Source organism: Accipiter gentilis, chromosome 19 (genome assembly GCF_929443795.1).
Source record: "Accipiter gentilis chromosome 19, bAccGen1.1, whole genome shotgun sequence".
Lineage (NCBI taxonomy): Eukaryota > Metazoa > Chordata > Aves > Accipitriformes > Accipitridae > Astur > Astur gentilis.
In genome coordinates, this window is record NC_064898.1 from 292,441 (window position 1) to 565,603 (window position 273,163).

Below are 273,163 nucleotides of genomic sequence, written 5' to 3' on the forward strand. Positions count from 1 at the left end.
TTCAGTTGACCCACAGGCCAGTACAGTGTGTGGAAAGTACAATCTGGGACTGATGTATGTGTAAGACGGAACCAGTGAACCCTGAACTCAGGGAGACAGACTTGCTTTATTTTGAGTATATGCTGTCTCTCCTTCCAGTAGCTTCATTTGAACTTTGTAGGCTTTCACAGTGTTTTGAGCACCAGCAGTTTTTGTTCTTTGGCTTGAAGTGCTTTCAAAAGCCTTCTTCCCTTTAATCTGCCTAAATACTACCAAGACCAAAGTCTTCCACTTTCCTCCTGTACTCTTTCAGCTCTGCCTGGCAGAAGGGTACAAAGGACAGCTTCACAAAGCCCATTTTACAAATAAGCACTGCGGTGATATCCTCTTTGCTGAGTTACAGGGAATAATGACAAACACAAAAGGCAATATTTCTCTTCTGACATTTCAGAACATTAGATTTTGAAATCCTTTTTCAACAGCAGACCATGAAGTGTGGGTCTAATTTGAAAAGTTCCTCTTAACAGCAGAATAACGTCTCTTTAGCATCCATGTAAATTGGAAATGTAAATTTTAAAAAAAAAATATTCTTTTCTTTACCATAATCTAGGTCATGAACTAAAAAGTTAATCTAGGCTCCAGTTGCTTTCGCCATGAAAAATTGTCCTTTTTGTCTATATTTTCTTTAAATGTTCTGTATTTAGTGCTCCTAAGTGTATCTGCCGGGGGAAAAAAAAATCTTTTTAAAAGAGGAAAACCAATAGATCCATAGGTTTTTCTGCTCTCACTGAGGAGCCTGGATTTTGGGGGGATTAAGCAACCAGCCTTAGTTTTCTCTCATGGGTTCCTCCCTCATTGTCCCAATGGGCAGGCTCAATTCTGTGATTTTCTTAGCATAGTGTCAAAAAAAAAAAAAAGAATTTAGGATTTGTGAAAAATGTACAAAACCAGCACTGCTTCTCAGAATTTAAAATGCTGCACGAGTGACCTATATAAAACAGTATGGGTTTTTTAGGTCAAGCAATAATTGCATTACAGTACTGACATAGTATTTCAGCCTACTGTAATTATGCATCCTGGTTTTTTTGGTCAACCACCTTTTTCAGAATCTTGGAGCTTTTGGCACGTTTAATAAATGTAGGTCAAATTTAATAAATGTACCAACTAAAGCCTTGCTGAGGGAAAAAGCCACTGGACAGGTCATGGCCAGGAGGGGAGGAGATGTCTGAGAATGCAGGTGGCTCTCTCCTGCCCCAGATGAAAGCATAGAACTGCTGGAAATGAAGAAGAAAACAACTTGGCCTAAATCATACAGGGTGTTTGGGATACTGCCATTGTACCCAAACATCCTGACACTCTGTCTAGAATCTTATTCTCAAATCCATCCTTTGTGGTGGTTTTTTCTTTTCTTTCAATTTCATTATAAAAACCAAAGACGACCCAATTTTTCCTGGCTACCAACTGTAACAAATACACATTACCTATAAAAATTGAACATATTTCAGATATTTTGATCTTTCCCAACTTCTCTATTCTTCCAGACTGTAATGAACATAATTTTCTCTTTAGGGCATTCTTTTCTTCTCCTTTTCATGGGAGCAAAAGAATAAGTTAAAAAAGCAAAAGGCGCCTTGATCATATCAATGGCAAAAGCTAAAATATTAACTAGCTGAGAAGAATAAAGGTTACACATCCAGTTCTGTGGATTTGGGAGCATCTCATGAAATCAAGGAAAACCAGCCTTTTACACAGGCAAAATTTAGAGAAGTAATTTATAACTATTACTGACATTCCTTGCATTTCCTGACCTGTTAAATGGAGATACTCTAATGTTTCAGATGATTGCACAATTATACTAAAAAAATGTTTCACAGACAAAAGGAGAAAAAAAATCATATACCATGTACAACCACAGCTAGCCATGTGCCTTTCTGCCAATGGCAGCTTTCCCTGTTCTGATCTGCAAATTAAATCTGACTTCACCCAGCAACTCGGAGAAACATGAGAAGAATCTTCTCTCCTGAGTCTGGGAGGAGGCTTTGCTCCAACCTCCATCGCACTCAGGGAAGTTTAGGTCAGCTCCACTGGCATATCAGAAGCTGTCCTACTTTTTTTGATGCTTTTGTTTTAATGTTCAAGGATGAAACTCAAAGAGAAAGGGGGAAAGGAGGCAGGATATGAATGTCAGGAGAGTTTTGGTTTTATTGTAAAGGAGAAGCTGCTCAGTTACACCATGTTTCAGTGTCAGGAGCTGCAATACATCCCCAGGCAGCAGGCAGAGCATCTGCTGTCCTGTTACAGAGAAGTAAAATCTGGATGACTTTTGTAGCAGCTCAGTTGGACAGTTATTCAGGTAATGTATGCTGATCACTTCCTTCTGCAGAAATTTAGCCATGGAGCTCTGATCCTTTGCAGCCATCAGCTTTTTAGGCAGCTATTTGGACAAAAATTGTGCCTCTTTGTACTGTCAGGCATAGGTACTGTACCCAGCCTGGACACGGTGGTTGTAGCAGGAATCTTCCCTCTCACTAATCCAGTTTTGCAGAAAACTGCCTCCAACAAAATGATATGAAAGAAGACAACTCAGCTGCCCTCTCAGTGGCTTAGGTGCAGAGGGGAATATTGATGCCTTCAGAAAGGGACTGGCTGGATGTCCCCAAAGCCCTGCTGATGGTACTTGGGTCAGACACACCCTGCCCAGATTATATGGTTTACACATTGTACCTACAGAAAAAAGGTGAAACTATAACAAAATGTGAACACAAAGGATGTTTCCATTTATTTAGTCAACACCTCTTGGAAGGAGCATGGATCTGCCCTTGCTAATATGTGAGGCACATGTCCTTCTATGTTGTGCTGGTTTTGGCTGGGATAGAGTTAATTTTCTCCATAGTAGCTAGTATGGGGCCATGTTTTAGATTTATGCTGAAAACAGTGTTGGTAATTCAGGGATGTTTTCGTTACTGCTGAGCAGTGCTTACACAGAGCCAAGGCCTCTTCTGTTTCTCCCCCCACCCCACCAGTGAGCAGGCTGGGGGGGGGCACAAGGAGTTGGGGGGGGACAAAGCCAGGACAGCTAACCCCAAATGACCCAAGGGATATTCCAGACAATATGACATCATGCTCAGCATATAAAGCTGGGGGAAGAAGAAGGAAGGGGGGGCGTTCAGAGTTATGGCGTTTGTCTTCCCAAGTAACTGTTACGTGTGATGGAGCCCTGCTTTCCTGGACATGGCTGAACACCCACCTGCCCATGGGAAGCAGTGAATGAATTCCCTGTTTTGCTTTGCTTGCATGCATGGCTTTTGCTTTACCTATTAAACTGTCTTTATCTCAACCCATGAGTGTTCTCGCTTTTATTTTTCTGATTCTCTCCCACATCCTGACGTGGGGAGACTGAGCGAGTGGCCGTGTGGTGCTTAGTTTCTGGCTGGGGTTAAACCATGACAAATATATTTTTATGATGCGGGTCACACTTCCAGGCCATTCATGCTCAATCTTGACTTGACTTCTGAATGAGGAAGATGAACTTTCAGTCATTATCAGGATGTGGTTTAAAAACACCTCTGAACTCTTCTCAGCCTGTGGTCCCAGCAGTGATCCTGCTGCCACTTCTGACAGCAGCCCAGCCTGCAACCCTGCTGTGAAAGCCAAGGCTGGGGCCGTACCTCGGCTCTCCCCAGTTTGGGGAGAGAGGGTGGGGGTAGAGAGTTTTGGCAGCCGGTGACATCCATGTCTGGGCATCTTTCTTAGCTTTCCTTCCTCTACATGCACTGGCTGTGCCTGTTGTGTCTGTCTCTGGCTTGGTGAGGTAGAAGAAATAAATAGCAGGTTTAAAAGAGCCGGTGCCCATGGCACTCAGCCTCAGCTAGAAGCCCAGGTCTGAGATCTAATTACCTGCCTGTTCCTGGTCTTGGACACCATCCAGTCCTGCATGCAGAGCCCACTGGCCTCTGCCATCCAAATAGTGAGGCAGGCTTCTCCTCAAGGTTACACGTAATATGGGGGTGCCAAGGCTGGCCCCTACCAAGCATCTCAGTCTTGGGCCGCTATGCTCTGCCTTACAGACTTTTTCTCACTCCTTGCTGCCACCAGCAGCAGTTTCTTAAGTAAATTTGGGGCTGGCTCCCATTCCACAGGCTTTTACATTTCTGTCTGAGGAGTGACAAGTAAGTATTCATCAGAGATCATAAAGAATTACAACATATGCAATGCTAAATTTCCAAACACCTCCCCTTTCTTTGGTGACTTCAATAAAGCTTGTTGGCTTCAGTAAGTACACTGCAGGTGTACATTTAGGCAGCAAGCCAAGCTTCAGTTTCTGTGGAGAAGTATATTAACAGCATTTACTTGTACATTACTCTATGAATATCTGCCATAGGTTTGCTATACATTCTCCACTGAGATACCAAAAAGTGTTGACTCACTGTGGCAGCATCAGTGCCTCTGACTTGGGTCACATGTGGGATGTTAATATACTCTAAGACACTGAATCTTGCAGCTAGAATCTGCTAAACCACCAGCATCTACAGACTGCTGTTGCTGTAGCTTGAAGCAGCATGAAGGAAGTTTTGGAATAACACAGTTTGGGGGGGGGGGGGGGGGGGGGAAGTTTTCCTATCTATCCCATGGTCAGAAAAGGTCTATTCCACATGTGTGATTATCCCCTATGTGATTATTCAGAAATAGCAGCCTGTATGGAAAGGAACTCAAAAAGTACTCTGCAGAATATTCCCATCTTGGTAACACAACTGCATGAAAGACCATATGCCCTTTTGAAAACATTACCTGTGACAGCATTCTGCATCTTCAGTGACAGCTTTCACATCTGTAATTTCTACGTATCTTTTTGCTTCCAGGGTCTTGCTGTGTCTGTCTGCAAAGCATCACTTAGCCTAGTGATGGGACAGAGTCAGGGATGTTGAAGGGAAACACACACACCTCCAGCAGTGGCATAGGTACAGAGTCCTGGTGCCACGCAGTGGGCAGCTCTGCTCTCTACCATGGAAGCGAGCTTTCATGAAGAACTATGAAATTGCCAGTCCTGCTGTCTGAGACCCCCTTCTGCCTCCCAGATAGGTACTAGGAGTAATGGGGAGTCAGCTCCGGAGTCACACACACACAGGTGATTCTCCACAGCGCAGGCTGCTTGTATGTGAGCTGCATATCTGAGCTCCTTGACAGTCAATACAGCTAGTGGGTTTTAAAAAGCGATTTGGGACATCCTAGTGGAGGGACCTATCCTGGTCTGCTCTAAGGAGTGCTTAAACACCTGTATGTAAAAAGAGAAGAGAAAAAAAAAGTATAATACCACTGCCCACTCCCCTCCCCCCAACATGTCCCAGATGACCCACTGCAGTTCAGAATCAAACACCCATTATCTTCTGAGACATCTCTGGTGGGATTCACTTTGGGATACTGAGAGCCACTCACCTCTTGACATCACAGCCTTTACTCAACTGTCTCCAAACCCAACTTGTCTGGTTACAAGTCCAGGTTTATATCCAGCTTTTTAACCTACTGCCTAGTCTATCATTTTGCAAGAAAATGCACCAGCAAAAGCAGTACTGTTCAAGCCATATTTTAAGGGTAAGTTTTTATAAAGTTAGTGCATTCTCAGTTGGCAAAACAGTTGCGAGCCAGTCCTGAACACCTTGTTCTACCCAGCTACATCAGCCTTATTGGCATTAGACCCTAGAAGGCAAGATGAAATGTTTTGTGCTGACCACCACAGTTTATTGACAAGAGCAAGGCTTATCTCATTTGCATCCTTTCTGAAATGAATACTGCAGTCAGAAGCCTGACCCCACTCCATGCTTTATGGACTTTCTGATTTACTGCAAAACACTCTTCCCACTCTCTGCAAGTCAAGAGCTTATCTACGAAAACAGATGCCTTGAGAATGTGGGGCCCCTGTTTGCTTTTCCAGCTAAATTCCGCTTGTGACTAGAAGGGAGGGGGAAAGATTATTTTAAATCATCTTTAAGCTCCCCATATTTCACAGTAAGCAGAGGGCTAGCTTGACTTCTAATAGGAATTAAAGCACCTTAAAGTATTGTGATATAAGGCCAGCTATTTAGGAATGCTAACATCTTTCTGGCACACAGGAATAGGCAGAGAGGGACTTTGTCTTCTCTGTCATAACATGTATCTCTGATGTTAAAAGAACACAGAGAAAAAATACACCTTCTACGGACATTTATTTTACTTTTATTACTTATTCCTCTTTACAGTCTGAAGATAGCCCTTCTGCCATGGGGGTTATAGTAGAAATAAAGGCTGGCTTAATTGTATTTACAGTGTTCTTAAGGAATAAATAACCCTATCTGCAACCTAGCTACCTGAAAGTGCCCTCTCCAACGAGTCAGACAGGCAGGATCCCCTACACAGAGCTTGTTGGCTTCAGTAAGTATAAGACCGTATAAAAGCAAGATAATGTGTATGAGGTACAGAAGAATGCAGCTACGAGCTTAGGAAAACACTCCTCATGCAAATACAGATAAAGAAAAATACATTCCTTCTTTTTCTGCAGCCCTGAGAGATGCACCCTGACCGCCTCCCCAGCCACCTGCAAAGGCGACCAACAAACACTATTGCTGTTGATATCTGCATCCCCCTGCCCTCACTCATGGGTACTACTCTTAATGTTTATCACCTAACACAGAACTATCATCTCCTGCCTATATCGTCTTCCACTGTAAAGTCCTCAAGGAAAAGAAGCCAAGACTCCTGAACACAGCCCTAGCTTCCTAGCAAGAAGCATGCTACTTGTTAGTGGTTAGAGGAAAGAAAATATAAAGCATGTCTCATACATTGGAGTTTGGAGAGCCAGCCAGGCCTTGCCAAAGTGCAAGTTTATCTATAGTTATGGAGACTCCTCAAATGGCAATGGAGGAAATATGGGTAGGAAAATCTATGCAGAGGAATGTGTTCATACTGATAATGCGCTTGGGATAACAGAAGACTAAGATACTGGGATAAACCTGTGGAGGGGTAGTGGCCTAAGAAATGCCCCTTGTTTTTTGGGGGAAAAAGGAATTGTCCTGCAGCAGACCTATTTTGAGCAATACAAAAACTCAGGTTAGAAGTCATGAAACAGAAAAGCAAAACTTTGGGACAGGAGCTGTGTTTCAATAGCCCCATCCCACTGTTTTTTTATGGTAGTGTGCAAGTGGAGATGCCGTGACAGAAGCTCTTCAGCATGCCTGCATCAGTGAAAGGAGAGGAGGGAGATTTTCCAGAACAGCTCTGAAGGGAAGTGTATATGTGTGGGTATATGTGTGGAGGTGAAGGAGCTGAGGATAAGAAGGAAAAAAAAAAGCAGATGCAGATCCTCGTCCAGTGCAGTCACTAAAGAGAGACTTTCACCTTCCTCCTCCCCCTTTACTTTCCAGGAATGGAGGTTGAAATTGGCCTAACTTCTGGTTTCCTTGGAAACCTTTTAGTAGGCACGTCTATTGTAATGCTGTAGTGCAAATAGTGTAACTACAGAAAAGCCTGTGAATAAAGAGATTTTGAGAGTTCAGAGGGATTTAAGAAATGTGTGCTTATGTAGGTCTACATGCATCTGCATGTGCCTGCATGTACCTGAGGGCAGATGTGCACTCATTTTATGGAGATTTCTAGAGGTTAGTTTTCTTGGGACTGTGCAATAGCTGAAAAGAACAGAAGGTGGCATGTTTTCAACATTTTAATGCAGCAAAAAAGTACAGTAAAGTAAATGCAGGAAGGAGCTACAGTAAAAGGAAAACAAGAAGGCAATAAAGTAAAAGGATACAGAAGGAAGAAGACAGCTAAGCCCAGACCATATCCAATTTGATATATCTCTGCTCTTAATGATTGTATTAACACTGAAGGCTATTTATTTTTCCCATTTTTGCAATGTAATTCACTGAGGTCATAAGGGCTGATTTTACTAGACTCTTAAAAACACCTGGTCTGTTATGCTGCATTTCATTTTCAGTACTTTAAGACTTTATGAAAATTTTAAAGTGTAGGTGTGTATTTTTTTCTGTTTTTTTTTTTTTTTTTTAATTCTGCTGGTTTTGTTGTTTTTTTTTTCTTAATCATAAAATTCACACAGTGTGACCAGTTTATCAAGATCTGTATCAGGAAGATAAACATGGCCCTGACAGTTTCTCTTTAAACTGCAGGTACATGGGAGATAGCACCAAGCAAAAAGGAGAATGAATTTAGATTTGCCAGAAAATTATGAAGCAAAACCCCAAAAGAAATAAATTAGAGAAGGTGACAAGCTTTTTTGTTCTCAGGTCATTAAATTAACATCCTTCTGAATATTCAAGCTGGCTTTATGAACCTGTTACCACAAACAGGTGCCTTTTAATCTGCAGGCACCCTCTCAGCCTACTTTTCTTTAAAGCACCCATTTATTTCTTTTTCCCAACCCCCCAATCTATTTTGAGCAACAGGTTCCCCTCAGACTGTGTGACAGCGGCACAAAAAAAGACCCATTTGCAGCCGGTGTTGGTGACTCACCGGGGAGGATGTTCCTTGCGTCTCGGGCTCTCCTTTTTTCACTTCATTCCACAACTAATCGCCACAGCTCACCTCAGGAGAAGCAGACCGAAGGTTACTTGGAGTGCTCCGGGGGGGACGGTGAGGGCCGGTCTGAGCTGGACCAACCGGCCTCTGCCGCCCCTCAGGGGGCCCAGGAGCCTCCGAGGAGTCTAGGCCAATGCCCGCAGGCACTCACTTGGGACAAAGAGGCGCCTTTGTTGGCCCTTTGAGAAATCTTGGACTGCTTCAGACAGCAGACGGCTCCTCGCTGTTGAGCAGCCAAATTCCCTCCTTCCGTGGGCAGCTGAGGTTTGAACTTAATACCTTCACCAAATGAAAAACACTCTCTTAAAATGCCTGGGCACCAGGGAGGGAGGCCTCACCGGGCCCAGGTGCTGGCAGCATCCCCCGTCACTGGCCTGGCCTATGGAGGCACACGCTCAGCAACTGAGCCTGCTGCTTTCCCAATCTGGGGATGTTTCCAGGCCACTCTGCTAATGAGTCACCAAACCCAGCTCACAGCAGTCACCTAAGGGGAGCCGAGAGACCAGCAGCCCAGGACAGGGGTGCAAGGAGAAGCTGCTGCCATGGCAATCATTTTCCAGCCCCCAGGCTGCGGGCGCTTGGGAGGGGGCAATCCTGCTACTGCAGCATCTGGGCATAGAATAAATAGAAGAGGCACTGAAACACGGACTTTTGGACAACTTCTGTCATTTAACTTCTCTTTTCCTCAATGCATTTACTTGCTGCTCTCCAAACACAAGGCATTTTGGAGGAATGGTTGTGCTGCTTCCTGCCATCCTGCAGCAGACCAGAACTGAAGAGCTCAAGGTGGAAGGAGCAATTGCAGGAGCTGCAACTGCTGAATTCACCATCTGGGAGACAGTCCTGAATGCCACCACTTAGCTTATTTTGGACTCCAGCAGAGAGTATCAAATCAGTCTTCCTGTCTCCAAGTGCTGGGAGGTGCATTCTCAGGTTTTGGCTGTGGGTGTGGCTGCTGTGATTCCTTCCAGGCAAATACACCTTGATTTCTGCTTCCCAGCTTGTAACACTTCATCCTTGTAATCTTATCTGAGGAATTACATACAATGTAAAGTTTAAAATATATATTACATAATAATATCTATATAATAAAACCCCCATATTCTGCCTGTGTGTGTTTGTGCGCACACACATGCACTTGTTGCAGTCGTGCTTTGAAACCAATCATTTTGTTGGAGAATGAAACTTCTCAGCCACTTCATGAGGAGACTGGGATAACACATATTACCACAGCTGATAATTCCAGTTGTGAACTACAGCCAATGCCTAAATGCTGCAAGAATTCTTTTGAATTGTTGGCATCATGCTTACCACTCATAATGATGTTATGGATGTCAAATGCACAGTTCCTGAGGAAAGTGAAATTTCCTGGGTGAGAAATATCTTCCCCAGCACCTTAATTTTGAGACCCAAATCGGCAAGGAAATTCCGAGATGCAGTGCACCAAGCCAAAAAAGCTCAGTCAGCAGCTGTTATTGGTGATCCTGTTCTGAGCACAGGGTGGGAAAAATCACCACAGCTGAGGAAATAGTAATAAATGGGTGCAGCAACTGTTGCAAGAAGTGTGCACATAAACCTCTTCAGGCTAATGTCTGAGAACAGAGTCTGAATTTCTTGGACAAGCTGTCTAACTATACAACTAGTTCAGAAGAAAACCTGTCAGCAAGCGAAAGATGTTATTGAATTGCTCACATTTAGCCTGGCTACACAAAAGCAAGAAGTGGCTTTTGCCTCTGAAACTCATCTTTTTTGAGATACCAGTCTGGTTAAAAACATTTAAGTTAGCGATGGAACAGTTGCAGCTACACACAACTCTGAGTACTTCCTGCAGGCAGGTTTTAGGTCCCAGTGCACAGCCTGCTATGTTGAGAATCACTGCCGATGAACCAAGCTTTTCCCATAACCAAACGCAGCATGTAGACCCTTAATCAGCAGTGAGAATTGCACTCCTCTGTTGCATCACTGTTCAGCAACTTTTAGGTGTCTGTGCCCATCATGGTACAGTACATAAATGGGTTTTTTTTGGACCTTGTTACTAAAGTTCACCTGAGTTAGGATCTAAATGGAATTTAAGTGAAGTGAACGTGGTCTGCTTAGACTTTTGCCTTTTGTCTTCCAAGATGTGACATGAATGTGCACATTCCCTTTGTAGCATGGTGAGTTAGTGGTTAAAATTACAACCTGAGATGGAAGAAGCCTTCCAGGGTGCAGAGGAGCCCCGAGAGTGCCTGTGCTGTATACTGCACACTCTGATGCATTAGGGTTGCATGGGATATTGAGGGAGTCATGTGTCACCTCTGCTAAGTCCTGGGCTCATGAAAATTGCTGTATGTGTCATGCATGGGCAGCTGCTGATTACATTACATGGGCAGCTGAGCCATTACAAATCTCTCTCTCCGCCTGATGCTCTTTGAGGGTGGATACAAATCTTTCCCTTCCTCCTACTGGGAAAGAGTGTTTCAGGATCCTGACAAAGGGAGGCCAGGAATCCTGTCTCCAGGAGACTGTGTAAGGCACACTGTTGATGAGGTTGTCTGTGGCACTGTTGTGTGATGCTGCTATGAGATGTGGGCATAGGAGGACACGTCCTGTGAAGCCAACCTCCTGGCCTATCAACATTATTTTGTCCCCAAAGACAGAAGATTTTGTTGTTCTGAATGATTAGCCAGTTCCTACTCCAGCCTCTGTTTCACAGACTTAACAATACTGGGGACCAGTCCCTGTGGGGCACAGTGTAGCTTGCTGTATTGAAATCCAAGTCTCTTGCCAAGAAATGGAAGAGAAGTCCAGCCACATCCCCAAGAGCTACTACTTTTAAAGGATTTGGTATTTATGTTTCTTTCCTGCCAAGATCATTCTGGTGCCATTAGAAACATAAGAAAAAAATATGTCAGTGAAAAAGACACTTGAAAACCCAAGAAATATTGTTTTAAGCTTTTGTTACAAACAGCAAAGAATAAATGGAGCATGTTTATAAGATAAATAAAATCATCAACAGTATCTTTTACCTCTGCCCCCCACTTCCCTCTCTCCAGATCCTTTACCTTGTTCTGTTCAGATCATATGCCTTCACAGGATATGCGCCAGGAAAAGGTTATTGACTCACGCTACCATTTCAAGCAGTGGTCAGCAGGAGGTCTAGGTAGATATGAGGTGCAGGTAAGCTAGCTGTTACAGACCTGGTGGCAAATGGAAACTTTCATTCCCTCTTACCCCAAGAAAAAAAGTCACCACATTATGTTTTCTGTACTTTATATTATCAATTCCAAGCCTGGGACTGGTGGCTCTTTGTACAACTGTTAGGGCATGAGAGTGGCTCTTCTGGGTTGAGTGATCTGCCTCTGACAGTGCCCAGTAGTGGAGTTGTAGGGAAGAGAAAGGAAAGAGAAGATTAACAGCCTGATCCTTTTCCTGAATCCTCCCAGCTTTTTCTAGTCTGGGCTTTCTGAACTAGCTGTTGAAACAAATAGCTGATTGTAATGGACTTTTCTTCCATGAATTTCACTTCTTTTTTAGTTTGGCATACAGATCATCCTTCAGTAATGAGTCTCGCAATTTTAATTTTAGGTCAGATAATTAGGTATTGCCTACTTGTTTCATCCTTGTAGCCAGCAAATTTTGTTGGGTGGAACCTTTCTAAAATATTACAAGAAACAGTGAAACATTGTTCCCTACTTACCATCTCTGTAACATTCAGGATTTAATGCACCTCTATAATACTCTCCCTTGGGTATTTCTTTCTGAAGCTGAAGAGTGGAAGAGAGTCTTATGTATTTAATCTCTCCTTATGAAGACATTTCTTAACTTTTATCATTCTTTTTGTCATTTGCTGTCTCATTTAGTTCCATTATATGCTTTTTTTTTGGAAGGGAATACAAAAGGAAGAAAAGCAGAAATTAATAAAGAGATGGGTACATCCTGCACTTATCCAGAATGCCTCCTCTTGTCTTCCATGGTAACTGAGTTAGAGCTTTTGCTACAAAAATGGTCAAAAAGATGCTATTGTTATACCTGATCTTCCAGTTGCACTAATTTAACTGGAGCACTTTAACTTGTGCAGCTACAGATTCGTGCTTTACATGTAAACTTACACTCAGGAAAACTTGTATCATGGAAATGCATGTAGCAGGAGATAGCAGGAATCCACTGCATGCTTGAGCATTGGCCGTGAAATGAAACAAGATGCATCATTTAAGAATCTTCCAGCTGTTCCCTTCATTTTTAATGGAAGTCAGTGGTTACTTACCAAAGCAATAGTAGTGCAAGGTAAATTCTGAATGGATTATCTCTTGAGATAAGAAATAAGAAAAAGAAAATTCAAACAGCCAATCTCTTGAGAATAATTTACTGAACAGCTTTCAAAGCTAAAGTATTCAGTGGTGGGAGCTGAATTCTTTCAGGGTAGGAGCTGAATCATTCTTTCAAAAGCCAGTGAGGATGCATTAAAAAACCCTGACTCCTATAAATGCTGAAATGTAACCATGCTTGGGCTGTGAAGACAAAGTCATCCTGAACCTGCTGGAACATGCTTGGACACCTTAGTAGTATCAGAATTCCACTAAGTACCAAAACAAATGTGGATATGACTTGATCACTGTGGATGATCTCAGCATGGGAAATAAATGCCCTTTGATTTACTGATAGTGCTATAGTCCTATGACCAGATTCTTTATTCATTTACATTATATATAGCTATTTATATTGGAGCAGGATAGAAACACTTCCAGTCTGATTTGCCCTGGCAGAAATCACAACATAGATCTCACAGATACGACATCAGATGGCTCAGATCAGTCTAAGTAACTGCTATGAGTATTATCCACATGAGCAAGTTTAGGTAGTAGAAGGGAACAGACATAGCAAAGCAGGAATCACTGCCTGCTAGTTTATTCTTGTTATAGCAGTCGGTAAATATATAGTGTGTCACTCGCGTTAACTAGCCATGAAGTATAGCCTTTCTGACAGTGAAGGAGGGGGGTGCTTGCTTAAGTTCACACAGAAATCAGAGGCCACTGCTGGCCAGTTTACAAGGGGTGGGGTGAGAGGGGAAAGGTTCAGAGTTGCTTTTACTTTCTGCATCACAGTATGTGTGTATATATATATATATATATATACACACACATATACACACACACAAAAGTTTAACTGAAGTGTCTCCATCTCATATATTTCTAACCTGATAAATTTGCCACTGGGGAAAAAAAAAAAAATCTAATGAGCTGGCACAAGAAACACTGACAGCAACATCAGCGCTGCAGGAACAAGAGAACTGCTTCCTGTAGACTCGCCTTCACTTGTCAGTAAGTCTAACACAATAAACCCTGCCAGCACACAGGAACATGGCAATCCAACCTACAAAGGACTTGCAGATATCTAGAGATTTCTGATCTTCTGGAATTGAAACAAAAATCCCTCTGTGAGCCCGGAGTGCAACCACAATGATTAAAAAACAACCCCTGTGCCGAACACTTCACAACCAGAAAACAATCAGTTCAGGAACACAGCAGTGACTTTTATTGCAAACACAGCAGTAAGTTTATGTTCTTCCATTGATCTGACAAATTAATTTGTCTTAACACTGCATTACTGACCCCTCTCCACAGTGATATTCATACACAAATTTCAGATCAGTATCCAAAACCAAAGTAGTTTTATTTTTTTTCCTGATACAAGTGTCAAATATCAGTCATAGACATAAGCAAAAAATTGTTCCAAATAAATATGCATGGAAAGATTTTTGACAGCTTGATAACAAATTTAAACACAGTAATTATTGTATAAATGGTTTAACAAATCGTATTACTGCTAGCAGAATAAGCATCTCAGGGAAAAGAGGATTGAATACATAATCTGGAAATAGATTAAAAATATATATATAAAATACTCAGTTTATTGCATGGATAGATAAATATTAACATATGTGTGCACATAACTGGGAACGAGGCACTTATTCAGGTTAGTATAAACAAGTCCACTTGTTAAGTAGAAGGGAAAATGTTAATAAGCCTCCAATGTTTGCTGAAATCTAAAACCTTGAAGTCATAATAAAAAAGGCGTGCTGTTACAGATGTATTTATAGTTCACTGAATTGTAAGACATCCCATTTCTTAAGAATGGGACAAATCTGGCAGACCTTACTGAAAACATTGGGATTTTTTTTCCCAGGGAGAGGACTTTGATATCTGACTCATGAGTCTTACTCATGCTTGTCCAGCTTTTCAGTGCTTGCTTTGTATTTTTGTTATCACCAGTTTGCACTATTATTTTATGTATTGTTAGAAAAACATTAGTCTGATAATCCCCATTACCCTAAACATTTTACAGAGTTGTAATCAGATGCTATTCAAAGCAGTGATGAAGCTGTTTACTGGGCTAAATATTTGGCTTCTAGAACACATGGTTTTTGATGTGGTTTTATAAAAAGAAATAATAATTTTTAAAAAAAGATTTTGCTTGCAAGCAACTGTAATTAATTGGGTGAAAAATTGATGAAATCTTATTAAATGAGTGAAGTCATAACAATATCAATCCAGAGCAAGAGATATCAGCACAAGTTCCTCTGTGGGTATATTCACACTGTACCTTGAATCATAGCACAGATATTCCTACGCTAGGAGACCTCAACATTTCTGAGTCTTTATGGCTCAGAGGATGATTGTGCGGAATTACTAGGTCAGGTCTATCTGTGTTGGCAGAGCACTACAGCCAGGCCAGGAAGCCTTTTGGATAGATTTTTTAGTTCAGAGGCAGCATTGTGTGCTTGCAGCCAGGCTGCTTTCAAGTTGGATCCTGTTCAGGTAACTCAGATCTCTGCAGCTTGGTCCCCAGAATACCAAATGCCAAGTGTATTGCAGCTGAAGATACTTTGGGGGCTGCCCACAGCCACCATCACAAGATGGTGGAAGGGAACAGGTATTTTAGCAGCAGTCTCAACAGCCTGATTCAGATTTTATATAGTTTATATAGTTTAACTCTATTGACTTGAAAGGACTTATATTATGCTAGTGTGACAAATGGGGCAATCTGTCCTGAAGGTTACATAGCTTTCATAGCCAAGCATTTTGCAGGATATCTTTGGGACAGAACAGGTCCTGTCTGGAAGAACTGACATGGGACACTGCTGATCCAAACTTCTGTGGAACGTCATGCTGTCATGTTACCTAAATCAAGAACGCTGAGAGAAAATGAGAATTACTCTTGCAAAAGTAGTCAATTGTTAAAAAATGCCCAACAATGACCCAGCACGTTTGTCAAGGTGTGCTATGATTATACAGTAATAAATACTCCTTGATTCAATCAAATGTTAATTTTTTTCTTCACTTTTTGTTACCATTTAATATGGCAACTGGCAATTACATGTTGGATTCGGTGTCATCATTCCTAGGCTCAGTTCAGGCAGAACCTTGTCCTCTGTGTTTTGAATCTAACTCTATGATTTTCTCTAGGTACTGAAATACTAATGCTTGCATTTCCCAGCAGTGGATATGCACTAACAAATATAATTTACCTTACAACACATCCAAGATCCATTATAAACTTAAGAGGACATAAGCATCCAGTTTCTGTGAAAAACAAAATTCTTTCTGGATTTGTTGCATTCTTTGGCTTTATATAAACATAAATAAGGAAAAAATTTCTCAGATTAAATAGCTGAATAAGAATTTGCAGAAAAGAATATGTATTGCATCCTGTGACATGCAACTGTTCACAATGTTATGCTGTCTAATCTAGCTGTCTTTTGAAAAAGTTCAGTTACATATAAGTGAAAAAAAAAAAAAATGGTATAGCTTAAGTGAAGTCAAAAGCTTATAGGAAGGAGGATTCATGCCTAAGGCATCTCATCACCTTTCAGACTAATTGTAGACATTGGGTTGTTTGTGAGAAACAGTACAAAATTTAACTGAAGAGTGTAAGGATTTCTCCTTTCAAGTATTCTGTGTTTCCAAAGAAACAGATTTCCTGTCTTATTGCAGACAGGATATATAGCACCTTTGGATAGCTTCTTCTGCTTTTTTTTAATGTCAGAAAATACAAAACCAAAACAAAAATCTCTCCCTTACAATGCAGTTCCTTGAATTGCTGCTTAAGATTAGTGTGTGATATAGGGACATCAGGATTACTTTTCGTGCAAAGTGGGAGATTGGGTATGGATTCTTCTATTGTTGATAATGGCAGCAAGACTTCAGGATAAAAAATTTCAAGTACACCTAGAAGCATATGAACTCTTTATTCCTCATAAGTCACCATGACCTGCTGCTAACAAAGTGCAGTTCAAGTTTTTTTTGAGGCACTCTGGAGACTCTGGCTTGAATCCTGCAGTCTTGGAATCAAACCTCTGAGCTGTCACTGTTGTAATTATATTGTAGCATCATTGGTTCATTGCTGCCCGACTCCTTTGTGGCTTCCTTCTTCTCAGAACTTTGTTTCCATTTTAACAGCAAAATGATGATTGCAATTAAGCAGATGGCAAGGAAAATGGCAGCAACTCCACCAATGATTGTGATTATGCTGACCCCTGCACTTTGGTTATTCAGTTCCCTGGGGAGAACGCCATTGACTGCAGCCTCCCTTTGAGGAATGTGTTTCTTGCTGGTGCGATCTAGTGCTATGTGCTGTATGTTTGTTCCTCGGTTGTTTTCTACTCCAATGTCTTTTGCAAGTTCTGGGTCCTGCTCAACTCCCCTCTTCTGACGTCTTTGTGTGGATGCTCCTTGGCTCCCACCACTAAAGAGCGAGTGGTACTGGTGCTCCACACTTCTTTTGCCGATTCCGCGGTTAGCATTCTCTTTTGAACGTACAGTGTAGATTGTATGGACGTACCACTCCCTACCCAAAGACACCTAGAAAGACAAAATTTTTTGTATTTAAACACAAACATACAGAATCTGGACAGCATTATACACAGATGAAATCAGTCACTGTTCTGAACTGATTTCCTGGACAAGTACTTTCAAAATCATGCACAGATAACCCCTCACTATGTGCCAATGTGCACCAGAGGAGTCATGTCTTCAGCCAAAATTTTAATAAGGGGTAGTCTCCATTCCTCTCCATGTCCAGACTCTATACCTATCAGATGCAGATGAAGAAGCATAGCCTTGGCATTTTATTGGTACTGTTGCTGCCAAAGACCATACAAAGAACCTCAGATGTAGACAAACCACAGAAGAGGATCTTCCAGGCCTAACTTGCCAGCTGACTAGGCCTTGGCTGTGGCTCTATTTCCATCTTAACATAAGAAAACAATTTTGTACTGTGAGGAAGGTTGAACATTGGAACGGGGAGGCTGTGGAGTCTCCATCCTTGGAGACATTCAAAATCCAACTGGACATGGTCCTTGGCAATGTGCTCTAGGTGACCCTGCTTTGAGCCTGTCAGTTGGAACAGACAATCTCCAGATGTCCTTGACAACCTCATCCATTCTGTGATTGCATGATTCCCTGCAGTCTGCATGAGATGATGCTATCTTTCTTGAATTTGTCTTGTCCTTTCTGGATACATAATAAATTTGGCCTCTACAAGGTCCAGTAGGATTGCCTGAATACTGTCTTAAAGCTACTGGCTGATAATTTCAGTGGTTGCAGCCAAGTTCTGTTATTGTAAGAAATAACATATTTTCTATTCTACTCTTGTTTTTCCAAGTCTTTCTCAGGATATACTGTTGTTTCTTTATATTCTCATTCTCTTGACAGAATGAGGACCAAAAATCACTGTATTATTGGAAATGGATTCTTCATATAACAAATGAGGTTTCATTTTCATGGGTGCAGATTATGAAACCCTTTTTATACTGGTAAGTAGGCTGTTCTCATAAATATTCCATTGCTTACAATGGGACCTTTAATACTGAAGTGGCCAGGAGTAGGATTAAACTCTCCTCAATATTTTTTCTACTAATTTATGCACTTGAGTTTTGCATGTACTTTTGCAAATACTAAAGAGAAAAATAATGAAGAGGGGTTATAATAATGGGTTATATAGATCAAAGGGATGAATGCACAGAGCTGAAGGATTAGATTTAATTAAGAAGTAGTTGCACCCTTTAGTTGTCAATTTCTAGGCTTTCCAGGGCTCAGATGTTTCACAACATGCAAGTTTGCAAGGAAAGAATTGCACCAAAAATTCTGAGTATCAACTAGACTTTGATGAAGTTCACTATAAATGCTTATGATTCTTTTATTTTTTTGTCTTTGACAAGTGAGATGAGAAGCAATAAAACAATGCTGTGTAACAGGAAGCTTATCAAGTTCTTAGAAGAAATGCAGAAGAATAATTTGTATAATTTCTGGTTAGACTGTGGAATTAAGTGAGAGAAAAGCATAGTATCCCTACCAAAATATTTTAATAAGTGCTCCAAATTTTATATCTAGAAATTTTAAGCATTTAAAATCCTGTTTGACTGTCACTGGAATCAGAATAAATCTTTCTATTAGCTTCAATATGACTTACTGTTAACAACACTTCTTGTGCAAGTGTTTCTTTCTTGGTTCAGTACTCTTGCTGAAAAGTTACAGAAATCATACCTGAAATAGAGGAGTTGAGTCTACTTTAAATCCATCAGAGCCTGGCTGTTTAACTAACGGAATTGCTTCAGGATCATCTATTGCAAGTTTTGCATTAAAAAGCACATTTCCAAAGCTTGTGGCTTGTGTCTCCGGCTGAGCTTTGTCCTACATGGTCATGGAGGGAAAAAAAAGTTTGCAAAACACAGATTCATTTATTCTATGAAAACCAGTTCTAATAGTTATATGCAATGTATACATTTTGAAATTTACACATGCTATTTTATGCAATCCAGTGTAATATCAAGGGAAAAGACATGAGAAGCTGTTGTGGTCACATCTGACTTGTATTAACTTCTATTTAATCTTTTGTCTGAAGACTTTTTTGTTGAAATACAGGGAGAAAACACCACAGAACAACCATAGCTACATTTCTAAAATAAAAAAGATACATAAATGTGGTCTGAAATAAAAGTAAGAAGTCTATTTCTCAGTTTAAAGAAGCTACCTTTTGTTTCTATTAACAGACATTCATATAAATTAGTTTAGATAATTAGATAATCATCTTACTTAAAGTTAACTCTCTAAAAGTTGGGCATCAGGTCTGTAGTCATCTAGGCTTACTCTATAATTATTTTCAGAACAGAAATAATCTCAGATATTCTAAGCCCGTTCTAGAGGTATCTCTCTTTCCCTATTGACTACAGAGGCAACCTGGATGACTAACTTTACATTATACACTAAATTTTGGATGGCTAAAGATGAAACAAATTCCAGTCCTTAACTTGCATGTCTCCTAAGATTCCCTCTATGGTCAATGGATATAGACAATGCAGAGAAAAAGCCTATCTTGGGATTCTAACTTAGGTCAAACTCTAAATGATGAGAGTCTCCAGAAAGATTAACAATAGAACCAGGAGGGAGAAAGTTAAGATACTGCCCTCATCAGTTCATGTTAGCCTGGAGCCTGAGTCACAAATATGGTGCTGTCGAGAACATTTTAAAGAACAGTTGGTTTTGGACAAAAAAAGAAATTAGAAAAAAAATATTTAAAATATATATGTGCATCGTCCCAGAATTAGAACTCTTACCACAATCTTAAACCTGTACAGAAGGGATGGAGAATCAGCAAGGCACCCATATTCAGTGTTGGATGGATTATATTTGGGTACATATCCATCAGCTCCTGTGCATAGGAAAACCTTCTCGATGCTACAGTAGAAGGAATCACCCAAATTCTGCACTGGATCCACCATCACCCGACCATATATGATATCACCTGTAAACAGTTCACATAGTTCACATCCTATTACACTGGAACATTTAGCACAGTACTGAGGCCGAGTTAATAAGCCTAGTCAAGAAGCTTAGTGCTGTGTAATGTGACTATATCCAAAGACAACTTGCTACCCAGCTTCCTCTGTAGGGCTTGTCAAAGGCCGTGATCAGAATGCACACTCTTCCATGAGCTCTGGGCCACATGAGAGCAGCAGGAGGCCGTCTGCTGTTGCTATAACCTGAACCAGTTCAGGGGCGGCTTTAATTCTGGGCTACACTGGGCTCTTCATTCAAAAAGTGACTTAAAGAAACATTATGTACTCCTCTGCACCAGACCAGGGTGTAGGTTTTGGCCTCCTGACAATGTACTTTGTTGAAGAGATGTTCTTTTTTTATGTCAGCAGAATGCTTTTCAGGCTGCATAAGAATTTACTTATACTTGGTCAGACTGGCATACTGTACAAGTGAAGTGAACATTATGAAAAGTCACAGACACATTTTCTGAGACTTGGCTCCCTACTGTGTAATTGCATTTCAGCTGCCTGATAATGTTTAAGATAAGACATGCTTGCCAGGCCTGTACAAATAACCTGGGCCATTTCTATGCAGGCAAGAAAAGTATACTGTGTGCAGTGGTCAGATACATATGACAGAAAGTGGTTAGGAAGGTTAGGAATCTGGAGCAGGAAAGGAGAAATGTTGTGTTGCTTTTACAATGATTTGGACCAACTGTAGACTTTGAGACAGACAGACCAGGTACCCGCTGTTCAACAGACTGTGCAAATACATCACAAAAGACAGTCGTATATTCGAGGTGTTGGCACTCTAATAAGCAGGCAAAAGAGGCACGCGAGGAAAGCAGAGGAATGAAGTGACTGCTTAGGTCCCCTGACAGATGTATCAATTGAATCAATCTTCCCACCCCAGCCTACTCAGTGGAGGACAGGGGGAAGGAAAAAAGCCTTGATGCTGTGCAAGCGTAGTAGCCAAAACATTGGCATGTTATCAACACTGTTTTAGCCACAGATGCAAAGTAAAGCACCATAGTGGCTGCTATTAAGAAAGTTAACTCCATCCCAGCCAGACCCAGTACACTCACCCACAAGCAAAAGACTGTGTAATATTCACTTATCAACTAGGAATGTTCTTAACATCAGCCAATATTTATAAAGTGCTCAGCTTATGAGAAATGGCAGCAGTACTGTAACCCTCAGACATAAGAGTTTCAGTGCAGATTGGCCAACAGTTCTGATGTAAACTGCCAGGTAGGGAAAGCAAATGCAGAAAAACACAAGCAGCAAGCCCAAACCATTACTCCTCTCTTGTTTTGACTGAAACGGGATCCTGATAGCATGGAACACATATTAAATGTGCATGATCTGTGCATGATTATACCTTCTGAGAAAGCAACATCACTTTCTTGCCCAAAGCCCATTGAGCCATCAGATAGCCACAGTGTCTTTTTGGAGAGGAGGAACATCTGGGTGTTCAAGCTGAACTCAGCAGCCACTGGGTCACTGACCTAAAACACAACAGCATAAGGCTCTTCAACAAGTATTCTTTAATGACTCTTAAAACACAGCATGACCTTCTCCCAATGTACATTATTTATCAGCTCTGCACATCTACATGCAATAACACAGTTTAACCAAAAAGATTTCTTTGTACTAGACATATATTGCTGTGTATGCATACCACCTTTGGGTTATCTGCCTCTGTGATATTTGATAGTATTCTAGGTTAGTTTCTTCCCACATTTTTCCAAATCCCATCCAAGGAGGTGCCCAAGGAAATTTATGTGTGGGGGTTACGTGAGGAAAATATTTCCTCAATAACTTGTCTCCCTCTGACACACCACTGCCTGTTTTCTCTATCCCATTTTCAATCTTACACCCAAGTCCCACCTCTGCTTCTGATCCTCTGCCAATTATTTGAAAGTACACATTGTTGAGGATTTATTTGCAAGTATCAGTTCTTCTGACACGCTGCAGCATATCAAATCATGAATATGAAAACACATCAAACCATTCGAACACCCTTTTATGCTAATATTTATCTTTATATATTTGACACATTTATCTATGGTTCCTCCATGATTACATTACCAGAATAAAATAAATCAACACTATCAGCAGCAGGTTCTCATTGGGCCATATAACATAAGTTAGAAGCCAAACTATACAGGCACATGGCATAACAAAAGGGAAAGAATAGAGTGAACAGAAGAATTGGGGAAAGCCCGAAGTTCAAAAAGATGCACTGTACCTGAGGAAACAATGTGGAAGATACATTCAAAAAAAAAAAAAAAAAAAGAGGCAGCCAACTAAACAAATAAAAAAATGCTAACATACATACGTTTATTTATGTGTTATGCTTGTGGAAAGGAAGGAAGGAAGGAAAACAGAAAAGAAAATGTTCTTGCTGGCTCATGGACAAGGGGCTGATGGAATGAGATATAACAATATCAACAGAAAGTACTGCTGCAAGTTATACAGCTGACACATTTATTCTTCTTCAAATCCTTTTTTCACAATAGAGTCCTAAAACTATCAAAGCAACAGGATTTGGCAAGAACAATATAGAGCTGAAATATTTTTATAAACCCACTCCTACTCTTCAGAAAGAGGAACCCTACCCCCATAACCTTTTCACAGAAATAATAATTAAAAATATAATTTCCATTCCATTTCCTGAATTCCTTTTACTATGAGTATCTCAAGAAAAAGAGCTGGTCTTGGTTTGAAAATTGCTGGTGACAGGGGACTAACAGGCCACAGTCCTTGGTGATTATGACACTGTTGTAATTTTGCACCTTATCCCTAGATACTGTATTTTTAAAGCTTTATCTGATATAGTGACACCTATAGTATGCATTTATTTATTGCAAGGCAGTTCTTAAGTCTTAGTCATAGTTCTTAGTCATAGGTTTCTTCCAGGTAAGACTTAGGTCTCTCCCTAGGCTACTTTGCCCATTTTGCAATGATTTTTGCAGCTCTCTTGAATTTTCTTCGAACTATCAACATCTTCTTGCTTATACTAGGACCAGACAGAAGGTGTGGTTTAGCATTGCTGTGAATTGCTTTAGAGTTCCTAGAAGCAGATTAGAAATGCCAGACAAAACCTGAAATGCTGAACTAGTATAAATTCCTCTCAGCCCCCCCCATTTCAAACTTTTTCAAAATGTTTTCCTGGTTAAGTCTGAGAAGGCAGGTTTCATGTCAGATCATGTATCATTTCTCTGCTTCACCAGGACTTGATGCCGTATTGGAAATCATCTGTTCTTCCATAGCTGGCATAATGCCAAATGAAAGCATGAAGATTGCATGCATTCCCTTGTGTACTCTGGCTAATTCAACAGAAAAGTGATTATATATCCCTGACTGTTCCTGATTGGATTTATACTGTAAGATGGTTTAATAGCATACATCTATACTATCAACGAGCATGAAATCACAGCTACACTGTTCCAGTATTAGTTGTACTGGCTCTAAATAACAGAAATGATATAACTTCGTCCTTACGCATCCCAAGGTCATGTTAGCCCTTTTGATAACACTGTAAACTGGAAGTTTATGTTCTGTTAACTATCCAACATGACCATCAGATTTTTTTCAGTCAATGCATTCTACAGCAGTCCATTTCTCTATATTTTGTTCTCCGCTACAGAGCTTTACAGCTGGGCTTTGGAAAGGTATGCTGTTTGCTTGTTCCCATGTTACCATATGAACCATATTGCTATGGGTGGGATTTGTGTCACTCACTTTGGTGAGTCTTAAAGCTAAGCATTTTACCAGTGTTGACTATCTACACTTCCTCTATAGTCAGTGAAGGAAGTCCTACCTTAGGACTAAATGTGGAGGTCCCACTTTTAATACAAGACACCTAGCTCTGATCTTTGTGTCAGATGAAAACCTTCTGATAATAGTTTTATATTTTCCTAATTATCTGATAAAACTATGTCATACCAAAGCCAACAGACAAGTAAAGAATTCCCAAAGGTTATTTCATATCACAGTAACTATCCCCCAAACCAATGCCCTGCACTGAGGACAAAAAACATTTTTGCTCCTACATTAGCCTTTCCCATTTGGGTAAAACTGGTTAAATAGCAGGACAGGAGTATGTGCTATCCCACCAGTTTAGGAATTGGTTTGTTCACAAGCAAGTAAATTCAGTTTCTAGCACTATCATTATGAGACCAACAAAGGCAATTTGGGAATCAAACTAAAATGGAAACATGATGGGAGGTATTATTGGGCTGGTACCTGCTGGAATCGGATATCCAGATCAAATGTGATCGGCTCTCTAGGACTGCAGATAACTGGTAGGCTGTACTCCTGATGTGGAGCAGTGGTACAAGCTATCAGCTTCACAGTGTACATTCCAGAATAATCTCGAACCTGGAGAGAGAGAGAGAGAAAGCTTTTCCACCAACATCCTAACAGGCTGAGGCAACAAAAGACACCGTGAAGGCTGAGGTTTTACCGCAAAATCTGAAACAAAGCTCCACTGCTGTACTGGCTGGTTGTACGTTGGCTCGCTTCGGATGATGCTGAGGCTAAATGTCAGGCCCGGGTGATCAGCTGACATAACCATGGAAGTCAGAGATGAAGCTAGAAACATGCCAAGAGACAGATTTGTCACCTTTAGTGTTTCACTGCAAACTCTCAGAGCCTGAAAAACATTCCCAATAATTCATAAACCATAATGCCCTAGCTGATGTTAATAACTTTACAGGTCACTGGGTTTTATTAACTGAAACTAACAAAATCAATTACAGTCGACACAGCTGGGCCTCCTTGATTCTTGTTCGAGTGTCTATTAAACAGTTGCTTTTGGGCTACACAGCCAGAACTGTGTGAAGATTAAATTTGACAGACAGGCAAAACAGTGAGAGTGGAATGGCAAAGATCTATAATCCCTCCTGTTTTAAACTTGGAATGTCAGCCCAGGGAACAAAAAGTAACGTCTCTTAGCAATGTAACTGTTTTGGCTCTGCCTGATAGGCAAAACCTAACACTCTAGAGGACAGCTGAGAAAAAGTAGAAGCACCATGAAGGAGTTTTATAGGTTAATAAAACTGACTTAAACTAAAAGAGATTTCTTAAAATGATTTTTTCCCTTCTCATTATTGTTCAGCAGATTTAATATAGTTAAATAATCTTTTCCATGGCCAGCATTAATGCTCAGATTTATGTCTGTAGACAGAGTCTTACACCTGTGATTATTCTGAATAAAGGCAGTGGGTTTTAAACAGATTAAATTGCAGGATCAGGTTCTCAGCAATGACTAACTGAATGGCAGTGAGAATGTTTTATTAACAGATTGATCCAATGCTCATACAAGACCTTTTGTGACTATCTGAAAAAGGTCTAAATAACCTAGAAAGGCTTCAAGTTGGGAAAGAAATTTTAATGCTATCTAAATTCCTAGAGCAATGTAAGTAAGTAGCTGATCACAGCTTTTGGATTAAAAACATATATTTATAGATCCTTAGTGGACAGAATGGCCTAGATCTTCATCTTTCATAAATCAGGCTCTTGATGAAGTGGAACTATCTGCTTTCCATCAGATTCATGCATATTTCATTACATTTGACAATCTGAATACAGTCATCAATGACAAGTAAGAAATCCCAAGTAAGGGAAAAATCCTCATCTGAAGAGCATGGTACACAAAAAATTCAGATCTCAGTAGCAGAATAAGAAAAATTTGGGAGGAGTGTCTTTGTTTTTGTAGTACTGCTAAAGTGTAGATTAAGCTTACCAGGATGGGACATCACAAACAGACCATGAAACCGGGCTTCAGTCTTGAAGTTGACAACTAAGCGCCCCTCTTCACTAATACGCATGCTGGTTGGGTACAGGGAACCTGGTGGCAGAAGCCAATTCACAAGATTTATTCCACTTGCAGATGACAAATAAATCACACTCCTGTGAAACACCAACCCCACTCTTTCATTTCCCATTGTCATGTCAGTTGTTTGGGAGGGGGCCTGCTGGTACCTTTTGGGTTGACTCAAGATTCTTCTCCAACATGAATTTACACAGGGGGGCCTAGAGTTTTCACAATGCTTCAGCTTTCCAAAGCACATACAGAAATTCCCTGCAAAGTCATGGTTTTACATGTTACATGGACTCACACAGCTGCTCTAATAGGCTGAAGAAAGTCCACAGCACAGTCTGTGTTCAGGCAATAGCATTGTCAGCTGCCAGGGGGTTCTATAGACCAAAGAATACTTTTGTTTTCACTAGGTATTCAAGCTGACTCCTACCAATGAAAGCTGCTTCAGAGATACTCTTTATCAGTGCCTCCCTATCTATTGTCCCAAGGCAGCACCCACCAGCACTTAGTCGTAGCAGTTGGTTGTGGCTTCCATGGCAATCTGCTTGAAGGTGCCTGAATCTGTGAAACTCATTCTGACAGGCTTTGCATTGCTGGTGATTTCTGGCATGAATCTGGCCCAAAACATGGGCCTAATAGGTTTCCTAATTTCAGGTTACAATGTCTTGTTTATATGCCAGGAGCAGTTTATTGCTGCAGCTTGCAGCCACATCCCTTTTTATCCAGATCTCTGCAGAGCTTCAGAGTTCAGGTGTTTCCTCCAGTGCTCCCTTACAGAGAGCCAGTGATGTGCCACCATTCTGCTTGCCAGGAGCAAGAAGGAAACCGGAATGTTCCATGAATGTGTCAGAAAACTAACACACTCACCAATGTGAATGTATATCACCCACACAAAATCACCTGTAACAACCATATTTATTGGCACCTTATAAATAGACATGTATGATTGAACTATGGCTTTAGAAGACCTTGACTGCTTTACAGGTTTTCACAGAATTTATATAGAACAATTATATGTATCCAGAGGCATAGAAATAAACTGGAAACTAGTTAAGCCCTCTCTGCACCAGCCCCCGACCCCCCCCCCCCCCCCCCAAACCAGCTGCTAATTGTGCAAGGTTGTGGAGTGAGAAAATACTGAGCTACCGACGTTCAGCATCTCCAAAGACCTGGCTGTCAGCTTCTTAAACAGAGAAATAAAAAATTAAAGCATCAAAGACAGGAAAATGGTGGCATAGATATGCCACATAACTGCTGAGACTGAGAATTAGATCTGGTTGTAATCTGGTGACTAGTACATCATACGATTTGTGGCATGTGGCTTATTCTTTAGGCATGGCATGACATGTGCTTCATTCTTCATGCACTGTAGATTCCCCTTGCCACTCCTCATTTCCTACTCTTAACATGAGGACAGAAATTGCATAGCAATGACTTCTGTAGTTCATATACAGAGTTTTCAGAAACAAAAAATGGTTTTATGTTCACTGGAGTCCTAAAATTGTGTAACTGTACATACATAATTATAGCTGGTGCCTGTATTCTACCTTAGGTTGAGATAGATATGGAACACCTGAAGCTTAATGCTGGGAAATAGTAAGTAAATTTGGATAAAGAGAACAAAGCAGCATATAGGTGTAACTATTTATTTTAATCTTTCACAGACATCTGTATGTCACTATTTTTAAAAAATAAATTAACTTTTTGCAAAGATAAATTCTGTAGTGATAGAGTTTGATTTGTTGACTAACTATAGTCACAAACATTTATTGACAGTATCTATTGCATTTAAACAATGTTTCACAGTTCACTACTCTAACACATAGGACAGATTATTATACCCATTGTATATTTCTGTATCTTTTGAATGTTTCACAATTAATGTTTTTAAAACATCAAAAGATTCTGAAACTCTACACTCATGGCCAGAAAAAAATGATATCACAGAAAAGTTTCAGATTTTTTTTCATTAAAGTGAAAACATCTTGTGTGGTAACAGAATATGAGTACATAGTGAACCTTGAGGTTCTGAGTAGAAATAAATGTGTTATTTTTTGCACATGTGCTTAAAATATAACAAGACAATTATTCTTCTTTGCAATAAAAGAACTGATGTCAGCTTTACATGGTTTTCATAAACACCCCAGCAGAGAACTGTGAGTGCTAGGAAATGACAGATTGTTTGCAACTGATAATAAATTATGTACTTTTTTTTTTTTTTTAGTATTAGAATGATTGAAAAAATCCTACTGTGTGCATATTATACTCTTAGTAACAGAACATGAGTTTGATGCAAAGAAATCCAACACCCACCTTGGAGCTCTGCTTCAGGTGGGCTACCGATCCCATCCTTCCACAGGATGGCAGTGTCATACACAAAAGTCAGCCGGAGCTCTGACTGTAGGTCGAAATGCTGCCAGCCTCCTACACCCACCGGAGAGTGGAAAACGTAAGAGACGTACAAGGGGACTCTCAGCGTGACATAGGACTGTACTAGGTTGAGAACCTATAAAAAGGAAAATTATTTATTTGTGTCAGTGGTCATGAAAGAAAGCATTGCACAGGTAATCCGAATGCAAGGGAAAGAGTAGACAGAACTTGAAATAAATAGTGTGACTGAACAAATTCTCTCACTTTGCAAATTTCAGATGAAATACAAAACAACACATTTCAATGGATTTCAGCTAAGCTTACATCCCTTCAAGTTCCACTTTTGTATTTCAAACTGAGAATGTGTTCTGATAAAATATAAAACCCCTCAATTTTGACTCATCATTTTTGTTTAGTTTTTTTAAGTACATAAACAACATGGCTACAAATGAAGGCTTTAGAAATCTTTCAAATAAATTTGCATTTGCTCTATCCTTGTGCTTAACTAACTCCTTTTCTTACATTCTTATGTTATTGTCCTCTAAGAAGCTCTTCTGGAAGACCCTGAATTTGCTCAGATGTCATTGCAAGACTGAGTCCTTGGCCTGTACTTACTCATCTCTGGAACTATTTCTTCCTTTGTGCATGGATAGTAGCTAACATACTGCATGTAAACACGCAAATCATACTGTTTATCACTGTGTGAAAGAACTAAAAGTAATATGAAAGTTGACGTAGATTTAAAAATAGACCCTTTATGCATATATTGTACAAAACAACAACTGAATTATTATCAGAGAATTACATATTCTTTATATGTATTTTGATGGAAAAAGGCAAGAAGAACAGTGTCTGTAAACTGTCACCTCTTAAGATGGCTCTTACACGATATGTGGATCCAAACCTTTCAGAAGAGACTTTACATTTATGTTTTGTTACAAATACTTTTTCATTCACATCTCTCTGATTAGAAATGTGCAAACCAGATCCTTTTAGAACATTCTGGATTTTCTTAGAAAGACATGGAAGGACAGGCATTGAGATCACCTCCCAGTGGGAAACTTTTCAAAGGCATAAATGATGTTGAACAATCATTTACTTCTAATAGAAACTCCATATGTAAATTTGTACATCTGAACATTTCCCTGGAGGGATTACCTTACAAGCTTCTGAAGAGTGGTTTGCACTATTGAAAGACCCCAACATTCAAGGAACTTTACAAGCTGTGTAAAATTCAAACTGTTTCTGGGTTCAACCAATGGCATGTCAGGGGGCTGAAAGGCCATTACCTTACAGCTGCTTTACATTTCCAAATGCCAGACAAAACTTTTAGTAATACTATGAAACCACAAATTTACTGCCTGCACTGACTAAATACTCTGAACTAATTAAGGAGTTCTTTATGGCAAATGTTCGTAGTTGCCACAACTCACTTTCACGCATGACACTCCTTGATCTACACACTACGCTACCAAACTCCTTTCCACTCTATTGTTTGAATCATTCTATAAAATGTGCTAGCATTTAGACAGTAGAGACTATGGCAAAACACAGTATTGTGTAGTAAAGCAGCCTGGCAGATAATATGAGATGCTACAGTTATAGATTATTTTATATTAATGCTTCTTTGTTGGTTTTACATAAACACAATTAAGAACTTCTATTTGGAACAAAAAAAGGGGTTTTCTTTTCTATATGTATTGGATGACAAACTGAAGTTAGACAAAAATATCCTTTAGTCCTATTTAAGTTGCTAGTTTATCTTTGGGATACCTGCATGGGTATCTGAGCAATTATTTCAGACACGGATTTGCTAAATTGTTCCAAATAACAACAGAGAATTCTTACTTCTATCAAAAACAATATAGCTATGATGCAACTCTACAGTGCGTTATGGTTTGCCTTTGATTCAGGAGAAACCTCAAACATTTGTCACTTCCTGGAACAGTATCAAGCATGGAATACATTTGATAGTATAACAAAGGTGTTACTATTGAAAAGTCATAACAGACAAACTATGTTGGCTTTTCTCTGTGTGTTTTTGTTCTCCATCTTGCATGTTGTACAGTAAGAATTAGACATTGAAGTCAAAGATCTAAAATTCAGTTTGCTTATGAGGAAGAGACAAAGGTACATGGAAGAAGATTTAATATATGTCCATTATCCTCTTGAAAAGAAGCATACATAATGCTTAATGATAATGTAGATGAGGACTGGAATATCACAGAGGGAGAATTTAATGACCCTGAGGACTACAATAATAGAAGTGAGATGAAATTTTATAGCATAAAGTATAAGGTAGTAGAAATTAGTGACAGGGATTTCTGGTAGAAATGAAAGACATTGTTAGAAACAATAGAGGGGAAAAAAATTTTGGTATGTGAGTTGATCACATCATAACTATGACCTTCATACCCTCTCCATGTGATATGATCCTAAGATGAACTGAGGAATGGGGTGGAAATTAGAAGCATGCATGCCATTATACAGAGCACTAGTGAGAGCTTAGTTGGAACAGCTTTGATCATCCATGCTTGAAAAAGCCTAATTTGCATTGTAGACTTTAGAAAAAGAAATCAACATAATCACAGGAATGGCAAAACTATCTGATGAGAAGAGACTAAAGTAGCCGGGTTCTTTAGCCCAGTACAACAAAGGCTGAGAGGGTATAAGTATGCCGTCTCTACACATCAGGAGATGAACAGCGGAGAGGGGCCACTGATGATGAAAGATGGTGCTGACATGGGAACAAACAGGCATAAGATGGCCATGACAAATACAGCCTAGAAATTGGAAGAATTTCTAGCCCTCACTGTGGTGGCATTCAACAAGAATAGTAAGGCCATGAAATCCTATTAGTTTTTAGATTAAGTTTACTAGTGTTGGACCCACATTATATAGTTAAGGCAGTGGCCTGGACAGAGTGATCCACAAAACCCCTTCCAGCTCAGTATCTTATGCCACCTCAAGTAAAAAAACCACAACCTTCTTTCAAAGCTTTTCTTGATTTTCAGGTACAAGATATGATTGGCTCTTCACATATGCTGTACATAAAGCAATCCACTAATGGGGTTTATAAGCCATGTTTTAGGGTTTTCTTGCCTCCATTCAACGGGATCATAGTGTTAGTGAGCTCAACTCATTTGTACTGCTAGAAATCCAGCAGTATGATCCCTTCTGGGACAAGTCTGCCTGAAACACTGCTCCTTTGCCATACATTACCGCTGCTCTGTGGGAAAATCTGAAACCATGGTGCCAAAGAATTGTCTCCATTTCTAGGTCCCTAGTATTTAGAAGGTTCTTCTCTTTTAGCAAAACCGGTAAAAGATATCTGGGCAGCAGGGCTGCTTGCACCAACCTAGGAATTTATTCATGTGCTTACAAATGGCTGTGTGCTTCCATCAGTATAGCTGCCCTTATGTGTGATTCAGGGCATGTAGGGAGAGGAAGGAGTTCTTGCTAAACCAGCTGTTTGAGTTTTTTATGCACACAAACCCCTTCTTCAGGCACTTATGGATTTGCAGGTGTGGAGGAATACCTACAACACCAACAGCCAGAGAATAACGGAATAAATAGTTCTCTCTCTCCTAACAGTAAATTAAAACTTTGAAGGCCCTCTCATTTCTTGCTGTAAAGGAAAATGACATGAGGGGAAAACTACTCTTCAATAGGCAGAAAAGAAAAATCTCAAGACATGCTATATGAAATACAGAGGATCTTTTTGATATAATAAAAATAAAATAAAAAGGAATTAACTGCAGAGGAAAACTGTGTCAGAGTAAGTAAGCACAACCCCCCCCAACAAATGAATTGATGGAATGTGTTACACAGATGAGTTGTACTGCTCTAGCCCTCTTACTAATGTCATTTAGGCAAACATGAGAAAACATTCTTTCCATTGAGTTATCTTTATTTCCCAGCACTGCCTGCAAAGCCTATTGAAAGTAGCCAGCTGTTCATATTTTATCTCAATGTGACACTGATAAAACCAAAATGGTAACTTAGAGCTGTGTAAGTGTAGGATCATCTTAACTGCTGTGGAGAGACAGAACAGGTGCATTATGTATCTGTGCATCCTATGCACAGGAGATTTTAGCAGTTGTACTGACAAAATGATATTCAATAACATTCATTTTAAACAATAAGTGGGTGTGACTTTTAGCCTTGTGATACCAGGAGAGAAATACAGACTACAGCTACACCTCAGCTGAATTGGGGAAATTGCGTCTAATCCTCTATGACAATGCCAGGTCTGGAGAATCTAAGAAGATAGAAGACAAAAATTCTTCCAAGCAGGGAACACACTCTTGCAGTTAATATCTGAAAAAATGTAGATCACAAATCATTTAATTAGAGCATCTCGAAATTCATGTGTGTGAGGGAAGAACTAGACATTCATATTAGAAGTAGAATTTCATACATTTTCTTTGCAAGATAAATTATCACAGAGCATAAGGTCTATTTTTAAACACTGACAATTCCCATTTAGGACTTAGGAAATATTAATGGGAGTTTCTACAGGTGTTCTTCTTTTGTTCCCCTTTCTGGTGCAAACTGTCAAACTTCGTTAAGTAAAAAACCATAATTGGTTTGAGAATCTGTTATGTAACAAGTGAGAATATTTACAACAAAAAATATTTTCAGTTAAGTCTTTGGGGCATGGACTCTGTTCTACATTTATATTGTGTTTTATTTATCTGGCTTGCATTTCCAGAGGGCAGAACTTGGCAGTGTGTGTGTGTGTGCGCGCACGTGCGTGCGCACTGTTAGTGTTGATAAAATCAGAATCATATTTTATATTTTATATCCCAATGAAACAAACTTTTCATGAAAATTATATTTTCATCCTCCAAACTACCTGAAGCATCATTTTCTATTGCATTTACTTGCTATGTCTGTGAATTTGAGTCACACAAGCTTAACAATGTTATCAATTAACTGTTTACACAATACCACTATGGTAAAGCTAAGATTTGTCCCCAAGAAGGCATGCAGCCAGGTAGGTCACAGGTAAAATGCAAAGCAGGTTTGTTTAAAGAAGTCTGAATGGAGAGGAGAATGCAATACAGCCTTTAAATGCCAGCTCCTTGAAAAATCTAACCTCTGACTTTGTTACACAGCTGGTGCATTAACTTTATAGTAGAGTGAGTTCTTCACAGCCCTTATTAAATGCATGTGTTTGCAGCTGGAGAGAAAAATGTTTGACTGTTAGTGAGCTTCCATGTCAAGGGAATACAAATTGCAGGGTTTTTGTAAACTTGACTTTGGTGGCTGAACTGAACATAAAAATCTGAAAATAGACATTTCTGTGTATTTGCATTTTACAGCATCTAGTGAGATTTTTCAGAAGAGCTGACTTTTCCCCTGAAAGTACAGTTTTGGTAAAACTAGAACTAATAAAGCTGGAAATATACCGTTTCTGTGTAATAAAAAAACCTCTGCAAGCTGCCTCATATAAGCTGTGGCAATACATTAGTGATTTTAAAATCTGTTCATAGGGGATTTTCAAACAGTGCCATAACATGTGTAGCATAAATGTGAACTGAACACACTGGAAGAAAGACATTTTCAGTTTTGGCCAGAAATAACTGTTTTTGTTAAAGAACAAAACAAACTGCTCAGCTGTACTCAATTACAGTAGCTTCAAGGTATCAATCTGTATGTTCAAGTATTTTCATGTATGTTCTTGATCTTCTTGTTTCTGTCAAAGACTTGTTTAACTAGTTGTTGTTAATGAAATTTATTTGAATAGCAATTTCCTTGCTTCCCTATGCCAAGTCTGGCAATTGACTGGAACTAGGGAAAGCAACATCCACATATAAATACTTGGCCAGAACCACACAGAAGCCTTCAGATGCCAAACTGTGCAGCTACAGCAAACAGTTATAACAGTAGGAAATGAGATCAAATGATACTTCACACTCTATCAAATAAATCTAGGCCAACAATTCAATATATACTTTATTAAAGGATAGTCACCTGCTTGGTTTTCACTGTTTCATTTTTAACTTGCTTTCATGAATATCTGCCATTGTTCTAGCAGCTGCATCTTGAGAATGTGAGATATCTGTAGTACTTGACTGTCACAATGTCCCCATGAAGTCCAACCTTTATTAATTACCCAAAAATACAGGAAGACAGCCCTCAGGTAGGTGAGTTCCACATTTTTAAGGCCTATACATATCCAAAGGCATACACTGAATTTTAGGCTGTGACTGCAGGTTGTCCTAAAGAAAACTGTTGCTGCTAATTATCAAAGCTGATCTTAACTTTAACCAGAACGGAACTATAATCCAAATGAATTAGCTGAATTTAAAGAGGAGCAGGCTTTTATTTTTAAATATAAGTTCTATCAGCTGCACATCTAAATCCATCTTTAGATACATAAATGCCTGATTTTTCAGATGTGGTGAATACAGGCAGACCCCAGGAGCAAAGTGTCAAGCTGTATACTGAAAGGAGTGCTGCATCTAACTCATGCAGGGTTTGCTCATGCACAGAGTAATTGAGAAAGAGAATGGGTCACATGCAAAAGGCCTCAAAGGAAAAAAAAAGAAAACTAAGACCTTCTCTGTATGTATTATGACAGTTCATGAGTTCATGGGAACTGGCTAAGACAGCTGCAGCCTGCCCCAAACACTAGGAGTACTGCCAGAAGAGCTACACCAGCTGCAGGTCTCCCACCACACTTCTTGCTGACTGAAGCTCATCTTCTTCCCCACCATAGGAGGAGCTCCCACAAAGTGAAGGTCCACATCATGCAAGATATTGGTAGTTGCTTTTGTGAAATCTCTCTGTCCGAATCAACAGTGCTATCTTTGTTTGACCATACAGGTACTGGTGAGTTAGAATCAAGAATCAGAATCTTGAGCTTAAAGATCTAGCCAAAATATCTGGTAAATCCTAGCTAGTAAATATGCAGTGGTAGTAGGATGTGGCAAGAGTGTTTTTGTTATTTATCTGTTCTGTCTGTATAATAGAACTTAAGCTTCCTTTGTGTGTTAAAAAAACATGGTGAAAACCATAGCTGCCAGCTTTCCTCTTACAGAGGATTATTAATTGTTCATTGAAGGAGAAACAAACAACAATGGTGACAACCACAGAGATAGGGCACTGACTGCCTCCCCTCTCAGCTGGAGGGGGTCATGTGAAGATAAAGACCAAACTTGGAGAAGAATTAAATGGAGGTGGGGGAAACAGGGAGGGCAGTGAAGCGCATACTGACTGTGGGGCAATGCTTCACTGCTAGAAGTAATTCAGCTTGATATTTTACTTAACACACCATGGTTAGCCATAACCTACAAGGCACTAAAGGATGACTTCAGCTGCAGTTTCATGGCTCTCATAGCTCATGTTCACCCCTCTCTGCTTTTAAATGAGTGATCTTACCTAAAGTACATAATGCTTCTGGAGCCTAAAGCAAGTACGGCGCTCTTCCTTGGCCACATTACCATTTATGTGTGTCCTCCACAACTGAATGAACAGGTTCTTTTCATTTACTAAAATATTGGAATGGTGCTTATTTTCTCCTCTGTTTATATGCATATAGACATACACAGGTTTTATTTAGACACACGTTTGTCTAAACCAGCTATTCAGCTTTTCCTCTAAAAGACACAAAAGTATTTAAAATGAAAAGGATTCATATCAGGTTTTCCTTCCTTTTCACTGTGGGAAAAGTGGCTTGCATAGGTCACAGGATCACAGTTACAGCTGCTTGGCAGCTGTGTGTGCTTATGGGCTTTACAATTGTGTTGTGTGGGAAATAAGAATATACGGTTGAATATTGCATAGGCATAAGGAGATAGTCAAAGGAATGATGAGTTGAAGAAATTAAATCATTCTAAGAACAGTGAAGAGTGCTGTCATTTTTGTCTTGTGGGAATGTGTAATGTTTACATCCCACACTTGCATGCCTTCTCCTTCTCTGCAACAGGTTCATAGTCCCAGTGGCATGTACCTGTAGGAGGATCTGCTTGTAGCAGAGGGGCAACCCCAAGCGGACGCACCAACAGTGAGCTTCCAACATCAAGGCAGAGACTTTGAACTGGTCTCTCTAACAGACAAAGAACCAGAACTGATGACAGAGCACTGAGATGAAATATCCATCAAGGACTTTGTATCTAAAAGGGCAGAAGCTCCATTTTGTTCCAGTCTTGTACTTTACAGAGTATATAATCTCTAGTTAAAAGGGGCAGAATGCTAGGAAGTTAACCAAAGGCTAAAGAGAGCCTGGTGCAATTTCTTGTCCACCAAAATGTATGATCACCTGTGGACACCCACAGAGTAAGGTGCACTTTAGCATGTAACTATTAAAAAAAAGAGAAAAATCAGCTTATCTGATTAGGTATCTGTGTTTCCTTTGGCACCTATCTTTTTGTAGTAAAATAGCTTTGTTGTTGCACATGCCCATAGGTTTCTTTGGGCAATGACAGACTTTTCTCATCTGTTAAGGCCTCATGCTGTTTGGGACTGACAAAGTAAGAATGTGTGCATGTAAGTCTACTGAGGTCTGATGAGCAGATGGGTCCCTGGCAAAATGAACACCTGTTAAAAAACAGAGACATTATGGCCATTTGTATTGGGTTTGTATGGCAGGGTTTTGGTAGCAGGGGAGGGGGCTGCAGGGGTGGCTCCTGTGGGAAGCTGCTAGAAACTTCCCTGGCTCCAAGCTGGACCTGCCTATGGCCAAGGCCGAGCCCATCAGCGATGGTGGTAGCATCTCTGGGATAAAAGATTTAAGAAGGGGAACCTGCAGCAGGGAAGGAGACTGGAATGTGAGCGGATCCCCTGTGCAGTGAGGTCAGTGAAGAAGGAGGTGGAGGAGGAGGTTGATGCCCCCACAGCCCGTGGTGAGGTGGCAGGCTGTCCCCCCTAGCCCTTGGAGGGGAGTGGGAGAGCAGATGCCCACCTGCAGCCCGGGGAGAGAGGAGCCCACGCTGGAGCAGGGCAATGCCCCCGAAGCTGGCCGCGACTCCATGGGAAAGCCCATGCTGGAGCAGTCTGTGCCTGAAGGACTGCAGCCCATGGAAAGGACCCACGCTGGAGCGGTTTGTGAAGAACTGCAGCCCATGGGAAGGATTCGCTTTGGAGAAGTTCATAGAGATCTGTCTCCCATGGGTGGGACCCCATGGTGGAGCAGGGGAACAGTGAGGAGTCCTCCCCCTCAGGAGGAAGGAGCGGCAGAGACAACGTGTGACGAACTGACCCCAACCCCCATTCCCCATCCCCCTGTGCCGCCGGTGGGAGGAGGTGGAGAGAACCAGGAGTAGAGTTGAGCCAGGAAGGAGGGAGGGACGGGGGAAAGGTGTTCTAAGGTTGGTTTTACTTCTCATTATCCTTGTTTTGATTTGATTGGTAACAAATTAAATTGATTTTGCTTTTTTTTTTCCCCAAGTCACATCTGTTTTTTGCCCATGACCATAACTGGTGGGTGATCCCTCCCTGTCCTTGTCTTGACCCATGAGCTTTTTGTTACATTCCCCCTCCACCCCCCATCCCACTGCAGAGGGGAGGACTGAGTGAGCGGCTGCGTGGTGCTTTGTTATCGGCTGGGCTTAAACCACAACATCATTTCACACCATGGCCTCATTCTTTCTACAGTGGCTCAACAAGGAAGGCTAGTGAGCCAGGAAAGTGACTGAGCTTTACCACACAGCCATCATGCTGTGGATGGACTTCTCTGAAATGAGGTACTGTGTTCCAGTCTTTCTTCCAGCCTGTAGGATTATTCCCCAAAGAGACTTTTCTGTGTAATAAAGGATTGATCGTCATAGCTACAGCTTTTGTACTCCAGAGCCTGAGTGGGATCAGACAGGCTTATGTAGCAATTATACAAGGAAGACCTAGGGATTAACTTCACTCTCACTGCACCAGAAGAAATCCTGCACCCTTTTGTTTCCACATTACTATTTCTAGAAATAATTTTCCAAAGGACACCTGAAGATCTCTCTGATCTCTTTGTTTTAACTCCTCAATCACTTTCACAGCTCTGTTCTTCAGCCATTCCATATTGACAGCTTCTCTTTCCTTCCTGACCAAGGAATTTTCTCCTGGGTAATGTGAGACCACTGTGCTGTCTGCACTGGCAGGTCTTGTTTTCCAGTGAGCTAGAGATCAGCAGAGCCCAGCAGCTGGTAGGACATGGCAGTCCATTGTTATCAGCGAGAAGGCTCTTCAAAATTTTTTTAAACTCTTTTTTAAGATACACCACAACAAATACTAAGTAGCCCAGTACTATCAGTGTGTTAAAAGCAATCCTTTAGAAGGCTTTCATTCTAAGAAAAGACTAAGGTGGCTCACCATACAGTAAAAGTAGGACTGGCTTGTCCTAAAATGCTTCAAAACTATATTGGGAGAAAATCATAGCAAATTGCATTCAAACTAAACTATTCCCTTAATTTCAATTGGACAACATATAGCTTATTAGCATTTAATGGAGATTGATAGCTTTAACAAATAAGCTGGCCTTAGGGGAAGTCTATTTGTTGTTCACAAAAATAAGAACCCTTTTAAACTAAATTAATTCTAAACCCACTTATTTCTACTAGCATAGATGTATTACAAGGGAAATCTTTAATTTTAAGAACACAGTACAAAATCAAGTTACAGTTTCGTACCTGTCCATCTGTCCCAATGGTGCCTCCACAATCTGTGAGGAGCTCGGACATGTCATAATGGCTAACAAACTCCCATAAACAGGCTTCCAGGTTCAGATTGCGGTAGAAGCGTAAGGTATTGAAGCCTCTAATTACTGGGCTGTATTGATAGGGAATGGTCTCTCCAATCACATCTGGATTTTTGGTAGCATCAGTTAAGAAACCATGGTGGGTCTTCACTTCTGTGTAATCCAGCAGGTTGGAGCATTTATGGTTTCCAACTCTAGTTCCATCAGGGCTAAGTGTCAGCTCAAAGTTGGAGAGCTCTCTTGTAGAAATAACAGGCAGCATGCCTAAAAAACATTAAATTTCAGTGGTCAGAGCTGCTTAATTTAGCCAAAGTTTGAGAAACCCTAAGCATGTTATGCAGTGCTTCTGTATTTTGTACTTAGAGCAATTAATGTACTTTAGAATTCAAAGAAAGTTGATATACTAAGTGTGTATGAGAATGTTATCCACAATAATTATGTCTTTATACTATGAAAAGCCAAATAAAATATTTCTAAATCTCCAACATATTTTTCAATCAGGATTTTTTGTAATTTTTTTTCAGAAGCACATAGTAATTAAATGGCTTTATATTTTTAATAAATAGATTCTTTGGTATATGCTCTTCAAAGGAGTTTTACAAAGTGTAGGTCTAGCCCAACTTATGTAAACTATGCAAATAATCTGAAAACACTTAATCTTCACATCAAAGACTATGTATCAATACAGTATCCTATGCACCTTGTTGCAAACTGCACTTGTACATTCATCACATTTTTCTCTGGTCCCACATGTTAAAAGATTATGTTATTATTTTGGCTATTTAAAATACCATGACCAATAAAATAGCTGAAATAACAGCTTGTTGTATGAGTTCTCTCAACTTCACAGCTCATTTTATCATACCATCAATATGTGGCATTGTGACTGTCAGTTTGATGAGGTTGGCATAATCAGGATCTTCTGGCCCAGTATAGCGCAATTTAGCAGAGAATGGTTCTGCTCCAACTACTCCTGACATACGAGGTTGACAAAGACCTAATGGAAAAAAGAGAAGGCAACTTTACTTTATGTCCAGAGGAAATAACCTATACTTTCCCTTGCACTATTTTTAGATGCACTTTTTTTCCACTGTATGAGTTTCCAAAACAAGGAGAATTTTCTTGAATGACAGATAAACGCTTTGAGCAGCATTGACCAGAAGTTTGAACAGGAATGTATGCAAAAGAGGATTCAAACAGAAATCATTACTTGATGAACTGGACTGCATTTTCAAAACCAGGTGATGATACTGCACCTGTACATTTTCAGTGGCATGTGTCAACCATACTTGCAAAGTCAGTGTCAAGTGCCATACTTTTTTACAGATGTCCTCAGAGGCATATGCTTTAATTCCTCCCACTCTCTTAAGCACATACATAACTTTATGGAAAATACCTGATCAGTGTTCAGTTGTTTTTGGCACTGGATTGGGGTGTAGACATATATACGCCTTCATAGGACTCTATGAGCCTTCTGTTGCACCAAATGTACTTGACCAAATGTATTTGACCAAAATATAGTTAGAATAATTGTGTCAAAGGATCTTTGGAAACACTGTGCTCAAAGTAAAGCCAGCTTCGAAGTTAGATAAAGTTGCTTAGGGCTTTGTTCAGTTGAATTTTGAGTTTGTCCAAGAAAGGAAAATCTCTAACTTTTTCGCAATCCTTTCCAGGATTAGTTCAACCTGTTCCAGTATTAGTCCTGATTTGTAGGACCAGAAGATTAGGTTTGTAACCACGTGATCTGAGATACATGCAACTTCTAGTTGCATAGTTCAATGCAAAAGTGTCTACATTCTGGCCACAAGAATCATAGCGCATTGTCATGTGATGGCCAAAGAAAGAAACCAGCAGAATTGGAAAATTAAAACAGTTCCCTTTGCCCATGTTCTGCTCTTTGCCCATTTCTGAGGGATTATAAGAAAAGAGGAGACAGCGCTCTCCTCTTGGAGAGTTTATTGGTTCTGGTGGACCTCATCTGCCTCAATGGCTCCAAGTTGGAAACTTCTGGCATGAGGAAACAAAATTTCTCTTCTGCACATGATAGCTTTTTGGGGTTTGGGATTTGTTTGTTTGTTTGTTTTCTCAAATGCAAGATGTGCTAAAGAGGCTAAACACAATTTTTTTTGCACAATCTGACTTTTGACAATTTGGTCGATGCACTCAAGGTCAAGCATCCTCAAAGCTGAAAATGTTCAGGATTTTGGCAGGTTGCTTTCATCACTGCACTTCTTTCAACATAGCATCTAACAATTCCCTTTATGTCATACACAATCTTCAGTATTGTTGACTTCCACATCACAAGTTAGCTCAGGTACCGGAAGTAATATATGCATGACAATTCAGTCCTGAGCCTGAGCTAATTAGCCCTGCTAATTTGTCAAGTGTAATCCAAATAATGCATTACAACACTAACATAGCCAGCCTGTTCCACATAACGAAACTAGCTCACCCAGCACAAGGTTGTCTGCCTCTAACAAGCACTACACTGCACCTTGTAGACAATACCCTTAGACAGAGTCCTCTTTCGGGTGTAGGGTTTCTGATAGTGCAAAGGTGACTTGAGCCTACACACAAAATGTGGAATAAAGAATAGGCGTAAATAGAAATTCCATTCATTAAGCTCCTTAAAGCCATAACTTAGTAGAAAATAAAATCTTGTAACCAAAATATTTAGTTGGAAAGGCCACGGAAATGAAAATGATATTGCAAATGAACAATCATGTAATTTATTACCTACCATAAGATCTCACAAAACCCAGAAGAGTTAGTGTAGCTACAAAAGCAGCAGAGATGACACAAAGAATGCAAAATGGCTGCAGAAGGGTAATAAAATACAATATTTTGTAATTTACCTTGATTGCTGATAATTACTCATTCTCCATATTATACAATAAACAAAAGTATCTGCATCTGTGATTTCTACAACAAAATAGCATATGCTATCACACTGTACTTGTGTGCATGTCAGTTCTTCACCTCTGCTTCATAACGATATCCAGTACAAGTTTAATGAAAAGAGTTGGCTGGGCAAAGGAGGTAGACTACAGTAACTCTGCTGGCTGACAGAATGCAGCATCAGTTCAGTATTGATTAGGTATCAAAGGATCAGAGTGAGACAAAAAGAGTATCAGAGAAAGAAGAAGGATGAATATTCTGAATACCTCAACCATGAAAAAATTTTGTCTATGCCCTGTTATTGGACACCAGTTGCTTTAGTCCTTAGTCAAGGAAGATACTGATTCTTAGGTGTCCAGTGAGGCCTGAATGCCAAATGAAGCTTTTCTTCTGGCTAGGCATTCATAATAGCACTCCCATGTGGGTTTTCCAATGTCTAATAGGAGCTGAGATTTTACTGCAACATTACTACAGTTGAATTCAAAAGCCAACAGAAGCCAGGTTTCACTAGTTCCAATGCACATGGTATACTGTTCTCCTGACCATGCAAGTTTGCTATGTGGATAACTCTTTAAAGATGTGGAGAACTATCAAAGATGAAAACCATTTTCATTATACAATTGTCTGCTGTGTTAAGAAGAGTGTTTTTGCACCACCTCTACAAACAACAGAAGAAAAGCCGAGAGTGTAATGTTAAAACACTTGATCATGTAATCAGATTTTGTTAGGATGGAATTTGGGATCCAAAAGAGGTCTGCAATAGGTGCAGATGTCTTACCTTCTGATGTGCTTATAGTTACAATAGGGCTCATGAGCTCAAGACCCTCATTCCCATCTGAATTCACAGCACGAGCTGCACACTGGACACGAGAACCGGCTTGAAAGTAAATGGAGTCGAGCGTAATCATCTTGGAGGAAGTGAAGAAAGTATCAAAGTCAACCTCCTTCATGGGGCTAGTCACACCATCAGGACCAGTGGGTGCACTTACAAGCCACCGGTATTGTGTCAGAGTATTATTGATGTTCTCACTGGCACATATAGAACCAGTCTTGTCAAAGTCTTCATATTTAGGATTACAAGCCTGCAGAACAAAGGAGATGTGTTAACAATTTATTTGCTTCATGGCAAAGGAATTTTAATTTATCAAGAGTCACAAAACTCAACAACATGGAACTGACAACCCCAGTAAATCTCTTAAGAAATCACCTTATTTTGACAGTGGCGCTTTCGGCACTGCTATAGTAGATTAAAAGGCAGGTCTAATTATGCTTATGGAAATAAAAATATTATTTTAAATTATGATTTATGGTGAAAAGCTAACAGAGTTATGAAGGCACAAACTACACTCCCACATGCTACTTTACCGTGAATTTCACCCTTTGATCTAATTCTGCAAATAAACTTTGCATTTCAACATATGATCCATTCCTGTGAATAAGGAATGGTGTGAGAAACAAACTGAAGATGCAGATGGACCAAAACCTTCCTCACTGCATAGGAATTTTCATGCAAACCTTTCAGTTGCAAAATTACAATGAAAGAAGCCTGTAGTACTTCAACAAACAGTACTCATTTTTCAGTCTGTGACACTCATTAAAAACAATGGGTCATCTGTTATCTTCAGGGATTTTAACTCTGTAAATTAAGGCAAGATAATGCAGGAAATAGTAAGGTCAAGCAGTTGTAGACATAGTGTGAGTATCAAACTGTTCTTAGTGATGAACATGTAAAACATCTTTCTATGCTTTTTGTCCTCCTGAAAATTGATTCGTTACCCAGACAGATTAGATTAGCTCTTAGGACAGTTCTAGCTTAAACTCATGTGTGACTCACAACAATATGGATTGATACTGAGTGCCTAAAATCCACTGAACAAAATCCATATTTTGATAATTTATCCAAACAAAATGCACTGATTTTGTTCCACCTTTCCACAGAGATACTCACTGTGATACAGATGACAGGATAGCCAGCTATGGGACTGGTTCTGTCTTTGGCTCTAGCAGTATCATCATACATCAAAAGGGATGCAACTTGAGGGACAGAGGGAAAGGTGACGTCTGCCATGCTGTTCATTTCTTCAATGTAAACAATGGCCTTGGCTGTCTGATAATGAAAAGGCAGAAACAGTTCTCTGTGAACATTTAAATAAACAAGGGGATTCAAGCCAGACCTTGATCAGAATATGAAACATTGTCCCAAAATAAGTTCTAAAACCTCAACCAGATGAGCTATTGAGAAAGGGCTGAGACACAGGAAAGTATATTGCTGACTACAAAAGCAAGAGCTAAAATGAATTTTTTCTTTTCAGAACACTGAAGATACCAGACCTTTTAACCTTGTGTCCCAGCTTTCTTGGATCACTTCAGTATTCTGGTAGAACCCTGATGTGCACTTTAATGCCTGGTGGAAATACGGTGTTTGTTATCAGCAAAGGCTGTGTCTCTGCTGTCTGGCTACCTGGAGTCAGACTGTATCTGGTGTGATACTGATGAAGCGGCCAAAGAGTTTGAAGAACATTTTATGCAGAATCAGAGGAATATACTGTTTAAATTGAAAGTATGTATGATATAATTCTAAATAACAAGAATGTGTGGCTATTTCATTTCACACAATAAGAATAATATTAACCTGGTTTTGACAGCAGAAGTCATATTTCACCTGATTGCTCTTTTTACAGCATAGAGGTTATACTGTATTGCCAGAGAGTGTTTCCAAGAGGACATCAGTTTTTAGGGCTGATTCTATGAGGAGACTGTGTCTGGAATGAAATCGTGAAGACTTCAGTCTCTCATTGTTTCTATGACCCCATGAACGTTATCGCCTTGGTAACAAACTGTTTTGGGTAGGTGCTACTGTGTGAGCTGGGATGATCCTCTCTGTCTTTCAAGATACAAGCCAGGATGGCAATGTATAAGCCTCAAAAGAAGAGTAAAGCTATGAGCCAGAAAGCAAGAAGGTCTGTTTACCAGATTTTGTTGTTGAGGACTTTGCATGAGTTTGTTACCTGTATTTCTGCGACCATGTTCTCATCAGGCTTCAGATGAACTGTGAAGGATTCTCTCATCTCCCTTACTCCATCAAAGAGAACTTCAATCTCCACAAAGTGCTGTGTTTCACCCTCCTTAAACTCAATTTCTAAAAACACAATGAGACATTTAAAAATAAATCTGTTGTTCATAACAAGCTGTAATTCTAGGCCCAGCCATGAGAGATGGCAGTTAATACTCACTTTTCAAATTACTGATGTTCATATATTTAGTTTAACCTATTTGATGCTAAAAATCATAATAATGAATAGCAGCGGACACACGTAGAAATCACTGAAAATGAGGCATTATCATAATCAAAACAAATTTGCAAAGACCAATATTTAGTCTAGTAGAACTTAATATTTTGAAAATGATCTGGGAGTAATTATTACATAAATGTTGGTAACATATGTGAATGACCAAAAGACTGAAGAATTCTAAATAAAATGCATTGTCAGGTTTTACTCAAACAAAATGCATTTTAATACAATGATATACACCAAAAATAAGGCACAAAGGAGAGTACTGTATTTTGAAAACCATTGCCTCTGAAAAAAATTCAAAAGTCATGGAGTATAAAAAGTTCAGTCTTAGCTGACTGTATTGGGTTTGCATGGCAAGGTTTTGGTATCGGGGGGGGGGGGGGCTACAGGGGTGGATTGTGTGAGAAGACACCAGAAGCTTCCCCCATATTGGATAGAGCCAATGCCAGCTGGCTCCAAGATGGACCCACCGCTGGCCAAAGCTGAGTCCATCAGCAACGGTGGTAGTGCCTCTGGGATAAAATATTTAGAATGGGAAAAAAACTGCTGCACAACAGCAACCAGAAGAGAGGAGTAAGAATATGTGAGAGAAACAACCCTGCAAACGTCCAGGTCAGTGAAGAAGTAGGGGGAGGAGGTGCTCCAGGTGCTGGAGCAGAGATTTCCCTGCAGCCCATGGTGAAGACCATGGTGAGGCAGGCTGTCCCCCTGCAGCCCAAGGAGGACCCCACTCCAGAGCAGGTGGATGCCCGAAGGAGGCTGTGACCCTGTTGGAAGCCTGTGCTGGAGCAGGGTCCTGGCAGGACCTGTGGACCCATGGAGAGAGAAGCCCATGCTGGAAAAAGTTTGCTGGTGGGACTAGTGACCCCACGGGGGACCCACACTGGAGCAGTCTGTGCCTGAAGGACTGCAGCCCATGGAAAGGACTCACACTGGAGCATTTAATGAAGAACTGAGGCCCATGGGAAGGACCCATGTTGGAAAACTTTGTGGAGGACTGTTTCTTGTGGCTGGGACCCCATGCTGGAGCAGGGGAAGAGTGTGAGGAGGAAGGAGTGGCAGAGACAACGTGTGATGAACTGACTGCAACCCCCTTTCCCTGTCCCCTTGTACCGCTCAGGGGGAGAAGGTAGAGAATTTGGGAGTGAAATTGAGCCTGGGAAGAAGGGAGGGGTGGGGGGGAAGGTGTTTTAAGATCTGGTTTTATATCTCATTACCCTATGCTGATTTGATTGGTAAAAAATTAAATTAATTTCCCCAAGTCAAGTCTGTTTTGTCCGTGACAGTAAATGCTGAGTGATCACCTTGTCCTTATCTCGACCCACGAGCCTTTTATTTTCTCTCCCCTGACCAGCTGAGGGGGAGAGTGATAGAGCAGCTTGGTGGTGGGCACCTGGTGTCCAGCCAGGGTCAACCCACCACACTGACAGAGTTAGAAGAGTGCTGTGATTCCTGGATGTATTAACTACTAAAGGAAGAAGAAGTACAGAAACTATTTAACATTTCTGTATGGAATGGGTGAGAGTGATACCGAAATAGTAGCTGCATTTCCACTGCCTTTATTTTTTAAAGGACGTCTGTCATAGTTTAACCCCAGCCAGCAACTAAGCACCACACAGCCGCTCGCTCAGTCTCCCCATGTTGGGATGTGGGAGAGAATCAGAAAAATAAAAGTGAGAACACTCATGGGTTGAGATAAAGACAGTTTAATAGGTAAAGCAAAAGCCATGCATGCAAGCAAAGCAAAACAGGGAATTCATTCACTGCTTCCCATGGGCAGGCGGGTGTTCAGCCATGTCCAGGAAAGCAGGGCTCCATCACGCGTAACAGTTACTTGGGAAGACAAACGCCATAACTCTGAACGCCCCCCCTTCCTTCTTCTTCCCCCAGCTTTATATGCTGAGCATGATGTCATATTGTCTGGAATATCCCTTGGGTCATTTGGGGTTAGCTGTCCTGGCTTTGTCCCCCCCCAACTCCTTGTGCCCCCCCAGCCTGCTCACTGGTGGGGTGGGGGGAGAAGCAGAAAAGGCCTTGGCTCTGTGTAAGCACTGCTCAGCAGTAACAAAAACATCCCTGAGTTATCAACACTGTTTTCAGCACAAAACCAAAACACAGCCCCCTACTAGCTACTATGAACAAAATTAACTCTATCCCAGCCAAGACCAGCACAATGTCAAATTAACTGAAGATGGCACAGAACTGACCAACAGAAACTGAGAACCAGAAGAAAAAAAAAAAGACTTGCAGAAAGCAATGTTCTGATTACTATATTGAAATACCGTCAGAAACAAAAAATACCAGGTGCTAAAGGGACAGGCACAATAAGCAGCAGTGAATGACAGCTGAACTATATATGGGAAATAAGGCATAGATAAGTGGTAGGGACTGATCAGTGAAGCAAAACGCTAAGAAACACTTGTCCTCTCCAGTGCCTTCAAACCAAGACTGGATACCCTTTCTGAAGGATATACTTTCTCTAACCGAAAGTTTCTTGGCTCAGTACAGAAGTAAGTGGGGGAAACTGGGGCAATCTTGCAATCCACAGTGAGTCTGATTAAGTGATCTAATGATCCTTCTGGCCTTAAGTGTTACTAAGCCATGAAAATACTCTTTGTGGTAATAAACATGCTGTGTGAGAGCTAAGAATTTTACTGAATTTCAGTTTGTCACGCTTCCCTCATATTACACAGTTAAGAATGTGGGGTTTGCACTCATGGCTGAATATGCAGGCTCCCTAAACCCACAGATGTTCTGAAACCATTGGGGAAATCCTGCAGATCACAGACCTTTCTCAAAGTAAGAGAATGGTCTTGTTCTGCAGTAGCATGTTTCCCTTGAAAACTTTTCTCCCATGTGCTGCCAGTGCACAGCAGGGTGAGGGTAAGCAAGGCAATGCGTATAGGTAATATGTATAGGATAAGTATTAGCTGACACTAAAAATTCCTGTGGTTTTCAAGAGGAAGGACCAAAACTCTAAAATGCAAGAGGAAAAGTGACTGGAATTAGCAAGCTCTGTGTTGATAATTTTCTTATTGCTAACAATTTTTCTCTTCAAATACCACTAGTGGGAAATTTCTCTTCTGTGGAATTTGGAGATAGCCTAATGTTGTTGGGGAATGTTCAAAAATAAGTCCTATCTTTCAGCTGGACTGGACACCAAAATAGTTTATCCAAAGCTGTGAAAACACTCCAGCAATGAATGATTTATCTTAAAACACAGATTAGTATAATGTATTATCATAAACTTTAGAAGAAAAAAAATTCATAGTGCTACAAACTCTATTAGTCATTTTCTGAACCATGTGGGTGGGCTATTAATGGAAAGACATTCATCAGCTAAGAAATTTCTCATTTTGTTGCACAACTTCTCTCATTCATTACTAATGAGGAGCAGCAGGCAGTGAATTATAGAGATACAGAAAGACAGCCTAATTATTATGAAAGTTGAAAAATAAACAGAAATGGACATTAATTCCTACATAGAGCAAAAGCCATCAGCTTAATGAATTGCTTGAGAAACAACTACACAGTTGTATCCAAAAGTAGCTGCTTCTGCAGAGTAATGTTCTATTAGACTTTGCAAATCTTATTAAGGTGGCACTCACACATTTCTTCTAGTTACTTGAGCTACAGATGTTTTCAAAGGAGTCACAATTCTTTTATAAATACCTTCACTGATATCTAGTATTCCAAGAGCAATTTGGCTATTGCATACCACATGGGATCATGTCCATACTGAATTTGAATAGCAAAACATATTAATGGATGTGGTTGCAAAGTATTCTATTCATAGTTATTTCATTTTTCAAACATGTTACAGTAGGATGTGATAATCATCTGAATTATCCTACCTTCTGATATAGGGTGATAGTCTTCTCCAGAAGTAGCAGATCCATCCTTTGTATGAACTCTCACAATAGAAACCTTGGAAGTGTCTCCCAGACGAAGCACTGGGATTTTTACAACTGCTACTTGCCTTGTGTCCTTTGGTTCACTCACACTAAATTTGGTCTCACCAAACTTAATAATAGCCTCTGTAATTAGAAGAAAAATGTTTTTAAAGCACACAAATGGGCTTCCAAAAGCCAGTAGAACCAAAATAATTTCTTACTGTCTGCATCATCCTGAATCTTTATCAGCGTCTCATTTTGTTCGCCAATAGAGGCACCAAAGGAAGAATCACTTCTTGGAGTGCCAAGAACCAGACGTAGTTCTTCCTCTTCTTCATGGAAAGTATCATCCACAAGCACCAGTGTGCAAGGCTTCTCAGTTTCACCTGCAATCATTCTGAAGGTAATATCATGCAGAACTTAGGTGTTCTTTGCTCTATTAAAGCACTTCCCTCCAAGCTCAAGGAACCACAGGCTGCTTCTGCTGGCCAAGGTATCCACCTTGACACCATATAAGTTAATGAGTAATGATGATAGTGAGAGCAGAATTAGCAATCATTACCTTTCTATGGAAACTCATTAAAGTGGAGTCCCTCATTTTGGGACTTCTCTAAGAGAAGTTTCTATTTGGTATATCCACTTCATACGTATTGCTCCTTTTGTTTTATCTTAGGAAAAAATAGTCCTTCTCAGTGACCTCTCCATAGTGTGCATTTAAAAAATAAATACTTGCACAAGGAAGCAGAGTAATAGAAACCTTCACCAATGCTAATGGTAATTTTGTCCTGGAGTTTTTTTATTTCAACTCTCTTTTGACTCAACACTCTCCAACTGTGTGGACCTTCACTTATATATGAGAGAGAAGAGGTCAATTTACAGTACTTTTTCATCATTATACATGCAAATATGATCAAAGCTCTTCAGGATGAAGAACCAGACCAGAATGCTGACTGTGTTCATTTTCTGAGGTTGTTTTTTCCCCCTATAGAAAATAAATTATCCATTAGGAGGAGAAAAAAAAATTAAAAATATTCATCCTGCTCATTGTTACACAGGAAATGTGAAACCTGTTCTGAAACTGCTGCATATTAAACATGCCTAAGAAGCTTATGGAAACAAGATATGATCCTAGCAGGTCTCTTTGCTACTTGTCATCACAGAGGAATAGTAGAGCAAGACTCAAAAAAAAGAGGAAAGTCACATCCTAAAGAGCCCAGATCCATTAATCCTAACAAGTTGGACTCTCTTTCCTGGTTGCACAGAAGCAATGGCAAAGGTATAGAGTACATGATAGCACTAAAAGCTGAGGCCAGCTCTAAATAAAGATAAACTGAACAACTCACTTTACAAGAGAACTATGATATATGTCTATAGAAATATGAAGGTCATCATTTCTGTGATAAGGGCATACCGAGGATTTCAGGCTGATGACAGAACTTGTTTAGTGCTTGTAAAAAATATTATGTGCATGTAGACTTAAAAGACTAAACTGTCTTCTGCCCAAATAGAAGGAATCAGGCAATATTCTTTCAAGGTAGTAACATCTGACTTATTTGTATTTCACCTCTGATGTGAGATATTAAGTACCTGATATTGCTGAACTGTTTTAGGAAAGCCTCAGTGGGGAAAAAAAATTCAAATAGAAATTAGAGAACTATATCCCTATTGAAAGATCTATTACTCATTTCAGTGCAAGTCAAATCTATTTACCAGAAATCTGCTTAACAAAGAGCAGAGCTTCTGAAGTTTCCCTTCTGACAGCTGGTCTGTGCTTCTGTTACTGTGTTACACTGAACCTGCTTTTGCTATCAAAAAGATCCTGGCACTCAGGCTAAACCTTTGGTTCCTATTGATTACCCCTCTAGGTCAGAAGTGAAGCAAAAGGAGACAACATCATTTCTATGCACTCTGCCCATTGTTTTCCAGAGCGGTCTTTTTGGCACTACTTTATGGGAAGACACAATTAAAACAAAACAAACAAACAAAGCAAAGCAAAACAAAGCAGAACAAAACATGGTAGACTGAAGGCTTCTAAAATAAGATGAAGAGCTTACCAGGAAGGAATGTGATGATGGAACTGTCAGTATTAGGACGTTCTTCAAAGTCCATCATTACCTGAGCTGAACCTTGTCTTGTATAGCATCTCACAGTGGATGTGTATCGGATATCCCCACTCCGGTATATCATGGCAGAAATCTGTCCATCATTCTCATTGACTACATATACAGATTCTTTAAACTGCATCTTAGGCACTGGGCAGAAAAACATAAAAAGCATGTGTAAAGTGTAATTGCAGAAGTTATCATATCTTCCCTCCACTATTTCAAATTTAATTATGTTACATTGCACCAGATATACAACATAAGCAGCTAGATAGCAAATGACTTAACACATCTGTAGCTGAAACATGTAGATTCACTGGCTTTGCTGTGATTCAAAAGGACAAGTACTATTTGTGTATTGCAATCATCCAGCTCCTGCATAAATGTGAAAAGGTAAAAAAATTTATTACTCACAGTCAGACACTGAGTCGTTAATGAAGATGGTAGCCTTGCTAGGTTCTCCAAGGGCACCATTCATGGGCATCCTTAGCACAAGCTCAAACTTCTCAGTTCCTTCTAACACTGGCTGTCCAAGGTCATCCAGAATTACCACACGAAATGTCTGCATATTGACTCCAGGGGAAAAATCCAAGTTACGACTGATGCCCACATAATCTACTCCAGCTACCAATGGAAAAGAGTTAAAAAATACCGTATTAATAAATAGCATTACATGTAATGAAACATAAAAATATCTATCATTAGGCAGTTAATTGTAGGTAAATGTATTTTTTCTTTAAATATAATTTTAAAATTTGCCAAATTCTGGCAGTCACATAAAGCAAAAATATCTTTTGACCATCTAATTTGGACCATACAATAAAACAAGTCAATATTAGCTACTTTTTGTTTAGCCATTCAAGTCACAAAATTATTCTGTTCTGTTGTAAACCGACAGTTATTCTACTAAAACTAATAAAGTTTGTTTTAAGTGAGAATTAAAGTAAGCAAAAAGCTTTGAGAGAGACTCTGGAGATGAAGCAAAGTCTTTTGGAAGGAAATTTCATATTATTCTGTAACGAAGATGTAATTTTTGAGACTAATGTAAAAAGGGAAGGAGAAAAGACCAGTGAGCTGACTGTAAGGAAGAACTGCTGTTCAGAGGAGCTATGTAAACCAGAATGAATGGAAACCAAAAGAACCAAGTTCTGCTCAGGCCATGTCAGGTGAGGTCTGGCACCTTAATGTTAAAGACATACTGGGTTTGGTTTGCTTTTATGTTTTGTTTTGGTTGTATTGTATTGTTTTAAGGGAAGCAAGCCAATCCATAACAAGCTAATGAGAAGAAAGCAAACAAAACAAGATACTGACTAAAACATGACACTTTATCTTGGAACCAAAGCACTAAAGGTAGCAAGGACTTTAGTGAAGGACTGAATTTTAATGTTCATTTTTTGGGAGAATAAGCAGCAGAGCTGTTGAAACTAAGCTTTGGGAGAAACGGTTTCATTGAAATTGAAATAAGGTTTGGAATTCTGTGAATTTGACATAATTTGGCAAGATTAAAGGCCACCATCAGATGGGCATTTGCCCAGAGTCCCTGCCACTCTACCCCAGAGATAAGCCTTTAAGGCAGGATGCCAGGACCGGCAGCTCAGTGCAGCAGATCTGTTGCTGCACCGTGTAAGACCAAGAATGAAGTTCATGGCTTTACATGCAGCCAGCCATGTCAGAGCTTTCAGGCTGCAACCAACAGACTAGAGAGCCCAAAAGCTGTGCCTTTCCCAGTTTTGAATCCTAGAGGTCCTGGCACAATGAATTAATATTCTTACTTTAAGGAAATTTTTTTTGCCCCCCAGAAATAAAATAACTTAAATATTCAGGATGAGATAAAGACATCAGATCATATAAAGCAAGTTCAGAAATGAAGTAATCATTTATTTTTTTCAGACTTCATAATTTTCTTTTCATGAGAAATATGATGTTTATCATGTCATGTATGATACATGTATATGATGTTTAGATATTTCTGAAATAACAATAAAGTTTTACACAATTTTGCCTCACCAAAAATTAGTTGAGAAGATAAATTCTACTGTCCAGTTACACTCAGGATAAGCATCTAAGGAAGGTAATTTTTATGCTGTCTCTATACGAATGTCTTAGTTTTAAACATCGTGGTTTGTGGGGGGAAAAAAAGTACACTAACATTTGATTCTGAAGACAAAAGTTCTGTCAAGGCATCACTGAACCACACAGCTGAAGCAATCCTTTTGCTGAACAGGATACTAGATAATAATTTCTCATTGCTTACAGTAAAAATGAGAGGAGCAAATTCTGCATACTGCCAGTGATTATAACTCTGTGCCCAGAGCATGCTGTTGAGGCAGTAATCAACTGCCTTTGTGGGACAGTGTTTTATATGAGGATTTGAAGGCATTTCTCTTAGTGCTGTACTTCGCAGTTGTTCCTACTCCTGTTTCTTTGAGAGAAATTCTGTAACTACTTAATTTGTTCTAAGAAGAAATATCTAAGAGCAAGAGACATATAAATTTCATCTTATGTAGCTGAATCTATACCAAGACCAAAAGTACTAGCATTTGATGTTGAGATGTATTATGAAACTAGAGCAAAACAATAACTTACCCTCTGCAGTTATGGGTTCAGATTTGCGAGACCTCACTGTAACAGAGGCAGCTTTAGACAGATCAGTTCCAGTCCTCCAGACACATACCTCAATATAGCCAGCACTCTCATCAACATAGTATTCATCATTTCCAAAGTAGAATGCTGGTTCTAGTGAAAGAGGAATAATGTCCATAAATGTTTCTTTACCTTATGCTGAAGGTAACAAGAGAGCATAAAATCCACATAGGACAATGGAGAGCACTTGCTCTTCTCACTAAGTGAAATAAAGCTTTTTCTTTAAGATTTGGAATTTTTCTAACTATTTTTGGCTTCTCTTCAAGTATTGGTTTGCCTGTTTTGGGACAGCAATTGTTATATCAGCCCTGTGCTCTTTTTCTTGCCTCCTACATTTTCAACTTTGTGTGTCAGTAGGTATGAATCTGTGTGCAAAACCAAATGTGTTATCTCATTAATCTTATTTGAGCTGAGTCCTGTGCACAAGCCAGAAAATTCCTTGCATTTTTCACTTTGGTGCAAACAGACAAAGGTGAATACAGATAATGAAAGCTTAACTTGAATGTTCTCACAGATTCCTAAAACCAGACTGGAACATGATATATAACTGGAGCTGCTTTTGGAAATGTTTTTCAGCTAACCAAAGGGGAAAATACTTAATTTTAGTTCCCCCACATCTAGCACTTAAAACAAAATCAATCTTTTTTCATGTAAACTGGAATGTGAATAGTCTTATGTCTTAATATTTAAGTTCCACAGTTTATAAGAAAGAAGAGCAAAAAGCAAAGGAGGTTAAGTGTTATCCCACTTAACAGACATATTTTTATCCCCATTTTTTCCTCCTTTTTTCAGTTTTTTCTACCCACAGCAATTTCACAAAGTAAACAGGCTTAAAAACATAGCCCAGCTTCATTCTGGATGTAGATCAGCTCCCCTTTTCTATCCCTTCCTTTCCTGTTTCAAACACGTAAGAGTAAGAGCACACAGCCAGCGCCTCAGTTTTCCTGTTGCACAGCAGAAATCACACTTACCTTCTCCAACGGTTGGGATGTAATTTGAATACCTACACAGGTTCTCTTTGTATTTCATCACAATTTTCTTATGTTGCCTAATGAGAATTTATTATAATCATGAGGTTACAATATGACAAAAATTCTTGAAAATCCCATACAGCATATGGCCAACTCGAATTAAGTTGACAAAGATCATAGCAATTAATCAGTGCTCTATCAGTGGCACTATGAATACTTTCCCTTCATCAAGCATAGAAAAGAAAAAATTCAAAGGAAATTACTGGAAAAGTTTATGGTTCTAGAGAGCTATGCCTAGCACACAGAAAAGGTACAACTTACCCAAAGGAGGAGACATAAATACTTTTTAATGGTAAGTGGAAGTTGGGCCCATCATTTCCATGATTCAGTCAAATTTTCTTAAGATTATATATAAGTTGCAAAACCTGTGACTTCTATTACAATGGAACAAATGTTTTGGAATTGAAGAAACTGCTTTGGACTACAACTGAGCTCAATAAAGCCAAATATTGTGAAGATGTATTTTGAAGGTTTTGGAGAGGCTTGCAGGATAACCAGACAGACAAAACACCTACACTTTTCTAAGTACTTGAGGACAATCTGACTGACTACACAGTGTATGGCAACAATCTCCTCTGTGGCAGATTAAATAATTATTTTTATAGAAAATCGAACAATGTAAAATAGGGATTTAATTAAAACTAACCAGAAGTAAAATAAAGTAGTTACTCAGTTATTACTAAGCCAAAACTTCAACTGAGAAGGCAGCAGTTAATAAGTATTTTTGATTTGCTTGCATTCAAGAGTTAAATTGGAAGCTTTGGAGAAAAGAATTTTCTCATCTGCTTTCAAGATTTTTCCTGTATTTCATAACTGACAAAATGAATTATTAAAAAACAGGCAAGCAAACAAACCCCTTTAATATTCCACATCAGTGAAACAAATGCAGCTGCCGCTCAACTTATCGGCTAACATTAAAATCATTGTTTGTAACAAACTGATGGAACTGAATGTATTTACTGAAAAATAGTGCAGATTCATAGACCTGCTTGAGCATTACCAAGGTCATCAACCTTTGCAGGATGAAAGACAAACTTGGCAAATGTCTAACTTCGGTAGATGAAAAGGCTTTCAGTTCCAATTTAATTTTTTTTTTATTTCAACATTATATGTATTTAAATGTGTGTATGTGTGCACAGACAGACACACATCAATCTTACATTATTTGCCTACAGGGACCAGGTTGTCAGTAGTTGCACTTATATTTTTGACTAAGACCAAATGGTTATGAATATGCCAACAGTTAGAAAAAGGCAGTTAAAAATATTATCAAATCTAATACATGTAATTTCTTAAACAAGTATTCTTAAAGCTTAGCACACTTTGCCAAGTCTAATCTAGTTCTTATAATCCTGTTCTCTCTATATTGATGTCCAAGTAGTTCCGGAATTAGATCTGGACTTGGCTGCACCTCATTTTCAGCACTTAAGTGAGAGGTACTCACATCCACAGCCTGCTTGCTCTCAGTTTGCAAGGACAAATATAGGCCATGGCAGGAGGTTTCCCAGCATAATGAGCGTACAGAAGGAGAGATGGAATGGCTCGCTCACTGCAGTGAGAAAAATCTGAGGAGATCTGGAAGCATTCCCTTCTATCACTGACCACACAGGGAACTTAGATGATCTGCCTTAAACTAGATGGAAGATATAAAAGGAAATGTTGTTTGCTGCTTGTAGTGTTATCCTAATGCTTGCTTTACTGCTGCTGACGAAGAATCCTCACATACTGTTCCTGTAGTCACAGCCAAACATAAAAATGCTTAAACCCTCAGTTAGCTTGCCTTGTATCCCAGAATGAGTTTTTCACACTTTTTGAGGCATGTATCTTCAATTAAAGACACATTCTGCATGGTTACCCATCCTAGGAAACAAATCTTTACAAATGTTTTGTAAATTCATTTCCTGTAAGCTGTGTTAGAAGCTCCCCAGGGGAAGTAGCAAAGCCAAGCTACTAACAGGCAAAGCATTGTCTTTCTCAGGTCACAGCTGGAAAACACTCTGCTCAATGACTGCGGGCTCACTTACAGCAGATCTTTAATCTAGTAATCGCTCTGAAGAGAGACCACTGCAACTCTAATGGTTCCTCTTACAGAAATAAGAGGAAATTTTTTTAGAGGTTTTTTTGTTCAGACCCACAGATTTCACTGGCATGAAGTTACAATAATCAGAGGAGAAAGGGTAGGAGCTTTAGTCCCAGGCTTCTTGGCACAGAAATGAAATCTTTGTCTTGCCTTTGTACTAATACAGTCAGGAGCGTATATCAACTACAGCACTAGGCAGTCATCAAGCAGGAAAACAAACATACTTCTTGTGCTGTTAGAAATAGGTCTATCTTTGATGTATATCAGAAAATCAATGCGATAGCATGAGAATATTTATTTCCAAGGAGGCTTTTTGTTTTTAAAATTATATCCTTATAATCTCCTTTAGAGGGACATGGCAAAGGAGTAGATTGGTTGTAAGATATGTAAGGTGCCACAATCAATTTCGGCTGCCAGTGCACATAATACATAAGGCAGGATAGTTAAGAGAAACACAAAAGAACGGACTCTTCTGTGCTGACACCTTGATAAGCCTTAATACTAAAGTGATTTTCAGTGATATATGCTTCCAGTGAGAGATACATATATACATATATATTCTTAGGAGAGAAATCATAGAAGAAAACAGACAATATGTCTGCCTCTCAGACATATTTAGCTATTGGAACTAGGAGAAGCAGTCAGTACAACTGAAATCATGGTTGATCTTTTCTAGTAGCGTTAAACCGTTTATTCCTAAAAGCTTTTGCCCCCGTTCTTTCCATGCACAGTACAAACAAGGCTATGATGTGAACATTATGAGTTGCCAGAGCTAGCAGAAACCTGCTGTGGTAATGCAGAAGGTGCAGACCAGCACTTTGTAAGCCTACTGCCTGTTCTGGTACAATCTAGACATGCTAGTGCAATGCTGAGTCCAAAGTAATGAGCTCTGATGGTTGACACAGCTAATTAGCTTGGGCATAACAACAAACATGGCCAGATTTCCTCTGGACCTGATCTGGTTCATACCCAGACAACATATACATCCCTACACAATGCTTACTTGCATGTCAGTATCACAGCTAGCATTAAATGACTGGGTTGTTGAGTCTATAACACAAGAGACTCCACGCTTCCGAAAGTGAAGTGGGTGAGTTGTAGATAGACCAGTTAAGAACAAGAGTTCCATTAAATTTGAGAAGGAATGGACATTTACTGTTTAATAGCAGTAAAGGTCAACTTCTGTAATCTCTCTCATATATGCATGTTAATGGGAGCAAAAGAAAAGCTCTGAAAAATTGTCCATTACAAGAAGTTTATATTATGGTATTATCAAAGAGGACTTTAACATCTGAAACTAGGTAGCACCATTCTACAGCTGTTTACACACACTTGAAGCTATGCAAGGAACTAAGTTTGCATTTAGCACAATGAATTTAACTTGCCAAGTAATTTATTTTTGCTGAATGCTGTAGAAGCAGGGGTCAAGATTACAGTCAGACCTCAGTTCTGGGGCAGATACCTATTGTGCAAATGCCAATTGATTTTTATTTGATGTGGTCAAAACAGATTACTTTTCAAATTCATATGTTGTAATCTTAACATCTTTCATCTTCTTTGTACTGTTGTCATAACTTTTGCAACCAGAAAGTAAATTCACCTCAGAATCAAAATTACTAGTTGCAGCCAAATTACCACACGCATTATCTCAAGCAAATAATGTCTGCATTTCCATTTGTCTCAACAGCCCATTTCTGTCTAGCAATTTACAATGACTTTTTAAAGGATACTGGAGACATTATAACAGGTAGAAGGACAGACTCAAATTAGTTCAACTTTTATCAAACCCAGTTCTATTTTGTAAGAAAAACACACAATTTTTTTTTAATCTACAAAGGCAATGCCATACATTGACTGCACTGGTTCATGACTGAATTAGTCTCATTTTACACAACTTAACCCTGTAATTTACTCAGTAGAGTAACACAGTGTGAATCAAGATCAGTAACTGCTATGAACATTCACATTTAATTAATTTATGATACTTACTAATTCAGTATAGACGTTTACATTTTAAGTCACCCTTTACGTTAAAGTGCATCCATGCTTCAGTTTCTTTACACACAGCACCATCACAAGCAGCACCTGACTAGCAGGCTTGGAATCCACATCTAACCACTGCTACATGAGTAAGTAAAACTCAAATGTGAGCAAAGTAGCACAGAAAAGGAAGTAGAATACCGCCCTGGCTGCAAGACTAAGGATGGCAGTAAGATGGCTACAGTGATACCCCATCTCTGCTCACCTACTCTTTCCTTCTTGTCATCCCCACACCTACTGCAAGGACAGCCTGCAGCATACTTTGCAGCCTGAAGAACTGAGCCAATCCTGATTTTGCTTAAGGTCAGGTTGCAATTCATAATGGTTCAGTAATAAGTAGATGAGCTACAGAGTATGCCTGAACCATGGAGAGTAAAGACATCTGAGTGCATGAAGCCATGCTGTAGCACAACTCATTCAAGATGTATGCCTTTAAACTGAAGATGAATTTTTCAACAATAAGTTAACTATTATCTACAAGATGGTAATGAACAGTCTTAAGTTGTCTCCTAGCTATAACTGACATTTCAGGAGAAAGGCTAATGTGTGAGGTTGACTATTGTAAGTGACATTCTCTTGGAAGCAATTTACCTTTGCTGGTTTGCTGAGAAATATTGTTACCTTTCCAAAATACCAAATTCATATATATGTGAACTAACATATATGTAAAAATATGTATTAGTAGCAGTAGCATTGTTATGATCCTTGCACGCATCTCAGGATATAACCTGCAGACCTTGATATCACTGGAACTATCACAGGTATCAGAGAAGCTTTTCCTATGTTCAGAGTGTGAGGACAAGGCCAAAAGATTTGTCCTGCTACAAGTACATCAAGCTCCAATCACTTGCCCAAGCTATTCCATAATCCAGATAATTGCCTCATTTACAAATGTAAATAAAAAGTAAAGACTAATAGCTGAAGAAACAAACACTTTAGAATTTGGGAACACACCCAAACATGATGGTAATGCCTGCAGCAATCATTTGACTTTCACATACCTTTTTCCTACTGGCTAGACTTCCAAAAGAGCATGAAGCCAACTCAGAATCTTCTACATGTTCTATTTTTAAAAAGAATGAGATTATTTTTATGTAAGAGGCCCAGGAAATGGCATCAGTAACAAATTCTCAACGAACTGATGAAACAGTGGCAGGCAGATAAATGGGAAGGCTTGGCTGTAGTATTTAAATACACCACACACAAGGTATCTCACAAGGAGGCCAAGTATGAAGGAGCTCACAGTCAGTGATTCATACACGAAATAACAAATGAAGACTCCTACAAATGTCCTACAAATGGTAGGAGAAGCTGAGCAGCACTTTAGAAATCAGGCTACATAAAGCTAGAGCAGGTAGCCATTTCTAAATACATTTTTCATATTTTTAAATGAGTAATTAGTTTACTACTCGGCCTTGCAGAAAAAGCAGTCTGTAGAAAGGGTCTAAGTGTAGTAAGTATATTTGCAAAAACAGGTTTTCTGAGAAGAATATTTTCAGTTTTTCTCTTCCAAATCGTGTTCCTCACACCCACACTCATATCAAGAAACACAAACACAAAACTGCAATAGCTCGTTCTGTGAATGTTTTCTTTTTAATACCTTGTAACACCATCCACTTAAATCATGATCCTGATCTCTAAGATTTTAAAGCCCAAAGTCATAGTGATGACAATTATGTTTTCTCCCCAGGTGAGATTTCTACTGCTTGGCAAGTAGTATTAGTAAGGCTTTTGAATGATACAAGAGTATTTTTTTTGGTAATGAGAGCTGATAGGAAGATGGCGAGGAAATTGTGAAGACTCAATAGCAAAGACAGATATCCTGGACCTTCATAAAAGTAAAATGCATGCTGAAAATGGGTGAGCTCCTTATGCAATGTAAGCCATTAGACTTTTGAGAAAAAGGATATAACAATATTCTAAAGGTCAAAATAAATCCAAATTGTGCATATTCTGAGACTAATTTTTCATAGAATGGTTTGTGTCAGAAGGGACCTTTAAAGAACATCTAGTCCAACACCCCCTGCCATGGGCTGGGACATCTTTCACTAGATCAGGTTACACAAAGCCCCATCCAACCTGACCTTGAATGCGTCCAATGATGGGGCATCCACAACCTCTCTGGGCAACCTGTGCCAGTGTCTCACCACCCTCATCCTAAAAAATTTCTTCCCCATGTCCAATCTAAATCTTTCAGTTTAAAACCATTGCCCCTTGTCCTGTCACTACAGGCCCTGGTAAAAAGCCTGTCTCCATCTTTCTCATAAGCCCCCTTTATGTATTGAAAGGCTGCAATAAGGTCCCCCCGGAGCCTTCTCTTCTCCAGGCTGAACAACCCCAACTCTCTCAGCCTTTCTTTATAGCAGAGGTGTTCCTGCCCTCTGATCATCTTCATGGCCCTCCTCTGGACCCACTCTAACAGATCCATGTCTGTCTTGTGCTGAGGATCCCAGAGCTGGATGCAGTACTCATGGTGGGGTCTCACCAGAATGGAGAAGAGGGGGAGAATCACCTCCCTTGACCAGCTGGCCATGCTTCTTTTCATGTAGCCCAGGATACAATTGGCTTTCTGGGCTGTGCACATTGCTGGCTCATGTCCAATTTTTCATCCACCAGTATCCCTAAGTCCTTCTGCATGGGGGGGAATACCAGTCATCACCCAGTCTGTACTGATATTGAGGATTACCCTGACCCGTGTGCAGGACCTTGCGCTTGGCCTTGTTGAACTTCATGAGGTTCGCATGGGCTCACTCCTCAAGCCTGACAAGGTCCATCTGGATGGCATCCCTTCCCTCAGGCCTATCAAGAGTACCACTAAGCTTGGTGTCATCTGCAAACTTGCTGAGGGTGCACTAAATATCACGGTCTATGTCACTGATGAAGATATTAAATAGTATTGGTCCCAGTACGGACCCATGAGGAACACCATTCATTAGTGGTTTCTGTCTGGACATTGAAACATTGAGTGTAACTATTTGGATGCGGCCACCCAGCTAATTTCTTATCCATCGAATGGTCCATCCATCAAACCCATATCTCGCCAACTTAGAGGTAAGAATGTTGTGGGTGACTGCATCAAAGCCCTTGAAGTCTAGGTAGATGACATCTGTAGCACTTCATTTGTCCACTGATGCACTCACTCCATCATAGAAGGCCACCAGATTAGTGAGGCACGTTTTGCCCTTGGTGAAGCCTTGTTGGTTGTCACTAATCACTTCCCCGTCTTCTGTGTGCTTCTACATATCTTCCAGAAGGATCTGTTCCATGATCTTACCAGGCACAGAGCTGAGGCTGTTAAATTCATTTTTACTAAATTAATTACAAACCTGAATCTTATCAAAGCAGCAAATGTGTTTGGTTTCACTGAAGAATAAATGAAGAAGAAAGGAGGCACAATTATTATAACTATCATTACTGCAAATGCTGCATAGAAAGGAATAGCATAACCATGAAATGTAAAATACTTCGTTTTCCAGGTGGCTGTTGGTATTTGTATATAATTTCTGGCACAGCTTGTACCACATTTTTTAAAGAAAATTATGATTCTGTCCATTCTTGTGGATAGTTATTAAATCTGTTCTTCTGCCTATATGTGTACACAGACTTTTTTGGATTGAAGACATCTTGACCATATCACAAGAGAGGCTAAGAAAGGCACTGCCCCAATTCTGACTTAGATTTTTGCACTTTTACTATTCAGTCGTAATGCTAGTTACGTTGAATTTGCTTGAATTGCAGAAACAATTTCTTACAGGCTTTTCTGTCCATATACAATGAGAACACATTTAACCCATGGAGTTCTGAGAAGAAAAATATGCAAGAGATCTTTCATGCTCCCTTCACAGGGGCTAATGCTGAGGAGGGGACTCAGCAGAGAAGACAGACCAGAAGTGAAAATAGAGCAACAGGCAGACTTATCAGACCACAAAAGCAGAGCTCTAATGACAGAAAACATGCTCTGCTGTATGTTAGAAGTTCTCGAATTCTCTCTTTTGGACTTCTGACCCCATTCGTGTGGGAGGAAAGAGAAAAGAGTTGCCTGACAGACAGTAATGTGAGATAATAACTGAGTTAATCCTGTGAGGATTTACACATTCAAAAGGAGAATCAATGTCATTAAAGCCCAGTGGGGTACATTAGTTACTCTGTTGTTCAGTATCTTTTGGGTCTTCAAAGACTGATGAGCAAAATGGCAAAGTCTCAGGATAAGAGGCTTCAAAGGAAGCAAGATGATCTGAAAAAACCTTAGGAAAACTGAATGCACCAAGATGTCCTACATCCATATTTAAACACACAAAGCACTCACTAGGTCACTAAATCAACTCCCTACAATTGCAAGAAACAAAGAACAAATTATTAATTTAGAATGGCGTGCTAGGCATTCATTACATTTTCAAATGGTCTATAATAAATGTAAGATCTGCAGTACAAAGACCAAAGCCATAAAAGATACAACATGCTACAGGAAGACTGGAGAGAGAAAGATGTTCAATGTATTCTTGAGTGAACTGTCATAAAACAATGATCCATTAGGCTCTGGAAAACAACATTGGTACACACAGGAACACCATTTCATTTAACTTGTTCTAGATTTAATAGAAAGTATCAATTTTCTACAGTTCATGTAATTTTGTAACTTCTGCTTATCAACTATTTTATGTGCTTTGAGTACAAAACTCAAAAGCCATTTTTTTATAGTTCAACACTCTCCTAGACATACTACTATAATTCACATAGAAATTTAATAATGCATATGTAAGTTGACCATTTAAGAACCTGCAGTAGTGAAGGCTTAGTGCTATGGTGGTCCACCAGCTGAGTCCTCTATCGTTAAGGAGCCATCTGAAACAGATGTGACAAAGTATTGTCCAGAGGTCATGCTCTGTACTCCTTACCTATCAAAGGAGTCCAGATCGTAAGGTTGGACTATATACCTAGTTATCAAGAAGCTAAGTGAAGATGATATTAATCCAACATCCATAGTTCACATATATAAAATGTGTGTACCTGCAGACATACACATATAATAAACTGTCAGCAACAGATAATGCTAGAAAAGCAAATCATAAATGCACCTGGTTGCCTCTATAGAATGTCCTACTGTGAGATATGACATTAATTTATTTCTGTGATAGACAGCAAATAGGGACTTTCCAAAATCTTTAAGGTTATCATTATAAACTGAACATTTTTCACTCTGTTGAACTGGTGATAATAAGAAACCAAAGAAAAATGGAAGTATAACGTGTCATAAATTGGCTGTCTTTCACTTTTTCCCTTGCTACCTGCCACAGACTGGGGAAAGGGAGGCGTCACATAGAGATTTTACCTAAGGAGAGGACAAAAGAAGTTAAAAGCTGGACAGAAGTGCCAGGGGCATCAGACCCACAGGCACTGTGAAGACAGAAAAGGGAAAAAGTAGTCAAAGATGGAGTCAAAGAGTAAAAAAGAACAACTAGTTCTTTATTTTAGTCATCTCCAGAGAATGGTGAAAGATACTTGGCCAAATCATGACTCTAGTCTGTAATATAATACTGGGCATACTCTGCCTATAGTGTGCAGGTTGTAACTAAAATTGGACAAATGGACTAGCAGGTATTAACTGCTAAGGTCAAACAACCACCTATTCAGTTTAAGCTTATGGCACACCTATCGTCAAAAAGAAAAAGACACATTTGATTGCCTGCCTTGGAGGCCAGTGGAAATAATGAGATTCCAGACAGCCTTGTCAGTTTGTCCCTCTGACAAACTAATGTTACTAATAGAATATGTAATTATCATCAGCTGGAAATTTGGCTCAGTACACACACTGAAATTTAGTTGATACTGTATGCCTACTGGGACATTTAACGCAAAGTATATATTTATAATGTAGCATTGCAGTGCTGACTTTCTGCCTCTTTTCAGGCTGTTGATAGTAAGCATCAATATGGACTTTACTACTCCAAGCAAGTTGGACAAGTGCTAGTGGCTACTGATTTCCAGAACATGGTCTAAGGATTTCCAAAGTTTAATTAACTGTAGGGGGAGTGATAGCAAGTGTTTTAAAGAAATCTCCATAAGACTAAAGAATTAATCTGTTTGACGTCTAACACTGGCTTTCTGCATTATCATACCATGATCATACCATCATCCAGTTTACTCAGCTGTAAAATATTTCCAGATAGTGCTATCCTCTATCATGTGGATGATATGAGTGATTGATTCTGTTAAGCAGGTATAAAGAAAATGGTAAGCAAACCTCCAACATAAACCTGAGTCCTTTGCTTTCCCAGCCTTGATGTAGGAATGTCAAGAAGTCTGAATGGTTGCTTGCCCATCTAACGTGAATGAAGTGGAACAAATGTATTTAATGTACTTCCTGCTGTGAACAGCATGAGGCTTCAACAATTCCACTAAGGCAAGATGACTGTTTGTCAGCCTGGCTATAAGGCTGTGTGCTCTCATGGCAACACTAAATACAGTAGCATGGAATCAAAATCACATGGGAAGACAGCCACTGACAAAAAACTTGAAGCAAACAAAATAATTCTAAGCATTCCTCTCTTAGCTGCAAACTTCCAGCTCTGCATTCATCACACCTCTTCTCTTCTGGTTTCCAAATGTGATTACAAATCAAGAGTTTAAAATTTGCCCACAACACAAAACAGAGAAAGTAAAAAAAAAGTCCAAATCAGTAGCCTGGCAATCAAAACATTTGACTATGAGAGAACAGAGCTTTGACTCTTGTTGCAAGGAGTAATGCATTTTGTGTCAGACTTCTTGCACACAACACAGCAACACTGTTAGTGTTGGAACCAAATTTCAGGCTCCTCATTCCCAGGTGAATACTAACAAAAGAGTTTGATCTCATTTTTTCTCTATATATGTGAAATTATTTCAGAGTCACAGCTTCAGTTGGAAAAACAGAGAGCAATTCCAGGCTGATCTTGCTTAGTTGCTAAGTGCCTCGGGATTAAGGCATTTCCATGGAAGACTGGGGTCTGAATGTTTTCAGGGTCTGAGACTAAACTCCAGGACTCCTCTCTCCAAGGGGAATGAAAAGTGCACAGCAACCTTATCTTCCTTTTCCTAGATGTACTATGTAAAGTGCCTCCTCCGAATGAGCTTTATGCTGAACTCTGTGCTCTCCATGCAGGATAGATATGTCCTGAGCCAATCAACTGACCTCAGAAACTTCAGGAATTTCTGTTCATCCCCCAAATCCTTGAGATGCATGAAGATAAGTAGTTCAGCCCACCAGTTCTGGCTAGGTTTAGTAACAAAAGTTCACCTTTCTATGGAAAATGGTTGAGTATTTTGTTTAGTTTTGGATTTTATCTTGAACATCTGAATACCTATTGAAATGCTCTTCAGCATTCATTTCTTTAGATTTCAACTAGATTATTTTAGATTTTTCTTTAGAAATAATAATTATTTTATGGAGTGGGAATAGCTATGTATCTCTCTTGTTTCATAGTAGGAGCTGTTTTAACAAAATTAGAAAAAAATCCTTCCTTCATGCCCAGTAGCGCTTACGAGTTTGGGTTGAATGGCAAATTAAATTTCTAAGTGTACGATTTATATCTGCTGTCAGAAATCAATGTATTCAGATGCAGCAGGTACCCACAGCGATTGATCTCAACAGTTTAGATACTTCTCCTATGATGGAATGGTTCCTAGGAGTACATCTCTCTTTTCATTAACTATAGAAGGATCCTGGCATAGCCTGCTTGAATGGGATGTCTAAATGTATAGATGGCTAATATCAAGTGAGATTACTGCCATCCCAAAAGTGGATGATTTGCATAGGTCTGTCCCCTGAATGCTTTTCTTCCAGTGGTTCATTGCTAGTAACTATCACCTGTGACTCAAACAGATCCACATTTTAATTTTTTAGTGCTTAAATTTAGTGATGTGTAACTTTGAATCCAAGATTTCCATGCACAGCTTACTTTGCTGTGTATTTCATTAACGTAATCCTTTTCTTCTTTCCTATCGGTCTCCAACTTCAGGACCTATCAGGAAAAGTCCCTTCCAAATTAAGAAATGTCCCAACAGCAGTACCAATTTTAAAATCACATTTCACAATATATAAATATACCTGTGCATGTTCTACATACTATGATATTTTTTTTCAGATTTTCCTTTGGCAGCACAGCACAACTGTATAATCCCCAATTAAAATATTCAGTTTCCAGGATTTTCTTTATTATACTCTGGTTCACTAGAAGGCTGAGCACACACCTCTTTTACTTTTTGTTTATTGTCATGATTGTATAGCAACTCAGCTATTTTAGTTAGACCCTAAGGGCCTTCTCTAGAAATAAAAGAAGAAAAGACTTTGGTGATAGGTACTGAAGGTGAATGTTTCCTAACTAACTTGCATTGAATGCCAGAGGAGATAAAGTGATGTTGCTAGTGCTGACTTGACTTCCAGAGGAAAGATCTCATGTAGTATTATTAAACTTTGACCTTTGCTGTTTCTATCTTTTGACCTGAAGAAGTCAATGTATAATGTTAATCCAGTCACAGTACTTGGAGAAATCACAGCTTAATGACATGCTGTGACATTCCTGCAAAGAAACGTTAAGTAGAAGATGAATTTAAACAAACAATGAGAAAAATACATCAGTAGATGTGAAGTAAAGAGACTAAAGTGGACTACTGAATTTAGTATAACATTAGTATAGCTCATAGACTATTATATATGTGCTAAAGCTTTTATCCACCTCTATCTCAGGCATTTTCTGAATTAAATTTTATTGTTAAAAGCTAAAGAGAATGTATTTTATTTCACATAGCATACTGTTTTAACTTAGTAAAATTAATTTTGTGCACTGTGAACAATAATAACTAATGCTGCTTAAAATCCCATGCTTATTTATGCAGAATTTCAATCATGACTGCCAGGGTGTTAAACTGCTCACACATTACATAAATATACATGTATATACACAACTTGAAATAAGCATATATATATATACATTTATATGTGTGTGTGAATACATAAATATGTAAGGTATAACTTACAATTTATCTATTCTGTAGTCTGTACTCTGCTTTTTATAGAACAGCAGCACAACAGATCTCAGATGAAATAAAATGCATATAGACTTTTCTGTCATCATGCACTAAGTTTTTGTGCAAACTAAAACCATGTGGCAACAGACTTTCAAAGAGTACTGTACTACATAGTTCCTCACATTAGTCCTTAGGAAATATGGCAGTGTCACAATAGATGGTTTAAGGCCTCTTAGAGAGGACTAGAATAGTTCATCAGTATTCCTTTCGCAGAATTTACAGTTGAGATGTCAGCCTCCAAACCCCATGTGTAAATGAGGGCAATTGTACAAGGAAACCTTTTTGCTACCGCCCCTAGAAAGAGAGTTGCCACACCCATGCTAGGGACACTGAAGGAGAGGCACGAGGCTGCAATAATATTTACATGTATTTTCAAAAGCAGTTGGTGATACAGTGTGATGATTCTACTCTTCCTTAGTGTGTGGTGGGGTTTTGGTAGCAGGGGAGGGGGCTGCAGTGGTGGCTCCTGTGAGTAGGTTCTAGAAGCTCCCCTGGCTCTAAGCCAGACCCGCCTCTGGCCAAGGCCAAGCCCATCAGCAACGGTGGTGGTGCCTCTGGGATAAAAGATTTAAGAAGTGGAACCTGCAGCAGGGGAGGAGATTGGAATGTGAGCAGATCCCCTGTGCAGACAGCGAGGTCAGTGAAGAAGGAGGTGGAGGAGGAGGTTGATGCCCCCGCAGCCCGTGGTGAGGTGGCAGGCTGTCCCCCCAGCCCGTGGAGGGGAGCGGGGGAGCAGATGCCCGCCTGCAGGCTGTGGAGAAGCCTGTGCCGGAGCAGGGGGATGCCCCCGAAGATGGCTGTGACTCCACGGGAAAGATGGGCCCATGGAAAGCAACCATGCCAGAGAAGTTGGTGAAGGGCTGTCTCCTGCAGGAGGGATCACACACTGGAGCAGGAGACGAGTGAGGAGTCCTCCCCCTGAGGAGGAAGGAGCGGCAGAGCTGACCCCGACCCACATTCCCCGTCCCCCTGTGCTGCTCGGAGGCGGGAGGTGGAGAGAGCCGGGAGTGGGGCTGAGGCGGGAAGGCGGGAAGGCTCAGGGGAAGCTGTTCTCAGGTTGGGTTTTACTTCTCATTATCCTTGTTTTGATTTGATTGGTAGTAAGTTAAACTGATTTTGTTTCTTCCCCGAGTTGAGCCTGTCTTTTGCCTGTGACCATTGAGTGGTGAGTGATCCCTCCCAGTCCTTGTCTCGACCCATGAGCATTTCTTTATATTTTCTCTTCCTCATCCTACTGGGGCTGGGGTGGGTGTGGGAAGCAGGGGAAGGACTGACAGAGCAGCTTCGTGGTGCTTTGTTACCAGCTGGGCTTAAACCACAACACTTAGTCACAGACTAATCACCACCACAAATGTCCCTTTCAATGCAATATATCAAAGCTATTGACCACTTGAACAAAGGACATCATTCTGTTAGCACTTCCTTACTGAGGCGATTTCTAAAGCAACATTACTGTCTTTTGATTATTTGTTTATTAAAAAGGCAAAGGAAGCATACATGGAGACTTCTAGGCCGCAACTTAAATGCAGCATCAAATCAGAAGGAATATATCTTGCCTCTTAGCAGCTGCTAGATGGCTTCTGGTCCATCAGGGCCTCTAACATGGCCCTTTGGAGCATAATGGAATAGGCCTGAAGGCTTTGTGGTCGCCGTCTTAGTTTCACACATACAAGGGTGCCCATGCAGGATGATATTTTGGATTACACCTTTTACTGTGATAGAATGGAAAGGTGCGTCTCCTCACTGCCAGTCACTCTTCATGTGATTTTGTCAAACCATAAAATATCAATACTAAATACTTTTAAAAACCCACATAGCTTTCTAATAGTATTTTCAAATCTCAGGATGGAAGCAGCATGTGTTTTAATCACCAGGAAGAAGTCCAAAAATCCAATTTCTACATGCTGATTTGAGTGTGATGCTATTTGTAGCTTCTGTCCTGAACTGGGAATATCACTTTATTACATGATATCTTACCATCATCCTTGTCAGGTACAATAGTAATTCGAGCTCTTGGGAATTCTGCACCAATTCTTCCACCCATTGGCATGCTCAGCAAAACATCAAAGGTCTCAGCCTCTTCATACAAGGAATCATCTATGACAACGATCCGACACACTTTTTCTCGTTCGTCTTTGTCAAAACGTAGAATGCTGTTGTGATCCTCAGGCCTGGATATGTAGTCAGAGTAAGAAAGTACAGAGGTTGGGACGGTGCCAGATGCTGTTCCTGTGGCATAAAAGGAAAAAAGTTACTATACATACCATGGTTATAATGATCACCTCACAGGAGTTGAATTTTATTTTCATTATCTTTTAATTTCTATATACTTTTAGGTGACAAGATGAGCTGAAACCTCTGACCAGGCTATATTTATGAGGCCCCTGGACGAACTTCTGTGTATGATGCAATGCAAGTACATGGCTCCTCAAATTCATTTGCAGTTTTTCAGTCAGAAGGAATATTGTAGCCTATCACAACAGACACAAACTGACAAAGGAGACCCTGCGAGTATTACCAGTTAACTCCCTTAGTATATTTTACCCACTGAAGATAGTGGTGGACCAGAAATTAACTATAACAGACAGAATTTGATGAAAACAAATTATTTTGATTCTAGGTCACGTCACCAAAAATGTTGCTTCATCTCTCTGGATGAAAAGTAAATAATAAAAGCACAGGTGTAGAGACTCCATGCTCTGCATGGATATAATTAATATGAGACAGAAAGACAGAGGAAGGAGAAACATGGCAATTAAGCAGTATTATTTTATACCAATTTTTTCAAGTTACAAACAAGTAAAGGATATCCTGGGCAATCACTGCAGTGCTTTCAGTTCTCATCACTTTCAGATATATGGGGCTGCATATAAAAATCTTGAAAAAAGATAACACAGATCCTCTTCACGTCCTAACAAATGGCAGAAATTTGGAACATGATAATTTTTCAGCTGTATTCAATAATACTCTAAGACACATTACAAAGATGAATGCTTTTCCAGTTGAGACTGAAAATATTTAGATGAAAAAGTAATTAACAGAATTATAAACAATTTTATTATGCAATAGATGGAACAATTCTTTTTGCTTTTCTGTCTCTTTTCCATTTTGCCTTTTTTTTTCCTATAGTAGATTCTGTTACCTTGTTGTGTGTAGCAGATAACCATCAGTTCCTGGCTCACATCTCCACTTCTTCTGACTGGAATAAATAATTCACCAACATCTTCTTCAACAGTATAGGTGGACTGAGGAATAAAGACAGTTGATTCTGCAAAGAACAGACACATTTGTTTATGTAGATTTATGGCCTCATAAAGTGACCTGTAAAATAGCTAGGAGCATTTTAGCATATTCTGAAGTGCAACAAATAACTCCTGTTTATCAGCAATGGCACTAGATTTTAAGAAAAGCTTGGAGAGTGAGCAAAGTAGAGTTTCTTAGTCTTTCAGAAATGGAAAAGAAAATCAGATCATTAGGTCTGAATTCACAAATTCTTGCTAAGTAGTCTCTAATGTGACTAATTTACTTATCTAGGGTTAATGGTGCAAGACAGTGTTTGGACAATTTGTCCACAAGGTCTATATTTTTATTATTTCCATGGTATTTTATTATTAACTGTTAATCACAGAAGTATCAATAGCATAGCTCACACACAAGCAGTGGTTCTTCAAAGCCATTCTTGAACTTACTGCATCAAGATAACCTTGAAAATAATTTGGCATTGAGGATGCAGGATTGAGCTCTTGCTATCTTATTGTGACTTGGACATTTGATTTGAATGCACTACATGTCTACGCTCCTGTTTTACTCACAGGAGACCTAGCCAATACAGTCAGTGAAGCGTGGAAAGAAATCTCACCCTAAAATGTATCAGACCAAAGAATGTCAGATCTGTTTTTCAGGGAAATGCATTTTAAACTCTTTCATTATTTTATACTCATATAAAGAGATTGCTGAGTTTTATGCTGTTACTGGGATTCAGGATCAATTTTGTTCTTTTTCTCTCAAAACCTTATGAACCAAAGGTAGTTATGCACATAATTATAAGGCACCTTTACAGTTTCATTTGTATGACTACAATCCAAACAGGATATAATTCTGTATAATATCAAATCAAGTGGTATCAGCTGACTGCACAAAGCAAATCTTTTATTTCAGAGTACTTTGGCAAACAACGTTCTGAAAATTGTCATGCGACTTCTTTGAAAACATGTGCCAGGTTTTATGTCTCCAACTGGAAAATGAATTCAACTACTAGCATGACTTAACGTCAAAAGCCTGCCTTAAAAATGCTGTAATTCAGGTTTGATAAGATCTGTACACTTTCACTATTCCAGCAAGTCAAAAATTCAATGTGAAAACCACCAAATCCCTACTTTTTTTGTTTTAAAGTAAACCAAAAGGTAACACTAAGAAAAATCCAATTTGTTCCTTTTATTTCTCCCTTTAGAATTAAGTTGACAAAATTAAAAACTCTATCCTTAAAAAAAGAAAAAGCAGGAATCTGATTTGTTCTGTTTCCTGTCTCTCTCTTGTAATTATACAGCTAGGAGTAAAATGACACTATAAAAGTTTAAAAGACCTCACAAACAACATAAAAGCCCAGAGAACGATCTACACCATCTCACCTAGTATAATAAAACACATAGTTATGCAATCTCTTTCTGGAATAAAACATTAACTAATATCCCATATACCAAGGGGCTGGTATGGCTTTCCAAACAAGCTCACTATTTTGGTTCTAAGACTACACCATTCAAATCAATGAATTTTAAAACCATTTTCACTGGAAGCAGAATAAGGCTTTTGATGGTTCCTATTCAGCTAGCTTCTGAACTTGTGCTTTCATAGATTAATTAGGAAACCCAGTCCTTCCCCTCAAAGTTCTCTCTATAATTTTCCTGTAGATATTCCTTGATTTGCAGTTATGCATTTGATTTTCTCCTATGCAACTTCACTTTATGTATAATTACTACAAATTCTCTGGGACTGCAAAAATTTTATGTTAATATAAGAAATAGAAAAAACTATCGTTGGCATTAAGAAGACTCAGACAATTATCTTGAATTGTGCTATCTCACTGCTCATAGAAAAGATAGATTTAACACATTTTCAAGTAATTTCTGTGTCTCATACATACTGCTTTTTAAGTTAAGCACTATTTTTCTCAGTGACTAAATATGGATGTCAGATAACCTCTGGTTTAACTTGCATTTGTAACTAGGAACTAAGAAACCTCTGACAATTTTGCTGCCCAGTCCTCTTCAAATATGAATTAGGGAAGACTACACAAAACAAGCTGTTACAGTTGTCCAATGCTTGAAAGACTCCTTAAGGACAGTTTTGTGTGACCACAGCCCATGGGTTCAAGTGTCTGGATGCAGCTGAAAAGCAAAGCAACCAGAGTACGTTCTACCTTTTTTTTTTAATCTATTTCTTTCTTCATTTACATTTCACTATACTTTTATTTGTTCTTGACACAGCTTGTGCTGTACTTGGTCTAGTGAACCTTACCCTTCCTGAGCTTCTCAGCTTGATGATATTAAGGCCTAATGGATGCAACTAGTCTGCTTCAAGACCCTAACTTGTTGGGACCAACCATCCCGGATTTTACTGTACCATCCTCTCCCACATGAATTACCATGGCAGAGTAAATCAAGTCAGCCTCCAGGCACCTGTGCAGATACGCTCTGTTTGCAAACACATTGAATCGAAAAACTATTGTACCTAAAATGAAAACAAAACTAAACAAAACAAAAACCCTAGAAATAATATATCATAGGAAAAAATGCAGGTATTTCATCAAAGCATGCTACCTTAGTTACATATTCATGAATCACTTAAAAGTGATAGAGGACAAACAGCTACCCAATGCCCAGGTCTGTCTTCAGAATTATTCTGAGGAAAGGTAAGCTTTACTATCCACTGTTACACATAGCATTTGCCCTCCAGTTTATCTTTTGGTATATGAACATATTTGCAGTAGAGTTCTGGAAAGGTTCTTACCATCTCCTGGGTCAATAATTTCCACCGTGGATACATCAGGAAATTCCAGAACTGCCATGACAGGCTCAGAAAGAACAATTTGAAAGGACTCAGACTGTTCATGTTCACCATCACTCAAAATCCGTACTCGCCACGTAGCTAAGGTTTGGCCAGGATTAAACTGCACCTGCTTCTGGGCTTTTCCTCTGAAGTCTTTATCTTTCTTGGCAGTACCATCTTTGGTGCCAATACCTGCCAAAATCAGAAATTCAGGTCATTAAAAACATTGCTTGTAACTTTTCTCTCATTATGTAACCTTTAAAAAAAGAAGTTTTAGAAAAATATACTTTTCACAACCTGAGAGTGTTCAAGCCAACTCTGTTACTCTTGATCAATTTTATATTGATGTCACACATAGAGGTGGTAGCACATCAACTAACATTATGAAAGGCACTTTGGACAGAATTAGCCGAAGTAAAACTAACTACTAGAAAAACTCTACGTTCTCTGAGGTTACAGACAAGTTTCCATTTCTCCATAATTCAACTATGGATGCCCAAAAGGGCCAACAGATTTTCCCCTGATTTTTAACATTCTGGGTTCTCTTCTGTTCCAGAACATCTAAATAACATGTTGCCTGAAACCCTCAAAAAAATTTATTTCTCTTATCAAAAATAAAAACACACTTGGAAAGTTCAGCCTTCAAGGGGAAAGCTAAGGAAAAACAAAGATACAAAGGAGTAAAACATATGGAATAAGGATGAAAGAAGATGTAAAATCTGAACCCTTGTGGCCATTCCCACTACAATAAGCATTTTTTTAAAAATTATTATCCTCTTATTTCAGTGTTTGTATAATGACAATCATTAAACTCAAATCAAGTTGAACCTTCAAAGCCATGGGACAAAATCCAACATGGCTGATCCCACAGAGACAGGACAGACCTTACAGCCTCAGACGCAGGCTGCTCTAAAATGGCTTTTCCCTCACAGTTTAAGGCTGTCTGACAGGCCCTCATGGAAATTAGACAATCCTTCAGAACTATCTCCAACTCATGCATTTGGCCTCTGTTTGAACCCCCCAGTACCACTCAAATCTTAAAGGTCTCTCTCAGGTTTTCAGAAAAAACTTAAAACGTTCTCCCTTCTCTGCCTGTTTCTTCCAACTGTATCACTAATGCATTAAAACATATCACCTTTCCCTACAAATCTTGCCTTTCTTGCTTCCTGCCAGTGCCTCTTCCTAAGTCATAGCCAATATTTTACATAATCTCTAACCCTTCAGCCCCTTTGGCACTGCACATGGACCAGAAAGGCCAGTAAGCATCTTGACCAATATGTTCTTTCCAACTCTGTTATTCCATTTTGTAGGATTAAGGTAGTCAGAGGCAAGTTATTCAAACTGCTTTTGCTGGATTTAGAGTCAGCTTAATTCAGAAACTGAACCTGAATCCATAGGTAGAAAATTTTGTAAACACTATTTGAGGGATCAGAAGTCAAATCAGTATCTGTTAATCAGTACAATTAATCTAAACCACACATCTTTAACTTTGTATTTCATTCATGTCTTTTAATCTTTTAGTTCACTGTTCAAAACAGAGCCTTTTAAGTTAGATTATGTTAGTTAGTGCCTATATCCCTTAAATCTCATGCCAAAATAGGTGTCCTAACTACATCTCAATACCTGAAACTCAGATTCTTATTCAGAACGAGACTTAAACAGAAACCAGATTTCTAACCATGAGCTTGTTCTCCATGTCAGGTAAATGCTTACATATTTCTGCAAAACCAGCTTTAAACTGAGTGCCTTTTCTACGCAGTGTAAGCTCACCATAGGTTTTGATATGAAACTGTACAAGGATAATGCCCCCTGGTCCAAATGCATCACTAGGAAGAGGATGGAAACAGATCCAGAAGTTAGAGACAGGTGTGAGGTTGCAGAATGTGGTAACACAATCTTTTTTCACCTTTTCACTCCCCAGACAGTGCAAACAGCTTTCAACATCTCCTGTATCAGCCTCAGTTGACTGCCAACATTGAATGAAGAAAATGAGCCTAATGTACATAGCTGCTAATCAGGCCAGCTCACAGTAGCCTTACTGGAAAATGATCTATGTTTATTGTTGTTGTCTTTCCAATTGCTAAAACTGTATTTTCTCATTACAGGAAAAATAAAATCTGGACAGGAACTGTAGTCTGTGAGACAAATACAACAGTGGTATAAAACAAATCAAAGAAAGAAGGACAGGGTCTTGGGTTGTTAAGTCAAAAATTAATTGCAGAAGACAAAAAAAAGTGAAAATGTCATCATATAACTAAAGAAATCATACACTTAGCATAACAAAAGAAACATAATAAATAAACATACTCCTTTGAATCTAGCTTGCTTAGTATGAAACACCAGTAAAACAGTAAAAGCATATAGCTGTATTGGTACATTTTATCAACTAGCTGGCCAGTGATTTATAGAAGCAATTGATAAGGTTAAAAATGAACTTACTTATAAAAGAGGTTTCTCCCAGGTAACCTCTCCGTTTAAGAACAACATCAAGATATCTGGAGTCTTCATTTACTAAATAATACTCCTTTTCTAAGGAGATCCATGCCCAGTTTAGGCGAAAATGTTGATTCTTCAGCTTATTGCCTCCTGCAAAACAAAATTAATATAATTAATATAATATATTAATTAATTTTTCTTTTTTTGTTAAATACTACTTTGTCTTTTGAGGTTAATGTAACTGGTATCCTGGGTAAGATGTGTAACTTAGCTGGACATTACAATCCAAAGGTTTTAAAGATTTAAAACTAAGAAATAACAAGTAAAGACCTAAACCATGAGACATTTAGTACATATAGGAGTAAATTTTATCTTAGATGCATACAAACTAGTCACATTTATTCTGGATTATGCTAATTTTCTTCTTTTTCATGGGAAAAAGAGCAAGAATTAATCACAATATATTTGGGATCTCTTTTTTAGAAATTACAAAAATTGTGGATGATCCAAGTTTCTGCAGAACCGTATTGGTATTTCCAAATAACACACAACGTAGGACATTACACAGAACTTCCTTGATATGATCAGACTGCCAGAAGCACTGGAGGACCCTTAGTATCCTGAGAGGCTGGAGATGATACCTACCGTCTTTAGACTGCATGCAGCCTGCTTCTAAAACTCAATATTTTGGTTACTAAATCTAACAATTTCTGCTCTTATTGGTTTAGAATTTATGCATCAGCACTGTATGATTTTAGCAACAGCTTTCATATCTTCCTAGGAAATGGTTTCAACAAGATTAAGTATCCCCGATACATGCCACAGTTTATAGCTATGCTGACGCCCTCGTAAGCTTACATGCTTGTAACTCTTGAGCAAGTATGATTGCCTGTGCCACCTAAGAAGATTTAGAGAGATACAAATGCTTATTGGAATTCTCTTAAACTATTTTGCAATTACTTATCTTCATGATATCACGAAAGCCCACAAGTGAGCAAGGTGTTGAGATGTGTTTTGAGAGTCAATTTTCAATAGACCAAAAGATGTCCTCACTGTTCTTTTTACACAGGCACAACTGTAGCAACATGCTCCTGGTGAAGAAAGCAGACTCCAGGGATCCTTTCCAAGGTCTCTACTGTAGAAGTAGCACAACAGCTTCCCTGCAGTCTCACTGAACATGGGTGGTTTCTGTGCACTCAAACACTGGGAACTGAAAGCACAGGACAGCAAGCAGTACACTCAGCTAGGGAAACTGAATGGTTAACATGGACCAAGTCAGCATCTCTGGCTGGCAGCTGTTGACGGCATGTCCTTAAGTTGAAAACTGCATTTCCTCTTACAATAATCGGGACAGCCTTCACAGTCCTTCTCAAACACAAATGCCCATATATTTATCAACAATAGTAGGCTCCCTTTTTGCAGCCAAAGCAATACAGGAATACTGGAAGCATCCCTCAAAGTTTTGGAGGGGATGATATGGAAGTCATTTAACTCCAGCTGCAAAACACTAAGCACCAGCCTAAAATCTGCGCATGTCTCAGCCTAATCTCTTCCTCCCAGCAGAAATGAAGCTGTTTTGTCTACTGTTAATGGGATTTGTACAACTGTAAAACAACAGGAAATTTTTATTGAAATAGCAGGCTTCATGGAATCTTTCTTAGTCTAAAAAGCAATCCAGAAACAACAAATGCAAACAGATGGAACTCTAAGGTCCAGTTAAAAATGCTACTTTTTTCAGTTGGAAAGGCAATAGCTGAAAAGAGCTAGCACCCATTTCATTGACTATAAGCCAAGTATTTGTACAACAGACTGAATATCTCAAATCAGATTAACACATTTCTGATAAAATATAGCATAGCTTTACTTTCTCATGTACAATTTACCTCCATCTGTTCACTGATTTTGCACAGTAAAAGGCATTTCTTGTCAGTGTAGGGATTCTGGATGCCACAGATAAAAGGGCATGACAAATCAAGTTCTGTATCATCCTATTGGATATGTTTGTTATTACTCAGGAGAATCCTCTAATTTCCATAGCAAGAATAAATTAACCTGTTCAGCTCACTGAAGGCAGATGCTTACTTAGGAACTAACTGTCTTCTGGGAACATTGGCTTGTTTGAGAGGCTGTAGTCTGATTTCTTTCCCACAAGGTGCTGCTACAGAACAAGGTTTGCTCAGGTAACAACTGCCTGAAATGTGCAAGGAATTCCCTTTAGAAATTCCCTTTAACACTTCCGTACACAAGTCAGTGAATAAAGTAATTCCTCTGAACAGCAGAGAAAGAGAAACATATCTAAGTATTTCACTTCACTCATGGCTTAATTACTGGAGAAAGAGCCAAATGGAGGTTGGTTTTCCTCTTCCAGTTTCTTCCATTCTATTCCTTGAAAAATTAGGCAGCCCTTCCATATGCTTCTACTCTGCTTCAAAGATAAGCCTCTATATTTCTTTATTGACCTGTCTATGTGAAAAAACCAACAACCATACTTGTGTAATCTCACATAAAGGCAATAGTCCTGTGTAAACAAAAGGAGGGAAATGGTTATTGGAGTATCACCCTGCACTCCTTGCCCTGCTTCTTTCTGCTCTTTTGATCTCTATTGTTACTGACAAAGGGGAAGGCTACAAACACACATATCAAAACCTGTAATGAGCATGACAAAAAACCCAGTAACTATAGTGTTAGCTATAGCTGCCCTTACATTAGGTTAGCCGTATGTTATGTCTTCCCATTAGTTTACTGGGACAAATGCAACAGAGTATGTCTTGCTCTTTCACCTAGAAAAGCCATTTGTGTGCCACCCTGGAACACACTGCCCAATTTAAACATAATTTGACAGAGGGATGAAAGTTTTTAAGATATAAAAGGAATGAAAATTTATTGCCAGTTAGAGGAGAGAGAACCTATTAGTATCACTACTGAGAAAAAATACTGCTGCATGAGCTTAATAGAAATGAGAATGTCAGACATTGGAAACCCCCGAGGTGAAGGAAAAGCTTCTAGCAGAGTTTGTATCTTTTTAGACATAAGAGATTCCAGCCAGGGGTTGGAAGTAATATGAAATCCAGCATAATTTGTTGTACTGTCCAAATAACTAATAGTTTAAATGTATTGTGGACACAGGCACACGATCTACAGCTTGCTTACACACAGGTCTCCTGTGTTTCATCTCTAGTGTCTTAAATAGTTCAACCTTAAATGTAATCTATATTTGCACATAATTACTGAACATATCAAAATTACTATACAAGAGAAAAAATCCCAGCTGTTAAAAAGGAACAGTCATATGGAGAAATTTCAGTAGCCAACTACCAAACCAGTTCATTGCTGTCATTGATGCTATGGAAAATGTTGAAGTATACTGAGTTAGAAACCTAATGAGAGGATGAAATTCAGGAAGCAAAAAGCACAAGAAAGGCAATATGAAAGAAAGATTTAATATTGTCTTAATTCCACCTATTTCTTGCTTTTAGCAGTTTCTTTCTATTTTTTTCTTAGAGTAAAAAAAAAAAAAAAAAAAAAAAAAAAAAAAAAACCCCAAACAAAAAAAGTATTATTTCTAGGGGGTTTTCAGCAAGCCTCCATTTCTACAGGCCTAATTCTGCTCCTGAAATATCTATTGTTCACCTTTTACAATGTGCAGTACTTAACCCATCAGATTTAGAATTTTAAGAGAAGAATATAGATATTTTGGATCTTGCTTTCTTCACCACATGCTTTTTGTGTTCAGAAGAAATGTCTTCTAAATTATACAAACCATTTCATGGTCCAACGTCCCCAAAGAGTAAAACGAATGTTGTTGCTGTTGTTGTTGCTGTTATTACAGACCTCCAACACAGTAGAGCAGGAAGCATACGATACATCTTATCTAATTTCAGGTATTTATTTTTGGGCTAGAAATCCTAAACTGTCTTTACAGCTAAAACTGAGACGGAAGCATTTTGCAAGGTTATGACTTACTTTAGGCATCTATTTTTGAATGAGATTAGCTGTGCCTCAAAATAGGCAGAAATATGTGCATTTTTCCTCAGCAGCTGTTAAAGATGCCTGTTGTGACCAGTTAACATTGCAGACATTTTTATTATGGTGATCTAATGCTGGGTAAGAAGACTTCCACCATGCCTGAACTAGATGAAATTGGGCCTTTTCTACAACATAGAAGAGCCAAGCACTGTGCAAACATAAGGTCTGTAAGGAATATTAAGAGCATAGCTTTCAGAAATTATAAAATAACAGAAATAAAATTGCACACTCCATTTTAATTTGGTTCTCTATTAAATTATCTCCCCTACAATAACATTTCTATAGACAAACTAATTTTGCATTGCTCGCTAGCACTTCCCTTGGGCATAGTCAAACATTTAGCCTCTAGCCAAATAATTAAGGCACTGTAACTCAATGACAGTTTTGCTTTTGTTCCTCTCCCAGACAGGTGCTTGTAATACAAATACATCAGAAGTTTGCAGAGGGAAGCCATTACTAGAGTGCTTTTAAAAATAAACAAAAGGAAGGAGGGCCATGTTACAGCAAGGTAAATCTGAAGTAACTTTGCTTATATATCAATGAGACACAGTTGGCAAGATGTTGCTATAGTGATGCATGAAAACCTGTTTCTTGAATTTTGCCAGAGATCAGAGTGCAGCAGTGCTAAATCAGAAGATGCTAAACAGGACGTGGCACAGTGAGACATTCACAAGAAATGAGATGGCAAGAGTTGTGAGACATAGTCAAAGACTTTCTAAGAAGCTAGAGCTAAGGATCTGGAGTAAGGTGGGTCACAAAGCGATTTCATGATTGTGACTTCCTGACTGACTGAGGCTGCTGAGGACAATACCCTCTGAAAAGGTTTGCCTGAATATGACAATTTGAAGATGGATGTCACCTAGAATTGGTCTTTATGGGTCCTGTCAGCAAATTGGTCACCTGTCAGAAAACGGTGATGTATTATTTTTGCATAGGTCATCAAACCAGAAAGATCAAGTAATCTGGAAACTCCAGTTTCAGTTACTCAACATGAATAAAAGAGGAGGGAGAAGAGGACTTGGTCAGTAAACTGGTTAAAGGGATAAATATTGAAATGAATATTCCCATTTAAGCATTTATCTTTCTAACCATGCTGCTCAGATATCTTTAAAAAGATATAAAACCTCCATGAGAAATACAGGTTAGATTGTCAGAACTTTCTGTCATGATGCCAAGAGCTCACAGAAGGAAAGAATCAGTTCCAGTTCTCTCCACAGTTCACTGGGCTTATGTGAAGACAGTATAAAATATATCTCTATCATTAAATCATGTCTCTTGAGCACTGGCAACATGAAGGGCATTCCATAAAGAATGTCTGATGGTAGCTTTGCTGTCCCTAGGAGCTACCCCAGAACCCTAATTCATAAACAAAAGAATACAACTACACCACAGTGTTCACTTATTGACACAATAGAAATTGATGTATCTTGATAGAGATATTGCTTTCCCTGCATGGTATCCGTGACATAATCAGTCAGAGGTGAATCAGCTAAAGAGTGCCTAACCTGTATAACCATAGCCACACAGACTCATCGTGTCCACAAGATATGTCTGTACAAACACAGCTGTCTGGTACTTGTAGAACTTTATGGTGCAAGGTATCTGCTCTCTTTAGTCATTAGGTGAGGTTGTTTAATGGCGAAAAAAAAAGAACATATACATTGTTCCAGGGCAAAGAACATATATCAAACACAAGAAAGAGAGAGAGAGAGAAAAAAAAGGGGGTATATAAAGCACTAAGAAAGAAGAGTTTCTTTAAAATTTTTACTATTTGTCTTTTCTCCTTTCTTTTCTTATTTCACTTCCTAAAGAGATTGCAAAAGGATGTTAACAAGGAGAATCAGAGCAACTGTGAAATATTAACAGTCTGCCTATAGTACAGGAAACATTGTATGGCACAATTAAAACCATAGCAAGACATCTTAACAAATCACGTTTCCTCCCTCTTCCTCCAGCTCTTTCCAGGTTCTGCTACTGCTTGCTGACTTGTTTGCATGTCTGCAAAAGCTGCAGACTTTCTTCTTTGGTTCACAATATTTGACCCTACTGGGTGCCTCATTCAGACAGGGTTACTGAGGTCAGCACTACTCTATCCTTCTCCCTGCTATGGATCTCCTCATTGCAGCAGGTACATGAAGCATCTGAAAAAGGAAACTCACTCCTGAACTTGAGTTCAGCCTGCAGAGAAAACAAAGACACAGAGAGAGGAAAGAAAAGGGAATCATCCATTGTTAGACATCTGTTCCATTTTTTCGTCCTCTGATTAGCCTCCTTCCATGCCAAGCCAACTTAGTTAACATACACAGGATAAAGTTACCTCAGCAGTCTCATTAGAAGTAAAATCTGACATGAAATGCAGAAATCTTATTCCCCAACATCATTACTTCCCATTTAGCTATGAAACTTCCTGTCAGCCTTAGCACTTTCCAAGTTTTTTGATCCCTACACTATTTTCTAGTCATTATTTGTGGTTTGTATAAACGTTTTTTTGCCAGACTAGAGGAGGAAAATACAATCTCAGGTGATTATGCTAGTCAGAATAAATATAGAGATGATATTATATGATCAGCACAAGAAACGTAGTTTCAACAACTCTGATTTGCCATACTGTGTCATAGTACCAGTACATTCTAGCTCCAGGTTAAAAAGGCAAAGGTCTACCTATAAAATAGATAAAAAATGTTCTTTATTCAATGCTTTGGGGCAGCTCATCATTGGACTAGGTGACATTTAAAGGTCCCTTCCAATCCAAACCATTCTGATTCTATGATTCTGTGATCATGTGCTATTCCCTCTGCTATGATGACCAGAAAAGGCATATCCTGTAAAACTGCCTTAATTTCATAAAGAAAAACTATTTGCAGAAGTTAAATGCATAAGCAAACCCAGCATGTAAAATATGTCATTAGAATGTTTTAAATTTACTTCAACAATGCATAAGCTAACCTAATAATTTTATCCAATTAGAAACCCATTAAAATGCTTTATCTTTATAAGTCTTTTTCAAATGTACTATAATGGACTCCAATCACTAAAATAACTTGCTGAACTAACTTGCTCTGCACCCTTCTGCACTCTGTCTGCCACTGTAACTCAATATATTTGCAGAACAATCAAAACCAACCCCCTAAACTAGCCCCTAGTGATTAGGGACTAAAACAATGCTTTCTCTGACTTCTCATGAGAAAACACACACTTCCCAGAATTATGGACTTGGCTTGCCTGGAGTGTAATTGCTGGTATCCAATGAACTGCAGACAGCTTCCATCTTTCAGTAGTTTCTGTAAGTCTTTTTTGCTTCTGTTTTATGCCTACCCCCAAGAAACAAGTTGGAATGGCCACATTTGCCAGGGCTCAGACTAAGCAAATGCTTGAAGTCATGTAGCAGAAAAAATATCTGAAGAATACTGTATAGTTTCTTTGTTACAAAAAGAGAAGGGGAAGTGAGAGAAGAGACATGAATGTAAAGGCTAGCTAGTGCATATTAAATTTTGATGCTAGTAAAATTCAACTAAGCGTAACTAAGGATGTCTCCAAGCACAGTCTGGAGATTCACGCTGGGTTAATTTAAGGAATTCCCAATTCAAGTCTATGCCCAGTTCTTCTGCAGGAGATTAACCAGATTCTGATTAAGAGATTAACCAGATTTTCATTTACAGAAACTGTAAGCAAACCTGCACTGGGTCTTCAGCCACTGCATTTCATAGCTTTAAATTAATTTCAGTTTAAACCAGCTCAGTACAAATTAGTACACCAAGAACCAGGATACCTTCATTCTATTGGCTGCACCATGAGGCTGTGAGTTTTCAAAGGAAAGAGCAAAGCACATAAAGAGAAACCCAGTATGAATCACAAAAAAAAGACTCTGGAGCACTGTGTGTGTTTGAAAGTCTTTGTAGCTATTAAGTGGTTAGCTTTGTAACTAATTTCAAGAGAATCCGAAAGAACCACTTTTAGGATTCTGTGCTGTAAGCAAGGGGCTAGCTCTGCAGGAGCTGAATGCTTCCCACTTCTACAGTTCCAATGGTGAATATGTAAATAATTTCATGGGTTCAGGGGACTACTGAAATGTTACTAACTGAAATGCTTAAGCACATACACATATATGCTGCTGACTCATTGTAACAGAACAGAAAGACATTGAGCTACCTAAAAAGTTCTTAGCAGGACTGAACAAAGTACAACTGGGCAAAAAATATTCATATTATCCCCCTTCTCCCTCAAAATATCAATCCATCAAAATCAAAGTTGTTCACAAAAAGACTGGCTTTGATTAATCACCTTACTGAAAATATTGGAGAGAATAAATGTTGAATTTTCATCTTTTTCCACGGTCAGCCTTAAGTCTTTTTGGTATGTATAACTTCTCATATTAATACTGTAAAAAAATTAAGCTAATTTTTAATGTAAAACCTAAAAATACTAAGCTGCACATTCCATTTTTTTTTCAAATTGAAAAGCCTATGCTCAATTATTCTGCAAAACTTTATAAGAATTTTGATGTTTTGTCCTGATTCAAAATAAAATATCTCAAAACATTTTCACAGGGTAAGGAAATTTCTTATTGCTCTGCTCAGAGACTCAGCAACTGTTCAGTATTTATTGGTGGTGAAGATAAATAGAATAGGATTCACAGAATCCCTTTAGCTAATATGTTCTCCTGACAATCACACTCCAGAGTTTGATTAATCTCATTTCAAAGTAGACATACAAAATAAGTCAGATGCGGCATAAATTTTCCTTTAAAGAGCAAGGAGTTTAAATGAAATTAAGGGTTGGCTAAAAGTAAATAATGACAGTTCATTAGACACAAAAACATATATATGATTTATATTAATCATACTTATTTCTATATTAATATATTCACAAAGGAATGGATATATATAATACTTGTTCTATGTAGACACCAACAATAACATATTACAGCACTTTAAAATCTTGCAACATTCACAGTGCAGCCAGACAGGTTACTGTGATGACAATGACCAGAAGATCTGATCTAAATCCCATTGATACATTGGATCATCATACAGTTTATATGGAAATATTTCTTTGGAAATTGAAGTGCCAAAAGTATCAGTTCCACAGAAAGTATATTTTCCAATAAATATAGGCCTGTTCTCATTACAAATCAGAACTGACAATGTTTTCTTTCCAGAAACACTTTGTCTCACTGAACGTCAACAGGAGGGAGGCATTCATCACAGAATCTGCTCAAAACAATTCCTAATCAAACTCTACCCTCTCAGCCTGCATGCACTATTGGGAAAAAAAGACATCTAAAAATTATGAAAGTGAGCATGTTAAAGGATCAGGATACACTACAAATAATAACCTGAAGCTATGCTGAATGCACCTGATTTTAGCCAGTATTTGAGGTCAAGCAGTCACCAACAGGCTGGTGTTTGAAGGTGAGACCTCTAAGAAACTGCTGTGCAGGAGGCATGTGCAAAAGTTGGTGTCACACTGAATTTACAAGGCAACAGATAACAAAGCAGAAGAAAGACTTTATTTTGCCCTGTCACTGTTTCGAAGGTGATGAACAGGGAAAAAAAAGTAAAAAAGAGTGCCACCTGTCCCTTGGTTGGTATTGCCCCATTTGCTAGACACTTATTAGGGTTTATTTTAAACTAATCAGCAGGTAGCAATCACTGCTGATAGCCTGTATTTGAAAGTAGTAAAGGACAAGGAAGAGAGTAAAATGTTTGGAAGCTTACCCTCCATCTAGAGAACTAACTCATATAAACAGATTCAAGAGAAGCAGGACAAAACCAAGGGGGTGGACAGGAGATGAAGTATTTGAAAGGGGACTGTTGACAGCTATTGAACATAACAACCCACTAGACCCAGAAAAGGGAAGGTACCAGGAGGTAGGGTTGTCTGTAGACTGCTCTATTAGCAGCACTTTGTTCTCAGAAGTCTTTGTTCTTATTGTAGAGATAAGTCCTTATTTTGAAATGATGCTTTTTGTTACTGCATATCGAATAAATAATGACCACTGCGTATCAGCAGAAAAAAATTCAGAGCAGCCAAATTCAATAGTTGCAGTGAATAACCACTACTGACAAAACACAGTATGTTTTTGCTTAGGTCCCAGTGCACAGGAACATAATCAACTGGCTCCTGTTCTGCAAAAGGTGAAGACAAGAGACCTGTCACTTAAGGGTAGGATTCATATAATCTAATTTTATCATGTAAAAGACATATGTTTAATTTAAGCTAGCTGTCTAGGCAGCTGGAAAGAACTGCATCTTCAGGAACTGCAGGTACATCTGATATGAACAGCTGGATTACCCTCTGGAAAGACTTGGCCCGCTCCATTGAATATAATGGGAGAGTGTTCAACCCACCAGTCTAGATGGCTAACTAAAGTCCAGTGATGTGATTTTCATGCGTGCACAAAGGAGAGTACTGAGAAAACGCAAAGATATGACTAGTTCTGTAGTGTAATACGGTAAACTTGTAAATTCAAACACTTTAAAAGTAGTCTTTGGAATATTTAAAAATAACAACAAAGAATCTGTTGGTTTAGAATTATTCTGTTATTATAAAGTTATTTCTGTGTTGTCATTAAACTAATTAGAACTTTGTATAGCCACAAACTAACTTTGTATCAGAAAAATAATTTAAACTTCCTTGTGAGTAGTAACAGAGAAAACTCAAACATACCACTCAAGCTGTCATGTCTATCGTTAAACAATGCCCATATTACCTAAAGCAGAATACCTTTTTTCCTAAGGATCCACACCCTGCACATCCTTGTGAAGGAAAAACCCCACCACCTGGATTAGTAAGGCTTCATGCATGCATGGCCTGCAGCAGTAAGTAAATTTATTAGATCTCTGGCAACACATTCTTAAAATAAACTTAATAGTCTTCACGTCTCTGCTTACTAATTTGTTTTGTGGCGCCAGACAACTTCTCCCCAAAACCAGGCTCCAGCTGAAATGAAACAAAGTTCATTTCCTTGTTTCACAGAATAACGGGTTTAGCTCCACTGCCTTAGTTACTGTCCCATATGGGACTTTCTTCTGGTTTATATCTTTAAAGCAGTGCTACACACGTATTTGCCTGTAGGAAAACTACTGTCATTTAAAACCTGTCATTTAAAAACATTAAAGTGTTAAATTTGAGGGTCAAGGGGTATCCTCAGCCTCAGTCTTGAAACTAATGAGTAACAGAGTATTCTGTGACCTCACAAATGAAAGACATTCCAATAGAATCAGAGTCAGGAGAAATATACTTAAAATAGAAATATTATCTTGCTTAATACTGTACTATTTTAAGAAAGTCCTTTATTCTGGGAAAAGAATATACCAATTTCCCTTTCTTTAAATAACATTTTAATTTAGAACTTGCTACACAAACTCCTTCATATGTGCCTAATACTTCAATGCTTGCAATCTCATTCTCATGCTTAAAACTGGGGCACATGACTGGGTGCCATCTGCAACTAAGGCCTCTAACTTTTCATAATGAATTTGAAATTGGTATTGGTGTCAAATTGGCAAATTTCTCTTGAAGTAGCTGAACTTTTTAAATCTAACCGTTGAACATTGTAGAGAATTCCCCTCCATTTCAGATGACAATACAGACTCATAAATCTTAAATTTTACAGCCTTAAGAGGAAAATGTAGGCAAGAGGGATTACAGAAGTTGTTGTTATTTGCAAAACCTTCTCTAAACAAAATGGAACAGCATTTCCATTTTATCAGCTGGACTTGCTGTAACTCACTGAGCATCCATAGGAAAACTGCTCTTTTAACTCCATGTCAAAGTGATTGAACTGGTTTTCTTTATTAAGAATTCACTTCCACAAACTTGAATTTTCATTCCTTTTCTGTTCTGGCAATGCAACAAATAGAATGCCTGACTGGAGAGAGAATGGAGGAGAACAAATGTCAGTCAGGTTCATTTAACATTTACTTTTAATTCATTTAAGAGTAATTGTACCAGGTAATCTCACATATTTAACTTTTAATATTATCTGACCAGAGAAACTCCTTTGTGGTGCCTTTGATCCTTCTTAAGCTATGCTAAACCTACAACCTTTTCCAGGTGATTTAGTCCTCCTCAGGAAGGACAGAGCAAAAAACTGAATTTCACTGAATACAAAATTCTTGATATAGACAAGGACAAAAAAAGGGTCCCTTTTTAAATCACTGTAGCTTTGCCTTAAGCCTTGTAAAGAGGGATTCAAAGATTACTTCTGTTGAGGAAAGAAATATTTTTGCATTAGTGCATCAATTTTTTATATCATGACAAGTTTTTTAGTGTTACTTCAGGCCTATCCTATGGAACAGAACTGTATATTTCTACGGCAGCAATTGTAGTATATTCCTGTATTCTTATTTCATCTCAAATTCCTATGCTGCAGTCACAATGTATATTGCAAGATGGAAAAAAAAAAAAAATTGGGAGAAGCCAAAAAACCCTTAAAAGATTCAAGTCAAGATGTGAGAAATTTGTTTAAATATCAAAATAAAGAACAGGAAAGTACTTCTGAAATGAAGAGCAGAATTGAAACTCCAGAATAATAGAACCACTGTGAGTTTCCCAAGAGAGAAGCTCAACAGACATAAAGCAGAGGGACAGGGGACAACAGTGACTGTGAAATTATGACAACTCAATCTTGATAGTATGTTGCTTCCAACACATTATTTCTCTCCCCCTCCGTCTCCCTGCATAGGCATGCAATGTTCACTTATGCTTTGAGATAAGTAGTTAAATTAAATGAAAATCATCAGTAGAAAAATTTCATCTTTAAATTTATGTTTTTAGCACACAACAGATTTTAACAACTGATCTATTTATTTATGGTTCACATTTTACTCACACTGAAAAGAGATTACTGGTTTAGATATTATTCCCTGTCTTAATGTACTAGCAGAATACTGCAATGTCTTGATAAGTGAAGAGGCAAATTTACATAAAAATGCCTTCATAATAGGTTTGGCAAGATTCTTTTCAAAAACTACATATTGACCTTCAAATACCAAGGCGTGTTTTTTGACATGCCAAGTTGAAGTTTATTTGGCATCACTCCGGCTTTTGAAAAGTTCCTTGATCAAGATTTCCATGACCAATCTCCCACTTGTATTCAGAAATGAAAATCTTTCAGCTTTTTTCCCAAGGGCCAGGGAGGCAATGTTTTTGTCAAATCAAGTGCAGCCCCCACCGAATCTGCTGGCTATCACATACAGGCAGGTGAAGGCCTGGGTTTCTGTGGTCTCGTTTACATTTTTTGCCTTGGAGTTCCTACAGAAATGTATGGAGATGCGACCACAGCAGTTTTAACATGCCAGCTAGCACAAATGTTTCTCAGTTTTAAAGAAACATGCTTCCCACCCCTTCTTGAAAGGGAGCTGCATAGCGCTCACCTGTCAGGACACGACCTCAGCCTCCCACGTGTTGCCCGCTGCAGCTGATAACATCACCAACACACAAACTAGAGCAGTTCCCTGGGCTGCAGCGCAACTGGGGGCACTTGGGGAGTCACTGGGAAAACTCTCGCCTCAGCCTGCGGCAACCCGAACGATGTTGATGACACAGTGCCAAACTGTCATCGCCTACCTTCTCCCTTTGGCTGGGGCTGTTAAACTTGTTATTTTTAACTGATTTCATGGCTGTTCAAAATATTTGTTTTCTTTCCTCCCCTAAATCTGACAGTGCCCTTGCTACCTGTTAGGTTCTGTACTCCTTCCAGGATGCAGTGACGTGCTGGACACTGAGGCCCATGGGTTTGGGAGGCCGATTCCAGGAATGCCAGAGAAGCCCCAGGGACTATAAGGCTGTGAAGAACAGTGGATACAGCAGAGGTGGGAGCACAGGGTGGAGGCGACAAGATGACAATGCTCACCAGTTGCTCAGTGAGATTAATAGGACATCCCAGATCGAATCAGCCTGGGCAGCCCTCCTGCCAGATAGGTATAGAGCGCTACTGAAATCCTTCTAGCTAATGATTGCCATCAAGCTACCTGTGAAAGTCTCATTGTTTAGGAAGATGAGCTCTCCCCTGGATGTCTTTCAAGGACACTTTCTTACCTTGATTATAGAAGAAAATTAAGGACTTACTTAGCAGGATTGATGAATGAGAGGTGCATAAGAGTCATATGCATAAATTGCACTGATTGGATTTTTTTTCTCTGTTCTATAGGACTGAGCAGGTGTGGATGTCAATTGATTTAACATCAGAAGATGGGATGGCAGAAATATTAATCTTCACATGGATAACCGTGCAATATATATAATGTCACTGATCGCTGGGCAACTGTTTCACCTGTGGGAAGATGTACATTTGAGTCCACCTATGAAAGCTGAGTGACCAGTTGGTCAGGCTGAAAGCAATCCACTGCTGATCCTCCTATGCAAAACAATCTACATAACATAAATGGACAGATATTAAAGAAAAATATGGCAGTGATTCCTTATCTGTTTGGAAATAGATCTGAAAAGTTATGTGATACATAATAAAGTTTCAATCATTTTACATTTGCACATGTAACTTTAGACATACAAATGCCCACACCCTTGCTAAATCAGATCCTTGACTTCCTACCCGCTACAGGCTTCTCTGTGCTAGAGAAACTTTCCTGCTTTAACCTTGGTCTACTGGTCAGTCCTATCCTGCCACTTGGAAGACTGGACTCTACCCTTAAGCCTTCCAAAGAAGTACCTACTATGTTACCTATTTAAGAAAATAATTTGTCTATCTAGGCCTCAGTCACCTGCCTTTTCAAAGAGGGAAAATATTATTAATCTTGTTTGTAAAGTCCAACGGATAAAAACGGTATTAAATCACAATACATAAAACCTGGCCTTTATTTTTCAAATGCAGTTCTGTCCCTCTCTCTGACCCAAGCTAGCAAGTGCAGTTATATCAGCTAAAAGTGCTTATCAGTTCAGGTTATTGACAGGAGTAGTTCCACCTATTCTTGTATAACCATTTATCTTTCAATTATACCAGTTATTATTTAGGTATCTTTCATATCAGAAGGGAAGGGAATACAGTAGTAGAGTAAACTTACTATCTCTCACGTTGCTTTTAAGGTTCTCTAGTCCAAATTCACCCAGTCTTTCCCAGCAAGTTTCACACCAGGAATGATCTGGGATCTCTCTTCCGCTGTTTAACTCTGTAGGAAATCTAACTGAAAGGGATGTTCCAAATCACTGCCTCCTGTCCACTATTGCGACAGAAAGCCCTATTGCTATTCCATGTCAAAACCTCATTATCTCCACCTACAAAGCAGAGGCTTCTTGTCCTTCTCTCCACCTCCTATGGTGGAGCCTTTCGAAAACTGACTGAAACTGGGCACTGCAGTCCAGAGGACGTCTCACAATAAGTCTTTTTTAAGCACTTTGACTTAAACACTTCAGGAGAACATATTCTAACCTTGAAAATTCTTTGTCCAAACATATTTCTAATCCTTTGGACATGATTCTGATCTCATGTTATTAAATTCACATGTGTTACAGATTCTTTAGCTGCTGAAATATGAGCAATAGCTCTGTTCTCCTGCTCATCACATACTCACCAAGTAGCTTCTTGGAAGGCTAGTGAGCTTAATATAGCCTAAGATAACCATAGGAAAGCACTTTCTTTTCACTTTCTAGTTAATAAACAACTTTCAGGATAAGTTTGATGGAATTCCTTATGTTACAGAACATGGGAGGGAACAGTGAAATGAAATTTGAGAGTGTACTGTCTCAAAAACTATTTATTCAATGCAGACACATTTGCTCTATTTAGTGCTTACATTAGAGGCCTATATTGTAGTCTTCTTGTTCTTTTTTATTGACAGATATTTCAATCTACAATCACCAATATATCTTAAACACAGTATGTGCATCCTGTTAGAGCCACGCAAATGAGCTCCAGTTGAGCTGGTACATCTCCATGGCACAAAGGGCAATGCCACTTAGACTCAGCCCTTCCAGAATCAAAGCTTTACCAATTTGATGCTCTGCTTAGCCTACTAATCCCTGCTGGTTGCTGTATTCCTGAGAAAGTTCGTTAAGCTATGTCTTGAGTAGCTCAATAAGGGACCGTGTTGCTCTGTAGACGGAAAAGATTTATTTTTGGCTAGCAGGAAATAAATGAGGAGGGTAGATTTTATCTTGGGTTCTCTCAGTGTTTTTCCGCAGTGTACTCTACAGACTGTTGGATACACTTGTCTCTCTTTCCTACCCACGTGTGGCCATAGAAATCATTTTCTCTCTGATGTGTCATCGCACGCCCTTCCTGTGGTAAATACATTAACTGCTTACACAGAGATACAATACAGGCCAAATCTTCCAACCTTTATTTTGAAGGTTTCCTTTAATGTTATTCAACAACTGAAGGCAAGGAGGGGTGGCCAGCAATATGTCTCAGACAAATTTCACAGCCAGTTTTCACACCAGTGTCCTCAGAGGGCACTGCTTTCTCTATTTTGATAATCAGAAGAACAGCTGTTATTTAAATGTATTGGAGAAAAGGGTGGCAAACCTCATGGCAAGAAAGTGGGCCTGGAGTTCCATTCCGACTGTGGTTAAACTTTTCTTCCTAAGAGATCTTGGAGCAGAGCCACTCAAAAATTGCTGGAGAATGAGATTTGGACAGTAGACTGTATGAGAAAGTTATAACCTTTTAGGTTAATTCTTTGCTCCCTTACAAAGTATGCAACAAGATCTGAATAAAATAAAAGTTATGTAGAAGTGCAGGGAAGTTCTGCATAACAACATATGGATTTGCACTAAATGGAAGTATTACTCACAGATAGATATATAAAATGCTGGAAATATTCCAGAATAACATTTAAAGTTTGAGCATATCCATTTATCCATATACAATATTTCAACTTCAAAAGTAAACACGTGGTCTCTTCTTAAATCCTATAGTGCTGAGCGAGGCCGGGTTTTTAACATCAGCTTTCCATTGTCTGAGTACTACTATGTTGACTGTAAAAGCCTTCTTCGAGAAAAAGCCTGGAATATCTAGAGAATAGTGCAGACATTACATAGGAAGCCAGACTTGGCTTGGGCAAGTCCCTGAGCAGGCAGACTGGAATATATCATCAGGGAAGTCCTTACACCTTGGGTGATTCTGCCATCTATGCAGTTATTTATGCTAAAAGAGATGGTGAAAGGAAGCTATGGTGAAATTAGGGATCAGTGACAAAATAATTAAGGAATTTCATTAATAATACTGATTTGGCATATCAAGCATTTTTCATGAAATAGATTTGTTTGTTTGTTTTAACTAGGTAGCTATTTAATATTCATCATCTGGCAAGCAGGGGGGTTGACTTCATTTTAGCAAAGGAAAATCACTGCACATTTCAGATCTAACCAAATCCTCAAATACATGTTTTCTCTGCTCTGTGTTTCCCAAAGATGGCATAGTTTGATGTTACACTGAAAATAATTTAATCTCACTGATGGTGCTACTTGCCAGTTTTCAAAATAAAACTACTACTCCACAAGGAACTATTAAGACTATTCACCTCTTTTGTGCATATACTGTACCATACTTACAGTTTTAATACTCACTCTTTTTAGAACTTTTTTGTATCTCACATATTTGAATGTCTTTCAGACTGACTCTAAATTTTAATTTCCTCCATAATTCTAACTTAGTGTTGATCTGAGAGAACTGATTTGAACTTGATTTAAAATGCAGCTTCCTCAGTAGTTTTCAACAGTATGCCAGATCATTTTTTCAGAGCAGTAAATCACAATAAAATGTGACACAAGAAAGGAGTGTTAGGGGTGAAAACAAAACCATTTGAAAAAACAGAGTAAGTTTGAAGAGAAATTAAAATAGTGGGTAGTGGTTTCCTATATCAATTTTGGTATCAAAAGAAAAGAAGGAGTAACTAATACACTTTTGCCAAATCTAAATTTCTGCTTACATCAAATTTGATGATAAAATATGCCCCTTCATTTAGCATTCTAGCAAACCCACTGTCTGCAAAATAAAAAACCCCAACAACCTCATATTAATAGAAATAGTGCAAAACTTACTGTGAATTATTCCTGTGAATTCTGGAATGCTCTCTGCAATCTAATATTTAACACTTTGGATAAGAATTTTTTGTCTATGATTGGCACACAAGTGAACCCTTATAACCATGTATAAAATCAACAGTAACGAAGTATTCTGTAGAAATTTTGTAAAAAATTTTAAAGAAAGAATCACAATGTAGCATGATGGAAAGAGAACTAAGTCTGATATGATGGTTAGATAAAAGGAAATACACTTTAATAATGTTTTGAATGCTGTGTCATTAATTTCATCTAAAGATATTTTTATAAGGTATATACAGATCCCTAAAGTATTTCTGAAACCAAAAGGAATATAAATTTTTTTTAAATGTCATTATCAGTTTTCCCAAAACAGTATAAGATCTTGGAAACAAAAATTAAGTAACAGTGTATATTTAAGTAAGCATCATATATCACTGAAAAAACATGAACAATGAGCATAATGTTTAAAAGATTATATTACTCAGTTTTATAGCTTCCAGTACCCATACGATTTTTTTATCATCTATTCCCGTAAAGTGAGTATCTTTCAGTGTGAAATTTGAAATCTAGCAGGTTTTATGTGTTAAATACACTGAATTCATCATGGCAAAACGATCAGCTTCTCATAATGGGAAAAATATTTTGCATCCTTTTATATCTCTTAGGAGCTATGCCCAAACACTCAATCCCTCTCTCCACCATTAAGACACAATATGAGTGACAGGCAGCAGGAGGCATACTGTCAGAGGATTTGCTTGAATATTCTTCCCCTTGCTGCAGAATTTGATCTCAGAGATGTTTAGGGAATTTATATTTGAGTCAATACAGAAAAAGTTTTGACACCGAACAGTCAAGAAATTTAGATATTTGGGTCAATAAGAGAACAGTATGTAAAAACTTTCATTATCTCCCTATGAAATCTAAATGGTGTGTCAAGCAAACAGCTTACAGTACTTAGAGCTCTTTCAGAGACATACTCAACAAGGTATAAATCTCCTGAGTGTATTAAGTATAATATTTATATGCTTTAACATTTGCCAGAATATTATTATTAACAGGAGATGAAAAATTATAAACTTTTATGGTTTAGAGAATATAATTTCTACAATTCCCTCCATTCCTAGCATTTCAGTGCAGTATTTCTTATACCAAAAGTGAACTCAAGTTCAGCATTGATTTCTACGGTTTGAATCTGCCCAATAGGCAGGGTGAAATGCAATTACAAGCAAACAATGCAGTATGATTACTAATGTTAACACTGATGTATTAAGGATGATTTGTGTGGAACATGGAGAATATTATTAATGCTAAAGAATTTTACACCTGATATGTACAAAAGATTGACACAAAATTTTTGGACCATGCAGATTTACATTTTTCATGTAAGTTTTAGGAAGAATCTGGATTTCTTCCCAACAACTATGTATCCTATATTTTTAAGAAGCCACATGCATTTCACTTGGTGAACTTAAGCTGGCTTTCTTTGTACATTGTTAGATTTATAAAGAAAATTAAGATGCAATGCTTGCATGGAATACTCTTTAACATGAGATCCAACAGATGTGGGACATAAATATGTTCCTACACTGCAAGTCCCTTTCTGTCTCTTTCTCTCTGTATATATCTTAAACAAGAGAATTACATATGTATATGTAAGTCCCTATAGATACACACACACACACACAGACTTATGCAGGAATGCACAGGGCGTGAACGATCAGTTAAACAGTTCATTGAGTACATTGCATTCACTCCATATTCAAAATCAGTCTTATACTACAGCTCAGCTGAAGCAAATGTAGCAATGACCCTTAAGATGAAGACCTGGTCCATACTTTTTGTGCTGCTCTGCCACCACAGAAGAGCATGGTTATCTATACCAGATGCTCACCAGTGAGCTGTACTTCATATTAGCCATAAATGTGAATAAATATGCTCACAGTATCACACCCACACAAATTTATCATTTTTTAAATGTTCACATTATGCATTGGGATTTATTTTTCATCTTACAGAAAATCAAGTCTTTATTCAGAGCTGGAAGAACCTATGTAACAGGTTAAAGATTAATTCTCTTGGCTGTCTGAAATAAATCAATAACATGGATGATGATAATAATAATACTGTTATGGGTAATAATAATAATATGGATAATAATAATATTGCACTATATGACGCAAAATGAAATATACTGCAGATCTCCAGAGTCATGTTTTACACACTAGCAGCTCCATTCTACTCCTCTCCCACTACATTCCTTATAGGGAGCAATTCCAAGAGAGATTCCCCATGAACCTTATCCAGCACTGCAGCAGACTCCCATAGTACACACAAGAGAAATCAGTTCATACAGTTTCCAAAGACACACAATTAAAACTTCCCATTCTTCCAGTAAATCAAGACTGAGCACCCTGTTCTTGACTGAAAAATGTATACTGTTCCCTTCCCAACATAGTTATGTCAGGCAATCTCTCCTACCTTCAGTAATGCAGTTTAAGTTGGTATAACACATTGAGCTGTCATCTCCTATGACTCAGACTTTCACCTGGAGAACGTCAAGCCTTTGGGCTGCACACTATTAGGCCCCTGCTGGTTCCACGCAGCTTGACTTACTAGAAACACCCCAATAAATAAAAAGATTGTGGAGAGCAATGTTCTGGCAAAAAAAAGTGATGGTTATCCCAAGCAGAAAACTCTTTTTGGTGCCTATGGCATTCCTTGATCTATTCTCTCCACTGAACTTACATACTCATGCAACCCTTCACTGGAATGACAGTACTTATGCCTCACCACAGAGGGCTTTGCTGGGTGAGTGTATGTAGCTCATAGTTGTAACCACAGCCCAAATCCTTGCCCTTTTACAAATTATCTGCTGGTTCTAGTATCTGCAGTTCCTTTATTGTTCTTGCCAGCTGCAGCTGGAAGCTTTCTTCCACTTTCTCTCCAGGACCCTCTATGTAGGCAGACATTACTGCACTGAATTACACTCATGCTACATTACACAGGTTTTTTTGAAAAGCATTTATTGGGATTTGTTTCATCTAACTTTGGACACTGTAGATGCCTGCATCCTAAAATAGTTATCCTAAGCATCCATTATAGCCAGTGAAAGTCTAGTCAGTGGATTAGGATTCTGTTGCCTAAAGATAGGTATTCAGGGCCATTTGAGATCCTTTAAGGTATCTGGGACATCTGCAGAGGGCTGGCAAATATAACACAGGATTGACAGGAAATCCATGTCCTTCTGCAGGGTTGGACAGAGGTCAGGCAGGTTGGCTGAAGACCCTCACACTGCACTCAATCCTATGCGGAGGGAACTGAATCCTGCCCAGTGGTGTCTTGAGAGCTATTCAACTCATCCTAAAGAAGGCACTTGCATCAGCTGGATAGTTTTCTAATTCCCGACTGTACCATCTAGATCGTCATGAACCACAATGGGACCCTAAACAACTAGACACATTCAGAAACCTGCATTTAGACATCTAACTTTGTGCATCTTCAGTCTAGCACAAACTCCCACACATAACATTTAAACCTTTTTTTTGAGGGAGGGAAGTATGCAGATTGAAAAACAAATCTCATGTTACATGGCAGCTGACTCTACTGCTAAAAGAGAGATTTGCAAGCCCTACCTCTTGGCACTGCATCTCTGAGATGAATGTGTGGATGTTTGCCTGTGTCAAACAGGCAGCTTGAAGCAATACGCAAACAGGGTAAGACAGGAACATGTCACAGAGCAGGGAAGTGAAGGAGGTAGTATCCATTTCAGTGTTGGTCTCAGATTGGCTTAAACTGACTAAAAATGCATCCTTGAGCCACAGCTTCGTGTATGCATTCAGCAAGTATAGACTAAGCACTGCCTAAGAAATCAGGAACTACCTGCTCCTCCATGGGTTCCCAGTCCCAGCTTCTGCTCTGTCCCCTCCCTGGAGCTGGCACAAGTGGTTGTGTGGTCATTTAAGGAACCACTATAGGGAACTGATCTGTAGTAGAACTAAATGCAGAAAGAAACAGTTTAATTTTAATTTGGGTGATTTCCCTGACCCAGAGTTCATGGGTCAGAGTTCCAAATACTGGTAGCAAGTGTTATTCTGAAAAATCAGGGGATCAAGGTTAATTACAGCTCTCATAATTCAGTCAAGTAAGCAACTGGAAAACAGCTCTAATAGGTTTTTTTTAACCACTGACTGACTAATGGTTAAGAAACATGATGTAAAAGCATTGTAGGTGATATGTCAGTTCTGGGATAAATGGAACAGTAGGGCAAGCAGCTAGCCAAAACGTTTGTGCTTTCACACTTAGGTTATATGACATTGTCTATCCTGTGACATCCCTGTGGCCACGAGATATCAACAGAGGACAAAAGAAAAGACTGTTTTTCTGCAGAGATTGTCACCACTAAAGCAGACTTCACCTCTGCACAATACAATAGACTTCTCTCATAACTGCAGTCGGCTAATAGAAGTGAAAAGCTTTATAGTTGAAATGCTCTCAAGTATACTCTTAAATCTGGTTTATGTTCGTGAATATCTGCTTTTTAAGAACAGATTGCATGTGCAAAATAGCTATCCTTGCATGCTTACTTAGACAGTAATCTAATGTCATCCTTCTTAATTTTATGGATATCAACCTTTACAGACAACAGCAGTCAAGCCTGAAAATTTGGCCCTCTGCAAGGATAAATGAAAGTCTACCTTATTACTATGAAATCATAAATGGGAATCTCCTCACCTAATTCAAGAGTTAAAATCTCTACACTAACCAGCTTCTCTTTAGAGACAGGTATATCTAGTATGTGACGCAACACACCTGTCTTAAATCTTCCTCTTAATCAGGTGATAGTTTATCATGTTGAAGGAATGGAAGAGGGAAATGTTATGAGCAAGTAGATGGCATGAAGCACTATGGAGTTCATAGATACTGAAGATAGACACTGAGAGGTGGCATCTCTAAAGAAAGTGGAAGGAAGCACATGTTGCATTGAACATTTGAGAGCAAGTACTTTAACCATAGAAGCTGTATTGTGACTGCAAGCTTTAAATCAGGTTTTATGGTTGGCCAGAACTGAATCTAAATCTCATTGTGTCTAAGATACTAGCTTTGAAAAATGAATGTGCACTTGGCCTACTTCTGATTTTGATGATGGTAACTTAGGTACAGAAAGCTTAATTTTGATTAGAATTGATGTATCAAGAATATGTTTCTTCAGAAACAACTTGGATTGGTTTGTGTTTGAAGGCAAATGAAGCATTATGTCACTGAGCAAGGCATTGCTTTTATCAGTATTTACAGATGAAATGGTTATAATTGGTTTTATCACTTCTCTCATGATAACAGTGATGTGATCCATCTTCAACAGGTGGCCTTCAGCCCGCAACCAAATCATATCAAACACTCCAATTCATCTGACCAACAGAGACTTTAAAGGGTTGGTCCAGTCTTTTTGTTAAACACTCTTTTTGATGACTTTGCATTGAACTTTGACTTAAGTTTAAACCAAAAAAAAGTTCCTTCAAGGGGCTTGTTATTCTGGACTGAGCGTATTTAAAACACTACTTAAAGCTCCAGTTCAACTGGCTAGTCAATAGTCCTCAGGCATAATAGATTTTTTTCATCCTGAAGGTAAAGCCTGTCTGTGCAGGAAACACAGCTTGCTTGGAAGCTAGTCTGATTTTGGGAAGTGAACTCCCCCAGGAATGAAGAACCATCACAAATCTTCCAATTTGAGTCAGAGTATACACCTTTTATTTCTCTTTAACAAACACGTAACATACACATCTAAAAAAAATTCTAAGTTACACTGCACACACAATTTTGCCCCAAGGAGAGGATGAAAGAAAGAACATTTTGTGACAGATGCTAATTGTGTTTTTTCATGTACTACTGAAAGGTGTTTGGATACTATAGGAAGGGGGTGGGGGAAGTGTGGTAAGAACCAACACAGAAGAGAATAGCCACACCATCACTCATGTCCCAACATGTTCTGTTCTGTAGGACTGCTTCCCTGTCCCAGTGCAATGCCCCGTGCTTTATCAGGAACACATTCTCTTTGCCATCTCAACAAGCTCACATCTTAAGTAAACGAAGTTGACAGTTTACCCATCAAGCCAGCTTCCTAAACCTAACAACATTACAATAAACCCTGTAAATGTTAACTTTGATTCTCAGTAAACAAAAAAATCTGAATGTAAAGTAACACTGAGAGCACAGAGTGCTATCAATAAACTCACATGACACTTCGTGTCTTAAACAAGAAGTACCACAAATTTCTCATGTGCCTTCTATTAGGCATCTGTGGTTTTCAAGCCGTTTCCTCGTCCAGAATACATTTCTGTAGGTTTATCAATTCCTCCACTCTTATTTCAAGTCACCTGAATACCATATTGGACATCTGTTCAGATGTAAATCCTTTTAAAGCTCTTGATGGGTTTTCAAAATCATGTAATCTGTAAAAGTTTCAGATACCCGTCCCTACGTAATAGTAGATTATTGCATTAATCCTCAGCCAGAAAACTGATCTTAAAATGCAGTTTCCATTCTCCACTCTAATTCGCCTTGTGCTGACAGTTGCATGATTTTACCATAAGCAACATCTGTGTACTCCTTATCTAACTGCAGGCATAAGATAAGGGAAGGAAAGAGACCAGCTGACTTGATTTGATTGATATGTGAAACTAAATACAGGTGCAAATATTGTGTGCCTTGCAAAATGGTCATGAAACAATTTTACACACTGAACAAACTGACAATAAAACCTCATGCTGGATGCTTTGCTGTGTCACATATGTTTTCATTTAACAAAGGATCTGTCATGATTGATCTCATAATCTTGCCACATTTCTCAAAGTGACAGCTTCAATAGCAATAACCTGCACTTTAAAGAGATTTGTTGGTGACATTTGTATATTTAGGACCAAAGTCTTTACCCAATAGTCTACTCAGCCACTGAAATCAATGTGGACTTTGCAAAACTTCAGTAATGATGTAAAAATTGGTCTCTAGTAATAAAAATGAAGCTCCTGCAAAAAAATTATAGAGGGATTACGATACAAACTATTTCTTTTTATACATGAGAAAGAATTATCACCAGTAGGTTATTATTAAGCTGCCTAAAAGATCTCAAAGAAAGAGCACCATGAAAGCAATTTACAGGAAGTAACCAGTAAGTTCATGTTTTATTGCAGCATTTATATGAGCAGTACTCTCTACTATTATAATGAGTTCCCCTTCACAGCTGATACTTTCCTCCTACCAGGATGCTTTGCCTCCTCTTGCTAAATTGTCATTAGTGCAACACTAGTCTTAGCCCATTCTCAGATTGCCTCAACACTAGTCTTAGCCCATTCTCAGATTGCCTCAGGTAACAGAAGTAGTACACAAGCAGTCATCTCACTACTGTGGACTGTGTACCCTTTAAGTCCTTGCCCTCTTGCGAAGGGAATGACTGGCACTACAAGAGCAGAGGAGTACAAAATGAACATGGAGACAAGGTGGTTCCTGCCTGCCCTCCCCAGTGCTGGCAAAGCTGGCCAGGCAGGCATTCATGCCAGAAAACTATCAGAGGGGTTTGCTCTCTTTCTCTGAGCCAGAATCTCTCTGGCAACTCTCCATGGGCCCTGCTGCTTTCCATGCGACTCATCATGGACAAATGTCAGTAAGCAAAACACCACGTACTCCAAGGGAAACTGAACTCAGATGCTGTAGGCAGGTCCCAAATTACTACAGACAGGTGGAACTTCCACAGCAGATGCAGCTACATGTCAAAAGTCTGAAGGGGTTCTTGAGTTAAGGTAAACTCTGGTGAGAATCAATATAATTCCTGTTTCATAAGGCTATGATGCAAAATGCAGAGTATTTAATGTTGCACTTGCATTTCTGGTTTCAGGACACCAAAGTAACACTCCACACATGTATTTATCAGACAGGGGCAGCTGGGAATCCCAAGAGATGAGCAAATGGTAAGCCAGAGATTTTTGTGTCCAGTTAGTCTTGGATGGGGGCAATACTGTAAAATACTGGAATGAGCATATGAAGGTGATTAGCTATATCACTTCAGCTATTTAAATTGTTATATTTAGTTTTAGGCTCCAACCAGGCAGTCACTGAAGAAATGAATGAGATGATATTAGAAGCTAATGTATCTTGGCTCTTGTTTGTGTTCCTCTGTGGGAGGCTGTCATCCCTCTAGCAATGCAAATGAATAGATGTCATGAGCCTCTCTCATCTACTCCAGCACAAGTTAACCAGCTTAGTTTAAACCCCCTTCATTTGCAAGGTAAGGTAACTCAGGTGGCATTATGCTGAAGCAGACTAAATAGAGTTCTGTTGTCTCTTTTGTGAGATTGCAGCCTTTAGCAGAGGTTTAGTACTGAACAGCTGAAGGACAATGATATCTTAAACCACCACAGCTGCTTCTGTGATGATTGTCTGAGAGGGCCTCATTGTTAACTTACTGAGATGCATACGTGGGGAAGGTCATACATGTGCTAACTGCTACAGCATGCTTACAGGTTTCAGAAGAAAAAAAATACTGTATTGATGTGATTCAGATGCCTAAGCACTGGCATCTAGTGCAATTTAAGATGGTAACGGAAACCAGACATCAGTGCAGGCTGGCAGGTATGATTTGGGACCTATGGAAAACTGCATTGTTGTGAAGGGGCAGCTAGAGGCCAGAAGACTACCTCATGATACTACCCTACTTGCATTATTGCAAGACATGTACATTTAGGCAACTCATTATTAAAACACTTGTTGATGACAAGGACTAGGAATGCATTTTTAGAATTAAAAATCCAGGAAATGATATTTTTTTTAAATCCTTTTTCTCTGATAAGATCAATGGTAAATTTCCTGTTGCTATTCAGCAAGGACTGAATTAGGTTAACACTGGATGCTTTTGCAGATCATACCCTTCCATTCCAGACATACAGGCTGGATTCTGCAGCTGTAAGTGTGTGGAATATCTGCAGCCTTGCCTATAAGACACTAGTGAGCTCTTATGTTACTGGATACATTGTTATTGCTATTTCCTAATTCCCATAGGCATTGCTGTTTGTCCTGTGCTGCCAGCAGAGCTGAAGGAGAATCAGTTCATTGGAAAAGTGTTTCAGCAAGTGGCACTTCCTCTGTACAATGACTTACACTTTGAACCACTTGGTTAGCCTACATGTGCTGCCAGCCAGAAAATACAAACTCAAGTGCTGCAGTGTAGTTTCTGCCAGTCATGAGCTGGCAAAGATGTTGAAGGGTTAGGAAAGGGTGCTGCACAGCTCCTGGACAAAGAGGCTCAGTCTTGTGATGACATCTACTGGCTAACCAGAAAGGCACTAACCCACCTGTAGGGAAGGACATTCCAACATTTTCCATTCCTGAACACTTTAGGTACATGATGCATCTAACCTCAGAAATAGGAGGTTAAAGCAGCAAGGAAAATAAGGGCCCGTTGAGAAACTCTACCTCTGCTGCTGATGCTTATTCTGGCTGTGTATCTATCTTGCCTTCTCCCATAGATGAGAAATGCAAAATAGATACATGTGGTGAGCTGTATTTGGAATGTATTGTAGGTAGAGATTTCCCTGGTGTAGCAGTTTCCAGCTTTGCTTTTTTTCAGTCCTACCTTCTTCTCTTCTGTAAGCATGAACCCTTTTCTAAAGTGTCTGTTGGTTGCCCCTCTACATAAATGCTTTCATGTTAACTTCCATCTCTCACCTGCCAAATGCATACAAGCCAAACTGTGCTCTTATCTGACAGTTTTAGAAATGTATACTTACATGTTTCTTTTTCTTTCAAGTCCTCATCTGCTAAACTATTTAGACACACTTTTCACAGCCTAGCCAGTCCTCCCCTGCAACTCACTTCCAAACTTCCCATCTTAGTTCCCAGCATGTGTTTCATATCACCCACTTCCTCCTGGCACTGTGAACTAAAGGCCCCATAAAGCTGATTCATTCAAAGTGTCATCAGAATACCTAGTCCTTCTGTGACTCTGGCACAAAAACTGCTTCTTGCCACCACAACCCAGTTCCATGCAGCTTTGCACCTTGCAGTAAACCTGCTCTCTTCTCCCTTACCAGGCCAACACTGAAAGAGCACAGCCTGTTCTCAGTCTTGGTACAGACATGGTGTAACCCCTGGCTCAGTTCAGTCCCTACTGTACAAGGATGCAGACAGTACCCCTCCATCCAGCTGACCACCCTTGAAGAGTGTGCTGGAGCGTAAGATACCAGCCCCTCTTGCTTCCTGTTCTCTGTCAATTCAGCAGGGATGATACAGTGCAAAGGAGGTGGAATGCAAATTCTCAATACTATTCCTTAAGTTCACTGTCTGCAGCATGAGCTAAAGAGGTTGTTCATAGCCTTCATCCTAGCATTTTCACTACAGCAGAAGGAATTCAGAAGTAATACCAAGGAGAGTAAGGAAGTGAAAAAGGTTATATAGATAGGATGCGGAAAAAACCAAGTCTTGTTCTGCCAATCAAGCTATGTGAAGTGTAAAATACAAACAAATTACATAAAGGAAAAAAGCTAGGATTTTTCAAATGCTCTCATTTCTACTTATCTTGGAGTTTATTAACTTCAGAGGAGCAACATAAGAATGTCATTCAAAGGACTGATCAAACACCCCTTTTAAAACACACATATTAAACCTTCCAAAACCATCATTCCTTAACAGTTGCGAGATTATTTTCTCCCTTGACATAGCATTCACATTATAATTGAGTTCACTCCATTCAAGTCAATTTAGGCTAAGTGAAAATTGACAAAACCAAAGGTGCTCTAGATGGACTCTCCAGGACAAGGGCATTGTGTTAGTAGCTGATGAGCTGCACTAAATGGAGTTAAAAACTGCCCTGCCAAGGCAGACAGCTCAAGGTAAAAGAATAACCTGCCAGATTTAGCAGATTATGTACATAGGCAAGACTCAAACTAAGTAATTTAACTAAAGGGCAAAGTTTGCTATTAGCAGTTTAGTATACCTGTAGATAACAAAGTTCAGAAAATTAAATCTCTCCCACACACACATTTTCACGTATTGAAAGCCTTTTAACATTTTTTGATCACAACATAAACACTAAGATTAAAGATTCAGCCCACGAACTAATCAATATTCCTGCTTTTCAACAATAACCTTTTAAAGGCTTAAGGTAGGAGACATCCCTGGGTAACATAAAAGGTATTTGAAGCTATGTCACATGAACAGGAGCATTGCCAGAAGCCAGCTATTACTCTGGAAGCACCCTTCAGTGGTCATTCAGTTGGTTTGTGTTGTTTCTTTCTTCTTTTTTTCCCCCTAGGTAGGACCAATTATTGGACACAGATCTGAAAGCACACAGGCAGCTCTCTCCGAGGTCAGGAAACAACTGCTTAATGTATCCTGCTTTCAACTTTGCTAATGAATGGGTAACTCCTAGGTTAAAAATTATCTTTCAAGGTTTATGTACTTTATGCCAGGAAGGGCAGGGGGGAAAAAAAAAAAAAGAGTGAATTAAAACCACTCTTTGTTGTAAGTTTAACCTTTACATTCACCACAATAAATGTGTGAAATGGTGGCAAACACAAAATATGACAGTTTGCTAACAAATATTTTTGATGCTTATGCTAATGACATCACCTAGGAAAAAAAAGTATCAATGTTAATGTAGCTCCTAAGAGGATTAAAGTGGAATTTTTATTACAAAGCCAAAAAGCGTTCATGTAATTTCTGTTTCAGTACTTCACAAGATTCATTCCACATTTCTGACTCTGAGAAAAAAAGGTGGCAATGCTCAGATTTTTTAAAAATAAGGTGATTATCTCCTTCATTTTACCTAGTTGCCTAAAAATCAGGCCCAAATATACTAAACATCCCAAACTAGATTTTGAACACAGCACAGTGCTGTAAATTTAAGATTCCCTTTTCCAGTGGCCACAGACATACACACCAAATAAAACAAAACATGGGGAGAGAGAGAGACAATACAAAAGTATATTGTTAATGTGCCAGATCTGGTGCAAAATCAACACAATCTCTTATACTGCAGCCTCACCTTAGGAGACTGGTGGGAGCTTCCTAGCTATTCAGGGAGGTGTCAGTTTACGGTGGGCACAGGTCTTGTCAAGTGAGCAGAAAATAAACACACGTAAATGCCATTCCACGATCCCCATGGCTGAGCCTGTACCTTGAACACCTGCAGTACCATGCCCTGGCTCTTTTTCTGCTTCAGAAAACGATGTCCCAGAGGCGAGCTGCAATCAAGGACTGAATTTGGCTTGTTTTGTCAGAACAAGAAGGAGGTGGTTATGTTACACAGCCACAAGCATACAACCTACAAGTGAGCCATGATCAACAGAGCCCTGCAAAAATGTATGTTTTCCAGCAACAGCTTAGTGTCACAGCTCAGCTTTTATCACAGGACTTGGCATGTCCCATCTAGTGATGTGACACAGCCCATTGGCAAATAGTGTATTAGGCTGTGAGCAGGCACCAGGAACGCTTCACATACCTTGGAGCTTTGCAGGTATTAACCCTCTGCCAGTTCCCCAAACCACTCCTGGATTCCAAATAAAATGAGAATTCCTTTGCGAGGCCTGCCAGTAATAAACGGCACAAACGTGTTCGTCACAGCCCTTAAGAATTCCACTGAACAAATCAAATGTATTCCCGACGCAGTTCCTCAGGGCAGTCCTGTGCAGGAGTACAAATGTGAGGTTTCCCTGGCTCAGTGCCATGTGTGCTCCCCTCTGGATTCAGTAAAGCACTGTTCTGCAGATCTTCTACACTCAGCTCACTCCATTTCAGTTGTCTTTTCTAACTCCTCTGTGTAGCTCATCTGTTTGTCATCACCACCTCTGTTTCCCCTGCTAGCTAACAAATTGCAGCTTTCCAGCCTGCAGACCATCATATCAGATCTCACCTGTTTTTCTTAGTATAGTCCCTACCGGTATTGGCAACTCCATGATTTTTATGCCTACAAATTTATAATACAAGTCCAGGACACTGAAGACATGGTACAGCAGTCTAGTCAGAATGTAAGGCATGGCACTGCAAGCAGTCTAAGGAATGCTAAATTTTACAATCATTACTTTTGATGGGGATTTTTTCCCCCATTGGGAATAATCAATTTCACACACCCAGCCAGTCCATTGAAATCTCAAAAGGCTAGGCTTTTATCCATGTAAATATGGTTTGCATACATGCTGTCAGTCTCTATTTGTGATGTATTTATTAGCCATATTCTAAAACCCAAGTAATTTTATTCTCTGATACATCAGGATATTCTAGAATATAAAAGGGTGAGAACAAAGGCAAAAATCTGCAGTATAAACATCATGCTTCAGTTCCTTAAAGGTCTGTCTTTAGTCAACAAAGAGAAAGGGTGTGATTCATCTTATCCCAAAACAGATATCTAAAATAAATCTAAGTTAGATGAAATAAATCCCCTCCTTGAAAGACAGTTTAAAGATGTAGGCTAAATAAGGACAATGAAATGGAGATAGAGGGTTTTTTCCTACCAACATGAACTGTGAGAAACTAAGGGTTATACCCAAGATTACCAGCCAGCTGAGACATGACTGAAAAACTGAGTAGAGATTTTAATCTCAGCCTGGTCTAGTGCCTTACTCCAACCCCCTATTTTCTCCTCAAGCACAGTAGATAAAGATCTTCTGAAGTGAAGACAGATGGAGACGAGAAGAGAGGTTTACAACAAAATATTTGTATATGTGTCTCTGTGACCACACTGAAGGGACTTGAGAAGAAATTAATTTCTCAGGATAAGTTACTTTGATTTCAATTTTTTAAAGTAAGACCAGTTTTCTATTAAAATGAAAAATGCATTTTTAAGCGCCTCCCTAATCAGGTCACTGAAAAAATCCTAATCCTATCTTACAGAGGACACATGTAACTGTATACATTCTTGTGACTAAAGATCACCCTGCTGACATTTCTCTCACCAGGAGAAAAATCAGATGATGTAAAGTTTTAAGACTTTGAACTGGGTATAACCAGCATTGTATTCTCTCTTGTAAATTCTGAAGTGCACTTCTAGCAATACAGAATTACACGTAACTCTGTATTATCCAAGGTTAAGGTTAAGGGCCTGGGAAAATCCAGAAAATGGAAAAATAATAACAAGGGAATTATGAGACATGCTGGGGAGGATGATGTGCAGATAGGCAAGCAACTCTGTAGGGCATCAGGTCAAGTTTAGCACAGGGTGGAAGCAATTAGTTCAGCCCACAAATAACTGTGAGTTTGCTTATATCATTAATCCTAAATTCCTCTCTGAAGTTCTCCCTTACCAGATAAAATTTTCAAAAACATCTGAGTGGCTCAGGAGCCACTGCTTTTTGGTGAAACTTCACGTGCATCCCCAGTACAAAGAAACTAGAACAGTACCAAGATCTCCAGTTATACAGCAAGGTGTCAATTCCACTTTATGAAGCACAGAGGTGACAAGCCCGGCTGAGATGACTGCTTCAGTGGCAGAATTCAAGTGGCATGGAGACAAAAATTAATTTATCTTTCTAGGACAATGAAGAACTCTACCCATCTTGCAAGGGGTTGCACTATTCCATGGTTTTATGTCCAATTTCACATTTAACTCCCCCCCCGCTTGGTTTCATAATTTCAGCGCAGCACTTCTAATTTTAACATTTTATTTACTAGCTAAACTTGCTGGGCTTTTTTTTTCTTGAGTTGTTCATTATATGGACATGAGATGGGAAAAGAAACAAGATTTTATTCTAAATTTTAATGAATTATCACAATTTCTTCTAATGCCACAAACCAAGAGCACCTAAATGGTGAAATGTTTAACAGCATCACACATCTCCATTGCAGCAGCTTCTCTTCCTCCTGTCATGCAGAAATGTGGAAGCATAAAGCATTCCTTGTTTCTTTCCTAACGTTTTGTAATGGCCATAGAAATCAGTACACAATTGCCCTTGCAATTGCATAACAAAAACTCTAGGCCTCACACTCAGTGACTACAGCCTGTGCCAAAGAACACAGCACCCAAAAGAGCAAGCACCTCCCAAACCCGCAACTGCATACAGAACACCTATGTTTTACTTGATGATAACAATCTGACCAGCCATAGCTCTTGGCAGACTAGTGCAAACTAGCATTCAGATTCTCAAAAAGCTCCACTTAGATCTACTTCCTTATGTACAATTTTTAATTATCATGGTTTATTTGTTCCAGGGATGCCTAATACTGTAATCACTTGGGAGAGCACAAACAAAAGGACAGTCCAGGGAACTGATCTGGTTAAGCAGCCATGCATCTGAATATGTACAAAGCTCAAATCTCTTCTGAAAGAGGTATGTGGCTGAACAGGAATAGTCAAGAACAGGGGCAGTGTGGGACTGGTCAGTATGAGACTGGTCAGAGTATCAGTGTTGCAATTCACATTAGAAGCTCAGCTCCCCATGTAGAGAACCTGCAGTCATTGCTTCATGCAATATCTGTCCCCACTTTGCTGCATCTGCACCCGAACTATGTGATCATCTTGCTAAAACTTATTCCACCTTCTGAGGCTCCTGTACCCCCAGAGTTTCTATGTCTTTCTGGCTAAAGCAGTCACTGGAGTGTGTTGGGTGCTGGCACAGCTGGAACGGACAGAGTAGCATGCTCCTGTTACACCAGTTCAACACCAGTTTGTTCAGAGGCTCTCACAACTTCAGAAAAAACACCATCCCAGAGCAGCTCAGTCCAGTGAGGCCTTAAGAACCTGTATTTGTGCTTCAGAAAAGTCATCTGCAAACTCAGCTCTGGCAGTCTCAGCATGGATGGTTACATGCTGTGAGTTGACTTCAGCCCTGCAATATGAACACTCCCAAGCAGACCTGGGTCACTTGCATGCTGAGATCAGCTCTTGGACCAAGGTCACAGCTGCAGCGGTAACATACCTTCAGGGACTTCTAATGGCCAGTCTGCACTTCGGCAAGTCTTCCGATCGACTTCATGGAAACTCCACTAGTTTCATCTAATGAAGGACTACTTGATATACCAAACAAATGCGTAATAGAAGGGATTTAGGTCCTCCTAGATTCTTACAATGTGTGACACATTTCTGATGATTGAAGTAGAAGGCAAAGGATATTCCCGGTTACACATTAGATAGATTTCCTTTAAAGACCCTGTCAAGAACATATTTCTGCCTGAGCTCAGAGATCTCTCATTAAAACACCTAAGGAGAAAAAAAAAAGACGTATATAAAAAGTAACCAAATCATAGAGAGTGATATTTCACCCTGATATTCCAAACTAAGCCCCTATTTTTAAAGAAAAGAGAATGCCTAGTTCAGCACGCAATGATGTAAGTTATGGAAGAGATTATGTGTATATATAACTTAAAGCTCCAGCTGGCAAAGAAAGTGCAGCACAAAAAGACAAATTATATAGAAATCCTCACATCAGATTCACTTCCCATTTTGATTACTGTAATTCTGTAGACTTCTAAATCATCACCCTTTTTTCTGCAGTGCCACAGAAAGCACTGCAATTTCATGTTGCTCCAGGGAAAATGCCTTCTATTACCTAAATTAATTTCATAACAATCTAAACCCCCCATTTTTTTCTAAGTGGTTTCTGGATGTATGGCACCTTCCTTTCAGTCTCTCTTTTTTTCTTTATGAATATCCTTCTTTGTTCTTTCTCAACAACTGTTCAAAACTGAAAGTCAAGTTTTTTCACATGTAGAGTTGTACCTACACCAACACATCTTCCCATTTTCTCCAATTCACTGGCTTACAGTTTTCTTATTTTATGCTGCATGTTACTCCCTCTTGTACTCCCCCTTCATCTTCACAATTTTACCTGGCAATCACTATGCCCAAGTTTCAATTCTCTCTCAACAAAGCATTCCATGATTGCTTTACATGTTAGCACATGAGATATAAATACATTTTCATGTATTATTTATTTGATATGACAGATATAGGTAATGAAAATATTTCTGTAATAAAAAGAATTTATAGCACTGTAATGCTCATTATATTATCCTTTAAAGTATGAAAGTCTGACTGCATCTGCATAAGCCCAGAGACCAAATAAGGCAGACTTGAGAACAATCCATTCATAGAACCTGAACTCATTTTACTTTGTTACAACTATATAATTTTTAAACACAGTTAAAAATTTGAATTTTTCTGTATATGCTTATTAAAACACAGGATTGGTTTTCATAACATGTTACTCATGATCTGTATTGTCCTAACATGCAAATGTCCATATATGCAATGAAAAATACAGAAACAGTACAAGTAAGAGTGGATTCAATGACTGTCCATGCGGTATTTTAAATCTGTGTGCAATCAGGATAGCTTTCTAGGCAGCAGGTGCTAACTTGGACATGCCAGACATACCAACATATATTTCAAATGAGTGGTGAATAAAGATTATTAATGAATTGCATGATACTGTACATTCTGATACAAATCTTGACTTCATGACCATATCTGACAGGCAAGCCCTGGCCAATCTTGCCGTAGCACCTTTAAGAGACTACCCCCCAAAGCTGTCCACCCCCTTCCCATATTACTGGCAGACCTCTAGCAGTGTTAGTGAAGCAGAGTATGTGCCCCTGACCCTAAAACACCCATTCATAGTTCAGCATCTTAGCTTGTACTGCTACAGAGTGGGACTAACACTGGAGTTACTAACATATGCAGACCACTCTGCTGACTCTGTAAAAAGGCAGCTGCCTCTAACAGAGGGGGATTTAGTAACAAATTAAACCACCACACCTGTTTCCTCAGTAAATGACAGTCAAAACTTGTATTTTCAAATGTGGTCATTACTCCAGCAATCCTCCCACTATCTTCAAGAAGAGCGTAGGGACATAACTTGTGACAAGTAGTGTCAGCAAGCTTAGATACATTTGATTAAAGGCAAAAATGTCAGCTTTTAACAGAAAAGAGGTTAACCTAACAAAATAATATCCAGATCCTTACCCTCACAAAGGTTCCTTTGCCTTGCTAACACCCCAGTCAGTCCACTGGAGCAGAACGCTCCCATGCTGCAGAGGAACAGCAGTTTCTACATCATACCCTAGCCTGAGCACAGAGAAATTGAGGGTGGCCATATCCATCAACAGTTCCTAACCTTCGGTACCATGCATTGGCATCGTGCACTGCAATCCAAATAAGTAATTGCACCACATACAGATACATGGCACCTAGCTTTTAACTGGTTACTTAAAAAATGTATATGGCAGTGGCAATGCCGAACTTTGAATGAACAACTTCTCCTAGGACTGCAGACTGCTTTTGCAGGTCAAGCTGAATCCCAAGCTGTTTGTGGCTACAGTGTTATTAGTACCTGGTCCAGATGGTAAAGTCAGTTCAGGTACGACTCTACAGTCATTATTCCACCTTACAATTAGCCTGCCGTGATTTACACATAGCATTCATCGTGCATAGAGGCTTTAGGTGTCCCATTATGCAGCCCAGAATCACCAGGAACGTTCAAAACAGTTTTAGAAGTCAACTTACCGTATTACCTTCTCTAGAAGTGCAAAAATATTACATTTTATTTCCATGCAGAAATAACCTGGTTAACTGCAACACTGACGTAATGTTTTCAGATATTCTGTTCATCAAAATCATCTTTATTAAGCCATAAAATATCTCATTACTACACTGTTCGGGAAATTAGAAACACCTCATCACTGTTGCGTATGAAAATGTAAAGTACAGTGATTTGCTGTACACTATGAGATTATGTTAGATTAAAAAAATTGCAACACCAAGCACAAACACAAACAGGAAATTCGGCATGCACCTGCATGCACTGTCTCTAAACGGAGATGTCTTCAGAAAGAAATCTCTGAAGGCAGCATTTTCTTTCTTATGCAAAAGGGATAGGAAAATGTCAGTAAGTTGGCATCTCTACAGACACTGCATGTCTGAACAAACATGCTGCAATTTCTTGTTTTATTATAGCAACATCTCTGGATTTTTCCCAGTAATGTCAGAGATGGCAATGGACAGTTATTGACTGAAAAGGAAGTTACACAAGAACAGCAGTTTGTGCAAAATGAGACCGCTCAGAGCTCAGAGCTTCTGTATCAACCATTTTCCTTGCTCATTGAATTCTTCACTTTAAAATAAAAAATGTATTTTGATAAATGTGAGTAACATTGATTCCCTTAATCAGTTTACCTGGATCTCTGGGACAGGGGTAACCACCACCACCACCTACCACCCCCTCCATGGGGCTGTTTGCACAGCCTAACTTCAGCAGTAAAGTTAAGATGCCTTAGTTAGGAGACCGGTCTCCCTAACCTCCGGTGAAGTCCCTGCAAGGAGAGAAAGGCCTCAGCGCAAACTGAGAGCAGAAGCAGAGTACTCTCAGCTGCTTTCTGAAGAAGCACTTCTTTCCTGGGCACAGGCCTACAAGCACGGGCTCCTGACTTCATCCCCAGCACTAGAAGCTGCTGACTCAGTACTAGATGGGAGACTACTTTGTCTTGACACACACAATACCAATAATTACTTACACACTGTTTCAAAGCAATGGAGAACATGTATGTACTCTGGAATTCACAAGACCTTTTCTCTTAAAATGAAAAAGATCCACTTTCTTTTTCTTTTTAAAAGAAGAAACAAAAACATTGAACCAACTTTTGCAAAATCCTGTGAAGCTGTAGCTCTCCACTAGCCTTTACTCAATCAAACACTGAAGTGTTTGCCTGATAACTTGGTTCATTCATCACTTCTCATGTGTTTTGACCTCTCTCAAAAGGAGATACTGTTTCAATGACGTATTCATTGCATGGGTGCCACATTCAACCTGTTAATCAAATACTTGATGTAAGGGATGCCATTTATTATGGTAGAACACAAGATACAGCCAGCTGGATCTTTCTATCATCGCACATGTTTTATAGGATTATAATGCCAAAACACATAGGTGCATGACCCATCATTTCAATAATCAAACTGCATGTCTCCTACAACACGCAAACCACCATCTAGTGTAATGTACTTAAAATGTTTAATCCACTTTTGGTGTAGTGATAATCAATTTGCAGCACAATGTTCCTTCCACAAAATCAATTAAATTATATTTTTATCACTTGTTACCTCAATTCCAAGCTAAATTCAACACCAACATTGGTGCAACATTCTAAAGAAAATCAAAAGTGATCCCTTTACTGAACAATTAAAATTATTTAAACATTTAATAAGAGTGATTAGAATATTATGAATTAGAAAACATAAAACTTATTCTATTTTATAATGTGTGTAATGCTGTAGGTAACATTTTTTTCCTTATGTACAGATTTAGATTTTTTCTCATAAATATCACCGATATGTATGTAATTTCCCCCTTATTTTTATTTTTTTCTGTTTTTTTTTCATTATCTTCTTATTCTTATTTTTATACTATTATTCAAAAATATACAATCTTTTATGGCATATTCAAACCTCCAAGAAAAATTTGCCTAGGTGTTAATAGAGATGTCATGCTGGAATGCCATTCTACAAACTAAATGGACTCATAACATTTTATAAACTCTTTTCTCTGCTGGTAAGCCACCAGTCAGTAAACTCTGTAATAAAACTTTTATTACAGTAGCTAGAGAGCTGTTTATTCATTTAACTATTAAATCTTCTTAGCCTGAGGAGCCCAGGAGTGTGGTTGCAAGATAGTCTTAACCTGATGAATTATGGGATGCTCTAGATAGGGGGAATAAATACATGCCTTTGTGTGGGGCTGCATCATCACTAGTGCCAGCACAGAGAGAACAGGTACAGCCAGATCCAAAGAGGAGGTGGGACTTCCCCTTTGGTAGGCAGCACAGGTTTTGGGTTGCCTCAAGCAGTCTGTGAAGTCCCATCTGAATGAAGGGCGAAGCAGCGTAGCTAGACAACTGAGCTGAACCAACCCAACAGCTGAAAGCCCTCAACTGGGGAAACCCCATTTCTCTCTCGCCTCCTCTGGTCCCCCCATTCCTCGCTGGGTGGTCTCCAGGCTGCTCATCACTGCCTGCCTGGTAAACCAATTCAACGCCCTAGCACTCACTTAGCCTAAAAAGCAACTGGCTTTCTGCCAGGACAGTTAGCTGAATCAACTTAGCATGCTATAAACTGGTGTAAGATGAGATAGGAAAGGATGAGGGAGGGAGAGGGGCTCTCTTTTGGCAGCAGCAAGTCAAGTCAATTTGACTGTATCATTGAACTACATTTTAAGGGAGGAACCCAACTGCTCTAAACTCTGTAAACAGATGATGGAGAGAATCAAGTAACTCCAGAAAGGCTGCTTGGCCTGCATTAAGACCTGAAATGCCCTGTAGAGGTACCTACATTTCCTAAATAAAGCTCTGGAGGCATCACTTACAAGTGTTAACAGCTAGGCCGCACGGATTATGGATTCCCTTTCCCCCTCTTACTCCCCTCAGCCAAAAAGCCTCTGATTCATTAATCTAAATTAAAAATTAGGGATGGAATTAATTCCAGCTGTAACGCAGTACACTTTTATCACAATTCAAGGTATTAAACCATAATCAATACTGTGAGTTGCTGATGCAGGCTTTTATATGATTTCCCCACAATCATACTATGAGATGTACTTTCTTTCTTACAGTTGGTGTTTACTAACCATGCTCCATTTTCATACTGAACATGGAAACCAGTTTCTAGCCTTAACTCAGCTATCAGTGATTCATGCCAATTTGGAAATGCTTCTTGCAGATAAAATCTGTAAGCCACTCACATTCATGATAATTTGTACACTTGAAATATTAGTCTTGCTTCTTCACAGCTGAATGAAGTAACAGGGAATTAAGTTTTTTCTTACTGCCACAATAAAAGCCTTGGGTTTATCTAGATTGATACATGATAGTATGAACAGCAACAGCATCCTGGGCTGCATTAGGATGACCTGTCAGCAGGTCAAAGTAGGTGATCCTTCCCTTCTACTCAGCACTGGTTAGGGGTAAAATCCATTTTAACAGCTTCATCTCAAAGCCATCCTTTCTCCACTTAGTGACACAAAAAGACTGGGAAAATACTAGATTCTTTTCTAATTGTATTGTTTATTTGTATGTAAAACCTGAGAATATTCAGAACAATCAATACAAACATAATGTCTTTGTTTCCTTAACTTCACAGCTAATAGTTTCATTGCATTTCTTGCATGCACATGCACGTAAACATGCGTGATCAGAACACTCTATAATCACACAAGTATTTAGAAAAATGAAGCTAAAAATTTATAAAGAAGTGTTTGCAGTATTTTGGTTTCCATTTTGTAATCTTCAGTGCTCAACTCCCTATTTTGTCTAATCACTTGGTGTATTAAAGGATTATATGTAGTAGATAAAAATTTTACTTGCATCTCTAAGCATTTTACTTTATCTGAATCACAACTTCTTGGAATTTCACTCCACCAGAAATTATCTCTGACTTCTTTCTCAGTTATTTAGATAAAAGGAATGGCCACTGCAAATGAAAGTGGTTTGCCAAATTTTCAGTGAATAAAAAGATAACACAGTCTTACTTCTATTAATTCCATCAATTTATTAAAACTGTTCTCAGTATCTGTTGCATATTTTGCAGTAATTAAGTTTACAGAGAAATAAAGTGGAAACATGACCATCTCCAAGCACCAGGAAAGGCGAAATGCAGAACTTGAATTTTGGTTTTATGAATAACACATATTTAAACTTTAAAAAAATGCACTGAAACTACTATGTAAACAGATTAGGGAGGAGTAATTTAGAAGACACATTAGATTAACTGTACAGTCCTTGGCCTTTGATAAACTTTGATACACAGAAACTTCTGATGTGCTCTGAAATTTAGAGCACACCATGATAAAAATATCATGAAGGTGAAAAGAATTGCAGTTTTCTTAGCTAGGGAAAGATTATAGAATTTTACAGAAGCCCTAGCACGTGCAATTTTAATTTACCCAGTGTCAAAATAAGAGAAGCCTGCATGTCTACTTTTAGCTCCATTTAATTTTATTACTCTTTTTAAATAGCATTTCAATTATTGGGCCCAATACTTAATTTTTTACTATGATTCATACCTAAATTTCTCCACAATAATTTCAGCAAAAGAAACTTTATGTGAGAGTTATGGAACTGTCTGCATAGAAGCAACTTTTTTCCTAACCAATGACCAAGATGTACCATGACATCACGGAGAGTTTCTCACTTTACATCTTTTTTATTAACAACAAAAAAGGTCATTAGTTTTAGATTAACTTCCTTATAAATGCCAGCCTTTTAAAAACATTTAATGATTTCACTGTAAAATGTGTAAAACAGTGTTGTTCTCATCAATTTAAAATATTTTTAAAATTTATTTCTCCTTGCATAAGGAAAACCGGTATATGAGGATCCCTAGTAAACCTTCTCAACAATCACTATTCTTTACAGCCACCATATTCTTTTGTTGTCTCTTTTATAAAACAAACATCTCAATGACAGTCTACAATGATGTTCAGGAGCTACATATTTTGCAGGAACTCGGCAACTCAGATGAACAACTCCACTGTACATCCAGACATCTTGTAGACTTATTCCACAGGGGACACTATGGTGTCACAGTCCTCCTCTATCCTTGATCAAGGACCCGTTCAGAATAAGCTGCACCCTGATGCCTGCAGGTTCCTCCCTATGATGCTCAACAAAGTCTCGCACTCACGTGGTGTAAGAAAACGGGCACAAGGCACCTGGTAGATTGTAAGTGAACAATACCAGCTATCATGGGTGCTCACTTTGGGGTTTTTGGGGGCCTTCTGCAGTTCTCAGGTTTTCTCTAGGCCTAACAAGTCTAGTTTTTGTCATTTGTAAAGATGCCTCCTTGCTGCTCACTCACACTTACAGATGACCACAAACTCCTCATGAAAGAAACTGCAGCATCCTCATTAAATCTCTACTAATCTTTACTGTTGCGTAACCCACATCTAAAACACAAAAAAATCTAATCTCACTGAGGTACAATGACTATTTAGCTACTGTAACAACTGTTTGGGAAGGGCTTTGAGGAAGACTGATTTTGATATACCTGATTTGGACTTCTAACAAATTCACTATCTTTTCTAATATCAGGAGTATCCTAATGGATTAAGGAATTTCTGCTGATTTGTATTAACACAATACAGAAACATTCAATGTTTTAAATACTCTATTTTTAAGTATTGATTCAACCATAATGCATATTACAGCAAGCTTTACTGGTCATTGTCCTCCAAAGAACACAAACACAATATGCCTTTCTGTGACCAAAGGATAGTTTTAACTTTTAGCAACCTCTAGGTTGTTTTCTGCTGATTTAAGTAAGTGCCTACACTGCAGGAAAGCTCAGCCACTTGTTTTCTTAATTTCTATTTTTTAAATGTTAATTTTAATTTAACAATACAATTCATGGGACTTGCTTCTTCAGTGATGTCTTTGTTCAGTACTTTTCTTGTGATGGGTTGATTTTTGATAGTATGACATTTCGTTTATATAATCTGAGTAAAGATCACCCAGACTGTGCTTCCCTTTCACCTTTGCCTCCTGCATCTTTTTTTTAACACTTCAGAGTTTCTCACTCTAAATGAGAATTTAACTGAAGGCTAGCATCTAGATCCCCAAACATCTAAAGCAGGTAATTGTGCATGCAAAGTTAGTATATTTCTTGTGGTTACTGTCAGCGGGAATGTATATTTGAGTTGGAGAAAAACCCATTCAAATTTACTGTCTAAATACAAAAGTGTATATTTCTAAGAACTACACAATCTTGTAACATAAGAAGTAAAAACCTGGGGGCGGAAAGGATCTGGGTCATTTAGTCACATCTTTGATAAACAAAAACAAGTGCCTGGAACTAGACCCTAAATCAATACAAATTAAAGATGATAAGTTAATTCCCTAGAGGTTCAATGAAATAGTACAAACTAGAACATATCAAGGACACGCAGCTTTATATGCCCAGTCTACGGAATTATAAAGTTAGTTTTTCACAATATCCATGACCAAGAGTGCTGACTGATCAATCATTAATGCATTAGTAGGCAAGTTGACAAATACTGTTATGCTAGCTAGGATACAATTGAAAGTTATAAGGTCACATTGATATCATTGTAATCAGACACTTAAAAATAGAATGCACAGACACAAATATTTGGTAAAGGAAAATTACTATGGAGATTCTATTACTCTCCAAGAAAGCTTACAGTGGTTTGAGCAAGTACTGCAGATATTTAAAAACAGATGCTTCCAATTATATATACTCATTATCCTTTATGATCTGTTTATCCAAATTCAGATGATACTTTAGAAACTGTTTTGAAATGTTATTTTTTACAATCTGCACCTACAAATAAAATTGATGAAGAGTGGGATTCATCTTTTTCACCTTTAGATGCCTAAATTTTTTTCTAGTTGTACCGGGCTCCCCCCACCATACATGTAGAAATGAGCACCCCAGGAGACAAATTCAACTACTCTGTTAGCTTGTCTCTTAGATTGAGATGAATCACCCTCACTTAGTCAGTTTAACAACTCCATTAACTATAAAAGGATCCCAAAATTACCATTAGATTTGGAACCATACATTTGGACATCTTTGTTAAAACAAATGACTCCCATCCTTTTTATTTTCATTCTGAATTTGAAAGAGAAAAATTTGTCTGTACATTGAGGAGACGAGTTTTTTTGTTACAATGTAATAAAAGAGCAGACTACTAAAATATATTGCCTCTTTAGCCCTTCCATTTTGTAAAAAAAACCTGCCCAGGGAAGTATGCTACAAGCCCCCTCCAAGCTTGGCCAAATCTTATTAAATATAAGACATGTCTACAAAGCAAAATTAAGATATTAGTACATGATAGTATACTTGTGTTAGGTTGACCTAGCTAGCACCCAAATGTTAGCAATTAAGGGATTGTAATGTGGGTTTTAGCAATTCTTGTTATTTATTTAGCATGTATATCCAGAACGTATGGAGACTTTGCGATTGGATTAACATATGCTAGAATTCATGCCGTGGCTACTCTAAGCTATGCAGCTAGCTTTAAGTAAAACAAATATGTTAGCACATACAATTAATCCTACCTTTGTTCCTCCTGTGTATCCTATTCAATGCCATTTAGCACACAGCCTTATATTTTGGAATGGAGCTGAACAACAGTGCCCAAAGGGGAATTCTCAGAGGGAATGTATTTATGGAGGGGAAAAGAAGTGACTTTTTTTACTTTAGCAAGGAATAAGCCAAGGACTACTAAACTGCACAATAAGTATTTAAAGGATTTTAAAAGAAGCCCAGAGAAAGAGCCACTTAAAAAAAAAACTAAACAAAAAAATAAATTCTGAACTTACTCATGGACATCAATTTGCATTGAAAGCTCACCCCAAATATTTCATTTTGCTCTTAATCCTTAAATTTGTGTTTTATCAGCTTCTTGATGATCTCTTTATCAATTCTACACTGGAAAGGTGGGTTGGGCCTGAGAGCTGTAGTTTCAGATACTGTGAACAGTGAGAGCTAAAAGTTGACCTAAAGTATTCTGTAGAAGTGTGAAAGTATCTCCTGACTATCTCCCCCCCCCCCCCCCCGCCTTCTTTTTCATCAAAATCGGAGTCCTTCCTATGTAGAAGAAATGTGCATTTTTTATATACTTTAAAACTGACTGCTGCTTGAAACAGTAGGCTCTGTCTCCTTCCAGTTTAGCTAGCTGACTGGATAAGCAAAGGTCAGGGTAAAGACCTGTTTATGCAAAGCTAAGCACTGAAAGAGGAATACTTGCTTTTCTTCAGGTAGAAAGCCAGTTCAGGCATGTCAAGAATTCAAAGTTCAAGACTTAACTCTGAACCATGCTACTCACCAAAGCAACCTCAGCATAATATGGGAAAAAATAGGAGTGAAGCAGGAAAGATACCCCATTAGAATACGTCCTTGCTATATAAACTCCAAGAGGCTATCTGGCTTAAGGTCTATATACAGTCCTTTATATATATATATATATATATGCACATAGATATAGTCCTTTTATAATAGACTATAAAACATTTAGCTTACAGACCATCAGTTCAAGTCAGCATAGTTAAGCAAAAGTGACGTAACTATGCATGGGGCCACTGGAAAGCTTTAGGAGTGGGTAGTTACACGATCTAATCATAGCAGAAAGACATCCATACCCCACATTTGGTATTATGTGACAGCACCTCCATAAAGAAGCCAGCAGTGTGATGAACATGAAATCTCATTCTCATCTGCTGAACTCCTCTGAGCAACACACTAATAAGGCAGGACACATGTTGGATAACCTCTGTGGGAATAATTTTGCCGAGGAGGGGGTGGAAAGCTGGCTAGTTTTGTTGTACATTCATTTACATAAGGATGGAGTTATTTCACTTGATTATGTTAGAATAACCCTGATCTAGCTAAAAGGAGCAGGATAAACAACGGAATTCTAAAAAATATTGCACCTACATTTATATATAATATTACTTTAAGAAAAGCTGGCACATTATGTGGTTTTGAACATAAAAAATAAATAAATTTTGGCAAATTTCAGCTTTTTAATTGTTAATTGCAAAAGGTTGTTTTAAAATTCAGCAAGACTGGTAAAATTTTTTAGGTTTGGGTGTTCTTTTTGGTTGTTTTTTTAAGTGCTGCTTACTTTTAGAATTTTTTGTAAAAACTTCCCCGAGGTGAAAAATGTTAAGATAACATTAAGATTAACAAGATATACAAGAATGTGTGTGGGTGGGAAAGGGATAAGATTGTATGTTGAAATACTAAGCAAACAACATTACTAGTGACTATATGAAAAGACGTAACAATTCACAGATTTTGAAGACTGTACCATTCAGCTTTCTTTTTATCTTCTTTAAATTCTTGGCTTCTCAGCTATGTGATTTAAAGATCCTTCGATGACTTTCACAATAGCACTTCTTAATTTCCTTAAGGATCTTGGAGGGGGGCCAGGGTGGAGTAAGGATTGTTTCTTAAATATACAATTTAGAAGAATGGCACTGACAAGAATTTCCTGCAAATGATATATTCTCTTTCCAGTTTTTCCTCACTAAGCTCCAGGTAAGCTTTGCTGCTGGATCTAGTTGCATGGAAAATCAGTAATAGCTGAGAGTTTCTATAAATTCCTGGTCCGTAGATTTCAAAGCCAAAAGAAGCATTTATAATGATTTAGCTTGATCTTCTGCATTAAGAGAACATGAAATTCCATCCAGTAACTTTGTGTTGGATGTAGTTTGACAGGTGGGGGGTTTTTTCAGTAAGTTACCTGTTCTTGAAGGCATCAGGAAAATTCATCACTTGCCTTGAAAATCTGCTACCAGTTAACAGCATTCACGCTTAAAAACTACATTCCCATCTCTAATCTGAATTGTTATGCATTCACCTTCCAACCACCGACCCTTGTTATGCCACTTCCTACCACGGGTGAAATATAGAAATCAAGCATTCAAAAACTGCCAGCAGACCAGAAGCAGCTTAGACTCTTTGTTTAGCAAAATCATCATTATTGTTAAGTTTCACAAAATAAGGCCTCTCAGGAAATTACACTTCCCAGTTTTTGTGAAAGTTGACAAGATCCATTTCAAGCTGTCCAAACGGTCAATTTATGAAACTCAGTGTTGGCTAAATGTTTAAGATCATTTTGTCATGCACTGCTATGTCAAATGCTGTGAAGGAAAGCCTATGTTAACTCTTTGTGATTATCTTCATACCTAATATTCAATATCACCATAGCTATACTTATTCTGGAGTCATCAAACAGGACAAAAAAAAAAAAAAAAAAAAAAGGCAGAAGTGGACTTAAGCTTGAAGTATTTGCAACCCAGTTCACTGAATGAATCTGAAGAATTAAGCTACATGGACAGCATCATGTAAAAACCTCACAAATCAAAATGAATACTATGAAGAAAAAACTACAATAAAATTATTTACTTTTCAAAAGTACTGAAAAAGTATGAAAACATGAGATTTAACCAAGGAATCTATAGAAGTCTTACAACATATTTTTGTATCGATTCCATGCAAATAACAAAGTAGTACCGCAGGAAAAAACAGCATAGAAGCTATTTTTTTACCAATATAATACATTGCCTATTGATGAGAGGATAATCAAACAAGGCCACGTGTGGCCAAATCAGGGTACATCTGCATTTGCAAAAGTACGTCCCAGCTAGGAAACGCAGCTATGTCCCAAAAGAGTTAACATACATTTGCACACACTCTTCCTAAAAATGTAAGTCAAGTCCACAAAAGATCTAGATTTATTCTCTTTCAGTTGTGGAAACCCAGGGAAGATCGTTCAACAAAGAACAGATTCATCACACATAAGAGCAGCCTCTGAGGTACCTGAGCTGAGGGAGGTTTCCCTATAAGCAGGCAGCTCCAGAAGGTAATGGAGTCACTTGAGATCTCAACAATTTAGTAATTACAGATTGTTCCCAGGCTGGCTGTGCTAATAACTTACACTCCTCAGATGCTTAGGTGAATCTCGGACTTCAAAACAATAAATAAGATCTGGTGTACATGTGTTATTAAGGGAAGTTTAAAGAACCATGAAAAATCAGAAGTTGCATATTTAGAATTGTTTACTTTGATAGGTGGTAATAGTAGTAATCAAGAGGAGGAAATAATTTTATCATATGATTTCAAGCAGAATTGCTATGACTGATGATTATCAAACAACTATAAATAATAGAAGTAACTACATAGACACCAATAATCTAAAACTACATTTGCTTATTACTCAGCATGTTCAAGTTAGTACAACTTTAAGATGAACATTTCAATTAATGGATGTGTATTTCTCAACTGTAGATTCTTTTGAGGCTTCTTTCAACTTGCTAGCACTCTAAGAGTAGCAAAGAGCATTTTCTCAGAAACAGGTCTCTTGGATGACAGAAAAGGGGGATTAGTTAAATCTAGGCTGTTTCAGGGGATGTAGTGAGGAGACTCAATAAAGAGGAAAAAAAAAGAGTGACTTCATAAAAAAATATTTCCTTTCCTTTTCTCATCCTCTTTCCTAAAGTGTTAGTAGATGTTTGTTGGTCATCAACTGGAACATGGTGCAGCATGAGCTGATCAAAATAAATCCTATCATCTTGAATTTACTTGTGCTATAAACCTAGTAGTTCAGAAAAGGAGTTCAAATAGCAGTGTAATTCAGGGTGGTGGGGACATGACACAGGAATCACTGCAGGCTCACTACTTTGATGTAGAGTTGTGGGTTGGTGAGTGTGTGTGCTGAATGGTGAACAGGTACACATACAATAAGATACTTTAGAGGTAGGAAGTGCATTAGCACTGAATTATTTTTTTCTGAAAAGAGTTATTTTCCCTTAAATAAATAAGTGAATAAAACGTTCTTCTGTTGTGATCTGTTCCTCTGTACTTCATAATCTGAAATCCAAGAATTATGATTTAGGGCAGAACCACTGCTTGTGAAAATTGTCCTGCTTATTTGAATCTAGCTCAGTTGTGACCCTTCTAGGGATCTAAAGCAGTGTATTTGAAAATAAGCATATAGCAACTGTGCATCTTAAAATGACACACAGGACTCTACTATGCTATTGCTACAATACCTGTATGACATACTACTAAATGACCTTATGCCTGTCTTTAAGTGGGGGAAAAAATGAGAGCTATATAAGAATACATGAGCTCACAGGCTGGCTGATAGGTCCCAATGGCAAGATTATAATCCCTCATTTTTAGATCCCTTCAGCCACTGCAGTCCACCTAGCTTTAATTTAATGCCTAAAGTCTATCTATTTCAGCTACTTTGAAGGGTGAAAGATTCAGTCCCCTCAGAATATATTGAGGAGGGTCAAGCACAGCTCTTTCTTTTTTTTTGCCCTTGTTTTTTCATTGGTGGCAAAACAGTGCCCAAAGCAATGCTTTGCTTTGTCTCATTCCAACTTGCCGCTGGTGTACAAACAACAGGACTCTGCAGGAGCACAGGCTAACTCAAATTTTCCCAGCTCCTGCTAGGAAAAGGCATACCTCTGTCCCCAGCAGATCTAGTCATCTGATAACCATTTGATTAGCTCTCCATGATTCTTAGTACAACCAGGCTATGGCAGAAAGCAGGAGGCAGAAGAAGGACAGGGGAAGGAAAAAGAAAAGTTGGGATGGAGATGGAGGGCAGAGAGCTGAAAACTTAACTGGATGATCCCACACACAGGCATAAATGGAAACTCCCAGGGGCCAGGGAAAATAGGGAGTTAGGCTTTCACATGAGGGAAGATTGTGAAGGAAACGAAGAGACTTTTCTACCATGCTGGACAGAGCAGAGAACTCATGAGAGTTGAGCAGCAGTCCCAAAGGGCCTGGTTTTAATGCAGTGCAACAGGAAGCCTGATCTGTGCTCCACAGTGAACAGTTACTCATTCCACACAAAATGACTCTGCTTCAATGAGAGGGATTCACCTCACATTTCCTATAGCCTAAAGGCTACAGCTGTTGTATAGGAAATATGCATTTAAGCTTCCTCAGGCAGCAGACAAAACTGAGCACAGGTCTCAAGTACCAGCAATGAATACAATACGCTGTGACTAGCAAACTCATGTCCTTTCGTATGTTTAGCATAACGCCCAAATCAGTCAAAAAGCTTGAAAATGTCCACTTCACCAACTAACCTGTAAATCTTGCCAGTGCTGAAAGCTGCCCTGTTTAATACGCACATGATTAATGCAATTCTAAGTACACATGAAAAGGGAAATATGGGCAAAGTTGGATTAGAATTCAGAGCAATTGCTCCTGGGCCACATCTAAATCTACTCATCCTCAAGGTGTCTCTCATTTTGTCACTGGTTATGGAGGGAACCTAAATTCATTGTGTCTATAAATTTAGCACTTTAAGGACCTCCACTTGATTAGGATGAATCCAGGACATAATCCCACTCATAATGCCCACTAGAGAAGTTCTGCCATTTGGATCTTAAAAGTACAATACTGCATTACCTATCCCCGAGGAAGAAGCTGAGAGCGATGCACTCGTGCATCTGCCAGAAAAAAAAAAATCAGTAATGACTAGTTTCCTCTTTATTAGGATCTTTTATCTCTATCCAAAAGACTCTCAGTGCAGTTCTCTCAGGGGGGATGTATTTGAGCACACAGTACTACAAATCCTCTACTGTAATGATGAGCCAGCTCAAAGGACATTACTGAGGTTAAACAGTGTAGACAGTGAATGAATTCAGCTCAAAGCCCAGGAAAGACTTAAAATAATATGCAGAGTACTCCAGTGTTTTTTTTTAACTGATTCCAGTGTCTCAGGCTCTTGAACTCACAGCTTTAGGCTCTCCCTAAAGAGGAGACATGACAGAAATCAAATACTTTGAGGGCCCTCAAATAAAAACTTTCAGGGTAAAATTGTTTTAGCGACAGTGAATAATAGTATGCTATTAGTTACGAGAATCTTATCTTCTATGACCTGCTCTTGAACATCACAGTTGTAACTGAAAAAAACCCCTTCTGACAGATTTTACTAATGCAGGATCAAACCACAAACCTCTAGGCACAAAGAGCCTCACTGGAGGCACTGGGCTTTGAATTAGGCTTCAAATGTTTCTTTAAAGATATCCTTACAATTCCCTCTCTAATTACTATGTTACACCCTAACTACAAACCTTTAAAGAGGCAGCAAGGTGTGTGGTAACAGCATTCCTACCGTCTTGAAGAAAATGCACATTATACAGCAGAGTGAGAGAAGTGCTATGCTGGTACTTAAGTTAGAAGTTACTGAGAATGGAATCCTGGCAAACATTCAGGGCAATGCTGTATCAAGCTGAATGAATTAATGTTTTACAAATGACTTGAACTTAAACAAGCTAAAATCCTTCTTCAGAAAGGGGAAAAAAAAGAAAATTCTGTCTTTTCAGAGAGCTACTAAGGGCCTAATGCTAAACGAAATTCCTTCTAGTACTAAACCCAAAACCTAATTAGTTAAATCTGTAAAAGAAAGGTTAACTGAAGAACTCCCCAGAGAAAACAAGTCACAATATACTGACTTAAGAAATTCTCATCTAGGCCAAACGCAAACAAAAATCAACACAGGTCAAATTAACTCATTAATTTAACAGGATTTTCACTCTGCTTGTATTATTCCCAGCTCTTAACTTCATAGAATCATAGAATTGTTTAGGTTGGAAAAGACCTTTAAGGTCATCAGAGTCTAACCATTAACCTAGCACTGCCAAGTCCACCACTAAACCATGTCCATAAGTGCCACATCTACATGTCTTTTAAATACCTCCAGGGATGGTGACTCAATCACTTCCCTGGACAGCCTGTTCCAATGATTAAGAACCCTTTTGGTAAAGAAATTTTTCCTAATATCCAACCTGAACATCCCCTGCTGCAACTTGAGGCCATTTCCTCTCGTCTTATCACTTGTTACTTGGGAAAAGAGACTGACAGCCACCTTACTACACCCTCCTTTCAGGTGGCTGTAGAGAGCGATAAGGTCTCCCCTCAGCCTCCTTTTCTCCAGACTAAACAACCCCAGTTCCCTCAGCTGCTACTCATAAGACTTGTGCTCCAGGCCCTTCACCAACTTGGTTGCCCTTCTCTGGACACATCCCAGCACCTCCATGTCTTTCCTGCAGTGAGGGGCCCAAAACTGAACACAGGACTCGAGCTGCGGCCTCACCAGTGCCGAGTACCGGAGGACGATCACTTCCCTAGTCCTGCTGGCCACACTATTTCTGATGCAGGCCAGGATGCTATTGGCCTTGGCCACCTGGGCACACTGCCGGCTCATATTCAGCCGACTGTCAACCAACACCCCCAGGTCCTTTTCCGCCGGGCAGCTTTCCAGCCACTCTTCCCCAAGCCTGTAGCGCTGCATGGGGTTGTTGCGACCGAAGTGCAGGACCCGTCACTTGGCCTTGTTGAACCTCATACAGTTGGCCTTGGCTCATCCATCCAGCCTGTCCAGATCCCTCTGCAGAGCCTTCCTACCTTCAAGCAGATCAACACTCCCATTCAACTTGGTGTCATCTGCAAACTTACTGAGGGTGCACTCGATCCCCTTGTCCAGATCATGGATAAAGAAGTTAAACAGAACTGGCCCCAATACTGAGCCCTGAGGAACACCACTTGTGACTGGCTGCCAAATGGATTTATCTCCATTCACCACAACTCTTTGGGCTCAGCCATCCAGCCAGTTTTTTACCCAGTGAAGACTATGCTCGTCCAAGCCATGAGCAGCCAGTTTCTCCAGGATAATGCTGTGGGAAATGGTGTCAAAGGCTTTACTAAAGTCCAGGTCAACAGCCTTTCCCTCATCCACTAACTGGGTCACCGTGTCACAGAAGCAGATCAGGTTAGTCAAGCAGGACCTGCCTTTCATAAACCCATAAATGCTGACTGGGCCCGATCACCTGGTTGTCCTGTATGTGCTGCGTGATGGCACTCAAGGTGATCTGCTCCATAACCTTCCCCAGCACCAAGGTCAGACTGACAGGCCTGTAGTTCCCTGGATCCTCCTTTCAGCCCTTCTTGTAGATGGGCATCACATCTGCTAACTTCCAGCCAACTGGGACCTCCCTGGTTAGCCAGGACTGCTGATAAATGATTGAAAGTGACTTGGGGAGCACTTCTGCCAGCTCCCTCAGTACACTTGGGTGGATCCCATCAGGCCCCATAGACCTGTGTGTGTCTGAGTGGTGTAGCAGGTCGCTAATGATTTCCCCTTGGATTATGTGGGCTTCATTCTGCTCCCTGTCCCTGTCTTCCAGCTCAGGGGTCTGGGTACCCAGAGAACAACTGCTCTTACTACTAAAGACTGAGGCAAAGGCAACATTAAGTACCTCAGCTTTTTTCTCATCCTTTGTCACTGCGTTTCCCCCCCCATCCAATGGCGATTCTCCTTAGCCCTCCTTTTGTTGTATTTCCATAAATACAATAATGTATTTATGGAAAAAATTTTTATTGTCTTTTACTCCAGATTATGTTCTCATTGGGCTTTGGCCCTTCTAATTTTCTCCCTGCATAACCTCACAACATCCTTGTAGTCCTCCTGAGTGGCCTGCCCCTTCTTCCAAAGGTCATAAACTCTCCTTTTTTTCCTGAGTTCCAGCCAAAGCTCTCTGTTCAGCCAGGCCAGTCTTCTTTCCTGCGGCTTGTCTTTTGGCACATGGGGACGGCCTGTTCCCGTGCCTTTAAGATTGTCTTCTTGAAGAACATCCAGCCTTCCTGGACTCCTTTGCCCTTCAGGACTGCCTCCTGCCAAGGGACTCTGCCAACCAGGCTCCTAAACAGTCCAAAGTCTGCCCTCCAAAGTACAAGGTAGCAGTTCTGCTGATCCCCCTCCTTACCTCTCTGTGAATCGAAAACTGAATCATTTCGTGATCACTATGCCCAAGATGGCCTCCAACCATCCCATCACCCACAAGTCCTTCTCGGTTCATAAACAACAGGTCCAGTGAGGTGCCTTCCCTAGCTGGCTTGCTCACCAGCTGTGTCAGGAAGTTATCTTCCACACACTCCAGGAACCTCCTAGACTGTTTCCTCTTCACCGTATTGTATTTCCAGCAGACACCTGGTCAGTTGAAGTCCCCCATGAGAACAAGGGCTACTGATTGTGAGACTTCTCCCAGCTGCTTATAGAATATTTCATCTGCCTCTTCATCCTGGTTGGGTGGTCTATAACAGACTCCCACCATGACATCAGCCTTGTTGGCCTTTCCCATGATTCTTACCCATCAACACTGAACCCTATCGTCACCATCAATAAGCTCTAGACAGTCAAACTCTCCCTAACATACTTCAATGCCAATTATAAAGAACAGGTCATACAATTTCAGGGAAAATCTGAACAGCATCCAAACACAATTTGGGTTTATGAAATAAAACTGATGTCTTTTTCCAGAAAGTACACAGAGGTTGATGAAGTAAGAATGATCCTCATATTATAAGATTTAGCAATGCAAACAGAATCTTACAATAGTGAGAATGTTGTAAATTAAGATGCAAAAATTGCAAAAAATTGATGACAATGTATGCCACCATTATATTTTCTCCATTTTTAATTTAACTTCATTCTTAGTGTATTTCCATAGGTTAAGACTCACTAACTTTTCTTGTTGGAATACTATTTTTCACATATCTGTAGTTTGTTTCAGATTTATTTATCCCTCTTGTATAAATAGTAATCTAATTTTTAATGAAATCCAGAAATTTCCTGGATACATTTAATCTACTGATCAGATGAACCTTTATGGGAACTCTAGGGACTCTACACAGCTGACTGGCAAGTAAAGTGATAAATGCTAAAGTCATCCTGTGGGCTATTTAGAATCCCTCAGTGAAAACAGGTGGGGAAATCAAACAAGCTGCGGTGCTGTGAGCAGGGTTCCTTGACAGCATCCAGCATCCTTCTCATTTCATTCTTCTCTAGACCTCTTTAGTCTGTTTGAATCAAAAATATTTGCAACCAAAACCCAATATAATTTCACAGGCTTATTATAGCTCACTTTAGGAATTAGTGTCTTTCTGCAGGTTCTTATGTCATTGGCAATCAGTGTTACTCCTGAGAGTTCTCAATTTTTCCACTTAAGCCTAGTGTGTCTCCTTAATCCCTTTAATTCTTGCATTTTGACCTAATTTTAATGCTCATTGTCATGCTTCTTTTGCTGCTAGCTGGGCCTTATTCTGTATCATAAGAATATAAAAGCTAAATTGTGGATTATTTTTAAGTAAAAAGCCTGCTAAGGACTTTAAGGGCTATGTTGAGCATTATCTTCCTTGCCTCTCACCTGACCAGGTCAAATGAAATCAATGGCACTATTCAGCTCAGTAGGATTCAGCTCCAAGAGCTAAGCTGGTCAATTTTGTTGTGAATACATTCTTCTTTAAAAGTGTGATTATTCAGCAAGTGATCTCAGCTTAAAACTAGAAAAATACTTATCACCAGGTGATGGTGTGGAGACATTCCCCTTCTAGCCAACCAACCCAAGAGTCAGGATGCTCATTCTATATGCAAGACAAGAGTATTGGCCCTGACTCAGAGAGAACCAGAACCAAAATCTCCCTGCCCTAAACCCTGATCTAAACCAGCAGCCTAAAGGTTATTCTGGAATGCACTGCTCCTAACTGGCCTCTTCAAGCCATTTTATTCTGTGGAACATAGAAGGTATTAGCAGAAAAGGAGAAATACAGGGGGAAGAAAAGAGAGGAGGAACACACACACAAAACAAGACAGAACTTGTTGGCCCCATGGTAACAGTACTTAGTTGGAAAGTGGAACATCAGAGTCCAGACTATGTTCCAAAGAGCAATTAAGAACTCAAATACACAGACAGCAAACAGAAAATGAATACAAAACTGGCCATAACATAAGTGAGGGCACATTGTGGGGAGTATGGGTTCAAAGCCTCTGAAATGAAGGAAGGAATTGCATCCGAGACTTCCACATTTGGACAAAGTGCCCTAACTTCTGTATAAAAGGCAATTAAAACCACAGTTGCCTCCCCTTTCTTAATCCAGAACAGTACCTAAATCCACCCCTTCAATTACACTGCTTTGCTTTTGTTAAAAAATGACCAATAATCCAGGATAGGGAGCACAGGAAAACCTTGCTTTTGGATAAAACCACCATTTGAACCCAAATAATTAAAAACAAAGAAAAATTCTCTTGCCAAATCTAACAACTACTTTTTTTCCTCTCCAGAAAACGTTTTGTTTCAGCTGGACAAAGCAGACCTTCTTTTCTGTGTATATATTTGGAGGATAAGGTGATATTCAAGTTAGAAATGGAAAATTCAATCATTTCCAGCGGTCAGTCTAAAACACCAGTACAGAAGAAACCAATATGACAGGTACAGAAGAAAATTAAAATCTTTCTGCTGAGATTAGTAAGGCTTGTACTGGACTTTCTATATGCCCCATATAATCCTATCTTACTCCTGTATACTTTAACAGATATTAATTTTGCTGTGACCTTGCAGCCACATTCACAACAATGCCCCCGTGAACTAATTTTTTATTTACAGAAAGGTTTATTTTGAGGGTTTTTTTTCATTTGGTTTGGTGGGTTTTTATAAACTGTAGTGTCAAACTACTGTTTAAATCCCCTGGTAATACAGCAAGAAGTGTGACATGTGGAAAACTGTTCGGGCACCAATGTAGAGTATATAAAAACAGCAGCAACAAGCCTGGCAACAGAGCAGAATCTAATACAGTACTTGGCAAATGATGGCAAAAGTTCTCGCTTTTAAGCCAAAGATAAATGTAGTTGATGTTTCTTGCCAAGACTAGAGTGCCCAAATGCCATATCAAGCAAGGATGCTGCAAATAATTGCCAATGACATTTTACCAGTCTGCTTCTTTAAGAACTGTCAGATATTGAGTCCAAAATGTCTGTTCCTACACTATTATTATAGGTCACCCAGGAAAACACATCAGTGTTATCGCTTTGAAAAACAGCATTGACAACTGTTTTAGTTTAATAATTATACTCAGGAGTGTAATATTATTCTCTCACAAATTAATAACCCATACCAGAACAGTGACATTCCTAAAAATGTATTTTTTATTTAGTAAAGTGAAGGATGACAGATGAAATAATTGTATTTCACAGACTTAATGGAATTTTTCTCAAAGCAGTAAAGTAGTCCTCCTGTAATTAACATAATTTTTTGCATAAACATATTTGGGAAAATTCTAAGAAGCTTTCTCAGAAATTAGGTTTACAGGCTACCTTCAGGGAATTGTTTTTGAAAGATTCTTGCTTTGGTGGGGATTTAACCAAATGTTAGTACAGGAAAATGCAGTGCTGTGTTAAGGCATTTAGGGATCTGTAATGAAAAGTTTAAATGAGATTTAGCTAATGATGTAAATCACCAGTTTCAGTGAGCCTTGGCTTTGCAATGCTTTGGCTTTAAGTTGGAAAAGCTGTCCAAAGAGCCTGAAATAAAAAAATTCTTGCTTCTTTCCTTCCCTAGTGATTCTCACATTCCTAAACCAGCCATGAGAATCTGTCATAACTTCCCCTTTGAAACCATTCTACCCTTGAGGCACAAGACACCACTTAGCAGTCCTAAAGAAGCAGTTTGGAAGACTCCACTTAAGCGGTGAGCAGAGAAGGGAGTTAGGAAGGCAGAGACAGATTATGGTTCAAATTAAGGCTGAACAGGAAATGGGTTTCCCCCTTGCATGATCTTTTTGGGTTTTTTTTAGAATGCTCCAGGCCCAAAAGGCCCAAATCAGGGTTATCTCATTTTTTTCCTCAAAACAGGAAAATTTAATGGAACTGACTGTAGTGCAAAACACTGTTAATATGGCACCAGCCTCTTGCAACAAAAAATACTGAGGCACGTAACACAAATTTCTTCCATGGGTGCTGCAATCCTGGTTGACAGTTTCCCAAGCTTCAGAAGACAGAGAGGGGAGGAGGAAGAACAAGCAAGGCAGACTACTGTGATGAAAGCACTAGCCAAGCAACAAGCAGGTCAACAACAAAGTCATATTTTAAAAATATTTTGGGGCAGATCGCTATTTAGAACAGATGAACATTCCTTCACTGACTTTACACTGTCTGAACTTGAACATTTCCGTTATCCACACACCTGAATAGAATAAAGAATTTTTCTTATGTGAAGCAAAAATGAAGACAACAATAGTCCTTTAGAGAGAAGCTCTGCTCTTTAACTGGCATTCAGCACACTGCTGTAGTACTGCTACCCCAGTCCCAATACCTGTTGCTGAGTAAGGGAATGTATTTGACTGTGATACTGCCTCTGGAGGTATAGGGTTTGTGCTGGGGTTTGAGCTCAGTGCCAGCTTTGGGGTATGTTTGTTTTACTCTACACAATCAGCAGAATCTGGCCAAAAATCAGCCTTAAACCAGTTCAACCAGTTTCATATTATTTGATACAGCACATTTCATGAGAAAATACCTTCTACAGATTGGATAGGTAGGCATTTAGATTCATATTCTTATTCAATTATTATGACTTCTGCAGTGACATTAAAAAAACTCAGACAAGCAGAGCATAAAGTGAAGGTAAATGATGGACTTCAGCTTTAACTGTGCATTTTCAGTGCTAGTTTCTCATGTAAGGAGTAAAAATGCCTCAGACAACTCAGAAGGGATGTAGCATGAAATTGTAGCATGCAGTTTTCTGAAACAGGCACAAGAGCTCAACACACTGGAGCTAATTTCTGTCAACTTTCATTCCATATGGATTAGTGCCATTTTGCATAGCTGAAGCACCAACTCTATGCATGTATTTGGCAGTGCCATACATATCCAGTTTCATCAAGCTTTCAGTAATATGAAGTTCCTGCAGACACTGGAGCTTCTCATTAAGTTTATCAGATTTAAGTTACTCTGTGAGTCTGTTTTTCACTAATTAAAAGGCTCAAGCATTTTCAGCTGGATCTTTTTCTTCAGCCTAGTGAGTCTCTCAACAGTGTGCAAATTTACAAACCACAAATACATCCAGGAGTTCAACTATCAGTCTGGATTTCCTTTTATTTTTTTTTTTTTTTTTTTTTTTAGCTCCCCACAGGAAAAAACCCCCAACCATTTTCCCTGCCTTCTGGTAGTATTGGTTCCCTTACTAATCATCAGGATTCACCACTGTCACATGCTTGCACTTGCTACGATGAGTTTTTTCTCCACCTTCTTAATGGAATGTGGAGGCCACTTCTGAGAAAAGAGATTAAACTGAGACTATTTACAAACTTTGTGAAAAACAAAATTCCACACTTTCTTCAAAGTTTTGCTAAAATGGTCTCATAACTTTTTCACTATCAACAGGTCTCCACATGATCATATTAACATCTAAATTCAAAACAAAACAGAGAGCAAATTGTTAATATGAAATACGGTAGTTTCTGTCAAAGCATCACACAGCTAACTTGGCAGCACCCAGTATACTACAGTGTCTTCTTGTTCTAAGTATGACAGAAATGCAAGGGCTTGCCCACTTTAGAGCAGATCATCTTAAGACTAAATCCCTAAACATGAAGAATAAAAACCTTTTCTACCTTTAAAAAATATCGGTGCTGATAAACAGCTGACTTGTGTTCCATTTATTTCACTTTTTAATTACTCTTATGAAACATGCCATTTAAAGCCAGAAAAGCATTACAGCCATATGTAGGTAGGTAACTGATGCTGACAATGAGACTCTTTCAGAGCTTAAAACCTCAACCAGTTCTTTCTGGTGAAACCTCTCATTTTGGTTTGAATACAGCGGACCTGTGCTCTTGCTTGTGAATTACAGTCCTAAGGGCTTTCTTTGCTTTTATTTTTAAATGGCCTTCCTTTCTCTTCATATTGAGCCCATTTCTGTTCTCTGTAGTTATAATCAGAAAGTTATCATGAGACAGCCATACTCCCTGAGCCATTCTCTAGTTGTCTAGACTGCAGTTTTTTCCCTTAGCCAGTAAGTAAAAGAGTTTGTTCCAGTACCATATTCCATGCTTTCAGATCCTAGGTCATGATTTGGTATGCAGCATGGCACTCACTCCCACTGTCAGACACTGAGCAGGCAAGGGGCCAAGAGATGGCAGAGCACTGACTTTTGCTCTTTTCCCCTCACTTACGCCCCTAGCCTGCTGTTGCCCTAACTTGCTTGGCATAAATGCTAGCCACATGTACAGGATAAACAAAATTCAGATCCACAACAAAATTCACACCAGAGCAGTTTGATGACTCCTTGTACTTGGCCTCCAGGCAATTGCCTGAGGTAACAGACTCCAGCTGTTACAACTCTGCCAAGTAGAAGCAGATGTGGCAGGTAAGCTCTCCAATGAAAGAAAAATTAGCTTGGTATAGCTATTGGTATAGCTTTAACTACACATTTGCCACTTGAAAGTGTTCAAATAGCATGGAGACAAGTCTTACAAACGTCAGGTTCTCAAGGAGAAACTCAGTTTTAATGTTAATCAGTTTGCTCAGAGCAAACTTTCTTCAGCTTTAATTACTCCCATCACATGAAACCTTGAAACACCTCAAGACTGAGGTTTTTTTTCACCTACTAGAAGAACAACTTGAAAATCATGAACAAGGTCACCATGTGGTGACACCTGTCATAAGAAAATGATGGTATTACTAAGAAAATATAGCACCCCGTGCTCCATTGTCTTTACTTAGCTTTAAATTTCTCTAACCTATATCTCAGTTAAAAGAAAACATTTAAGGAAAATAAGTGTTACAAACTCTTATCTAATACTTGTTCTCTGATGTAGCAAAGATTTGCAAAGACATTTTCAAAAATCTCTAGAGCTACTGTCTCTTCTGTGCTTGTCCAACACAATGAACAGGAGCACATGCTTTAATATGCCGCTCAAGAAATGATAGATGGTGACAAAACTGTTCAATCTGTGACAGACAGGACAAATCCCTGCTCACTGATCTTAATACTGTTAATTGGCTGTGCTTCTTGTGAAGCAGTAACACAAGCTGAGTACACAAGCTGAAAATAAGCTAACGAAGCATTTTTTCTAAGAAGTATATTATTAAATTAACTAATAAAATTAATTGCCAATTACTCATAGAGCTATATATCACATATTAAAAAAGGTATTAAAGTAACATAATCTAGCCACTTGTTACAACACACAGGAATATCTACATTTAGGAATATCCACATTAAGTACAGAGTTTGGATGGAAAAAAAAAAAGGCCTGTTAATGTGTTTTGTTTAACCCTTAAACTGTTCTTTCGTTGTTCTTTAAAAACAAACCAAAAAAAACCTACATTTTTTTTCCTCAAGAGAGTATAAGCCAGTATTCTCAATTTGTTTTTATTTTTTCTTTTTGCATTCTCCACAATCCTACAAACCAATATTAGTCAGGAGAATTCACATCAGTCACCTGACAAAGACCTTTGACAAGCCATTGAGGATTCTGTTATGTTAAGCAGGTAGAATCAGACCTTGAACTCCAGGCAACATGTACATCAGAGACAATGAGTCCATATGAATAGTTTTATAGCTGGAACCTTTAAAGAGGTAGGCAATCATAGCTGCAAATCAAAATTTGAGAAGTTTCTCAAGATAAAAGGCTTATGAGAATTTATGTGTAAAGAGCCTGGACAGGGAATACAAAGGTAAAACTACAGAAAACCCAGGTATCTTAGTAGACTTAGAGAATTTCACTTTCTTGCTAGAGTACGTTGAGTGTTTTTTCATTAATTGCAATTACCATTCTATCGACACCTCTCAAAATCACCAGAAATAGTCCACAATATGGGAAAGTCATAACAAAAATCATATTGCAGGAGGTAACATGGACTTCCCTCAGTTAAATTCAATGTTCTTAAACTCTTTCAAAACAACAAAAGCACAGATCTTATGAGTACTCACCACCATCTTCAACCATGAAATGAAAAATGTCACTGGTGGCATTGTCACCTCCTCGTAAAACATAGCATATCTTCATGCCATCAATATCAGCTGGAAAGAGTCAGGAAAAATAGATTTTATTTTAAATGCTGAAGGTAAGAAACTGTTTTTATAGAAAAACTTGACATGTATTAAATAGTTCAGCTTCAACAGAGAAAGGTCAAGGTTCTCTAGCAGAGCTCAGGAATTTCAGTATTAACAGCACTTAAGTTTTACATATACCATTCATTCTCCCTCCCTTTACTTCCCCCTCCTCAGAGCCCTCTTTCTTTTAAGATGTATTTACAAAAAGAACTGAAAGGAAATGTAAAAACATGGGCTCAACAGTCAGAACTACTACATATTTTTAGTGGGGCATTTTCTTAAACAGAGGTGTATCTTCACTAAGATATTGGTTCTGTCATTCTTCATCCTGAGAAGTACTGTAGTAGTCACAGAAAATCTGTGGCTGAAATGGGAACAAAACCCAGGGTATTTTCTATGTTAAGTTCTACCCTCCATTCAAGAGGCAAGACAAATTAGCCCACATGATCTCCCCCCTGCCTCTAGAACTAGATTACTCCTGGCATGTGGTCCACCTCTAGGACAGGATATCTGTACACATTCTGCAGTAGAGAAATCTCAATCTCTTTAGTCCTCTACCAGATCATCCTTCGTAACAGCATGTTTTCAAAGGATATGGCATATAATCTATATGAACTGAAATAAATAGTGCTCAAACACTTACAGTACAATGATTTGACTGTTTTAAGAACACAAATACATGCAATTAAAGTAGAGAAGACTTCAGTAAGAGAAAATTCAATGCACAATTTTGAATCATCAATTGCAATAAAGAGACTATATAAAAGGTAAACAAATATTTATTAATATTGTGTTTTCTGGTTTCCTTGAGCAGTGATGAGAAACATGTAATACATAAAAAGTAATCTTTGTCAGTTTCTCTGAAAGCCTTTTATTGGTAAAAATCCACATCTGATACTTTTTCAAGAAAAAGTGTTAGAAATTAATAGCATTAAAGTGGAGCTCAAGTACCACCCAAGTTCTCCTCCCATGTTAGGGCATATGCATTAGTAAAAAAAAGCCGAAGGCACTTTTGTTAGAGCTCCTCAAAATCCTCAGTTCCAAAAGTAGCCAGACATCTTCTAGGGCAAACAAGTTAAGAGCATTATCAGCAAATATATGTCACTGAAGAATCTCTTCCATAAATATTTGAAATTTAGAGATCAAAAATTCATGGGGCTGTAAAAAGGATGCAAACAAATACTTCTTCATGCCAGTGGAGCAAATAAATCTTTCATCTTGCAAACACTTACACAAGTACTCAGCTTTGCCCATGGGGATGACCTTACCAAAATCCATGGTTCCAACACATATAAAGATAAGCACTCGACCTAGCTTTTGCAGGACCAGGACCACCTCATCAAAAAAAAAGTCGCTTGTCATCCAAACATCTTAATTTTGTCAAAAGAATTGCAAAGGAATGACCTGTTTTCTGTTCATTATGCTGGTTATATTAAAACTTGCCTAGTTGTAAGCACAATTCATTACTGTTTAACTACCGTGCCTGCTAAATATTAATGTGATATTGGAATTCTCCAACATAATTTTGAAATCCATCCAACAATTTTCATTTTAAAATAAAATATAATTATCTCCACTAGATCAGGGCACTGATTTCCCATTTAAAATTCTGCAAAACTGATGTGGTTATGAAAGGTTACATGTATTTATATATATTCTTTAAGAAACAAATGCACTTCGCAACTTCATTTGTCTCTCTGAAAACCGTTGCCTGAAAAAGAAGATAGAAAGCATTATCGGGGTGAATGCTGAATAAAAGCATTGCTTGCAAAGTGCTGCATATTTGGCTGGAGTAGCCATGTAGATATCTTTGGCCTCAGGAGGCTACATGAAGTGCTGAGACATCAACAAAGCTATGTTATTGCCAAGGCAGATCCTTACTCTCCACTATTCCTTCCCCTTCATCCTGGCTCCTCAGCACACTTGCAGAGCTGTGGGATGTGACCTGGCCCTTACTCACAAATTTACCCATGTGGGACAGGGGACTCCCAAAACCGCACTCAGCAGTCCGTCACACTTTGTACGTTCAAAACATTATCCAAACATGAGCTACCTAATTGTTATATACCACTAAACTTCTTTAAATGTGAAAGACTTGTCAGTTCCTTAATAGACTTTCCCCACTTTTAAACAAATTATCTAATTTTAATGAATATCTACTATGAACAAATTCCAGCCCTGACTTGCAGAGACGAGTGCAGTACGATTATGCAGACTCAATATTCTTTGTATGTATTTTTGTCCTAGGACAGCACTAGACTAGAAATTACCATGTGGCAAGTATTTTTCTTTAAGCTTTCTCTTCATTGACTATCACCAAATTGTAAATATAAAGCACAAAGAAATAAAGATGAACTAAAAGTGCTGCCTTCAGGTGTAACATGAAGTAACAGACAGTACCTGAATATACTTACGAACCACTTAATGTATTTTAAGAATATTTTACTTTGTTACTGTCACTTGCCCATCTCTCTTATTCAGATTATTTTAACAATTAAACAGAAAAGAATAAAAAGCACCAACTATTTGCAGAATTTGGGGACCTTTTAACAAGAAGTTAATTCTTCCACACTCTACTACCCTCTTTGAGCAATCCCAGTTAACTCTATGAGCCTCATGAGCAAAAGATTACCTACTGTACTTGTGGCAGAAGTATTTGATGTATACTAAATAGAAAGCCCCACACTGATTGTTCCTGAACCAAATAGACAACAAATCTCCTGGACATGCTATATTCTGCACAACTGCATTTTGAATGGAGGCTTTTAGCTCATCTTGCAAGCTAGGCTTATTTCCTTTCTAGCACTTGATAAAGTTTTGTGGGCAGCTATTGAAAAGCAATCTCAAGCATAAGGCAGAGAGCTATTTGCTAACAATCTCTCTGCCCTCTCTTTCAGTTACAGGCACTCTGAAAAACCAAACTGCTCAAGCTGCTTGCACACAATGACTCTTGTTTCATCAATGTTACCTCACTCAAAGCGGTCAGGCTGCCTGTTCTTACAGTCACAGACCCAAATCCAAGGAATGGAGTGTGAGGTGGTAGAGTATTAGGACAGACATCACAAACTATTGAGCAGCTTTCAAAACTCATCTGCATGTGACCCTGAACAGCCTCATCTGACTTCAAAGTTGGCCCAGTTTTGAGTAGGGATTGGACCAAATGACCTCCAGAGGTCCCTTCCAACATAAATTGAAGGACTGTAACTATGTTTTACAAGCCCCATCAGGACCCATGCCTGTTAATGAAACTGGCACTATTCAGCATTTTGTAAGAGGTTGCCCCACATGGCAGGACAGGGCCCCTAAAAAGGGGGGAGATCAATACATAAAAGGAAAGTGTATAACAGCAGGTCCAATAGTCAATACAGGAGCGTCTCAAAGTCAAAACTATTACTCATGGCCAGTTGCAAACCCTGCACATACATTAGGATCATTAAAAATAGGACAAAAGAGGGTCTTGTTTACTCCTGCCCTGAACATTAGATAATTATTCATCTCAGCACAGCATAAACATGAAATATGCATAAATTCACTACTCTGGATTTGACAGCATTTTGCACATTAATGGTAGTAGGCCAGAAGGTGAGGGACAACAGTGAACTACACACAGAGTTTTCAGTATGCGTAAGACCTCTGTGTCTCACATTACTTCTCAAAACTGTGGCCTTCTAGATTCAGCCAAGAATTTTTGTCTCCCTGCCATTCACAACCTCTCCCATACCCAAAGCGGCTACAGACAAGAGGGCATCTGAGGAAAAAGGAAAGGAAAAGACAGTGGCCCTTTCATCCACGACTTTGACTCCCAGGTTATTCTATGACTTCCAGCAAGTTCTCTTTCCCTGTCTTCAGCAGATGTATTATCCCTGTGTAAGCTTGCTGCTTTCTGCCTTTCAAGCAGCCTTTCCAGACACCTCTTCTCCCTCAAAGTGCCTGGCCCTGCATTCATAAGACATTTTTATGTGTTTGCTTCATAAAATACAAACCATTATAAAAAGCATCCAGGAAGTTGAGAAGAGAGACACCACAGAAATAACACAGATGTTCAGGAGGTATTTGCTCATAGAGGCCAAAGGACAAAATTATTGAAGAAATGTGTATTTCTTAAAAACACTCTTCAACTCAACACAAATGAGAGTGCTTGTGCCAGTACTGTCAGAGAACCTGTGAAGTTATATCATTTTCTGGGTATCCTCACTAGCTTTAAACCCAATTTTTCCTAAGGGTTGCATGCTTCTCACCCAGCTCAGGCAGCCCCAGGATATTAAGAAAGCCTGCGTGAAGCCCAGTGAGCATGCCATGTGGTCAGGCTGCCGATTGAAAGCCAACTAACAACTTCATTTGGGTCATCTAACAAACGTACACCTGGCCACATGGCACAAAAGAGAATGGAATATGTACCTATCCTAAGTGCCCCCCTCCTTGAAAAAATGGGACATCACTGCGATACGCAGTGGTCTGCTTTCAAGGAACACCCACTCAATAATTCTACATTCCCCAATGTAAAAAAAAAAAAACCCAAACCCAAACCATTAAAAAAAGGGATAATCTATTTATTTGCTCACTCCCATTCTCTTCTGTTTCTCACTCGCCCTGACAGCAATACTCTTAATACTACTTGCAGTTCACTACTGAAGCCTTATATTTAAGGAGCTGTGGCAGCTCCCAAAGCTTGGACATGGTTTGGTCCCTCCTCATCCTCTTTTTTGCACTAATACTGCAGAACTTAGGGCATCCCAGCCATTCAGAAGTACATCAGGCCTGTTTGCAAGATTTGGTATATCTGACAAGAGCATCACTACAGCCAAGACTGTAATACGGGACACATACTGGTACGGGCTCTGTGAAATGAAATACAGCCAACTACAATCTCTAGCCTTACCACCTACACAGCCCAGCCCATCTGGGCCCCTTTAACTTTGAGTGTCCATGCTGTTGTGCTGTCTGCTCACTCCACAGCTGCAGGAGGCTCCAAGAAAACTCATTTCATTGTTAATTAACCAGCTATTAACTCATTGAAAAGTAAAATGGAAAATTCTCTGGAGAACAGCTAATGCTCCCCTTTCAATTAAAGTTACTTCATAGCCTTGTGTTGAGGCTTTATTTCAGAACATATGGCACATGTGGTTTTCATCCTATTTATACCACCTAGTATTTTAGTTCCATGTAAAAAGTAACTACCACTGACTTAATTTTAAAACATTTACATTACCTTTATTTTACCACAAACACTCTGTGGTTAAGATTTGTGTAATTACGGCAACAAATGCACTCATAGTATATTATTTCCCCATGTTTGGGAAATGATTTTGCTTTTACAGTTAAACGCGCTCAGATTGCATAGCAGCTGATACTCTAGCCATGGTATGACAATTAGTTAATAATAGCTTGGTCACTCCCATAGCATTTTCTAAATAAAACTGTTTAAAGAAGGCATTCAGCCTCTAAGGATCTGGAACCATGTGCAGCCCAATTCTGTTATCCAAATTTCTATCACTGGTAGAAAGTCCAAATCAGTTATTTGGACTGTAAGCTCTCTAAAGCGAAGATGCTCCTTTATTCAGTGTTTATCCAGTAGACCCCCTTTGCTGTTTAAAGCTATCACAGATGCAATAAATAATAAACAGAACTGAAAAAGAATAAAGCCATTATAAATAAGCTCACTGTTGGAAAGTTTCGCCCATCAATTATTATAGAGATTGGCATGAAAAAGAATGTTTCCAATGATCTAAAGAAAGCACAGAACATTGTAATACCTTGGCTGAACTGGTTGATGCTATGGTTGCCTTTCCCCAGGTGGATCAGGAAGCCATGGCGCGGACTCTCTGTGATTCTGATCTTAAGAGTAACCTGTAAACTGTCCCTGTCTTCCACTTTGAGCACCTTGTTGGTAATCAGAAACCCAATGTGACCTGTGGGCAGAATACGGAGAGTCTGAGCACCCTTATTTATTACAATTTGAGGCACACTGTTGTCCACAGCCATTATTCGAATCTTCATAGTCTGAGGTTTCCTTGTTTCAAACACAGTGTTGGGGAAGACATAGAAATCACTGTGAGTGCCATCCGTAACAGTGAAAGAGAAGCTATCCTCAACTGATTCTGTGCCATCATGTTTGTAGCTGATTAAATTTTCATTTAGATCTTGCTTAGTGAAGGTGGTGACTGGTTTGGAGCTATTAAACATGATCTGACCATGAACTGGTATTTGAGTGATGATAAATTTTAGCAATGCATCAGGTGTATCTCTGTCTTCTGCAGTCAGTTCAAATGGGGTTATCAGTTTGTATTCATTTTCACTCACCACGAGGTTATGGATTGTGATGACAGGTTTCTTATTGTCCACATCACTGATAGAAATTCTGAAAGTACGAAATACAGGATTATAGCCATCAGTCACCTCAAACTCAAAGCTGTCCATCTTCACCTCATCTTCTGAAGTGTGAATGTAATAGACTTTATTGCCTGCTAACAGGAGTTGAGTAAAAGTGGAGATGGGTACCCCAGGCTGATCTGTGCATTCAAGATGACCACGAACAGGTGCTCTGGTAATAGTGAAAACTAAGTTCTCATCTGGACTATTCAGGTCACTGGTGCTAAGCAAATCAGTAGTAAGGGTTACCTTCCCTCCTTCCTTCAAAGAAACTCCTTTGCTGATCACATCTGGGAAAACAATGTCAGTGCTACCTATTGTCACATAGAAGTAGCGGTCAATGAGAGGATTTATTCCATCTGTCACATCAAACTTAATAAGATCACGAACTCCTTCTTGGCCAAAATGGATATATTGAATTAAGTTTCTATCCACTTCATCCTGGGTGAAGTTCATCCCCAGGGTGATATTCTCAACTCCAGCTGAAGGCTTTATTCTCTGCAAGACGCCTTGTCCTGGCCCATATCTTATAATGTATGTCAAGGTTTTGTCTTCAGAATCGAGGTCAGTAGCCTTCAATATTCTGTTATTAATAGTTCTAGTTTCCCCTATTTCAATCTCCAAACCATCATTGATAGCCATCCTGGGTGTCTCATCATCTACAGGAATAACCATGATGAATACCGTTTTCCTAATGGTATGTTTACCATCTGTGAGTTTCACCTCAAAACTGTCCTCCTTTGTCTCAGAGTCATCATGTTCGTAGAGTATGTTGGAGTTCTCTGTTATCTGATCCAAGGTGAAGCTCTCCACTAGGACAGTTCCATTGACCAGCTGGTTCACAACGTGGCCATGCCTGGGAAGCCGGGTGATTGTGAACATTAACTCATCAGCAGGGATGTCTGCATCAGCTGCGTTGAGGATAGGGGTATCAACAACTAGACTCATGCCTTCCATGACAACAAACTCTCGCATAAAGATTTCAGGCTCTTCATCGTTGATTGGCATAATGACAATGGGGAAAAAGTGCCTTTGGGAAAAGTTAATGCCATCAGAACAGCGGAAAGCAAATCTGTCTTCAACAGGCTCTACACCCTTATGTATGCTTTGAACATAAAAAATATGCCCTTGACGGAGGTCTTTCAAGGTGAAAGCACTTATAGCTATACCTGCTCTGGATTTTTCAGATCCTGGGGCTGGAGAGATGTTCTCTACATACCCAGATGTGGGCTGCGCAAGAATAGTGCAGAGTATATCATCACTAGGAGTATCCACATCTTCAGCTCTGAGGTGAGCAGGAGTAATGACCCGTTTGTCACCTTCTGTTACCATGAACTGCTCCCCCACATAAATCTCTGGGGCTTGACTGTCAACAGGAAGAATGGTCACCAAGACCAAAACTCCTTGAACAACATTGCCCCTGACGCTCCACTCCTCAGACAGGTCAGATAAGGTAAGGTTGAAGGTATCTTCTTTGGGCAGAAGGCCTATTTCACCACCAGTGTGAGCATATACCACAGCACCATCCAGCAGATCCTTCTGGGAAAATCTCTCTGCAGGCACCCCTTGAACCAGGATGTTCCCATGCTGAGGAGGATCCTCTACAATGAAGGTCAACATTAAGTCATCTGTATCCTCATCCGTGCCCTGAATGACATTAGCAGTGATTTCAGCAGCACCATTCTCCAGCACATCCAGGTAGGAACCAAGAGTGCCTGGCGGCAACCGTAACATAGGAACCTCATCATCAACTGGGTGCACGTTCACTTTCAGTGTGATGGGCACAAAATGAATCCCATCACTCACATCAAGCCTGCAGGTATCACTGTTGGTCTCAGCTCCACTGTGCACATACACCACCCTCCCTTGTCTGATATCCTCCAGGCCAAAGACACCTCCTGGAATCAAACTGTACCCAGAAAGCTGCAACTGGCCATACTGAGGAGCCTGGGTCAGGATAAATCGGAGATGGGCAAGTTCAGTGTCCGTGTCACTGGCATCCAGCTCAGTTGGACTAAGAACATGGCTGCCTCCCTCAGGCAAAGTAAAGCCAGTATTAGTGATTTCAGGAGGCTGGTTATCCACAGGCTGCAGGTAGATGGTGAAAGTCCCTTCAGCTGCATTGCCAGCTGCATCTTGTACTTGATACTGAAACTGAATCAAATGAGGAGCCACCCCCAGTTCTTCCTGTGGGGGTCGGAACGAGATCTTGTGATGATTGATCTGGGCCTGGGTGAAGTGGGTAACTTCCACAGAGTGATCCTCAGTCAGCACGAGGGATCCAAGGCGGGCTCCATATACATCTGGAGGGTGGTTAGTGTCAGTGGGGGGCTGGGTTATTGTGTAGCGGAGTTCACGGTCCCCTGAATCCTGATCTGTGTAACACAAGTGCTTCCTCCGCAGTGGGGTCACCTGCTGCTCTGCAACTATTAAGTGCAGGCTGCTGCTACTATGCAGCTCTGGGGCTAATCTGTCTACAGGATGTACCCGGATCACAAAAGCCTGTGGTCCAGAGCGGTTGGGTGGGTCATTGTCATCCTGGACTCTAAAGACAAACTGATCCAACACAACCCCAGGGCCAGGGCTGTGAGGCCCAAAGTGGTGGTAATAGAGACGCCCTTCCACAATGTCCTGCTGCAGCCACTCTCTCACTGGCTTTTCATAGATTAGGGAGCTCCCTGCTAAACTCGGCACCCTCCTCCAAGAAAAACCCTCATCATCTTCCTCCTCTTCCCAGCCAGGAGGTGGTTGTGCTTGACGGAGGAGGAGCTGCCCAGCAGTAGGGCCAGACTCCACTGTGAAAAGCAGGATGGCATCCTGCGAGTCAATGTCAGTGGCGCTAAGAGCTCGGGTGGTGATGGGCACTGTTTCACCCTCAGCCATGGCCAGCCCCGTGTTAGCATTGAGTAGGGGCGGCTGGTCATCAGTGGGCACCAGGGTAATGGGGAAGAGGAACTCAACGCGGTGGCGAGAGCCACCATCTTCTAGCCGCAGCACCAGGTTGTCACTGAGTGGAGACTCACTGCCGTCATGCTGGTAAATGACCCGGCCTGCTGCCAGCTCAGCCACAGTGAAGTGTTTACGAGGGGCGGCAGCTGCTGGGGCATCCTCCAGGAGAGTGAGGTGGCCATGCCTCAGCCCTGCCACCACGCTCACCCGCACCTGCTCAAGGTCATCCTCATCACTGATCACCAGGTTGGGGCTGGGACCAGGGCCCGAGAGAGGCCGCGACTGCCCCTCATAAAGCACGAGGCCAGTGTTGCGGGTCACCACAGGTGCCAGGGTGTTCATGGGCTTCACCACAATCACGAAGGCAAAGGGCTCTGAGGCAGCACCCTCTGGGTCCAACACCTCCAGCTCGAGCTCGAAAAGCCGCTCCTGATCCGAGTCCTCCACAGGCGGCTGGTAGGCGATGCGCAGCTCCCTCACATCCCGCTGGCTAAAGGAAGAGACAGGCAAGCTCCGGTCGTCTGTGCTGACCATGTGGCCCTGGCCGGGGCCAAAGGGAGAGGTGATGTTGAAGAGCAGCAGGTCTGGTGGCGACTCGGCATCCTCAGCTGCCAGCATGTCAGGCGTGAGGGCGGTGAGGACGAACTGGTCCACCTCCATCATAAGCATGGCCAAGAAGCTGGGTTTGGGGGCCACGTTCTCAGTCCCAGCCCGGATCCGCACCAGCACCTGGAAGTACTCACGCTTCAGCAGCGCCCCGCTGCCCGCCGCCTCCCGCAGCTCTGCCACCAGCGGCACCAGGTCGCGGTTGGGGGAGCCGCTGGCCGCCGTGTGCCGGTAGCGCAGCCCCAGGCGCAAGAACTCCTCGCAGTCCCACATCGAGGCGGGCACCGGGCCGTCCCCCGCCGCCTCCTCCTCGCCCGCGGCCGCTGCCGGGGAGTTGAGGATCTCTCCGTAGCGGGGCAGCCCGGCCAGCCGCGGCAGCAGGCCCACCCGGCAGCGCTGCCGGCCCGGCTCGAAGGCGAACTCCAGGCTGCGGGCGTCCAGCGGGTTGCTGGTGCCCCGCAGGCGCTCCACGGTGAGAGGCAGGTTGCGGGTGACGATCTCCAGCTGGGTGAAGAGCACCTCCACCTCCAGCACCAGGGGCAGCACCAGGGAGCGGCTCGGCGAGTCGTAGCGCAGCTGCAGCCGGACGCGGTCCCGCGCGGGGCTGCGGCCGCCCAGGTGGGAGTACTGCACCTCGCGGGCCCCGAAGTCGCAGGGGAAGCGCCGGGGGCTCAGGCGGCCCGGGCGCTGCCACGACGGCTCCTCGTCCAGCACGGTAAGGTGGCACCGGTCCCCCGGCTGCACCTGCAGCACCAGGTCCCGCGCGGGGTCCAGCCAGGCGGAGCGGCCCAGGGGCACCCGCAGCCCGCGGTTGGCCACCACGACGGCGGCCGCCTCGGGCGCCCACGGCGAGGAGACGGCCGCGCTGTCTGGCGGCGGCTCCGGCGCCCCCACCCAGGCGCAGCCGGCCAGCAGCAGCAAGCCGGCCAGCAGACGCCGCAGCGCGGCGGGGAGAGCCTGCATCGTGCTCGCCGGCGGAGCGAAGCGCTGGAAGCTCCCGACAGCCGGGGCGGGAGGGGGGGGGGGGGGGGTGTCTGCGCGGCGCAGGGGCCGAGTCGCCACCCGCCCGCACCCACTCGCCCCTCACACACGCTGCGCTCTGAGGGGAGCGCGCCCTGCACCGGAGGGGAGCCCCGCGAGCTGCGAAGCCCCGCCCCGCGGCTCCGAGCGGCCAATAGGCGCCCGCGGGGGGGCGAGGCCGTCTGGCGCGATTGGACAGAGAGGTTTGCCAATCTTGCAAGCTACGGGGGGGGGGGGGACGGGACGGGATAGCCTCCGCCCTCCCTGCTCCGGCCCCTCAACAGGTTGTGGAGGAGAAGGCGCCGAGGGAAGCTGGAGGGCCGAGCCCCGGCCCTGCGGGAGCGGGAGGGAAGGGGCAGGCGGCGGGCGCGGATCGCCCCGCCGACAGCCCCCGCGGGAAAGGCGCCGGCGACTGCCCGGAGCCCCCGTGTCGGGGGAGGGCGGAGCTGCTCGCCCACAGCAGAGGAGCGGTACCCCCTGCCAGCCCCGCACCGCCGCTCCCCGCCTGCCCTGCGCTGAGCCTCCCGCTCTTGCCCTAAATCCCGGCTCCCTGGGGCAGAGCGGGAGGGCGGCGGTCCTCGAGTCGCCTGCGGGGAGGGCTCGGGGTCTCCCTTCGCCTCAGGGGACTGGGCGACAGGTGAGCGCGGGGCGGCGGCGGAGCGGCAGGAGCGGGGCTGCCCGAGAGCCGAGCCGGGGTAACGGGGGACCGGGGGGGGGAACAGGTGCCGGGGGGAGACGGGGGCGGGTCACGCGGGAAGGGCCCCGGGGCTGCCGCCGGAGCGGCGGGCGGTGAGGAGACCCGCTCGCCGGCACCGCCCGCCTTTGGGCCAGGAAGACAACGGGTAAGGGTCTCCGGGGCAGAAGGCGTTAGCTAATACCCGGTTTCGTTCCTCGGAGGTGGCTAGTCACAGCAGCGGGTGAATAAAAGCTTCGCATATTTCTGCCGTCTTGTGTCTGCAGTTAAAAGCATATTAATAAGAGCCGGAGCTTGCAGGAGTTACTTGCCCTTTAAAGTTGCTAGTGGCAGGCTCTGACTTTTTGTTCATCTTCTCTCACAGCTGCCAGAATTGTTTCTTGCTGATGAAATGTGATCCACGGTCTGTTTTAAAACAGGTTTCTGACAATATAAAAGCGAAAAATACTAAGGAGGGGCAGATTCAAAGACGACCCAAAGCTGTTTGGAAATTACTTTGTGTAAGTTTGCGATGCCTTCTTTTAAAATAATCTCTGAAGTTATCCTTCAGTGGTGGAGCAACATTATGGCATGTGATCTTGTTTTCTGTATGGTAAAACTTGAATTTGGAATTGGAGGTGTGGGCAGTCAGCCACGTTCACATATAAGTATTAATTCCAACAAGTAATTCAGCTTGGTTTGGGGTAGAGGGACATCAGTGGACACCTGTTCTACAACGTTGGATTATTGTAATTTGTGGGATACTTTTATTATATTCTGTTAGTGACATACCTGTGGAAAACTGCAGAAAACTATTTTGCTAAAGTCGTCTATACTGAATTATGGGCTTGGATGCTGCTGCAGGAGGTACTAATTCTAGCAGTTAGATATCTATCAAGTTAAGCAACACTAATACCATTTCTCTGCCCTTATGATGCATTTCCACTGGATTTCAGCAAGTTAATATCTTATTTGTAAGCCTCAAAGAAAGATAGTTCAGTAGAAAATGTTGAGTCCCAGGACCAAGGATCTCCTGTAGTTTCACAAACATGGTGTTAGTATCTCTTCTTGTCAGAGGTGACAATATTCAGGATGGAGTGACTGGAATTGCCCAGATATAATGGTCTAGTGTCAAGTCCTGGGTTCTGTTTAAAAACAGACCAATAAATAAATAAAACCTAACAAAACAAAACAACCAAAACCAAATGACCCAGCACAGAGATTTGAAGTAGCATTGGGGTGATCTGAAGGCATTTCTGCCTGCACGGGCATCAATAGCTTAAAGTATTAAAGAAATGTGTACCATCTGATTCCAAATTTAGGCTGTAGTGAAATGAAGTTTTACAGAACCAATGTTCAGTAGAAATCTTCACATTTATTCACTTCAAGGGAGAAAGATTTTCCTTTTTTCAAAATAAACTCCCTTTTGCAGAGTTTGCCACTCAAGCCGTGTGGGTATGTGCATATATGCATGTGTGTGTAGAGAGACTTAGTGAAAAAGGGTAATAAATCACTTACAAATAGCATCTAGCTTTTTTATTTGTTGTTCTAGCAGAAGAAAAAAAACCCAAGGTATCTAATGAAAAGTGCACTATTTTTTCCCCCAGTTTTTAATATTCTTAGACTGTTAGGGATAGGAGGTAAACATGTGCCTTTAAAATATTTTCTCTTTAATGATGATGTGTTTTGAACCATATTTGTAACAGAGCAATCTCTTCTCTGTTAACGTTAGTCCAGTATTTGTTGTGATGTTTATCAAGAGATCATATCTGGGATGTCTCTCTTCAATTGGTAAAGAGAGTTAGAAAAATCTGGTAGATGAAGGAACAGCTTTTGAAATACCTGTGTTGAAAGTGAATGCAGAAGGGCATTCCAACAAATAAATTTTAGGCAGATTTATTTTCTTAACTGGGGAAAAAATAATCAAGAGAAAAGTAATGAAGGGATGGGATTGACCCATCTCTGATACAAACATTTCTTATTTTCAGTGGATACAGGGTCAGGTTGTTTGATCTCTATTATCTGCATCATCAAGTAGTAAATCTCCATGTACAAACAGCAGAAGTCCTCTTTATTTTTAGCAGTTGCTGTCTTGTCAAACAAGTCAATGAGCTCTTGTGCCACAGTCCAAGTATGAAGTGCAAGATGTGGGGTTTTTTCTTTTCACAGCACAACATAAAATAAAAAGTGCTCCAGATTATAGATTTTATAGGAATTTTAAAAGGATTTTCCTTAGCTTGCTGACTGGTTGGCTTGTGCCAACAATTGTGTTCAAATTGTGCTTGAAGAAAATTCATTTTGGCTAAATTCTGATCTGATCACATAGCTGTAAATCCAAAGTGTTTTCCTACCAATTGTCTCTGAAGTCAGTGTAACAAATCAGAATCGTGCCCAATAACAAGTCCATTGATCTTTTAAAATAAATTTTTGGTGAATAAGGTGACTGGTATTTGACCAGGGAAAAAAAGAGTCTACATATCCTTGCATGAAAGCTTGCAGCTCTGCTACACTACTACACTATATTTCTGAGTCTAAACAGAAACAGAAAGCTTTAAGACAAAGAAGACCTGCTTATTTAACAGAGTATTAATAAATAAAAGTGTGCTCATGGAAATCTAGTGATGAACATCTCTTCTGAAATAAATTACCTGTGAGGTTCAGCAGGGTAAATCTGTATTTTAAGACATTTGTTTATTTAAAAATGAATGCAAATCTGTTCTTATTTTAAATGCAGCCCTTTCTGAGAGCATCTGGTGTCTGCTTTTGATGATGGATCACAGATCTGTATTCCTTATTGAAAACTACACAACTCAAAGTTCCTGTATAAGACAAACAGAAGTTTACTGCTCACCAAGTCTACATATAAATTTATAGTTATCAAAGACTGCCCTCTGTTGATCTAGTATAATCTTAACATCTTAGCTTTAATGAAGCCCGATTTTTGTTATTACATTACTTTTTGTAGGAGTTTTGTACTTAATGATGGAATTAATTCCAGAGATGCTCTTCAACTAAATTAGTAAAAAAATGAAATAATTTTGATGATTAAATACTGGGAAAGGAGACTAAATATGACATAAATATGTCAGGGGATTTTAACATTTTCCAAATGGATAGCATGAGTATTTCATAACTTCCAAGTGCAAAAAGATGTGCCATCTCTTGCCAATGTATATAAACTATCTTGCCAAGGAAATTAGAGGAGCAGGGGGAGAAGATGGAAACAGCATATGAGATTCATGGGAGCATTTGGACACTTATTGGTTGTATGAGTAATTTTGTTATTACAATTCAGCTCTGAAGGCCATGTAAAAGCAAGGTGTACAGGACCTACTGTGGCACAGAGAAAATTGTCATCATTCATGGGTGATTTGGTGTGCAAAGACCAAAGGACAGTCCTATATAAATAGTCTTCCGAAACAGAGTAAAAATTTGAAAATGTTAAATCAGCCAGATGAGAGTGTGTCTCAGTTCCCTGTGTGTAGCTGTACTTAACCAACAACCTTTCTGTTGCTTCCATACTCACTTTTTCTTCTCTTATTCCATCAATGAATTATTACGCAAGCGGTTATTTATAAATTATCTGGCACAGGTTTTTGCCTGGGTATATGCAAGAATATTGCCAAACTGTAACTTTCAGTGATCCTTTTCCTGCCAAGTATCTCAAGAGGCAGACAGCTGACTCAAGAATCCTCTGTCCCTGATATGTCTTCTTTACCATCACACTCTGTAAATGTGGCATTGTCTTGAACCTGTTCTTCATTTCTTTCATGACTTCTGTTTCAGTCCAAATATCTGTTGCCCTGCAGGCAGAGATGCTCCTGAAAAGTCCAACACCACTAAATCTTGCATGTATAGTTTTAGTTCCCTTTGCCTCAGGTAAATGTTTCTCTTGCAGTGTGAAGAAACTTCACTGGCTTCTGTCAGGATAAGGTTTCATTCCTTGACTAGTGAAACTCTATACAGTCTGTTCTCAGAATTGTTTTCTGTTGATGCAGTGATGAGTATAATGCTGGTTTCTACATTTCATGTACCTACAGTAAATGTGACCACATGACCCAGCCAACATTCACTCCAAAACATTCAATCCAAAATCACTCTCCATGTTTCTAAAGCTCTTCTTAGACTTTTGTCTTAGTACCTTATGATATTTATTCTGCTGTTGCCCCAGTAATTGTTTTCACTTGCCTAGCACCGGCACCCTGCCTACCCTCCACGTCTCTAGCACTATTTTTACTTCAACCTTGGTTCTTTGAAAACCTACTTTTCAAGTGAACCTTCTTCAAGCTCCTTTCCACTTTAGATCTCATCAGAAGCAATGTGTTTTCCTTTACATTTTTCTCCTCTGCCTTTTGATCATTCTTACTCTTCTTGTTTCAAAGCCAAAATGCAATTTCTTGATCTCCTATTAACAATGAGAAAAGACTTGGTAATTTACTAGAGTAAATAAGTAGTCCCATCAATCTTTCTTACCTGTGGTTTATGTCTTGTGTTTGGACTCTTCAAAGTTTTTTTACTCTGATTATGGAATTTATAATATTGCTTTTAAATGTACACTGACACACACACACACACACGTATTTTGATGTGTAATGAAGGCAACAACAGACACTATAAGCAACATAGCTGTTTTAAAAAAATACTTAAAGACCTGGACTTTTTGAGTCCTCTCTCAGGTTTCCCCTGGATGAAATTGGTGAGTGGTTGGAAATGTTCTTGACAGGAACTGGCCAAATGCCGTCACCAATGACAATGACGAGTTCATTTCAACGTGGAATCCAGAATAGGTGCATATTGGTATGGGTATGTATTGTGTTAGACTTTATATATGTAAATTATAATTATAGCTGAAATCATGTATCAACAAGGAATTATTGGTAAGATATTTATTACTTACAGGTAAGTACTTAACAGCTGGTGGAGGTCAATACAGTCAAATCTTCCATGTTTATACATTTATCCGGAATGCCAATTTTTAAATTTTGTTTTATTTTTTTTTAACTTTAAACTGTGTCTATACTGGTTATCTACTCTAATTTATATTGCCATGTTTTAATTACAGATCGCTGCAATTCCAATACAGTCAAGTGCTTATATATTTTATCAATGAAATGAATAGGGAAACATTCCTGACACCACTTTATTTGAAAATGAAAACAGAATGGAAGGTATTTAGTGGATAAGACATCAAATCTAGGCTAAGTTATTTAACTCCTCCTGTCCCACAAATGCCCTACAAATACATAGTTTCTTGTTAGGACACATGCAACATTGGGGTTTTTTTCTGGTAACACATGCCTGTTGTTATAAAAAATTGCAACAGAGACTTATTGCTCTTCCTCTCCCTGTTCTTACACTTTCAGAAAGGATGAATAATGGCTTCTCAGTAAAGCTGTTTTGTGCTGTGGCTTGTGTGCATTTTGACATCTGCAATACAGGCATTTTATTAGTGTAACCTGTGGAAAGCATTAATGGCTGAGGGAGCAGAGATCGCTTGGTTGGTGCTAGAGTTAAGGTTATTCAGCTGATGGTGCAGTCTTCTGAACTAGATAGAAGGTTAGAGAGAATCAAATTCTAATTTTCATGACAGAGTTGTTTATGAGCCACATGTTTGATTTCTGTATTAAGAACTATTAAGTTTAAAAAGTAGGAGTTCAAATTCATTTCATTCTAGCACAGATGTTAAAAGTGGCTGAGGTGAAACTTTTTGGAGTGATCCATTTGTCTCTGTTGACTAGAGTTTAGTATCTTTGACTGGTAGTGGCAGTGTTCTGGCTGTTATGATTTAAGGGTTACTCCCTTAAATAAGCAAAGGAAAACTTGTACATAAAAGTAATATCTTTTAAGAGATTTAATAGAAATTACTGAGGAAAAATAGAAAAGCCTTTGACCACATAAGCCTATCTTATCTCCTGGCCTGCCACAGAAACAGAGAATTAGGAATATTTGACCAAAATTAACTTTCTTATGATAAGTCTATGAAGTAACTTGAGGAGAATTTGAGCAGTTCCTGTAGAATGAAGGCACGCGCGATGAAATTTCATTCAGAGGATGATCTTCCTCCATCATGGGTTACAATGGTTAATCATTTTCTGCATGTTTCATGTTTAGCCGAATGATCAGTGGTGGGGAGAGACTTGTATTGCACGAAGTTCTTACATCATATTAAGGTAGCTCATTCAAAGAGCCAATCCGTTTTTCTCTAGAGGATTGATCTCAGTGGTCGAGAAGCTTTTGTAACATGAGCATGATATTGTTCTTCTCAAAATAATTGCAGCAATATCTAGATGTATGTTGCTATCTTTTTTACGTGTTTTGGATGGCTGCTGGTCTTATGTTTGTGGGTAAGTTGAATTGTTGGTAACAGTGCAGTAATTCTGCAGCTGACAGAGAATTATATTTAGTTATAATATTTAGAATTACTGCATTTATCTGAGCCAAGATGTTGATTTTTGCCTATTAACAGAACTCTTTTCTACCAACTAAATATTTTTTATACACACCTATACTATAAACACGACATACTGCACATTTTATACAGTATATAGTCATGTTCCATGACAAAGATTGTTAAACTAGGCCTGGAACTTCAGTCAAACAAGCTGTCAGGTATCCCCAAATTGAATGCTTTTAATGATTGAGGACACTATGGTATATGTCATAAAATGAAACAAATTCTTTTGAAGGATGATCCTGCCATCTTTGTGTTGACCTTGCATAACAATTAAAATTGCATATCAAAGGCTGAAGAAACTAGTTTAAGCACTTAAGATGCCATTCACTGTAATTTTCTCTCTCCTGCTTTATAAGGGAAATTTTACCTAATCTTTGTAGCTTCAGTTGTCATAACAAACCCACCCCACACAGGCAGTTTCATCATATTATAATTCAAACAGTATCACAGCCAAATACACAATTTCCTGTGACTGTAAACTGTTGGCCTTTATGTTAGACAGCCACAGGCTGAAAAGTAAATGAGAACTAAGCCTTAAGATTGTGAAGAGGACAAGAACCAGAATTCCCCCTCCCTTTTCATAGCCAGACACTTACTATGTTTCCTTCCTCCATAGACATTTCCCTAAATTAGCCAATGTTAACTTTACTCCCATTTTGCACACAACTGGGGTGAATCCAGACATCTTAACCTTTTGGGTCTGATACTGTGACTTCCACTCAAACGAACCTCATATTGTGTTCCATGAGTTTTGCCAAGATAAGAATCACAGGCAGCTTAAAATGTGACGGATGAGGATTTTTTAATGTGTAAGTCATACGGATGTAGGTGTCTGTTTCACCTGCATACCTATTAAAATTAGGCATTTGTAACATGGCAAGTTGATCTCCAGACACTTAAGTAAACTGGTTTCAAACCAGTTCTCCAGACTTTTATTTGCATTCAAATGAACCATCAATTAGCGTCAACATAGACTATGAAATAGGAGCTATTCTGGAGAAACAACTGTAAAACCTCTGGATCAAACTGATTTTACCTTACCAGTAATGCAGAAGGTGTTCATCACAGGTAAAACCCGGCAGTTAACAAGAATCCCAATTTCAGGTTACAGCTCATTGTAGAGGGAAGATTTTTGAAGGCACGGCTAAGTACTTGATGCCTAACTTCTGCCAGAGACTGAAGGAGTTAATGTCTCGCACACTGTGGTGGGCCAAGTTCTGCTCGGTGGTGCGCTCTGCGTAACCTCGAACCCGCCCAGTGACAAACCCGCGCACACCCCAGGCAGCCGAGAAGCCGGTTGGCAGCAGGGCGCGGAGGGTGGGCGGGAGGGTGGGCGGGTCCGTGTTCTGATAGGCTGAGCGGGGCAGCTCACCATATATGGCCAACAGTCCAAGAACCGTCGTACCTGCAGGGAGGGAGAAGTCGCTCCCCAAACAACCCCCAAGCCCACCGACCCATTTCCAAACCGTTCTGGAAGCACTAACTGTGGACGACACCTAATTAGCCTAATGAGTTTGAGGGCCCGCCTGAAGGAGGGGCAAGGAGCTGGTAAAAGGACGAACTGAAGCCCCATGTGCGCGTGCCCACCGGAACTGGACCCCTGGGCTGACTGGACCAACGCTGGACCCAGGACCGGTGAAATCTTCCTCTTTTCTCTCTCTCTTTTTTTTTTCTTTTTTTTTTTTTTTTTCCCCCATAATCCCCACACCTCATCTCTTTAGACATAAACCGTTGACCCAGTCTGGGACTAGGAGTGGATCCAGCCACCCCTGGGCTCCTCTTTGAGGAGGAGTCTAGAAAACGAGGGGGTCTGGTCTGAACCTCGAGACTCAACAGAAGGGCTCTCCTTATTGTCCTCCCTGAACTGATCCCCAAATACGCAAGGCCTGTAGTGTATGTTTGGTGATGTGTTTGGTCAGCACGTGTTACACAGTTGCTGATGTAGTTTCATGCCAATTCTTCTACTGAGCGTACCAATTCTTGTTGCAAGCATGCCAAGTCTTGTGAGAATACCAATTCTTGTTGCAAGCATGCCAATTCTTGTTCTGAGTGAATAAAAGTTGAGTTTTGTGAGTTAAAGTATCCCTGGTGTTGTTTCACCTTAATCCTGACCTGGGAATCAGCAAACCTGAGTCATCGTTCTGAGAAATTGGGACGTGACAACTTCACCTTTCAAGCGACACAGACATTGACTGCAAGTCAGAGAACAGCTAGGATTTGTGTTTGGAGAAAGATCTTTGCAGCACCGCCGGGGTACAAGTCTCTCAGAGAAAGGGGGCACCATGTACTCACCACAGAGTTGGGACATGGCAACTGGCTGCCCTGCAACAGAACCCCAAAACTTTGGCAAGGCAGTTTCAGATTTCCCATCTCAATATGTATGGGTAGAGTGCGAGGGGCAGAATATGACTGCCTAAGATGAAAGATCCTTTGGTCCAGTCCCTTTTTTTAACTTAAATTTTGGAGTAAAGTCAGTTTATGTCTTTTCAGTAAGGGACAGTTTTTCAAGTATACAGTCAATAACCTTACATGAAATCAGTGTTTTGTGTCATTCATCACTCCTTTGGACATAAAAAGACTATATTCCGGCCATTTATTTTAGGTGTCTGACTTAGACATTGCACCTTAGTTCCTCCATTGAAAGTATTTTAAACCAGGGTCTATCAGCCCCAGCAGGAAGAGATTTGAATCGGTTACTGCTGTCTTGATATTAGATTTGAAGAAATTTTTACAACTGTCAGACAGACACCACAGCATAGAGACTCCTCTTAATCGGTGAGGGGAGATGGGGGTTAGAGGCATCTCATTCTGTGAAAGATGTTTGAGAAGTGCTCATGTCCTTCCATCCCTGCTATGGGGAAGCTTAAATTCCAGGCTTAGACTAGGTGCTTAACTCTTAGACGTGCAAAATTAGGTGTCATAAATGCCACTCCAGGTTATTGGAGATTCTAGAGCTCTAAACCTATAGGCTCCAGGGCTTCTATTTTTAATTATTTAAAAAAAAAAAAAAAAAAAAAATTAAATGCACTTCCACAAGTTCTGCCACTTTGTATGTACTCATATTCCTGAAGAAGCCAAATCTTTTCTTAAGCATCCTCAGGCTTGCATGTGATGCATCTCTCTTTAGTGTTCTGATATGGAGTGGAATCCCAAGCACAGGTGTCTGCATTTGAGAATCAGTTTGGTTTATCTTTAGAGACAATGCAATAAATGTTCCTAGAATTCACTTAATTTAACCCTGAAGTTGAATCTAAAACAGGTCAAATGAGCCTTGAATTTAAAATACACGCTTTTCTTCATTCATTACAGTGAGAACTTGGGAAAAATGATTTTTATTTTTTTTAAGATTCCCTCCAATACCACTATTGTGTTGGAAACACATCTGCTTTGTACTTCTATAGATAAGATAAAATTTGAGCCCTAAGCATATACATTGAATAAAGAAGTGGAAGCCTTGTTATAGACATATTTCACATGACTATTTAACAAGAGAAAATGCTCAGAAATTAGACCTCAAAGATCTCAACATGGGGCAGGCCTGGACACTGTTAAATTATTTAAGAGTTATTTGTAAATATACAGTAAAATTGCACTGTAACTTTTTCTGAATACTTGAAATATTGTTTCTAACTCAGTGAATTTCAATAATTTAAATATTATGTAGAACATTTACATGAATCCCTCAGATCTTCATATTAAAAACATATCATTTTTAAAATATTATAGCTTCTTTGGTAAGGACTTTATTTGCAGAGCACTGAAGCTTAGAACTTATGATGTAGGTCTGTTCCCATGCCAGGTGACTGTATTTGTGAAGTGACCTTGGGAGGGCCCAGTTTCAAGGACTGGCAGCAGTCTGAAGTGTGCTAATTCATTGATATAATGGTGTTCAGTCTGAAATGAGTTCTTCAGGAAATTTTCCCTATTTCTGAATCAACAGTGAAGGAAACCCAGTGGGTTGTTAACTCCTTTAATAGCATTCTGTAGAAATATGATCGTTCAGGTAGCTTGCTGCCAGACATGACTCTCCTTTGTAGATTATAATGTACAACTTAAACTGCAGCTGTAATATTCAGGGCTCGAAGCCTGCAAGTACTATACAGGAAAGGTTGTCTACCTCTGCACAATTCATGGTCCAATTACCTCAGATAATTGAGTTTTCTGCATCTTTTTTGCAAGTTATGGCATCATTATACCAAAAGGGCAAGGACAAAACAAAGGGAATTCTAATAGTGACAGGTAGAGTTATAGGATATATGAAATGATTTATAGGAATGTACTAAAAGAGCAAATTATGTATCTCTTGACAACCTGTGGGAGCATGGGCTAAAACACAGCATATAGTATTCATTGAGGAATGTAAACAGTTTATCAGGGAAAAGGAAAGATTAATTAATAAAAATAAATACAACTTGAAAACATGGAGTAAAAGGTCTTAAATATGACATATTTCCTGTGAAATAATCTACCAATAGGGAGATTGAAAGGATAAGATTCTAAACCTGCAGAAAAGAAAACGATTAAATAGTAGGGATGAATTAATAGCTGTAAGTAGAAAAGATACAGATGTGTAATGCAAGCATTTATGATACTTAAGCTTAAGGGAGTAATATGTTACTTAGTCTATCCACTCTTCAGGGCCACCCAGACAGGAGATGTGGTAGTGATGGCTAAGGTGGGCACCTACAATGGGTAGTTTGTGTAACTTGGGCAGCATCAATACTTTGGCAGTAACTGAAATTTTTATTTCAATAAAAGGTGAATCAATCATGACATAGAGAATATGTACTAATGGATCTGGTGGGATATTAAGCAATAAATAAAACTGACAAAGCAGGGACACCTTTAGGAAAAGGATCTTGCACAAGTCTTGGGCGAGTTAAGGGACGCTAACATTAAGTTATTTTTTGTCTTTTTATGTCTCTTTTATTTCACCCAGGATAATATGATAGTTTTGGGCTTGGTCTGTGGTCTACAGAAGTATATAGGATCTCAGCTTCCATAGAAATAAGTGAAGTTTAAGCTTCTAAATACATTTATGGGTTCAGTCTCTGGTCCTCATTTTTTTCCAGTGCTTACCCTTGTGAAAAGCCCAGCAGCCTATTTATCAGGAAAGAATCAGAACATTGTAGGAAAAAATAGGACTGAAAAGGATGTCAGGTGGTCAAGTAGTCCACCTTCCTGCCCCAGGGTGGGATTAACTCAGCCTAGACCAAATACCTATTTGTCTAATCCAACAAAGGAGATTGCCTGGGGAGGCCATGCAATCTCTGCCAGTCAATCATAAATACAGACAGTGCAGATCAAAACCTCTTACTCTGCCTCCGAGCAACCATGCACACACGGTGCACGCAAGGAAGGAAAAGCTAAATCCCAGAAGTACTTTAATGATACAGTCTAAAGGCTGAGATGTCACTTAAATTTTCTTTGGTGGAACCAGATCCACCTGACATGGCACAGGAAACACTGCAGTGATTCGAAGGCTGCCTATGCTACAAAATGTACTTCTACCATAAACTCTTACAGGACATATCTTTACATAAGAAACAAAGCCAAAGCAAAAAAAGTGTTCTTCTCCATAACTCACTTTTAAGATAGTTGATCCATCTGAAAATAAGAGAGTTAATGGAACATGCACTGCTTTGGAAGTGGCTCCCTCATAATATTCTGGCTTTGTATAAGTGCATGAAGGATCAATGTCACCCTGTAATAGGACTTTGCAGAAATCAGAATACATCTGTGTTACCATTAGCTAAACTGCTTTGCTGTCTTTTGTTTACTGCTGTTTCTAGTTATTGGTAAATTTTCCCATTTGCTACATTTCATACCCACTAGCATTGCTTTCCAAACAGGACTAACAAACAGGACAATTAGCAATCTGGCTTTCTGTTCAGAAGTGTGCTTCTTAGGTTGTTTTAAGCGGGTCTCTTCTATTAATAAATGGCTTTTGCACAGAAAAAAAAGTGTCAAAATACAGGATCTTAAGATTACAGGATCTTAAGATGCAAAAGAAATAGAACATATAAGAAATGAAGTCTTTTATATGAAACATTACTTTTATAAGCAGTAGATATACAGGACCCACTACACCTATGGAGTTAGATTCATTAGCAAGCAGAGTTTTGTTATTTTTTCCTTCAAATTCTAAATACTTTTTTCTGTATGAGTGTTTCCCACTGAAAACAACAACACTAGAGTTAGAAGAGTAAACAAAGGTTTCCTAATCTTGCTGGGCTTCAGTGCCAATATGTAGTTCAAGCTGTATTCCAGAACCACTGTTTAAAGTTCTTAGATGTATAACTTAGCAATCCTTGCTAAACTCTTGCATTACCTGCCAACTAAACAATGACATCCTGCTTTTCAGCTGGAGGGGTCATAGATTGTCCTGGAGCATTCCAGGGCTGTACTGCCTGATTTTCCTGTAAAGCATCCAAAATGTGCCCAATACACGGCCAAAAGGCATAAATTCAGGGGGGTTTTTTGCCTGTTTGCACACCAGCCTCAACATGCACACGCTCATGTCACAAGACTGATGATTTTAGTGCCCTCAGAAAACAGAATTGCTGATGCAGTTCATCTTGTCTCCGTAGTTGAAGAAAAGAATGTGTCTAGGAAAGAGGTGATGGCCGAAATAGTGTATTTTCTGTGCTGAACCCTAACTTGGTAATCAACTCCTCCTTTTGCCTTGATTTTGAGCAAAAGGACATACTGTTTCTAGAAGAATCACATAAGCTAGAATCAGCATGATCAGTAGACTACAGGGCTCAGGAGAGAACTGATTAAACTCCTTTCCTCTTTTCCCTTTCACCCAAAGGCACATGCATAGAAACACCTCCCCATGCTGCCAATTTGATCTACTTGTACTTCAGGCAATAAATTCTGCCCTAACAAGCAGACAGAGTGAATGGTGATATCCGAGGCTGATCAGACCACCCTCAGTTATCTCTCAGGGGTGGGTCTATCTGTTAGATATTGATAGTATTTGTATAGCATGTCATGCCAGTAGTATATCACCTCTCAGTAAATGTTGATACAAAATCTATTTTAGTTTAAAAAAGAAACAAAGTAAAAAACCAGGAAAGTCAACTATTCATATGTTGACTCAATGTCCCCTCTCCCCCAGACTTTTATAGACCTTGAGTGGTTCAAGTGCCTAAGCACAGGTCTCTAGCACTATCTTAGGTGCCATACGGTATCTGAAACATCACACTGGACTCGTAAATATGACACAGGACCTATGGAAGAGCAGCTACAGCCTTATGGAGCAGCAGAGGCAAGACAAAATACACAAAGGCATCTAAAAAAATGCTACTGGGCATGTTTAGGCACCTGAATCTCACCCTTCATATTGTCTCAGATCCTCCTTTCCTGTGTCAAATAGAAGTCAACTATTAGAATCCCCCTCCAAAACACACACATGCCAGGTGTTCTCAGGGGGTGAACATTCATTAGTAATGCTCAGGCCAAGGACTAAACTACTCTTCTTCACTACTCTCAGATTCAAGAGTCAGCATCGTCAGCTACTATCACGTGATCCCTCCTGCCTCAGTTTATTAAGATAAACACTCTAAGGACTACCCCCTTCACTGTTGAAGCAAAGAAACAGCCACCTTGACCCACGGCTCCTTCTCCTTTCCCTGGTGTCTGACTTGCTACAAGTACTTGTTGCTCTCATGGTCTTACCCTTCTTTCTGTCCTTCACTTTTACACCACTATGGGCTTCAGCTACTCTGCTATGTCTCTAGCACAGCGAAATAAGAGCTGCAGGTGTTACCAACTGAAAGAAGCAGAGAAGTGAGCAGCACTTCCACCCTCAGTCCAGCTCAAGCCTGATCCTTGGGGTCAGACACCCGAGCTTGCATGCCAGGAGGGCACATAGGAGCCCTTCTCACATGGGAAGCAGTAAAAAAACCCTGTAAGTTATTTTTTACTGGCTACTTTTGTGGACTTCCTTATTTTAATCCCAAAATGAAACTACCTGTTCGCAGAAGTTTTTTCCTTGCTCTCGCCAACAAATTATTAAATTACCTTTGTGCCAGGAGGGCACAAAGGAGCCCTTCTCACATGGGAAGCAGTCCCAAGAATGCATTGTGGAACTCACTCTGAATTTTTAGGATAAGCTTGCTTGGGCCTGATGAAGATCAGAGAAATAATAGAGAAGTATTGTAGGTAATTCAGTAGGATCTAGGATTTGGTAATGCCAGGAGTGACTAAAGATGCCTGACACTTTATTAGAAACAGCTGGAGAGAGTTGAAATAACTCATTTAGATTTGACTGGATCATGGTCTTTTGATAAATCACACAGATGCATGCTCAGTGGAGCTGTATGGGGCTTCTGAAGGCTGCCTAACAAGGACCGTAAAACATAGATCTGAGCATTGTCTGAAGAAAGTCATTTCTTCAGAGCTGCAACAAGACAAGCACGAGGTGAGGGGAGGCTACCCAGTGGGGACGAGCATGTCCTACCTGCTGCTGCTGCTCTCAAGGAACAAGGGCCTCAGGTCTGTGTGAGCAGAGCAAATAGAAGGAGGTGGAGGGATAAACAGCAGGGCAGGTGGATGGGTAGCATGGAAGTCAGGATTGGGCACCCCAAGTGTTAACTTCTCAGGTTCCCTTAGTCTAGTCTATGAAATGTTGAAAGTTCTTTAAAGTAGGAGGGAAAAAGGAGAGACAGGGGAAAAAACACCCAACAGTGGCTAAGAATGGACAAGGAAACTAATAGAAGATAGCTCTTTTCCTGGAAAACGAGTTGCCGCATAGGGAGTATGAGATTACAATTTGAATCATAAGCGACCATTTGTATACTGATTGTTTCTACAGCACTTTTTTTTGTTAAATTAAAAATGTCTATTTTAGAAAGACTTGCCAGCAGAGGGCTCAAAAATAGCCGTTACAATGAAAAGTAAGTCATTGTGCCTGTTTTGGGTGGGTTTGTTTTTGTTTTTTTTTTAAATGCAGCAAGGGTGACTACAGCTATTATAGCTGGTCACTAGAGCTGAGGGCTTGCACTTTCTGTTACATTTGCAGGCCAAGCAAAGATAACAGAGCTTTATTTTTACATGTAATTTGACAGAGTGAGCATTAGTAATGTTGTGGTTTAGTGCTTTAAACCAATTTGGCAAAATAGTTTGGCTGTTCTTGCCCACAGTTACTCTTGACTTTCCTCTTCAGAAATTCTTTAATAGTTGGGACTGTACAGTAACTAAAAGTTACGGTCTATTTATAGGTATAAGAACAAGTGGAAGGACTGATAACCTTAGAAGTGCCTTTACAGTAGAGTGAAGCTCTGTTCTTTCTCATATGTATACACATGTAGGCTTGCAACCAGCCCTAAATATGTTGACATTTTAATGTACACATACACAAATATCCAGTGACAATGACAACAGTGAACTTGGAATGGCTTCCAGAGTTTTTCATTCCATGTGGAGAGGGGACAGCCTTCAGAACGCCATGTGATTCTGTAGGCATTAAAAAGGCATTACAAGCCTTTTTATCATGTTTAAAATACTTCATTTATTATTCTCAGGAAATACAGATTCAGCACTTGAGAAGATTGTTATTTTAGACAAATATATTCATCTTTTGTAATTTGCCAAGTCTTTTCATGTTAGTAAAGTGTTTCTGAATGAGATGATAGTTTGTAACTTATTTGCACATTAATTATATTTTAAAATTCAGAAGTATTAACCCTGGAGCAATCCCATTTACATGCATTTCATTTAACATGAGACAAATTTTGTCTGCAGTGGACTAGCACCACAAAGGAAGATAGAGATCCAACTCACCATATGCTATGTAGTGTAAGTGCTCCGTAGATAGCTTCCTTCCTTTACCCCGGGGCTTGCTGAGAAGGTGGGGAACTGGCAGATGCTTCTAAATTGTGGCACCATTGCCCATGCATGGCATGTACTGTCAAGAACAGCATCAGTTCGGTTTATCCCATTCCTAGCACCACAAAGGAATTGGGAAGGTATCACAATTCTCAGTATATATCTAAAGCATGCAGCAGCAATGAAGAGTTACTTGTGCCATTGCAACAAGGCAACATGAAGAGCTGACACAGCAAGGTAGTGTCCTCACGGTCACTGTCCTGTCTGTCATTAGGCAGAGTTAATTCTCTCAGCTGGATAGCGAACTTTATTTTGCCTTGCCACAGTAAAACACTAATTGTGCTTGTGGAGCTGAACTAGCATGTCCACAGTACTCTGTGGTGTACAACAGCATGCTCTGGTCAGGATTTAGTCAACTGAAATTTAGCCATTGACTTGAGGTGATTAAATTAAGAATTTAATCATCCTAAACTCTTTCGGCTTACTGAAAGAGGATTGATACCTCCAGAGGGCAATTCATTCCACCTGTTTTAAATACTTATCTTAGGATGGGATTAATTAATAAACTTTATGGTCTCTGATCTCAAATAGAATGTTTTAGTGTGGCATTACGTGTTGTTAATTTGTGACTAAATATTTAACAAAGTCATAAATTGGGAGGCCCTATTCCCTGGGCAGAAGGATGTTACTCCTATCTGCAGTTTCCAAGTCATTGAAGCAAATTTGCTTCAGTAGTTTGGTATAACTGGCCTGTGGGCAGCTTGATGCTTTCAGTCTAGACTACAAGCATTTAAGTTAAATGTCTCCTGGGAAAGATTCAGCATGTACAATCCTCACTAAAGAGGTAGTGGGAATTGCTGAACCCCTCAGAAGTGGGAATTAACACTTTAAGGGATTGGATCTTTATCTTTGAATAAAACTATAAGTTATTTTTTACTGGCTACTTTTGTGGACTTCCTTATTATAATCCCAAAATGAAACTACCTGTTTGCAGAAGTTTTTTCCTTGCTCTCGCCAACAAATTATTAAATTACCTGGATATCTGGAAACAGTTAATTGGTACTCAGAAATTAAGTGGTTTTATGGTATAGCAAATGTTCCTCTTCATTGGAGATGTTCTTGTAAGTAGCAAAAGTAAATGCATTAACACTTTAAGGGTTTGATCTGTTCTGTTCAAATGTGGATTTCCACAGCACAAATAGCCGCATCCAAATCAGTTGAGCAACTTCCTTTGATGGTCAGAGGAAATGAAGCCAATTAATGAAGCTGAGGGTGAGATTCATCTCCTCTTAAAGCAGAAGCCTACATTTGGGTAAATGAACTTAATTTCAATGGTTAGATCTCCACTGACTGCATTAGGAAATTAAATGTATCAGATATAGATACCCATAACCAGATGGATCCCATGCATGCTGTCTTTAAAACATGGTCCTTCATAAACAGTGGTATCCCAGGGCTTTCTCTTTTTCAGAAGACATTGCTGAATCAAGGCTTTATAGATATGCAAACATATACATTATTAATGGAAGAGAAAGCTGGAAGCTTCCAACTATGTTTAGGTGCATCTACATCTGGCCCATTTTTAGCTGTTCAGAAATTAGCTCCTAGACAATATTAAACACCTTGCCTCCCTCAGTGGAAAGAGACACTCACAGAGGGTAATTTATCCCTCCTCCTTTAACACTTGTTCTAGGATAAGGTGAATCTAGACAACCTGCTTATGTTGCACATACAACTCCTAGATGATCAACTTTATGTGAGATGTGTCCCACCCACAAATACTGTTCTATCACCTATTTGCATGTGGTGGCATTTTAAAGTCACCAGCTGTGCACCACCTGATGTTTTACAGATATTCTGGTCCCCACTGCAGTCTTTAAGTGTCTCAAATCCCTGCTTAAGGCTTCTTCCTTCGTTCAGTTGCTCTTTGTTTGCAACCATACTCTCAAATCTACAGATTTGTATGTATACAAATCTGCCTGAATTTTGCTGTAAACCTTTCAGAGCATCTTTTTGCTACCTACAGGGATTCAACTTTAAAAATAATACCTATTACTGTTTAATTTTAACATGATTCTGGAGGCAAAAGGAATATGTGTGCTACAACAAATGCTGAGGAATATCATGCAATAGAAGTGCAAGTGAGAGAAAATGAACTGAGTGGTGGGAGTGGACCTCTTCTAGTTAATAGGTGCCTGAGAACAGAAGACCCTTAAGTGGGAACAAAAGATTTTGTTCCCAAGATTTAGAGATAGACAAATGTAAAATGCAGTGTTCTGAAACTTGAAGCTCTCATTTTGATCTTTATAAATGCTTTCTTTGGACTGGAGGGGCACATAATATTGCTGCCCAACCTTAAGGCAGCCCTTGCATACTTTAGAACTCTTCAGAATTTCATAACATGATATGATTAGCAAACATTTTCTCAGCTGCCTTGCTGCATGTATCACACACACACAGTCTGTTCTCAGGCCCACAGGGTGATGCCAGAAATCAAACAAACTCCAGCACAATATTTCAAAAGAAATTAGAATGATAAAATAAGATTACTCTCTGGCAAACCATTATAAAATGCATTCTCTGTGATCAGAGAAAGATGAAAAAAAAACGTCAGCTCTGAAGGCCAAACCTTGTTCTAGTGATGGGCATATCATGAACAGGACAGTCTACCTGGTTCTACATTATCACCCCTCTTTCATGCTGATTTGGACGATGTAGAAGACTTCCTTAGGAAAAAGGAGAAGCTCATTCTGAATGGTTAGTTAGTCCTTGTTCTCTTAGCTGAAATATTTGGCAAGGAGATCAGTGAATTCCAACATTGATAATCCATGTAGAGAAGGCTCCTGCTAGCCATCAGACAGCCAGTCAAAAGTGACTGGATGTAAACCAGTACCTGATGCTGAAAGAGAGCAATCACATTAGTCACTGCAAGATGGTATAAAAGAGTTGAGAAGGTTTGAAACTAACTGCTCTGGTTTAAGTTTATGCTTCTAAGTAAAATAAAAGGGTCCATGAACTCGCACACTTGTCTTCCACATAGCTGTTGTCTCTCCCCGGCTCTGTGTTGGACTACTCAGAGTAGATGTCTCCAAGGCACAGCTTGGGCCTGGTTTTGGAGGTGGTTCAGCACCAGGAACCCTTCCAGTGAACACCTTTGTGTGCCCTTCAGCCATACTGCATTATTGCAGAAGCTTCAAACAGAAAAATAACAGTGACCTTGTTCATTTGAGTGTGGATGTCTTGGGACCATAGAGGAAACTGGTGGTGTAGCACATCCCAGGATAATCTGTTGTAGAGGGCATTAGCCCTTAGTGGCCCAGACATGAGACATCTGCACCACTCAGCTTGCACACAGTGATCATTCCCCAAGACTGACACCAAAGATGCAGCTTTGTGTGAGCAGCACTGGCTAGTAGGAGATGAAAACCAAGGATGGATTCAGCCATCTGAGCTCTATGCTCTAGTGGCAACTCTGTTTCCAGAATGTGAGGTACTCAGCCAAAAGGGCAGACCTACTACTGGTATTGCAGCCTGTGTCCTCTGAACAACCATGTTTCCTGGGCCAGAGCAATGCCCTAGGCAAATTCTTCTTTAAGCAGTGCAGTGTAACTAGTGGTCCTACAAATTCTCAGCAGATAAGTTAATATTCCAGACATAACAGGTAAAAATAATGAACCTAAAGCATATCAGATAAAACTTTGCTGTGGTTTTGCCGCTTTTCGGAAAGGATGCTGCCTCATTCTGCAAGATAAGATCCTTTACTAAAATAAGAAAAGAAATATAAAAGCAATTTCATTTTGTTATCTGCTGTGGTGACATTGTGCAATCAGATGCAATTACAGCTCTTCTCATTCTAATGTGGCATTTACAGTTATTAGCTGTTCCTAAACAACAGTTTCTTAAATGGACTGAAGATTAGATGCAGCTACTTCACAGTAATATATTCCATGTGTGCTGCTGAGTCTATTTGGCATCATACCTAGGTGTCTATTCTTCTTCATAACACTTAAGAAAAGCCTGACCTGCAAGTGTGATGCCAATAATAGAATGAATAAAGTAGCTCTGCAGTTCTGCAGAAAGAATTTAGAGAACAAAGATTTTCTTTCGATTTATGTGGTGTAGACTTGTAGCATTACATTATTGCCTTTATTTCCTATCTCTTAAATGCTCTGTCGTTAGTCATCAAAGCTGAAAAGGTCTTTTCACTTGACTGCACAATTCCAAAAATATGATACTGCTTTATGCAAGCCTTAGAGTGAAATGGAAAATTCTAATTTCAGTAAAGAATTTGAAACCCCTTACCTTATTTGCAGACTTTAGTTTGTTTTAACTATTTTTGTGTTAATTGTAGACCTCTATTTTATTTGGGAATAATGGTGATGTCCTTAAATACTTTGATCATGCAAATGTAGATAAGATGATTTATCATGTAGAATAATTCATATGTCTGAAACATCACTTTTCAGATGTTAAAATTCATAAGCTAATACAATTCATACTAGATAGATGAATTAGAATCTATCAGTTTTAATACTCTTTTTTCTCAGTGCCAAGGAAAGCTCTAAGAAAGCCTGTCCAGGATTGCTTCATTTAGATGATGTAAACATCTGTATTCTGAGCATAACCACTATTTCTCTCTTACTGGTATTTTCATCCTTTCCATTGCAGACCCCCCACTCCCCATTAGGGTTCCTTTTATTCTAGGTATAATTAGAAATAATTCAAAGCCTTCTTATTGTTCATAAGTACAATGACAAACTCTTTATACTCACCTGGTTTTTCTTCTCTTGGCACATTCCTACAATGACTAGATTCTAATTTATGTTCATGCCTATCAACTCCCTCCCCCCCCCCCCTTTTTATATTTACATTTCTCTTCCATAACTATGCTCCATTTTCTCCCTCATGCTGACTATTGTTGGTGTTTTTTTAAAGAATAGGATTGTCTTTTTCTTGTTTTTCCAAATCTTGTTTTTAGAATATCAAATAAAAAGTAAACATTTTTTCCAAGTACCACTTTTTTCCCACTCCTACACATCATTCATTCAGTTCATGATCATTCTTAGCTCTGTGAGTAGTATTAGTCATTGTGGCTTTATTGTTTTCACAGCTGAAAATAACCAAGCAATGCTCACTTTCAGTGGCTGACTGTTAGCTCAGTGCCTCCTTATCTGCTGTGAAGAGCTCTCACTCACATTTGCCCTTTTGAGGTCTAGGACTTTGCAATTAGGAGACTGCCGTCTCTACAGTTTGAAAATTCCAAGGCTGGTTTAATATTAGTAGCAGAAAGACCTTCAAACATTTTCTTTCAGCTTGAAGTCCCTCACAATGCCATGACAGATAGATGCTAAAAAACCTCAACAAAATAGACAAAAGAAAATGACATCAACAAAAAATTAGTTGGATCCTTGCATACATGTGCTGGGACGACAGACATCTGTGCATTTGTTAGAACTGTGGTCTGTAAAGATTTGGGGTAACTTGGTCCTCAGTTATCTTTGCCACAGGAAAGGTAATTCTACTTTTTGACATGATGTGCTACCTCAGTTACCACAGTTTAATCACTGGATCTTTTCCTAAACAGATCTTGGACACTGACTGTAATGTTCTGATAAACAGAAAAGCTTGCTATGTTCTAGTATTACTAGCAAGATTTTTTTTTTTTCAAAATTCAGCTACTTCAGCTCTTCTTTTTCATCACCTAGATTCCCCAGGAAGCAGAAAAAAGGAAATCCCGGGTTTTTTTCTTTTTTTTTTTTTTTTTTTTTTTTTAACTTTTATTTTTATGTTTGTAATAGTTTTTCCAGTATTAGAAACTCTCATATATCTTTTGGGAGAAAAAAAAAAAAAAAGGAGTTGCATTCTGAATCTTGGATAGATTCTGTGGTCTTTGCTATCAGAACAGCATGATGACAGCAGCCTATCCCACTCCTTCCCCATTGGAGACCTGCAAGCACACTCAATCACGTTTTTGCTTATATAACTTTAGTAAAGCAATGAGATTTTCTGTGCAAGTACAGCACTTTGAAGCATCTGAATATAGTTAGTTTCAAGGCATTTGCTTGCCTAGGGCAAGAATAGTTAGGCCTATATTTAAATTCTTCATCTGAATGCCAACTCATACCATGGATATGTTTTCATGTTACACCCCCACTGAATTCTGCAGAAGAGTAAAGATGCTATCTGGGAAAGAGAAAGTGAGCCAGCTGCCCAAATGCTCTCAGCTAAATAGGGAAGCTGATGAGTGGTTTTTGTCATATGCTATTTTGATAATTATGATGTAGAGTAAATGAGAAGATAAATAGAGGGGACACAACAGTGCTGTCAGGAATGTTGGTCTTGAGAAGACGTGTCCCTAGGGTCTGTCATTATTGTTATCATTCTCTATGAAATTCTGTATCAGTAAACTACGATTTATCATTTTGGAAAGAAATTTCTATCAACTGGGAAACAAAAATGTTCAGATGTTTGCTGGTATGCTAAACATTACTCAAAAGTGACAGAAATGTTAAGAACCTTCAGCCAAAGCTTCTGAAAAGCTTAATCTGGGAGGATGCACATTTCAAGAATGGCCATTTGAAAATTACTTGATTTCCTCTGATCAGGAACAGTATGGCTGCCTGCAAACTATGCAAGATCTCATCAGCACATTATGGAAAGGAAGGAAGGAAGGAGGAAGTATGCTGCATGTTCCTCCCACCATTCTGATGCTCAGAGTGTGGGCACTTAATGTGCAAACTATACAGGTGCTCTGCCAAAGAAAGGCTCATTTAAACAAGTGTGCTGTACAGGTGACAGAAAATAAATTTTACAGTCATATAATGTCTTTTTCTTGCATTAGAAACTGTTGATCTAGAGTTTGGTGTGCTTTAGCACCTTCATAATGCTCCTAGGAGGAGCAGATTTTAATTGCAGCATGTTTTTACTTATAGATTTACTGTAACAGTAAACAAGGGGCACAATCTAGGCATTGGCAGTTGTTTCACACAAGCAAGGTAATGCACTGGCAGGACAGAAGGCAGTCTTTGCTGCATACTGGTCAAGGATGAGTTACGGTACCAGAACCCCTAATTCCAGTTTGACAGTGCCATTATTTCTTTGCGTAGCCTGGATCTAGTTACCATCCCTTTCAACTCTCCATAAAAAAGTAAGAACTTCACCTCTTCCCTAAGCTGGCTGAAGCATTAATGTCACACTCTGGTGAACTGTACTTTGAAAGTGCAAAATAACTTTTTTTTTTTTTTTTTTTTTTAGAAGTAAAGGCAACTAGTTTTCATCAACTCATGACTAGCAGAGGAAAATGCCATCTGGCTCAGTGATTTCATGGGGTGCCTGTGACCCACAGAGCCACAGTAAGACGTCTGTAGCTGTTCCATGAGCCATAGCACACTTTTAATTAAGAGTTTGATGATAAGCATATGATACACTCCCTGAAATCTTCTGAAGGTTGTCAGTGTCTGAGATTCAAAATTCCCCAGGACGGGAAGGTTTCTGGAGACAGAACACAGAGACTGTACCTACATTTGTGCTGTATAGCTTTGGAATTTGCCTAGTATTTGACTGTCTGTTGGTAACACGTGGATGATGACACACACTCAATTTCTGAAGTGGAAATTAAGAAAAAAATGAACAGGAAGGGAATATCTCCTGTTTATAAGCACTAGGATCTATGGATGAAAAGATGTGTGTATGTAGGAGCTGCCTGTGGAAGTGAGTCATCCCCTGAATCCCATGTCTTAGCATGTCTTTCAGGGCATTTGATTGTCACACGGTAAAATCATACATATGCTTTTTGTTTTCCAGCAATTCTTTACAGATTTTGGAAAGCTCACAAAAGGAGGTGTAGTTTTCTAAAGAAATAGCTACCACATGATCTGAGAAACCACACGGATTCCCTAAAATATGAATAAACTGAATAACATATTTGAAATAATCTCTGAACTGTAATCAGAGGGAAAAAAATCCAAATCCTGACTGAGGCCAACTATTAACTATCCACACTTCCAGTTTGAGATATTGCTGAGACAGAGAAAGCCAGAGGAGTACTTTGAAGATGTTAAAACACTCCATTTTTAACCCTTAGCAATGTGGCTATCTCAAACAATGCCTTTGATATATCCCAAGCTTTGAGAAAAGTTCTTCTCTAGCTAAGTTATTCTCTAAGTTCACTCACAAAACTGTAGGTGGACTGGATACTTTCATCTTATTTTGCAAGCACCAAGAAAGCCTGATAATGAAAAAATAACACCTTTAATGAAAGGGAGACCACATGTTCTATAACATGTAGTCTGTGCCTCATTCTCAAAGGAAAATACTCAACTGTGTTTAAACATATTTAGGATACAAACATGCAGAAAATAAAATTTCATAAGAATCATTGCACTTTTTCTATTCCCGCCCCCCCTTCCGTTACCTGCCTTTTGCTTCCCTCCTCTCTGCCTGTAAAATTTAGATTTAGCCATAACAGGTGTATCCCAGATCTTTGTTTCCAGAATGTAATTGGAGAAGAATTTCTCATGGTCCTTTTTTAAAGTGAAACACGACACAACCCATCCAATTCCTCATCACAGCACTGACTTGCATGGGTGCATCCCTCATAGAAGAAAGGTCCTGATTTCAACTCTGTCTGGTCCTTCAGCGTGGGCGAGCATTAAAAGGGTCACTGGCTTTTTAGTTCTCCCCATTAATGCATCTTGTTTAAGAGTGTGCAAACTGATATAGTGTTTCTAAGAAGGATTCTGCCTTCCTACACCCCTCAGGATGCCTAGGGCCCTAACGAAATTAGGAGGAGAAAGCAGTGTGGCTCCTCCACGAACTATCAGCAAATTCAGCTGGCCAGGCAGTGGCCTGTTCAGGCAGGCTATGAGTTTTAGCAGACATTCAACACTTATAAAGAGGAGCAGCTCCTTCTGCTTCCCATAGATGACAGGGCCTTCACATTAATTTAAGGTCTAACCCAACCTCTGCTCCATTAAGATTCTACAAATTCGTCCTTCACACTGCCAGGGTAGATGATGGAAACAAAGATGACTTAAAGAAGTTTGTTTAGTCTAGAAAGAGAAGAATATAAGGAGACATGATAACCATTTTCAAATATATAACAGGTTATCACAAAAAAAGAAAGGACTAAATCATTTTCCCTATCCAATGGGAAGATAACAGTTAATGGGCCTATATTGCAGCTGTGGATACGCAGATGTAAGGGGGGGAAAAAAAATCTGTTAGCACAGAGAAAAACAGAAGTAGATTGCTGAAGGAGAAAGGGGTCTCTATCATGGTTTTAAAAGTAAGGTAGATAAATATATGTCAGAAACAACACAGGCATGTTCCTCGGGGCTGGGGCCAGGACTACAATGTGTTTCAGGTCTCTTCCAGATCATCTGTCTACAGGTCTACAAATAAGGGAAAAACAGCAATAAATATTCTGAAGAAATAAGCTTTCTTACAAAGTTTCACACAGGTATCATGCAATGACAATGAAACATTTTCAAAGCCAGTGAAACATTTTTTTCCTTAGCATGTCATGCACACAGTGCTTGCACAGGACTGAATTCAGTCTTTCTTACATCCACTGTGTAAACAATGCTACTATGAATTGAAGATTAGAAAGTAGACTTCTGGACCAAATTCTCTGCTTGTACAAATTGGCCTGGCTCCAGTTACACTCCACGGACTCGTGCTGGGTTTTATTTACCATGCTAGGGTCTGGCTGCTTGACTTCGAGTCTCCCCTTGACTTCCCTAGGCTTTGAATCTAGTCCTTGAGCAAGTCTGACTCAGAGAGTGCAGGATCCACACAAACAAGCCAAAGTGCTTCAAGATGGTTTGAACTGTGGGAGCATTCATGGCTGTGTCTAATTAAGCAAATAGAGGGAGCCAGAAAAAAAAATAGGCAAGAGCAGTTAAATCCAGGAAGAGGTCAACCCCATTGGTAATTAGCAGGATAATGGATCAAAGAACTCCACTTAGCACAGGAAATATTGAGCACCTTGTCTTTATAGCTGAATCTGATAAAACTTGGGTTATACATTTTCTACTAAATGAACCGGAGGCAGCTACAAACAGGAGGCTATTGTTTAACCTCTGTGGGAATTTCGGTTGGGTTATTGCATGCTTGATGTGCTACAGAAGCGCAGCCCTTATGCCACATACTGATGTAGGCCTAATGATCTCTTACCTTCACATCCACAGTGGTTACTCCAGAAGCAAAGAAAAATTAAAGCCTTTCAAATGACTTTGCTTCTAAAAAAACTGCCTCAGGGTTTTTGTTTATTTAGTGGGGGGTTTATGATTGGGTTTGGGTTTTTTTATTTTCTCTTCTCTTCAGCTTACAAATAAATACATCCAGTACTTTAAACAGGTTTCTTGTTCCAAAGGAGTAATGTACTGGTTTTGTGTTACACACTTCAAAAACTTAATCAGAAAATGCTATTTGGGCAGAAAAAGTTAGAAGTAAAAATGAAAAGAGGAAAGGTCCTCAGTACCATTGTTACATTAATCCCTAAAAATTACCCTTTAGCAAATACTGCACTACTCCAGGCCTGTCCCTACTGACACTGCAATTTCAGTTCTTTGCAACAGCTTAATTAAGGGAATAATGTACATGTCATATGTGCTGGAGTCAGTCTGACATATGTTGCCCTTTGGGTTTATGCATTGAAGTAATAAAGAAAAAAATGACAACCAAATATCCAGTGCTCAAAAAAAACCCAAAAAATCCTTTTGTTTGCACACAATTGCTGTTCAATAGGTAGAACATTATGTATTTTTCACTGCCAATTGCATATGAAAAAAATCTGCTTTTACATTTCTCCCTGGAGACACTGCTGTGTTTATCCTTACTGGTGGTTGCAATGTAAACTCTCCAGACTCATTTCAGAATCAATGGACTGCGATAGTTCTTCCCCAGGTAAAGAAGAACACCTAAAGTTAGGCTCCTCCTCTGATCTTTTCTGGGAGGAGACTGTCTTTATCCATAGATTATAAAGAATAATGTTTTCTTTTTGTTTTTTAGACACAAGCAGGCTTTTATTATTGTGTCCAGCATGCGACTGGGATCAGGAGCCATCTGAAGTGGATCAGTCACTTTCAGAACAGAAATTGTCTCCATCAGTAACAAATTCACTGTAGAGGACATGATTTTCTCTTGCTGCTCGCTCATCCTTATACAATATATACCACCACTGAAAGCTGCCTTCCTGAGTTTGCAGCGTACTGCATTCTGGATACTGGAAAGGGGCAAGGGGATCCAATCTCCATCTCAGGCATTTCCGTTGCCTAACAGCTGGACCTGCCTTAGCAGAGTCAGAGCAAAGGTAGTGCTGCAGCGGTGCTCTGACCATAATAGGCATGTTCACAAGCCCTTGTACTGCCCTGAAGCCCTGATTTTTCACTGTGAAATAAATGCTTCCTATGTTCCGTGGGCATTAAAGAGGAGTGGAGCACAGTTGCTAATCAACAATTACAAAAAAGAGAAGGAGGAGCGGAAGGATCACAAAAGTCAATTACCACCAAAAACCTCCCTGGCAACTAAACCGACTACTTCTTTTCTTTTAAGCCTCCTTATAAATACCATGAGCACAAAGCATCCAGGCCTCCCTACAGCTCATTGGTGCCAAGTGGATTAGGCTGGCAGAGGCTGTGCTGGTTTAATCCCCTTTAATGCCTTGCACCTTCAGTCTGATGAGCAGATAGGCCTTTGCGCTCCAGCTCCAGGCTGAGCTCATCAGCAATAATGGCTTGTCTTTACCACCATCAATAGGAAACTGCTTTTCCCTGTGCTCCAGGCCTTCATCCCGTTTAAAAGAGCTGAAGAAAAATACAAGCTTTCACTGAGATTTTCCTACTCCTAACAGCTCAGCTGCAAGTTGCCTAGTGAAGGGTAGTAGCATTTATGCACATTGCCCCTGAAAAGTGTAAATGAAAACTTGGCAATAAAAGGCTGATTCCTGGCAAGTCCTTGAAGAGTACTTTTCACATAGCAGTGAGATGGCATTCATTCACATCTGAAGCGTATCCTACTGGAATACACCACCAAGTAGTATTTCACAGGCTTTTCTGTACTCAGGGCAGGAGGGGTTGGACCATACTTGTGCTCTTGGAAGTGCCGGGATAGAAGGGGTATTATTCAGGCCAGGAAGGGTGGGGGTCCTTGGGCTCGCCCACACAGCATGACCTGGCCACACACCACAAAAGCCACTTCCATGGGACTTTTTATTCCTATTACTGGGGCAGAAGCAGAAATGGCAAATCACAGGAAGGGCAGAAGAAATACTGGTAAATCTGGACATGTCTCCTCCACCCAGAGAGACAGAGAGTGCAGAACCACGACACTAAGCCTGTTCTGGGGAAAGGGACTGTTGTGGTTTAACCCCAACCAGCAACTAAGCACCATGCAGACCCAGTGGGATGGGGAGGAGAATCAGGAAAAAAAAAAGTAAAACTCATGAGCATTATGTACTATGGTATGGAATATCCCTTTGGCTAGTTTGGGTCGGCTGTCCTGGCCATGGTCCCTCCCAGCTTCTTGTGCACCTCTTCACTTGCACAACATGGGAAACTGAAAAATCCTTGAATTAGGGTAAGCGTTACTTAGCAACAACTAAAACATCAGTGTGTTATTAACATTATTCTCATACTAAATCCAAAATACTAGGAAGAAAATTAACTCTGTCGCAGCCGAAAGCAAGACAGGGACAAACTCTGTTTACCACTCAGCTGGACTCCTTCAAACCACCATTTCGAAAGCAGTTCAGGTCACAATTTGTTTGTACTTCTGTATGCCATGGTATGTATTGGTGTGTTGGAGTACGGCATCAATTGTAACGTGTAGTAACCGCCATCACTCCTGCTAGTCATCAGGTCTTCCACGTTTAGCTAATGGGGCATTTTGGTATAAGAACTGATGCACCAAGAGGACAGTTCATGCTCCACAGATGGCAGCAATTGTAAAATATTTTCCAGAGACAAGGCATTAGGAGCCCCTTTTCCCAGGCTCTGTGTCATAGTACGTCCCTAAGGGACCCCAGCCAACCGTTGTCCTCCTACTGTTACTATCAGCTATGGAGGGGAAGGCATGAAAGCAAAAGTGTGAAACAGACAGAAGTATCCAAGTAAAACCTGGCTGGACAGAGTGGGAATGGGATGAATTTGGCTTCTTATTTTAAGTTGTTCCATTATTAACATTCAACAAATCCATCTTTAACAAGAGCCGTACAAAAGAACTATGGATAACTTGCAAAAGCTATGGATGACTCAGAAGATAAAAAGAAAGATTTGTACATTTCATGAGAAAAGACTGGCTTTTAAACAGATGAACCATTCCTCAAGTAATTTTAAGATACATTTGAATGTCTTAATTCCTTAGCCCTTATTTTTCATTGTCACTGGTGTAACATCAGCCTTTTCACATGCAGCTATGAAAAATAAGTTTACTAATTTCCCATCATGCTATGAAAAGGAAAGTTTTTTTTCTTTCATATTTGTTATCAGACATCCTTTGATATGAGTTATAAAAGGAAATCAGTAAATCTTTGTTATCATAAGAGAGACTGAGATCCTCTCCAAGATGTCTAAAATTTAGCAAGCCAAAATCCTGTTATCTCTTACAACAGTAGCTTCACCACTGTAACGGAGCAAATTTGAGCGCTATGGTTTTAAACACTGTTGGCATGACAGGGATATCTAGCAGATGAATATCAGGGCTGGCTTTTGTACTTGCTTTCAAAGTTGCTTAGTGTTTTTAACAATCCTCAAAATGGTTTTGAGAGCAAGCATCACACTCATTCCTAACATTCACCTGCTGGATATTTCTGTACTGCTGGCAGTGCTTAAAATCCCAGACAATTCTTTGCTATGAGAACTATTACCATGTTGTTTATATATTCCCATAAAATCTTTGCTACATTATTTACTGATGAAGTTATTTCTTGCCTTTATTGCTTGTAGATCACATGTAACTTTGTCCAAACTTAGCCTGAAGTGCCAGAGATAGCACAGCATAGCAATGTTGTGAATCAGATGCATTATTTTATAGCATGCAGCAGAAGAGAGGAACGTTTCACTATTATAATATACGGCTTTTTTTTTTTTCTTTTTTCTGTTTTACATGATAAAGAGTCCAGATAATCACCATGGACTCTGAGAGAGAGAAAGCAAACTGATAAATCAGTAACAAAAACCATGTGCCAGTAACTGGGCTTCTGGGTGCCAAGGGCTGGCAGCTTTGCCTGGGTGATCCCTGCTTGCGTGTGCTGTTTTTGGCTGACCGCACCACACTAATCAGAGCTGCTGCTGAAAGCAACACGGAAGAAGATGGCTGGCGGGGTACTAGTGGGAGGCAATGGAGACCGGGCTCTTTCAAAGTGAGGAAATCTTAGAAGTGCCTTGCTAGGCTCTGGGGTGGGGCAATGCAGCAGCTGTCCTGCATACCAGCCTGACTCCTGCCAGAGCATTTTGTATTGCCCTGTGGCTTCACTGACAGTAGGGGACAGAGCCATGGTAAACTTGGATTCATGTGAGCAGACAAGTTGACAGCTGACAGTGGGTATTATGCTGGTAACAGAGCAGTCCCATGGAGTTACTCTGCTGTTGTCATTTGGACATTGTTTTCTTAGTTCTGCATGCTACCAAGCATCCAGTTTTCAAAACTTCCACAAATGCTTGGCATTAGGATTCAGTTCACCTAACTGTAGCTCTTCGAAAATCAGTTGTCTAGGTTAAGCCATGCTTATGTTTCCTTTATAACCAGTAGTGGTACATCTGTTTTGTTTTGTTGTGTTGTGTTTTTAAACCCTCTGGTTTTAAGAAAAAATGAGTCCATGTCAAGAAGAACTTCTCTATCTTTATTTACTAGAGAAAAAGCCACGAAGACTAGCTAAGACTATGAATGGGACCAGCTCACAGACCAAAACGCCTGTATTTTGGTATCTATGTATCATTGCCTGCATGTGCCAGGAGTCTAAACTCCCATCATAATCAAGGACAATCTAGTCAGTACAGTCAGTGAAGCCTTGGGAACAAGTAAATTCATCCTGAAGTAGCAACTGCTCAGCTGAATCACTCTCTAGGTTGCACTGATGATAACAACGAGGTCTCCAGTATCTGTAAGGGGAGCTTGGACACATTAACCTCTTGCAGGCACTTATGTATCCTATTCTGTGAGCTCATTACCACCACAGAAGCTTTAACTTGCAGATGGGCAAAGTCATATTACATAAATCCCATCTCAGACACTTGTATTGCACTAATCAAAGCATATTAAGAGAAATATAGAGAGTTTCCATCTCCTCATGTGCATTCTTTAGCTTGAGTGCAGTTAGTCTGATTCACTCACGTGGAATTAATAAATTATTAAGTTGTACTGCAACTACATGTTTGGGAGTGAGGGATACTTGCCTGGTCACAGGATGGTGTTCTTGATTCTCTGAATGAGAAACAGCAAGGCCAGTCAAGTTCGCCTAGTCTGAAATAAATTTCCCTCATGGAGACTCAGTGTCTTCTATAACATGGCCTGAGCAAACATCCAGTGGAGAAGAAATCCTATTAACTTCAAATAACTGTGGATGAGATTCTGAGTTTGTATGTGTGACCTATGGCAAACCAAAGTGTTTGTTGCCTCAGCAACTCACGTAACTTTCTAAGAGAGCACCAAAGGAGGATGTGTGTCTGAAGGACAAATTATCTTGCATCAGCTTTATTTTTCTGGATGAAAAATTCTTTCCCCACAGGACCTTTGGCCATAAAAACACAAGAAGGACATAAAACATGAAATGGATTTATTTCTGTCTTTATTGAAACATGATCACTGAGTTAATAAATCTCTCTTTTGAATGGGAATGAAGACATGCTGTGTGGTCTGTAATTATCACGATCAGGCAGTTTCCAATCTTCCACAAAGCTAGGGGTTTATTTGTGGGGGCATTTTTAACTGGTATTTCTGCACATAGTTTGGAGGTCAAATTCAACAGTGTAGGGTATAGTTGCAACTACATTAGCTTCAGCTCTATCTTTGGGTATTTGACTGTGAGCCTGTATTACATAACTCTGAACACTTTCCTCAGCTCAGAGTGGAAATAAAGTTACTTTACAGCTTCTTTGCAAATTACACACTTCTTCTCTGCTCCATGGTTTGCTTCCTAAGACAAGCTCTACTATCATAAGAAATGAAGATCTGTTTTTACTGAAAAAAGTTGTGATTTGCAGTCCATGTAAACTCCTTAAAATTGCTAAGGGCTAAAATAAATGTGGAATTTATGTCTCTAAATTGATTTAAGATATCTGCCATAATTGTGTTGTCATTAACATTGTATGAATTGAATTAATGTGTTTCAATATGTTTATGGGTTCCCAAAGATCTGAGCAGTCAGAGCATGTGAATCAGGTGCTGAGTTCTTTCTTCCTGACCAGTAGGACAGCACTGTTCTGGGTCAGAAAACACAGGTCACTTCAGGCATACGTCCTCATTTGACTAGAGATAGCAACAGGCTGCAACAAATAAAGATAACATAGGTCATTTGGAGTTGCTGTGAAACAAGATTTGACCAGAGCGAGGGACAGATCTCTCATCAAGGCCTTTCTATCAGCTTCATTCTGCGTTCGTGGTTGTCATTAGGGCCTGTGGGCTGGGTGCCGTTTCTGAAGAGCAGGACACTCTTGACTGACGGGGTCCTCTGAACATGGGGCTGAGCAATATCTCAGAGCTGCTGCGTCTAGCATAGCACTGAAGCTCCTTCCCCCTTCTCCAAACCCACCATGTCAGACAGGGCTGCTAAGTCAAGTAATCTGCCACACAGCTGCAGCCTGGGGGCACGAAGCAATATTGAGGCTATGAACCAACGTCGAACTGCACAAACACAACGGATAGCCCAGGCTGTGGGGGAGGTGGAAATGGGAATTAATTGTGAATCTTGAGCTCAGTGTGCATGCATGAATGCTCAGACCTGAATGACTTCCACAACCACATTTCAGAACATGTCAAGTGAGAAAAGAAAGACTTTGCCTCCCCAGTTTTCAATATACTTTAACGTTTTTATTATCACCTGACAGCTCAGTTACAGTTTGCCATTGAATAGTTTTTCATTGCATTACAGAGAGTTGGCACCTGAACATAACAATTAGCCTTATTCAGTAAAATACCTACATTCCATAGAATCACAGACAAGTCACAAACAAAACCTATCAGTAGTTTTAATCACATAATTCATGTATCTATGTGGACTGTGTTTGCGGATAAATCTCTCCCCCCCCAAATTCTTCTGCAAGAAAAGAGCATGTTTAAAGTGGAGACAATAAATGAGAACACGTGTTGAAGCAGACCTACTGATTAATTTCATTGCTGTCAGGTTTTTGCAAGCTTTTTCCTCAAGTAAAATTTCAGTGTTTCAGGAAAAAAAGGGAGTTTTAAGGAATATTACTTTTCCAGCATCCACTGAGAGAAAGAAAGAAAAATCTCCCTGTCTCTAGAAATCCATTCACACACTTAATTTTTCCTTTGTCCACCCAAGCTGCCTATGGTTATGCAGGCACCGCAATCTCTGAAGTACACATGATAAAATCCTTCTGATTTTGGCAAAAATTTATATTTGGTTATGACTTCCCAGAGGCACAGAGGTGATGAAGGTGGTAAACACTGTGGATTAAGTCTATTTTCAGACATTTCATGTAAAGATTAAATTTTAGAAAAATGGCTTTTGTGCTTTCCAAACTGCCATTTATCAGTATATGTGTTGAACAGAGCTCACTGAACTGTGTTAAATATGTATTATTTGGAAAAAAGAAGCTCTTAACAGCATAGGCTGTGCACTGAGCTGTGGGGTGTGGGGTATGGGGTAGCATATGGGACTGTACTTGTGGGTACAGTAGTCAGGAGCTGTATACATAAGGTACTGTGTGGCATAGGTACCTGCTGGTCCCCATCACTAGTAGCACTTGAGCAAACTAAATTTAATACTCTTCACAAAAGGTAAAAACTCCCAGAGAACTATGAAATCCACTGTACTACAGACAGTCACAGCACATCATCACCATGAGAGCTTTACCTCAAGCTAACCTGCACAGTGGCATAGTCTGTAAAAATCCAACTCAGTATCCTGGACCTTTCCTTATGTAGTTAGTCCAAGTTGAAATCTATGTGATTCCAGATTTTCATTAATTTAGCATAAGGGCTGAATGAAGGCAAGCTGGAGAATGTCTGCATGTGCTGCAAGCCCACCTCTGATTTTCATGCTTTCCATTGCTGCATTCCCTCAAATCAAAGGTAGCGTAGTTTACAAATAAGATCTTTAGGCTTGTGAAAACCTTTGATAGTAGACTTTCAGTATCTGAGTCCATTACACAGGTTCTGTCCCCCATTCTCTCCCACCTCCCTCATGCAGGCACAGTAGCATACAGAAATAGAGATGGAAACAAGGAGAAAAATATAGATTCCTGGGGATGCATGGAAAACCTGTTGATTTAAGGCAATTGTATGTTTATGCACCTTTGCTTAAATCATCACTGATGATGGCATGAGAAGAGAGAGAGAACATTCGTTTTATATGGCAAACTTCCATAGGCAGGGTTTAAGGGTAGGACAAAAGTACTGCTTTCTCTCAAATAATCTGACAATTAGAAAATACCTGTGGCTATATTCTTTACCTAGCCAGCCTTTGTTCTCCTTTCCCTTTTCATCCTTTTCACCTAGGCTTGCCTTTCATTTGCCTCCTTGCATGATGGCCTTTTGCTCACATATTCTGTCCTCTGAAGAGAACAGGAAAGCCACAAAAGCAATGCAAAATGTCAATTGTTTCTTTATCCACAAGGGAGCTCATTTTACCAGGGGGCAAAGGTATGACCGATGTACGCAAATAGCATCCTATAAGAATTCAGAGACTTAGTGCTTGATGGGTTGGGGGTGCCCTGCCTTTGCCCTGCTGGCTTGAACACTGCAGAGCCAGGCTGCTGTTTGGAGGAACTGACCCATATGTTGGAGAGCGTGGGCTTGGCACCTTGCTCTTCCAGGGTCCTTAAGGCTGATGGGATAGAGAAACTTTCCCTTCTGGACTAGACTGAGGGTGTCCATGCTCTAAGGTAAAAACAAAAAGGATCAGTTTCCCCGCTGTGTGCCATGTGCTGATACTCCCCAAGGTCTATTCCTTATGCCATGTTTTTTAGCACAGAATACAACACAGGGCCCAGTCTCCTAATAATGTGGGATTTCTAGAAGCCAAGGCAAAACAATGTTTAGGTTGCCTAAATTACAAGTGCATGAGATACAGAGAGACAAATTCATAATTTTGATGATAGTGGAACTCATGCCAATCCAGGCACTTTTGCAACACCAAATTAGATTTTGGCCTCAACCATTTTGTCGTAGCTGTGCAATCAGTTAACGCCCTAAGAGCAACCGTATCCACTACTGGCAACCCTAAGCAGCCAAAAACACTTCAAGGAGGGCCTCAACTGAAAAATACATTTAATACTCAACAGCTTTTTATTAAAACATTTTAAATTTGTATTATCTGCTCGTTGTTTATGAGGCCTTTAGGGTATTCTCTCACACTGTCAAGATTTTCTCCCTGCCTACAAAGTTTAGCACCTTTTTTTTTAACTTGCATTTTGAATTGTAAAAGGAAAGGTTCTGAAACAATAAAATAATTGACTAGCATTACATAGTTACATTACATTACATTACAAAACATCACAGAAGCAGGAAACAATCTGTATAAATATATGTATAATATTCCTAATTGATACACAAGCCTTACCTTCATTCACCAACAAATTCAGCTTTCCTTATTCTGGTCTATCCTGTTCTACCTAATTTAAATGTGTCACAGTTTTTAGTTCACAAAGAGCAAAGGGAAGGCAAACTGGTGGCACGTATGTCAGAACTGGCATGTGTGCCAGAACATGGCATTTCATGTGACATGAAAGGTTTTGCCACCACAGCTTAAAGGCTCACCCAAGCCTACTGGTGTCAGTCAGTGGCTACTACTACCTTGTAATAGTGGAACCTAACACAGAAATTAATAGAATATGCATGTACAATAGAAATATTGTCTCAAACTGAGACCATATCTGAGCTAATTACAGTTACCACACACTGGGAAGGAGACATGCAGAACTGTATAGAATTTCCTTGCTGATCTACTCTATTGGCACAACAGAACCTATTCCTCCCATAAAGTTGATGCCATTTATGCTAACACATTTCTGCAAGCAGAAATGTTATCAATATTTCTCAAGTCCATCACTCTTGTCCTGTGTCTTTTCTATGAATCTTAGTTTCTTTGAGATTCCAAAGTGTACTAATGCACTAGGTACTCACAGTAGTTGCTTGTCTACTTATATTGCCTAGAATCAAAGTAGAATTTATTTAGCAAGGATGGAAAAATATTCTGATCACATGAAATTAAGTTCCACCAAATGGTGATGCTTTTAAACACTTAACATGATACTTCACTGAAATAAGGAAATTTCCTAGCAAACAGCTCTGTTATCTCTCTGCTTCATTTCAGAGTTTCTGGCTATTTCTTCCTCTGATTCCCACTGCCTTGGTTCTTAATATGGGTTTTAAAACAAAGTTTCATAATGAGTATGAAAAGACTTAAATTTTTGTTGCCATGAGTTCCTGGAAATTTCCCTCAGAGAGAAAACATTAAGTACCTTTTGGCTACCCTAATCTGCAGGTTTTAATCCTGGTAGAGCAACAGAGTAAGGTAACAGGCTCAAATTCAGGTGGTCTCTTTCATCAAGTAACAAATGTTCAGTCATCTAAGAAAGCATATGCCCAGTCTGTCTGTATTACACTCCACTTGTGCCATGCATATACGTAGCAAGAAGCATAGTCTTGTATGTCCCTGTGTCTCAAACATTCAAGCAATAGAGAAGTCCATTGTGCTGTGAAAAAGCCTGTGACCACTAAAAAGATGGGTGACAGCTGAGATTTGTAGCCCAAGATTTTTATGCCACAGCAATACAAATAATGTCTATAAAACACAGCATCTGCTAACATTTGCTGGGGTGCCTGGAGAAGAAAGCTGCTGAAGAGAAATTGAAATCATTATTGTTGAATGTTAAGATGCATTTCTTGCACCACTGCACCAACTCGTATAAGTGATTTTATTTTCCAGTCAAAACTTAGTTAATTTACACTTTAATAATAATTTCTGGAAATTAATGGTATCATAATTTTATATTTTTATATATCTCAGCAACTTTCTAGGGGAAACTAGCTTTAATTTTTGGTGGTTTAGGATTTTTCCAGATTGTTTACAATTTTTCTCAGTTTTGTAAAAATCAAACCCCAAGACATTGCAGAAGAAATTATTTTTAAATACTAGTCTTGACTGTATAAATTCTTTAAGGCTTTTGTTTTTATTTATTTATTTGACCATGTAACTCTATTGCATCTGAATAGCATCCAGATATGAGTCTACGTGTAAACACAAAACCCAAAAGAAACCCTAATAAAACTGGGCAGATGGCAACATGTTTTGTCCAGATCTCTGATCTGGACAATCAAGGGACCAGGACTGTATCATGTATAGTTGCACATTCTCCTCAGTCTACAAACAAATGAAGACACCACCAAGACTTATGCTTCTTCCAACTCTCCCAAAACACCTTTGGCATGTGATCAGGCAGAAGGATGCCCTAGTTCCCAAAGAAACAGTTTCTGTGACCTTGTATATGAAAAAATAGGAGACTTACATTACTTCTGATATCGCTATAAAATCTTTTACAAACATTTAGAAATGTGTTTTGTTTTTTTGCTCATTCGGCTTGAAAATATGGTGGTGTTTCAATCACAAAATTCATCTCTGGAGCTCATGTGAAATGAGATGCCTCACTTCTTTTGGCCAGGGAAAAATATCCCAAGGGACATGCGTATATTTTGTCCTTACCTGCACTCCAGATAAGCAATCTTAGAGTGTACAAGTATATGCAGTTGCCTCTTGTGTGTACTTACAGGAATTACTGAACGTTAGCTAGCCAAAGTATAAAATAACTAAGGTGATACATGAATGACTTTATTTAACCAAAAGAATGCTTGTCATGGTAGAGTACTAGGGGAAAAAGAAAAAAAAAGATACTAACTTAAATCTTTCTAACAACTATAAAGGCCTGTTTAAAGGCATCTTTCCTAAGACTGTCAGTGTTACAAAGAGAAAAATACCTTTGCTATAATTCTTTGTAAGTGCCTCATCCTTTAGTACTAATGTCCTGCATGTTTGCTCAAAGGGAGCAGGCATACAGGTGACTAGCAGATGCATGACTCTTCTTACACCTGCTTTCATGAAAGACAAATGAAGGCAGAACTGTAATATTTGTTGCAGGATTAAAGCATTCAGGAAAATGATCAATAGGCATAATCACACCAATTCCAGTGAAACTGTCAACCCAGTGCAAAGCTTAATTTGATGTTACTGTAGAGTTTTGGGCTTTATTTAAAGGACTTCACAAAAATAAGGGATTATTTTGTACATCTCAGCAGACCAAGTTGCTGACATAACTGTCGTAAAACTGGCAGATGGTATCAGCTATTCATCGTTGCTCAGTGTCGCGGTTTAACCCCAGTCAGCAACTAAGCACCTCCTCACAGTGGGATGGGGGAGAGAATCAGAAGGGTAAAAGTGAGAAAACTCGTGGGCTGTGATAAAGACAGTTTAACAGGTAAAGCAAAAGCTGCTCACGCAAGCAAAGCAAAACAAGGAATTTCCCACGGGCAGGCAGGTGTTCAGCCATCTCCAGGACAGCAGGGCTCCATCACATGTAAACGTGGCTTGGGAAGACAAACGCCATCACTTCAAACATCCCACCTTCCTTCTTCTTCACCCAGCTTTATATGCTGAGCATGATGTCAAATGGTCTGGAATATCCCTTGTGTCAGTGGGGGGCAGCTGTCCCGGCTGTGTCCCCTCCCCTTGTGCCCCCCCCAGCCTGCTCGCTGGTGGGGTGGGGGGAGAAGCAGAAAAGGCCTTGGCTCTGTGTAAGCACTGCTCAGCAGTAACAAAAACATCGCTGAGTTATCAAGACTATTCTCAGCACAAATCCAAAACACAGCCCCCTACTAGCTACTATGGAGAGAATTAACTCTATCCCAGCCAAAACCAGCACAGTCAGTTAGACAGAATTAGACCCCAACATTTATTACAACCCAGAAAAATACCAGCATGCTTCACAGATGCCAAGAAGGTTCATCCCAGCATTCTTGAAATGGCTGAAAAAGTCCCATTGTTACAAGAAAAAAATGTTCTTTTCCCTCAGGATGCTCAAATTTGATGGAGAGGAATTTCAAGGCCTGGGAAGAAAGCAAGTGGGTGTATGTCAACAGCTTTGTTATAATCAATTATTTGCACTTCAAACCCTATCACGTTCTTTCACCCCTAGTAATTAATGTGCTGTATGATCCATGTTTCAACTTTTCTCCTCTGTCTGTGGCTCTTGATATCTCAGTTAATCTTGTAATAGGCTGCCATACCTTCACTTTGAAGATAAAATGATCACATTGACAAACACTGGACAGAAATGAACTATTTAACAAAAAGTTCCTCTATTGTCTGAAGCAGTTGTTTCAAAGCATAACCACTGAAAACAAAATGTAGGCCAGTTTCTGCATCTGATATACACTGTTTTATAACATGTCATGCTCAGAAGGCAACATTAATTTCTTAGTTGTATTCTTGTTTTTCTTTTTTTTCTTGCCCTGGTAATTCCCCCCTCTCTTCCCTTATTTCCTATAGCTCTTGGTTTGTTTGCACTGATCTCAGATTTTCTTTGCACAGATCCCAAAAGTACAAATTTCTAGCACATAACTGGAGCTCCAACTTGTTTCAATAATACTGATAATCTACTCAAATGGGTTAATCAACCTCAAAGGAGGTAATTCTACCTTTCTGAAGAATTATGTAAGTGATGAGATTACTTCCTAGAGTGTCGGCAATTTGAGGGCCTCCATCTTTGCTCTGTTGCTGTTCTTCATGTTAGAAATAAAGACATTTTCTACCCATGTTCTTTCAAAAATAGAGAGACTCAAATATTTACAGATGATATTCAAATGACTTAAATTTGTCTGTCTAGAGGTCAAGTTCTTAGTCTAAACTAATTGTCCAAAAGTCAACAGAGAGATAGACCAGCTGCAAAGAGTTATTCTACTAATCTTAGATGTTTATCTTAAGATAGGATAAATGGCTCTATAGAGATATAAGTCTCTGTTAACTGCAGAGGCTAACTTAATGAGTAGTTTAGACTAGATGACTAATTTCAGTTGATGAAGTTCAGAGAGATAACAGAATATCTCCCTGTGTGTCTCCTTGTCTCCTGGCCCTGCACACTTGACTGGATTATTAAAATCCATTTTGGTATTTCCAGAGAAAAACTTTTAGCAACTCTATTGAGTTTTGTGGCAGTACATTCCCCCCCCCGCCCCCCCCATCCCGCCAGAAGGAAACCAAACTTCCCCAGGCAGGGAGAAGGGGAAGGAAACCCTGGAGGCCGCAGGCTGAAATTTGAACTGGCCAATCGAGACGCGCCAGGTACACCGAGGTGACCCCTCCTGTCCAATAGGGACTAAATGCCCACAGGTGGGATTCGGCAGGGGTATAAAGGGGGTCCCGCCGGAGGACATGTTGGAACCAGTCCTCCTCGGAGCGGCGGGTCTGCCCTTGGGGACTCCCCCTCGGGTCAGGGCACCGCCCGAGGTAACTCCTCGAGGGAGAGAGCCCTCAGCTTTTCGGTGAGTGATACGTGCGTTTTGAGCCATCACTTTAAATCTTGGGGATTCTTAAGTCGGCCGTGTAGTATTAATTCTCTTTACATCATTGAGCCCATGGTTTTATAAAATGTTACCAGACTTCTAACTAGCTTTTGCTGAAGAATAAATCTGAGTTTTAACACCTGTTGGATTTAGTTACTCGTGCCTCTGTAACAGGTTTACATGGCAAGGTTTTGGTAGTAGGGAGCTGCAGGGGTGGCTTCTGTGAGAAGACACCAGAAGCTTCCCCCATGTTGGATAGAGCCAATGCCAGCCGGCTCCAAGACGGACCTGCTGCTGGCCAAAGCTGAGTCCATCAGTGACGGTGGTAGTGCCTCTGGGATAAAATATTTAAGAAGGAGAAAAACTGCTGCACAACAGCAGCCAGAAGAGAGGAGTAAGAATATGTGAGAAACAACCCTGCAGACCCCCAGGTCAGCACAGAAGGAGGGGGAGGAGGTGCTCCAGGTGCTGGAGCAGAGATTCCCCTGCAGCCCGTGGTGAAGACGATGGAGAGGCAGGCTGTCCCCCTGCAGCCCAGGGAGGTCCACAGTGGAGCAGATCTCCACCTGCAGCCTGGGGAGGACCCCATGCTGGAGCAGGTGGACATGCCCTGAAGGAAGCTGCAGCCTGTGGAGAGCCCACGCCGGAGCAGGTTTTCTGGCAGGACCTGTGATCCCATGGGGGACCCATGCTGGAGCAATGTGTTCCTGAAGGACTGCAGCCTGTGGAAAGGACTCACACTGGAGCAGTTCCTGGAGGACTGTCTCCTGTGGGAGGGACCCCACGGCGGAGCAGGGGACGAGTGAGGAGTCCTCCTCCCCCTGAGGAGGAAGGAGCAGCAGAGACAAGGTCTGACGAACTGACCCCAACCCCCATTCCCTGCCTGCGCCACTGGAGGGGAGGAGGTGGAGAAAACCAGGAGTGGCGTTGAGCCAGAAGGAGGGAGGGGTGGGGGGAAGGTGTGTTTTAGGTTTGTTCCTATTTCTCACTATCCAACTCTGTTATTAATTGGCATTAAATTAAATTAATTTTCCCAAGTCGAGTCTGTTTTGCCTGTGATGGTAATTGCTCTGTAATTTTCCTGTCCTTACTTCAACCCACAAGTTTTTCATCGTATTTTCTCCCCCGTCCTGTTGATGGAGGAAGAGTGGTAGAGTGGCTTGGTGGGCACCTGACAGCCAGTCAATGTCAACCCACCACAGTAACTCGGTTGATTTTCTTCCATTGATAGTGGCCATCGTAAGTGAGCCAGCATTTATCTGTGGTAGCCACACATTTGTATCTGATCTCAGAGGGACAACCTCATGTATGCAGAGAAGTATTCTTTCAGATATTCTAGTGTAGTTCTGCAAGTGAAGAAAATATTTGTTCTTTACTGATGATACTCCTAAGTTCTTGGTGAAATCTAAGGAGAATTCAAAAGGTATCCAGTAAGGTCAGTAGGTTGCATTTTTGCTGACAAACAATTTCAGAAAACTACAATATAGTTGGAGAAAGCTGATAATCTGAAACCTGTTATAAAAAGCTGAACTGAATTTTTCTTTCAGACCGTATCACCAAACTCAGACTTTTAACACTAAAACTGACAATACCACTCCTTCAATTTTTCTTGAAAGTCTTCCAAATAATTACTTCATAGCCAATATTATATTTCACTACCTCATCTTTTCATGCTTGTTCTGAAATACTTGCAAAAAAGCATTCTTTACCATATATTATTATCTGATGATATACTTAATAACTGACATGCCAGTGTGGTGCCTAATGCAGGGTAAGCAGGTACTTGCCTGAATGAGCTTTCTCCACATGCCTGCTGAAGAATGGAATGCAGATGGCCCTTTGCTTCCTCCCTGACAGGATGCAGCTCTCTTATCCTTGCACTTCATGTAAAGACATGGATGCACATGAGACAGAGCAGGCAAAATACAGGGCCCTAAGTAACTATGCACTTAAGTCTAGGATTTTGTGTTATTAGGAGGCTTGGTTCCTGAACACCACATTGCTAGAAAGATACTGAGCAGCTGAGGATTTGTCGGAAGAGCAATATAAAAATGATGAAGAGAGCGAGCTGTTTCATGGTGGAACACTAAAGGAAATCTGAATAGTTTGGCTAAGGAATGACTTAAGAGTAGGACATGATAAACAACTCAAAATATCTAAATGTTGCGAATATCAAAAAAGGTAGAAGAATTAGTATGGCGGTATAGAGGATAACTGAAAGTAAAAGGGCAAATTTAGAAAAAGGAGCAGGTAGGCAGCCAGCTTTAGTATTCCTGTCAATAAGTTTTGCTCAGGTATGCCTCAGTCTTCAAAAGCCACAAAACCAGAGTGAAAAACACACCCTAAATTGTATTTAATTTGTAAATTCTTTAGTTAGTAAGATCCTCTAAGATGGAAGATAAAATAAACTTGGAAATTGCAAAACTTAAATATGTATTATACACCTTATAGCCCACCCAGCTTTCCATTTAAGTTTTATGAAGTGGTTAGTACAAGTTCAAAAATTCGAGACAGTAAATCAGGCAGCAGATCAACACAGCATGGAGACATGGGGCATGAGGGCAGAACTGAAGATTTGAATTTTAGACAAGGTATAACATGGTGGACGATGCTTCAGGATTGTCATAGATGAATTAGGTTATTTATCTTCTGAATTTATGTAAAGAAGGAAGAAGCAAACACCATAGCTTTCAAGTCTATAATAGTCAAAAGGGGAAGTAGAGGAGAAGAAATAAGAAACTAACAATGGATTATTTAAGGTGATACATCAGATGTAAATTATTATTGATTTACATTATATTTGTGTTCAGTGAGGTAACAACACAAGTGTACACAAGACTATGGAGATGAGAGGGAAATTTTGTCCATAAAGGCAGATTTAGGATTCATTGTGACTGGTAGCACAATGCTGACAAAATGGATAGAATACTGTACCTCAAAGAAAAATCAGAGGAAGGGCTTAAACAGTTGTTTAACTAGTTTTGCTGAACATATTTGAGTACTTTTATTAGCTAGTAGAAAATCATCTGGTCTGCCACAGCAGGAAAGATGGTAGTATAAATACTTTGAACAAAGCATCAAACATTATTTGTCAACACTGCAATAAAGTTTTCTAGTCAAGAATATTATTTCAGTAGTTAGATAATACAAACAAAACGTCTGGGTATAGAAGGCAGCTGAATATTAAAAATGCAAACTGCTGTATTCTTAAACAATGAACATAATTTGGTTCACTATGCAGACCATTACTTTTGAAAATTTATTTTTTTATATAAAAGGTTCTTTAAACCCTAAACATTGTATGAATTTTAGTAGACTTGTGGTAACATGCAACTATCTTAACTATACCTTCTGCCAGCACACTAGCAACACTGCCCTTTACAGACAAGATTAACCAGTTTTCACCTGGCTCCCTTCACCTCTGTCCTCTCTCTGTGGCATGTGTAAGCAAGTCATCCCACCAGTACTTCTCATGCCACGTGCTCCTCTTCCTTCACAACTCTCTAAACTTTGGTAGCATGAGGAAGATCATCATTGCATTCCATAAACCCAATCCATTCAGTTTGCTTCTAGTACAGCCTGTTATAATCAAGGTTAGGTTGACTAGGTGCTACTACAGAGAAGGCACTTTGCCCTTCAGTTCTACCCAGGAGTGAGATAGAGAAGAAAATCCAGCTGAGGAGTGATAAAACTGAGCTTACGTGATTGATAGCCAAGATGGACAGCACCAGTTAAACATAATGTGCATAGATAAAGTGCACATCGTTATGTTTACCAAGATGACTGACTGAACTCTTATGGGTAATAAATACATTTACTGATATTAGGACAGGATCATACATCTACTAATCCCAAACAAGATGATTTATTCATAATGATTCATTAAAAAAAATGTATCTGGGATGAGTGAGTCATAATACTTTAGATCCTATCTCTGGACAGATTTCCAGAAATCTGCCTAACTCAGATTCCTAAGACTAATAAAGGGGCACTGACTCCCCATGCTTACATTATTTTATCTGTTAGAAAAAATAAAGGTTTTTTCAACTGTGTGCTTTCAGGCCTTTCTATTGCAAATGTTAGACAGTCTTTGATGCCACCTTCTGGTTTTAGTAAATATGCATAGCTCCACACCAGCTAAGCCACACACTGTAGCTGTCAAACTGACATACATAAAAATCTTAACGAATTTCCATGGTTGTTGTGCATATAGTGCAGCAGTAGGTTTCTAATCATTCCCTTTGTTTTTGTCACCCTTTGTCCCCTGGATAGAAAGTACCCTTCTCATGTAGCAAACACAGACAACCAGAGAGAAAACCCCATGACTTCAGCAGTCAACTCAAAACAGAATACATGAGGAGTTTAAACTTTACTAACTAAGCTCTGAAATGCATCTGCATGACAAAAATCTGTGGTTGTTCTGCAGACAAGCATTTACATGTCTTAGAAACAAATAACCATGCTCTTTTTCCATGTCTGTATGTAAGCAAGGTTTTCTTAATATGGACTTTATTTTGAAGATAATATTTAAGCAGATAAGCTAAAAATGTTGTATTTAATCAACTGTAAGTGCCAGATGCAGTCACCTCTAACTGTTATATGAAGGTGGAGAAGAACATATCACGGGGCATCTCACAACTCAGTAATTCACTGATCTGGACACTAGTCAGTTGCTATGTTTGTAATTCCTACTACATGAATAAATTTAGTATGTAGCATATATATTTTAAAGGGGTTTTTTAAATTGATCTTGCTTTGCTTTATGCCAAAATACTAACTTCTAGTAAAAAAACTCGTATCTTCTGTTCTTAGCTGAAGAATACATTTTTGCACTAACAAACGGTGTGTTTTGCTAATTTAAACTGTCCCTGACCTGAGCAGCAATACATGCCCAAAGCACTCAAAAGTCTGGGCTCCTGATCCTGATGCTCTGGCTTACGCTGTGCTTCTGAAGGACTGGAAGGAGAGTGTTACTCCCTGCCCTGCACTATGTGGATGTGGCATTATGCCAAATCTACCAATTGCTAACCGGGTTTTCTACTGAAGACACAACTTACTACTGTTGTGATTCAGCTTGCAAGACAACCCAGGTTTGATTCATTGAACGGTGTATTGCTGTTGATTATTACTGTTCTGCCAGCTAGTCACTAGAGTGCTTAATTTTAAACTGTTCTGTTCCCATATAGCATTTTGCATTCATAATTTAGAAATGAAAAATCATTAAATACATTTCCTCTCTTACTTTCATTTCAGAAGCTATGCTCAGGTACAGTGCATCAGTCATAAACATGAAGAGAGGCAGTCACAGAAAAGGTAAAGAACATGGCCACAGCTTTACTGCCAAGAAGTAGTACTATAATGGGTGAAGGTGGCCTCTGCTTTTTCACTCCAGTCCTATAGCGGGGGGGGGAGGGGGTTTGCCTCCCTTCATTACCAGTATTGCCATATTTCAACCCAACATCCCCCATCTCCCAAATATCACTGTGTTCACCTGTGTCCTGTACAAGCAGTACCTCCAATGTTGATGTTGTTGGGATGTATTACATTGAACAGGGGCTTGGCTGCAGGATGTTCATAACACCATTGGTTTTATCATGCATGAACTTCTCACCATGGGCAGAGCATCCCTCTGTTGCTTCCAGAAAGTTTAGCTCCCACTGCACAAGCCCCATGGAGCTAATGTGAGTGTAAACAGCAGATGTGTCCAGAACCTCAGGCTGACTGGCTGACCAGTCTGAACTGAAATTTTGACTGGGTTGCAGTATGACAGGAAGACTAAGAAAATGTCCTCAAATACCATCTAGATGGGGCAGAAGAAGTGTCACTGGAGAAGCCATGTGCTGACTCTTAAATTAGCTCAGACTGAGTTTGTGTTATTCATTAGAATACAGGACTAGAAGGAGGAATGAAAAAGCTATAAAATACTACTTCTGCAAACTATGTGGGAGTTGCTTTTATCCTCTAGCTTTTCAAAATTCAAATGTTGGAAAGCTGTAGTTTATTTGATTCACTCTCTGCACATAAGGAAATATATCTGTTTCAGAAGAAATAGTTTGACACTATGTAACTTTCCAAAGTCATCAGAGAAATCTGTAAGAAAATGTGCTTAAATTGCCTTTCTTTATGTTCAGGCATATCATATTAAAAACACTTCTTACATTACTAAGAAGCTTAGAGTAACATAGGCCTCCTTGTGTTTGTTTCTGCATTCTGCACTTTTTCCAGGACTGCCAAACCGAATTGCTCTTTTTTGTATACCACAGCTTAACCCTTGAGGGGAGAGGGCTTTGAGAGTTGTCAAGGGCTTATGCTGTTCTTTCTCTATTACATGTTCTTTTTCTAATGTCATGACTGAAAAAACAATCCCACAGAGCCATCATGCAGTATAATACATTATATATGTGCTATTGTTAGATGACTTGGGTTATGACCAATGTTGCTGATACCCTCATGAGAAATGAGAGCTGGAAATCCAGACAGCAGCGTCTTAGGAAATTTTTGTCTGGGAACTTAATGTCTGAGCTGGAAGAAATTCATTGTGAGTTGCCACAAATGCCTATATGAGCTTCACTACCTATAGGGAGAGTGTATAAAAAAACCTGCTTAGTTCTGGGGTTAAGACATGACTCAGGAAAGAAAAGGAGGTCAGAAATAAAGATGGTAGGTAGGAGATAGATGGCTCATTATTTCACCGGCCAGATGCACCATTCAATTGACTTCTTGGGACATAGGTGAAATTTACCCAAAAGTAGGTTCCAGCTGGACAATTTCCACAGCTGGGGAGATTTCATTAACACAGACAAAGGTTGAAAATCTGGTTTGGTTGCAGGACACTGTCTCCACTGTTTGTTTTTTTTCCTTCTCCTTTAGGACCCTGATAAGCCTCCATGTCAGTCTTTTGCATGGAGGGAGGTAAATCAACATGCCTATGGTCGAAGGAAGGGAAGGGTGAGTTGAGCTTTTGCAGTCTTGCCACACCAGCAGTGGAATGTAGCCTAAAACTTTGAAATTATTTGCTAATATTAGTATTTTTGTTAGCAAGACATAAGTTTACATCCATTATTTGGGGATAAGAAAGTTGAAGTGAAAAGCTGTAAAAGCATTTGTCTATTTGAAAGGAAAACCTTTTCCAATAATTTTGGCTCCTACTTTATAGTTAAATAATTACTCCAATTTAAGGTAATTGCTTATCCATCCCTCTGTGATATCCCTAGATGAGTCAGCTGCTAACTTGTTCAAAAGGAACAAAGCAATGCCACATGATTTTTGGAAAATATATATCCTTAAGGGTATAATTCTAGTGTGTTTTTCACCTTGTGAAGCCAATCCTAAGCCTTCAGGGTGAGTGTAAAAGGCTACTCAAATGCAAATAGTCTTTTAGAGAGCAAATGCAAGAAACAGGTTATGGAAATGTTCAAAAGAGCAGACATGCAGAGGTGTACTGCTGACATCTACAAAATGAAATGTGCAAAGCATTTAGTGCTATACATCATTCAGAACTGTGCAGAGTAATATGAGATGTCTTTTCCTGTCAGGCTTTTTCTCCTTTTGAATCTTGTGATGTTCCTCAAAGATATTTGCCTGAGAGTATATTTTCTGGCATTCCTGAGCATCAGACACAGAAGCAGGAGGAACTGTAAGGAATAAAACTAGAAAAATAATAAAGTATTTCACTGTTGGTCCTAAGTCCTTCTTCAGAAACACCTGCTTAATAACAAAATACCAAAGAAACCGTGGTGTTATGGGAGTTACCAGCTACACATCAAATTGCCAAATGTTTCACTTACTGGCTCTCAGTCCCTTTGATTTCTCCACGCATGCTGTGGGATAGCAGGGGAGTACTTCCAGAAGACTGAATTCTTGGCTGAATGTGGCTGAAGAGAGGTCAGACCACGAAAACGGAAATGTAAATTGTTAGTGTCAGTCTTTCATTGCTTTTCACCAATAAAGTTCTGGGAGTTTAAAATCTAGAGATAAAATGTAATATAACCTTACCCAGCCAAATAAAATTGAGATCAAGAAGTATAACAGTTAAAGAGGGAGTTAATATATTACTTAAAAAAACCCATGGTAACTCACATGAGAAATTATTATTTTTTATCTCACAGCTATGTCATTAGCTGAAATTGATTATTCAAATTTTTCTACTCAATTTTTGAGTCGGGACTACCATGAAATGCATACCTTTCTTCGATGAAACTGTTATAAAAGGAGTGTGTGTTTAATTTACCTTATTTTGTATCTATCTAGTCACTTTAAAAATACCTGCACTACATATACCAACTTTCTGAAGGGGTTAGTGAGAGCAAGGATAGTTTGACAAAAACCTATGAGCCAAAACTTGACTATAAATTTCATGACCTAATTTCTGTACTGTGGAAGGGTCAAAAATACCCTTGGAACCAAAGGAGTTGGTCCAACTTGCACCAGCAATAACTGGGTACCATTCCTCTAGTCAGGTAGATACATTTGGCACATTACAGAGCAGCAATGTGAAAAGAGTGAGTATAATGCTGTCGGCGTTGTTTTAATTGGCTGCTATAGCTACTGCTGCTCTGCTGCAGAATCGTGTCTCAACACAGGGCTTGTACCAGGTTATGGAAAAACACAGCTTGAACATGGCCTAATTGCTCTCCTATCATTATAGCACATGAAACTGCAGTTTGCCTTGCAATTTTCAAGTATCTTTGTAAGATTAAACCCCAACACTTTACTCTTTCTTCTGCTATATTACAACTTTCAGGTTTGATTGTCAAGCTTGAGTGCTGTGGTGTGGGCAGACATGAACTCTACCACCTATTCTCTCTGCTGGATGGGTGACAATTTTGATATGATGTCCACATTAGCAAGAAGAAGGACCCAGGCAAAGCACACTAAGCAAGCCATTTGAGACAGAGGATTGTTTTTGGTAATCTACGGCAATCACTTTCCAGAGTACCCTGAGTGCCAGGGCCCTGGGGATTTGGGCTGGGTGCTGCTAAGATTGTGGCTGTAACATGTGGGACAAGTGACATGCTACATGTGGGACAGATGCTGTTTAGTGGGGAATGTGCTCTCCCGGCTACTGCTGTTACAATTTTCTTTATCCTTCCAAGGAGCAGCAAACTCAGCTTTCCCCAGTCTATCTCCCACTTTTCTGCCTCTGCAAATCCTCTTTCCTCTTTCCCTTAATTCTTCCTTTCTATTGATGGCCCCAGCTGTCAGAGACTGAAGGAGTTAATGTCTCAAACACTCTGGTGGGCCAAGTTCTGCCCAGTGATGCGCTCTGCGTAACCTTGAACCTGCCCAACAACGAACCCAACCGCAGGCTCAGCTCACCATACGTAGCCAAAGGTCCAAGAACGGTCGTACCTGCAGGGAGGGAGAAGTCACTCCAGAGACCACGGTGAGGCAGGCTGTCCCCCTGCAGCCCAGGGAGGTCCATGGGGGAGCAGATCTCCACCTGCAGCCTGGGGAGGACCCCACGTTGGAGCAGGTGGATGCCTGAAGGAGGCTGTGACCCTGTTGGATGCCTGTGCTGGAGATGGCTCCTGGCAGGACCTGTGGCCCCATGGAGAGAGGATCCCACGCTGGAGCAGGTTTTCTGGCAGGACTTGTGACCCTGCAGGGGACCCACGCTGGAGCAATCTGTGCCTGAAGGACTGCAGCTCATTGAAAGGACCCACGCTGGAGCAGTTCCTGGAGGACTGTCTCCTGTGGGAGGGAACCCACGCTGGAGCAGGGGAAGAGTGAGGAGACCTCCCCCTGAGGAGGAAGGAGTGGCAGAGACAATGTGTGATGAACTGACCATAAACCCCATTCCCCGTACCCCTGCACCGCTGTTGGGGTGGTGGTGGTGTAGGCAGAGAATCTGGGAGTGAAGCTATGCCCGGAAAGAAGGAAGAGGTGAGGGGAAGGTGTTTTGAGATTTGGTTTTATTTCTCATTACCGTAATCTGGTTGATTGGCAATAAATTAAGTAAGTTTTCCCCAAGGTGAGTCTGTTTTGCCTGTGACGGTAATTGGTTGAGTGATCTTTCCCTGTCCTTATCTCGACCCACAAGCCTTTCGTTATATTTTGTCTCCCCTGTCCAGCTGAAGGGTGGGGGTGGGGGAATGATAGAACGGCTTTGGTGGGCACCTGGTGTCCAGCTAGGGTCAACCCAGCACAGGCAGGCACTGCTGAAGAACGAACAAGTGGATAGAAGCAAGAGGACATAAAAGAAGTAGGTGGGAGCAATCTCTTGTGGAAAAAGAAGTGTCTAGATGGGAGTTTTGTTGCTTGTATATCCTAGAAAAAAAGGGCAACACTTAACTGTGCTGTGTTCAATTTAGATATTTTTAACATAATTATCTAATATATTTGGGTTTTATACACATGAACTCCTATGAGATCAATGTGAATTTAGGTACCTAAATATCTCTACATCTGGTCTTACATGCCTATTGGAAAGGTTCAGTTGCTATTTTACTATAAATCAAGGATTACAATCTGATTTGACTTATCTGTAGACATTATTGCTTTGCAAATGGATAGGAAAGTGCATTGAAACCCATGATAAAAATATTGCTTATACTGATAGACTGGTGAGGAAATAACACCCTAAAAGTGGATATTGGTAGCATAGGGTGTGGTAGCATCTCAAGAACAATTATTAGTTATACAAGTCAGATGGAACAAGTCACATTAAAACCCTAAACCCAGTCTCAGATCCCAATCTTAAGTGCTCCCACATCTGCAAAACATCAAAAACATCAAGTGGAATCTAAGAACAAATGAAACAAAACTTGATTACACAGGAACAAACTTTTCATACCTGGGTTTAGCCAGGGATCAAACAGGCTTTACATTGCACTTGAATATGGCATTAGAAGAGTAACAATGAGTCATGCCAAGGCCTATTTCAGTCTACAAATCCTGTGCTCACAAAGGAAACACACCATTCCTTATTTCTCTGCATCCAGTAAATCTGAGGAATGCATGATGATATAGAATCATAGAATCATTTAGGTTGGAAAAGACCTTCAAGATCATTGAGTCCAACCATCAACCATGCCCACTAAATCATGTTTTGAAGTGCCTTGTCTACATACTTTTGAATACCTCAAGGGATGGTGACTCAACCACTTCCCTGGGCAGCCTGTTCCAATGTCTGACAACCCTTTCAGTAAAGAAATTTTTCCTAATATCCAACCTAAACCTCCCTTGCTGCAACATTCTTCATGAAGGAAGCAATAACTTTTTAAAAAGTGGTATATGCTTTGACAAAAAAGGGAATTTAAACATATGGAAAATGGATTCTACAAAATTGGAAAAGGTTGCAACTGTTGTCCCTCTCTCCTAACAGTCTTTATCCAAAAATAGAATGGGTTACAGTAAAGGGTTATGGCAGTGCTTGACAGCTACAGCAGTGATAAAGGATCTCACCTATTTTCTGTCAAATAATGAACACTTTTGTCAATTTAATGTGGTAACTGAACAATTCCACTGGAAACATGAGTAATGAAAGAGTAACTAATTTTGACAATACCCCTAAAACAATAAATGGCTTGGACCCTACTGTGTATATAAAGTATGAATAATTGCAACAAAGTCACAGATCTAGTGTAATGCAATGTATATCTTGAAATAAATCATAGAATCATATAATCATTCAGGTTGGAAAAGACCTTTAATGTAGGCTGAAACCAAAATACAATCTTGGCACCTTGGCAGGCATTAATTTACTCTAAGTGACCCATAAAGTTCTGTAAGTGTTTATTTTACCGTTTTGTTCATTTTACAGTGCAATCTTTGATGTGTCCATCTTTATGTAATTCTACCTTTTAAAAATCATTTTTGTGAATTTAGATGAAAGGAAAAGCATTAAATGCTGTAAGTGGCTTTTAGTAGCAATTCAATACATGTTATTATGCTGAACTGATTTGAAGACTAAATTTGTCTTGCAGTGGTATGAGCTGATGTCACCTCAATGATTTCAGAGAAGCTGGTACTGCCATACTAAGTTAAAGAAGGTGCTTTTGAAAAAGGCCATGCTTTTCTTCAAGTACTGAAAAAGACTGATTATAGGGAATTTACACATGATTAAGAGGAATTGTTGTATCCAGCTATTCAGCAATAGCTCAGTAATCTTGGTAACAAAATTGTGACTGACTTCTAATCCCCATGTCACATTTGGACTTAGTCACTTGCCATCTTAGTGTTGAGAAGAAGACTATGATGTGGTCATTTATGGAAAAAACTGCAGTGTCTTGGAGGGTTTTCTTGTTGCTGCAGTTGACATTAAGACATCATTGGCAAGGATTTGCCTCACTGGTGTAAAGAAATTATCAAAGGTTTACAATATCTTCTTTGCAAATAGGTCTATGGTGGTGATTAACAAGCAGACCTTCATTTTATCCGTTGGAAGTATCTTGGCTTGTCCTATCATTTAGCAGTAGTTTTCAGAGAAAGGAGTAACTCAGTTCAGATCTGGGCTACAGACACGCATGTTGAGACTCGGGATGCAGGTTCATGACCAGTGTAAGCCAGTCAAAGACTACAAGGCACCTGAAAGTGTCATATTTCTTCTCCCTCTTCTGTTTTGTGTTTCTGCACCTCTTCACGCTGCTGTAGCAGTGCCTGGCTGCAGAGTCAGTCAATCTGCTCGCTTTTCTCTCCTTTTTAACCAGATCAGTGGTCTCATCTAGCTCACCACATGGCAGCGCCATCATTAACACTAACACAAAGGAGTCAATAGGGATCTGTGGTCTAGGGCAGGACAGCTTCTTGCAGCAACAGCGTGGTTTCCATCTTCAGACATACAAGGGAACTAATGTAGTCTGATATTTTCAAACTTAACAGGGCTTCATTCTTAAGATCTAGGCTTAGAAAAGCACTGGAGGCTCAGGTAGCAATGGGTATGCATGTATAAAATACCAAAAAGAGGAGAGCTACACATCAGAGAAATGGCAGAAACTGTAACTTATGATGAACGTCCTCCACACTGCTGGCTGTCAATGCCTGTCACGGACACAAGTATCCCAGCGTGACTGAGACAGAAAAATACCGTATCTGCTTCCAGTGGCCTAGGCAAACCCTGTGATCTCATCTCCAGTATGGTGTTTGCAAAGGTAAAGCTAAATCCAGGTCTGCAAAGCCCCTCGTCCCCTTCTGATACAAGTGTAGATGAAAGGAAGTTACATGGAGAACGCTTATAAAAAAGGCAAAGCACAAAGATTATCTTTAGTTTCAGAGATGAACAGTTATTTATAGCACAGATACACACCACCAAAAACTTCTGGATTAGTGAATGAAAGTCTAATATGAGAGAAGTTCTTCTCCTTGTTATATAATGTGAAAGAGCGGACTTCAAGGCTCACGTACCTGAAGTGATTCCTAGACCCTGGAAGAGCTGTGAAATACGGCTTCCTGCACTCTCCTGTTAAACTTTTTCTGTCTAGAGTGTATAAGATGCAGAAAACACCATGTTATCTCACCTTGTAGCAGTCTCTAACTACTGCAGCAGGGGTTGTGACACCATGCTTTCCCCTGGTGATACTGGTGTCAGATACAGCTTCTAGAACCTGATTGGACTGGTCTCCTCCTTTGCTGCAGTGGAGATCTCTGTGTCCCGAATAGAACAGTGCCCAGGGCTGCAGACCAGCTCAGCTGCCTCTTTCTTCCTGCGCATGAATACCCTAGTTCTCCCCCAAAAGAGCAGTTTCACTACTTCCAGTTCAAAACTGAAACGCAACTTTGGGACAACATGTTTCTCCAAACCTGTTCAATGAAGGATAAGCTATGAATCTCAGGAACAGAAATAACACTTAAAATAGAAGGGAACAATCTCTTGAGGATATATTTAATGATAGAGTCTGTGAGCTGTCTAGCAATTGCCCAGTAACCCTCACAGCAGGGAATTTTTTAAAGAAGAAATAAAGAGAAAATAATATGGTGTTTGATACAGTGTCTTCAGAATCGATATAATTTTCCTAGCATGAGATTTGCTTCAGATGAAAGTTGTTTCTCTCCCTTCTGTTCTTATGTGATGGGTTGACCCTGGCTGAACACCAGGTGCCCACCAAAGCCATTCTATCACTCCCCCATCCTCAGCTGGATAGGGGAGAGAAAATATAACAAAAGGCTCGCGGGTCGAGATAAGGACAGGAGAGATCATTCACTATTACCGTCACGGGCAAAACAGACTCAATTTGCAAAACATACTCAATTTATTACAAATCAACCAGAGCAAGGTAATGAGAAGTAAAACGAAATCTCAGAACACCTTCCCACCACCCCTCCGTTCTTCCCGGGCACAACTACCCTCCCGGATTTCACCACCAAGCCCCCCCAGCGGCACAGGGGGACAGGGATGGGGTTTATGGTCATCACACGTTATTTTCTGCCGCTTCACCTCCTCAGGACGAGGGCTGATCACACTCTTCCCCTGCTCCAGCGTGGGGTCCCACCCACGGGAGACAGTCCTCCACGAACTCCTCCAACGTGGGCCATTCCCACGGGCTGCAGTTCTTCACGAACTGCTCCAGCATGGGTCCATTCCACGGTGTGCAGTCCTTCAGGAGCACACTGCTCCAGCGCGGGTCCCCCACGGGGTCACAAGTCCTGCCAGAAAGCCTGCTCCGTGGGCTCCTCTCTCCACAGATCCGCAGGTCCTGCCAGGAACCTGCTCCAGCGCGGGGTTCCCACGGGGTCACAGCCTCCTTCGGGAACCCACCTGCTCCGGCGTGGGGTCCTCCACGGGCTACAGGTGGAGATCTGCTCCACCGTGGACCTCCCTGGACTGCAGGGGGACAGCCTGCCTCACCAGGGTCTTCACCACGGGCTGCAGGGGAATCTTCGCTCCGGCGCCTGGAGCATCTCCTCCCCCTCCTTCTTCACTGACCTTGGTGTCCGCAGGCTTGTTTCTCTTACATGTTCTCACTCCTCACTCCGGCGGCAGTTTCTCTCCGTCCCAACTTTTTCCTTCTTAAAAATGTTATCACAGAGGCGTTACCACTATCACTGATTGGCTCGGCCTTGGCCAGCGGCGGGTCCGTCTCAGAGCCGGCTAATATGGGCTCGCTCTCTCTTGAACACAGGGGAAGCTTCCAGCAGTTTCTTACAGAAGCCACCCCTGTAACCCCCCCCCCCGCTACCAAAACCTTGCCAAACAAAACCAATACATCTTATAAGGTCACTTGTGTGAAGTTAGGCTTGTTGGTGATCACACACACCAGCTGCACTCTGTCACAAGGCTTCTCATGAAGAAAATTTCTGACATTTCAATTCTGCAGCAATCAGCTGGGATATGACTTACAGTTTCACATTTAGCATGGACTAAAAGAACAAAAGCTATTGTCCACACTCCATATTTTGCTTTACTGAAAATTTTCCTTCTACAAAATAGAGAATATATGGTGTATAGTTTCAAACATGAATGGAAGATTTGCATCAGTCACTAGAGCTTTAAGCAAGTTTTAAAATACAATTTTGCAACTGCAAAATATTTTTTGTTATAGACATTGAAGAAACCTGTTCTATATTAATTTATCTGGCTGAATTTGGTGGGGAAAAATAACCAAAGCACCTAGAGGTGGTGGCTTTTTCTTCCTAGGTAGGAGATTTCTTAAGGGCAGGAACACCACAGGGTGTTCCGAGTCTCTGGTACAATGATTAAAATCATTGTCTGTGATAAACGTAACGGTGTGCAGGCACACAGCAGGGAGAGATCATTTTGTGTAATGCTCCTGTTTGCACCCGCGGTAAAATTTTGGACCATGACTGTACAGAGGCAAACAAGTGCCAGTGGCTCACAATACCCTTGCTGCCAATTATCCCTAACTGCTTAAATGGTCTATATTTTTTTCTGTAGTGTCCTGAATTGTGGCTATTCAATGTGTTCCTCTTTGTGCAGATACACACACTAATTTTGCTGTAGTTCCCTTAGGTGCAGTGCCTGTACCCCTGTAGCTCTGGTTTGGTTATGCCATCTTAGGTATAGCTTTGTGAAAAGGCTTTGTTTAAATCACAAACAGAAGAGGTGAGTTACTCTAAGTAGATACCCTGACTTCTCTCTGAAGCACCAGATAGGACCACTTTAGAAGCTCCTATCTATTAATCTCTTATCTTTGGATCTCATCTTCTCTGATGGTCCTTTTCCCAGAGATCTGGCCTCCTTTGTGACCTAGTAAAAATGTAGTGAAGCATTTGAAACTGCTGCAAACCAGCTCTGAAGATGGGAATGTACACATTTGATCAAAAGAAACAGAACAGTTAGATCTAGCTGTGATAAACCATCACAGCCCAGTTTTCAGACACAGTTTGTGTAAATACCCCTCATCTACAAAACAAAGACAGTGTTAGTGATAGTAATAGGTGGCTGAAATCCAACACTGCCAAGGATTTTTTTTCTCCTTATTCTCCCCAGGACTGATTAAGTCGGTGTGCATTCCTGTACAGTCTACTTGGAAGATTTAAATTACACAGTGTTTGTTAAACCTGACACTTGGCCAAAGAAGTACTTAACAGAACTAATACAAGGACTAGTGATCAAATGACAGTCTTGAAAAAGTGTCATTATCTATTTGATGAGTGACAATTTAAGCCTCATTTTGCTGCTGGTCCCTTTTGAAGAACTGAGGCTCCAAAAACATACTTCATAACTTGACCATATCCTAAAAGCTGTTAATTAATTGTTCATGTAGCCATGGGATTTTAAAATATCACTTCCCCTCAAGTTAAGTGCAAAAAAAGGCTCCATTCCTTTGACGCAAGGAAGTGTGTGACTTACAAAGATAATGTTGCAGTTACATGGCGATAAGAAAAGGTCACCAGTGCAGACTCCATGTAACATGTAGGAAATTTTACTGGAAATAAACTTTTTGATCCTGAAGAAAAGATTGGTTATGGGTGGCAAATGTGGCACTATAATACTGGGTTTTTTTATGTCTTCAAGAACAGAGAAAGGATTAATTTATGATCAGTCAAGGTGTAGGAAGAATCTATAATTCTCTACCATTCCCTCTCAGTGATTAGTTCCTGCCTTTGGGCAGCAGACTTCCGACCATAAGATATTGCTCTATGTATGGAAGCAAGGAGTATTCCTCTGTAAACTCCAGCCATTCAAATGTTTTCTAGCCTAAAATCACATGTGATGCTAGAACTAAGCCAAAGTAGGCATAGTTGGACCTTGATAGCAGGTTTCCTGCTAAGCTGCAGCAGGAACAAAACGTGGCTGTTCAATAAGCAGTACCCTCCCTTCTGAGTCACTATTAAAACTAAAACTGGAGTTGTGGTTAACAGGGTTTTTTTGGTAGCCTCACTGTCACTTCAAAATAACAATTAGGAGTCTTGGAAAAATATTTGACAAGTTAGATATAATACTCTGGCCAAATTCCAGCTACTTCCCCTTTTGTTTGGAGGTGCAAGAACAGTGAGCTAGGAGAAGAGGTAGAGAAAAGCTCCAGTTAAAATGAACATACATCTTTCTTAAGGCCCCACAAATGCTGGCATGACAAACCTGCAGTGTGAGGAGCTCCTTATATCTGCAGTACTACTTCAATGCCCTCCTCTACCTCAGTTGCTGAAATTTGTCATTGCTCTGATCCTCCTGGAAACATTGAGAACAGGCTGAGGGATTGCCTCCACCACCTCTCATCATCAGCACTGTTTTGTAGACCACCATCTGCCTATCAAGGAGCTATCTCCATACGAAAGACAAAAAACTGTCTTGGAGAACAGATGTTGTTATGTCTGCAGTGCCAAACCCAATTGGATCCCAGTCTATGAGCAGCGCTTACAAGAAATGTTGGTGGTGAGAGGAAGAGGGGCCTTGTGCCACCAAACTCAAGCCACAGTGACGTTTTCATTCCTTCTAACTGAACTGTGCCATCAGAACATGAAGATCATGCCCAACTCGCCTGAGGAAGGCAAATGCCATGGGTAAGGCTAAGAAGGCACGACCACATGAACGTATCACTTCAGCCCGAGGAACAGCTTTGCCTTCCCCTCTGGCACTTCCTTCCAGCATGTCTCCTGTCCAAAGAAATGCACTGTGGCACAAGACAGATGCCATCCTTTTGGTTCGGACTCACAGCTTCACTGGAGGCAGACTCTTGCAAACATTTTAAAATGGAGTGAGCCTATGGTAAAACTTTACCAGCCCCTCTGTGTAACAAGAGTTTCAATCTCAGAAAAAGCAGGAAAACTTGAATACAAAACTAATTTCCCACCTTGTAAAAATCCCTGTTTGTAGAAATGGCATTGTTAGTCTCTATCAAGACACAACTCACAGAGACAGCTCTAGTCTGTCTGTCTCAGGGGGAGGATTGAAAAAGAGTTGGGAGTTCATACGTGACAGAGGATAAGCTAGTTCTAAATGACATTCAGTACTGGTTTAAAACATATAAGAAGTCCTGTAATTGTTGACTTTGCTCTTAAATATGCAGTAGTGACCATACTAATTGATCCCACTGAACATCTGCTAGAACAGGAATAAGCATCTCTAGACTAAACCAAAATAAAAGTTGCTGAGCACTGGTTCCTCTTCACTTTCCTCCAGCCTAAAAGTACATCACAGTCTAACCAGTCATCACATCTTGCACTGTGTTCTTTTGCATCTCCTTTTTATGTCTCTTCTTACTGTTTTCAGATTTTTTTTAAGCTATGAGCTGTCTTCTGCAAAGGCAGTCATGCCTGAACCTTGAGGAGAAGAGGGAGATGTCCCTCTGCTATGTGCCATCTCTGCTGAGAAGCATGTTGACCTCTGTATCTATGGTACTAAAAGACAAAAATGCCCTTTTGAGTTTGTTTTCTGTGCTTTCCCTCAGGAGTCTGAGTTGAGGTTTTTGCCTTTCCTGGAAAACAAAGGAATTTGGATGCCTGATGGGGGCCTGGTTCCTCCCCAGTGTCCTGACTAGAGTACAAGTATGCACTCACATGAGATGTGTGGTCTCATGCCATCCCTCATTATGGGTCAAATCTCACAGTTCACTTTTTGTTTCTGACAGTGCACAGAGTACTCCATTAACTGTTTATCCTCTGAAGGGTGGACAGCGTCAGGGGACTGGAAGCTGGGGAAGGCCTTTCTTTATGATAGGAAGTAGACCAGCCAACTATGTGAAATAAAATATTGTTTAAGAGTTCAAATAAAACAGGAGAGAATAAATGAAGTTTGAAATGAACTGCCAGTAAATGTTTATTCTTACCAGCTGTAATAAGACCAGGGAGTAGCTGGGTGATACTCAGGTCCTGTCTGGCCCACACAGGCTGGATTTGATTCTTTCACTCCAGGTCCACAAAAATATATAAGCTACCCACTAATACAGAAAATATTTATCAATTATCTCAACAGAGATGCAAACAAGCATAGTTCTAGTGCAGAAATGCTGTGCTGGGTCATATTGGTTACAGTCCTGGCTGACAATAGTATACCATATGCAGTACAGTTATTCAAATGTAATGAGATACATTGGATTGACCCTAAATTAATTAAATAATCCTAATTTAAATATTTGGAAAGAAAAAAAAAGAAACCCAAAAGAAAAATGTGTGTCTCTACTCATTACTGTTTTGTAACTGTATTAATTACTGAGGCTAAACAGCTTAAGAAAAATGCATGTTGGAAATCTTTCCCAAACTGGATTATGCTTGATTCAAGTAAACAGAGTGATCATCAAAGGTACTGCAAATACAGTGTGTCAAGCACATTCAGAACTACATGTATTGCAATATCAATGCCTAATTGAGTACAAGTCTAAGAGTTGCTGATTGTCTATCATTCCACTAAGGCCCTGTAAGTATGTAAGCATATGATGAATATTAATCCTATTGTTATTCAGCAAACCATTTGCATTTGCAATGTTTTAGATGCTAACCAAGAGGTGCTGTTCCCTGAAGTCTGAATGGTCACACAGGAGGTCTTGAAATGCATTCAAAGGAATTATGTGAAACCTGAAAGCTGGGCATGACCTTACTGGGAACACTTCTAAATTCACCAGGACAAACTGGGATTTCATAGTCTGGCCTTTTGTATCTGAATATTCCCTGTTCCTTTTTCTCTCTATCAGGGGAAAATACGGAAGGTACTAGGATGAATTAGATCGGTGGTCTGCCTCTGTAACATACATATTTCCACAGGTTTTGACCCTCCCGAGAAAGGAAATGTTTGTTACAGCAAACATTCTTTTTCATCATCTTAGAGCATCTATTGTGAAAACCATTTGTCATTATATAGAAGCTAACAGAGAATTTGAAATTAAACAACTCATTCATGCTCCTTTTCTTTTGACATTTATGGCAATATGACTTTTGGCTACTGTTGAAAATGTTCTTTTTCGTGTCTTTGCTGCAAATAGTAATCCATGTATCATTTCTGCTTTTAATATTTTAAGGTTTTGGATTAAGAAACTTATCTTTTGGAATGTATTTAATTTGAGGACGAGTCTAGACTGGTCTGAAGAAGATACCTTGATTTTTCTTGTGAACAGAATTTTGAAGTCTTTTAAACAATATGACAATTTCATGTTGACAGTCATTATCAGAACAATCCAACAGAGTGTGCTGGTGTACTGTGAGAGCTGAAGCTTTGTATAGTTAAAAGATGTTTTTTGTATTTGAAGTTGTTTTTGCTGTTTAAAAATAATTAACTGTAAAAGCTCTATTCCCTGTCAAGTTTTACAATGACATATAATATCTCCAGAAGAAACAAGCATCATCTTACCTAATTAAATGGAGGAAGAGAGGGAGTTCCAGATGAGAACAGTGGGAGTAAAACATTCATACAGAAAGTCAGGATTTAACAGCAATAGCACAGGGATCCACCAAGCTTTTTCTGTGTTAGTGAAAGTATTGAACTCTGCCCTGGTGATTAACTCCACGGTCAGCTTGTTTATGGCACAGTATTTGTAGGGAGGCAATCCGGCAGAAGGCTGAAGGGACTGTAAGGAGCCTTGGGGAATGGCAGAGCTGAAATGGATTCTACAGCTGGGGGACGGTTGCAAAAAGTTCTGCTGGATAAACGTCGTGATGTTCAGATATGCAAAAGTTGTAGCACAGATCATTTTTTGCCAATAAAACCTGTATTTGTGTAAATGTAGGATGGATCCCCAAAGAACACAGCCAATATTCAGCATTGGAGATAGCACAAGAACTGGGTGCAAATGTGTAGCCTTCCTCGTAATGAATCTTCTTCTGACAAAGTTGGAGCCATATAGAAACACTCCAAACCCCTGACATTGAAACCTGTTCTCTGAATAAAAATCATAAAGATCTGCTCAATATAGGCAGGAATATGGCATGTTTTGATGTAATGCATCACACATCTGTATCCACAAGGCCTGAATATTTTGTACAGGAAAATGCAGACATGGGTATTTGAAAGCCAGTGTTACACAGCTGGGAAGAAGGATGCTGTAATGTTAAGGTCACAGAATTTGGACTTTCTTCACTACCTCAGTCGTCTAGTGTGAAATTATAACTCAACCAACAAACAAGATACCATTGGATGGCAAGTTAATTCACATTTTCAAAGTTTGGTGCCTTAGCCCACAGCAAATGCAAGGGGCTTAAATGAATCTGAAGTGCATGAAACAGCTCAGAGAGATGATTTGGTGAGGGGCTGTTGTACTGTTACTCCCTCAGGGAAGTAATTTATTCTGTGCCTTAAAGCCCAAACTCTAAAATAAGAATATTACTGTTAATCTGAAGGTTGTCAATGGATATAGTTCATTACTGATTAAAATTAGCAGTTGTGTCATTACTGTCATTAATATTGTAATGATACCCACTTAGTTACCTAGTTGAACTCTATCTATCTACTTCATAGTACCACAGCAGAACTGTTTAGTAAAATCGCATTAGATAGGAATTGGGTACCTAGATCTGAAAAGGTAATCCCAAAATCTCCCCCTGGCAGCTGCTCAGTTCTGCCTAAAACACGGGTAGACACATTTTGTTTCACATGAAGAATCCCCAAAGACCTAAATCTAAGTGTTTCTGCAAAAGCATTCTGTGTACCAAGCTCTTGACAATGCTTTGTTGCAATGTGATTACACTGTGCTACCTCCCTACAGGTGAGATCTTTGGCAAAATACTTGCAGCATTCTGCAAGTATTCTCCCTCATGCACATACCATGTAAGTAAGGCTCAACCCTGAGGATTAGCCTCCTTTGCTTTTCTCTTCTTTTCCACAGTCACAATTTTTCTTCCCTGCTCTAGGCTTTAGGCCACTTTACTGCATTTCAGTTTGGTAAAACTGAGCAATTTATAACAACTGAAAATGATACTCAAAAGTTGAGAAATGTATTGTAGTGCAAGAACTAGAGATCTTGCAAGATCTTACTACCTGATGTGGTTAATATTAGAATCTATCAGCATTAAAAACAAAATCCTGCTATAAATATTGCCATTCTGCATCAATTATAATCAAATATCTTTAGACATTATTTGCTATAAATTGGAGAAGACATGTCTGGTGCAGTACTAGCATAAATATCTTTGAAAAAAAAAAAAAGTAAAGTCTGTGAACACTGAAAGATTTCATCAAACTTTATTTGAGAATCCTGCATCGTTCCCATATTAGTATGATTATAAGAATGTAGTGGGTGGGATACATTCCTCTGCAAGTCTTCAATTCTTTGTCAACACAGCTTCCAACTCAGCTTACATTCTTAAAATGAACAGTGATTTTATATGTCTTGGTGTTTGCTTAGGTTTAGATGTCTTTGAAAAGCAGGCCACTTAGAAACTGCCTATTGCCTCCCTTAGGAAAAAACAGTTGAAAAAATGAAAAGACATTGCAAAAGGCCTATGACTTGTGAGGATGTAGGTTTTCCACTGTTATATTTCATTTAAGTCTCATTCTCTGTTCATATTTTGAAATAAGGGTTAAAAACTGTATGGGAGCTGATTTGCTAGAAGAATTAATGGTCTCCTGTACCTATGCACACATTTAGGGATGAAATAAAAACAAGCAAACACCATGAAGCACAAATTCCCGGGATTTGTGTCTTAAGGTTGCGTTACTGTGTGGCTTCCCTAACAACAGGAACTCAGCAAATGCCACATTCATGGAGTCTGGTGTTTCATTTCCCCAGTTGCCTTTTTTCTTCTTTATGACTTCTGTATTTAAGCTTGTGTAGACTCAAAAACCAGGAAAGAACCTGTGTAACAGTAACATACAATTAGTCATAAGCTTTTTGTACATGGAAGCATCTTTAGTCCTATAACCAGACAGGGAGTAAGTTGGCGTGTTAGCGTTGTTGTTGCTGCTACCAAATAATAGCTGGAACAGTTTCCACTGCAACAGGTTATGTCTCAAGGATCAATTTGTAATGCAGGCTGCAAACCTGTCTGATTTATGAGGCAGCTGCTATCTTCCGAAGCAGATCCTGTCAGACACATTCATCTGGACATACTGTGAAAAAAAAAAAAAGCAGATTATGCCCTTTAGACCAACAATCAAGTATGAAACTCTCTGGTTTCTCACAAGAAATGACAATGATGTGAGGGAAAGAGAGGCCATTTGCTTTCCTTGGTCTCACAAATGACAGCTCATATTTAGACATCTGGGAAAATTGTTTCCAAAACTGAGACACTCAAAATAGCACTTGTTTGTCTAAAATCAGCTCTTTCTTCAATATTTCACTCAATACTGGCAGTATTTCTGACATTCTTAGTTCAAATGGTGAGAAAATTCAGTTCTCACAAAAATGTTCCAAAGTTATTACTGCCCAAAAAAGTTTAGAATTCATTTTCTGGCAAATTTAAAGAAAAATATGGCATGAAGCTGAAAATGAATACAAGACATAGCTAAAAGGGATGGGTTCTTCAAAGATACAGGATACAGAAAAATGCAAGAGGGACTTATTTTCCCACTGAAGGTCAAATAAAACTGAACTGAACTAAGAGAAATTAGGTCTGCAGAGAGCTTGGCAAACATGCAGGAAGTATCTTTGTGCCCATAAGATCATGCAAAATATATCAAATGGCAACAATTACTGCCTGAGAGAAATGGGCAGTCTGCATTGGTAGTAATTATTGATTAAGAATCTCAGTCTTACTAATCAGTAATCAGTGGGACTTTGGAAATCATAAAAAGCCCAATATCTTCTTTTATCTAATTGTACTAAAAATTGTCAGATCCAATTCTCTGAGCACAGCAGAAGTTCTCATCTGCACAAGTTGTGCAAGCAAGTCCCACTTAAAATGAGATAAACTTAAAAGCTTTTTCATTTCAATTTCCTTTTGCAGAGGCTGTTTGCCAAAAAGCTCTGCTCACTATTGCTCAGTCATTGGTGGGCAATTTGTTCCAGGCCCTTCTGTGGAAGGACTCTTCATGCCAGCTGTTTACCCAGCCAGTTTTAAATCTTCCCCATTTCTGTGGGGAAAAAAAGAAAAAAATAAAAAAAAAAAAAAAAAAAAGATATCAAGAAAGGCTTCCTTTCAGTCCAAAGGCCTGTAGAATTCTCTGAGGCACAGAAGATCCCACATGTTCAGGATGGGCAAACATGTTAGAAGAGGCAGATGCATGACAGTGTCTCCCAATGTAGTTGCTCATATCTTTCCTGTGACTGAATTAATGCATGTGTGGGTCTGCATGAACAGAAAGACAGAGTGGAGAAATAACCTCTTATTTCACACTTTTTCAATATCTAGGACTCAGAATGCATAAATACCATAAGCTACTGCTGCTGTCCTCATTAGTATCTCTGCCTGCAAAGTTAAGTATTTGAGGAGGTGGCTAGTAGCTGGTCTTGTCAGAACTCTGGACCAAACTTTTTGTCCATGCTGGAGATCTAGCAGGGTTACTGAGACCTGTTTTTATTTGTGATGATGAATACAGAAATGTACCTTGCCAGTTTCATGGGATACTGAAAAATTGTGCCCACCAGATACGGAGCGCTTTACCACCAGCCCTTGAAAAAAATCAACGTTAGGTTCTTGGCTAGACACCACCCTGTCCTCCCAGTCTCAGTCATATGGCACTGCTGTACAAGCTGTCAGGGTAGACCGTGTCTCTCACACTTGGCTGGTAAGTAAGTGCCTCTGAATGCTCACAAAAAGTACAAAACCACACCAGGACCTGTAAGCCCAGCTCCCCGTCAGTACAGCCAGCAGGCCTCCGTGATGACAGTGAGCAAAAATAGCCTGGCCAACAGCACAGCAACAATTTTAACTGCATAAGAATATTTTAGCAGAAGTTCGTAAAAATATACAGAATGCATCGCAGCCGCACTCAGGAAGTTGAACTAAAGCAGCAGAGAAGTAATCCCCCAGTCCGGTGAGATAGCACAGCCTGCAGACCATGGGACCCTGACTCGCCCTGCCCCTGGCTGAGAAATGCTGCTTGCCGATGATGGCTGGTTTGGTCCAGAGCGAGAGCCGAGTGAGGCTGCCAGAGTGGCTTAACCCACCTGCCCAAACGCAACGCAGATAAGCCTGCAGCGGTGTCAGGGCTGCGAGGGCACCCCTGCCCGGCACCCCCGTGGCCGCCCCCGCCTGCCTATGGCCCAGGACCCCATCGGTCCCTGCCACAGGGCCAGTGCCCAGCTCCCCACCACCCTGCCCTGCCCAGTCATGGGCCCCGGTGGGCCAGGCCCACCCGCCGGCCTGCGTCCCAGCCCGGCCTCGTCCCTGGGGAGGGGCCCGATGCCCGGGGCTGGCCCTGGTGCCCCCCTGGCCGGCCTTGCTCCTGGCTGGGGCAGCGGGACAGGCCATGGCTGCCAGGCCCTGCCCGGCCACCCCCAGAGGCAACCGGCAGCCCTCGCTGAGCCCCGCAGCCGGGCTGGGTGCCCCGTGCCCAGCAGAGTCTGCTCCGGCTGCCGGGTGAGTCCTGGCCTCCCAAAACAGCCCAGCCGCGTGCTCTGGGATGGCACGTGCCAGGGCGGGTGCCGCAAGCCACAAACCACAGGCTTTGTGCTGTGGAAGCGCCGCTTTGGCGAGCTGCAGCACGCCTCTCGTGTTGCGTGAGGCGTTCTCAGCAGAGCGCGTGTACACAAACAGTTCTAGCTCTGGGACTCGGGAGCTCCAGCGGGGACCCACCGGAGACCCACAGCCAAGTCCTTTGTACAGCCGGTGTGGCAGCACGCTGCCCCCCTCCCCCATCCCGCCAGAAGGAAACCAAACTTCCCCAGGCAGGGAGAAGGGGAAGGAAACCCTGGAGGCCGCAGGTTGAAATTTGAACTGGCCAATCGAGACGCGCCAGGTACACCGAGGTGACCCCTCCTGTCCAATAGGGACTAAATGCCCACAGGTGGGATTCGACAGGGGTATAAAGGGGGTCCCGCCGGAGGACATGTTGGAACCAGTCCTCCTCGGAGCGGCGGGTCTGCCCTTGGGGACTCCCCCTCGGGTCAGGGCACCGCCCGAGGTAACTCCTCGAGGGAGAGAGCCCTCAGCTTTTCGGTGAGTGATACGTGCGTTTTGAGCCATCACTTTAAATCTTGGGGATTCTTAAGTCGGCCGTGTAGTATTAATTCTCTTTACATCATTGAGCCCGTGGTTTTATAAAATGTTACCAGACTTCTAACTAACTTTTGCTGAGTTTTAACACCTGTTGGATTTGGTCATGCGTGCATCTGTAACAGCAGAAGGGGCACATCTGTACTCCAGAAGGGGCACAGCCATCCCCAGCACTTATACCCACTAATCACTTATTAAAGCAGATTAATTAATATAGCATCATGGATGCAGCCATAAAGTCTGGGGTCCTACTCCTTCCCTTGGCTTTGGATGTTGCGTTCAGCAGGTGGGCAGACCACGGCCCTCCTCTCCTAACGCTGTGTGAGCAGTCAGTTAGGAAACACCAAGGTCCTTCTCCCTGGCCACTGTAAGTATTTGGCAGGAGGAGGTAAAATGCCAGCTGCTCCTTTCCATGGTCTGCAGAAACCTACCTCCCTGCAGCAAAAGGGAGCATGTGAGATGGAGATCCGTGGCCCAAGCTGCAGTTCACCAGACAAGGACAAAAAGCACAATTCGGTTTTAAATACTTCTGAGAAACTCTGCTCTGCATTTGGTAGACAGGCAGAATTCTTCAGCTGGTTGGTTAACAACCTATGCCTGAGCAATGTGTAAGCAGTGGCCCAAAATAGCTGTGTTGCTTTGCTCTGCCATTATCCAATTCTGCAGCCCAGGCCTGATACCTATTTTCTCCCCCCCTAGGTGCTGATAGTTTCTGAGCTCTGAGCCGGTATTTGCTGGGCCAGAATGAATGCCTGTGGTTTTGTGTTCAGGCTCAATGCCAGGCGCAAATCTCTAATCACATTAAATCCTGCTACTCACTCTGCAGACAAACTCAGACACCAGCAACACAATCAAAGACCCTCCTTTTGTACAGCAGCATTGCTCTGCCCACTGTCTCATCAATAAAAACATCAAAGCCCATTTATATCCACAGCTGGACACTCTGAAAAATGATTTGGTCTAACAGTCAACAGATGAGCACTCCAATCATTTAGCACTGTTAGATATTAAAGCCCATCTTTTTTTTCAATCCATAAAACATTTCCTGTGCTCAAATCTTATGACTTTACAGAATATACATTTTACACTAATACTGTTCCTTGAGGGGGAAAAAAAGGAGGCTTTTTTTTTTTCCTTATGTAGGCAGAGTCCCATTTCCTGAGGCTGTGAATCATTCCTGACACAGGGGACAGATGAAGTATAGATGGTCAAGACCGATGTTGGTTTATGTTGTAAAGCATTTAGAAGAACATGATACAAGACCAGAGGAACCAATTAACTCACGGGAAGAACATTTTCCTAGGTGCACCATACAACAGCTTCACATTTTGGTGATGAAGAACAAAAAAAATGTGGTGATATAAGTCTAATTTAAAAGCAGCTATTTCAGAAAAATGGGAAAAAAGCAATTATGTGAAAAAGCCAATAAGGAGTAAAATAACCAACTAACCAACCGACCAGCAAGTGATATTAAAAAAAAAGTAAAACTGCACTTTGTGCAGCACTGTCTGTGTTGTTCTGGCACCTAAAGGTCCCACTCAGAATCAGGCTCTTTGCCATCCTACGGAAGGATACATCTTTTGGGAGTCTTAAATTCAATGTGTTTTGAGGAATTAGACTATACCAATCCCTTGGGGGTCCATATTGGGATCAGTACGGTTTAATGTCTTCATCAATGACACAGACAGTGGGATCGAATGCACCCTCAACAAATTTGCAGCTGACACCAAGCTGAGAGGTGCGGTTGACATGCCTGAGGGACGGGATGGCATCAAGAGGGACCTGGACAAGCTCAAGAAGTGGGCCCATGTGAACTCCATGAGGAGGTTCAACAAGGCCAAGCACAAGGTCCTGCACATGGGTCGGGGCAACCCCCAGTATCAATGCCGGCTGGGGGATGAAGGGATTGAGAGCAGCCCTGAGGAGAAGGCCTTGGGGGTACTGGTGGATGAAAAGCTGGACATCAGCTGTCAATGCGTGCTCACAGCCCAGAAAGCCAACTGTATCCTGGGCTGCATCAAAAGCAGCGTGGCCAGCAGGTTGAGTGAGGGGATTCTGCCCCTCTGCTCTGCTCTCATGAGAGCCCACCTGCAGTACTGCGTCCAGCTCTGGGATCCTCAGTAGAGGAAAGACATGGACCTGTTGGAGCGAGTCCCGAGGAGGGCCATGGAAATTATCAGAGGGACTGAACACGTCTCCTATTAGGAAGGGCTGAGCAAGCTGGGGTTGTTCAGCCTGGAGATGAGAAGGCTCTGCAGAGACCTTATGGCAGCCTTTCAATACTTAAAGGGGGCTTATAAGAAAGATGGTGACAAACTTTGTAGCAGGGCCTATTGTGATAGGACATGGGGTAATGGTTTCAAAGTAAAAGAAGGTAGATTCAGACTAGATAAAAGGAAGAAATTTTTTACCATGAGGGTGATGAGACACTGGAACAGGTTGTCCAGAGAGATGGTAGATGCCCCATCCCTGGAAACATTCAAGGTCAGGTTGGACGGGGTTCTGAGCAACATGATCTAGTTGAACATGTCCGTGCTCATTGCAGGGGGGTTGGACTAGATGACCCTTATAGGTCTCTTACAACCCAAACTATTCTGTAATTCTGTGATTCTATGCTTACTCGGCAGTCTGCTTAGACTGCATTCACTGCAGATCAAAATCTCTGACAATATTTACTTGTAACTAACGCTAATCGTAATGAAGGACCCAGACAGGTTGCAGTGGGGGGTTATCAGACAGGCAAATGACTCAGAAGGAAAGTTCTGACATGTTGTGGAAACCTTAGAGTCTTCACTAAAATGTTTGTATTCACTAGCAAAAATATAGAAATATTTACATAATGAACTGACAGTTATATTTCTTTGACCATAAACAAATTCTTAATACATAGACAGACAGATTCACAGACAGGTGGATAATGTTGAATGATGCAAGTGTGAACTGTAGTCAGCAACTGGTTTTCAGATATACTCTGTCAGCATCCAGAACATGAATACTGTAAAGACATTTCTTTGAACAGTTTCTAAGTGCTTCCAACCACAGTTAAATAAAATACAGTAACGAAAAATTATGTTGAGAGACCTAGCAAATGTAATGCTGAAGCACTCTGTTTAAAGATTCTTGGTGGCATTAGGAAACAGTACCTGTTAGAAGGTAGCTGTTTGTAGGTATGCCAGCTTCATCACTGTCTAGTAGCACAGGCTGTCATTTCCCTGCATGTAAACCGTACAGCCCAATGTGTGGAACTGGAAATAATGATCTCAATTTGTAAATATTTTATAGCCACTTCAAACACATATAAATGACTATTCAAGCCACAAGATAGAAGAGAAACAAGTCCAGATTCTGTTTTATAAATAAAATATTTAATGCGTCAGATATTGACTTTTACATTCCTGTAACTTCACTAGAGCCATGGGGCTTTTTGTTACCTGTTAAAGTAGAAATTGGCTCCATATGTATGATAGATAGTAAATCTATCAGAAGGAATCTGGCAGAAAAAAAATGTAGTTACTTTTAGTACCATCACAACAGCTTGGAATATTAGCATTTATTGTAAACATTAATTTAACAGAATATACTGACTGTATAAATAGTAGATTGTATTTCATAGATTTAGATGTTACATATTTTCAGCATCTTGTCAGAAAAGGAGTCTAGCAAGTTAAACAGTATAATAAAAATTTAATCCATATGTCAAACTTCTATAAAATATGCTCCAATAGATTTTACACATTAGAAGTACTTTGATTTGCTTCAGTTAGTTTTCTTTCTCTTGTCTTCCCCATACCAAATTTCTTCTTTTTCTCATGCAGTTCCACAGAGTTATAATAAAGATTAAATTTATCATTTATTTTAAAGTCAGAATTGACCTTTGTATTTTAACATAATAAAAGAGAATTTTACAGTGCTTAAGATTTAGTAATACTCTGTTATACTTTGATGGCTAAGCCCCTTCCCCCCAACCTATCACAGTCATAAAAAATTAAATGTTCCCATGGTGATCTTTACTGGAATCATATGTAATGTCCAATTTCAACCAGAAGTTATTAAATATTTGCCAAGATAGACTGGGTAACTGATTTTCTAAATGTGCAGTATTTTGAAAAGAAAAAATATAATTCTACCACACTTTCTATTCAAGAGAATAATCACGCTGTTTTAAATTAAACAAGACATCATTTTATTAAAAAAACCCCAAAATGCAGATATCTGTAATATGGAAAAGGATCTGGAGGTCCATCAGATCTGATACAACTTTACATGTGATATAATCACAAATTATATACATTTCCAAATATTTTGTCATGCAGGACTTTGAATGTCTGTATAAGGTTTCACTTTGAAGCATTCCTCCTCCCCCAAAGTAATTTTAAGTTAAATTTGCAGGAGTTTTGTCCCCAGTTTCTATTAGGATGTGATTTTGATCATTGGTGAAAACTGAGGCCTTATGATTCACCAGCACAAAAAAGCATAGTTGCCCTGAAATCAAGCTTAATTAATGACAGCTGATGTTCTGAGCAGTTGTCTTCATTCTTAGCATTGACAAAATACTGGGATTTCAGGCAATGAAGGGGAAAATAAAGTGTCAAGTACAGGTAGCTAGGATAAACAGTAACTACAGGATAAATATTTGAAGTGCAGTCTTGAAAAGGAAAGGAAGTATCTTCCTTGCACAGTGCTGCAACAATGAGCAATAAGCAAAGTTCAGAAAATACAGTTTAAAAAAAAATACAGGAAAAATAACCTGTCAGATCTTGAAGGATATGGAAAATAGTCAATAGATATCTTTTCACCTTGTGGCTTTTAAATTAATTTGATAAATAATATTAGAAAGCATAGTCTTAAGAAAATATTGAGGCTATAAGGCACATTTTTTGACTTAAGAGATTCTTTGTTCTTCAAGTGTCTGTGAATCATGTCCCATCTCCTTTGAAGTCAAGGGCAAGCCACCTACTGAGGTCAAGAATTCACCCCATATTCCTAGGATTTAAAACACTCATCTGCAGAGTTGTTAGAAAGAAAACCTACTTCTGAAACCTTTTAACTTGATATAGAAAAATATCTATGATAACTAAATCCCTTTGTCTTTATGAAACTGACTCTCCTGATTGAAATCCCACTGTTTTATTTCAATGCCCTTTCACATACATACACACACTTAAACACCTTTTCTTTCAAATGCTTCATGAATGTAGTCTAGCAGATTGTATATGTTATCCTTAATGTGATTCAGCCTATATGGGCCATATGTAAGACTGTTATCTTAAAACAGCCTTCAACTAAAATGTCACTGGCTTTATCAAATGCAAATAGATCCATGTTCCATATAGGTTGTCATGGTTCTCCACTTACTTGGAAGGAAAACTGCAACAAAAGCACTAGGTTTATGGGTAGTACAGGAGTAACACGGGGGGTGACAAAGCCCAGACCGCCTCTTACGGAATTCCAGACTATTTCGCTTTTGTCAGCAGTCTTGATGTCAGACAGCCACCTGGTGAGGGGATAGTGCTTGTGTTGGGATGTCACAGCCTCAGCGCTATGTAACAGTGAGAGAAAGGTAAACGTGCCATCCCCTAAGTGTGGGCGACAGAAGAGGGATAGACATTCATCTCGTACCTTTTTTTCTGGCATGTTAGGGAAGTTTCTGAGAATGGGCAGCTTTTCCCAGCATTACCTCAGAGCACATGTGCTCTCACCTTCTCCCCCAAAGGAAAAAGTCCCCAGTTTTGGCTTCCTTTTTTCATGGACCCTATGGCACAGTAAATTTTGCTGGTTTTCCTCAGAGTACAGAACAGGTTAGGGTAGTTTTATTTGCTGTGGTCCTCCCACCTAAACAAAACAGGATAAGAACAGAGCAGCAGAGAACACACTCAGTATTTATGTTTGTGGAAACTAGGGGTCTGGCCATGGTCCTTTATGTGGCAAAGCACTGATCAGGTTACTACCCAGCCAGCCTCCAATCTGGCACTCAAGGAATGCAGCTGCACAGCCTGGCAAGAGCTCATTCCCAGCAAATAACACCCAGATAGGCCAAAACCGATTATGGCTAACAGATACTAATGCACTTTAGCATGAAAGAAGTTTTATTGGTGTAAGATTATGTAATGCATTATATATGCCCAAACATATGTCCACAGACCAGTCATAATGTATTTCAGTTTGGGTAAAAGCCTACAGTTGTTTGAATTAAGTAATAAAAGGGGTTTTTAAACCTTTATGGAAACCACAGAGAATGCCAAACAGATGGAACTGAAAGTCCTTCTTTGTTCACAGCACATTCAGGATAAATTCTATCGATTCTGCAGAATTCATCCAGTCTTTTACTGTTATGTGAGATGATACAGCTGACCCAAGCATTTTCTGTGCTGTGGCATAAGAAATGTGAATAACATACTTTCCAAGAGCTCTGGTTTAAGGAAGCAAATTGCTTGACCATCAATACAAGGCACCAACCTATTATAAAAAATGTACTACTACTAAAATGTTTAAAAAAATGGAGGATGTTAAGATGAAGACAATTTTGACCTAACATTAGGAAATCCCTACCAGTAAATTCCCCTGAATTTAGTAAGAGCATCTGAAGACATCTGTTTGCTAGCAGTTTACATAACTTGCAAGGGAAATAAAATTTGTTACTAAGAATCTTAGGTGCCACAATGTAAAAATGCATATTCTACCGCAGTGTTATTCTAACTAAGACAGGTAAGTTAAATAACTAAAATAAAAAAAAAAAAGAAAAAAAAAAAAGTCTATGCATATGATTCTGTTATGGAAAGATCGAGGTACACATCAGCTTTCATTGTCAAGTCCCATATTCAATGATTTTTCTACTGTGTTGTACTGCAGAATGCTAATGCAGTTGTTGTCATTGCCCAGTTTGGAGATGGTGCTAAGGATTTCCAGGAGATTAAAAGGTTTATCTGTGACAGACAACTGAAGTGTCACAGGGTGGTCCTGCACATTAAGCTAAGTGTCTGTTGTTCTTGTTTCCATTTATCCCTCAGCCTGCATAAAATACCTAATGGAGGAAGTGCCAGGCAAGAAATCACATTTTGGTGATGTGATCATGAAATAGATTTTTTAAAGAAGTATTTTAATTATGATTTACACTATTCCAGTCCAAGGCTAGACAGAACCACTGCTGTATGCCATTACTATTGCCACATTGTGGTATGCTGTTGGTCGAACCCAGATTTGATTTGTTAGTATCTTATTTTATATGTTGCTATTAGTGCAAATGTAACAACTAGCCTACCTTTGGGAAGAGAAAGTTTATTCTTGTGGTCATAGGTGTGCTACTCTCCTGGAAGACCAAAAAGCAGCCCTGTTAGTAGTACAGGCAAAGCTAAATATAAGGACCTTGGGTGCAACTAACAACTGAATTATGGTATCACAGAGCTTTTGAGGTGACCCTTGCAGCTATTCTGTGCTGCTTAAGGAACAGAGGCAAACACAATTTTGCATGGCTGGCAGTTGAAAGCACTCAAAATAGGCAGGAGGGGAGCAACACCTTTTATCTCAGCCCTGTGGGAAATAGGGTGGTCCTGTATTTTTCTAATGGTGTTTTCTTGGCTGCAGGACAGAAGGGAAAAAATTTAGATATGCAGATAAAGTATTTATTAATTCAGATTTATGTAGTATTCCCTCATCAGAGGAATTTTATAAATATGAATTATTTAAAGCCTGATGGCATAACGAAGAGTAAGGGAATCCTCTGTGGTCTGCATAGGAACGTTACCAGACTCTCCAGGGAAATGAGTACTCCATTGTCCAGTCCTCCAGAAACAAAAGCAGTGGTTTACAGGGGGATGCATTGGGGTGGTGAGTATCACTTCCAATGATAGTGGGTAAGGGCTTACCTACAGCTAATTTGATCAATGGGTCAAGGCCCAGAAAGGAACGTAACCCCGGTCCCCTCTTGGGGCATGCAAACATGAGACAACAAAGCTTCACATCATCTTGGGGAAGGCCGTGTGTGAGGCACAGGGATGCTGTGTGGACATCTCCCCAGAGGGCAGGGAGACTTCGGTCATGGTGCACTGCTCTCCTATTTATCAGCAGAAAACTGCAATTCTTCATCCTCCTTTCTCTGGCATGTTTGAAATCACTCTACTCTTCTGGTTCAGAGCTGATCTCCTAACATTTTCTGTCCTCGCTCTTTTAATGGGGAAAGGCTAGACAAGTTTTCAAAGATTTTTGCCCCTATTAATGCTTACGTCCCCTGAACAGTGGCAAATGAGAACCTTAGTGCTGTAATGCCATGATACAAAGCTACACACCTTTGGAGAAGGTTATTAAGTTCACTAGAGAGGCCTTTGTGTTTGAAATAACAGTGAATGCAGTTTGGAAATTGGTTTTCCACCCCAAAGATAAGTTAGGAAGTGCTAGTGCAGTCATTGAAACCCTCATCTGTATTACAGGAATAATGTCAACTGTCACCCTTTCCACAGGGTTCAAAAGTGCATTTCAGCTCACTTGTAATGACTTTTTGGTGCTTGTTCCAGACTGTGTTTTATATTCCTACAGTAATTTTAACAGTATGAAGGTACAGAGCAGCAGAAACTTGGCTGTCTCCTGAACTATATTCCTGTGATCTGACAGATCTTTCAATCTATTGATTTCACAAGCCACAAGGACTATTTCAGTTAGAGTACATGGTTTCATTTTATCTCCTATCAAAAGTCTCTACAGATCTTCCCAAATATAAATGTGACAACCTAAGTGAATGGAACCAAAAATATTTTGTAAAATCCATTTTCCATTTTAAAAGTATATATAGTTTATTAAAAGGGGGCAAGGGTCCTTTTCTTTAAAGACAGGATTTTAAACTGAAGAGAGAAAGTAACAATGTTGCTTTTGAGGTATAACACAAGAAGCATCTTTAGATTTTAAGCCAGATCCTCTGCTAGTGTAAAGCAGAGTGATTCCAGTGAAGGCAGTGGAGTTCCGCACATTTATGTCTGCTAAGGATCTGTCTGACAGTGGCAAGTGACTGAAGAGACAGCCATCTCCCAGCAAAAAGAAAATGCAAGGATCAAAAACCATCTAATATGTATTCAAGAGGGATTGCTCAAAAGTAAAAGAGCAATAATAAATACCCTGTACTGCAAACAGGGAAGAATGATGCAAGCAAGAGAGAGGAGGAAGAAAAAACCCATACAGTCAATCAGAAGTTGCAGAGAAAAGATGGTAAAGGCAGCAAAATGTCAAGCTGGGCTAAAGCCAACTGAACAATGCAACAAGAATAAGAATGTAACCTGCTTATAAAGCAGGGAAAAGATACAATAATGAGATTAAACTCATTAACTGAAGCCTGTTTTGTGAGGGACCAAATACATAATGTACAATTTTGAGACACACTTTGTCCTCAAAGTTACTTTGAACAACTCCTCTGTCAGGGCCAATTTTTTACCGCTGTTTTTTGACATCCGTAGTTAGTTAGAAGTACTGCACTTGATAAAAATGGTTTTCCATAGGAGCAATTTTTTCTTCTTTTTGTAATGTTCTACTTCTGTAGAGTTTTTAAATAAAAAAAATTGAAAAAAATACTCCATGGAAGTTAATAGCTTTCTGGTTTTTTTTCCCAGTGAGAACTCTGAAGCTTTTTACATTTCATGTTACTCCTAACCTACTAGGTACCCATGCCGATAAAATCCAAGGGAAGACAGAAAGAAAAAGAGTTTTTAAATGAACTAAGAAATGAGAAAAGAGACATTTTTTTTTCAGAATCAGCCCTTAACATGGAGTACAGAGCTCAGGACTAGGAGATATTAGTACCATTATTTGTATTGTAGAACTTATTACCTACTAGCTTTGCTTAAATAACTAGCAATAATCATATTGGCAGAAACAGTGAGTTACTCAGATGAGCTCACAGCCTGACCTGTAGGTAAATACCAGATATAGGACTGGACCTAAAATGCCTCAGCATAGATAGAATACACATCAATATAGAAGCCTTGAGCCAAAGCAACATAATTTCTCTCACCTTTAAGAATAAGCCTATAAAGTTCCTAATGTCAGACCTTTGCTGACATCACAGAAATGCAAGACTTGTCAAAATTAATAATTGTGTCTATTAACATTTTCCCAAGGGTAAGAGGGTTTACAGTGCAGCCTGTGTGTTACAGACCAGATGTGGTTCAGGGGTGCTCAGATACAGTGACCTCTGTTGTGATCACCTTCTTTCCCCCAGGTTTATGAAGGGATTCATTTTCTTATTGCAATTCGGTCTTTGTCTTTATCACACTTCATATTTTGAGAAGTAGAGTGAAAATCCCCCTTGATTCCTGCTTTCCCCTCTCTGAAGCACTGACTACAAACTCAGCCTTCCCAGGGTTCTCCTTGTGATCGCTCTCGCAGTTTCTGTCTTGCCTCTCAGCTCAGATTCTTTGACATACTCCGAAGTCAGCCTGTTATTGTTATATGTTGCTGTATACTGGACTGAAACCTCTGTGCTGTGATCTTTTTCAATCCATTTCACTGGTTTTGCTGTTTTTATCTTCTAGACCAGTTGCTCCTCTTTTGGGTTTTGTTTAATATTGTGAACACTACAGGAACATGTATAAAGGGCATGGATGGTAGATACACTTAAATGTAGTACAAGAAAGTATAGCCAGCCTAACACATTGCAGTTCTGACCTCGGCTTTCAGCCTCAGAGCTTTCATATAGATATGCTTTTAATTAGTCCCAGAAACTGAGAAAACTGACTGAGGGGGATTTGTTCTAGTCCTGATCCTCAGAGAAGACAGACAGAATCTGTGTGTTCCTATAGCACTGGCCTGAATGCAAGAATATTTTATTAGATCTTTCATCTTATAAACCAGCATTGGTGTCAGGAGCTATATTTTAATTCAATATTAGATAGTGAATTACAATGCCTAATGAATTTTATTTTTGCAAGTTTTGAGTGAAATCTGAATATTCAAAATTTTATTGTGTTTCTTTTTGAATGCAAGAAAAGTTGGGTTTTTTCTTAGAGTTTTCTGAAAGAGTTTTCTAAAAGATCTATCCCAAACTGCCTCATTCAGTTGGTGCAAGAAAAAACATATTTATGTGTATGTAACTTGAGCTGGTGCATAGCATGTACGTGGAATATGCTGGATCATTTAAGTGCACTCTTCTCAAAGTCTGATAAAATACAGTTAGCTGGAGAGTTTCTTTGTAATACTGCACCTGTTATCTGTCCTGACACACCATATTATTTCAGTTTGTTAAATCAACATATTTCACCACGTCTGGATTCTTTCCACTGCGTGTGCACTCTGGCGTGGGACCTGGAAAATCCTGTGTCTTTCAGATAGCAATCTTTTGGGGAAGCCAACTTTGCAATCCATGGAAAAATATACCTTTTTAGAGGAGTTATAAGCTGCAGATTTTCATGCCATTGTTTGAAACATCTTCTTTTTTTTCTTGTTTATGCCTTCTTTTTATTTTATATAACTCTATTGAACTAGTAAAGTAACATGAGTATCAAACGTGAGCCAAGCAGCACAGAATAAAACTTGCAAAATCTGTATTTGGACCAGGCTAGTTAAAAAAGCTTTTAAAGTTTCATGCAAAGCTGGAGCCAGCCCTGGGAAAACCTGGGCAGATGGCATTTACTTACTGAAACCAGCTCTGTAGCCATATACTGGAGCCAGCTAGGAAACTCGAAATGTAAAACTATTGAAAATAAAACTCTTCCCACGGATGTATCCATCACAGTGAAAGATAACTCTTCTGCACTAGGTTGGTCGAGTGGGACACTGTGATGGGAAGTTAGAGACCCAGGGTAAAATCCTCCTGCCTGAATTTGGAGTAAGGTTTAACCTTTTCACTTCCATATTCCATATGAGTAACTGACCTTAGTGGTTGCCAACCACAGTTAGGGAGGTCTCAGTGCTTCTGCCTCCGCCTGCTTTACTCTAGCCCCTGCCAGAGTCTCTTCCATTGCCCCATGCCGAGCTCCCTGTGCTCTCCGGTAAGGCTGCTGCCGTGCCTTGCTCAAGCCACAGCACTGCCTTCTTGGGCTGATGTCCCACATCCCAAACTCTGCTTCCTCTCAGTGCTGCCTCCTCACCTTCCTCTGACTTCTGCCACTTCTGCACCTCCCTGGGCTACACTGTGGGCCACTAGCGCTGCCTTCGCACAGGAACCCCGGCTTTGGTTGGGGGTAGAACTAAGGAGCCTGGCAAAGCTGGGTAAGCTGAGCTTTGCTCCTTATCTCCCCTTCATCACTGGTGGGACTCCTTAGCGGAGTGTGATCCACAGGTTGGAAAACAGTGCTCTAACCAGCAGCTCATCAAAAGTGTCTCTCTCTCTGAAGCGAAAACAAATGCCAAAGCTGTTTGGGGTGATGTCAGGAGGAAGACAAGAGGAATTCACTCCACTTAAGTTTTGGGTTTGTTTCAATTGACAGTGAAACGCAGAACTGACACATCTGACTCCAGGCAGTCAGTGACATCAACCTCTGCAGAATCAAAGCCTCCACATTTTCAGCAGGTTTCTCCATAAACTTTCTGCTGTGTACTATGTAAAAGGGTATCTAGACAGGTATTCACTTTTGCTAAACCAAAGCACAGTACTGCCATCAATCACACACACATGCAAAAATAAGAGGTTATTCTGACCCTGGAAGCTGAGAAATTTCAGGGTTTTTTTTTGTGTTTCCAACTTGAAAGCTGGATGCATCCTCATCCTAATTCATCTATTCAGACAGGGATTGGTGAAATTAAGGAACTGAAGCCTTTAAATATGGAAAAAAATTCTCATGTGATGTAAATGGGCACTGTCTGGTGATATCCAGAATGTTATAACAGTTTACATTTAATCTAGGTAGATCTTTCCTCAGAATAATAACAAATAAATGGTGTGTCAGTAGCAACACTCACAAAGCTCAAGGAGGGAAGGTGAAACAATAAAGAATCACTTGTTTGTCTCTCCTCTGATGTTAATTCTCTGAACTAAAACTTCTTACATACACTTGTTAAAGGAACAGCTACAAGAAGAAAACAAAGCAGCTGGAAATCATTGTGAGGTATAAACGTCCCTTACCCTGGTCATTTTGAAGATCTTGATTGTGTAAGTCAGAACTCTTCCATCACTATAAGATGAATACAGAATAATATTTACAACTGTCTGGCATAAATGGATTACTTTATAAAACCTTATCAAGTTTGCTTTTGCTCAGTATTTAACAGTATTTCAGTCATCAGAAGTTTGGCCTGCTGATCCATGAGTCACACAAAACAAATCTGCATTAAAAAAAACAACAAACCCCTATATTTTAATACTGCATGCTAAGAGGAAGGAAATAATTATACTGAAATTGGGTATAGGAAGTAGTTATTTTTTTCCTTCTAGTCAAAAATTCACATTGAGCAGGAAGGAAATAGCACTTCATAAAAAAAAAATCTATAAATGAAGAGAACTACACTTCTTAAAACAAATCTGATATTGTGGGAAAATCATGATTTTTGAGAGTCTTTTAGGATTCCTTCCTATTATTCCTTAAAGGCTGTACTGGAGACAAATTCCTGCACACCTTAGATGTGTGTTTGGTGATGCAATTTCTGCAGGAGAAGTGTCTGAAAGTGGTACAGAACCTTATCTCCCCTTTACTCTAGCTAAAATGTTGGCTGATCACTCTTCCTGTGCAATGCTGTGCTGGTCACATTAAGAAATGAAATGCTGCTGGCATTCTGAAGATTTATAAGAAAATTCAGTAATCGCTGTGGATAATCATGCTGTTAATGCAGCCTTCAGCATTTGAAGTCTCTTGCTCACCAATATTTTGTTTTCTCATTCAGTATTATTCTTCATTATTTTCTGCCCTTCAGACCTAAGTTTTTTGTTACTCTTTAGCACAGCGCACTATTTTCTGTGGATTTTATGTTCTTGCCCCACTGTCACCACACTATTCTGTTTTACTTAGTAAATGTAACTCTTCCATTATTATATTTATAAGTCATCTTGGGCAACTGTGGCTATTTTTGTATATTTGTTATTTTCCATCGCATGCATGTTTAATTACTGTAACAGCAAGGGTATCTTTTAAATATTTTTAGCAAACACATAGCACACTTGGCTTAAACTGGACAGTTGTTTATAAACCATTATGGGAACGGCGCCTTGAGAAGCATTCTTCTCATAGCACATTTATTTGTTTTTGGTTTCAGTTTAGAGTAAAAGAAAAATTTTTAAGTGGGCCATGTTTGCCCATCTTTACACAGAGATGAATTTCACTGAAATGAAGCAAAGCCCATGGCAGGTCTGGGCCCCACTGATGCTCCTGGAAAAGATCTGCAGTGGAACATGAATAGTACATGGGTCTGAGCATATGTCTCCCCATCAATATGCCAAGGCATGCTGTTTAGCAGGAACTGTGAAATCCCCACCCAGAAAAACCAGGCACTGAAAAGAGAATGGAGCTCAAAGGTCTCTCTTGCCTACTCTGTCAGTCACAATAGGGTTTTATTTTATTATTTTTCCTACTCTGAAGTAGAAACAGCTTTGTTTGCCTTAACCACAATGGACCACCATGGACATGTACACCTCTAACAAGAAGGGAATCTGTGCACAAATGACGCACTGGCGAGTAAAAGAGGAAAGCAAAGAAACCTTGGAGATCCATTTAAAATCTGTGTTTTAGTCTAGCTGCACCTTTGCTTTTTATAATACCTTCCAGTAAGTGCAAATATCTCGTTCTTTCCTAATTTCAATATGATTTTGAAATAATCCCCTGCTTTTGAAGTAAAATACCCATTTTCTACGCAGGTAGCAGTTGCAATGTGTTGAGTATCTGGGCAAGCCACTTATTATCAACTCCTCTATTGCATAGAGGCTCTTATTCCATAGAGTTGGTCTCTAAATAAATGTTGCAGGCCTTTATCAGATAGTATCTGGACAGGTCTTCATAGTCCTTTCCAGCATGTCTATGTTCCTTAATAGAATTGCCTGTGCCCATGTGAACTAACATTAGCCTCTGAGTTTGTCTGCTTTTAATCTTATCTTCCTCCATTACCTATTAAGATCTGAACTGTGAATCTAATATTCATATTAAGGAGCACTTAATTTTTTCCCAAGAGGGATGCTCAGGCTGTAATTAATGACCTGAAACACAGGCCACAGAGAAGACTAGGCTCTGCACATTTATACTGCTCTGTGAGCAGTCCAAACTTATCGCAAGACTCAATCCCACCTGCTCCTGCAGCAGTTCACAATGAGGAGCTGCTAGGCAGCACTTTGCCCCCATAATCATAGCTGCTGAGTGTTCAGAATTTTTTATTAGCCCAGAGGGGCTAGGCAGAGGCTCCTTGCCCAGCAGCAGGGTGTAACACGTAGCCCATGGCGGTGAGAATGCGCCTTTCCTTGTGTCACAACCAGCACTGGAGGTTTCCTTGCAGTGTTTCCCCAGAGCCAGCCCCGAGGCTGCTGCTACAGCCAGAGATAAAACAGAAAACTCATCCCTGGTCAGGGCCACTCCATAACAGCGTTGTAGGCACAATCAATGAAGCCAGTTTTGCTACAAGTGGGGAGTAGCAGCTGTCTGAAATGAGCATTTCACAGCCTGACCCTCTCTTACTGGGCACCTACATGCATTGTCTGCTTGTAATAAGATGCTATTATTCTCACAATACTTCTGCGCTACATTGCAGTTTGCATTCTGCAAAACAGACCAACTATTTTTGTTCAAACCCAGTTCTAACCATTGTGGCTCCAAATGAAGTCTTGTTTAAAAGAACAATGGTTGAGCTGTAGCCACAGATCACCAGTCGTACCTTTTTAAGAAATCAGAGAAAAAGCTTAAAAAATTCAACCTCAGATTGAGTTGTTAATCATGAATCCAGGAGGTTGTTTTAGAAAGAAGAGGTTTGCTAATGCAAACAGTATGAAAGACCAGCATGAATGCCATGTGAACAGCAGCAAACTCAAAGTAATTGAATGTAATATTAAGGGTTGATATAGTTATTTATAGATTTGAGATCCATTTAAATTCAATGAGAAATGCAGATTTAGAGAGGCAGAGAATTCCAAAGTTGTCATTTATGACTGAGATTAAATGATGGAGAAATTGTATGTGCGTGATAAAGCTTCATGTGGGCCTAATTTGTGTCAATATGGATGCACATGAGTAATTATTTGCATGCAGCCAGGAAAATATAAGCTGTTATGGCAGTGCTAAGTATTGCTATTATGAAAATGTATGAGGAGCTGGGCAATACACTGAAAAAGAATTCTGAAAAAAAAAAAAAGTGGAAAATTCACCATTTTAAAAAGCTTTAAAAACATGTAGACTAGGGGTTTTTTTAATATTAATTTTATTAATTTTGATGTTTGGCAACAAGTTGTTAAAGCTTGCTATATAGACCCATCATTCCAATTCAATTTCATTGGCTAGTAATGATCAGATCTCACATTTTCCTTTCTGTTGATATACATCTTTTTAGGGTAATACATAGAGTAAAGCATACTGTAAAATGTAGGACTTGCTTAATATGCCCATGAAGGCTGGGAAACACTGTTTTTGCTAAATGAGTTTTACCTTGAAATTTCTTATGCAGACATGCCAAAGACATTCCTTGTTCAGGGGCTGGAATTAGACAGACCACATCTGTCCTATTTTAACAAACATATTCCCCTCCACACTCCAAGCCCCTTTCTTTTTTATTGCTAAAACTGCATATCTAAATTGAGCCTACATATCCTATAATTTAGGAAGGAGTCTGGCTTTGTCATTACGAAATGCAGATTCTGCAACTGAAATTGAGGTCTTGCTTCTGCAGAATATGTAAGTATCTAGTTAGCAATGAAATGCCTTAAATTCCGCTGAAGCCAGTACAAGATGACTTGGGACAAGTCAGTAAGTGGGGCTGAATATTCACTAGTGTGCATTTAAATTTGCTTCTAATTGAGTATATGATGATATAAAGAAGTAGCATTTTCTTTAGTGCCTTAACAGAGAGCTCAATTTTTAAGATTGAGAGCTAATTTTAGAAATAAATTCTGCATGTGCTCTTAGTTAAATTCTACTCTTTTTACATTGGGGCAGGAAGCAGTATGTTATTTAGGCATGCTCTAGTTGTATAAGATAAATGAGGATGCCCAGGAAGAGATACAGTCTGAGACTGTGACCTCAGCACATTATGTCGGAGCACACAGCAGGCTGGTTGTGGATGGGAAGGCTAAAGTCCTCTGGCTCTTCTGGGAAGTCTTAGCCAAAGTAATTGTTTCATTAAAAAAAATAAAAAATAAAAGTTGGGAGGTTAGGTTTATAAAAATTCACAGACTTCAAGTAAAAGACCGAACCATAGACTTAGTGTTTCTCTTAGCCTTTCTGAACACGGGTCCTTAGTATATTCACACTTTGTGTGATGAGGAGCCATGGACATTTCCCAAAGCCCAGCTGAATTCCAGGCCAATAAAATCCCCAGCAACACGGCCAGAGTGAAGGCCCAAGGTCCCCAGATAGCTCTTATTTAGCAGCTTGTTATAAATCCCTGCCGACTAAGAATTTTAGTAAATCAGATCTGTATTAATAACAAAGATGTAAATGAGCCCCAAACCAGGTTTGAAAATATTCATTTCACCTGCTTCTACTAATGATCCACATCTTTTCTCTATCACACTGGAGAAACGCATCTTTAAACAAAACCCTCCAGTTAGCACAAGGATACACAGACTTTTGGGCACATAGTCAATTATTAGACTATACCAATCCCTTGGGGGTCCATATTGGGATCAGTACGGTTTAATGTCTTCATCAATGACACAGACAGTGGGATCGAATGCACCCTCAACAAATTTGCAGCTGACACCAAGCTGAGAGGTGCGGTTGACATGCCTGAGGGACGGGATGGCATCGAGAGGGACCTGGACAAGCTCAAGAAGTGGGCCCATGTGAACTCCATGAGGAGGTTCAACAAGGCCAAGCACAAGGTCCTGCACATGGGTCGGGGCAACCCCCAGTATCAATGCCGGCTGGGGGATGAAGGGATTGAGAGCAGCCCTGAGGAGAAGGCCTTGGGGGTACTGGTGGATGAAAAGCTGGACATCAGCTGTCAATGCCTTTGATCATTGTAGAGTAATAATCAAGTAGAACAGCAGCTGGTTCAAAGAATTTTAGTGGGCTTTAGATCTTGCTCAAAAATTGTGTTACTGCATCTAAATGAAAATAGATGGTAAGGCTCTGACACCATGCTAAGCAATGGTTACACTTGGGAAGTATTTGTTTGGGTTGGTTTTTTCCCTTTAAACACTGCAGTGTTCGGGAGATTTGAGTTCACTGGAGTAATGTTTCTTTTTCTCCATCAGTTGCATTGATAATTCTGTTGTTTCTCTGAGCCAAAGTAGGCAGCCAAGATTATTGTTGTTACTATTATTGTAACAACAATACAAAAGTTAGGGCATTTTTCAAAATGAAGCCATTGGAAATAATCCATTTTTGCAAGCAGAGAAAGATAACAGGATCAGGCTGGTTGCAACCATGTAGTCAATTCACAGTCCTTAGAAAGCTCCCAGAATATGCAGCAGTTGTCAGTTAACTTCTTTCTTAGAAGTCAGCCAGGCTTCTTTTAGGGTATGGTTAATAAACAGAGTGGCCTGATTAAAAAACTTTAAACTAACAACTAGAACCCATGGTATACCCACCATCTCCAGTAAACAGATTAATGTGACCCAAAGTCCCTTTGCTGATATCTTTCTATGTATTGAAGACAGTGATGTGTTCAGCAAAATGCACAGTATATCGTCTTGATTCAGAACACAATTTTATGAAAAATGAATTCAAATGTCCAACTAAATAGGGGCCTACAGACACAGTCATCTGTCAAATTTTTCAAAAACATCTGGATACTTATGCACATACTTTGACTATCTTGCCCCAAAGGGGGTTTTTTTTGTGTTTTCTTTTCAGTATGGAAGTTAGTAGCTACTGAAAGAGTCTGTAATGAGACAAATAAGGAGCATTATACCCCAGACCTTCTTTGTACCTCACTAAGTGCTGTTTTATCATTATGCTGTCTACCAGAGCTTTAAACAGAAAAAGGCACAGGGAAAGACAGAGTTTGAAGTGCATTCACAGAGCCTAATATTAGCCTCCAGAAGCTAATCTACCTATATTTTCTTCCAAAGTGAAGAAACAGAGAAGAGAGAAGAGGGAAAGAGGCTTGCCAGACCACAGGTCAGAAATGGTGTTGAAGTTCAGTTGTTTTGACTTACCTTCTGGAGTAAGCGTATCTTACTACAATAATCATAGGAAGAATTTAGGGACATTAGCTTAGGTCTCTGAATCTAGTTACATATGAATTTAAACCCCCCAAAAAGCAAAGTAGGAAGACACAAGCTTAAATCCATGCCTCTGGAATTTTTGCTTAGCTTGGGCAATTCACACCTAATATGACTTACTAGCAAAAAATCATTCAAACACCTTTCAACATTGTCATCTGACATCCTAAGACAGTGCTCAGTACTTATGAGCAAAACTTGTACATGTCCTATATCCGTTGAACTGTGGGTAGAATTAGTCATGCTGGTTGAGAGAGTTAATTGAAATTCCGTCTTTTTCAGTAAGTTACTGATTGACTTTGCTTTTACAAGTCTAAATTATTCATGGAAGAACCTATGAAAATTAATTTCAGCCTCTTGGTTATTTATGAAATGCCCAATGTGACAGCGTGCACCTTGTGATTAATTACTGGAATAGCTTTTGTTACTTCTCAAAAGGACCATTGCAAACTTTTCAAGCAGGAGGATAATGCCAAATACACTGCCTTTTCAAACATCACTTGGGGCTGCAGAATGCCACATATCTATACATACACCAAAAAAATCACTGCATTTCTAGTGGAGATGTGTGTACACAGCTTTGAGCTTATTGACCAGATCTTAGGTGAGACCTGTTGAAAATCTGATTCAGTGTAGACTGATAAACCAGAGGAAGTTACAAATAAATATAAAAATAATGAAGGATGAGTCTCCTTAATACAGCAAACAGCACAAAAATATTCAGCTGTAATTAAGAACCAATTTGAAATGCAGATCAATTGCTGATTAAAAAAAAAAAAAAAAAAAGAAATAATCTTTGAGTTCAAACAAGTGGGCTGTTATCACATGCCCCAAGTTCAGGATGCTACAAAATCTTATCGTAATCCATGCAGTCTTGTTAATTTTAAAAGAATTATTCACATGCTTGAGAAGCATTTCTAGATATGGGAATTGAAATAAATTTAAAAATTCATTAGCCAACACATACCAGCTTACTTTTTCTTAAACATAATAGTGTTTATCAAATTTAGGCTGCTTTATCAGAGGCAAGCTGGCAGAGGGTAAACATCTTGATGCTGATATCCAGCCCTTGAGCTGTGCATATACATAAACCAATTTAAACCTTAAGCATCCTAGCATCCTCTTATTTGAACAGTTAGGTACATGCTCACCTTTCAGTGATACCATACATTTAACGGTATGGGTAAATGCAGTGTTTATAGCTCCTCCTGTACTGGCCCTACGGATTTTGTGTTGTGATACAGTAGGGGATAAAAGACTGAAAAGTACCAGGACGGACCAAGAATTTACAGATATCCTAGCAAGAATGAGTTACCAAATGCTTTGTAGCCTTACCTGCTTTTCAGCAGATGGCACTGTATGAGCATTTGAATAGAATTCCCAAATATGTTTCATATGTAGACATAAATTAGTCCTTAACACTGAAATTTGACATTTTGAGACAAATGTCTCTTTTTTTAATGATTTTTTTGAATCAGTGGGAGAGAGGATAGCAACTAAAAAATAAAGTAATATATCACTGGTTTGGGATACTTAATTTTTATTACTCCATATATATCCAATAACAACATGGTTATTTTAAATTAAACTAAAATGCAATCCAGCTTTTTTCTTGTATCCATAACACTTGACCCTAAAGAAGCTAACAGGCAGCTCTAAATTTACCATACATGAAATTCCATTCTTTCACCTGAAACAAAAACATACCAAGGGACCAGTTCAGGAACAGAGCACGATCTATTAACAGCAATTTTTCCATCAGCTTTTCTGCACTAGCAGCAAATTTGCCTTTTCTGTGGGTTTAACGTGGAACATCCGTAGTGCCCTCCAACTCTCAAGTGTTTCTCTCCACTCCTCCAGCCCAATGCGTGCAATTACCTGAGCAGCAAGCTGTTGGAAAGATTGAGATGAAAGCCAAATATTGATCCAAAGCCCATAGATCCACTGTGTTTATCAATGTGTAAAGGATTTAGACAGTATAGCAACAGGCTTCTGAGAAATGTTTTATAGAGATTGATAGGCTCAATTCTGTTCTCACTTTTGCACAAGACTGGTCAAATATCCAGAAAGAAAATGTAATCCCTAGTTTGACATTATCTCTTCCCATGAAATGCATAGCATACATTTAAGCATCGGGACAAATTACTCTAAAATTCATACTGATTTTATGGGCAAGTTGGAAATAGCCTTTTATTTCTTTTTATGTGTAACTGAATTTTTAGGAATATGTGGTGTCCCTGTAGTTCATTTTTGAGCACCTAGATGCCAGTAGAAATGTAATGAGTGAAACATGATGGAAACCGGTACTTAAACTTGATTTTTATTTGATTTTTTCTTCCCCATTAAGAATGTTGATGGCATGTTGTCCCATGGCACAATCCCCTATCAAACTTCATCTCCTTTTTCTTCTTTTTCTTTCATGTGACGTGGAAGGTGACACTGGGAAAAGAGGAGACAAAGAAATGAACCTGCTTGTCACACCCAGCCAATGGTGAAAAGACAGGGGAGGATTCTGCCGGAAGGGCTCCGCAGCCCAGGAGCTCCCACCGGCCAGGCAGCGGACACCCCGCCTCAGCAAGCCCCTCATTTCCACTTCCATCATCTGTTACTTTGCTGTTTGCTTGTTACAAGGCACACAGGAACTACAGCGCTGGGCACTGACACGGGACCCTAGCCCACTTGGGCACGCCTCAGGGAACCAAAGATGCTAAGTGAAAAGCAGACGTGTCAGAGTTAAAGGTGAAGTGAAGGAACCATCAGGCACAATATTACAGTCACAGAACAACTGAGGCTGGGTTGTTTGAAAGAAATACAAGTTCTGAGAAAAGCTGAGAAGATACATGGTCCTTCTGAATCTTTAGCTGATGAAATTGTTACAATTCATTAATATGGAGTGGATTAGTGAATGTTCTGCTCTAGATGACAGCAATTCTAGACAAATCAAAATCTGAAAACACTTATTTTCCAGGGAAAAAAGAAATTCAAATGTTCAGAGTATCTTTTTTTCCCCAAACCTCACAAACACTCTTAATCTTTCAAAGTTCTTGCTCTTTCCCCTCCATACCATTCTTTTTTTCCAAAGAAAAAGGAATAAAACCTTGAAGCAGCTCAGAATTCAATACCAGCATCATTAGGGTTACAATTATATAGAACATATTAGAAACAGCTATTGAGAAAGAGGGCAGTTTATGGTTACTGCTTTGAGTTAGGTTTTCCTCATACTTTCACTGACTTGTGGACTGTGAAGATAATGCTAGCTCCAGCTGATAGAATAGTGGGAATTCTTTAAACAGGAAAGCAGGCAGATAATGAGAGGAAAGAGTGACTGTCAAAGACCTGCGTGTCCCTTGAGGAATATGGGAATTAAATACTTTGTTAAAAAGCATTTAAGTTTTCATTTGATTGACATACTGTCTATGGCTCTGAGTCAGCACTGCACTTGGCTACTTTCTGTGTGCTTTTACTGAGATCTATAAAACAACAAATGTGCTTGAAGTTCATGAATCACAGCAATGCTGAATTGCTTTCTGTTCTGCATAGAACCCACCACACTTCAGAATTCGGTGCCTGAATGATGAAGCCTGAGTCTGATGAAGTAGGAGTGTGAGACCTAGACATTTGTGAAGAAAGCAGACAGACATCTGAACAGCTTCAAAGTCAAGGGACAAACCTTGCAACCAAATGGATGGATCGTATATTGGGGGATGAGGGTAGGAAAGCTAATAGAAGACTGTGTGAAGTGTCAGAATAATTATGGCTGCTAACACTTATGTAAACCTATTTGCTTGGTGGGTAGACGACATGACAGGGACAGACCAGCTGATTGTCCAGCATAGGCCATAGCGGAATACAGAGTGTTGAATGGAGAGTATATGGAAACACCTAAGAGGTCTTGGTGTGGATAACCAAAAAAAAAAATGGGAACATGCGCTCCTTCCAGAGAAATCATGTTTTGAAGATCGATCACGAACATTTTTCAGTTTGGTTATTTAAAGACGTATAAAACAGTTATAGTGGCATATTATACGTGATAAATTACTTTTTATTTCATTCAGCTTCCATGAGGCATCTATTAAACCTCTCAGTCATCTAAGAAAATCTGGGAATTATCTCACTAAGTGTAAGTGAATAAGCCTCTCTATAATGCAAAGGAATAAACTAACTTTAAGCTCTGATTTGTGTAACTTTCACAATTTATCTATGCAATGTCAGGAAAAAGATGCCAGCCCTCTCCCTGTCAGAGAAAATTATTATTTCTTACGAAAACCTATCCCCTTTTTTCATATACATGCATTCAGCTTAATGTTAGGAACACCAGAAGTACAACAACAGATCAGTCCAGAATACTATCTCAGGCCAGGTATTCAAACCTACTTCTGACAAAAAGTCCCCTTAAATGTAAGTAAATTGAATATAGTTTTGTGCTCGGCTAAAAAAAGATGAAACATATAGGAACTATAAAGGCCATAGTACATTCCAGGAGTCACTAAAAGTACAACATTGCTTTGGCTTTTTCCCAAGGAAATAGAATATGTGCACTCATGCTACGTAACTGTCTACCGGACTCCAACCAAGAGTTCCTGAAATTGTTGGCTAATTTCAGCCAAATTTGAGCACTATGAAGGGTGGTATGGGACACAGAGTTCACATGGTTCATGAGATTAAACAGCAGAGTAGAAGACAAAGACTTTGGCTTGCTGAAGGAAGTCTGCAGTGTTAGATCAGCTATATTATTTGACATCAGATATCTCAGGAAAGACACCTTGTGACCCACACAGTGCCAGGAGTAGGCCGGCTTGGAATTTGTATTTAATTGGGTATTCGCTATTATAACCACAGGTCACAGAAACTCAGGAAACGAAGCTTCAGTCCCCCTGCCCACAGGACTGCCTGCTTTTCAGAAGCCTTTTTTTTTTTTTTTGGCGTCTCTGTATTTGTCCTCCTTTGAAGATACACACTCTCTTACACATTTTAGAAGCCCAGGCCTTTGTAACTATGGTTATCTAAATGTACAATTATAATGGAAAAATCTGCATTTGCAAGGTTCAAAACTGGTCTTACCTCATCGTTCTTTTGAAAACAGATTCTATTCCTTCAGCAGATAATTGTACACCAACAGATTTAAGACAAAAGACCTGTACTTGATTTAGCTATCTCTGTATAAAGGTGTGCAATGAGTTGTTAACAGTGGTAAATGGCTTATTAGTTACGTGATGTAAGTGAGTGAGAGTTTATTACTTGCCCAGAGGTTTGTGCACATTTCCTTAAAATTTTCATTAAAAAAAAAAAAAAAAGAATAACTGTGCTGCAGCCCTTATGCAAAGATCTCTGTTCCTGAGCAAGGCTGCAGTGGGATTATGCGGCAGAAAGGATCTCTAGAGACACTGTGACTGACTCACACCTGCAGCAGCTGACAAGACTGCATATTGCCCTCTAAACACAAGAATTTAATTCAGATTAATACGAAAAGTAGATGCATTTTTTTTCTTGGGAGAATTTCTATGCAAGCAGAGATACTGCCTCAATACAGCTGTCAAAGTTTTAAATTTTATTATCTGTGCAACATTTTACTAGCAACAGAAATCCCCCCAAACCAGTTCTTTTACTCTCTGTTACTTATTCCTGCCTCCAGAATGTCTTTTGAAGGTAATGCCCATTCTTCTTTCTCTGCCTTTAACGTTGCATCCTTATCTGGAAACATAAACCTTTCTTCAGATATTTTAAATTTCTTGTACCAAGAATAGAATCACCCCCAAACACATTGTCCAAACTAGTAGCTGTAACTCTAGTAGCAGTAACTTAAATAATTTTATTGTTTCCAGTGTATTTTAGACACATTGAGGTTAGTTCTTACTGGTCGCTTGCTTTGCAGACATTCTTGCATTCAATAGGGACATGAAGAAAGTTAAGTGCATCATCATCCTGAAAAATGTATTGATTCTGACATCTACGTGAGGAAGGTTGTCCGTTTTCTGCAGCAGATCCTTTAGGATTGATTTAAGTATTATCATAAAGGAAAGTGATTTCAGTTCAATGTTCTTGCCTGTTTTCTTCAGCCACTCACCTCGTCCCCTGCAAGTGAAACCAAATAGCTTTGAGCTTTAAAAGATGGGGACTACTGGAAAAAACACCAGATATCAGAACCTGTCAGAGCAGAGGTCTGGGACTATCAGCCGCTTTTAGACTTGTAGCAAAGTGCAGCTGTGGAGGGTGGTCAGTGTGGCTTCTAAGCTGCTTTGACACCCTATTAAACCTCGGCTGTTAAATGTCCCAGGGTAGTCTTTGACCCTCGATCCTGCTTCTTCCTGATAGTGTTTAGCTGGTGGTAGAGCCTGAGACAGGTCTATCTACACCAATTTGATGTTAATCAATTAAGCTTCACATTTGTCCAGCATCCAGACCTTTTTACTGTGAATCAGCCCCTTTCCAAGTGCAGGAAGGATTTTGGCATTAGCTGTTCTCTGCCCCCTTCTATCCGCCAGCAGATCTCAGAGGGGTCAAATATGGGCAAATACATACACACCTTGCAAGAAAACAAAGAGGGTTTAACTTTGTACAAATACACGTCACACAGTGTAAGAAAACAAACTCACAGGAAACAAAAAAGTAAAGAGCATGTAATGTTCTGGCAGAGCAGTGATTCGTCACTGGGAAACCGCCTTATTTGCAGGAATCCTCACCCACTGGGAACAAGAGGGAGACCAGCGTGGTGGGAAGCTCAGCAGGGCTTGGGGAGGGAACCGTGACCGGCAGGCGCTGGCTCACTGCTTGGCTATGTCCCAAGCTCTGCACTAAGAAAAGTGGGGGAAAGGGAGGGGGAAAACCAGCTCCTCTCCTGACCGGCTTAGGTGTGAACAGCCAGGCTACTGGCAATGCTGGAATAGAGCTGCTTCCACTGCTGCTGTGATTGCTGCCTGCAGGCTGGAAATCAAATATTGCAATTGATTTTTAGGCCAGCTAGAGACCTTTGTCTGTGAGGATATGGCATTTTAAGGAAGGATGTGAAGTCTGACAGAAGGTCAGGCTACCTGTGTTTATGTAACCTATAAATTACAGCAGTTTCCTTCATGCATGGCCTGGGATCTTCTCTCCAAAATGCCTCTCCTCCTCGTCCAGTCTGTGTCTCCAGGACCTTTTGTAAGCCATGTATGAGCGTGAGAGCTTTGAAGGTTTCTCTTACAGCTGTCTCCTCTAATGTCTAGTAATTCTTGTCCCCAGCTAAACAGATACCATAAATGCTGCTTTAACCCTTTTACCCAGAAACAGTGAAAGGACCACCTTTTACCCTACCTACAACAGGGAACAGAGACCTCAGTGAAGATATGCAAGGCTCTGCAGTTTCTGGTCAAGAAATTTAGAAGACAATTTCCTTTTATTCAAACTGTATGGATATGTAGACAGGAATCTTAGAACATTCAAAATTTCAAAGTAAAACTCAGTTTCATGTATGTCCCTTTTAAACCATTTAACCCCCCTCTTTCAACCTCCACCTTACGTTAAAAAGCAAGAGAGTAGTCTGAAAAAATAAACAAGGTTTTGACATAACGAAGACTTTATACATGTGCTTACCTATACACACAGTATTTAATCTCGGTTTCAGTGGAATGCACAGTGGTGTGTAAAGATATACATAAATCTGCAGGCTTGTTTAAATTTGAGCTTTGTAAGGAAACTGTAAGCTAGATAATTTCTATGAGCCACGAACTTTGAAGCTCTTTTTAGAAGGGATAGTTCTGTGTGCGTATACGTAGTCCTGTGGAGGGGGCGCTGTAAAGAGTTGGTGGAAGTATTATTACCAATACGCTTGTAGGAGGCAGGGTCAATTATCTTAGGGGTATACAGGGGTTTTAGTTCCCTTACCCCTGCTAACACCACTTGCTGCAGTCTGATCATGTAATGGCAGAGAAGTTGCATTGTTACAGAGCCGTCACATGCTTTTCATTGCTTGCAGACCTGATAAACCAGTATGGGTGGGTCATTGCAAATGGTTTGTTCCTTGACCCAGAATTATATGGAAGTGCAGCTTTTTATATGGTGTTCCTTTGAGAGAAATGCCCCAAAGCTATTTTTATTGGTTGCAGACAAATTTGATCTGGATGTGAGCTGGAATCTTCACTCCAAATACCTTTCAATTTTTGTGAGGATCTGGATTTGATGTAATTTGGGTCATTGACATGAGACAAATTTGTCAGAGGCTTGTAACGCTGAGCTGAGCTTAAGAATACCTAAAATTGTGCTTTTAAAATTAAACATGGACTGTTTAGCAAGCTCATCCTTTCTTTAATAAATGCAGGATGCTGACTTCTTAGGGGCAACCTCCCTGAGTATATTCAGTAATAGCTTGCTTCAGGACTCCTTTTTTACTCCTTCTCTGTTCTCTGGCCTGTTCCCAAGTGCCTGGACCTCTCCTTCTCAGGCTCCACTGTCAAATATCTCTGATTACTGCCAGAAACTTGTGGCTCACTTTTATTTTAAGAAGGTAATTTTATTTTGCAGTCATTGATGTTTTTCTTGACCTTTTCTTCTTTCCTTAGGATGGATTAACATGTTGCTTTACAAAAAAAGGTGAATGGAAGATGGATACTAATAACTCTAAAGTGTGTAATATGTCATATGATTTATTCAGCACAGTGCACTTTCAAAATTAATTATACCTAACAAGTAACTAAGACTGATGGGGTTCATGTGTGGGACTGAAACTAACAGATACAAAAGCAACGGTTTTTCAATGACCTGAAATTTTAGTACAATGACTTATTTGAGAGTAAGATCTAAAACCCCCCACAAGGAACAAAGTTGAATGCCATTAATTTGAAGAAATTATGCCTTTGGCTGCTTTTTCTGGAACGTTTTTATCAGAGTGCCATTATATCACTATTTTCTTTCAGAAATGGGCCTGGGGAATATAGGATTTTTATTCACTATTTGTGTGGGCTTTATATGGAAAGATTCAATATGAATTACGATTGACATCATTAAGCCCCTTTTGTATCTAGGATACCAGTACATCCTGAATATTTGTGATTGAAAGTACTCACTATCCTGAACAAAATTCGGTTAATAATTTATTTGGGTATACACATTGATTCCAATTAGCTACATTGGACTCTTCTAAATCCAGCCTGCAAGTCATGAGTGTAGTGAATGACATGTGGAAAAGATGGGCCAAAAACATCGCTATCAATCACATGCAAAATAACGTGTTTCTTCAGGGCTGCAAGCAGTTCTGACTGACTCAGTAAGATTTAAAGATGGATCTATCTCAGCAATGTGTGCTGTTTGCTAAAGACCACTGTAAAGTAGCAAAGAGAAATACTTTTTAAAGTAGGCAGCCTAAACTGTTATACTGCTGGACTGAGAAAAGCCAGCTGTACCTCCTTTGAAACTATAGTGACTTACGCTGGATGAGACAAACCAATAAGAATTAAGTTAATACAAAGATAGCATTCTTTGCTTACGGGCTGTGGCAAGCACCTCTGGCTCCTAGATTCACAGCCCGCCCTCCCGCTTGCCGCGGTTAGTGGAGCCAACAGTATCAGCAGAGGTTGCCGAAGACCTGACGTTTTGTCTCCAGCCAACTTGACCTACAGCTGGCAAGTCTGGGAAATTTTACCCACCTGCAATGCTGCAAATTCATGGCACAGAAGAGAGGACAATAAATTCAAAAGAAATGGAGAGAGAAAAGTTGGGGGTGAATTTAAATATTTGGGTCCAGGTGATACCTTATGTATATATATATATATCTTAAATATGTGTCTCAGCTGAATGCTAGAGGCATCTGTGCTCTGCTTCAGTGTTCCTGTGGGGCTGCAAGTCTGTTCAGAACTGCCCTGTCTGAGCATCTCAGTCTTAGCTCACTTCACACCAAATCCTCCCTGGTCTTATCCACCAGATGATTTCCAAAGACTCTTTACATGGAGTGGCAGGATCAAGGTCTGCAGTCAAAATGGCAGCAGATTCTTTTTTCTTTTAAGACTGATGGAAGAAATAAAACTCATCATTTACATCACAGCCCTGACCCAAGCACTGGGAGACTAGAGTTGAAATCATAATTTAGTTAACAAACTCAAAACTATGCTTTTGAACTTCTGTCATGGTTTAAGCCCAGCCAGCAATTAGCACCATGCAGCTGCTCACTTGCTTCCCGCCCCGCCCAGCGGGGTGGGGGAGAAAATCAGGAAAAGAAGTAAAACTTGTGGATTGAGATAAGAATGGTTTAATAGAACAGAAAAGGTGAAACTAATAATGATAATGATAACACTAATAAAATGTAATAAAATGCAACAGTAATAATAAAAGGATTGGAATATACAAATGATGCACAATGTAATTGCTCACCACCCGCTGACTGACGCCCAGTTAGTCCCCGAGCGGCGATCCCCCCACCTCTGCTCCCCCCAGTTTATATACGAGATGTGACGTCCCATGGTATGGAATACCCCTTTGGCCAGTTTGGGTCAGGTGCCCTGGCTGTGTCCTGTGCCAACTTCTTGTGCCCCTCCAGCTTTCTCGCTGGCTGGGCATGAGAAGCTGAAAAATCCTTGACTATAGTCTAAACACTACTTAGCAACAACTGAAAACATCAGTGTGTTATCAACTTTCTTCTCATACTGAACTCAAAACACAGCACTGTACCAGCTACTAGGAAGACAATTAACTCTATCCCAGCCGAAACCAGGACAACTTCAAAATGAATGAAATGTAGCTTCAGTTGCACCCTAACGGTTTGAGCACACACCTCAGAGAGAAAAGCACTAGATTTTGTTTTTCTAATCATTTTATACATTACAAATTATCACACAACCACATTATTAAAAAAACAGACAATGAGTGATAGGTTCCATACTCTCAAGTCGGTACATGTGCTTGAACTAAGAGAAAAAACCAAAAACAATCAAACAAACAAAACCAATCCAACCAGCAATGTTCTTGAAGTTCCATTTACCAGAGAACACTTGTCCTGTGAGGACACAATTATATTCCCCCAAAAGAATTGCCCACCCATTCGGACAACAAAAAGGAGGTGATCTCGTCTGCGTGGGTACTAAAGGACCCCGTTTTCTCTCTTTGTCTCTTACTAAAACTGTGTCCTAAGATGACATAAAACTCCAGCATGTCATCATATGAAAACAGAGGCTTCATACTAAGTAGAGTCTATTGTCTTAGCAGCTGAAACTGCAGAACAAAAAACCCAACCCCCACATCAAAAGAACAAGATTAGAATCACAAAGCTGAGTATTCAAAAGCAGGGAAGTGACAGAATGAAGATTGCCAGAATTGTCTTTTTAACAATTTTGTCTGTAAGTATATGACTGCACATTATTGAAAGGTCACCAGCCTTCATTTCTTGCACAAGGGTGAATAGTTACTATATTCAAATTAATAAGCAGTTATGCTTATTTTCTTCTTATTGTTGTGTAGATAGCTCCATGCCCTAATACAATACATTTTGAAAACTTCAGAGCAGTAAGAGGTGATATTAACCTCAGTTTTATGGCTCTGGAACTAAGGTATGAAGAAAATGAGATGCAATATTTTCACTAATTTCAATTTGGAAATAATTAGAAGCTCATTTTTCAGAGCATATGAGCTTGTACGACACATTTTATATGTGACAACTTCATTTGCAATTGCCATTGACTTAATCTATCTGAAAATCAGACCTTACTGTCTCACATTAGATACACAGAAAATGAGAAACTTGCAGTTTTTAGTTTTCCATGAAAAGTTTAGGTGAAATGACTTGCCCAGAACTTCCTGTGCACATTATGGAAAAGCTAAGGATGATACCACATTTCAAGGGCAGCACCAGGAAGGTCTGGTTAATGCTGGGAGTAATTAAGCTAGAGGATGGATTCTTTGGAGATTTAACTACTAAAATCATTTTCTCTTGATCATGTGCAAACTGTGATCTTCATAAAATAACAAAAAGCATGCCCTTACCATAAAAATCCCCCAGAACATCTCATCTGCCATTGCTGCAAAGATTGTGGTGTCTGGAGAAGTTCTTACCGTATTGTTAATGGACATCCTTCAGCTTTGTCTCTCAACATTGCTGAAAGATTTTGTTTGAAATACTTAGCCAGCTTGAGTCAAACACCTAGTGAGGAAAAAAATTTAATCTTTATGAATGATGTATATCAAAGTTTTCTGGTAACATTTTCATTTCATGCACATAGTGTGTGAATTTATGTTAATTATATAGAGAAAAATCTGCATCCAACAGAAAAATTGGCTACAAATTTTCTTTATTCTTAAATAGGGAAACTCCTTTCCCATTACATTTCTAATACTGAATGCTGAAAAGAAACTTTAAAATAATGTGGTTTGTTACATAAAGTAGAAATTACTTTTGTCTTTTTTTTTTCTTTTTTTCTTTTTTTTTTTTAAATTAAGGAATGACCATGTTGCATTTACTAATTTCATCGCAAGATAGGAAACTGGAATCCTTTTGTCAAAGCACACATGAAAGAGATATAGAAAGCAAATGCATACTGAACTGGACACTTCTGGCCTCCTTACGTTGTTCTCATTTTACACCGTTGCAGCTGAACTTCATTTGAATATGGAGCTATTCCATGGTGACATACATGAAAATAAGAGGAGAACTGGGATCTTCCTCCACGGTTTAATTCTGTGCTTCCAGAAAATGATGGATATGAACTTCAGAAGCACATTAACTGTAAAAGTCAGTTTACTGAGAAAATATTAAATAATTTAAAAATCAAGAGGTTTTTTTGTCACAACAAAACAGCTATTAGTGTAGTCAGATCACTCATGCAGGCCTGAGAGAGTGCATGTGCTATCTGGTAATGGCAAACATATTATTAATGCATACAACTTGTCTGAGTACATAATAGCTGTCACCTTATATTTAATCTGCGTCATCAGTAGACAAAACCACACACTGCTTTTGAAACAGCTAATTCAGGTTAGCTATCACTATGGAAAATTGTAGTTGAGGCAGAAGAAAATCAATTTTACCTCCATGTCAATAAACATAGTAAAGCTTAGACTCTTCCCTGACATGGTCCCACAGCTCCTTTACCAGCCAGTGACACAGAACTACCCAGTGTGCTGGCTTCATCTCCAGACTGATAGTAATTTAAGAGCACCTGCTACATAGCTTCGTTTAGCTAAAAGAAATGACCTTGTGTCTTGACAGGAGAGCACCCTGGTCCTGAAACAACATCAGGAAATCATGTATCTGTTGACTGAATTCCTGACACACCACATCTTCTTTAAACATGCCGAGGTTTCCCTAAAGGCATCTCATTCTGGTCCTGGTGGGAACGTGCCTTGCTGGCAACAAAGATCTGAGATTTTTACCATGCAGAAGATTATATCTGGGCTAGTCACTACAAAGTCCACCTATAATTAAGGAAAATAAAACCAAGCTGCCATAAGTGTCAATTTTTTCTCCACTGACAAAGGTAACCTAGGGAAAATAATTCAGATGTTAAATGTTGTAGAAGGCTAAAGTTAGTGAAGATGAACGCCACCCACAGTGATAAGACACTGTAAATAAATCATTTATGTCTGACAAAAGATTTTTATTCCAATTACATGAAAAACACAGGAAAGAATTTATTCAATTACTAAGGTTATCCAAGATGAGAAAAAGCAGTTAAAAGTCAGCTGCAGATTTAACAAGCTTACACCTTTCTGTTATTTTCCCTACACATGTATGTATACTGAAAATAAAATGGACAAATTTATTGAGCATTTCAATCATGAACTTCTGAAATGTGCTTTTAGAGAATAAATAGTAATTTGACTTGCTTAATAATAAAAGAGATAATAGCATTTTCTTATGCTGACTACTCCTACAGTTACATAATCTTGTAAATGGCATCTACCTGGACCGTATTATGACACAAATACAATCTTGAAAGAAGTGACACTCTTCTTCATTTTCTCCAAGTATTTGTGATTGCTGGTCATTTGGGTTCCAAGGTACAGAATCTTGCCAGAATTTTCTAAAAATAAGATTTTGGTTGGCATAGCCTTGAGCTCTGACTACAGATACACTGATCATGAAGTTTTCATGTACCACCCTTCTTAGTACCTTTTTCTGGTGCATTTGCATAACTAAAGGTGGATACCCACAGTTTAAGGATAGTGTGAGCACCTACTATAATCAGTGGAGATCTAGGGTAGAATATAATTGCGTAAGCATAGGTATCTGCCATCATTTAAGGTGTTATGAGGTATTTCATCAAGCTTCCAGCTGCAAATTTCTCCCATACTCCTAGATAATATTATAACTCGTATAGTCAAGACAGCTCAGAAAGTAGATAATTTCATCTTAAAGTGACCTACATTTTGTCATCTGACATGCTCCCCAGGCTACTACAGGCACAAATATTCAACATGGAGCTAAGGCAAATCTGGGTAATGGGTAAGAGGAGGCTGAGGTACAACATCCTACAATGGTATGGCTCACCATTGTAGCCATTAACTGTAAAGTCAAATTCCAGCCTTTCACATTAGTAATTTTCCATGGGCATCTGAGTGAATTAGGCACATAATACACTTATGGCAAGGTTAAACTACCAGTGTGTAGATGTGTAATGTAATGGCTTGTGATTTGAGTGTGAGTAGACAGGTGAATGAGTCAAAGCACCTGCTGTCTTTGGCAGCCCCATCCTAGCTCTCCATACCATCACTGGCTAAAATGGTGATTATGTTGTCAAAGTCAGGATCTTTGAACAGTGGAAAGGTTCTAAGCTTTCAGACTCTTCTGAAAAACCCATAAGCCTCTGCTTATCAATAAAATGATTTAAAAAATGATAAGATGAAGCAGGATAAAGTATTGACTGAAATAATCCTATTAACTATGAAGAAATTATGTCTTGTAACATAACTACATTTGATACATTAAAATAAATGTATGATAAGAAAAGCCTTACTGAACTCTGTGTGTTTTTGGACAACTATCTATGAAGACTTCATGATTTTTTTCTAGCTGCTTTTTTATTGCCCAATATAAATAAAGAAAATTAGCTTTCAAATTCCATTATTCTTGTGTTGGCACAGAACAAAAAGTAGGTGGTAGGATGTGGGTGTGTAAATGCTTTGGGGAATGAGGCAAAATGATAGAAAATTAAATTAGTTTGGTAGCAATACTTATATTATACAATAAAATCATTCTCAGGTTAAGAGAGACCTAGGTGTTCCATGTCTGAGATCTGAACCTTATAGATCAGTGTCACCAAAAAAAAATTTTAAAAAAATCATTGAAGAGGAAATAGTGACTAGGACAACTCTTATAGAACTTATTGTTCTTCCTGACTCATCTAGAAATATAGTGGTGTCATGACAGTAACCAAGATCATACTTATTATGGGCACTGTGGTCTATGGAGCTATGCAGGAGTCTTTCCATCTAATTGCTGATATCCTGAGAAGTACAAGGAGTCCTCTGTTGGTATGTCTTCTCCTTAGTACCTCCAAGCCCCAGAGTGGTCAGAGGAAGCAGAAATGGATTTGGCACAAAAGCAGGGATACACTGTTCCTTCGTCTTATCTTAGCCTTAATATGAAAATGCTTCTCATCTGCAGGGTGCCAAGCTTTGAAAAAACGTCACCTCTGAGCCCAGCTGAGCAGCAGTTCTATATCCATAGTTCGTTATGAGCCACAGACTTATTTCTCTTCCATGTGTGCATAGTGTTGCCTGTTCTGTGCTTGGTATGCTTGTGTGATACTTTTATCACACTTAAGAAATACCACTGGTTGGTCAGCTGGAATCAGACTTCTTGTTTTATCTTATTAATGATGTTTCTATTGAACCAAAAAGATAAAATAGGGTGTCCCAAAATACATAAACTAATGCAGAAACCAAGTAATTCTGAATCCCTAGAAGCAACTGCAGAAAAAAGTCTAAATAACATTTCCTTGAAATGAAGTCTATCATTCTATGGAAATCCCCCAAAATAAATTATTAAAGTCCCCTCTCTTGGGATATTTAAAACCAGGTTAGGTGAAACCTCAAAATCCTGTAAAACCAATCCAACATTTGCAGAAGAATGAAACTGGTAATTTGGCAAGTCTACACAAGACTCCTCCTCTATACAAGTAAACGCTGATCCTAGATCTGACCCTTCAACGTTGAGTGCGTCTTTTATTACTTGAATTTTACTCTGCCGACTTATATACTACTTTTGTTTTACTTATGGCTAGATGTATCCTGATTTTTTCAAAGCAGACGGTGTTGACATCATTCACTCTTTTCCTCCAATATCTAAAGCCTTCTGCAGTTCCCATTGGCAACTGCTTGAACTTTAGTCTTCATTCTGAACAGTAAGTAGTTTCATCATCAGACTCTGACTTTTTATTTTAAGGTTTACGATAATTAATTTTAAGGGGAACTTGACTCTGCCTATTTTTTTTCTCTCAGAAGTAAATAATGCAAGCAAAATTACTGGTAACATGACAGCAGCCCTGACAGCTGGTTCCAGAAGGTGTGGTTTATAGTTGAATATTAGATAGTGGTTATGTACACAATTCTTACCTACTGATCTCAAAGCACATTACAAAGAAAGCATAATTTCCATACTATGTTTTAAAATACCCACTGATTTTTTTTCTTGTTTCTAACACATTTTTGCTTCTTTAAGCAAATGTTTTTCCAGTTATGACCTCCAGATCTCCTCTGATTCATAGATAAGGAACATTTTCTTTTTTGAGGACACAGATATGTTTGGCCTCCCAGATATTTTTGAAAGACTCATGTTAACATACGTCATTGCAAAACTGCTCCAAGGAGACCATTGCACAGGATGCAGCACTTCCCCCAGCTGTCCCTAGAACATCACTTTCCCCATCCTCAGCACACTTACAGTGCAGTACCTACAAAGTCTGCAACACATTACAGGTTTTCCTTTGTAGTTCAATTCCCAGGATTTGATCCAGAGCTACCTGCCATCCCCTGAAGAGACAGGAAAACACCCTCAACCTCAGGGTCTTCCAACAGCAGACGCAACCCCCTGGAAACCCTACAGCTCTCTCAGTTGCTCCATCCCTCCACCTGGTCCCTGAGTAAAGGAGAGCAAGAAGAGAAGATGGAGAAGAGGGAAGGCAGAGCAAGGGGGGCAGAATGGCCAGTGTGGGCTAGGGACGCCATGGGATGCAGGATGGAAAAGGGTGGGAGCTGGAACAGGACCAATAGAGGAAGGAGGAGGAAGAGGAGCTGGTGACAGAGGACCTATGAACAGCTGTGACTGATTTCACAGGACTAGTTAACCAGGTAACCGACTCCCCTCTCCATTTGTTCTTCAATAATTACAATATGAATTGTTTTCTTCAAGGATTTTTTCTTATTCTTTTGGCCTCCTTCTGGGAGATTCAACTGATCTATCTTGGTTTTAATTTCTGTAGTAAAGCCTAGCAGTGACACTTTTATCATTTTAGTGATTTAGTGAATATAAACTGCCTGGGTGTCAATTATCCCTGCAGCTCTTTTTCAATAACACAGACTTTATCTTCTTTTTATCATGTTCTTTCAATAACGGTGAAAAATGTTTCTCTTTCATTCCCTCATCTCTCACCTCTCTCCCAATATAGACAAATAAATAGATTAGTCACCCCCCAAAATATAAATAGGACCCCTCAACAAAGCAGAATCCCAGAAAACTGTAATATTTTGGATAGCTTTTAAAGCCTGTAAACCACCACTTCTCAGAAGTGTCTTCAAATAGCTGGCTTGCACTTTCCAAGCATTTACTAAAAATGTGAGCTGATAAGAGAGAAGAGGTTTTAGCAACTTGCAGTGCTTAATGTCATCTGTAGAGTATCTTGAAACATCTTCAGCCTTTTCCAACCTGTCTTTCTCTTGACAAGAGATGTCCAGCCAAGGCACAAACACAGAGAACACTTAGCAGAAGCCCATGGACATAAAAGACAACATTTATAAGTACCTAACACAGGACCTTGGATCAAAAAAACCTTTTCTGTTTCAGGTCCTCAGACCATGGAGTGGAAAAGACGTACCTTGTGGTGGTGTACACTGGAGACCAGTGCCTGTTTACACCACAGTTTCTGCTCTCCCCATCTGCAGACATCGACCTGTGCTGCGGTGCCATTTAAAACATGAAACCACCCATTATTTATGATGCTGAAGACCATGGGAGTACTTTCTTAGCTAATAGCAGAAGTGGTGTACATTTTTGGCTAAAATAATTATTGCCTTGAAGAGAGGTGCATGGGCATAGCTGGGAAGGTTTTGGCAGCAGGAGGCTACAGGGGGCCCTTTGTAGGAGCTGGCCATGAACAGTCCTGGGCTGATCATAGCCATTTCTAGCCAGCTCCAAAACTGCTGCGAGCAACCTGTCATGACCTAAAACTGCAGCTGTTGGAGAAGCACAGGGTGCCTCCATGCAAACATGTTAAAGAAAGGGCATCAGCTGCTGGGAGGAGCAGAAATGGAGAGGACACGTGAGAAGCATGGAGGAGATGTGGAAAAAGACGTTGCTGGAACAAGGCTGAAGGCGTGCTCTTGGCAGGAAGCACTCTGTGCCAGAGGAGGTATGGGAGTCCCCCCCACTCTGAGGGGACTGTGGTTGTGGCAAAACGTGCCAGGGCAGCAACACCCCTGAGGGGCTGCAGCTCTTGGGCAACCCACACAAAGGTGGGGACATCCCCAAAGAGACTGCAGCATATGGAGGAACCCATGCCAGAGCAGAGGAAAACAAGTAAGAAGCAAGGAGCCACAGCAGGATACTGTTATGCACATGATCCCAGACTCCTGCACTGCCCGTCATCTCATGAAAGGGATTGAGAGGGTCTGGGTGAAACCTGCAGCAAAAGTAAGGGCAGTTGAGACTAGAAAGAGGAAGGAAAAGAAGAGTTGCGAGCCATTCTTGCCAGCAAAAAGAAGAGAACAGGTAAGGACAGTAAAGAATGTAAAGGAAGCAGGGGGGAAAAAAGTGTCACAGAACAGCTGCATTAAACTCTAGATCTTCTGTTGAAAACCCGTGTTTCTTCTTTCTTTCCTGAGGCAGCACAGAGTGGTATTGTCCAAAGAGCAGCAAGGACTAGCAAGGACTAGATTTCTGAGTCCAGCATAAATGAGTTCCTACCTGAACAGCTTTCGTGTATGTCACTACACAGATAGATAAACTCCAAACATATACTGCTAGATACTATAGCATCATAGTTTTGGTGTGAGTGTTTGGTATACGGGATAGAACAAAACCATAAATTTGATCTCTCCCTTTTGAGATCACTTGCATGGAGGGAAGAAATAGTAACCACAGACAGGAAGTTGTGATAATATTCCTATTCCCAAATACTTTATTAATTCTAGGAACAATTGTCGTAACAGACAAGGAGAAAAGAAAATGGGTACCACTGACATGAGTCATTTGGGGGGCTAAAACCAAACAAGATGTTAAAATTTCAGGTGAATGTTTCAATATAGTACATGTCTTGGATGTTACACTGAGGATTGTCCAGTTCAGGCACAGCAATGAATACAGTCTGTGGAGACACATAAGTAGCCCAAAAGAATGAAGACTTCTCTGGGTGACATAGAAAGAAACCCAAGACATTTCCCAAGACCTTGGACTGTTGCAGAGGTCAAGCAATTGTTTGGGGAGTGTATGGTTGGGAATTACGGTTGTTGCTTTGAAGCTTTAGAGCTACTGAGGGAGAGAAAAGAAGATTTTTTCTGAATCTGTTGTGACTTTTAACCTGAATTTCCCCTAACCAGATTTGCATTTCTTTTTCTCTTCTGATTGTAGAAATACATCAAGTGGTCATAGTGATGACCCTACAAAGTACAAAACGGAATGTAGGTATGTGGCTGAATTTACTTTTGTGATTAAATAGACTTTCTTTCCAAAGAAAATTGAAGCAGGATGTTAGCAGTATGATGTTATTTCTCTAGTTTATTGCCAAGCAGTCTGTGTGCAATGTAAAACCCAATTGTGTGAGGAATCATATTTAACTACAGTGATCAAGAAACATCCTCCATCTTAGAAGCAGTGCATCAAAACAGACTGCAGAAAGTGGGAGGCTCTACTCCCTCTCGTGTGACTATTACACAAGCACTAACTAGTAATGATTTCCTAGCTCCAGGCCATAACATGAAGAACACCAAAACCAAACCACAAGAATTATTCTTGATGTCCCCCCTAATCATACAATTAGGTAATGACAAGAAATACATAGCGTTGTCGATGATCAGCTCTATGTTCTAGAAATTGCAGCCCTCATGCTGGGTGTGTATGAGAGTAGAGTAGCTGGTTTGGGACTGGTCTCCTGGTGTTCTGGATCAAAATATCAACGTGCGTGAGACTGTCCGTACTTGGCACTTTTCACTGTTGAACTTCATGAGGCTCCTGTCAGCCTGTTTCTCCAGCCTGTTGAGGACTCTCTGGATGGCAGTACAACTCTCTGGTGTATCAGCCACTCCTCCCAGTTTGGTGTTGTCTGCAACCTTGCTGAGGGTACGCTCTGTCCCATCACCCAGATCATTAATGACGATGTTAAACAGGACTGGACCCAGTACTGGCCCCTGGGGTACAGCACAGTCACTGGCCTCCAACTAGACTTCATGACACCTATCACCACCCTCTGGGCATGGCCACTCAGCCAGTTTTCAACCCACCTCACTGTCTGCTCATCCAGCCTGTACTTCATCAACTTGTCTATGAGGCTTTTAAGGGAGACAATGTAGAAAGCCTTGCTGAAATCAGGGTAGACAATATCCACTGCTCTCCCCTCATTTACCAAACCAGTCACTTCATTGTGAAAGGTTATCAGGTCTTCGCAGACCCTAAAACTAAATGGAAGTCTTCTTTGCCCACCCACCATCACTGTTTTGGCACATCTCAAAAGCATTAGAGCCCCTGAAAAACTAAAAATAACTAAAAAGAACAGAAACCAAATGCTGGATCATTTTGCAAGAAAGATTTGTAAATATTTTACACTAATTAAAAAACCTGGCCAGCATAACAAATCTAGTTGGATTCATAACTACGGTACTTTCTGCACTGACTCGATACCCACCAGGAAATTAACAGAGCTAATGTTTACAATGAAACAATACTCCGTATAACATTTGGAATTACTGTAGTGCTAGATTAGAAGTACTAAAGGTGTATTGATTTAAACTCCTTACTGCTGATAGCTTAAATGGCAAATCTACAGCCTGACCTAAGAATTCTGTTGAGTCAATAGGATTCTGTAGCAGTATAAACCAATTTAAGTGTGAAAATTTTTTCAGCACTATTTGACAGAAGCTTCCACCTGTGGCCTAGGCTCCATCCTGGCAGCAAGGGCCACCAGCTCCCTAGGGATGGGTGGCCGGGAACTGGGACGGCTCCTGCAGGGTGGCCGGCCAGGGTCCGGCAGCTGGGGCCCATCCCAGCGCCCCAGCCCGGAGCATCGGGCGCCTTCCCGGGGATGGGCCGTGGGGCCAGGGGAGGGCCCAGCTCAGCAGCGACCATGGCTGGGCCGGGCTGCGGGGAACTGGAGACCCGACCCGCTTCGGCATCACTGGGCAGGGATGGAGGGTCCCGGGGGGCTGACGTGGTGTCATGGGCTGTGGGCTGGGCAGAGGGAGCCCCAGAAGACCGGGCAGGGATGGGCAGGCCCGGCAGAACCTCAGGGCCCTGACAGGTTGTGTGATGTGTACAGTCCTAAATCACAAATGAAATTCCATTTTGTGAAGGGGTTGCTTATGGGAGCGAGGCATAAATGTTTATGGGGTTGGAAGTGGACTTTAAAAGCAACGATCCAGAAATATGAGCTCCCCAAAGGTTCCCTAGTCTTCTTCCGCGCACACCACAGGGACAGGACGACCCCTTCTTCGATGGTGGACAGCAGGAGACGTGCAGCATACTGCGCAGAAAGGTGGGATGGACAAAGCTATACTGGCAAACACTGAGCCTCGGGCAAACTTTTATGAAACTATAAGGACCAGGAGAAGGTTTTAAGGTTTCATCCCAAACAGTTTATTTTCAAAATATTTTTTTTTCTGTCCGGAAGCTTGAAGCATCCCATCATCTCCACTGCATATACATGGGACATTTCATCTGCATTAAGTGAGTCAAAATATAATGTTTGAGATAAACACAGTGAAGGCAAAGGGAGTGCCAGAAGTAAGACCGCTTATGCAACCTCTTTTTTTCTGCTTGCACATGCGTTATGAGATATCCTTTAGAGGAAGGTAAATCGTTTCCCTCATATACGTCTGATTCATTTACTGTGTGGGTGAGGGATCCAGATTACTGAAAGTCATCTTCACATTGGGATGGGAATTCAGACAGAAACCTACTCACCCCATCCCAGTTACAGGAAAGCATTTCATTAACAAGCCAAACACAGCAGTTGCAGATAGCGGGCAGGACTGAGTACAGATGTTCCTTCTGAACCTTCAGCGATTATGTTGGGTTGAGCGTTTATTCAGAAACATGGGAAAGCATCAGCTTGTGTTCTTACCGCCACATTCTGACCTGCAGTGGACAGAGACCTCCAGCATCAGCATGCCTGCTTCTTTGTTTTTACAGCCAGCCATATTTCATTTTCCACTTCATAAATGATCTGACTCCATCTTTAAATTAGAGAGGTAGTTTATTGTCACTTCTTTCACAGGTGTAGTGGGTGGTATCCATTGCAGTTTTATCTTGCCAGCTGAATATTATATTCCTTTAAACGCTGACTAGAAAACTGTAACCTGCAAGAAGGGGAAGCTTGCACCTTCCTTGGAGACCTATTGCTTGGGTAGAGAGAGATGCTCTGGGATGGGAGAGGCAAGAGCTGGGAGACTGCAGTGAGGAACAGGAAGATGTCCCAGGCCAGCCCCCAAAGGGACTAACAAGCCCCCCTCAGACCAGATGGGTGGAGCAGACATTTCTGCAACTCAGAGTGTCATTGAGCTGCCTGGAAACAAGGACCTGCCCCACTAACACGCAGTGGACAAGCAAGAAAATTACATACAAAACCTTTTTTGTTTTGCATTAGTTTACTTAGTGCCTTTGTGTTTTCAATATTAAAAAAATAAACTATTCTAGTTTATAAAAATTAAACTATTCTAGCCTTTTGAGTTTAAAAAGTTTTCAGTCTTACTTGGGAAGCTCCCAGTACAAGAAGGTCTAGGCAAATCTATCTGAGAGCTCCAGCCACTTGCATTCCTGTCATACATGGCTGTCCCAGACCGCATTCCTCCAGAGATTAGAATCCATCTTCTGAATTCTAACCTACGCTTATTCATGGCAATTTTGTATCCATGTGTTCATCTACCAATACTGACTTGCAGATTAAATGGCTCATTTCCTCCCTAGCATTTGTCACTTTCATGTATTTATAAAAAGAAATTATTCTTAGTCTTCATTTTGAAAGAATGAACAAGCCCAGCTTTTAACACTTCCTTTCATAAGACAAGCTAACCATTCCCCTTAACTTTTTAACAGTTGTCTTTATATTCTTCCCATTAAGATTAATCTTCTATAATTGCCAAAACCTGCAGTTGTAGGGAGCGCGTTCACAGTCAAGGTCTCAGCAGTGCCCTGTGTTAGTTCTAGACTGCCAGATGCTACATGGTATTTCTTTTCTCATATGAGAGACCGTGATTCAGATGTTTTGTGATGGACTGCTAAATTCATGTCTTTGTAGTATTTCACCTTTTCTGCAATGCATGTCTTGTATAGGAAACAGGAGTCTGAAATCTGTCCTGGGATCAGATGCCCAAACTAGTGTGGTGATGTCCCAGGTTGTGTCCTGAGATGATACCCTTTTCATCAGCCCTAGGTGACTTCTTAAGTACCTTAAATTCAGTCTTTCACACCCAAATGCAGGCATTCAAACAAGTAATATGTTGGTTGTTTTTTTTTTTTTTTGTTTTTAATCTGTACAAATTGTTGAATGCACGATAAAATTGTAAGCACATTTTTGCTTGAAAGAAATGGGTATAGTGGAAAAAAACCCCTATGTAATTTTGTCAAAAAGGGTGGGATTCACATTCCCAAAAGTGGAGATGCTTGTACCTAAGCTAGTCATTCAGGCCCACCCTGTGGACAATGGAGAAGAATCATTCCTGTTCCTCACTCCTGCTCCTCATTCTAAACCTCTGCCATGTTGGATGAAATCCTATGACAAACAGAGGACTTGCTTTTTCCTTGCTTTCTCAGTTTTTGTCTGGATTACACTATATATCTGGGTCAGACTGGGTAATTCCTCAGAAGGGAATGATAGTGGGGAGGTCTCATGGCCTGCATGAATGTGTCACGTAACCTCACGAATGTGACAGAAGAAGTTTGCCATTGCTTATTTTATGGACTATCACATAGCAGGCATACAGGATGAGGCCTTGGCCAAAAAATGATGTCATCCTGTTGCCTATGGATGCTGGCAGAGTGCTCCCTCCACAGTTTTGAGAAGGCACTTTTCCATGCTTAATGCTTCTGCCAGCAAGAGTGCGTAGTGAGCCTTGTGCTTTCAACAACTTCAGGAATGAATTTCTGTAAACAGAATTAAATTATTTAGGATTTCTAGATAGAAATGAAATTTCCCAGGCAGCTATAATACTGGATCAGAAAGTTTTGCCTGGCCCTTACAGATGCACATTTTGTAATTCTTGCTATGTCTGTCTTGCTTAGAACTGTTATTTTACATAGTGCCAAAATGTAAAATTTATGTTTTTAAGAGACAAATGAAGCAGCAGAGGTATACTGAGTGTTTGTAGCCATTTAAGGCATTTTCCTTCACAGAGAGCTACAGCATGAAGCATTTGTTTAAACTCTCACCTGCCCTCTGCTACATGAAGAACTGTACTCAGAAAGCAGGCTTAATAAATCAATAAAGTTTGATTAATTAAATTCTTCTGTCTTGCTTTTTCTTAGGAATGTAGAAATGCACTTTTATCCCCTTCTGGAGTCATAGATCTGTATAAATAAATCCTAATATTTCCAGAGAAATTAAATAAGTTCTTTCTCAACTACTTTCCATCTTACAATAACATGCCATACCTTCCATATATGAGTGCAGAAGCAACAGTTTTTGTCACTGGAAGCACTTCATTCCGTGGGGTGGTTCCCCCCGCCCCCCATGAGATTTTAAGAAAAAGGTCTTTCCATTTTATCAAATTTGTGCTTTTTCTGATGGAGGGGGGGGTGTGTAAAAACAAAGACTGCTCCCAAATCTTACCTTAAAAATGTATGAGCTGACAGCAGTGCTCACTGAGGAGTTAGGAAATGAGTATTACTGTAGTCTTGTTGACTGATGTACATATTGCACCAGAAAGGCAATTTATAATGGCTTCATACATACACTGTTCTGTTTGATTTCTCACCTGTGTATAAATTACATCTATGCTTCCATTACTGCAGGCTTTCCTACTTGATATTACCTACTTTCCACAATTATATCCAGTGATATAACAAGTTCCTAGGGCTTCCACTACTGGCAACAGACATTTTGCCAAAATAATCTAGCTCTCATTTCTAGAACACAAGTGTCTGGCTGTAGCTCAGTTCAGTCCTTGGCCAAGAAAGAACAGAGGAAGTCTTCCACTGTTAGCACATCTTTGGAATCAGAGAACCCTCGTATCACATTTACCCCATCTTCTGGAGAAGCACATATTCTCTTGGGGGTGGAGGAATGTTTTACAGTTTACAGTCCTTCCTCTGTGATGTGCAGAAGGGACCTGCATTGGCAATATTAGAGATGAAAGGAACAGAGTTGGGAAAGAATGAGCTCTAATGTCTGCTTTCTCTCTCCTTATCCCACCTTATGCACGTTGGTTTATACATGAGAGAAGGGCAGGTATTCTAAGTGCAGCGGATGGAAAGCAACCATAACTAAAGAGAATTAATGTGTATTAATTCACTTTCCTACAGGTTGGATCAAAATGTTAAGTTAGCATTTCTTAGTGGCAGTTTAATTGCTAGGGAGTTTCCTGCAACAAATCAGTCACTCTCAGTTTGAGCTAGTCAGCCACAAAACTAGAAGTTAATACTGTCCCAGGTTGCTTGCCACAATCCACTAATGCTGCTATTTAACAAACTACTCAGCTTTGCAAATTGTTTTGTTTAAGAACAGAAGCGTGCTGTGGGGTGGCAAGATCAAACATAGTAAGAATCCAGCAATTTATACACCTCTGCAAGGTGCACACTGGATGAAATTCATGGGCTGTACCCTCCAACAATACAAACCCTGTATTAGCTTCCACAGTTTTGAAGGGAAGGCAGATTTGCACACTATTTGAGGTGGGATGATGCCAATCTACCAGATTCGGCTCCCTTTATTCAAGATCAGTGGAACTTTACTCAGCAATTAGTAGATGGAGATGCTAATTAGCAGGAGGAAAGGCAGCGTATGGGGGGTGGGGGCACAGTAGCAAGAATATCAGGAGTTCATGCACACATGTTCGGAGATACCAGTATCCTATTTCAAGACACGCAGACACTTGGAAGATGAGCCCCCTTGTATTTTCACCTCCTCCTTTTTCCTAGATCAGCTCATTTTACCCAGCCCATGTCCCATTTACAATCAAAAACATTCATGTGAGCCTCCTTCCCTCCTTGAAAGAGGACAGTTCTGTGCATTTCCCAAGAGAAGCCCCTCAGTGCTCGAGAAGATCTTTTTTTATAGCCTCCATTAACAAAAAAAATCATATGTTACTTAACTGAGTAAAGACTATTTTTTACCTGAACTAATTCTCCAACCAACATAGTTTTTATAGTCTCTTACTGCAGTTAGGCTTATCTTAAAATGCCTGAAACATTTTCTCATGCTCCATTTATTGTGTTTTCATCACTGTGCATGAGAGCTGGTTGTACCGATTATCAGCTGCTGTAGTTAGCAAGGAACTAATAGTGTATGGTGGATGTGTAGGTAATAGGATTAAAGTATGAACTATTCCAGAAACAAACCAACCAACCAACCCGACCCCCCCCCCCCAAAAAAAACAAACCACCACCAGAAGATAACCAGACCAGAAAGTTAAAACCAATGAACCAACGGAAAACTACAGAGGAAAAATAAGGCACAAAAGCAGTTTATGGCTTGCTCAAAGTCACTCAAAGTAGCTTTGTCTTGCCCGTTTATGGCTTACTCAAAGTAGCTCAAAGGCAGAATAAGAGAATTCTTGAATCACTTAGTGCTCTGGCCAAAAGAGACTACTATTGCTTTGTCTCCCTGCCAACTATCTTTAGCACTCCTGGTCTATACCATATAAATACCTGATCCAAAGCTCACCCAACTCAATAGAAGAGTCCATCCTCCGACTTTTAAGAGCAGTAAACAGATGCAGCTTAATATGCATCTATTTGTCATGGTTTAACCCCAGCCAGCAACTAAGCACCACGCAGCCGCTCACTCACTGCCCCCCCCCCCCATCCAGTTGGATGGGGGAGAAAATCGGGAAAAAGAAGTAAAACTCGTGGGTTGAGATAAGAATGGTTTAACAGAACAGAAAAGAAGAAACTAATAATGATAACACTAATAAAATGACAACAGTAGTAATAAAAGGATTGGAATGTACAAATGATGCGCAGGGCAATTGCTCACCACCCGCAGACCGACACCCCGCCAGTCCCCAAGCGGGGATTCCCCGCCCCCACTTCGCAGTTCCTAAACTAGATGGGACATCCCATGGTATGGAATACACCGTTGGCCATTTTGGGTCAGGTGCCCTGGCTGTGTCCTGTGCCAACTTCTTGTGCCCCTCCAGCTTTCTTGCTGGCTGGGCATGAGAAGCTGAAAAATCCTTGACTATAGTCTAAACACTGCTGAGCAACAACTGAAAACATCAGTGTGTTATTAACTTTCTTCTCATACTGAACTCAAAACACAGCACCATACCAGCTAGGTACTAGGAAGACAGTTAACTCTATCCCAGCTGAAACCAGGACACTATTTTTCAGAAAAATAAAGTACACTTCATTATAGATGTGAAAAGAACCAGTGTTTAGAAGAATACACATTTCCAAAACATCTGGTATCAGATGAGCAGTGGGTAAATCAGTGACCTAAAAGAACAGGATTCTCAAGAAAGCAAGCAGTAAACCATCCTGCAATGGGATGGAAAGCTCACTTTGTGTTAAGCTATTTGCCAGATGCTCAAAGGGAAGCTCTTCTACCTCAGACTACTTTCCTACCTCATACAACTGCCTTTCAGCTCTGAATCGTTTGAGTAACACAAGCTTAGTTCTACTGAAGCAACATGAAGAATACGAAAAAGCAGCAAGCGTTAAAGGAAAAGGACAAAGCTAATTTCATGATTGAGTTGTCCAGACTGATATATTATGTTTCCAGAATACTGGAGCCTGTGTTCTGCATGCCAGATTCTTTTTTCTTCTTCTGTTTTGGTGAACCTGTATTTGGTGTGTTTTCCAGCTATATACATTAACATTCCAGAACCTCCTCACACACCAAATTAGCCCTGGGGCCAGGAAGAGAAAAAAAATACAGTCAAGGCCAACAGCTAGACTGGGGATTAAGAAAGCAAAACAGGCAGGAGGGTTGTTAAGCAATTCAGAACAAGCCAGCAACATAGACCACTTTAATTGTGCTGCATTAAATAGCAGAAATGAAGACTGTGGAAAGGTCTCAGGAAAAGAAGAGGGAGAAAAATGGAATTCAAAGAGCTGGGATGGAACAAGGCTCAAGCTAATGACAGACAATCTGAACTGGATTAAAACAAAGGAAGAAGGAAATTATAAAAAGGTAGATGGGAAGAGAATTCTAGAAAAAAAAAGAAGAATGAAGCGTGAAAATGGCAGCATTAACTGAAGACAAATAAGCACCTTTGTGAAGAAAGATTAACATCTTTAAATGTATGATGCAAGAAATTAATTGACAGAGCTATTTATAAGATTCCAAATTAATTTATTGGCTGAATACTTCTGACAGGAGTTTAATTAAAGGAGAATCTACAAGTTTTTTTTCAGCTAGTTTCAAACAGCATTTTAAGCTGCCTAAGTTTATGACCTGCAATACTGTGGGTAGCTAGGAAGCTAATAAAACCAACGATCTGCGGAGAACAGGAAGCATCATCTCCCACATCTGCAGTGTTCATTAGACGTATTAAGGACATGTTTGTTTTCTGGAAAAGCCTTCCTGACTGGAATCCATCTTACCTGTGGCTAGTAATCCACTTAGCCTAAATTTATGGACTAGGTTTCTCCTATACTCTGTAGAAATGGGCACCTGCAGTCATTGGTCCCATCAGTTGTTCTAAATATACACTGGGAAGACAGGAAGAAGAAGCAGGCTTAATTTTCACAAATTAAAATGGAGTTCCAGAAAAACTTTCTAAATATAAGCATAGGAAAACACTGGACTAGAAAATGTCCAGAGACTGCAGCATCTTTTTTACCAGTACTTTAAAAGAAGAACAACATGTTTGCAAAAACACTTTCTGGTAGTTAGACTTATTCTTGCCTTACTTTTTAACCATTGCACGACCAATAGTTAAACCAGATCAATTTTGTTCAGCATTTTTCAAGTTTAGATCCCTAACAATTTTCCAGAACATTTGTAGATCCCTTTGGAAATTCCACCTATGTAGATTGCATATTATTCATGCAAGCCTGTTGACAACAGAAATAGTTGAAGAATTATTGTATTAAAAAAGTTACAATTCTTTGTACTTAGTCTTCTGCATTAAATCAAATAGAATGGTGCTGACACTGTTTTTGGGAAAGCAAAATGAAGCAGAGCCAGTGCATTTCAGTTGCAGATCTTCCCCATCCAGCTTATAACAATATTTCATTTTTTAATGCTAAAAATTTACATGAACTTAAGTAGATGATCATACATATTATTGATATCGTAACTACTTATTTGCTACCTCACACTTTGTTCTTTCTTTTTTTGGACAGAATTGATGTTTCAGTCCGCCATCATTGCATAATGGAAGTAATTATTTGTCTTCATTTAGCTTTTACACTGGAACATGAATTGCAGTACAACGCAGAAGATTTAGTATGCAGTGATATCCCTCATATCAGGGAAGCATTACTAAAGCTAATATTTGAGCACTGATAAGAAGGAACTTATTTTGCATTTAGCATCATCAAATGTCAAATCTTCAGACAAAAGCTGTCAAGGGTTTCATTAAAATCATTTCCACTAACTAGACAAACCCCGAGTTAAAACATCTTTACAAACATCTTGATCTTGTGATGAACACTGGAAGCTGTTACAGCCTTTCCTTGCCATTCTAATTTGAGGTCATCAAGCAATGCAAGCATATCACAGCAGCAATTTAATAAAGCTTTGTTTTCCAGGTGATCTCATGGTTCAAACTCAAACTAAAATTTGCATTTAAGGCACAATATGAAAAAATGAATGCATACTTTAATAGCTGCCACTTTCAGTGTAAAACAGTAAAGTTAGAGGTTTTCTTCTAATTTTATTTCAGAGAGCTAAAAATACCTGCTAACTTTAACTATTTTTAGAGTAGGGCCCAAGACACTTTATGTATTTGCTATGTTTCCTTAGCTGTGACAGCTTCCCAGTGTAAACTGCATTATTTCAATCATTTAGACGTAAAATAGTCTACACTACCTTGGTGACAAAAGACATGATGTCTCCTACGAAGTATCACTGGTATCAGACAGATGGCTGTCCTGAATCGTAGAACCGAAAAGAAGTAAAGAGTGTTTTTTTTAGAGATGCCTGGAGACGAGTTGCCTCTTCAGTTCTTATTTGGAAATGTCTGGAATAAGGGCAACAGAATAACCACAGGGCAGTGGTCACCAATGAAAATCTGGAGAGAACCGCAACAACGAAATGGGATGTCAAGTCTCATCAGTCCCTGCAATACCTGAGTGCTCTCATTTTTAAGATCCTCTAGAGATTTTTTTAATCCCTTCCTAAACATCTTCCAAGGCTGCAAACTTTTCTGGCATTTTGAAGTTCCTCTGGTATGCCAGTAGGACAGAAGATATTTTAAAGTCACAGGGTAATTCACAAAAGCACATGGTTAAAATTGCTTTCCTCTGTCATTTGCAGATGTTTAGATATCATGCTTAGTCTTCAGCAATCCCTGATGCTTAAGGCTGAAAATCAACGGAACATCTCCATCCTAAGTTTCTATGGCCACAAGATTACAAATAAAAAAGAAATGGGTAAACTTCAGACCGGCTTTTAAATGACAGATTCCTGGACCTGAGGACACATGGCACCGACTGTCCTGCAATCCCTCTATGGAACAGGTCTGTCTTGGAGAGAGTTATCGAGTTGTCCAAAACAGAGCCATGAAATAAGAACAATCACTACCTGAGCTCATTCTCACCACTCTTATTTTCTGCTACTGATGTATTCATCCAGAACACTATTTAGTCAAGATGTGGGAATTAAATTAATCTGACATAAATAATTGGACCATTTTGACTTCCTTGTCACCTGTAACATTGACTACTGTACAGTTGGCAAGACGTGCTGTGCCCTTGTTCATGTATTAATAATCTCTGCACGGGTGGTGCTTATTGACATTGAGAGCTTGTATGATCTTTCACTATTCACGCTGGGGGTAAAGATGCCTAGCTGCTGTTATTGTTAGCCAGTATTATTTGTATCCTACTCAAGAGACTATAGCAACAGAACAGAACCCTGTCACAAGTTAATGGGTCTCTACTGCTAACTGGAAACATCAATGTAAAAATGAATTGAAAGATGTTAATTTTTCAAGCAACATGGATCCTCTGACAGCATTTTATTACAGTAATGCTATTTACATTCCCTCCCCCATCCATGTGAGGAAAACGTGGCTTAGAAAGCTACTGCAATAAACATTAGCTGATAAGCTACATCCAACATTGCCTTTTTGTTTTCATTTTAAACATAAAAAATGTAACGTACAAAATGGCTGATACTAACATCATAATGAATACACATGCATTTATATTTCATCTGTCAGACTCCAAATTTCTCATGCAACTGTGTCCTGGTTTTGTCTGGGATACAGTTAAAAATTTCCATGCTGCAACCTATGTCCACTGCTTTCACTGTCCACCTCTTAACTCAATTTTGTCTTCATCTTCTGTACAACCACCCCTTAGATATTTGAAAAATTCCTCCTTACCTTTCTCTCCTTCAGGCTGAATAAAGCTGGCTCCGTCACTGTCTCCTACATTACATGCTTCAGTTCTTTAACTATCCTGGTAGTCCTCTACTGGACTTGCTCCAGTTTGTCAATGCCCTTTTTCTGTGCTGCAAGCCCTCCAAAACTCTGCTAACTCTGAAGACCTCACTCTGATGCTGCCAGTTTGGAGTTGGGGCATTCCCCCTACCTCCTAGGAGTTATGCTGCCTGGGCTCACCTACAGTAGTAAGATGAAGAACCAATTTTCTCCTTATCCAGAAGATCAACCTCTCTCTCACTTCTCAGGAGAATAATGAAAACACTAGGCTATACGTTATCCTGACCTGAGAGCAGTCTGCACACACACACAGACAACTGTAAAGGAAGGTGTGTACCACCAGACATAAAATGAGCAAACACAGATATGTATCAGTATTTTGAGCTCTCTCTCTGGATTTGCCTTAGGTGGTTGTTCTCCCTCTACTCACGACCTCTTCCTTGTTCTAACTGCTGGCTGTTGGATATACAATACTTACACCATTCCCAGAACAAGGGCTGGAATCCCCTTCTGTCTGGTTCAAGGCACTGGGTTGTCAACACAGATGACATTCTGGATTCCCTCCTTATCATGCAAGAAGCCATACTGACAGAACAGAAAAGGTTACTTTCATAAGGAATTCACATGTTTAGAAAAAAAACCCCACAAGTAAAATTTGAGGTATGAATCTGGTCCCACATGCAAAACTGTCTAGCTGTTAGGACCAGTCCTTTCACTGCAATAGCAGTCCCCTTCACTTCAGCAGCATTTTTCCTGTGATATGGTTCTATGTCACGCATATTAGAGCGGCAGGCCACATTTCCTAGATTTTATTTTAATGCTCTCTAGAGAATTATCAACTAAAGAGTCAGTAACTTACTGGTGGGCAACATCCAAAGGTGTCAACAGACTCCACAGACGGGAACCTCACTTTTCTCGAAGTCACTAACCTGAACAGGTCTGTTAGTTCAATGCTGACTGCTTCTACTGAATTGTAGCAGCTGTAAGAATATGTGCTTAACATAACCATGAGACAGTAACAGTAATCTGAACGGTCAGGTAAAAGCAATGGATATGGGGCAAGAAACTATCACACTGATGTGACAGAGCATTGAAACAGCTTTTGCTTAGCTCTACATAATAAAATTTTCAAGAAATAGAAAACTAAATTAGCAGCAGACGCATTTGAGTGGCTACAAGAACCGTTTTAGCCACTCTTGCACAGCAACCTGCTGACGGTTATTTGCTCAGTTTGCACAGTCAGTACTGTAGGTTTGCAGAATTCTCACTATTCATTCCCCAAGACAGACAGTGATCAACCTCATTGCTTTTCTTCATTGGCTTGTAGTAACTGGCTGATAGCCAATGATATTTTGAAACAGCCTTTAAAAATTATTTTGTGCTGGGACATAAAATCAAGTCTACATTATCAGAAGATATGACAACCACTTAATGACTGCCACCTTTGTTCTTGTTTTGATAAGTGACAAGGAAACAGGTACTGCACTTCTATTTACAGTGCTGCAAAGGTTTCTTTTGCAGAAAAACGGGCAAATTATTGGGAAAAAAATACCTACAATTTTGTATGCAATTAATTTGAATTAAAAATAACTAACATTTTTGTTAGTCCTTTCTTGACTCCTGTAATTAGACCTGGAGTCCTATATAAAAATATATCTTTCAGAGCAGCACCCAAGAAGAACTGATACAATGGCTGAAACCAGCAGGTAATTCTAATAGGTATTTCAGGAAAATTAGTTGGTCAGCACGGTGCTTGTGAAAATCCCAAGAGCCTGATCATACCACTTTTACCCGGGTGAGAAGCCCCTCCATTCAAACAGTATTTCCAAAATACCTTCTGTAAGAGTGAGATTCATGACAGGGCCCTTAGTATCCAGACTTGACTTTAGCTCTGCCTTGAACAAAAGGCAGGACAACAACTTTGTTGCCCAAAGAATCACAAAGACTCCATATATGCAGGGAATTATTATTCTTTGTAGTTTTTAGTTTCTCCATATTTAAAGGAGGCTGCCATTATAACTGGCATTCATCAGCCACAACTCCATACTCCACTGCAGCTCACTTATTCTGGTCAACTAGTAAAGGTATCAAGGTCCTGCTTCCTTGGGGAAGGAGTTAAAGAGCGGCACAGGTCAGTTACTTACACACTCATATATATTTAAGGTCTGCGTAAAACCCAGCTTGGTCCAGAAGAAGCATTTCTATTTCTATAGTCTACAAAAGCCACAGCAGTTAAGTTTGGCCCACAGTAAAAACTAACTGCACTTTGGCAAAGCTAGCATGCAATCTAAAGTATTACAAACTACTCCAGAAAAAAAACAGACATGAAAAGCCATTCAAAGTAGTGCCTGATGCTTACAAAGCATCAGGAGCATGAATCAGTACTAATACCAAGCTATTTCTGATCATCCATAGCAAGAATGTTCACTAGATGTGGATGATATGCTTCAGATATATGTATTTCCCTCATGTTTACTATCTTTTAAATAGCCCACAACTCTTCAGCTGAATTTCTAAGATGTTTTTAATAGCAAATACAATAGACTACATCTAAGAAATCTTGTGGCTTTTTCATAGCAGAGAAGACATAAAGTGTGAGCCTGGAACTGCAGAATGACCACGTACCACAATAGATAAGACAAAGCATATCCTCTGGTTTTTTTTTTGGTTTGTTTTTTTTTTTAACTTTTCATCAGACGGCAATGAATCTTTATCACAGCGAAGTCCTATGAAGATAAAGATGTTGCGCTTTTCAGCTGGCACTTCACCCTTCAGGCGGAATTCCATAGGGACAAATCCCAAACCTTTTTAAATACACACACTGTCCCAGACTTATTTCTTGTCATGTCTCATAAGCAGTGAAAGGGATTGTGGAGAGTGATCTCACTCCCACTACACAAAGATTACTTTCAAATTCTATAAACAGAACTTGATTTCAGGATAAACTTGACATATCGTTCAAAATCACAGAGTGATTTCCTCCATTAAAATTATCAAAAGCCTGTAAGGTTGGTATAGTTATTACATGCAACATGTGGTATTTCTCATCAGTGGAAAGACACTGACAGTTCCCACTCATAGCCTCGGGATTTTCTTCATAGTAGTAGAGGAACACCTGCACCTGGTCTTTCTATTACTGGCTATCTGTATGCATTCCAAACCCTTTAAAATCTGCTTTCCAGTAACATTTAACATCTTCAGGGAAATAAATGAGACCAATTCTATACTCTGAAAAAACATAGTAGAATCTTTTGTTTTCTTCTTCAGTACACACATCTTCATCGTTTGTAGACATGTATTGGGTTTCCGTGGCAAGGTTTTGGTAGCGGGGGCTGCAGGGGTGCCTTCTGTGAGAAGCTGCTAGAAGCTTCCCCCATGTCCAACAGAGCCAATGCCAGCTGGCTCTGAGACGGACTTGCCACTGGCCAAGGCTGAGCCCACCAGCGACAATGGTAGCGCCTCTAGGAGAACAGATTTAAGAAGGGGGAAAAGTTATTGTGCAACAGCAATTACAGCTGGAGAGGAGAGAGAGTATGTGAGAGAAACAACTCTGCCAACACTAAGGTCAGTGAAGAGAGAGGGGGAAGAGCGTGAGGAGGAAGGAGCTGCAGAGACAACGTGCGATGAACTGACCCCAACCCCACTGCTCGTCCCCCTGCGCTTTTGTGGGGGGCGAGGGGGAACATAGAGAAAATCAGAGTGAAGTTAAGGCTGGGGAGAAGTGAGGGGTGGAGGGAAGGTGTTTTAAGATTTGGGTTTATTTCTCATTACCGTACTCTGATTTGATTGACAATAAATTAAATTAATTCCCTAAATTGAGTCTGTTTTGCCCATGACTGTAATTGCTGAGTGTCCTGTCCTTATCTTGATCTACAAGCCTTTCATTGTATTTTTCTCTCCCCAGCTGAGGAGGGGGAAGTGACAGAGCAGCTTTGGTGGGCACATGACGCTGAACTAATTTTAACCTGACAAAGCTTTCTGTAAAGAACAATAAGCCTTCCCCAAACTCCCGACAAGGCTTCTGAACCAGCTGTAAAATGGGGGGGGGAAGCATTCAACTAATTATATCACATAAAAAAGCAGGTTTGTTTTCATGCAAACAAGTTCTTGTAATTTTGGTTTTGAGCAAGTGCCTGGGAGCTTTGTATCATGTGCTAAACGTCGAGATCAAACAACAGCAAGTAGGTAGTACAATGCTATAACATATAATACTGACAGGAGGGGGAAATGCCTGTTGGGGAAGGTATTCACAAAGGTTAACATTAGCCCCTGCAGGCTAATGCGTCAATGGCTTTCTCTAATCAGTAAAGAGAGAAAGGCTCCTCTAGAGGGCGATTCAGAACTGAAGATTCATTTAGCTACTCTGAATCTCTCTCCAGAGGAACCTCACTTCCATTAACTTCAGAAACAGCCTGCAGAGATTAGCCTCAAAAAGATCATGCTAGCCTTTGTGAATACTCCCCAGTATTTACCTGCCATCAGTAGGAACAGTGGCTGAAATTCACTACTGAGATATATAGTTGGGTATACTGTATTCAATCTGAACACTATG

The 273,163-nt window shown here is 40.0% G+C and overlaps 1 protein-coding gene and 1 long non-coding RNA gene across 2 annotated transcripts; both read right to left on the reverse strand.

Annotated features, from left to right (window-relative positions):
- Window positions 1-14,174: 14,174 nt before the first annotated feature.
- Window positions 14,175-149,073, reverse strand: FREM2 (FRAS1 related extracellular matrix 2). Its single transcript, XM_049823564.1, has 24 exons — window positions 143,940-149,073; window positions 138,064-138,153; window positions 76,753-76,899; window positions 74,275-74,505; window positions 71,411-71,536; window positions 70,246-70,497; window positions 53,998-54,147; window positions 51,826-52,035; window positions 51,364-51,561; window positions 49,531-49,695; window positions 49,271-49,453; window positions 45,129-45,259; window positions 44,069-44,227; window positions 42,899-43,202; window positions 40,088-40,219; window positions 39,155-39,486; window positions 28,479-28,671; window positions 26,088-26,192; window positions 24,807-24,934; window positions 24,587-24,721; window positions 21,717-21,843; window positions 20,135-20,322; window positions 19,065-19,211; window positions 14,175-17,381 (listed from the first exon to the last, which is right to left on the reverse strand). The coding sequence occupies exons 1-24, from the start codon at window positions 149,071-149,073 to the stop codon at window positions 16,869-16,871; spliced, it is 9,480 nt and encodes a 3,159-aa protein (XP_049679521.1). The 3' UTR covers window positions 14,175-16,868.
- Window positions 149,074-238,605: 89,532 nt separating this feature from the next.
- Window positions 238,606-249,172, reverse strand: LOC126048482 (uncharacterized). Its single transcript, XR_007508868.1, has 3 exons — window positions 249,016-249,172; window positions 248,533-248,620; window positions 238,606-238,959 (listed from the first exon to the last, which is right to left on the reverse strand). It is a non-coding gene; the product is annotated as an uncharacterized LOC126048482 (long non-coding RNA).
- Window positions 249,173-273,163: the final 23,991 nt, after the last annotated feature.

Excerpts from the sequence above, each read along its gene's own strand:
- FREM2 (XM_049823564.1), bottom strand. The coding sequence starts at position 149,073 with ATGCAGGCTCTCCCCGCCGCGCTGCGGCGTCTGCTGGCCGGCTTGCTG. Across the intron at positions 138,154-143,939 it reads CATCAACCAGTTCAGCCAAG|CTGATATTGATGGCATGAAG; the intron begins GTATTACAATGT and ends GACTCTTTCCAG. Across the intron at positions 44,228-45,128 it reads ACATGGTCGCAGAAATACAG|ACAGCCAAGGCCATTGTTTA; the intron begins GTAACAAACTCA and ends TTTCATTATCAG.